The 256796-nt window shown below is 38.5% G+C and overlaps 7 protein-coding genes and 2 long non-coding RNA genes across 14 annotated transcripts; 3 read left to right on the top strand and 6 right to left on the bottom strand.

Annotated features, from left to right (window-relative positions):
* Nucleotides 1–28872: 28872 nt before the first annotated feature.
* Nucleotides 28873–31863, bottom strand: fjx1 (four-jointed box kinase 1). The gene has a single exon (XM_004069733.5). It carries the CDS (start codon nt 31455–31457, stop codon nt 30189–30191), a length of 1269 nt encoding a protein of 422 aa, XP_004069781.1. The 5' UTR covers nt 31458–31863; the 3' UTR covers nt 28873–30188.
* Nucleotides 31864–51499: 19636 nt separating this feature from the next.
* On the top strand, nt 51500–77318 carry pamr1b (peptidase domain containing associated with muscle regeneration 1b). The gene is made up of 14 exons (XM_023955936.2): nt 51500–51798; nt 60694–60861; nt 61723–61848; nt 62270–62384; nt 67759–67976; nt 68505–68612; nt 70791–70961; nt 71122–71313; nt 72637–73473; nt 73565–73741; nt 74081–74147; nt 74267–74496; nt 75931–76289; nt 76366–77318. Exons 1-14 carry the CDS (start codon nt 51639–51641, stop codon nt 76933–76935), a joined length of 3498 nt encoding a protein of 1165 aa, XP_023811704.1. The 5' UTR covers nt 51500–51638; the 3' UTR covers nt 76936–77318.
* Nucleotides 77319–86325: 9007 nt separating this feature from the next.
* Nucleotides 86326–115909, top strand: slc1a2b (solute carrier family 1 member 2b). Of its 4 annotated transcripts, none has more exons than XM_011476305.4 (11): nt 86326–86653; nt 105423–105562; nt 106806–106958; nt 107135–107385; nt 107563–107710; nt 108071–108197; nt 108381–108614; nt 108703–108897; nt 109476–109610; nt 109753–109941; nt 112330–115909. In XM_011476305.4, the coding sequence occupies exons 2-11, from the start codon at nt 105433–105435 to the stop codon at nt 112331–112333; spliced, it is 1566 nt and encodes a 521-aa protein (XP_011474607.1). In that variant the 5' UTR covers nt 86326–86653; nt 105423–105432; the 3' UTR covers nt 112334–115909. The 4 variants fall into 4 exon arrangements, with proteins under 4 accessions (XP_011474607.1, XP_078805032.1, XP_011474606.1 ...); XM_078948906.1 differs by having other exon boundaries at nt 109753–110017; XM_011476304.4 differs by lacking the exon at nt 86326–86653 and adding an exon at nt 103451–103780.
* Nucleotides 115910–117214: 1305 nt separating this feature from the next.
* On the bottom strand, nt 117215–132363 carry cd44b (CD44 molecule (IN blood group) b). The gene is made up of 8 exons (XM_004070101.5): nt 131989–132363; nt 121545–121710; nt 121195–121337; nt 121004–121078; nt 119713–120099; nt 119182–119247; nt 119011–119089; nt 117215–118890 (listed from the first exon to the last, which is right to left on the bottom strand). The coding sequence occupies exons 1-8, from the start codon at nt 132053–132055 to the stop codon at nt 118665–118667; spliced, it is 1209 nt and encodes a 402-aa protein (XP_004070149.1). The 5' UTR covers nt 132056–132363; the 3' UTR covers nt 117215–118664.
* Nucleotides 132364–137852: 5489 nt separating this feature from the next.
* Nucleotides 137853–163801, bottom strand: pdhx (pyruvate dehydrogenase complex component X). Its single transcript, XM_004069731.5, has 11 exons — nt 163617–163801; nt 160143–160226; nt 159523–159623; nt 155409–155605; nt 148977–149075; nt 145341–145518; nt 144193–144340; nt 142587–142645; nt 141448–141606; nt 139452–139516; nt 137853–138731 (listed from the first exon to the last, which is right to left on the bottom strand). The coding sequence occupies exons 1-11, from the start codon at nt 163750–163752 to the stop codon at nt 138476–138478; spliced, it is 1482 nt and encodes a 493-aa protein (XP_004069779.1). The 5' UTR covers nt 163753–163801; the 3' UTR covers nt 137853–138475.
* On the bottom strand, nt 151949–154422 carry LOC144992472 (uncharacterized). Its single transcript, XR_013656448.1, has 5 exons — nt 154254–154422; nt 153680–153737; nt 153476–153537; nt 152569–152664; nt 151949–152075 (listed from the first exon to the last, which is right to left on the bottom strand). It is a non-coding gene; the product is annotated as an uncharacterized LOC144992472 (long non-coding RNA).
* Nucleotides 163802–164327: 526 nt separating the features above from the next.
* On the bottom strand, nt 164328–166487 carry LOC101170089 (ciliary microtubule associated protein 1A). Of its 2 annotated transcripts, none has more exons than XM_011476609.4 (7): nt 166356–166487; nt 165433–165546; nt 165150–165332; nt 164966–165067; nt 164785–164885; nt 164557–164697; nt 164328–164459 (listed from the first exon to the last, which is right to left on the bottom strand). In XM_011476609.4, the coding sequence occupies exons 1-7, from the start codon at nt 166444–166446 to the stop codon at nt 164364–164366; spliced, it is 828 nt and encodes a 275-aa protein (XP_011474911.3). In that variant the 5' UTR covers nt 166447–166487; the 3' UTR covers nt 164328–164363. The 2 variants fall into 2 exon arrangements, with proteins under 2 accessions (XP_011474911.3, XP_020559801.2); XM_020704142.3 differs by having other exon boundaries at nt 165433–165572; nt 166356–166483.
* Nucleotides 166488–172597: 6110 nt separating this feature from the next.
* Nucleotides 172598–180384, bottom strand: ehf (ets homologous factor). Of its 2 annotated transcripts, none has more exons than XM_004069728.5 (9): nt 180172–180384; nt 177158–177272; nt 176482–176739; nt 175406–175450; nt 175290–175331; nt 175142–175204; nt 175004–175048; nt 174713–174908; nt 172598–173240 (listed from the first exon to the last, which is right to left on the bottom strand). In XM_004069728.5, exons 2-9 carry the CDS (start codon nt 177231–177233, stop codon nt 173141–173143), a joined length of 825 nt encoding a protein of 274 aa, XP_004069776.1. In that variant the 5' UTR covers nt 177234–177272; nt 180172–180384; the 3' UTR covers nt 172598–173140. The 2 variants fall into 2 exon arrangements, with proteins under 2 accessions (XP_004069776.1, XP_011474605.1); XM_011476303.4 differs by having other exon boundaries at nt 175290–175328.
* Nucleotides 180385–207243: 26859 nt separating this feature from the next.
* Nucleotides 207244–209152, top strand: LOC144992571 (uncharacterized). The gene is made up of 4 exons (XR_013656633.1): nt 207244–207265; nt 208166–208240; nt 208550–208603; nt 208681–209152. It is a non-coding gene; the product is annotated as an uncharacterized LOC144992571 (long non-coding RNA).
* The last annotated feature ends 47644 nt before the right edge of the window (nt 209153–256796 follow it).

Below are 256796 nucleotides of genomic sequence, written 5' to 3'. Positions count from 1 at the left end.
TATCTGCAAGCTCTATTTTGGTGTTTCTGCTACGTTTATTGCTTACTGTGGTTGAATGATTTTGGAATGATAGCATTGGTTGTTGCTGCTGATGATCTATTTGATTTCTTGATGTTGTGTTTTGTACTTCACTTCAATTTTTTTTTTTTTTCTGGAGACATTTATTTCGGTTATGTTAAACACACCAACTTAAAACATTCAACATAAACATTGACACTGAACAATGTCAACATAAACATTGAACAAAATTAACTGACTGAGAAAAAAAGAAGAGGTAAACACAAACACTTCTCAAAAGTAATTCTATCTATCTATCTATCTATCTATCTATCTATCTATCTATCTATCTATCTATCTATCTATCTATCTATCTATCTATCTATCTATCTATCTATCTATCTATCTATCTATCTATCTATCTATCTATCTATCTATCTATCTATCTATCTATCTATCTATCTATAAAAAGAATTTAAAATGCAAAATGGAAAATATAAATATGTTAAAAACTGTCACATTCCAACAAAAAAAAGAAAAGAAAAAAATAAGACAGGGGACTGATTTTTTTTAAACACCATTGTTCTCCAGAATTCAAAAAGCTGCTGATCAGTACACAAGACCAATCCAGTTTAGACTTAAGGTGTGGACTATCTAGAAATGATAAATGTTTCTTTTTTTCTATTACTTCCAAAACATTTTCAGTGCATGGATTTATTGTTTAGCTTCAGTTTTGCTCTCAATATACCACAGACAGGGAATATATACAAGAAATTGCACTAGAAATAAATAAAGAAAAAGGAATGCATAATTTGTATTTCAGCCTCATGGTTTTTATTCTGAAAAATTACATCTGACAGCAACTGTTATATGAGATTAGGGCAGTGTCTCCTGATCTTGATCCTCAGCTCACCTTCCTTGCAGGGTTTATTGTCCTCGCTTCAACACACCTGATTAAAGCACTAGGTTTAGTATTTTTCATGAAACAAAGTATAATGACAGGTTTCATTTGTTTTGGTGCTCTGATATTTAATGACTCGTGCGGGGAAAAAAACTATAAATGGACCTGTAGATCACCATAAGTAGCTCGCCCTTTTTTCTGTTGCAGTTCATCAATATTGCAAAGAAAATGGTTTCACATAACAAACACTGGATTCCTTCTAGTCACAGATTTAAATCTATGTTGTTTCTTTTATGTCCTCTTTTTACAACAGTCTCTGTCAGCTTTAGCAGCCCAACTGCTAGCTTTTTAAATCAGGTTGATGGTCAGGAAACATTAAACCCCTAGACCTCTTGTTCATAAAGAAGACAGTATGGCTCAGTAAGGATGTAAAAGTCCTGTCACTGAGCTGAAATTCTAGTGAAATAGCAGCTAAAATGTTTTTTCCGTCTTCTGTTTTACTGAATTAGAACGGTAGAGTAGCGTCAAGAGTGATGTTTGTGATTATAACAGCCCAGTTACTTCATGTCTCTGATTAATGCAGTAAAGGAAATCACAGGAACACATTTGGCATTGTTGTCTATGGTTTCTGTTGGAGCCTGATTAAAAAAAAATGTCCTGGGATTCATTTGGAGAATATTTAGAGACACTCAGCACTAAAAATAGCCCTCATGTGTGAAACCATGCAGGCTTTGAAAAAAATAAATGTTGTCAGATCAACACACCGGTTTGTCTGCGAGTCAGATCTAATCACTGGTGTAATGTAATGACATTCACTCAAATGCACTTAGCCTAAAATGCAAAAGTGGAACAGAAATTGGTTGCTCAGCTGGTTAGTGTGTGAAAGTTCAATAAAACCGTTTCTTTTCAGATTTTGTTTTTGGTATTATGTGGAACACCTGAATATATTTTACAGTACCTATTTCGTTTTGCTTTCCCACAGTGTGCATTTCAATCAAGCAGATCTGCTTTGATTTCCATTAAAAACATTGGGCACGATTAAAAAGACAGTCAGTTAAATGTGAGAAAAGGTGCACAATCATTCTAGAATATAACAAATGTTGAAAAAAAGGGTCAATTTTGCTCTGAATTTTAATACCAGTGTCAGCAGTAAGTGTTCAAATAATCTTTTCTTTCATTCTGGTGTCTATCTTCCTCATGAAGCAGCACTGATAACAGAATTAGAGGTCAGGGGTGAGCTACAGAGAAGTGTAAGGAAACTTTACTGTGAAGAGTTGATCTGGGTTTCACACAAACTGAGTTTCCAAGCTACCATTTCACCAAACAAAACGGTATAGAAATTGGGAACCATATTCGCATTCTCCAGATTTGAATAATGTTGTCTTCACCAAGTTTTTTTTTCCCCCAAGGCTTTAAGGAGGATTTCTGTTACTGAAACATAACTACACTGAAACAAAAAATATGATTAAATGAAAACAACAAAGTGGGCCAAGATAATTCTGTCTGATAATTTAACCATTCAGGTGACAACTGAAACCGAGACAGTGTTTTCTTAGGGCATTTAATCCTGACAGATATATGACTGTGACTGGAGCTTGATGCCAACTCGTAATTGAGAGCACAAATGTTTTTGCTTCTCAGATCACAGGGGTTTGTCCTCCCATGAGGATCTGTCCTCCAGCACTGCATCCTCTGCTCTCCATTGCCTGAGACATTTACTGAGCACACTGTCAGTTGGGACCTTGAGCTTGATGTATTCATGGATCTTGGAGGTTTCATCCTGGATAGTGGCTTCTACGCTCACTAGTCCTCGGCCTCCTTCCTTGCGGCTAGCATACAGTCTCAGGGTGCTGGATTTGGGATGGAACCCTCCATGTATAGTGAGGAACTTTTGTGTCTCAACGTCAATGGTCTGTATCTCTTCCTTTGGCCATCTTATTATTCCTGCAGGGTATCTGATAACTGGCAGTGGGTAGCTGTTTATTGCCCGGGTCTTGTTCTTGCCATTGAGCTAGCTTCTCAGGACTTGCTTTACTCGTTGGAGGTATTTAGCTGTTTCAGTTTTCCTTGTTGCCTGTTTCAAGTTGCCATTTGCCTGTGGAATTTCAAGGTACTTGTAACTCTCCTCAATGTTTGCTATTGTTCCTTCTGGGAGTGAGACCCCTGCTGTATGGGCTACCTTTCCTCTCCTCGTCACCATCTGACTATATTTCTCAAGCACGAATGACATTCCAATGTCAGTACTGTAGATCCTAGTGGTGTGGATCAGGGAATGAATGTCACGTTGTAGAGGAGGTGACTGATGTTGGCCCCATTTTTGAGTCGGTATCCATAGTCAGTCTTGTTGATTATTTGGCTGGGGGGGTTCAGACCTATGCAGAACAGAGCATCACCTTGGTATATCCCACATTTGATGGACACTTGTGCAAGTGGGTACCCATTGGCTTCAAGGGCGGTTTTCCACAGCTTCATCAAGTTTCCCAAGATGGCTCTTAGAGTCCTGTTGATGTTGTACAGCTCCAAGCATTCAGTGATCCATGTGTGTGGCATTGAGTCATAGGCTTTCTTGTAATCAATCCAGACTGTGCACAGGTTGGTGTGTCGTGACCTGCAGTTTCCAGCGACTTTTCTGTCAACCAGGAGTTGGTGTTTGGCTCCTCTGGAGTCTCTACCAATGCCCTTCTGTGTGTTACTCATGAATTGATCCATGTGCCTATTTATCTTGGTTGCAATGATGCCTGACATGAGCTTCCATGTTGTGGAGAGACAGCTTATTGGGCGGTAGTTGGATGGGACTGCGCCCTTTGAGGGATCCTTCTGGATCAGGATTGTTTGCCCTTCTGTTAGCCATGCGGTGCGAGTCCCATCTCTTAGCGGCTGGTTCATTTGTGCTGCCAGGTGCTCAAGGAGTGCGATGAGTTTCTTTAGCCAGTAGGGATGTATCATGTCAGGTCCGGTGTTGTCCAGTTCTTCATACCTGAGACTCTTTCTTGGTTGTCTACCACAGTGATGGTTACTGGATTCTGTTCAGGGAGGTTGCTATGTTCTTTTCTAAGAGAAACCAGCCACTGGGCATTGCTGTTATGTGCTGTCTCTTTCTCCCATATACTTTTCCAGTACTGTTCAGTTTCCAGCCTTGGTGGGTCTGCTCAGCTGTTTTGACCCTGCCAACATATATATATATATATATATACACACACACACACACACACACACACACACACACACATATTTACAAATGAAGTTATTTATACAGCTGGAGACAATTAAAAGACTCATTGACTAGTAGATTTTTACAATAATAATAATAATATTTAGTAAAAATGTCAAAAAATACTAGAAGGGCTACTGGTTAGATTTTTTCTCTTCAGTAGTTATACATAATGTTAAACGTGTTTGGAAGCTACATTTTTTTTACCCAAACTATGTTTTGCTGCTGAGAAAAAGGCGCTTTGAGGACACTGGCATGACTTCGAACATCAAGCTCTTAGAAATAGCAGCCAAAAGTAAAAGAGGAGATCTGGCAGCTGAGCAGACAGGAATCAGTCACTAATCAGCACAGCTTTCAAAGGTGTGGTTCTGGCATGAGGTCAGTTTGAAGATGAAATAATCTGCACGCAGCAGGGCTGAACTGTGGAAACACTGTCTCTGCAGTGAATTGGGAAATAATATCCGCATAATGGTACAATCAAACTAGAATCCAGAAATTATGTCAGAAATATTTTTATTGCTGCATTTTGGTAACGTTTGTGTAAATCATTTTGAGTGCAGTGCAGGTAAGAACATTTCCAGCCGTTTTCCAGAAACTTTAAGGATTTGGTTGATGGGCTGTGAGGTTTGACTCATCTGATTGTTAGGCCTCCACCAGTTGTCTTCAGTTTCATCAAGGAAAACTTGCACATGATACACAACCGTGAAAAAAAAAAACAAGGATCTAGAAAAAGCTCTGCACGTAGCAGTCATTCAAAAGGAAACCTGTTTAATGGGGTAAAGCAGATGCTAGCTAAATAGCAATGTAATTTTTTGTAAAAACTCATCCATGCATTTGTTACGTCGAGGCTGGATTACTGTAACTCCTTGTTAGCAGCGTGTCCTAAGAGTTCCTTAAGAAGTCTCCAGCTTGTTCAGAACGCAGCAGCTAGATTGTTAGCTGGAACTAGCAGAAGAGATCACATCACTCCTGTGTTAGTTTCGCTCCATTGGCTCCCAGTTGATTCCAGAATCAAGTTCAAGATCCTCCTGTTAACCTATAAGGCCTTACATGGAATGGCCCCGTCCTATATTAAGGACCTCATAGTCCCTTACCATCCAATGAGAACACTTCGCTCGCAAAATGCAGGACTGCTTGTGGTTCCTAGAATTAGTAAAAGTACGGTTGGAGGTAGAGCGTTTAGTCACCAAGCCCCTGTCTTATGGAATAAACTCCCAGCTCATGTAAGAGAGGCCGATTCAGTTTCTACATTCAAAGTTAGACTGAAAACATTCCTCTTTGGACAGGCTTATTGTCAGACTAGTTAGTATTCAGAGATTATTTAACTTAATGTTAATTTGTTTAAATTAAACTTAATAATAACTATTTCATTTAAAAGGCTGCTAGAAGTTGAAGCTGGGGTAACTATGGTGCTCTGGGGTTCTGTCCTCTTTTCTCATCTACTTATACCCTTCCTCTCTTCTCCATTCTTGATCATTATTCATCATTTAGTTCTCCATGCCTCTGTTTGGTGCAGTGCGATTCATGTATTGTCCCTCTTTTCCTCTCCCCTCCTGGGGAGTGGGAGTGCTTCCAGACTCCAGTTGGCTCATCCGTGCTCCAGTTCCTGACCGTTTACCTCGCCTTTGCTCCCGCTCCTACACCTGGCTGTGGATCCTGCCTCTGGCTCATCTCTGGCTCGTCTCTGCTCTGTACCTGACCGAGTACCTCGTCTCTGCTCCTGCTCCTACACCTGGCTGTGGTTCCTGTCTCCGGCTCGACTCGCGCCTTTGACTGTCCCCACAACCACGGCTGGATGAAGCTCGTCTGCTGGACTTTTATATATGTAGTTGTAGATTTAGATAAGTTAATTCTTCTCTAAGATTTCTGGTAAATCGCCTGTCCGTCCTGGGGGAGGATCCTCCTTCATGTGGGCACCCCTGAGGTTTCTTCGTTTTTTCCGGAATCCGGTTTTTTTGGGAGTTTTTCCTTACCGCGAAGGGGGGTCTAAGGGCAGGGATGCCAGTATAGCTTAGTCAGTTTGTTAGTTCATTTTAGTATTTTTCTATTGAACTCTTTGTATTCATGATCCTTTTGATTTCATGTTTTAGCCCATCGAAACGACTGTTGTTGTGATTTTGGGCTATACAAATAAAATTGAATTGAATTGAATTGAACAAACGGAAGAAGATGAATGAAATGAAAGATGAATAAGCAATAATGTTTAATGTTACAGGATGTTTTAATTTATAATCAAGTTAAGACATTTGATCCTTTGGAATATATAACTGATGTGAGAAAATAACTAAAAACTGACATAATGTAGACCATTATGCATGCAATGGATGGTGTTACGACAGACCAACAGTCCAAATTATTCCCAAATTTTATTTTAGATTAATTGACCCAGAAAAACAAGGAATGATTCACTTGAAAAAAAATCAGTGTAACATTTATTTCTTTGGGGTATCTTGCAATGGGTTTGGATAGTGAGGTGAATCACATCGGGAATTTTTGAGCTGAAAAATTAAAAGTTGTAATTTAATTTTGAATCTGTAGACCCCAATGAACAGTATCAGAAAAAAAACACTTTTGTGTTTGTCTTTGTTTTTTTTAGACCCAAAAAAGATTTCAGAAGACAAAAATAAATTCTTCAAGCTTGCAAACAATTTTTGTTTACAGCTGTTGCACTGTTCAAACAATTTTTTAAAGCCACAAAACTTTGTCAGACAAAGGGAAAATGTCCAAACCCCCCAAAAGAGTTGCATTTGCAATATTTTTTTTGATGAACGCATTTTGAGTGCAGATGCAAAATTTAATCGTACACAGAAAGATCATATAAAACTGCAAAATACTTTTGAAAGGAATTCAAGTCCATACCTAAGAACCTTTCAACAAAATTTCATTAATTTTAATATTGAAGGTATGAAGGAGCGCTGGGCCACTGGGTCTGGACGTGCCACCATGATTTTCACCAGCCAAAACTTTTGGAACTATAGAACAGATATACATGCAGCAGATTGATCTGTTACGTGGTTAGATGTTCTGAGTTTTCCAACAGTTTCAAAAAGCAATGATGTCAACTTCTGTCCTTCTGCAGCTCCTGCATACCTGCAATTGAAGTCTCTGTTTTCTGTCTTTCTGAGACATTTGATGAATAACATTTATTAAAGAGGAAAATGAAAGTTACCCCAATGTACAAACTGTTTCCACTAAAAGGAGTGACCGTGCAAAAGGCAAACGTAGCAGGTCGGTGTTAAGTGTAAGTAGGCATTTTTCTCAGATGGGCTATGAAGGTCGAAGGTTTTCACAGTCCTGTTACAGACATTTCCCCCCCCTCTGATAGGTAATTAAGCTTCCGAATATAGCTGCAAGAAAGTAAATGGAGAGCATTAACATTCTGCCATCTCCAACTTGACCTTTTAGTATAAGTTATTGTTGCACAGTGTCACATAATGTCACCTAAATCACATCTAAGGTAGTTCTTTTTTTTCCTGCTCCTTTTTTCTCTTACTCTGGTTGTCCCTGTTACAAAACGAGAAAATGCTTTAAATAAAGTTTTAAAGAACTGACTGCTCAATTTAATTACATCGTGAACAAGTGATGGTTTATTTGATGGTCAAATTTCCCTGTAATTGATAAATGTGCTTTTTCTCTTTATCTTGATCTTTTGAAGATGTGTATCTCAAGAAGGTTTTTCCTCAAAATACAGATTTTGTTGCAGAAACAATATTTTTTAGGAGCTGATGCACATCGCAAGAGTCAAAAATGTGTTTTGCAAAGTTTGACATTTTTCTGGTATGGATGATAAATGTTATTTTCATTAAGCCTAATTATGTTTTTTATTATGGACACTGTAATTCTTAAATATCTCACAGTCATTTGTAGTGATGCTTTTCTGTTGCTTCTAAATGCTTTAATCTGTCTTATTCATTCAACTGCCACCAGGAGTCAGCAGCACCTGTGGTGATTCTTCAACCAAGCATGACACATGTAACTCAATTACTCATTGCCCCCCCCCGGTTACTTAGAGCTGTCAGAACCAAATTCAAGTCACAAGTACTCACCCAGAGAGGAAGTAAGGACTCTGCACCGAGGCTCACTCTCTTTCCTGACCGATGCTTTCCTCCAAATACAATTCTCAGATACTGTCATCATTTTTGGGCCACATTTTCCCTTCAGCAACATTTCAAAAGGTTGCATCAGATTTCTTGACAGTTAGATAGGAAAACAACCCGCTATGGGGATCAGATGGGTATTGTTTGTGTTCACAGCTCACAAGCTCCTAAAACAAAACCTTAATCTAGTTTGTCATCAAACTATTAATGAGCTTCATTTATGTCAGGTTCCACTCTTCAATTTGTTCTTAAAGGACCTATATCATGTAAAATCAACATTTTTGAGCTTTTAAGTCTATTATAATGTTAATTCCTTACGACGCATCTCTGAGTAGTCCTCTAAAACCCTGCTCTCTGAAGACCAGCTCTTCCCAATCCAAATAAACGACTGGGCCCTCACATTCATACGTTTGAACGTGAAAGCCCCGCCCCCAGGCTAACAAACACACACACACACTTTCTCTGCAGAGCTAGCAGTGATTGGCTAATACGCTATCATTTTTATATGCACAATATGTACATCCATCTTTGCAAAAATTTGGATATTATTTGTTTTGTGGGTAAAATGCAGACACGCTGCCGAGGCCGGCTCTAGGGTGACGTCATGAAATGGGCGGCACCCACAAGGAGCGAAAGGCGGGGCCTCAGATATCGAGGTGTCTTCCTTCTGGGTAGGAAAATGAGCTGCGAACATTTTTTTTAATAGAAACCAGCTCTTTAAGGTGCAAAAGGTAACATCATATATATGGAAATAGTTTACTCTGAAAGGCTTAAGAATGGCACGATATAGCCTCTTTAAAATATTTAAAATTCAAGTTTAATCTAACAAATTTGCAAGTTCAAGATCAACAAGTTACAGGATGCTTTTGGACAGGAGAGCAATGCAGTGAATCATCTAAATGACTTGTGTGCTGCCATTTTTCTATTTCACATCTATTTATAGCTATTATCAGAGCTTCAATAATACAAAAATGAGTATTTTGATCATTTATGCAAGTCCAAAAAAGGCCATTAATTTACGAACAGACTGAATTTCACATTTCCTCTTTCTTCTGCCTTTTGTACTCATGCTTCTCATTTGCATGTGTGCAGTGAATCTCATTTAAAACCATATATACAAAGCGGATGAACCAGCATTGCCCTTTCATTACCTTGGCATATTCTCCCACCTACCCCTGTTTGATCCAAACACTGCTCTTATCAGCCTTTTACACACATTCAGGGACTGCCATAACTGTCTTAGTAGCCTAATCTCACAAGATAATGTGCAATAGGTTTGCTTGGGCACACATGAAATAGTCGTGCTGTGCAAAGAAGACCACAAAGTGTTGATATGAAAAGGTTTTACAGTTTTTTGTAAAAGGTCATAAATTTGTAGAGTGAGTTAAACTAATATGAATGATTTATATTTAGGTCTGACCATGTATTTCGCATTTTAAATCTTCTTTTTAAAGATATTTAACGAGGTGAAGCTCCTGCCTTCTTCTCGTCTGTAAAATTGTAAAGCGTAAACCGCATATTGTATCACCACTGCTTATCTCTGCTTTGTACATGCTTTGTACATACTCTGGAGACGTTACAGTTGCATAATTCTTATTTTTTGCGAATTTGTAACCTTATGTTACCATTTTGAAGAGAAGATAGGAAAGATTTACAAAAGCTTAAAATCCTGATGCGCTGCTTTTGAGCACAGGACAAAGAACATTAAGCAATAAATGTTGACATAGTTTAACTTTTAAATGTAAATGCAGATTTGAAATTCTTTTGAAGTGCAGTGAATGTAACCACTGAAGCTATCTTTGCAATGTGGACCAGCAATTGCACATCTCAAAGCAAGACTTTTTTTTTCTATTGGTTTGCTTTTGCTCAGAGGGCAAAAATGATATATGAAAAATAATTATGTAAACATTCACAGCAACTGACAACTTTTGATCTTGACTAAGCATGGCTGAAATTAACCCTGGTCTTCATAAAGCATTTGTAAAAATGTGTCTTGCATATATAGTTTGTTCATTAACAGGTTTTGTATGGAAGACAGGTGCAGCCAATACGAGTTCATTTATATTAATGCAGACACACTCTTTGTGTCAAAAACAACTTTGTGTGGCTTAACTATAATATTTTTGCTCATATTAAAAAAAATACTGTTATGGCTGAACTGTAAATGTATCCATTTATAATAACATTTTGCATAATTTTGTGTGTGCTGCATTGCCTCTAATTAGACAGTACAACTGGAAATGCTTTGTCTTAAAAGATTAGATCCCCCAAAGGTGAGGAGGGAAACATTCTCTGCAACCTAACTGAGTTATGCTGGGAGTTATGATCACTGATGGACCAAAGAAGACAGTTTGGTAATGGATTAAAGAAGAGCTGCTTACTGTCAGAACAGGCATTCCTAAAAAAAAAATAAAAAAAATACAGCTGTTAAAGGTAAGTACAAAAAGATAAAAACTGTGCAACCACCTGCAAAATAGTAAGTGTTGATTGTACTGACAAGTTATTGAGGGCAAAAGAGTATTGCTAGTGTCCATGGACATGTACACTGGAAAAAATAAATAAATAAACACTAGAAGTTTGGCTTTTTTGCTCATTTCTGACATTAATAGGCCTTTCTTCATCAATTCTACCAATCAGTGACCCAGTCACTGCATTAAACCCGTAAAACCCAAAAACATAAAAGAACTGACAGAAAATTATTTTTTCTTATTGTTATTTAGAATTAAGATATTTTTTTAAACCCTTTGATGAATTCCATAAAGAAATACTATGTTATCTTTTTTTTACAAGATCTAGAGTTTTTGCTTGCAACAATCTTAGTTTAAGATGCAAAAATAACTTCAGGGAAAAATCACCTTAATACGACGGAGTTTTAGGGCCACCCAAAAAAAAAAAAAAAAACTAAAATTACGAGATTTTATCTCGTAAATTTACGATAAAAAAAGTCGTAGATTAAGGAGAAAACACGAAAGTTGTCCGTTTATGATCGGAGCCTAGCTTGAAGATGAAATGTGTGGCTTTTGTGAAGCTTTATTTCCGGATTATAGGTTTTCAAACAAAGAGATTTTGAACATTTTGATGACTCTAAATTATTTATCGTGTAGCAGTGTTACCGGGGTTCAGTGTCGGTAAAGCGGAGTTTCATATGTAAAATAAGGAGCTCAGAGACACGTTTGGATGCAAAGGATCGCTGCAGCCTTTATTCTCCTAATTGAAGTTCATTTGTCTCATTACGTCATGAACCTGTCATCCCAACACCAATGCGGAAGTAAACAGTGTTACATACGCCCACTCGTTCATTCATCTTCTTTACCGTTTTATTCCCTTTCGGGTTCACGGGGTTGCCGGAGCCTATCCCGGCCACTTGGGCGAAGGCAAGGGATGCCCTGGACTGGTTGCCAGTCTGTCGCAGGGTAGAATGTCCTCAATCACACATCCATTCACTCTCACACTCACGTCTATGGTCAATTTAGAGTTGCCAATCAACCTATGAAGCATGTTTTTGGACGGTGGGAGGAAGCGGGAGATCCCGGAGAGAACCCACGCATACACGGGGAGAACATGCAAACTCCACACAGAAAGGTTCCCCATTGATGTTGTGTTCTTCATGTCCCCCAGCCAGGACTTGAACCGGGGGCCTTCTTGCTGTGAGGCAAGAGCGCTAACCACTGCGCCACCGTGCACTGACATACATCCACTCCTGCAGATGAAATGTCCCGTTTCAGCATAAAACAATAAAGAGGAATAAAAAATTGTCTGTTATATTAGCATTAGAACGTTGAAAATGCCAAAAAAAAAAGTGCTCCTCCTTTTGTGTGACGGAAGCATCACGCAGACGTAGTGATCTTGTCTTTGGTGGAGGAAGAAAGGATTCAAGCGGACAGCTGCCTGCAGGGACACCCGATGGCTTCATCAGGCTGCAGAAATCCTGCAAACCAACCATCAATAAATAAAACTTTAAAGAATCGCAAATCAAACAAATGAGCTTCCAGACATTTGGAACGTTATCAATAAACATTCAGCTTACCTGTTCAACAAAGTTTAGTCGGTCTGCTCTGCTGCTGCACGGCGTTCACCTGCTGCTCTGCATGCTCACTTTCACTGTAATCTCGTAAATTTAAGAGTTTTTTTCTCATAAATTTACGAGTTTTTATCTCCTAAATTTATGTGTTTTTATCTCCTAAATTTACGGGATAAAATCTCGTAATTTTACTTCTTTTTTTTTTTCGGTGGCCCTAAAACTCCGTCGTACCTTAATCACTAACTGAGTCAAATTTGATCTATGCATTTTTAAGATAGTGTAACTGTATTATAAAGATTTAATTATCTACATATTTTGTATTATTTTATTACAGTAAGAAATCATTTAAAACAATATGATTTTGTCACCGTTAACTTTTGAAAATCGTTTCCCACCAAAAGGGTTTTTGAGATTGGACAGGGACCATTTTTGAAATGCGCAGGAAAAGCTTTTTTACTGCCCCTAGTGGAATTATGATGTACTATAGGGCAGAAAACCTTAACCAAATTAAATAAAATGGGTTTCTGACAAAAGTTTGGTCATGCTTATGAGACAGGAGTCTCAGAAATGTGTGCATCAAATATGATACAAATGATTATATAGGGTTATGGTCATTTGGATAAACACTGAGTTTGATTTATCTCTCACTTAATCAAATATAATTGATCATTTATTGGGTTTAAATGCTTAATTTTTTGCTGCATCAGTGCCAAACAAGTATGCACTTGCCTCTGAGTCAGTCTGCCAAGGAGAGAACACACCACTTGTATTTTTAGAGCCTTGTCAACTAAAACATTAACTCTGTGGTTGGAAAAAAAAAATCCACTGAGAAGGAATTAATATTTCATGCCGAACTATCCGCCAAACAATATGCAGATATTTGGTCAAACGCTTTGGACACTGCTGTGTTCTTGTCCACAGCTGGATTGCTCTCTACCTTGACGTCATAGGACACAAAGCAGATTGCTGTCATTGTGGAGTACAACAATGACCTTCAGTGTTTCCTTCTGTAGTCCCTCTCTGCAGGCCCCTAAACGTGGGCGCCAGGTCACAATACTCCTCTGTGCCCTCAGGCGTATGGCACCCTGGCAACAACATGGCCCTGGAAGAAAGACCCATGCCAAACGCCTTCAAACATTCCAAATCCCTGGATGGCGTCCTCTTGGGCTCCTGCTCGATTGCTCAAGACTCCAGTTTTGAAAATGCTGAAAGCAACTCAGCTCTGTGTTGAGTTTAAACTGTCTTGAATTCATAAACACAACAAAAAGACTCACTAATTCCTGCCAAACCACTTGTAATGGTGACATAAATATTTCCACTAACTCCTTGCTTGGAGAAATTCTGGAAAACGTGTTTGCGGACAAAACCTGACTCGCATGCGAAGCCCTGCATGGCACAGACCCCTTCATTATCCTGTCATGTTGACACTGGCTTTCTCAGTCTTTTAGTTTGTGTCTTCAAGCGTTGATTGCAGAGTACAGTAACAATGCACCTGCCAGTCAAAACATAAACTTGGAAGATGGAGGGAATGAGAACACATTGGAGCAGACTTCTAAAGTAACTGCAAAAACACTTTTCTTTTAGGTAAATGTGCCAGAGGTGGAGCATTCTGTGTGCCGATATAATGTACCTGACAGAACAGAGAAAGGGAAGACGATTGAGAAAATATGTTAGATAGGAGGAGAGCAGTCCTGTGCAATATGAAAGAGAAAAAAAAAGTGAGCAAATGGACAGAGATTGGATTTTGTCTTAACAGGCGAGAACGCTGCCTGCAAGCAATTAAATGGAAGAATAGATAACCTGCTGCTGGTGTTCTTTTACTGATGGCTGGACAGTCCCTTGCTTCCCTTTGGCAGGTTGTCCCTTTTGACACCCCATTTTTTTTTTGTTACTGCAAACCTCTCACTGCTGCTATCCAGTATCACCTCCTAAATCAATTACTTGAGTGCCGGAGGCTTGACATGTGCCGAGTCAGCAAACAAACGTGGAAGACTGCTTGTCACAGACAAGTTCAGGGAAAGGATGTGTCACGAAAGAAGAACAAAAAAAAACGTAATAGATGAATTATTTTTAAAAATGGAAATCTAAAGAGAGGTAAGCTGCTTATTACTTTGGCAGACAGTGCAAACGTGTATGTGCATGTGTGTTTCTCTCCCCCCCTGTCCATGGGGAATACACATCTAGTCACAGCAAAAGTAGATTATGAGATTAAGTGGTGTGCTTCTGGGAAATAAATAAAGTCTGATAGACAAATGACTGTAGCAAAAACAATGGCACAATAAAGCAATCATTTTGAAAGGACTCTTTGTATGGAGAGATGGGAGAAACAGGAATCAAATAATAAGCAGTTGAGTATAAACTCCAAGGAAATTGCACAGGTTATGATCTTTGGTAAACAGCTTTAGTTGGAGGCAAGGAAATTAATTTTAAAAAGGGAAGGGTTGATAATCAGCTCTGGGTGGGGGGTAATCTGCACGCAATCACACTGACAGATGCAGATGTAGTTTATCTGCAGTTCGTTCTCACAAATTTGCCCAGAATTAAAGCGGGAATACTGTATAATACTATAAGATTAAGTTGGTTTTATATCTAATTTCTATTGCATTGCTTTACAAGAATCTTGAAAACAAGGTAAATATGAAATCATAGCTTTGATGTGAAAACACTGCAGGGCCGATACACTTATCTTCCTTCCTATGTTACTGTTTCCCCCTGGTTTTGTCTGTGTGTTTGGAAATAGGATCTTACAGTCTAAATTGAACATGGGACTGCTTTGCAGCACTCAACACATGGCAGCAGATGTGTGAAATAGGGGGGGGGGGGGGGGGGGATTTTACACGGAGTAAGAGCAGGGGAGGGTCGGAATGAAGGGGAACCGCAAAACGGTAATAAGGGAAAACTGTGGAAGAAAAGAGGGAAATGACACAAGTGATATGCCGGAGAGGATGAGTTCAGGCAGTAAGAGGTATAGAAAAAGAAAGACGAGAGACAGAGCGATAAGGGGAAAGAAATGGAGAGTTTAAAAGCTCTCAAACACTTTGCACTCCCAGCACAGCAGATGCTGCATTCTGTCTGGCACAGCGATCTGTGGGCCTGCTCTATTTATACCCTCACTATGTCTCTTCAGGACCAGCACACAACACACATCAAGCATCAGACTTCTGCAGCTCCCCTGCCTGACTGAAATGAAAGAGAGACTCTGCAAGGGGTAGAAAAAGAAAACAATGTGGAAGCAAATAAAGTGCTTAGTGAAAAGGCAATAAGCAAGGCAGAGGAAGTGAGAAACCCTTTGAATCATGTCACATTCATCAGTTTTGAGAAATTACAGAAATAAAACTCTTGGAAGAAGTGTTAAAAAGTAAAAGTCAATTTACTCTTCAACAGGAAGTAAAATGTAAAAATGGGAAAATTGTGCAAAAAAAAAAATCATCATTTTGCCTGGTTGTCATCATGGGTGGTTACCCCCATGTGGGAGGCGGGACACAGGATAACAGCACAGCTTCAATTTAAAACGCAGCACGCTGTGGAAGAAAAGGAGGGTGTCTTTACTCATGCCATATTTGTAATCTCATCTAGGAAGCTATGTTGCATTGTTAAGAAGGAGCAGGCCTGCATGTTAAATGGCCGTTGTTTGTAATCAATCAGCCCAAATGTTACCGAAGCAGAGCAGGGTTCATTACACATCCGCTCAGAAGAGTGACTGCGCGCTGAACATCCATCAACTCCACACACCACGAGCCCGTGCGATGCAGCGCCAGCTGCTTGGGACGTGCACACGCGCGGATGCAAACGCACACACATGACCTATTAAGTTATGTGCAAAGTCACATGAGCAAAGTCTAACATGACAAAACGAGGTGGCAATTAACTGCCAAACTGGTTCATGTAACTGCAAAAGAAGGCATTCTTTGAAAGGTCACCTTTGATATTAAAAAAAAATAAAAATAATCAAAGACTATGGTATGCTTGTCTCATTATGAAAAGTTATATAACTTTTGTAAAGGTGCAACCCCAAACTGCTAGTACCCTAAGGGTGTAAATAAATAAATAGATTGTAATATCTGAGATAATTGTATATTTAGTAGCGCATGAACCAAAAACTGAGCATTCCAGCTGTCTGAGGTACAGAGCAGAGCTTTAAATACCTGTGTGCCACATATACACATATGAACAACAAATACTTTTTCCTCTTTGAAGTTGGCCTTATCTCCTCCTTTTTTTTCAAGCTCTGCACCCCCGCCTTCACCGTCCATCAGCATCTCATAAATCTGGGATTTCTTCTGCTCCTGCGCCTCTGAAGTTAAGGAATGGTCGTGCAGGAGTTGACACCAAATGAATTATTGGAACACCTGGAAGGGTTGAAGGGGACAGACAGACATGCTTATACCTATGAAGGGCAGCATGTTGACAGCCAACAAGGCTGATGGATTAGTTCTATTGCAAACTATCACAGACGTGGGTAATATACCCTAGAACCATGGAAGAACCATGGAATTTTAGCTAGCTTGATGCCCACTGACCCATGCTGTGTTGCGTGTAATGTGGCGTTTTCTGTCTGTGATAACATTTTGGAAGAGATAAAATGGGGAAAAAAAGCAAGAGTGAAAGGGAGGAATGGTTTTAAAAAGAAGTCAAAGGGTCATAAAAACAAAACATGGCCGAGGTCGTGAGACCTGGCTGGCTTTGTGCAACACGTTTGCATACCTCATGACTGCACACCCAACGACCCGTCCTCTGTCTGTGTCAGTGAGCAGGTTTTTGAATCTGTGCACCATCTGTGTTGTCTTAAGCTCTCTTCCAGTCTCCTGCTGTTTGTTGCGCATGCATAGAATGTGACTGTAAAGCTGCAAAAACTGACATGCATCTGCTTGTGGAAGAGAATGCTTTTGGCGGAAGACCATCTGCCAAGCTTTTGCTGATTATGCTCGGCTTTTTATCGCCTTCAGATATTCATCATAAAAACACGCAACACAATATATTGATTTAAAAGCCACACATCAATCAGGAACTGACAGAAAACCACAAATGTCTTGTTTTACAGTGCAAAGCTAATTAAAAAAAATAGAGAAAACTGCTGAATTTTGTTTGACAAATGTAATGCAATCCCGGAATTCAATAGCAACCCTTTCCAATCCAACCAGTTGCAAAACAAAATACTGATTTACTGATTGATGAATTGAATTTAAGGGCCAAAAAAGTTGTCTATTTATTTCGGACAACAAACAAGGAGTTTTTCCTTACCATGAAGGAGGGTCTAAGGGCATATGCCCAGTTTAGTTTAGTCTGTTTAGTTAGTTCAGTTTAGTATTTTCCCATTGTATTCTATGTATTCATATTCCTTTTGATTATATGTGTACTTTACAATTACCGTCCATTGAGACGATTGTTGTGATTTTGGGCTACACAACTAAAATTGAATTGACTAGCTGTTTTCTAAGGCACACAATTGTGTCAGGTCACAATGTGAGAACCCACATGTTTCTGTGGATTGGGAGGGGTTATAGCTCAGAGTACAGGGTTTTAGAGGAACACTCAGAGATATGTAAACAGATCAAAATCCTGCTTTGGGGTTGTTTATTGTGATAAATTAAAATTATAATACACTTAAAAGCTCAAAAAAGTTGTTTTTGCATGGTATAAGCCCTTTCAAATGAAAATGCAAGATAACAGGACAATGCAACTCACCATAACCTTCTGCAGGAGGGAGAGCTATGAGCATAAAAGTCCAAAGAGAGGTTAATAAATCACTTTTCTGCAGCCTCTGTCTTGCTAGAGAAGCAAAATTCAGTCTTAGAATAAGTTATTCTGTCACTTTACTTTTCAATTTCCTGATGACAGGTCACCACTTTCCCCATTATAACCGCCTCACACAGCAGTGGATCTTAATGATATATAAAACCCTCAGCTGATCAACAAATCCCTCTATTTCTCTTAGAAAAGATCAATGGCGCAGAATTAATGAGGTGGTTCAAAAATCGAAAGATGAAGGAAAAATGAACATAGTCAAAATGAGAGACAATAAATATCTCCTCGTGTGGTAGACAGTGCAATAGCAAGGACTATAGAAGGTGATTCAGTCTCTCCTCCAGTAGCATTGATTGTATTGAAGATGTCTTTGTAAGGAGCTCTGATGATTAGACCCCACAAGCAATCAATCAGAGTCTAAAATAACAGCAATCGCCAAATCCAGGGAATGCCAAGAAATTTATTGAGAAAAGATAGGAAATTAATTAAACAGGGGAATACATGTCACTGGAAAAATGACTTCAAACACTTCTAAAATCCTTTTACTGTATCAGGATCAGTCATTCTGCTTCGTACAAACATCCATTTTTTTATTTCTTGTAAATTCATTTGTTTTTTTTTAAGTGCTGACCTTTAATAAGTTGATATTGACACTGCCACATTCAGTTCTCCTGCAAAAGGTTTCAAGTTATGCAAAGTATGATGATCAAATATAAAGGTGTGCTACTTGGCTGGCCTCACAAAGTGGAAGGAAGTGAAGCACTACAGCCTGCATTGTTCCCTCCTTGGTTTGGGTAATTTGAGGGTGTGATGAAGTGCTAGACACAAAGCATCAGCCTGCAATCGTGTCAGAGCATAATTGCAGTTGCTGCTGGCGTGGGAGGCCTGGACCTCTCAGCCTTATTATTTGAGATGAGTCGGGTTACAGGTGTGACAACGAAGCAGTGCCGTCGTGACAAGTTGTATTTTTGAAGTGTGTGTGTCATGTAGTGCGCTGCAGTTCAGTTGTAACAGATACTTCCCTGCGTGTCCTTTGAAGGACCTTCTTCCTAAAACTTGAAATATTTTTATTGGACAGGGTAAAATGTGTTGTATATTTTGTTCGTTAATGCATTTTCAGTTGTCATCACTAATTCTGTGGACCTGTGTTGGATCAAAGATGATTACCCACATCAAAGGAGACCACGGAATTGCTTTCCAAGCTGCCTAGACATTAATTTCTCATAAAAGTTTCACAATGTGGAGAATAAATATGACTTTCTGCTTGCTTTGGGGATTTTGCTATAGTTAGAGGCTGCTGTGGGGATTGCGCCCTAAAGTGATCACTGAGAAGAACAAACCAGTTTTGGCGGGGCTGACACTTTAGTTGTGTTAAAAGTAATTGTGATCGACTTGATTTAACTTTTTTTATAACAGATTTAGAATTATAACAGCTGTACTTTTACTTATTTTGAGATCACATAGAATACATTAAAGTCGCACTCCGATCATCATTTGATCTAAATGTTTCCAACAGTCTTTTAACCCTTGTGCTATCTTAGATGACCCCACCCTCACATTGACGTGTTCTCCCTACCATGACAAAGGTGGATTAAGGTGGAAAGATTTAAGGTAATCCATGGACACCAGTGAAGATCACAAATCATTGAAGAAAAAAGGTTCAGTGCACTGTCTAGTGGGGTCTAGATGACCCAACTCCCAATGTTAAAGTGCCTAGGATAGCACAAGGGTTAGATATGATTGTGCTGTTTTTAGGCAAAGTCAAAAAACTTGTGTCTTTTCCTAGGACATCCTATCCAGCCATACAGTTTTGAGCCAGATGCCAGCTTGGTTGAGGAAAACAAAGACGTACATCGATTTATTAATCCACAAGTGGATACATCGAAATTAAGTGAGGCAGGGTGCTTGTGGCCTGCTAACTGTGGCCCCTACCTCACTGCTTCAAGCTTCTTTTCATCTGCCCCTGATTCACAACAATTTGAATAAAAAATATTCAGAAACACAATTTTAAGCTAAATTTTCTTTATATATGTCATCCATCATAAGAAAAGTGGTACAAAAATGTGTTAAAAACACACAAAAAAACTATTTTTACAACCATTAGTCAACCATTGTGTACTTTCCCTCTGCGCTAACAGTTTGCACAGGATATTGATTAAATTAAAAAGATAATAAGCACAAATTTATTTTGTAGAAAGCTTAGTTTAGTAAGTTAAATTTAGTTATTTAGGATTGATATTATTATTATTATTATTATTATTGATTGGCTGGGTGGCTCGGTTGGTAAGGTGACAAGCTACCATGCAGGAATCCAGGGTTCGATTCCCGGAGGGGAATAAGCAATGGTACTGGGGGGCAATTACCATATCAATGGCGAGCAGTTAACATCACCCAGTGGGGGTCCTTAGGCAAGGCCCTTAACACTACTGCCTCCCGAGCGCAGTTCAGCTGCAGCTCACCGCTCCCCCAGGGGATGGGTCAAATGCGGAGAAGAATTTCCCCATTGAGGGATGAATACAGTATAAATTTATTTATTTTTTTTTATTTGAACATGAGGTCTCATCTGACTGCAAGTGTGAGAGTTTGAGAGTAGAACCAAGGATGCCTTTTTGTTCAACCTCATATATTTCTATATAGTCTTTGCAGATACTTTTACTTCAGCTTCACTTTTGTGTTTGATGTTGTACAGTGGCTGAAGATAACAGGACTACCCAAATGTTCGTTTTCCTGTCACTCCTCCCCCACAGGATTTAGCTTCCTGTCTCAACAGACCACAAATGGTGGGAGTGGGTTTTGCAAATTCCTTGACTATCAACACCAACAGTGGAGCCTCCAGGGTTGTGTATTTAGTCGCTTCCTGCACTCACTCCACTGAATGACTGTTTTGGCTAATCGAGCTTTTGAGAGTTGGGCTAGTCAACTCTTTGAGTTAAATTCACAAATGCGACAAACATGAATTCTCCCTCATTCACAAACTTACCTTATTTTGCTCTTAATCCTAAATGAATACATCATCCTATGCCCCTTTCACCACTTAAAGTTTTGTTTACCATTACAAAGAATCGCATAAATATTTAACAAACCAATGTTGGTCCCCAACCCTCAAGATGCGAACCAGTACCCGGTCCATGGGAGAAAAAATAAACACGACCCACAATTTTTTCGCTTTCTTTATAATCTCATTTGGAAGGAAGTTTTATTTTGGAAAGCTACTGGATTCTCCCCATCATGTCTGATACATTCTTGGAGTCAAGTCGCTCAGTCCGTCAAGTGTTGAAAATCCAAAATACAAATGTATTTAGGAAGTTTCTTTACACAGAAAAAGCCAGAGAGGCAACACTAGAAGAGCCTTTGACTTCAAAATAAAAGAAAGCTGCATTTAACAGACAAAACCAGGAGTCTTTGCTCAAAATATGAATACCGTATTTTCCGGATTATAAGTCACCAGCCCAAAAATGCATTATAAAGTAGAAAAAAACACAGATAAATCGCACTGGACTATAAGTCGCATTTTAACTTTCACAACCTTATATGACACAATCATAGCAGACTGTTTATCTAATAATTTCACAGTAATTTTTTCTCATACTTATTTATTTATTCCTTTCATGAAGCATCATTGGCCAACTAATACTCTGTTTTCATCCTGTATTTGTAGAAACAGTTGTCATTTTTATTGCATTTCTGAATCTATGAAATCATTGGAAAATAGAATATTATATTCTTAGCCTTCAAGATCTTACTGTAAAAAAAAGATATGCAGTTTCTCAAATGGTGTATTTGGTATTATCATTATATAGCCTCTAGAAAATGTCTGTTTTGTTTTTAATTTTATGTATTTGCATATTATTGGGGCAAGGGAAAATCTATATCACATTTTAATGATTCCTATATAAAATCTAGAGTACAAATAAAGTTAAAACCAGCTGCACATATTTTACAGAAAAGTTAAAGTTAAAAAGCTAAGGGAAACTGCAAGCTAAAAAATAATCAGAAACCCACTTCAGCATTGTAGAGACCAGTCTGTGAAAATATTGTCTGACGTCAAACTTGTCAGGAAAAAGGTTGAGGACCCCTGTCCTAAGCCAAAATACAAGAAGTTATTGGAATGCTGACCAAAAGTCTCACTATGACCTCAACCACGAAGCTTTAACTCATGGAGCTCTCACAGCAGGTGCTCAACAGACACATGATGACTTTTCAACTTTTCTCCTGTTGTAGACAAAGGTAAGGTTAAAAAAAAAAACACCATCCTACAACCATCAAACTTCAACATTAACCCGTTCGTTCCTTTTGTGCTATTTTTTTGTTAGATCATATACTGTACAGATAATGTGTACAAATTTAGTCCACACCTTCCATTCTAAATTGTGACTCAAACTCAAAATCCCCACATGTTGGAGTTCCTCAAATGACCACTGGGAGATGGTTTGATTTTCCATTGAATCCCTAGTAGAAAAACCCTGACGTTACATCAAAAACAAACGTATGTACAGGCTGGCCATAAAAACTTTTCAATGTTCTTTGCTTCAGTTTAAATTTATAACAACTGGGATGTGGGGATGTTTTAGGTCAGCAATTTTGATTTTATTAAAGCTCAAATTTGAACACATAAGAGTGTTTTTGGCAGGTGGGTAGTAACCTTGTCAAAACTGCTACTTTTCTTTTTTCGTGGACAATGGTTCTTTCTCTTTAGTTTGCTGAGGTGGACGGCAAAAGGTCAACGTATTCTACTTCATGCTTTATTTTCGGTTTTCAGAATCCTATAGGTAGGCGTCCAAGATTATGTGTGCAGGTTATACATGCTTCTGGGTGTATACCATGTGTACTAATCCATTACCCATGACAACAAATACTCCCTGTAACATTAAACCACGTTGGTGTAAATAAACAATGTGTAATAATGTTGTCTATACAATGTAATAGAAGAATACAAGGGAAGGTTTCAGATGTGACACTAGTGCATTCATTTGGCATCAGCAATCACACAATATACAGTATGACGCACATATAAAATGACTGCACAAGCGCAGCCAGGAGCTGTACAGGATTTTTTTAATTGAAGTGTCTGTAAGGGCACTGACGGTAGCAAGTCAGCTCCACACAGAGACTTTTATCTCCCCTGTCACATGTTCTATTTCATCAGCACATGAGACAGTGATCTACTCGTTCATAAGAAGCTAAAAGGTTTAGAGCCTGTTCTTCTGTCTCTGTTAAAGCCAGAAGGGAAGAATGAGAACAAGAGCAAAAATGACAAAGGTCAAACCTGTACTTAAGGCATTAAAAACAAAAGCAGGTTGAAACTGCCTTAAAACAATGGGTCAAAAACACAGAAGAAAAGCTTGAAAGCGTGTCGTCCGTTAAATAAAGAGATGTTAAAATGAATCAACTTGATTTGATTCATTGCCTGTAGTTGTTTTCTCCTTTGGCTTCTGTTAGAGCTCTCCTGTCTTTACGGTGACATGTCCATTCTTGTGCCGTTGTTGGGTGAACTGCAGAGTCAGCTGCAACCCAACCCCTCCCTGCTTCCCATAAGTTTTTTTTCTCTGATCTAAAGATCCAGCACCTGGATAACTGCCTGCCAATTATACACAAATTCATCACTGCAAGCCTCAGCGCCCAGCTTGTGTTAAAGCCATCCACCAATCCGCCGAAGTGATTGACTGTTGTGACATTTTCTCGCAGTTAGCTTTAATCATTTTAGTGTAACGGTGTACCATTGTGGGATGAGAACAGCCAGAGTATTGGTGCTGTACAACAAGCTCCCATGGTGGCGCAAAGTGCAATTTACATAGAAATGACAGAATTACCGAGCACTGGCAAAGCCATTGTTTGCAATAACTCAAAATGAGTATTATGAGTAACCCTGCGCAAATCTCCTGCAGGGTTCAGCCTCCAGCCAGCACAAACATCCAAACAGCAAGTGGCCAGCTCGCAGGAAGGAATGTGCTGTTTCAGCAGGTTGTAGGCATTTTGTCATCAAGTATCACCCGTCCTTGTGCCCTTCTGAGTATCGATTCCCACCACACTTCGGGCAAAGGGAGGATAAAAACCTTGACACATTCAAAGCCCACTAGAAACAAGCAAGTAGATTACTGACAGGGTTTTTTTTAGATTTGAAAAAAGCAGAAGATTTTACAGCATTTCCCACTCAGACTACAAAAATAAACTGTCTCATATGAAAGCTGAGCTTGCTAATTGATTTTGTCATCAGATCCATCTGCCCTCCTCACGCTTGTTTAGGTATTCAACGATAAGTCCTGCAACCTTATTTGGACTAATCAGTGATTCACCTGCTTATGAGGCTTACTGGCTACCCTGTGGCCACGGCTCATTCATGACATTGGCAGAGAAATACCTTCATTGTGACGAAACAATCCCAGCAGGGTGCAGATGGCAAGAAGAAGAGGCATTCAGCAGCAAACTGATAGATTATTTCACCATGAAGCTAATAATAATAAAAAAAAGTAATTTCCATAAGTACACTGATTCACATTTACATAGAGATGAATCCAAATGCTAAACAGCATGTACTTGTAATAGATCCCCAGACTGAGGCAATCTGTCAGAAGACTACCACAAGCTGTAAAGCATGTCAATCATGTCATGTGCAACATTTCAGTGAACTGAAGGAGAAAAACACGCAAGACGGTTTGATTTCTAGTTGTAAAATTTCCAAGATTAAATGCAAGAAATACATTAAGAATGTATGTGACAGCAATAAAGTCATATTCTGATAAAATCGTTCCTCTAAATGTGAGGACAGTGCAGATGGCCTTCATTTCACACTTAAATCAAACACAGCAGCATCCATAAAATTTATCGTCACTTACACTAAAATATGCCACTTCACTGCCTTTTTTTTCTTTAATTCAAATTTCGACGATGAAATTGAACCAGGCAACGGGTTTCCACAGGCTGTGATCTGACATTTTTCTCAGTGACGCTGGGATGTGAACCAGTGGCAAATTAAACTGAAATCTAATGTTGAAATTAATCAGCATCTGTTTTGCATGTTTGCTAAGAAAAGCATTACGCAAATCGTGTTACACTAAAATACAAAAAAAAAAACACCATAAATTGAGGTTAAACAGCACATGTTTCAAACACAGTTTAGAGGATTATATGCAGATCACTTCTGTTTGCATATGTTCAATGGCATCGTTTAATACCTAATAAATCATTGGCTGATTATAGCAAACAAAACAATTATTTTTGTTAGCCTTTCAGGAATAGTTTCAGTCTAATAGCTAACGACAAAGTAATTAACGGATTTCAGATAAGTGTTCTGTGATGAAGCACACATAAAGCAGTCTGATCTTCATAGATACAGGTTCTATGGCTGAATACAGACATTTGGGAAAATCAGTTATTTAGGGAAGGTTTTATCAAAAAATCCCCCACCCCCGCACCCACATCTTAAACTCATTAACTTCTAATTTTTCCAGACAAAGCATACACAAAGGTTCTGACCTACTACTGTGTCTGTTTGGACAAAGCCAGGCTTTGTGCAACCTCTGCATGCGTCCTGTAGCCTGAACGCCTAACCTTTACGCTGTCAAAGCCTCTCCAGTCATTAACTCAACGCCCCAGTTTACCCACCATGGTTTGTGTCCATTCAGCTGTGACTAAGTGACTTTCCCCGAGTTTCATAATGAAATCCTTCAGTCATGCGCAGGAAGTTTCTTGAACTGTGGAGCCATGAAAGAATGCCAGTAATGTCTGTCCATTTCCACTTGCCAGGGACAGAGACACTATTAGCCACTTTGTTATGTTTGACAAAAGCACTCCATACAAGTGAAATGACTCTGTTAATTAGGGATGCTGCACAAAAATCTCCAATTTTTGGGGCTTTCTTTTTGTTTCTTCTGTTGTTTTTTTCCAGCAGGAGTTAGATGATTTGCTTAAAAAGCCAATCTGCAGCAGCCTGGCAGCTCAGATAAGAACGAGGGAGGAAAATAACCTGCTCCATGTAAACACACAAGAAGTCTTTCAATTAGCACCTAAAAAATGCAAGACTGAACATACTGCAAACTCAGAGAAGTGTCTAAAACTGGAATAAAATCAGTTTTCTAAAATTAGAAGACTTTTGAGGGGATTCAGACATCTAGATACAGCATGGACTTGGACAAAGTTCTGCAGAATAAAACACAAGGTTAAAGAAAAAACATATATATATATATAAAGATTCACTTGATGAAAATTGTGTTTTTGGTGTTTTAAACACGTTTTTGTAGCATTTTTCTGATAATGGAGAACATATATTAAGAAAAGTAAGTTTAAAATTGCAATTCGGAGTATTATAAAGAATCAGGAGCAGATGCAAAATTGCAGTTCAAAAAGAGTATACATAGTAGGCCGAAACATATTGGGCAGGCCACAAGGTCCCTGCTCCGCTCCATTCCGATGCATCCACTTGCAGACAAATAGATCCATGTATGTCTTTGCTTTTCTCGTGTGAGCTGGAATCTGGATCAAAACTGTACAGCTGGATAGCTCAAATGCTCACCATTTTTGTTGCACCAATAATGACAGTTTGAGGGTTTGAGGGGCTGTAAGCTAGCCGGAGAGCGTGTAAACAGATGGGTGACGGGAAGTTGGGGTGCGTTTATGCTGCGCCAACAAGCATAAACGCAGTCAGAGGCAAATTTCTAATAAAATACTGACACTCTGCAGAAACTAAGTCCTAGAACACAACTCATTTTTATTTTTTTATTTTCGGTAAAAATGACATACGGTAATCATAATTAAAAAACCACTGGGAGCTCTTTCACAATAGATTTAAAAGATTATTGGAGTGACTTCAAGTCTACAAATACTTTTAATCTTTAAACATTGCATAAGATCCTGCAGGGTGTTTTAAAAGTGAGCTGTAAATTCAAGAATGTAAACTTGATAAGCTCAGTTTAATCACACGCTTGAGTTGATTAAAAAGTATCATTTTCACTAATTCCTTTTCTAAAATATATCACCGCTGGTATTTTTTAAATGTGCATTATAAAGCAACAGGCTTTTCCTACAATACGCGTATAATCCAGATTTACAGATGCTTTTGCCTTCTTTTTACTCTTCGGTTTTGGTTTGTATTCACAGCTGGGATTCTTTTCATCTCCCTGCCTCAGCACTGTCTGTTTGTGCTCATGTGTCCAAGGAGATGATCCTCCCAGAGCTCCTCTGGAATGTTTGCAATGTGCACAAAGAAAAAGAAGATCAACTCAAATACCTGGGGTGTGTGTTCTGGCCTGCCCGGGCACCTCCCCAACCCCTTCCCCCAGCCCGGGACGGTCTTCTAGCAACAACTACCATCTGGAAAAGTAAGAAGAGCACTTGACATCTATAAAAGCAAAGCATAACTAATTGCTATGTACACCAACTAATAACATTGGTGCTTTCATGTCATGCAACAGGGTTGCGTGCATGAGGATGTTGCAAGAAAAGGGGGCGCTGAAGAATCCCAGGTTGGAAGAGGGAGTGAGGAACACGTGTTAATGGTTATAGAGGGATTCGACAACCCCTTTGATTTTCCCCCCATTAGTGTAATTACTGATGGCATGGCTGTCAGTAAAAAAAAGGGATTTTCATATAAAAGAAAAATCCACAGACACACACACACAAAACCTATAAAGAATGAAATTTCACTTCCTCACTTTTTAATTCATTGATGGGAGTTGACAGGGATGCTAGTAATAAAGACAGATGCATGGCAGAGCATTGGTGAGATGTGGATGACATACAGATAGGAGAAAATCACCCAAGACACAGAGGGAGGCGTGTTTTTAAGACCAGCATAGACATGCAGGCCTCATGTGCCATTGTTTTTAATCCCTGGTTCTGCAGCTTGTCGTAAATCTCTCTGCAGTGCATAAAGAGACATGCCCAGAGAGCCATGCCCAGCTGCAAGTGCAGCCTTTGCAACTCCCTTGAGACAAAAATGCTCACATTTGAGCATGCGGCCACCTCATTAACACAACCTCCTCTGCCTATATATAAAAAAGCACTAGCACATATTGACTTCTAAGATTATACTACTGCCGTGACTGAATAGGAAAAAAAACTACCCTACAGGGGCTCCAAGAGTCACAGGTGTATGAAAAAACTGCAAGTGAAACTGAAAATAAGCCACAATTGGCAACAAGATGCAGCTATGCCTCACAATGATTGGAGATGAAGCTTTTGGTCTCATGAAAAAAACAGATAAAAGGAACCATATGAGGTGTGGGACAGCAAAAGGCTGGAAAGAATTAGGCTTTAAAGAGCCGGACATATTTTCCACACAAGTGTTCATATTTTTCATAAATCAAGTGGCAAAAAAAAAGTCTTGTGGTGGAACAAAAATGGTAGGAAAAAAAGTCAATGAAATGAAAAGTGAGGATCAACCATAAAACATAACAAAGGGGACTTCAAGCAGCATTATGCATGCATTACTTTTTTCTATGACTCTCATTTGTTTTTGTTGGCTCCGTTTTAGTTCTTAGACTAAAGTGCTTTTACTTTTTGGCCCATTTGATATCACAAGAGTTCCATTCCGAAGAGCTTCAAACTTGGCACTTTGCTAATTGAAAAGGAGGAATTTGTAATACAGTTATAGAAGAGTGGAACCTTTTTCAAATCGCATCACAAAATGTCAGTTGTTTCCTTCGGTTCATCATTCTGTCTGAGATTATAAAAGGGATTAGAGGAGATTCATGTCGTAGCGTGCCTGTGGCTGACAGTAAGGCTTTTGGCGAAACACTGTGCCAGCACATGATATTCCTACAGCACAATGAAAGCACTGTACGGGCAAAAACAGAGGCGATGGAGGACTCAAACTGCTCCAAAAAATTTAAGCAAATTCTGTTTTGATGCCCACTTGATAAACCAGTAAAGCAATTGACATTAAAGAACTCACTGACAATGGAAAGCCATCTTAGATTATGATGTATTTATAAAAAACAAAGAAAGATTTTGGAATGTTACAACATACATTAAATTATTTAGCATCAAAACTGGTTGTATTATTTATATTTACCACATAAAAACACAACATTTATGACACAGTGGCGACTTTAAGGCTAAATGTGCAAGAGGGAAGGTGCCAGCTATTTTACAATGTGTGCAAATTACTGAGCAGGAGAGAATGGTGGATTTATTGGGGCAGGGGTCTGCAACCTGAGGCCCCTTCGTTGTGGCTCTCTGGTTAAAGTAAGTGTAAAGTAAAAAGCAAGTAAGTAGTAAAGCAAAAAAAAGAAAAGAAAAGAAAATGAGCCCATCACTCTGCAAGGCTCTTGTGCACAGCAGCTGTAATGCTCCAACAATCCTAAGCGGTTTGGCTTACAAGTTTTACAAAGTTGAACTAAAACACGGAGAATTTTGAGCACCGTGTTACACAGAAAATCAGTTGGAGGACAGTTAGGTTTACTAGATTATAAAATTTATTTTCTATTTTGGAACAAATTTTTTTTTTTTGGTTGAAAAATACTCACTCACTCAGCTCTGATTTAATTTTGGTTTGTTAGATTTACAAATTTCTGGCTCCATAGATGGTGAAATAAACTGTTGTTTAATCATTACTGAGATTACACTACCTACTACCTACCTATGCTGCCTTGAGATGATTCTGTGACACACTGTCTTTTATTTTGAAAAGAAGTGAACCTCTGTTAAAAGCTATAATGTATTTCTTTTGTGAAAAAAAAGGCTCATTTTTATGCCAAAAACAATAGTTCATTTATATCTACCATAATAGTATAAATACAAATCAGTGTCTTGTTTTTCTGAAGGGTCAAGTTAGACTTTGGGGCTCCTGGGTTGTTGTCAGTGAGAACTTGACCCAAGTGTTGAAGGTTGCAGACCCCTGTAGGGTAAACTTAAGGCTTATGGGGTTTCTTTAACACAATTTGAACAAACAAAACAAAAAACATATGGTTTCCTATTGTCACAAATAGGCTTTTACTCTACATTTTTACATGTATTTATATTCAGCTGAACATGAATGCAGTGAAAGAGGACAGAAGTCTATAACTTCCCCTCACAGGTTAAACAGGAGAACTTAATGGCATGAAATAAATCGTTAGTATTTATAAACAAGGCATTTCTATTCACGGGAGGTAGTTCAGCTGGATACTGAAGACGTTTTCGTGCATCACTGTTGCACAGGTGTAACATTCACATTTGACAAGCTCGTTTCTCTTAGTTGTGCAGACAATAAAATCCACCAGGCGCGCGCGTCCTGTGTGCTCACAGCTCGCTGTAGCGTTCTTTGCAATGCAAAATATGTTTGTGCAGAGTACTGATCCTCTCCTGGAGAACGACCGCGTGCTCATCTGACAGAAATCCCAGTTCCTGAGACAAAGGCTCGCTGTCTCGGTAGAGCTCCAGCAGCCTTTGCCTGGCGTCTCTGCGCGCGTGCAGCTCCGCCACGCGCCGCGCGGTCCTTTTCCTGAACACGCAAACGGAGCTCAGGACGGAGCTGTGGTATTTCTCCCACATGTTTAACACCCGAAAGCCGTGCACGAGGCCCGCCTCGTTGTCTATGAACACCAGGTCCCCGTGAGGGGTTTTCAGGAGGTTGTTGGTCTCCCGCTCCATGACGCGCGAGTCCCACTGCAGACTGAACAGATTGCTGACGAGTCTGTCGAAGTTTGCAGTCAGGTAGTCCAACAGGATCAGGTCCGTCCACTGCATCAGCTCCAGAAGCTCCGCCGTGGTCTTGTTGCTTAGCCCCTGGAGCAGAGGGTGCAGCCCGCCGCTTTCCTGCCGGAGCGGCGCAGGTGCGACCACGCCGCTCAGGTTGGAAATCCACTCGGTGAGGGAAACCACGGTCCCATCGCTCCACTGCAGGCTGTCGATCCGTGTCCTCACAGCCGCCCATTGCTCCCCGTGTCTGCTCAGCTGGGACAGAACAAGCGGCGGCAGGTTTGTGATGCCCAGCACGCTGGCAAAGTAGTACGTCAAAGTTTCACCTTGCACCTGATCCGCGTTTATCCCGTAACGCACGCATGCTTTCGTCCCGTCTGCAAACGTGGCGAGCTGATTGGATGTCCTGCCGCATCCACGCTCCAGCCGAACCACCCGGGACGTTCTACCTTTATTCCTCCAAGCTAACGCGTGTTCCTGCGTGAAGCCTACCGGGAAGAGGTCCTCGAGCCAGTCACTCCAAAAAATCCTGTTGTCCACGGGGTTGACTGATGTTGTGACCGGACCCTCCCGCCGCGCTGACCTCTTCTTGTTATCCTCTTTCACATGATAATTTCGACTTCCCGCGGAGGCGGCTTGACTGCTGAGATTCTGGGCAGGTCTTTGTGGCGCAGGAACAGCAAGCAGGGCTCGGAAAGTTTTGGTGGAGGGGTCTTCGGGGAGACCACGGTGGAACAAGCCTCCATCTGGTGCCGGAAAGCTGCGTTTCTGCCGCTCCAAACGGCTCTCCAGTGCGCTCCAGACGTAGAAAACACCCGCGAGGGCGCACATCAGGAGCACCGCAAACAAGTTGGCTGAGAGAGTCCTCATGATGGGGAAGATCACCCTTCCGAGCTGAAGAGAGCAGCGGTTATCCTCAGTCCAGAGTGGAGCCGGCGCGGTACTGAGCCGTGCGCCCCGTGCACCGCACACCCCCGACGCACCACGCACGGTGCACAGGCGGACTGTTGAATATCACAGCAAGGAGATGCTCTCCGTTCTGTGCAAATCTCATCTCCCGGTTTGCAGGAACACCACAGAAACCAGCATTTTTGGACGAGCGCGGCATCGATCATCCCTTAAGTGTCCTCCGCTGGCGCCGATGGGGCTTTCTGTCAACAGCCGCCTCTCCGCCTCTCATCCTCCATTCTGTCTCTCTGCCGGGCGCTGACTGAGTTTGATTTGTGGGGCTGTGGGCTCGACGAAAGAGACACTAGGCGGTGGAGCACGTGACTTCAGTCCCGAGGTGGTGGGCGGATCGTGGGAAGGAGGGTTCAGAGGAGCAAGTGCACCGCTCCGCGTTGTACGTGCGTGCGCGCGCCAGGATTGTGTCGCTGAGGCACTAAGATAATTAATACCCAAAGCACAGATAGCCGAGTTTAAATTAATCCTATCATTTTAAGAAAATGATTTCCCGGGTTTGCACTAAGTGCAAAAATAAGGTCTTGTGTGGATGACGCATGAATTGACTATTTATTTCGTTTGGTCAAACATGCACTTTCCCTCTTTATTGCGTTTTCTGTTTAGGAGGCTGTCTGCAGGTGTCTATATTGCCCACACACTGGATGCTTTTATCAAGACAGATAAATCTCAAACCATCTGAGATTTTATCAGGCATGAAAAAGAAACAAAAATAACCATAAAAGGCAATCTGTAGATGTCTGAGCTGCAGGACCCTGGTCATTAATTCTCAGTGACACAAATAGCTTTAGTCTGTATTAACCTGTGCAGAAAGCTGCTGGAAGAAGGAAAGGAAGCATTTTCAACCAAACAAACCCTTCAAGATAAAGCCCACTTAACTGGCGTATAACTCCAGCTTTATGGTATGTTATCAGAGGTAGAGACTGCTTACTTGACTTAATTGCTCTATATAACTGAAAGTTCACACTCTTAATTTATACTTGTAATTATCTCATCTCGGCTTCATTTTCATTCACAGATTTTGTAAATGCCAGCCTGAGATGCACACCATCAATTATACACATTCCCCTCACTCAGTTACTTCGCATTGGCATGCAACCCCCAGCCTCCGGTACACCCTCCCAGCCCTTGCAATTCCACTCATGTCTTCAAATTTTATCCTGGACGTTCGTTTCCTAATCAAATTAACCAAAGCATTTTTACAACAAGGTCTTGAACTGAAATGACGGAGTCAAGAAGACAAAAAACAGCACAAACACACATTTAGATCCAATAAACTACAGGTCCACTAATGCAAGCTAAGACCCTTAAACTGTGAGTTTCCTCTATATGGGTAAGTGGTATTTTGTAGCCAAGCGGGATTATTGTTTCATGTAAAAGAAGAGTTAGGAAGAAAACTTCACAATAACAAGGAAGCTGAAGTTTAAAAAAAGATGATTTATATTTTTATGGTGTCTTATTGGATGGTTGGACTGTTATTGTAGAATGGTTTGCCCTGTTCACGTTTGCGTTTTGCTCTGCATAGCAGATTGACAGCAGTAGGCACCGCTGAGGGAACTTAAATTCCCCGGGCTGAGAGTGAGCAGGGAGGCGTGCACAAGTGGTCTCAAAAAACGTGTTACAGTATACACAGGCTTGCTGTGTATTTTTACAATATTGGACAAAAACAAAATATCAAATTGGAAATAAATGATGGTGCTGGCAAAGAAAAACAGTCTTGTTTTCACTTCCTACCTCTTGTTTTGAAAAGTCAGTAAAAGCAAATCCCCGGAATTCTGTCTAGACATGGACATTGAAGACGGCTTAAGCACATTTCTGGAATTCTGTCGGATGTGTGTTGCTTTTTAGGAGGGTGCAGTGTACAGAGGAGATCGGTCTGCAGCGCGGTGTCGCTTTCCCCGAGCACAAGTGTGGGCATGTTCACATATCAAACCTATCCAATTCGTGACCTGCGTTATCAGCAGGTCAGCTATCCGCTGAACCCCCCCTCAGCACTATCACACCCCTTCCTTTTGCATTCCTCCCAGTGAACACCCACAAGGGCCAGTGAAATAGCTTCTCTCCACCGCTCACGGCTGTCAGTGGCAAAGCACCTCCGGCTCACCACAGAGCGTCAGTCATTTTGTCTGCTGTGACACAGTACACCCATCCCTCGCTGTCTGACAACACCACAGCTGTGATGCCATCTCGTCTTCTCCGTTTGGCTCCTGTCTGCCACAGCAGATGGACACAGAGTGGCTGCAGACATAAAGGCACGGGGATGGAGGAGGAGAAAGTTCAGCGGGCTTATGTCACCTTGTAGTCTGAGGTTAGTTTTTGCCGAGTTACACCTCAAAGGTCTCTTGACACTTTGCAGCACGCTGCTTCCTGGACTGAATAATAAATGTGCCAGGCTTCCATTAGCGTTGAAAGCTGCAATCATTTCACTGGGCCTGACAATTACTCATGCTCTGGGATTCAGGGATGGGTGGGTGGGGAGATCCAAGGGGAGCCATTTGTCCTTCCTGTTTTATGTTTGAAAATAGAATTACATAGGCAAAAGTTGGGTTTTTGAATTTCAAAACACATATGACAGGTTATACTAGTGGTGAATGACAATAGGTTGTTAAAAATGGTCAACGTTATAAAATCAGGAAACTGGAATTTCATCAGATTGTCAACATTTTTACCACGCAGTATGCCCTTCTTATGAATCTATCATTTGAGGACAACACATCTGGGTCTCCCTGTGCCGGTCCCTAGTCAGGAAAAAATACAGGGTTGGGTCAGAAAGGGCATCCAGCATAAAAAGTATCTGCCAAAACACCTGTCCGAATCAGTGAAAGCTGATTCGCTGTGGCCACCGAAATGCCAAAAGGTAAACAAAAGATTTAATTAAGAGTACATTGGGTTTTATAAGCTTCTTGAACATTCAAAGCCACATACTCACTCAGAGACATGTTTGCATTGTACATTGCATTTGCAATACTCACACATTGCACAAGGACACACCTAACCTTCAACTGCAGGGACCAGGGATTGAATCACCAACATTCTAATAAGCAAATTGCTACTCCACAATAAATAATGTTTTGCAACATTTTGTAAATCAAACCAAATGGATAGTCAGCACAGTACTTTCTTAGTGTCAATTTAGCAGGCAGATGGTACTGGTTTCACATTTTGAGAGGTCTTTTGTTTAATCACAGTGCTCCAAGGATGATGCAGTCTTTAAAAGCAACTATGCTCTTGGTTATAGTTTACAGAAATGCAGGCAGTGAGCAGAATTAAGCTGCCTGCACAAAATTAAATGGAAGTCGTTGGTACAACGGGACAGGAACTGCACTGCTGAGACCCGAGCATGGCACACAGCCACTGAACAACTGCCCTTTTTCCCCACAAGCCCAGATTTCAACCTTTTGTGGTGTCCAGACCAAGGGTTGGTGTTTGGAAGTAAATTATTGTAAGGGAAGACATTTGGACACAAAATAAACCGATAAAAAGTAAGAGAACCCGTTTGGTTGTTTTAAAATATACTGACCCCTTGTCTCCATCTGGTTTCAATGCAGCAGAAGAGGGGAGTGCAGGGGCACAGAGGGGAGTTCAAACCATAAAAATGGTAAGCCATTGAAATTCAGTGCTGCACTAGGGGGGGACTGTCCTGCAAGAGCGAATAAGAAAGGGTCAAAGGAAATGTACTGTGGAGTTGCTTGATTAAAGAATCAGTGTCCAATCTCATGGATCGCACCCCATGACCAAAGTGTGCTCTGCACTTTGTGGAGAAATTCCCCTTAAGTGAACTAAAGACCGAGCTTAAGAACATCTGACCATAATTTAAGAAGACTTTGAAAGCCTTATTTTGTCAAATGGAATGCAGCATGTAAAGTGGCTGTGGCCCAGCTCTTGTGGGGTCACACTGAGTGAAGATTAGAGATGGGGGTTAAATGTCCTCCTAATGTTTCTGTGAAAAATTAAGCAGTTTCGAGTTTAAACAGCAAACAGCCTAAAGAGCTGACTTTTGTCTCCAAATGGAATGGTTCTTCTCCACGCTGCACAGAACCACAGAAAGCTGCGGTTTGCATCCTTTTTTTCCCCAACTCTTTCCTGCCAATTGCAGATTAAAGTATCTACTAATGAAAAGCCCTTCAAGCATGTGACCCTTTCTGATATGAAATGAATTTACTTTCATGAAAAAGAGCATAACTTTCTTCTTTTCCACCAAAAAGGGGAAGTTTCTTTGTGGGTTTAATGGGCGGAACAAAGAGAAAATCCATAGTCCATATATCTATTGATTAAATTAGTAGTTAAAGTCTGACTGTGGATTGAAGTATTAATATTTATCCGCCATAAAGAGAAAACTTGTTAGTTGGCATGAGACTGCTTCACCACTGATCTAATGAATTTATTCATGCTTTTTTTCCTCATCAAAACATTTCATAATTAAACAGAAAAATGCATTTTGAAATCTAAGTATGACAAAATTATCATGTTTGACAAAAGTTACAGATCATATTTGAAATCTTTTGTTTATAGCAGTTTATCTGCTTCTTTCAACACCACTGGTTCTCAGCAGTAACAATTTCTACCACGTGTCAGCAGAAATAAATAGTTGTGTTGGGGTTTAAAGGGGGGATGGGGGGAGCTCAAAGTACCGGACACAAAGGAGACCCCCATGACATCTGGACCTTTTTTTCTCTCCCCTGGAGGCTGGAAGTGTTGACTGTGCTCTTGGTGGGGGAAGGGTTGGCAAACACCTGGAAAAAACTTGCAGGAAAAACACAGCAAAAATGTGGGAGGCTCACACTGTTCTCCCTTATTATTTTTTTTAATGAAAAACAAATATTTACTGTTGGTTTACTGCAAAACATTTTTAGCCAAAACTTGCATTAATATACAGAATTTTTCCGTCCGGCGTTCTGCCGAAGTTTGACACAATTTTAAATTTGGAGAGACGTCTGAATGTACGCAAACCTGTGACACCACAGAACAGAACATGGCTTGATCAGCAGAGCTCCATTGAGTTGCATTATCAACTTTGTCAACAGGTTTTCGCAATGCTGTAACCCCTGATTTAGACAAAATAAACTTTACAGACTTAAGACTACAACAAATATATCAATATGCAAAAAGAGCCGAGCATGTCACCTTTAGAGATCCACTCTAATCATCTTTTGTTCTTTTCAAAGCGTCCACAGTGTTTTTAATTAATTATGGTTATGCAATTTTAAGCTAAGGATAGTTTTTGCCTTTGATTTGTGGGTGCACTGTTGGCGCAGAGCAAGCACGCCCCCCTTCCTATCACCCATAACTGAGCTACCTGTTTAGACTCTCTCCTGCTAGCTCACAGCCCCTCACACGCCCAACATAACAGTACAGGTGCCACAAAAATTGCGAGCAATATCAGAGCGATCCGGCCGTACAGTTTAGAGCCAGACGCCAGCTCAGATTAACCCTTGTGCTATCCTAGGCACTTTAACATTGGGAGTTGGGTCATCTAGACCCACTAGACAGTGCACTGAACCTTTTTTCTTCAATGATTTGTGATCTTCACTGGTGTCCATGGATTACATGAAATCTTTCCAGCTTTATCCCCCTTTGTCACGGTAGGGAGAACACGTCAATGTAAGGGTGGGGTCATCTAAGATAGCACTAGGGTTAATGAAACATAGACGTACATGGTTTTTTTTCGTCTGCAGGTGGATGCATCAGAATGGAACGGAGCAGAGACTTTCTGGCCCTACAAGTGTATTTCCTACGCCACACATACCGTCTTTTTTAAACTGCATTTCTTTGTCTGCTCTTGATTCACAGTGATTTGAATGAGGAAAAATTCAGAAATACAATTTTGAGATTAATTTTCTTTCTGTGTCACAAGAACATGTTAAAAATACCAAAAACATAGTTTTCAATGGTGTGAGTCTACATGATTACACCCTAACCAAAGTATTAGCTGAGGTGTGTACAACTAAACATAGTTTAAACATTCCTAACTGATTTATTTATAGCAGAACAAAGCTGTCTTTTTCCAGTAAAGTTGAGGGTGTGGTTGAAGCTTTTTTTTTTAACCCATTTTTGATAATACCTCAGAGACTAACAGAGAACACAAGCCCTACATTCATACACTTGTGTCCCGTGGGACAGGTTTGTACCCCTGTTATCTGCTTGCACATATATTATGCCGTTTAGGCGAGAGTGATCACAGCTATTAACAACAAAGCAGGCCCAATTGAAGAATTTATCGTCCCGGGTAATGGTGGCACTTGGTCTCTGCCGATAAAGGATGTGGCAAATTGATCAAAGAGCCAGGCCTCGCCCAGCTGCGGTGATGTGAATAACAAAATGGGATCAAAGTTATTCATTTTTGCCCAGCTTCTTCACTCTCCTCTTCCACTGAGATTCTCACTGTCTTCATCTCAGATCCAACCTGCTGCATGCAAATTGATGTGTTTCATAGCAGATAGGAGAAAGGTAAAGAAGACATTCTTCCATGTAATGTTTAGTGTCAAATAGGTTTATTTTGTCTTCTTTCTTTTTCAGTTAGCCGTAGATTTAAGAAAACCCAAATCCGGCTCTTCATGTCAGCTTTAAAGGATTAATGTCTATTTGAATATCCTCATTTGTAAGCTCTGACTCCCTCCAGAGGAAAACAAGATTAAATCCTTTCTGAAACTTAACAGTTTGACATAAATGGTTTTTACTCTGCCTCACAGAAACAATCTGCTTTCCCACATAAACTTTTTCTGTAAAATTTAATGTAAAACATCAAATTCCTGATGCAAAGTTAGGTTTTGAGTATTTTATCTGTTATAAAAGTGCTCGTGAACTGCCATCTATTGCATTTTTTAACAAGAATTCACCGACAGGTGTAGTAATAACTTTACTGTAAGCTGATCTCTGACCACATCTTGTCATTTAATACCAGGATTCTTAATGTAACAATTTTGAACTATAAGCACATGAAAGGCGAGAGTCGTATTTATTTCTGCTTTTAAAAACCCACACCTCTCAGTCCTTTGGATGACAGTGTTTAGGACCTTCAACCTTGATTCATTCACTGCACAATGGCAATGAATAAGCGTATTCTAACTTAAACTATTGATATTTTTATTCAGAATTGAACCATCTTTAAATGCTGTTTATGTTATTCATAGATTTAATAATTAAACATAGCAGCTTTTCATTCAATAGATTCAAAGGATTCAAAGGGGTTTGCTGTCATATGCACAGTAAGGAAACAGGTTTGCCTCTACAATGAGATGATTACTTTGCTGTCTACTCTGAATGCCAAAAGGTTAAAGGTTAAAAAAAAAATAAACAGTGGGTAGGGTATCTGAAAAATTCACACATATCATAAAATATAACTATGGATCAGTAAATGACTAATCCTATATACAAATCAGCTTTTGTGCAAATTCAGCTGAGACATCCAGAATTGCTCAGATAAAAGCAGGCATTTGTGAGGATCCTTGTGTCAATAAAGCAATTTTTTTATTGTTGCAATATTACATTATACAGAAATAGATGTGCTTTTCCTGTTGAAGTATGTTGATTTTTTTTCACACTGATTACAATGGCATTAATTACAATGTAAAACTTTCTCATCACCTGTCATACAAAGTTTAATTTTCTTTTAACTTACTCCAAGAAATGGTGAAACTTTGGTTTCTAAACAGCAGGTCCAGAAAGGTCACATATATGACAAAGAAGAACAGGACATTTGCATGTGAAGCAAATCTAAGGATTTAATGTTTCAGATTGAACACACCATTTCATGAGATAAATAAAGAATTTAAGTCATTTTCAGGCCAGGACAGAGAAGAAAAGTCTGCTGGATGTTGCCGTAAAGCTATTTTCTATGAGAAAGGCTGCTGACAAGACCCAAACCTCCGAAACAGTGAGGAGAGCAGATGCAGCAGATTTGAGGAACAAAGTCAAAAGCCCACAGTTCTCTAAACCTTTAAAGTGACTTTAAAAAAAACAATAACTGTTTGTTGGGCATTTTATTTCTTTGATACAACATTAACATGTTTGCACTCCTTCCAGCCCCTTAAGCTATAAGGTTATACTGGTAACAGAAATAATGATCACGTGTAAAATGATAAATAATAATAGTTAATAAATAAATAAATAAATAAATAAATAGGGAGTGGTAGATGTTTTTTCTCACCCTCCCTTCCTCTCCTTTATGTGACAATTTAAGCATCTGCTGTTAGCAATTTGAAGTAATTAAGGGATTTCATTGTTTATAAAATAGTTAATTTAAGCTTTTTTAAGAGAACTTTATGTTTTCCATTTTAAAAAAAGACACCGTTACAGAGACAAGACACACCAAAAACTCAGCAGCTCGTGCAGTTTTTGCATTTCCATATTGTTCCACAAGAGGCCGCTGTTCACTTATTTCTGATGCAGAATTTTGATCACTCACATTTACATACCTACCTCACTTTGTAAAAGACATTACAAAGATAAAATCAGCACTTTTCCACTGTTGCTGTTGTAGTGTCACTGCAACAAAACCTCCCGTTAAAATAAATCCAAAAGTAATATGATCACAAATACTCCCCCCGGATCAAATGTGAGGGTGAAGCTCAACTGCCCCACCCATTGCAGCAATGCCTCTGCGGTTGTCTCTGTGGACTCCCACAGAGCCTCAACCACAAAATACATCAAATAATTCAAAATAATTGAGGATATCAAACAGCTTTTGAGCAGCAGAGCTTGAAAGAAAGCATACTCCATGTTCAAAAGAAAAAAACAACGTTTTAATTACACGCTTAGACTTGACTGAGATTCTAACAAGAGACACTTTTAGTAACTTAATCTAGCATGATATTCAAAAGTATTCAAGTATGGATATTATTGTGCTGTCACGTGCGCTTCATGTTAAAGGTCAAATGAATCGGTGCTGGAGCCATCTGCTGTGAAACGTGCTGTAAATGGCCTTGGAGATGCTATTTCTTCCTTAAAGTTGCTCAGTGCTTCCTTCCACTTGTGGTCTCTAATACTGACCTCACTCGGTTCAACCCTCACAGACCTCACACTTTCCTTCCATGCCCTGACTTTATATTTCTCCCAGAGCGTTTCCATCACAGTGGCCCAGCTTTGATGCTCCTGTGAATACAGTGAGAGGAAGGAGGGAAAAAAAATAAAAGAAACAAAAAACAACAACCTTGAAACCTCGTTTCCATGACACACCCAAACAAACTTCACGAGTGAGACAATTGTTCACTGCCTTGTGGCTATTTTTCTCTTTTTGTGGCACCACAGGAGTTACTAGGTAAAAACAGAAATGAAACAAAAGGAAATTCAGTTAAGAAGGAAGTGTAAAAGGCCATGAGGCTCCATTTTTAAATCCAGAATATTCTGTCTGTCATTTATTGCCTCCTCTCGTTTTGTTTTTTGTATCAGCAACCAAGTCTAATTGTCACAGTGAAGCTATTTAAATGTTAGAAGTTGCTCAGAAGAACATCACTTAGCTTCCTTCATGTATCCCTCTGCATGATTGAACGGATAGGATTGATGATGCTGACAGCAATTTCAAAAGCAGTGTCTGCCGGTTATGTAGCAAACGTCAATGAGTTGAAAAAGATGAGGCCGTGTGGCTGCATATTGCTTTTCTTTCCAAATAGAATTCCTTCTTAGTGAAAGAAACTTGTGCTTATTTTATAAACCAGTAAATAATTTGTTTTACAATAAGCATTAATACAATTTTTCTTGATGAAAATATAGAAATTGATCAAAACAACCTTCAAGATTTTGACATGCATTTCAAAGAGAAACAAACTTAGTACTACATATTTGATGGTTGCTCCTTTGATTATTATTAGATTTAGGACAATACAGTGCTGAATATTTAGTTTATGCAACTAAAGTATTCAGAACTGAAAATACAATAACATTGTAAGATAATGTGTTCCAGAATAAAAATGTTGGGCATTCTTCCACTCTTTTAACTTAAGTCCATTTAAGACTAAATATTTTCAACTTTTCCTTCAAGTAAAGTCTTCACACTGGTAAATATTGGGCTATTCTGCACACAAATCTAGTCTTTTAGTCATTTTGGGCATCATTCTTTGTCTTTTGGTATTTTTATTGATTCTAATTTTCATATTTTGTTTTTGCAAGCTCACAAATCAAGACACAGTTTACTAGAAAATGATACAATCATTCATCACAATTCATAGATTCATTTAAAAAAAGAAAGAGTTAATTTATATCTTGTTTCAGATGACAGAGCAGCTCAGTAAAGGCTGCAGGCACTCTCTCTTAACAATAAAATATTGTCTGCACTTGAATTCAAAAGAAATACATTTAATAAAGTTTTTTTTTTTAAATCCGAGAAGATTTATTCTTCTTTAGAGTTATTGACTATTGATCCTGAGATAAAATATTAAGGTACGGCAATCATTATTGACTGACCTGAATACTGACTTCATAAAGTCAGATTCTGAAGCTTTAAATTAAAACATTTGAATATTGTTCTCCAATTTTTTACTCCTAGTTTAAAACCTTAGGCCTATGAAGTACTTTTCAATGTTTTGCAATCCAATGCAAAGTCTCATTAATCATAATTTTCCATGTCTGGCTTTACCTGCCATCTGTATTTGAACTCTTAAACTTATTGAGTGGTTGAAATATGATGGAATAGATCTCAATTTGTATGTGGATCATGTTGTGTTTTAGTTTCTCCGGTGTTGTCATGGAAACCTGAGGTTAGCCAACAACTCATAAATGCAGTAAAACCTGGACGATGTTTTTAATGAAATAACCTGTTTTCATTTAGTATTGCCAGTTGGTTGCCAGTTATGATTGGAGAAAGAAAAACAGCTCAAAAACACCTGGAAAGTTTTAAAACTGTGACTTTATATAATGGCGAGTAAATGAGCTTCACACATTTCTTATGGACTGAATGTTGATGGATATTACATGTGTGTCAGTGTTGCTAAATCATGCAAACCTGTGCTTCTGCTTGGATATCTGCACCATTCCTTTACCATCCAGTGTGTTGTTGGCCTTGTGGGGGCTGGGATTTGGAAAACACAGTGGGATGTAAAGTCCAGGTATTTGTCATGTCCAACCAAAGCGGGTGTAGCTGCATAGTTTCCATGGGTGGAGAGAAGATGAACAGCTTTAGAGCTTTAAACACAACGTATTAGATCTGACTTATGGAAGATGGTTAGTCAAAAGACTTACAAAGGATGTTCTTTAAGGTGCCTAAAACAAATTAGCAAGGACAAAAGGTTATGTCTCATGGGAAATCCTATTAAAATACATATTTCTCCATAGGATTTCTTTAAGTTTAGCAGATGAGCTTTTGCACTAATCTAAGATTTTATTCATGAGGAACTAAACCTCATAATCTGTTGGTTTTGGTGTTTATCGGCTGATTGAATAAAAAAATGTTGCCTTATTGAAATGAGGCCTGTTTGAACTCTTTTTCCTGCCTCATATTCATATTAGCATAAAATAAAGTTGAACTGAAAAGATAAAAAAAAAAGAAAATTAACGTTGCACTACGCATCTCAAAGATTGAATAAGTTTAGATGAGCCAAGACAGGTAAAAAAAAAATCAAGTTCTCTTTGGAGTGCAGAAGATAAAGCCTCTGTCACAACTGCCCTTATGGGTGGATAAAGGCTGTCTGCTGGAAAAACTAGGCAAACATGTTTGGGGCACACGGGTGATCTGCACGCAAGTTCAAGGTTGTAGATCACTTCGTGAGCTGTACAGCAAAAAATGTTCATGCACCCTTTTTCCACGGGTGTGCTGTGGGCGATAGGTCGTAGCAAACACCTTTACACAAGCAACAGGTAAGTAAAGGTGACCCACGCCATTTTGATATTTCATTTTTTCAACCCCTTTAAACAAAGTTCCCTGCGCAAGGAGCCCGTTAGTGCTCTTCGAGTGATAAGTACCCGCTCCTCGCACACCCTTTGTGCGTTCCTTATATGCAGTCTGACTGCAAGGAATTAGGAAATTAGAGGGTACTTTGTGTCGACATCCACTTATGTAGGGAGTGTGGTTTAAAGGCACTGTACGATAGCATTAGCCGTGTACTTCATGACGAGTGCCTGAGACTTACATGATCCTTACAAAGACTTCATGATAGAATTATCACATGCACGACGATTGCATGTTCCATTTTCAAGACGTCCTTTAAGGTGGCCGCATGAGCCTCAAGAGAATTGCAAGACTGTGCTCCCCCTTTAGTTGCAGCTGCTCCTACATGCCCAGTCAACTCAAAAACCTGCAGCATCCGTAGGGGAAGAATGTGACTGAGGCTTGAACGAGAACAATATCTGGAATTACTATTATTCCAAAATTGAGGCTTTTTTTGTTGTTGTTGTTTAGTAAATAAAAATGCAGTCCGTCAAGGGCACTGTGCTTCAGACAACTGGCCGTGTGTATTGACTTGATGATGGATCAACACGCGCGCACACCAGCACCCACCCACCCACACACACACACACACACACACCCACACACGCGCACACACACGATTGTCTTTGAGGCAAGATTCCCCTTTCATTGGAACCATTTAGCTCGACGGTGACACCTTCATTTTGTCTGCTTATGTGCAAACCACCGAAACCCCAAACACAACACAAACAAATTAAAGCTGTTGTTAGGAATATGATCATTCTCCGTGTCTGCACAGTGCATTTATGTTCCAAATGACCCTTTGAAAACCATTTATAACAGATGTGTAGATTCAACGGAGGATTTTTCCCTTCTCTCATTAAGTAAAATGGCCCCTTGGTAATGTGCCCTCCTACCCCTTTCACCACTCTCTTCATGTTCTCGGTAATGAGACTTCAATGTGCACTGTAGGCAGGAGGCCCATTCACTTTTACCAGTCACTAAGCTGCTAACGGAGGAGCCTCTAAAATGCAGCTACAAGTCACTATGAGTCCAGAAAAAATGCTGCTCTCCGGGGCAAATGAGTCTTCGGTACAGTATCATGACAGATGAAGGAATCAGCTTGCTTTGTTCGCCTAGCAACACGAGCAAAATGTTAGTCTTTTATGGTCTAGAGAAGAAAAGCACACTTCGGTGACGACAACTAAACAACACACAAGCTTAGTGATTTTTGTGATAAATTAGCCATGTGGCAATTGTTACAAAACATTACTTTACTTATGGCGTGGGAGAAGTTGAGTTTGTTCTGTGGCTTTTGTCGGTTTCACATAGACTGAAGGTAAAAGTTCACATCAAATACAGTAAATCTACTTAAGGCTTGGCACAGAATGCACACATATGCTGTAATAGTGTTGATTTTTTCATGTTACTTCCTACTGTTTTATTGGCATTATGTCTTTTTTTACCAATCCAAATTTAGATTTGATCATTATTCTAAATGGCCCAGAGATGACAGCCTAATCTATGAAAGATTTAGCACGCCAGGTCCACTAATGACTGTCATAAATCACGGCTCTTCCCAGCAACATTTGATAGTTTGCATGGGTGTTGCTACTGATATGGACAGTTCTGTTTTTGGCAAATGTGTTTTAATACTTGCTGTCTGACTAGATAAGCTCTCTTTTTGGCTCATGGATGCAGAAAGCATTCATGGCACTTTGGTCAGCCTTACAGTCCAATAGCTTGGCTACCGGTACATGTTTATGCAGGTCAAAATCAAATGAAGCTGCCAAGTTAAATCTTTTCTGTTCCACGTCTCAGTAAGTTCATTGTAGGCCATGAAATATTCCCTTCTGTAGTACAGTGCTGTACTTATACAATGTGGCATGAAAGTTTTTATCAGTCACCTAGATGGCCAAATGCGATTCTGCATGTTGTTCCACTTAAGAAGAGAGGTCTGTAATGTTCATCACAGGCACACTTCAACTGTAGGAGACAGAATGCAAATAAAAAAATGACTCCATAAATTCATATGTATGATTATTAAGTCATTTATGGGGGACAAAATAATAATTTGGTCAATACTTTGTGATATAATACCTGGTTGGCAATATGATACAATATTTGCCATTGGTCTTTACCAAGTTTGCCCATACTGTAGCTGTTATTTCAGTCCATTCTTCTAAGCAGATCTTCTCAAGAGCTGTGAAGTGTTGAGGTTGTCGCTGAACAGCACAGCCTTTCATTTCCCTCCACAGATTCTCTACTCGATTGAGGTCTGGAGACTTGCTAAGTCACTCCAGAACCAGAACCTTTAAATGCTTTTTACGAAGTCACTTCTTTGGTATACAGGCAATGTGTTTCAGTGTTGGAAGATCCAGCCATGTTTTACCCTCAATGCTCTCACTGATGGAAGGAGGTTTTTGCTAAAAATCTTACTATACATGGCATCCTTCATCATTTTTTTCTTTATACAGATCAGTAGTCTTTTCCCCTTTGCCAAAAAGCAGCCAAAATCAGGATGTTTCCACCGCCCATGCTTCAGAGTGGGTATGGTGTTCTTGAAATACAACTCAGCATTCTTTCTCTTCCAAATTCCATTTTGGTCTCATCTGACCACATGACATTCTTCCAATTGCCCTCTAGATCATCCAGATGTTCATTCATTCATTCATTCATTCATTTACTAAACCCCTTTTTGTCCCTTTGGTCGCGGGGCTGCCGGAGTCTATCCCCACTCGGGGGTGAAGGCAGGGTTCACCGCAGGTTGCCAGTCTGACACAGGGCCACAATCACACTCGCATTCACACCTAGGGACAATTTAGAGTAACAAATTAACCTATGAACATTTGACATGACATATGGAGGATAGAAAAGGTTCTTTAAGTAACAGTAACAGGTCTGGGAGGGATAGAATTCTTGCTGTTTGAGCTAATTACTTATTTGCTGCGCCATTAAACAAATACATTCTTTGAAAAAAACAAAAAATGGGATTTCCTGCACTCTTTGTTTAATATTCTGTCCCTCACATTTGAAGTGCCTCTATGAAAAACAGTACAGACCTCTCATCTTTTTAAGTGGGGCAACCTGCAGAATTAGTGACTCCCAAGTTCTTTTTTGTCCCTCTGTGAACATGTACACACCATAACAAAGGTATTAACTCCCACTGGAGTCTTGGCATCATTTTGAATCCTGTTTAGCAGATGCAGTTGCTTGAAGGTAAATACGTGGGTTCCAGAGAGCACAAGAGGCCCACGTAAATGAAAGAAGATGGACTTTAATGGGGATTGAGGAACACATGATACAAGTCTTTTTGGAAAGCAGAAACATGTTTGTAACAATATTTAATCCCTGGATCTATGCAAAGGATATAGTAGTTCTATGACAAAAGTATAATTGTCATGAATCATAATTATATATTATAATTGTACATGAACTTAAGAGAGAGCTCATGTTCACCAAACTTAAAAGTGTTGAATGAAACCTATCATTTGATCTTGATTTGACTCTTTTTACTGATTTTACTCTCGGAGAAAAAAATATAGGATGCAATGCTGGTGAAAGCTATGTACACTTTCACCAGCATGCATGTACATGTGCATTCGAGAACAAGCTAAACAAACATTGCTGAACGCGCTTTTAGCATTCAGTGTTCACACTGGAGTCGCTATCTGATACTAGGGCATGTTCTCACAGTTGAGAGAGGCATGGTGTGAATTGTCAAAGCAGTACAAATCTCGCAAATTTACAATATATGAAAGACTGTATATTTACGGCCGGGTACAAACCGCAATTATTTGTATTTCCTTAATGATCGATTTTCAACCAGTTGGTACTTTCGTGTTTTAAAAAGATGCTGCCCACAGGTCACCACCAAAGCAGAGTCCCTGATCAGTCAAAATTCAACTGGTTTAATGGCCACGCATTTTGTATGCAGAGCCTGAAAACTGACTAAAAAACTTGTGTATAAACGCGTGAACGTGAGAGTTTTGAATGCGGAAGGCCAGAGCGTGCAAATGCTTGTGTTTACATTGACTTTTAATTGGAAGCGGTCGCTGAAACTTAAAAACACACACATAAATACTTGTTTCTGACCCCTGCGTTGAAAACTTCACAAGTTTTTAAATCTGGTCTCAAGATCAATGTATATAACAGGCGTTGATGGATCTCACTCTCTAAATGCTAAATCGAAAAACAGCTGAACTTTGACCAGTCAGGGGCTTGGATTTGGTAGTGACATGCGGGTCACCTTTTAAAAACATTCAATTAACAACCGTTGTAACTTAATCATGTAGGAAAAATTAATATTTGTGGTTTGTGCTCGGCCGGCACCAAGTCTTTCCTAGATCAGAATAGAGTTGTGAAAGAAACAGCCTGGAGCAAGATTCAACAGATTTTCACTCGTATAAACCCCATGGGCTGACGTTCTTGAACGTGCAACACATGCCTGGTATGAATGTAGCTTTAAAGTTTGTTTTGTCTTTACTGAATTCTGTCCATTTCCAGCCGTGTTGCTTAGCTCAATCTTTTCTCATACTTAGTCTTGTTAAATGCAACATGGCTTTTTTTTTTTCACTGCATCTACCATATAGCAGCCTGGCAGGCTAATGAGCCCTGTTTCAACAACCCCCCACCCCCTGAAAGGGCCATCTCTCAGTTTTACTGCTTTTTGTGTAACATGTTGCTCTGTGTGGGCCAAGTCTTCTGTTAAATTACATGTTTTGGAAGCAGAATGGGGTGGAATTTCCCTGGACATGTGTGGAGATCAGTTTATGGAGGATCTAAGTTCACCTTAGTTCAGCCGTTTAGTCAAAGAGAGGAAAAGCCTTTGCTTCAACCAGAAATCTGCACTTTTGGATCATACTCTGTGTTTACAAAAGAGAAAAACAAGTAGGATGACATAAGTAAAAATACAGAATAGAGGTTTTTTTTGGTTTGTAAAGAGACAATGCAGCTGAGGGCGGTCAGTATCAGCACAAAATTCAAAAGCCTTGTGGTTTCTGATGATAAACGACTGATGTTTGGAATCTGGACAAACAGTAGACAGCTGGTCTGCACAGCAAGACAGAAACTTGACAAGAAGGAGACAGCATATTCTTCTTCTAGTTATTTTGGGGTTTCATTTTTTTAACCTTCTCTTCATCTTGTTGAAGGATCTATTTGTTATTTTTACTCCGCCTTTCAAGATTGTCAAGCCTTAAATCCTTTTACTACCTTTTCTTTTGAAATTTACGGATCTGCAGTGCTGCTTTAGTGTAAGAATCTGCTCGTTTTAGGAGATTTTACTCTGAGATGTTTGATCTGTATTCACAGTTCGTTCCCGCTTGCATCTTAGGGTCTCAGTGGGCGAAGAATAACATGTGAAATAATTCTTGAGTTGAATCCAGATGAAATAAAAACACACCCAGGAGATCGTAGAGAATTTGTAAACAAACACAAACATGCTGGGTCTTAGTGGTCAGGGTCAAATGAAGAGATTCAGTAATGTGTTTCCTCGTGGGCAAACACATAAAAAAGAACTGAGGTGAAATGTGAAAAACACAATACAAATTCTAAAACAGAAAGAAAGTTGAAAGCAATACTTGTCGCATGATCCAGCAAAACTGAAGAAAGAAACTTAAAAATATAAAATGTATGAAGGTACTTAAGCTAAAGCAGTGATTAGATAAACTGATACAAAATTATGCTGGCAAAGAAAAGAAAAATGTGTTTCTTCCATTGATATTTCATCAACAGATTCCTGAAAGATTGAACTATATCCACTAGAAACACAAGCAATCCATCACAGGTAAAGGAAAAAAAAAAAGTCACGTTTGGCTCACATAGCCAATTTGCAATGACTTCCAATGAATCTGTAATGATACCCTACACACTATGACATGTTCAGAGTTTAGAGTAACATTCTAAAGGACATTTATATCCATGTGGTTCTGCCATTTGTTCATCAGTTTTCACTGCCTGTAACTGTAAAAAAATGTTTGTAATTAAATATGAAACATGAGATAACTGACTGAAAACAGTTATTTGGAATTCTGTAACAGCTAATATCTGAAATAGTCTTGCAGTGTTAATGAAAGATGACATTTTTCCTTCTAGTTTCTCTGCTGTAACTATTTATGGTGTCAGGTTCCAATGTGCTAAAAGAAAAGGCAGAATGTTGTTATTCACACCATGCAGTTGAAAGTAAGTACTTTAATTTTCACAAGGGCCTCCTTTGAACCACTTCCCAAAGTCAGATCTTATCCAGAAGGCCAAAATGATGGAAAGAAACTCTGCTTTAAGACAACAAAAAGCAGCGACACAAAAGACTACTGAAACCCCATGAGAAAGCATGAGAAAGTGTGAAAAAACATGCCAAAAAATAACATATAGTGCTTCTGCAAATGTCATACTGTAAGACTAATCAACTAAATCATTTTCAGGGAGTTATATGCAAAGTTAACATATTTCATATTAGTTGAAAAGTACAAGATTTTAACGTCTGAAATTTCTGAACTTGTATGAGAGCAGACAAACATTTTCATCATTTACTGGCACTTTAGTATCTCCACACACAGCAGGGCCAGACATGAGCCAACAGTAATCGACCATACTGTCTTACCTTTGGTGTTTCTGCTGAAAATGTATATCCATCCATCCTTCTAACCTGCTGAATCCCTTTTGGGGTCATGGCTGAAAATGTATACTCCAGTTCAAAAAGTAGAAAAGTCTACAGAGGATCCCTCGGAGTGTTTTGTGTCATCAAACTGCAGCTATCAAGTTCTTTGCTTGAAGTCCCCTGATTTCATGCAAATTTGTTCAGTGTGTCATTGACTTAAGCGACTATCCACGGGGCAGAAGTTCAAAGCTCTGTACATTAAAATAAATAAAAAAATCTCAGTAAAGGAGTTTAGTTGTTTTGAAGCCCAGCAGTTTATTTGAACTCGGTTTTCTGCTCTTCCCATCTCTACTGACCTCTGATAGGTTAACTTACCTGTCATTTATCAAGCTGGAGCCTTAGATTTGCTGGGAAAACAGCCAGCATGTTTGGCAGGATGTTTAAATTTGAAGGGATCAGGAAACAGGAAGTTCGTTTTATACCAAAATAAGTGATCAAAGTGACAATATTTGAATGGAATCAATACCTTTTTGTGAGAAAAATATAGCTGGAATGTGATGATTTATTTCCATCGTCATACAAAAAAAAACTGTTTAAGCTTAAACTTGGTAAAAAATTTGTCTGAAAATGACAGTTTGCCAGAATTTAAAAGACTAAAACATTCAAAAAATAGATGGGTTCGTTTTTTTTACAGTTTCTTTTGCCCAGATGCTATCCAAAGTTACTTTAAAAACTTATAGGTTTGTGTAATCCCATGAATAAGGTAAATCACTAAAATACAGACCTTTTTTGTTTTTTGGGATACTTAGGAGGACAGGACAGGACACTTCCTCTTCTAGAAAATTCTGTTGTGTTTGGACGTGTTTTAGCTCCCTTTTACCCTCTATAATTCATAAACCCTTATAGTTGTGATGATTTGCTTCGTTAAAGACCCACTCCCATCATCTTTTGAGCCATCCCAGTGGTCTTTTAAGGACGATTGTGTTCATTTTAGCCAAAATCAAAAACCCTGTGTCGTTTTCTTGGATAAAGTTTCTGAGCAACACCCCCCCTTCCCATTACCCATAAGTGAGCTATCGTTTTACACTTTCTCACGCTAGCTTACAGCCCCTCACAACCCCAACCTAACATCGCTGGTGCAACAACTATGGCGAGCAATATTGGAGCAATCCAGCCATACAGAGGGGGGCAACCAAAAACATTCATCATTCTGAGAAAACCTACAGATGTTTCTGCACTTGTGTTAACTTGAATAACTCTGACATCACTGTTTTGTAGATGTGAGCTCATGGGCAGCGAAGCCTACAGCATACCTGATTGGGACTGAGAGCGTTGTGGCTATTGCAACCCCCCCCCCCCCCTCTCTGTGCATGTGTGTTGTGCACTAAACACTGGCGCTTGCTTTTCATTCGCAAGCAGTGACGTTGCTGTTCGAGTGGAGTTTTTTGGGAGACCTCTGCGTGTGGAGCATTTTTTTTTTTTTTTATCAAGGCTGGGCTGTAACCTGAAGCCAAAGAGCAGAGAAAAAGGGGAGAAGCTGAGGGAGAAGACAGTGAGAGAGAAAGAGAAATGAAGAGAGGGGGAGGGAAGAAACGAAGAGCAGAGAGAAGGTGATGTCAGCTGAGTTCAGAAAGTAAATAGAGGTCTAGACTGCAGCATGCTGCCTGCAGGACGGGGACTGCATCTGGGGCAAACCCACGGCAGCAGCCGCACCAATCCATGGACCAACGCTTTTATCTCCGGGGAAGAGGGCTGGCTCCTCTCCATCTCCCTCTTTTTTTTCATCTTCTTGCCCTTAGTAACGGCCTGGCCTTACGGTAAGAGCTGCATCGACTTCACTCGTCCTGCACTTGCTTGTTTCCCTCTTCCAGTCTCTGTGGTTGACAGGATTGTTGGCTCTTTGTTCTTGAGAAGCGAGCATCAGCACTCTCAGCACTCCCTCCCCAGTTCTATCCTGTTAGAGCAAAGCAGCAACACTTGGAAAACAACACTCAAAGAGAGATTCAAACATTGAAGTCTGTTACTAAAAAAAAAAAATGTTGTTTCTATTCTATTTTTGTTTCTCTTTTCACTTCTTCTGTGATGAAACAGAAGTTTTTGTCATGATAAAGAAGCGTGTGTGTTTTGGAAATTTGCTACAGTTATTCTTTACTTTACAGACATTGTTTTTTTCCCCTCAACAACAAAAACAACAACAACAAAAAAAGAGAACACTCAGAATAAACAACTGTTGAATGCTTCCACACATTCCTGGGGGCGAATTCAGGCTATTGGGGCTGTCAAATCTTGGCACTCGCTCCTTTTCTCTTTAAATGCTGAAGTATGCTGTGAGATTGATTCTGTCTGTTTACAGCGGTCACTTGAGCTGTTGGAAGACATGAATCACACTTGCCTCAGTCACGCTGGCTTTATTGTTTTTTGTACATCAAATATTCCTGAGACTTGTAGTTTCAGCCTATGTTCTCCGTCTGATTCCTGCTTTAGATGCTACCTGTGTGAAAACACAACATCTCGGATTTGTAAGTCTGGTGGATGTGGTAACGGACTGAGCAGTGCATAGATGTTTTTGGGGATTTACTGGTATTTTTCTTTGGCAAATGTGCTCTCAGCTGAGTCACTCCCTGCAAGCCTTGTTATGTAATCAACTGAATTAGTGTCCACATGCAGTTTTGTAGATGTTTTTTTGACACAAATATTTAAGTTTTTTTTATTTCTGTTTTGTGAATCTGCCTTCAGATCTGTTGCATGGTCCTGCCTACTCAGTGATCCCTGTTGTTCTGACATTTTGCCCTCATAGAGGGTTTAGAAAAATCTCAAGGACAAATTTTATTGTATGAATTAGTCTGGAGCAAAGAGTCTGAAAAATGATGTTTGAATGAAAAGAAAATGCACTGGCAGAAATGTTTGGGTTCACTATCAAGAGCGTGATTGCTGTATTTAGGAAAAAGTACATCATAGTCCGGACTGTACCCTTACTGAAGACATCCCACTCCTTACAGTAGATAATAAATTCACCAAGTATTTGCTTTGGTTTGTGGTTTCCAGCAAATAGTTTGAAGTACTGTACTGGATGGGGACTGGCTTCAGCGTTTAGGGATCTTGATTTGTTCAGACATGCGATGACGACATGGCTCTCCTGAAGGGGGGGGTTCCATTTTCCACGATAGCTAAATTACTTCTGACCTCAGAATACCAAACAGCTGTTGTGGGCAGGGAGTGAGAGACCTCTCATACAGTAAATGCCCAACACTCCCAGCTGTTTAAAAAAATAAAAAGTTTCCACGATCTATCCATGTAACCTAAGCTTTATTTAACCAGAAGGAAACTATTTATTTGGGAGTGTATAAATACTGTCACTTTTTGGGCTCAGATTGTTTCCTAATTATGGCAGATATGACCTTGTTGCAGAAAATGTTTGAGACCCACTCCTATGACAATTGTGTTTTTGGTGTTTTTAACATGTTCTTGTGGCATTTTTCTGATGATGGAGGACATAATTCAAGAAAATTTTGCTTGAAATTGCATTTCTGAGCATTTATTTGTTTAAATTGCATTTCTGCAGCAACTACTTCCTAAAACACCACACAGGGTTTTTGATATTGACAAAAAATGGCATAATCATAATCAAAAACCACTGGGATCGCTTTTACAATAGATCCAAAGATGATTAGAGTGGGTCTTTAATGCTTAAAGTAAAAAAGGAGCAGGACTTTGATTGATTCAAGGACTTGCTTCACATTTTTTAACAACTCCTAATATAAATGCAATGCTCTAACACGTGAAGCTGCACAAACCAAATGCAAAGAAAAGTCTAAATGTTTTTTATCCACCCGTTCATGTCTGTTTTGAATGTTTTATGCGACCTTGTGTGGTGCAATGTAGCGTGGGGTTTTCTTTTTCCCTGACGTAAATAGAAAATGCCACTAGGGTTAAAGATAGTAATGCAGTGAAACCCACAGGACTTCACAAAAGACAGCTGAGGTGCTGCTGATGTGGGTTATCTTTGTTGACACCAAGGTTTTCACAAACAGACCCCTATGATGCTTGTCCCAGGTCAGGCATACAGTCTCTGGAAATAAATCCTACAGCTAAAAAAACAGAAATATGAAATACAAAGATCAACAGCACAGAGCGTCGCCATGTTGAAAACAGTTGCTCCCTCAAATATTCCTGCTTGAATTCTGAGCATGCCTGTGAAGTAATTAAATATATCTCAGATGGACATGTCTTAAGTGGTCAGCTGCTTTCTATGTTGCAGCTGAAAAGCCCTGTGGGGAGGATCTCTTTCTTTGTAAAGGTTTGTCTTGGATCCTGAGCTGCAGGTGATAAGAAAGGAAACACAAAGACGGCTCTTATTAGCTTTTAGTGACCCACCCGATCACTGCTACACTGTCCTGAATAGGTAATGCTGTTGAGCCAAATGTAATGGCTCTGATTTGTGCTCTCAAGTTAATGCCATTGTTTTCCTCATACAGCTCAAACTTACAACAGGTAGGTTGTCATTTTATAAAACTCTGAATGACCTTTGATTAACTCCTATTTTAGAAATTTGAAACAAAATGACTTGGGTTGAGATTTTGTTTTTTAAAGTTGGCAAGATTCCAAAAAACTACTAACGTGACCTCCCAGGTCAAGTGTGACACCTGCAACACATCTTCAACGCATTACTTCCTCTAACCTTCATATGTTCTTTGAGCCTCAAGACAAGCCCAGAGGAATCACATCAGTGTGTGACCCTGCTGCAGGGACGCAGCAGGGTCAAAGATGTCACTTGATCTTTCTGCTGGAGCAGAGGTCTTCTGATTCACATTAGAGGTGTGCAGTACTGAAAGAGTTCCCTCAAAACCTTAATAACATTGTTGGCAGTGCTTCACCAGATGAAATACATCTTTAGTCATCACCGTTTTATAGGCCCAACCCCTTGATATACATGCTGACTTTTAAAAGCAGAGCATCTGGAATGTGCATCGCAGATATCACTTACAGAGGAGGAGACATATCTGCACTCTCATAAAAAAAGGAGAAAGTTCCACCGTGGAGCCAATTCTTAGTGCCATCATCAAATCTGACAAACACAGAATATTATTTCTTTTAAGCTACGGACACACCGGGCATCTGACAGACACACGTTCACTTGAGTAAAGTCCATGGTGTTCTCACTTGACTTCTTCTTTGTCTACTGTTTACTTGCGCATGTTTGCCACCAACTGTTGAGGCTCTGTGTGAAATGTCAAAGCGGTGAAAATTTCGTGAATCTTGCTCCAGACTTTTTTTTCGCAATTCTATTCCGACATATGAAAGAATTGGTATCATATAATTCCGGCAGGGCACAAACTGCAATTCAAATTTCTCCTCCACAATCAATTTAGCACTTCTGTGAATTGAAAGGATCGCCACAATTGACTGTATATAAAAATTGAAATGATATCACTTGATGTCACCCATAGAAAATGGCTTGCTTCCGGTTCCAACCAGCTAAAGTCAATTCAGTTGCCATTTTTCCCCGATTTATGTATGTCGCCATGTTGGAACCAGATGTCCTCAGTAAGCCATGATTCGTGGTCCGTCTCGGTCTGAGTCTACATTTCTATGGCAACCACTCTCTCCAATCAGGAGAGTGCCTGTTAGAAAGCTACATCCCCCCTCCACTGAAAGCGGGCTCTGGAGAATCTTTTAAACGCTTTGAACGTTCAACAAAAGGCGTCTGATTTTTCATTTTATAACTTGAATAACTTGCGCTACAGCAAAAATACGAAAATAATAGTATTAGCAAGAATGTGTTAAAGGGCCTATATATCATGAAAAATCTTTTGAGCTTTTGTGTGTATTATGATATTCATTCCTCACTATAAACAACCTCAAAGTCGTTTTGATCCTTTCACGCATTTCTGAGTAATTGTTCAGTTTTTCAGAGGACAGTTTTCATTTACTGTCCATTGTCGGCACCCATATATCACAAATAAATTTGAGTTCAAAATTGGTCAAAATTTGACCTGTTCTAACTTTCAGAGTGCTCATTGGCTGCCCGTTTGGTACGTAAAGCCCAAAAACGGTGTGGGTACCATAACCGTTCGTCCTGGAACTTCCATTCGGGGTCCTCGGACTAATGCTCACGTCACACTATGTGATTGGCTGTATGTTTGTCTGATGACATGTCAGATAGTGATTGGTCTGGACAAATTACGATACTACCATTGAAGAAAATATTATGAAGTCTGTTGTAAACCAACACAGCTCCGACATAAAGCAAGATTGCCTTCTTAACAAGTCTTTATTATTGTTATGATTATTATTAAATGCAAGTTCGCTTATAGGTTTTTTAATCTGTGCGCCCAGTGCTTTTTTATTGGCAGAACGGTCCCAGAAGAACAACATTTAGCCGTGCTAACAACATTTTCAGCAACGGCTGAACTTAAACTGGAATAACAAGTGGATTGTGGTAATATGTCTTTATAAAAATTACAAAGAATATTGTCAGACACAATTTATGGGTGAAAATAACTTTAGGTTACAAAAAGGAACGTGAAACGAAAATTTGTTGAGCCCGAGCAGATGTCGACGCTACGTAGTTTGTCCAAGTGGGGTTACCGTAGTGTGACGTTACCTTCAGTCGAAAGGACCCCAAACGGAGGTTCCAGGCCGAATGGTTGTGGTACCTACAACGGCCTAAAAAAATATCTGCAGCTCCATTTGAATGCAAGTTTTGAAGTTTCACTCGTGTTAACATAGACTTTTTATTGAAAGTGTTTGCTTGAACGCATGTTGTTGAGGGCAGTGTGAACATAGGTTCTGAGTAACTGCAGATACCATGACTCATGTGTAATGAATAAACATCTTAAGCACAATGGAGAAGCAAAGTGGTCTGATAGTTATGGCAGCTCCGGCAACTGTCTGCATCTGTACTTGATGATTAAAGACCTTGAGCCAGAGGCAGCACAGCATGACTGCATGTCTTTGTCAAATTGTAGCCCTCAACAGATTTTATGTTATTTGTTTCAGAGTCTGTGTTTATGTAAAATACTTAGTTACAGCTCTGCTTTGATGAAAAAAATACTGAGACCATCTTTCACAGACGTGAAGCAGGGAGATAGAAATACTTCATTTCAGAATAACAGTTTTGCACAAGTGTTTCTGTTTCTCTACCTGTTCACACCTTCTGAAACAGCTGTGGGTTGTCACAGTTCAGTGTGCAGGTGTTAACTGACACATGTTTCTACAAGCTTGTAATCTTAGCGATAAGAAGATGTGTGCCAACACATGTGCCAAATATCATCTTTTTGATAATTGAATGTCCTCATTTTTACCGAAGAGACACAATAGCCTCTTCCCTTGGTTGTTCATTGGGGAAGAAATGGGTCCTAGATGACATTTTCGGGCACAGTTTTCAGTTCAGAGACACAAAAAGGATAAATTAGTATGAAAGTATGAAAATATTTCTGCACTTTTGGGAGGAAGCTGGGACACCCACACAGAGAGAACATTAAAGCTCCATAAACAAAACAAAAAGCCCATGCGAGGAGAGTCAGAGAAGGCAGCGCTTATCTTGCTGTGAGACAACAACGCTGATCACCTCGCCGCTCAGCTCCGGGGGATAGCCGTTCAGAAAAATAAAAATGCATTCCAGCATGCAGACAACTCCGGAGGGAGAAACATAACAGCTTTATCAACAGATTTGGAGGTCAGCAACTAATTCAGTCTTCAAACATTGGGGACACTGATGCCTGTGTTTGTTTAGTTTCTTACATGAGGATAGGATGGGGAAAAAAAAAAGAAAAATTCAGATTCTGCCACGATGCACCAAAATCTTTGTTTATTAAAGTGACATATCCCCCTAACACTGTTTTTATATTGCATTCTTGAAGGTCACTGATTGTAGTTGTAAAAACACCATCCGAAAATATTTACCTAGTAACAGTTGACAACCCAGAAGCTTAATTAAATATTTTTTTTTAAAGTTTGACTTCATTAAGATCAAGTGTTTTCATCAACATCTTTATATAAACCAGAGTGACAACAAACTGCAGATTAAGATCAACTGTGGGGTGTTTATTTGCTTTATTGTTTAAATACTTCCTCATCATAATCCAGATTAAAAGAGAAACTGCTATTTTATGTGTTTTTATCAATCTAATGCTAAGATCAGGGGAGCTGATGTTTTATTTAAAAAGTTGTTTGAAGAGGCACTCCAATGAAAATTGTATTTCTGGTGTTGTTAACATGTTGTTGTAGCTTTTTCTGATGATGGAGACATATATCAAGATAATTAAGCTTAAAATTGCGTTTCGGAGTATTTCTTTGTTCAAATTGTTGTGAATTTACTTTCTCCACGCTGATAGTCCTTCCTATGGAGACCATGTCCTGACATTAAAAACTTAAATGATATCTCGTTCCCACAGATTAATATCTCGTTCCCACAACTCAGAGGCAAATTTTTGAACAAACTCATGCCGCTCAGCAGAAACTATGTCCTGGAAAGCAGGCATTTAAAAAAAATGTTGTCTTAAAACAGCACAACCATAAATAAAAGACTACTTGGAACGCTTTTAAAGTAGATTAAAAGATGATCAGAGTGGGTCTTCTCCAGGCAGCAACCATTTTTATGAGATCCCACGTCACAGTTTGACTTGCCAAGAGTTTTGGGGCACTTTTTGAATAAAGTGTTCATTTAAGCAAATGTAACACCTTGTGGGACACTAGATATAAAGATATAAAGGGCAGATCTAAGATTAAAGTGCCCCATTAGTCAGTCTGCACTTAGGAAAAAGTTGCAAATGTCAGAAGAAGAAAAAAGGCTAAGCTACTAAATAACTAACATGAATTTAGCAAAAACTCTTTTCTGTTTTATAAAAAGAGGCTCAAGACAATTCAAAGTGACAAACAAACAACATAATGAGTCTGTTTCATAATCACTCTATGCAAATATTCTTCTATAGCTACAAGACAACAATAACCATGAATATTTGTGGTTCTCAACAAAAATAGAAAAGAAAATGAATAAAGAATTAAAACAGTGTGGTTGTGTGTTTATTCTGTGCAGAACGAGAACATAAAATAACAATGCAAGATTCGTTAGAACATCTGCTTTGTTTTGGTGTAAATGAAATATGAGGTTTGACTTTGTTTTATTTTTTCCACATGCAATTTTAACTGGTGGTGTGTGAATATTGTGCAACAGAACCATGTGAAAGGGAATTACAAAGCTCTAAATGGCACACAGCTTTGACGAACAGACTTAAAGATATTACTTCTGAGATCTCCATTATGACATTCATTACTAACCCAATAACACAAACCTCTTTGTGGTTGATTCATGATTGAATATGCATCCTGCTGAAATACTGATGTGTAGATAAGGCTTTAGCTAAACTGAAATCTATTACATATTATATCATCTCTCAGGACGAGCAGCAGTGAAGGTGTACAACATTCCAGGATTCAAATGCATCTCTCATGCTGATCATCAAGATTTAGGATTTAGCTCTTGCAGTTGTTCTTTTTGCTTACGCAATAAGGCCTTGGCTTCACAAAGTACCCATCAGAACCAAAAAGACCTGGTGCTGTGCAAAGGTTGTTTTACAGATATGGGAGTTAAAAGGTTTAAAGGATACAAAAAATAGAGTGATGCATCATATGTGGGAGGATGAGCAAAATATTGCACTGACAGCTTGCCAAGTTCCAAGTGTGGCCTCTGTTAGTTCTTCATCCACATCTGCCACTTGAGAATTTAAGTCCGTCTGTTTTGGTGTTTAAGTTCCACTGTTGCATAATACGGAGCCGTGTGCTCAGAGGTCTCTGATTCACTGTTTCCCAGTGAAAAATAACTTTTATTGAGTAGGAACTTTGCAAAACAAGAGCAGAGGCAGCGCTTGGGTTCAATTCTATTTCATTAATGGCTCATATGGGTTTCCGGTACCAGCTTAGCTTAGACATTTGACTGTTTTCTGTCAACATAATACACTCGGTTTGTCAAATATAGTCATTTCAGACAGTGAAAATACCAGCTTGATCTTAATTCTTAAATGCACTGGAAACTGTTCTAAAATAAAGATTTAAAACCTTGTTTTTAGACATTCAAGAGGTTTTTTGAGGTTTTAAGTTTTTCACAGTCAAGAAATTTTCCAGATCATTTTGCTCCAAACTCTTGAAAGATCTGTCAACACAAATTGCTTGATTTGAATTTTTAGTTTAGGGATGTCATATTAAAGTTCAATAAATGCATTCATCGTCATTATAGGTGCTAGTTTTAGATTTGATAATGATTTATTGAGATGGGCCAACTTTTAAGATCCTATTCACATTTTGTTCACATTTAATTCAAAAATAAATCATTTAAACTTATTAAACTTGTTTTTTTGCCATTGTATTCAAAATGAACAAGAATTAGGTACATCAAAAACTCAAAAAACAAACCATTTGCTTAGAACCAGAAAAAAAAGATTGATTATTGAGCTGTATAACATTATATTTTAAGTATTTTAGCTTATTTTCCCCTTTTTTACTGTATGTGAATCTCGTTGTTCTAGATTTTATCCTATAAAAAATATCTTGTAAAGTAAAAAAAAGACTTACTACTTTTACTACTTTCTAGTGATTTCTTTTCTTAAGATTAGTGTTGTTTTCCAAATTTCTTCGCATTTTCTCCCCTTTTTTTGTATTTAAGTCCCCATTTTAATCATTTACTTTAAAGTAGCTTACCCCGTTGTGTTCTTTAGACTATAGGTATCACTGTCCTGGTCCAGAGTGGAGCGTGATGTGTAGAGGCTGCTGTGAATACAATGTCATCCGCTGTAAGTGCCCTCTTCAGGGAACACAGGTGGGCTACGCTGTCCCCTGCTGCCGCAACGCCATCAACGAGTGTGACCCATGCATCATCCACCCAGGTAATTCCCCATCCTTCTATTACAACCCTTCTGTAAAGACCCCATAAATCTGATTGTTAGAAGCGATTTCTCCTTGAATCTCGGCCATGTTGGGTTTGTAAGATCAAGTGTTTTTATGAGCTGCACAGCTGTTCTTCTTGTGTTGTGTTAAACTGTGTGACATCTAAAGTGAAAACAACTTGCAGTGTTGGATCAGCCTGTTTTCAGGCCAACTTCACATCAGCTTCCTCTCTTCAGCTTCTGGCAGAAACCTCTTGAATTCACACAGCGAGAAAGCAGAGCTTTGATTTGTGAATGACTTATGGACAAAGCTGCGTAGTTTTCTTCAGAAGATTAAAATACTTTATGCAACTTGAGTTTTTTTTTTTTTTTTTGCTTTCTTCACAACATAAAAATGTTCTTGTTCTCTCTTTTATGGGTAAAAGCAGCTGTTCAAAATTAAATGAATGCTTTTGCATGACTTTTTAGTCTTAAAAAGGAGAAGAAGAAGAGGGCCTTCAGCAAATGGGTACAGTGGTAAATTTCAATCTTAGCAGTCTTTTCTGTTGGTAAAAATCTAAAATGAAATGGCACAGGACACATGGCTGGACAGGACAGTCTCTCAAGCGAAAATCCACATTAAAAGGAAGGTTTTTCAAAACTTTATATTTCTATTCGAAGAAACAGCTGAACGTTCTGCTGTGGTGAAAGATGAGCTTAATGTGTTTAGCAGCTCAAATCCAAAGGACAGCTCTTTAAAAAAGCTGCAGCAGCTCCTCAGATAGAATGCTCCCTGATTTTTGGTGAGACAGTGAGTCTCACAAAAGGTTTCATGTAGTGAGGAGTAAAACTGTACATTTTTTCCGTCTGTGTGCCTGTCAGGTTGCAGCATCTTTGAGAACTGCCGGCGGTGTAACAACGGAACGTGGGGTCCCCGTGACGACTTCTTCATCAATGGCCAATACTGTGCTGAGTGTCGCCCCGGCTGGTCTGGTGGAGACTGCATGAGTGAGTCTTTTTAGCCCCCCACAGCTGACATGTTTTTCTTTCACTGCACAGCCTTTTCCTTTCCGCTGATTTGTCTTCATCTGGGACAACTGTGCCATCTTGGAAGTCAGCCATGGGCCCCAGAGGGTTTTCCATAAGGAGTTGAATGACATGTCTGAGTCTACCATTGAAAGTCTCATAAAATAGCTTATTATATATCCTGGGGTAGCTTAGTCCAGCTCTTGTATGCAAATTCCGGCATAGGAAGCAAACATAGTCTTTATATTTTATTAAAAACAGAAGAGGCCTGTGGAGGCATCTCTCCCATGTTCCCCACGAAGACTTTGGTTTACACAAGCATAAAGCAGCAAACAGTCAGGATGTTTATAACTAAAGTTAAAAACTAAGCACAGCTTCAAAGCAGACTTTCTCTGTCTTGCAGAATGTGGGGGGGTGATCCGAAAAAGGCAGGGCCACTTGGTACTGGAGAGCTACCCCAACAATGCCAGGTGTGAATGGACCATACAGGTGGACAGGCCATTCACTGTTGAGCTCAGGTAGGTTGATGAGTCGTCTTTAGCTTTGAGTCCAACCACAATGACATAATCAGTATCTTCACATCATTTACAGACTATTGATGGGCGATACCACACTTAAAGGTTTAATGATACTGATTACTTTTTAAAATAAAAATATTCTACATAAATTAGCTAGTGTCACAACAGACAGCTGGATCCAAATGCAGCAGGTTTATTAGCTCAGCTAAAGTCCACAAAGCTAAATCAGGGTCAGGTAGGGATGGCCGTTTGACACGGACGCTCTGGCTCTTGTTTCACCTTCATGAAGCAGAAGGGTTCGGCACAATGTTTCGGGGCGTGTGTCAACTAGCGTAGATCCCGTGGTTGATGACGTATGACGCGCCAAATGCTTCGTTTGGTCGAACCACGGTTCAGATGTCACTTGTGTTTTGAACAGTTGGGCGCACTATTCTCCAGAAATACCACATGAATCCCGAACGTTTCCCGAGCAGTTTTATTGTTCCCCCAAGATTGGAATCAGCATCAGTTCATTGCACTTTAACATGACTCCTGGTAAATAACGTACTGTGGCTCAGGATCGTTTCAACTCGATTTCTCCAAATAAAACAATACACTATGAACATTGTGTATAAATAAAATACTTTAATCAATCTATACTGGCACAGCAAATTAGTATCAGTAGAGATGGCTCAGTGGAACAGTCAGTGGGTATTGCATCCAGAGGTCCTGAGTTCATGACCAGTGTTTTACTTTTTTTTTTTCCTTTGCGTTTATTTTCTTTATGCGATGTGTATTTCGCTGTGTCATGCACCTCTCACAGCAAACGTCACATGTGTTGTTGATTTACGTTTTTTTTTTTATAATCATCATTAACAACATTGTTTTGTTTTACGTTTTTTCATCATCATTTCCACATTGAAGTGTTACAAGGAGCTTTGTTGAAACATATGTCGATATACCTCCAGTCCGCCATCAGATGCCACTGTTTGGTGTGGTTTCAAAGCCCTGACCGGGTGGTTCATTTTTCCGGCACAATCACATGAACCCCAAGGGAAGCTTCGTGGGGCTTTAATTTCCATTCTTAGGGTCAGGAATCCAGTGCAAGGCAGGGATAAGATTTGGTGGAGAGACAGGACAGTCAGATTCCAGGCAAAAGTCAGGGCAGGCAGCAGGCAAACAGAGTCAGATACAGAGTCAGGAAACATAAGACCAGGTCTGACACTTGGTAAGGAAGGCAGAGTGGCACAAGCAATAATTCACGGTGTGTGGCTCAGTGCAGTGCTTAAGTAGACTGTGATTGATTGAGTGAATGAGAGTCAGGTGTGTGGCATCCAGGAAGTGCACACTGGGGTTGCTGGGAGATGAAGTGCAGTAAGAACTCTGGAGATGGTTCCCGCTGGTAACCAGAGGGGAATACAGAGCTCTAACTTCTGACAGCGAGATAGATAACTGGTAATTTCTTATTAGTGAGTTGATTTTCTCAAGCTTTTTATTTATTATCCTAAAAACAAATACCATCAAAAACTTAAGTGTGCAAGGTTAAAAATACAAAACAGTTCTTTATAAAATCACCTACTCATGCCGTACTGTGTGGTTGCTAAGGGTAACACACACAACTTGTGGCTCCTCTGGTCACGAGACTGATGGAGCAATTCATTGTGTAGTGGCTTTGGGAGTGTTTTGCCATAAAACTTACCTAATGACCAAGAATATCTTAAATTAAAAATGACACACACACTTTTATTTTTTCATTAATTTATTAGTAATGGATACTTTAATGTAGTAGTCAATACCAAAATTAGTGAAGTACGGGTGTTTGGATTTAAGACGTCCTCCAATTATCTTTTGACCTATTTTAACGCATAAGAACCAATAGTGACATCCTTGTAAAAGAAAAAGATCAGAAAAGTGTTGTCATATGTAGCACACACCATGTGTCCACTCGGTCTGGGGTGTATTCTATATTATTGATTTTTAAGGGTCTGGGTTCTTGTAGGTCTAAAGCATTCCCAGTGGTCTTTAAATTATGATTGTGCTGTTTTTCACCTAAATCCCCCAAATTTTGTGTCGTTTTCCAGGATATTGTTTCTGTGGAGCAGCAGGAGTTCATTAGAAATTTGCCTCTGAGTTGTGGGCAGGACTGTTGGTCCCCCCCCCCCCCCCTTCACACTAAACTGAGAGCTCTCTGTTTACACAATAGCTTACAGCTAAATATAACCTAAATATAACCGTGCAAAAAATATGGCGCCCAATATTGGAGCTATCCAGGTGTAATGTGTTGAGCCAGATGCCAATTCAGACGAGGAAAACAAAGACGTACATGGATCTATTTGTCTGCAAGTGGATGGATCAGAATGTAGTGCGGGAGGGAAATTTTGTATTTTCTGCTTAATAAATACAATCCTTTTCAAGCTGAATTCTTTTGTCTGCTCCTAATTTACAGCAATTTATATAAAAGAATAATCAGAAATGCAATTTTAAGCTTAGTTTTCTTCATATAAACGTCATATGTCATGGGAAAAATGCCACAAGATCAAAAACACCATTTTCGTCAAAGTGGGTTTTTAAGACAGTTTTTATTACTGATCTGCATTAGCAATGTAATAGCCGATCTTCCTTTATCAAATTTCAACTGCAAGATGTACTTTGTGGCAATTTTACAACACATTTTGGAAACTAGGACAGCCCCCCACCCTCTTCTTTTTTTTTATGGCAAAGTCATTACTTTCCTGTGCTGACATAACTTTCTATTTTTGTCTTTTTCCTCCATTACCTCTAAAATGATTTTACAAGCTAGCATTTGTGCAGAACAAAAGCTCCACACAGGCTGAACATTTATTTCCCTGCTTATGATTCTAGTTTGTTGCATGCTGAGGGGTTTTTAATGATTTAAAGCATTTCTTTCCTAGTGTGCAGAATGCAGAGTTTGTTATTACAGTTTACTGCAGATTAGTCAAATTTAGATTCCATTACAAACACATGTTTTAACATAAGTCCAGTGGACCCAAAAATGGGATATTATTGCCATCCCATTAGCGGAATTACAGGACTTTCCCTCATCCCTCAGGTTTTTTGTGCTGGCTTGCACTGTTCTCGTATCACAGACATGTATGGAGGAAGTGGCCATGACTCCTGCAAGTTAACGATAGACATACTGAAGGACTCATTAGCCTAAGACAGCTTGGCTCTAGATTGTGAGATGAATGATAGAAGTGAAACATTTCTGGATGTAGGCCAGTGTCTTGTAAAACTTTCATCGAGTCGTTTTGTCCGCCCTTGTTTGGACAGCAGGATTACATCATTGAAATTTTACATCACTGAAGTTATCTCGTTGTCCCACTGTGAAACATAGGAATCGATGAAAAAGCTTCTAACCCTTGTGCTATCCTAGGCACTTTAACATTGGGAGTTGGGTCATCTAGACCCACTAGACAGTGCTCTGAACATTTTTTCTTCAATGACTTGTGATCTTCACTGGTGTCCATGGATTACATGAAATCTTTCCACCTTTATCCACCTTTGTCATGGTAGGAAGAACATGTCAATGCAAGGGTGGGGTCATCTTAGATAGCACAAAGGTTAATCTAGTTCATGTTCCTGATTACAGTCACTTCAATTTACATTGTACCAGACTCTGAAGGCAAACAGTGCCAAAACACGCACACCCATGATGACATCAGTCATAAATCATCTTAAGAAAATGTTCCAATAAATGGTTTTTGTTTGCCATGGAAAAACACTTTGTATTCATTTGTGTTCATTTGAAAAACAAACGTATTGATGACAAATATAACTATTTATCTAAAATAACACTTGAGCGACTTGATTTATAATCTTGACAGTAACAATTATCCATTACATGCATGTGTATTTATTTTATTCCATAAAAACAAGTTTGTTTATTTATTTATTTATTTTTGCTTGTTCTGTCCAACAACTGAGCAAGCAGATGAGTGCTGAAGGCCTTTTGTGTTGGACAGGTTTCAATATTACAAAAAGAGGTTATGAATCTTCAGATAGCCAGGGTGTAAATTTGTATGAACCCCTTACTGTTTTTTTAAATTCTTTTTTATTTATTTGTTGCATTTTGTGTTTTAAGTGTATATACATATTCTTTCTATTAAAGGGGAGGGAGAGGGGGAAAGTGTGTGTGTGTGTGTGGGGGTGTGTGGGTGGGAGGGGTAGAAGAAAAAGAAATAAAGAGGGAGGGGGAGAAAGTGAGGGCATTCAAGTGCTGAGTTGCTGTGATGTGAATCATTTCTGCTAGATCTGCAGAAAGGCAAATATTACATCCTAACGTGAAATTCTGACACTAAGATAAACGGAAGACGTCTGTCCATCCATACACTGTGGGTTAGGAGGAGGGATAAAGCAGACAGGGAACAGTGTGACAGTGTGCACGTGCACGTGGGGGTGGAGATGCATGCACGTTGCCAGAGTGAACCATGTGATCATAACGGGAACCAGATCCTCCCCAGCCAGACCAGGAGAGAGGGGGAGACCCCCGGACCAGGAGCGTACCCAGCGACGGGACCCACGCAGCCCGAGTGATGAAAGTTTTTATGTGTATATTGAGTAATCTGATGGCTTATGTTTAAAAAAAACAGATTTGTGAGATTTATTCATGAAGCTGAGGAGGTCACAAATGATCTCTTGAACTTTGTAACACTGGGAGTTGTTCTTAAGGGAGGGCAGAGATTGGATTTACTTTTTTCCTTTCCATCCTCTGCTTACTATTGACATTGGATTCAGAGGAAGAAAAAAATCAAAGATAATTCCATTGCAGTTTTTGGTTTTCCACTTTTTACCCTAATTTAATGTCTTTCTTCTGAAGGGTTATTTAGAAGTGGTCTTAGCCCTATGATGATTAGCCCTAATCAGAGCGGCAAAATTAGATCCTGAGAACTAAAAAAAGTTTTAATCGTGGTAGAGTCTAAGTTTAAACCTTTCTCGCTTGATCCCTCTATGTGCCACGGTGGAATATTGCCGTTCGACCACAAGCTGTTGAACTATGTGGCAACCCTTAGTGGTGACAGTGTAATGCATTGTAGTGTAATGTGAAGTAATTATGTAAAAGAATGTAAAGTAATGACAATCTTAGATGTTGCACATACCCATAATATCAACTCTGAAAAGTTAAAATTTATATTTTTTGTGCAAAAATATTGAAGATTTAGATGGGGGTTGATGCGTTTTTTTTCCTTTTAGTGTAAAAAAACAGCGAACAATGTAAAACATGTCAGTATAGACTGCTCCTCTTAAAATTTACAACTAAAACTTCAGCTCAAAAAAGTTATGTAAAGTAAATAACAATGAGTTTCATTAGAAATATTGCTTAAAAAAAATCAAAATTCAATTTGCCAAATTTCAAGTTGCATGTCTGTACTTTCAGGTTTATGATGCTGAGTCTGGAGTTTCACCCATCTTGTCGTTATGACTACGTGGAGGTTCGAGATGGAGACAGCATTAACTCTCGGATTATCGGGAGATTCTGCGGGAACAACAAACCCGCCGCAGTTCACAGCACAGGCAACAGTTTGCACGTTCTCTTTGTATCCGACGGCTACAAGAACTTTGATGGATTCTTTGCTACTTTCCAGGAGAGCTCAGGTTTGTATCATCTGGATCTACAGCATGCCCAAAGTCATAAAACTTTACTTTTATCGTTGATCAAAAAATGTACATATACCCCAGAAACATAAAATGTGGTGTTTGTGCAAAAAGTAAAAGGTCATTGGTGAACTCACGTCAAGAAAGACATTTCCATGGCACTTAGGGTCCAGTCCCTAATAAAAAGCAGTTAATAGTGCATGAGTGACACCTTCATGTTACAGTTAAAGCTTTCATCAGGCGCCTGAGCCCCCTATTAGCCCTTTGAGAAACCAAAATGTGCTCACACTCCAGAAATGTCCTCATTCTCAGAGTCACACACCATAAAGTTACCAGAAGCCAGGCCAGGACTTGTAAAATTAAACAAGAGCATTTTTGTGCAGAAATGCCCAGCCACAGTCAGAAAGGAAAGAAGTGAAACGCCTTTGGGTTTTTGCATGGATCTGTCAGGATTAGTGATTCCTTTGTGAATCAGGTGCTGGGGAGGTCAGACTTTCTGCTGGTATCTCATCTGTCATATGTTTACAGCTTGCAGCTCCTCCCCTTGTCTGCATGATGGGACTTGCATCTTAGACTCGTCCTACACTTACCACTGCGCCTGTCTGGCTGGCTACACGGGCAAGAGGTGTGAAAGCGGTAAGTGTGCAGAGAAACTTAAACCTCTTTGATAACCCATGTGAAAAGCTGAGACTTTGTTTTATAGTCAGAAGCAGGTGCACGCTGAAAATTTCAATGAGACATCAGTTTGATATTGAGATGAAAAATGCTCTTATATTTGTCATCAATGTTAGTCAGTTTTGTTACAATGAGAACATACCAAAAAATCAGGATTTAAAAGGGGTGCATTCAGCACTTAGAATCACGTGTTCATGTAGTATTTTTCTCACAAAGGAGCACATATATAAGGGGAATTAAGCATGAAATTGCATTTCTTAGTTTTTTCTTATTTAAATTGACAAAAAAACCTCAATGAAAAAATGCAGCTTCAAAACAAAACTTTTTTGCGACCTAGAGAATCCACTGCTTACTACTCTGCTCCATTCTGAGGCGTTCACTTGCTGTCGAATAGATCCATGTACGTCTTTGTTTTCCTCATTCGAGCTGGTATCTGGATCAAAACTGTATGGCTGGATAGCTCCAATATTGCTAGCTATTTTTGATGCACAGTAATGTTATGTTGGGGGTGTGAAGGCAGGAGAGAGTGTAGGCAGATAGCTTTCAACAATGGAGAAGGGAAGGGAGTACGGAGTTGCTCTACACCAATGGTCCTGCCCACAACTAAAACTTCCAACCAAGTTGTTCTGCCGCTCTGCAGAAACTACGTTTTAGGAAATGGTACGTTTTTTTTTTTTTTTTTTTTTTTAATTTTGGCTAAAAACTGCACAATTAAAAGCCAGTGGGACTGAATAGATCCAAAGATGATTGGAGTAGGACTTTAAATATTCAGAAAATTAGTCTTGTTTTCAAAGCTTATAACAAGCTAATAATCCAATGCCACATTAAAACGTGGGGTGCCCCTCATTTGGGGTGTGGTTAGGTTGCATGCAATATGCATGTCTAGATCCTGACTTGTGTTTTTGTTCATTGCACACCTCCCTGAAGACCCTCCAAAAACAGTGTGTGTGCTTTTTTTTGCGGGGCTAAATTCAAGCCCATAAACCACATGGTGAAACAGTTGTGCTTCCATAACAGCAGCCAGCTTTTCCACCAGAAGCAACACCCATAAAAAACGCTGTCTAGTTTATTTCCACATGATGTGCGTTCATCTGTATTCCTATCAGGATATGCCAACTTTTAATTTTGATGCAAAAGACTGGAAATAATAGTAATGGCTAAAATTAAGAAGAGGAAATGCTGTCTGGAATTTCTTCCCCAGACACAGATGGAGTATTTTAAGGCTGCATCTCACATTAGCCACATTTAGGACAACCTGCTACAAAAAAACTAAAAGATCGACAGTGTTTCCCACATCTTTTGACACAGTATTTGTCAAAGTCGGATCCGTTTTTCAGGCGCAGTGTCCAGCCTAGTTTCCACAGCGTTAACAGAAGCATGCAAACTCATATTCTGCGGTTTTGTGAAGAGTTTGCATTCCACCTTAATAGCTGAAGATTCCTTTTATTATGCTTGTGGATACAGTCTGACCTGAAAAATCCATCACTGAGCAAAATAGCACCATCGTCCACAGCCCCTCGTGCAGCTTCATCTTTGTTTTTACATATTTATAGGAGGTTGCCTGTGGGTTACCCTGACTTTTTGACCAGCAGCATTCCTAATCCCCCAAGGGCCTGCATACTGAAAAAGCTGTGGGTTTAAAATGGCCAGATTATTCTGAGGAGTTTTTTGGTTTGCTGCAATAAAATCAGATAATATCCATTTTATAGATCTGATCCCTTTCAGACTCAGACCGCTTGTCTTTAAGAAAACTGTTGATCTTTTACTCATTTTGTTAAAACAAATGTAAATGTCTCCATGTGAAAAGTTTGATTATCACACATTGTATTTTTCCCACTTTTATCAGTCTGCGCTCTTCTAGTTCATAAAAGCTTTTACGGCATCAGGTTTTTTTTCCCTTTTTTACAGGCCATGTGTTTTTAGTGTTGCTGTAAACTGCTCCCACTTTACTGTGAAATGATTTGCTAATGAGCCTGGGATGGAGAAGGTGATATTTTAATCACTCATATGTTTGGTTAGATGTGATTTAGTGCCCCGTTTGGCTGCTGGATATTACTTTTTGCAGTCACTGTGAGCATGCTGGATTCCAAATAGAAGAGCGCCTGTCTGAGGGGAAGTCATGCCTGTGTTTATGTTCAGTGATAGGTTGCCGTAGGCCTCCGGTGCCCACACATGGATCCACAGAGGGTCTGTTTCGCCACTCGGGTGCACGTGTCACTTTCCGTTGTGACCCCGGCTTTGAGTTGCGAGGGTTTCGCTCTGCCATCTGCCTGAGCGATGGCACCTGGAGTGCGCTTGCTCCACAGTGTGGTAAGATGGAAATGTGAATCTGTTCTTTTATGCCCCTAAAAAAACAGCTTGGGATCTGGGAAAGTCATAAATGTCTGACTTGCTGTGTGTTTCATTTCCATTCATACTGAGACATGGTACAGATCATGGAAAAAGGCTGCTTTTCTTCTCCTGCCTTCAGTGCCTGTGGAAAAAGTCTGCACTCTACCACCCAAGCCAGAGCATGGCGACCACTTTTTGGTGTACGGACCAAATGATGTGCTCATCGCTCTGCAGTACCTGTGCTTCCAACCATTTGAACTCAGCGGAGCCTCCCAGAGGACCTGCCTTCCTAACAACACCTGGAGTGGGACTGCCCCTGTTTGCACTCAAGGTCAGACATTATACCGTACGAAAACTCAACACCTGAGTGGTTTCTGTTATACTACGTTTACATGGGCATGCAACACGTTCATTTGCATGTGGTGTTCACACTGAACGAGCAGGGAGGGGCTTCTTCTTCTCTCTTCTTCTTGTTTACTAGTGCATGTTCACCACCTGCAGCTGGAAGAGGCCTGCTGAGAAATCTTGTGAATTTCACCTCAGATCTTTTCTTTCACAGCTCTATTTTGATATGAAAGACTTGGTGTCATACAATTCCTTCTGGGCACAGACTGCATTGCAGAATCAACTTTTTTTTTTTTTTTTACTTTTTAGAGTATTGTAATGTTAAATCCTCCCAAAAAACAACCCCAAAGTGGGATTTTGTTCCATTCACTCATCTCTGGGCGTTCCTCTAAAACCCTTCTCTCTGAGCACCAGCCCCTCCCAATCAACAAAACTGAGAGGATTCTCACATTGTGACATAACAAAATGAAGAACAGCCACTTCCAGGAAGAGTCTGCACTGCCAGCACCGCCCCAGGCTAACACAAACACACACTTTCTCCACAGAACTAGCGGTCTTTGGCAAAATCACTTTCTTTTTATATGCACAATGTGCACGTCCATCTTTGCAAAAGTTTGGATGTTGTGTGATTTCATGGCGAAATGCAGACACGCTGCCGAGGTTGACGTCATGAAATGTGCGGCACCCACAAGCCGGTGCCTCAGAGATCAGACTGTTTTACTTTCAGGTGGAAAGGCATTAAGCGGTTTGAGCTGCATAATGCCCGAGAAACGCTTTTTATAAATAAAAGGTTTGATTAGATTTGATCTGGGAAATTAACTGCAAAAAATAATCATATTTTATTTAAAAAATCATTCTTTGGTGTGCCAAAGTTAATATATTATCATACATATGGACATAGTTTATAATATACATAGGCCCTTTCATTTCTCCTCCATGCTCAATTTATAAACATTTGGTACTTCCTTGAATTAAAAGGGGACGCCATCCATACGTTATTACCAAATCCAAGTCCCTGACTGGTCAGAGTTTGACCTGGTTTAACACACAACATACTTATAAAGGCCACGCGTTTTGTATGTAGAGCCAGAAACTGCTCGTATAAACTTTCATTGCTGCATGTGAATGCAAGATTTTAGATGAGACTTTTCATTGGAAGTGGTCACTTGAACGCGTGTTGTTGTTTAAACGCAGCTTGATTTGTTATTTTCTTTCATCTGTGAAGGTAACAGCTCCAAATCATGAAAAACATTGAGACAGCTCTGGTTTTGTTTAAGCAAAAACTAAAAGAACTGTTCTTTTTTTGCAGTGAATAACACACTTACTGAATCAGAAAAAGAAAAAACTGAAGAAAAAGAAATATATATTTATAGTGACAAAGATCTCAGGGAAGAAGTAGAAACAAATCAGCCAAACTCAACCCAGGAAGAGGAAAATGTTGGAGAGAAAGACACCGGGCCAGATCACACTACAACTATTGATAATGAAGAAAATAACACTGCGGTGGTTCCGAAGAAAAATGATACGGAAGATGGATTTGAAGGGGAATTTGATGGAAGAAATACTGAAACTGGGAAACCAAACGAGGGTGGAAAAAGCAAATTTGATAAGGATCCAGAGAACGACCTAAACACGGTTGATGAGAAAGTACCAGCGGCACCGGTGCCGCCCAAACCAAAAGAAGACAGCTCTGACTTAAACACGCAGCAAGAGAAGGACATCACAAAGATAGTGGTGATAAAAGACAAAGGACAAGCAGAAAAGGAGAGAAAAGATGAACAAGTGAATGGAAAAAGAGACCCAGCAAAATTTGGCCCCAACGACACAAAACTGAGGACAGTTTTATCTGAGGGGGAGAACACTGTGGAGAGCTTTGAACTGGAAATGATGAAGAACAGCACACAGGAGTCAAGGAACAAGGAGAAGGAAAATAACACCATTGGATCACCCATACCGGGGAGGAAGCTCATCCCCTCTCGGGTCAATGTCACACAGTTTACACTGTACAGAGCCGGTGAGGACAGTCATGGTGTGGTTGTTGTTCAAAATGGTTTATCAGAAAAAGAATCCACAGAGACGGCAAAGGAGTTGGAGAAGGACGAAAAGGAAAAAGAGACAGAAAGAGATGTTAACCAAAGCTTCACAGGTGAGAAGGGGAATCAAGAAAACAAACAGAAATGTTTGCATGTTTCCCTCTGAGAAGTCCCTCTAACTTTTTGTCTGCTTTGCTCCTGCAGAAAGCAGCTGCCCTCCTCTGCCTCGCTTGTCCAATGGTTACCACCAGGTGGTGCCAGAGTTGGAGCCCAAAACAGTAGAGTTCAGGTGTAACCACTCGTATGCTCTCAGTGGTTCCGTGAGAAGAAGCTGCCAGAAAAATGGTACCTGGAGTGGCCAACAACCAATGTGTGTTAGAGGTACTTTGACCCCCCCCCCCCCCCCCCCCATTATAAACTTTTATTTTTTTGCTTTTCATTTTTACAAAATTATTTTAATGTTTACCTTAAAATAGTCATTTAATTATTTCAATTTTTCTTCACATTTTGTTAATTTGTTCAAAGAAAACATAAGAACCCAAAATAATGTTTTAACTGTGTAGATTTTTTGATGAAATATTCAATAAACTGGATATTTGGAATTTTATTTGAGTGCATGATGGGTGAATTACCAGAACCTATGGGTTATAGGGATTATATTATGAATCAGAGCAGACGATTTTATTGTGTATTTCTGTTGTGTCATCCTGTTTTTTGCAGCTTGTCGAGAGCCCAAAGTATCAGAACTGGTCAGACAAAGAGTTTTGGCACCTCAGGTACCATCCAGGTGAGTTTACAACACCCAGGACCATTAGAATAAAGCACTTCAGTTGTGTTTTCTTTTTTGTTTACCTTAAACCTTCACAACAATTTTAGAACTTTTTTATTTATTCTTTTGCTCCTCAGGAAAACCCCTGTGCACAAGCTTCTCACAGCTTCACTGGGGCAGCGGCTGCAGTCTGAGGGCCCCACTAAAGCTCCTGAGGTGCTTCCACAATTGCCCCAGGGCTTCCACAATCTTTACACACACATTGAGTATGAATGTGTGTCTCAGTACTACCAGCACTCTGGAAGCTCACGCCGCACCTGCTTGAAGACAGGAAAATGGAGTGGGCGCCATGTCTCCTGTTCACCAGGTGAGGGCAGCAGAGGACAGAAAAACAACACCTGAAAGCTTTCCTTCATTAAAACAAAGAAGTGCATCACATCATTATGTGGTCACTCAACAAATATAATGAATGTAATACTAACAAATATAAACACAAATCAGGGCTCCTGAATTATTTCAAGCCTCACTTTTACAATGTACTATGGGAAAAAGGAGAAATGAACACTTTTATTTATTTGTCTAAATACGAATGAAGAGAAACTCTTCATGGATTTGCTCTAAAAACACTTTTTTATCTCAAGAATAATGAATAAAGAAAAAATGTGCTTCAAGTTCCGAATTTCATTTTTGATTAGCTAGGCTTATATCTCAGTGGGATAAAAACAATACAATTAAAGATCATACAATCCAGATGGAAAATTATTGGTGAATGCCCCCCCTTTTTTTAAATCAAGCATCGTTGTACATTAACATTAAATCCTAAAGCTTTGCTTGTTCCTTTAAACATGATTTTATGAAACAAATGAAAAAGCAGCTAAGACCTCTAAACATTTGGGATTCTGTGTTTTACCCGCAAAGACCCACTTCAATGAAAACTGTATTTTTAGTGTTTTTAACATGTTCCTGTGGCATTTTTCTGATGATGGAGGACGGATAATAAGACAATTATGCTCAATGTTGTGTTTCTGAGTATTTATGTATTCAAATCATTGAGAATCAGTTGCAGACAAAAGAAAGGCTATTTGTAAAAGTGACTTTGAACCTTCAACAGCTAGTCACAAGCTCCCTGCTCCACTCCATTTTGATGCATCAACTTGTATATGAATAGATCCGTGCATGCCTTTGTTTTTGTCGTCCGAGCTGGTATCTGGCTCAAAAGTGTAACGCTGAATAGTTTTGATATTGCTCGCCATTCTTGTTGCACCTATATTGTTGGTTTGGGGTTGTAAGAGGCAGTAAGCTAGTAGGAAAGTGTGTAAACAAAGGGATGATGGGAAATGAGGGGAGGCATACTTTGTGCCAACAATCCTGACTACAAGGGCAAATTACTAATGAACACCTGCCACTCTGCAGAAACTATGCCCTAGTTTTTTGGGGATTAAAACAACATAACCATAAATAACAGACTACCGGGAACAAACATTTTTAAAATAGATCAAAGGATGATTGAAGTGGGACTTTAAACCTTTTCATAAGTCAGGCTGCTGGTACAAGTTTCCTTTATATCTCTCAAGAAAATATTGTAGCTGAAGTAGATTTATGTGGATTTATGCAGAAACTGTGAGTTTTGTTGGTTCGATTCCCATGTTTGATTCTTGTTGCTCCATCTATTGTCTTCTACATCATGTTGTTATTAAAGTACACTGACAGACAGTCCTTCAGTGTTGACTGTCTCATTCTTTCTGCTCTCTTTGCCTGGATTTTGGACTCACCTCTCTTTCTGTCACCTCCTCTGTGGCAGTGTGTGGGAAGCATGCAGCCTTTGACCCAGAGAGGCCTGAGGAGGCTCACTGGCCCTGGCTGGCAGCCATCTACCGTTGCCCCACTAAAAACACAGAGACTAAGGTGACCAAGACAGACGGCAAGACCGAGTCTCCAAAGAAGGGCGGTTGTGGAGGAAGTGACAACCTTAATCAGGCATCTGACTGGCAGCTGGTCTGCAGTGCAGCTCTGGTCAACCAGAGGAGCTTGGTGGTTGCAGCTCACTGTGTGACAGAGCTGGGAAAAGTGTATCCTGTGGATGCTGCCACAGTCAGCGTGGTGGTGGGAAAGCACTATCGGGATGACCACAGGAAGCAAAAAGGTCTCCAGTGGCTCAGGGTAACAACTTTTAGTTCACTCTTCTTCATTTTCTTTAGGAGAACTTAAAGACGTAACTTTGTTTCACTTTTTTCAGGTGGCTTCCATTGCTGTGCACCCAAACTACGATCCCAATATTCTTGACTCTGACATCGCTGTAATCAAGTTAATTGACAAAGCAAGGATTGGAGAAAAAGTCCTGCCGCTCTGCCTGTCAGGGAGCGAGGAGGAGGAGATGAACTCTGGTCAAGGGCTGGTAACAGGGTGGTCTCCAATGTCCGACTCCAGTTTAGGCCCTGAAGAGAAGGCAAGGGTCGGGCTGGTTCATCTTGCTGATATAGTCCCATGTGAGCAGCAGTACGCTCGTAACGGAGTGCCAGTCAGCGTTACAGACAACATGCTCTGTGCGAGTCAAAGGCCCGACTACAACCCTTCGAACATATGTCCTTCCGACACGGGCGGGATCCTAGTCCTCCCAGAAATCTCAGAGACTCAGACCAGCAGTAGCCAAAAGTCATCTCAGGTGGGTAGGGACAGCAAAAGGTTGTGGAGACTGCTGGGGCTGGTGAGCTTTGGCTATGACCAGGGAGAATGTGATCCTGACCTCTACACAGTTTACACACGTGTGGCCAACTTCAAAGACTGGATTGAAAGCAATATGAAATAAATATCCAACACCTCTTTTCCTTCATGCCTACATCAGCGACAACAGTTTCCCTCAAGGCATAAGGGAGCTTTTATCCGAATGCAGAAGCAACACTGGGCAGTAGAGTACTTTGTACTGGCTGGCTCATTCAGATGAGCTGAGCGATCACCTTTTCAGTTCAGAGTTCAAAGTTCAGGTTCAAATGATCTGAAAGACTTGAAAATGACCAGAGCAGCATTCAGCTGATGATTCCAGCTGATGGTGGTTTGGATTGTACTCATCTTCATGTAAATGTGTTCTAGTGTTATGATTTATTATTTCAAATCTCATGGAAAAAGAGTGTACATAGTATATTGTAAACATGAAATGATGACCTTTATAAAAAGAAATTATTGGTCCGGTAATTGTTTTATAATGGATTTTTTTTTTTACAAGCATATGTGCACAAATACACTCTGAAAATGATTTTATTCCCTTTAACTTTATTATTAAGTGAGTAACACACACTAAAAACTCCATAGTTTAAAATAAACCAAGTTAGGTCATTTTTAACCCAAATCTGAATGGGAGTTATGTAACTCAGGAAAAAACATAAATTTAGTTACTATGCTGAAACAACTACTTGCAAAAAAAATAGTTTGCTTCAAAAAATAACCCACAAATATATCTCAACATGAAAAACCCAAGAATTGGATTGAAGAAATAACCAAGTGTGTTAAAAGTACACACATATGTCCTAAATAAAAATAAAAAATACATAGAAACATTTGGTGAGCAACAAAACAGAACAGCGTGAGAATGTAGTCATTTTTTCACTCTATTTTACCACCTGTTTTTTTCTTTTTTCTTTTTTCTGCCTGTTTTCCTTACATTCTATCAACAAATTTGTTTTCTCACTGCCCACATTTAATCAAAGCTGAACAACAGCTCACCAGAGTTTCCCAGAGGATGATCCCATCCACTTTGCTCCTGCTGACTGTCTGTTCACAGGCCCTCATAAGCTCACAGGGCATCATCAATGGAAAACAGACAACACTCAGACATGAGCCGTATACGTGTAGTATCCCAAGAAGAGTGAGAAAGGGCCTCCGTGAGAACAGAAGAGAGGCCAGGTACTTAACACCAGTGTCACACCAACTGTTTTCTAGTTTGGGATTTGGGAATCATTAAGAAGAGGAAATCTTATAAAAGTCTTCACTGGAAAGGCTTTACATCCTTTCTAAAAAGAAGTACTTTGCTGTGGTATGACAGGAAGATCACAACATTCTTCTGCATTGATATCCTACACATTTATCTATAGATTCATTCATTCATTCATTCATCGTCTTCCGTTTTGTCCCTTTCGGGGTCACGGGCTGCCGGAGCCACTTTTAGGCGAAGGCATGGGACATCCTGGATAGGTCGCCAGTCTGTCGCAGGACCACATATTACACACCCATTCACTCTCACACTCACACCTAGGGACAATTTAGAGTTGCCAATTGACCTGAACATGTTTTTGGACCCCGGAGAGAACCCATGCATCCACGGGGAGAAGGTCCCCCATTGATGTTCTGGTTCAAGTCCCCCAGCCAGGACTTGGCTGTGAGGCAAGAGCGCTAATCACTGTGCCACAGTGTACCCTTATCTATAGATGTTCAATAAAACTATAACAAAGTTTTACTGTTATAACAAATTTAATTCAGTTTCATTCATATATCCCAAAATTACAACATACTGGTAATTATATAATAAATATGAAATCATAAAGAACATGAAGTCATAGAATTCATCAATGGCTAAAAAAAAAGGCTAATCACTAATGGCTAAAAACACAGAACAGACTAAACCAAATTAAACAGACTAAATTAAACTGGGCATCCCGGTCCTTAGAACCTCTCAAGCAAAAACTCTTAAATAAAAACAGATTCTGGGAAAAAGAAGAAGAAACCTCAGTCCACATATTTTGCTGCCATGTCATTTCATAAAGAAGAGACATCCGCCTACTTACCTTTCCATAGACACTTGTTCAACATTGACATGCTGCGGCCTGCGTTATTTGGTAGGATATCCATGCAAGATTGGCAATTGCTCTGAATTTCTTGTGAGTAATATTTCTTTAGAGTGATGGACTCCAGAGATAAACCTTTGCTTTTAATTCCTCCATGACTAATGTGGAGCAACTATTGGCTCATTTGGACTTGTAGGAATTATCTTAACCGCCTTTCTCTAACAAAGTGCCCACATAAGCAGTTACTTGTTTTATGAGGGTGTGTTATTCCGTTTGATTAGAAGCTCTTGGGTGTTATTTGTCTTCTCAATTTCCATAAAAAAATAACATTTCCTGTTTTTCTGCCATGGCTTATAAGATTGTGTACAACAGAAGTTTTTACCACAAGGCAATTGTAAAATTTATTAGTAAAGGGAATGCATAGGAGATAAAAGTGATTTGGCAAAAATTGGTAGTCAAGAAAATATTTAAGCTGGAAATATTCTAATTTTTTGTGATACCCAGGGCTCAGGTTACCAGGGTGCAAAGAAAAAAAGGTGAAACTAATAGGGGATGGTGTTGAGCCTAATTCCAGTACTTCATTTCACTTTGTTTACAGAATTTCTTTGTAATTCTGGTGTCTCCCCATGGATGGTGCACTATAAGTACACTGACCTTTGTTTAGGCGCAGAAAATTATTCTGCGTTCATGTAGTGTTGGGAAATTTGCTGTTTTCTGACCTTCATGTGAGTTTTTTCTGAGTAGGACAGCATTTTCAATTACCGGTATTCCAACCCCACATGAATGCAGCATTTCTCCAAGTTGCATTTTTCCCTGAAGGAGAACAAAAGTGAATCTTTTGAAATAAAACTCCAGAATTGTGTGTTGTATGTTAATTTTCAATCCAAATGAAAGCATGTGTTCCTCCAGAGTCCACACTATTTCCTTCTCTTATGAGGTGGAATACCAAAATACTCCACACATTTGCTCCTGGTCCAGTCATGTCAAATTTTGGAACTCTTTGTGGCCCACAAGTCAACCACCTCTGTCATGAGGGATAACTTCGAAAAATGTTTTCTTATCTCTTATGTCTCAATAGTTGCCTGTTTGTTGATGTCATGTGACATTTTCCGTTCATGGCATTCCCTGTTGATTTTCAGAAATTCCCTAAAAGAAAAATGTGACACATTTTTATGTACTTTAATCCATTATCTATAATACCAAAGATACAAAACGTCTTCCTCAAATGATCTGTGGTTTCTTTGCATGTTTTGACCCTCAGAAATGTGTCTTCCATTGCACGAACCTGTCCTTGTTTCCTTTCTCTGGTAGCCCACTTACCTCACTCGGTCATTCATCATATTTACCCCAGCCGTTTCTTTTCAGCTTAAAGGTATAGTGCACTTCAACAGACTAAATGTGTTCAAAGAAGAGAAATATTTATCTTTTATCTGCCATGCAGTATATAGTCCTTCAAAATGACATAATGCTATTCATATTCGGTTTTAAGGCGCTGCAGAGTGCATGGTTCAGCACAAAAAGCAATTTCACTGCACTAATGTAAATATCCAGCTGTGTTTTCCTCCATATGTGGCCCTGTCGCTGGATTGCTCAGTCTGGAACAGCAATATGTTGTATCAGAGCTGTGATTGTTTCCCTCTCACAGAAGCTGCTGAGAGCCTGCTTAGAATGTCAGAGTGAACTAAAAGGGATGAGAGGGGGGCTCAGAGACGAGCGGCACAGAAAAGGCCAAATAGAGAAGAAGTGAATGAAAGAAGTGGAAGGAAACGTTTCTCAAGAGATTGTTCGGCTGTTTTGTTCAAAGCCCAATGCATGCTCTGGCTTAGGTCGTGCTTATAGGAATGTACCGTTCCCAGACAAGAGCTCCCAGCTTGCTAGGAAAAATACTTGTTTGAATTAATCACCCAAGCAATCTCTTCATTTGACAGGGTGTTATTAACTCTTTCCAGGTTTATTGGGCTTTTAAAAGGCAGATTGGATCTCTGATTGCTGCACAATGATGCAAAGAAACTGAAATTAGGGCTAGAACTTACAATTGCTCTTTCTTTAAAGATTCACTCCAATGGAAAATGTTTTTATTGTGTTTTTTACGTTTTTGTGGTATTTTTCTAAAGATGGAGAACATACCGTACATAAAGAAAATGAAGCTCAAAATTGCATTTCTGAGTATTTATTTCTAGTGGGAAAGAGAGAGTACAGAAAGGGATGATGGGAAATGGGGAAGGCTGACTCCTCACCCACAACTCAGAGGCAAATTTCTGATAAACTACTGCTGCTCTGTAGAAACTAAGTCCTAGAAAACAACGTTTTTTATTTTTATTTTCACAAAGAAGATAAAAACAACAAAAACGGCATTATCATAATTAACAACCACTAGGAAATAAATCTAAAGATGATTAGAGTGGGTCTTTAAAATTTCATAGCTTTAAACTATTTTTAATGATTTTGAAATGTAATTCTTTAAACAATCTTTCTTCAATGACCAGCCAGTTTCTGTCATTACTGTTGGCTAAGATTCTTTAACAAATAGAGCCTCTTCATCACTAATGTCAACTGCATTAAGCTCATCCCTTTATACATTTTCAAAATTTGTAACACTAAATTATGCTGGTAAAAGCGGTTTTGGCTGAAAACTCCATGATGATTAATGTGAGCCTTTAGAGGACAGATGAAGGGAAAAGACTATAAATCATTGTTTTATTACTTCCAGTTACAGATGTTACATAACATTAGCAATTAAACTTACACTAATATTTTGCCTATGACTTTTTAAAATCTAGAATCAAATTACATTTGTTATCAGAGTAACTTGAGGCTACACAAAAGAGGTGAAGCTTAAAGACAGTCATGCTCAGTCAGGTTAAAAAGAGGATAAAAAGAGTTGCAGCTGCCCGCATTTGTCGTGTCTGATGTTCAGCCACAGCACTGCTGTGATTGTGGATGTGTGAATAATTTGGTAAAAAATACGGACCAAACGAGTGCTCAGAGTTGTCACCATGCATATCAGTAAAGCAAAATAGAAAACGCCCTTCTATCTGTAATTCTAATGTTCAAGTTGGAACCCATATCTCCTGAAGCATTTTGAAAGGAAAGATAGAGTTAAAGGACCTAGTTCTTTACCTTCTCACTTCCTCAAGCAACACGTCAAGGCATTGCATAATAAGCGCAAACGCAACTTCAAACTTGTAAAATAAGGAAATGAAGAAATATAAAAAGAGAAAGTATCCGACTCTTAAGTTTAAAATCTGCATTGTCCAAGCCCTTAAGCCATTGGCTCTCCTTTTCATTGAACACATTTCTTTCTTATAGGTGAAGTCAACACAAATACAGGGGGTATTTCATACACAGTCAACCAGGAATCCTTAATGCTTCCTTTAAATGGGATTTACAATCCCTTTACCATAGCATAAAGCTTTGGACACAACTCATAGCTCTGCACTTTCCATAAACGAGAACTTTCAGGGTCATAAATACCGTTTTGTGATCCTTTTTCATCAATCAAGTAAAGATTGGTTTCACGTAACACCAAGTGCTGTTCAGTACGTGTTCAGTATGTGTTATATATTGAAGAATAAATCCAGTATTATGCCCTTTTTGTGTCTAGGGGAACTGGAGGAGCAGTTATCCTTTTCAGATCCCGGACAAGCCCCCAAGTAAGTGTTACAGCTGTGGCTGTATTTAGTTTAATTTTTCTTTTTATTTTGTGTTTTGTGTACTTTAATTCTGTGTCAGAGTTGGACCACTGGTTTTTGTGGATCTTTGTATGTCTGTCTGATCATTTACAGGTGTGGTGCTGAAAAGGTGTGGCTTCTCACTGAACCAGAGCTGACAGAAGCAGCCTTTAAAAGCACCGTGTGGACCTCCAGTCCACGAGAAGGGAGCTTTGCTGCAACTTGTCTCCTGTGCAGCCTGGTGCTCTTCTCCCATATGTCAGCTTTGTTGAGCAGAATTGTGTTGTACTTTTTTTAAGAAATAACAGAGGATGGTCAATATTGTCCTCTTGCAACAAAACAGCTTCTTCTCCAGAATCGCTAGCATCCACCTTAAAATTTAAAAGGGCATTCAAAGTCAGGGGCTGCCAGAACTGGGGCACTTCTTGGTGCTTTCACAGTTTCCCATTTTATATTGGGAGGAATGTTGATTGTAGTCTGCTAAATCAAAGTGATAAGCACAAATACAGTCTTTCCATTAGAAGTCAATGCAATATGTTGTGTTCTTTGGCAAACTATTTTAAAATATGAACATTTTAATAATGCATAAGCCTAAACCAAACCCACCAATAGCTTATATTTGTGAGTTTGACTATAAACTAGAATTAAATCAGAAACTAAGTGGATCTGACATTTAGTTGCCCTGTCAAGTCTTACAGCTGGGACAACCCTGGTTTATATGTGTTTAGAATTGTACAGTAAAATTAAACCTATTTATCCCATGCAACAGAAAAGATAACAGATTCATATTCCAGTTTAAAAAAAGGACAGGTAAAGGACATCTATAAATCAAAATGAAAAGGTTCCAGAAGAAACACAGAGTACACGGCTATCACTGGAAAGGACAGGTGGGCTTTCACTGATGTTTTTGATACTGAAAATACACACTGAGTGCAAATGTGAGCACGAAAATTTTTAATGGTTGATTAAAAAAATGTAATTATGTTGGCAAATAATATTTTCTATTTTAAATTCAAACTATATGATATCATCGCCTATTTCCATATCAGCTTCATTGTATGCAATTCTGCAAGTCACTTGCTGTGAGACAAGAGCTCCAACCACTGCACCACCATGCAGCCCTTTGTATGTATTATATTTTACCCCAAAACAATTCCAGTGTTTTTTGTACAGTACAGTAAGCTTTTTTGTCTTTTGCTGTACAAATTCTCATATCTCTATCTAGCCAAAAAAGGATAACCCTTTATTTGCCTGCCCACCAAATGTAAGAGGAAATTTTGAAGACAAAATCAAAAACATGGTGTGCAATACTCAACCGAGGCAATAAGCAATGGAAAACAATACTTCAGTTATTTCCTTGGTGGGGTTGTTAAAAGGGTTCAAATTAAGTATAGCTTTTGCTTTTCCCTTTTGTAAATCAAAACCATTTAGATCTGCTTTGACACTTTGAGAAGCAAGGTTTAGAAACAGGTACTGCAAATCAAATTGAAATGAAAAAACTAATAAAATTAAACTATTTTGTTTTCACACACTGACAACACATTTAAGTGTCCTGTTTCCCTAACTTCAGATTTTTTCTTTTGATTTCTTACTGATTGCTAATTTGAATAAAGACTTTAGCAATTAACAGAAATTAGCAGAAACTCTTGTAATTTATTTCTGAATCTATAAAAAATAATCTACATGAGTGAGTTCTACATTTTACAGCTGCTCCTTCTATGTGTACGTGGTTGTGTTTTTCTCCCATGAGTAAACACACATACCAAGCTGATTGGTTTTTGTAAGAGTTCATGGCACCTTGTATCATTGATCTATGTGATAACGACTTAAACCCGTCTGGAGTGTTTACCTCTTACCTGGAGACAGCTGGGAAATTGTCCAGCATCCTTCTTCGCTGAGCTACACCAGGATAGAAAAGCAATTCAAAGTTGATGGATGAGAAAATTCTCCAGTGAGGAGAGCTTTAAAAGGTATTTGATAATGAGGACAGACATGCCTCCACGCAATGACAAACCCTTTAAAGATGTATCTCTGTTTCCTGGGTCTTCTTTTAGGCTTTGACAAAATATATGAGCTTTAATGTTGCTTCTGATCTGCTCCATCTGTCAGCACATAGTGCCTTGGTCAAATACACCAATAGAGGATTGGCCTCTATGGTGTTGCAGGTTTTTGGGTTGTCCAGGCCCCCGAAGGGTCATTGAGAGGAGTAGCCCTGTCGTAAGGGGATGTCAGGTGTGTCTTGCAGTTCCCCTTGAAGCTCGTGCGGCCACCTTAAGGGACATTATGAGAATGGAACGTAAATGTGGAATTGTAAAGTATTTAAAAGGCTTTTTTAAGTTGCTCACACTTATGACGTATAGGTGATGCTGTCATTTGGTGCCCTTGTGCCCTACTCTAGTTTTTAGTATAGGGCCTTAGTGGATATAGGCTGTGGGTGAAAAATTAGGCAAATTTGTATGGGGCATGCTGATGGTCAACAGGAATGATCAGTCGTAGACAACTCGGTGAGAACGTAGAGCGAAAATGTTCATGCACATTTATGCGGGCATGTTGCTGGCAACAGGTCATAGTGAACACTTAAACAACACGTAAGGGTAAGTATGGGTGAAGTAGGAGATGCAGACATGCTGTACGGAATTTTCCTCTTTTCAACCCCCTAGAAGTCTGCGCACTGCAAAAGTAGCCCGTTAGTGCTGTTCAAGTGCTAAGTGCACGCTCCTTGGACAAAGCCAAATATTTAAATTTACAAACAATCAGAGCAAAGCTTGTGTGGGAATCCTACAGGCATTTAGGTATCACCTGCACACCCCGTGCGTGAAGTAAGGAGCCAGTTCAGTAATGATTAGAGTTAGGGCACCATGCGACGGCATCACCCGTACGTCATAAGTGTGCTCAACTGACCTGACATCCTATCCTTACAAACACTTCACGATACACTTGCCACACGCACAACAGTTGTCCGTTCCATTTTGATGATGTCCTAAACCACGCTCTAATTGTCTAATTTCCTCATTTTGAGCAGTCAGGCTAAACGCAAAGAGCACTTACTTATCATGTGAACAACACTAACAGGTTCCTTCCACAGGATTTTGGGGGGGTTAGAAAAATGTAAAATCTGAGCGACACGCCCCACCTCTCCCTTACTTATGGGTTGTCCAAGTGTTTGCTATGACCTGTTGATCGCAGCATGTCTGCAGAGAAAAATGTGCGTAGATATTTTGGGTTTACAAGTTCGCCAAACGGTCTACGACCTTAATATTTTTTGCAGGCCAGCTGTGTACAGGTTTGCTCCTTTTTTTTCAGAAATTCTGTATCTCTGTTGTGACTAAGGCTTGATGCAGTTGGATCTGAAATCTCAAGATACTGCTTAAATTCAGGAAAAGGCGCCATATTTTTGTAAATCATTGCTTGAACTTGTTCTGAAATGATAAACCTAATAGCTTTGCACTTTTTGGTCATTCTCAGAATAGTATAGGATTGCATAACTTCAGTGATATTTTTTAGTCGTATAAACATGGGACTAATGAGTTGTTGATTTGGAGGTCATTACACCTTAATGTTTTTTCAGAAAAGAGTTTAGGTGTGATTCCCACCTTGCATGTGAACCACTACTGTCTGGGATCTTTCCCCAATTATGTCATTTGTGATTTTCAATGGAAGATCTTTACAAACGATTGCCATGAACTTTGACCACAAACCCTGTGAGCATGTGTGAGAAAGCAAGGGGAAAAAAGGGAGGGGAAAAGTGTCGGTATAGGCTGCATCTTCAACCAACGGGAGCTGGCATTCCCATGCAGAGGAGACAAAGAGGGGGGTCAACGGGAGGAAGAGGAGGAGAGAGTAAAACACGAGGAGTGAGGTGAGGCAGAGCTCATTCAGTTGGATTTCTGAGCTGCGGAGCTCCTCGGATTTTACTGGCAGAAATTTGCCCGTCTGTGCGGCGTGAAGCGCTCCTGTCCCTCGGCGGCGCGCGCTCTGCAGCTCACTGTGGCTCAGCCTCATCCTCTGTGACGCGGAGATAGAGCCTGCAAGGGGGGGGGACACCACCAAAAACTTTTTCTACCGCGTGCTTTCTAAGGTAAGATGCTGTCTTGGGTGCGTTTTTAGATGCTTTTATTAATAGTGATTACTGGTAGCTCTGTGTAATTACTCCAAAACCATTAGGCAAAGTGGATATCTTCAGTATGAAAAAATGCATCTTTTTATTTATTCATCATAAAGTGGAAGGAAAACATAACATTTTAATGAATTCTTCCTGGAATTGACCACGCCGTTTCATTCCTGTGCGACTGGTTGACAAGTAGAAACCTGCAAAGGCAAGTCCTGCAAGGCATAGTATTGCCTCACTGTCACTGCAGTCAAAAGGAATCTGAATCTCTTCATTTAGTCTCTGAAAATCCAAACAAATGACAAAAAGCCCTAATCAAATGTATTTTTTGTTGTTTGATCAGTTGAAGATTTCAAGAGTCTGTAGAGATCACAGCCTCCCAAATGGCAGGAACTAGTCACTGGTGTTATTAAAGCTGTATTAAACCATGATGCCCTCTAAGGAGTTCTCCACAATCACCTCTCTCAGATTGTTTTTTTTTTAAATATATGTAATAGAGTTAGACTGTATTTTATAATTGCAAAGTGCATTTCTGCATTTTTTGGTCAAAAAACTGACTTCAAAAACATTGTGCTCAATAATTCTTATTAAAGTCTCCACAAGTTATAGCATATCTTTAGACTGGGCATGCTGATGCAAAAAAGTAAAAGCAAAAAGGTAGATTTTATTTTACCCCACTGATTTAGTAAAATTTGCAGGTCCATAATGAATGTCTAAAATGTGTTTTCTCTGCGCAACCAGTGGAATTCCCTCATTTTGTTGCTGCAGAAGATATTTCATACAACCTTCAGTGTTTCGAACAGGGACAATAACCCAGCTTTATTTTCCTCTACATTTGTAATTCCACCCACCTTTTAAGCCAATCGGTGCAGCCCCTTCTCTCTTCCATATTAAGGCGCTGGAGGCACGCACAAACACACATACGGCCACAGAAACACACTTTTCCTATAGCACCATCAATGTCACCATGGAAACCAAGTCTCTTGGCATCCTCAGTGGATAGCCTTCTGCATCACTCTTAGCTTGTCTTGACAGAGTGTTCCAGGAGCGTTTCTGAATGTCTTTCCGAACCTGTTTAAGAGGAGGTGCTTGTATTAGCCTGATTTCATTGGGCATCTTCCACTGGTGGTCCAGTGGGAGAACCTGACTGCACATATGTCATGTGTCACTGGTCTGAGGAATCCTTGGCCTGCAGAAGGCAAATCCATACAGAAAGTGTCCATGCAGCTAATTCTGTTTTGTCATTTATCCCAGAGGCTTCACTGTACTGTGACATCTTTGAGTTAACATGAGTGAACACAACAGACAGCCAAAGCGAGCTCTGGCATGCTGAAAGGCCAAATGAGTCATTTAACATGAACATGCATGCTCTGAATCCATGTTTTTTTTAACATGGAACCAAACAGAATTATGCTTATGAGCTTCAGTTCTACTAAACGCTGTGAGCAACCAATAAGGATTAGGATTACTCGTGTGTATGTGAATCCGAATTAGTACATTGTGTACCATTTCACGTTTTTCCAAAATGTTCACAACAGATTCAAATTTTCTACATGTTCATTAACTAACTGTTTATTTTATGAACTATCACAGATTATTTCAATATTCAATATTGTCTAATAAAAAAAAAAAAATCAAGTTGACATCAGATGATTAAAGATCTCAATTAGGTAACATAAAATAGTTTGCTTTCAGCATATGGTGTTCACAGGTTTACAGGTTTGTTGTTACAAGAGGTTAAAAGTTAATTAATTGGTGGCGGGAAAATGAACAGTTTCATGCTCACACACACACTCATACTCACAAAAAAAAATACTTTCGATTTAACACAGGAAAACTGACCAGACAAGGAATTTACTGGTATTGACAATAGGATTATTGGCAAAAAATGCACTTGTGCCAATTCGCTTATAATAAACTCAACTAAAAGTGTAGAGCAGAATGTTTCAGTGATTTAATTGAAGGCTGATTATGTTCACTCCTTTTTTTATTTACTGCTCTGGGTTGCTTTTTAACATGCTTATTAAAAAAAAAAATGAAAACAAACCTGTGAAGACATTTACATTTTCTCACTCAATTTGAGACTTGACACTGTGAGAGGCATGAGCTAAAGAAGCAATGAAGATAAAAGAGTGCGAAAGTGAAACAGGTGTGTGTGTGAAGACAGAAAGCAGAGCTCTTTATTTAGTTGAATGTAAGTCAAATGCCAGGCGATTGAGTCCAGTTTGTCCTCCATGAAGCATCGTGATTTGAATTTAAGGGCCTGCCCATGCATGAGGAAAAGGCTGCACACGTAGCCAAAGATGAGCATATGCTACCTGTCTGTGGCTGCCTGAGTTGAACCTCCGCTCTCACTGAAAGGTTGCAAAGGATGCAAGGATGGAGGAATGTGAGAGTAAAAGATGGAGGAGGCAGCATGGATGAGACAGGTATATGGAGAAATTAAGGAAATGAGAGGAGAAGGAGACTTTAAGGAAAAAAGAAAGTGAGGATGCAGGTGAGTGTAACAGGGGATAACTACAGGGCTGTCCATGTGTGTGGTTGTGTTCATTCATGGAGCTTCTCTGTGGTCTTACTGGCAGTCTGGTGCTCCAGGGTTTGAGTAATCCTCCTGGGAACACACTGAAGCTGCCAAAGTACCATCCAGCCCCTCTTTTCACTCCTCACCACCCTCATGCTTGTTTATCTTTATAAACTCGTACTTTAATGCACTCACTTAAAAATCCCTCTTTTTACCCCTTTTAAATTCATTCTTTCCTAATTGACGCAATATCACCCAGTTTCATTTTTTCTTGCCTCCTGCAGTCATTCGTCCAAGCTTTGTTGTCTCCTCATCACTGTATTCTGGTTGTGAATCTTCTCATTCCAGGGACGAAGGGATTCATGCTCTTGGAGGCCTGCCTTTAGAATCAGTGTTTCGTTTGTGAGGGGGCTGAACAGAGTGAATCCTTTCCCATGGACAGACCAAACAAAGAGCCTGGCTCCCTTCACTTCTGTATGACTGCACAGGAACAGAATAGTAGGCATTCAGACGCTAGACTGCTGCTGGGCGGCAAAAATGATAGAAGTCTGAGCTTGATGAGCTTCCTCTCCTCAAGTATGAGGCAACAGCTGTAGCATGTGATGGGGATAAACCACAAAAGTTCCATTTTATTATAAAAACTGTACTCAAAGACACAGGTTTTTTTATTGATTCATTTGGACTTTTAAAAGTGAAAAAAATAGACAGATGCAGGTCTGGAGTCATGAAAAACGGATTTAGCCTCATGGAATCTCTGTAAAAAGCAGGTACATATGGCCATGAGCATATGCATGCACTTACTTTTTTGTGATATTACATATGAATTAAAGTTTTTAGTGATTTTAAATTATTTTGGCCAACTCAACATGAAATAGGAAACCCATGTGGGACAGTTGGGAAAGTGTAGCTCACCTTTGCAACAAGCTAAAAGGGAACATCCTGGAACTCCACTCACTATAGGTTGCCAAAAGCTTTTAAAGCTTGATCTGTAATGCTATGTTTACACCGGGCTTGGAAATGCGCGCTCGAGCAATCGCCTCCGATAAAAAGGCTATGTAAACACGCCCATATGCGTGTTTCTGTCATCCACATTCAAAACTCTCGTGTTCGCATGTTGATGTGCAATTTCATAGTCTATGTAAATGAACACGAGTTGAAAGTTAACCCTTGTGCTATCCTATGACCCCACCCTTACATTGACGTGTTCTCCCTACCATGACAAAGGTGAATAAAGGTGGAAAGATTTCATGTAATCAATGGACACCAGTGAAGATCACAAATCATTGAAGAAAAAAGGTTCAGCGCACTGTCTAGTGGGTCTAGATGACCCAACTCCCAATGTTAAAGTGCCTAGGATAGCACAAGGGTTAAAGCAGTTGAACTTTGACCAATCAGGGACTCTGCTTTGGTAGTGATGTATGGGTAGCGTCCTTGTCAATACACGGAAGTCTCAACTTTTTGACAATCGACCATGAAGGAAAGATTCATAATTGTGGTTTGCGCCCGGATGGAATTATGACACCAAGTCTTTCATAAATCAGAACAGAGGTGTGAAATAAAAAGCCTAGAACAAGATTTTCAAATTTTGCACAAAGCCTGTTCCAACTGTGAGTTTCATGCGTATTGGATAACAACTGTGTGAATATCACATGCTAAAAGGACGTTCCAAAACGCGCATTCCAAAACCCGCTTTAAGCGCGTTTTTGAACACACCACACATCCCCTTATTGTAGTAGAACTTTTCAGTCTCATTCAATAGATAAAGTTACGTTATTCATGGGGAGGAGTTGTTAGGGCTGCTGATGGGGGTCACTTGGTCTTTACTGCTACACAGCGACAAGCCTCATCCCACTTCCAGTCACTGTCCTCCCTGAAATCCCCAAACCACCCACATGCTTCTGGCACCTGCTACTTTGCAATTGAGGTCAGAAGAGGGAGTCACGAAAAAGCTCTCGGAGTGATTGGTAAATCGAATGGGGGGCAGTGATGGGGGTGAAGAGGGTTCATTTTTGTTTTCACCCCTGGTACCAAAGACCATGCCACTGTGAATAATCAGCCCTTTGTGCGACAACAAAAGAATCATAATCAAAGCGCATCACGAGGTCTGCTGGAAACAAACACAAGACTTCATCCGAACAACTGTCTGAAGATTCCGTTTAAAGGAAACTTTCAAACGAAACTGTTTTTTTAAAAGTTATGTCCGATTTTGATGCTTTTTTTTAGAAAATAATGCCTAAAATTTTGTGCAGACAGTAAAACGCTTTACAGCACAGGTGTCAAACTCCAGTTCTCAAGGGCTGTATGTAGTCTTGCTTCCTTGTCAGCCCTCCCAATCTTGCAGCTTTTTAGTGACAAAGCACAACTGATCCAGGTAAGAAAGCTCAGTTGTGGTTAGAGTGTCCACCCTGTAACTGGAAGGTCGTGGGTTCAAACCCAGGCCGAGTCATTCCAAAGACTTTAAAAATGGGACCCAATGCCTCCCTGCTTGACACTCAGCATTAAAGGGTTGGATTAAGCCACCAAATGGTTCCCGAGTGCGGCTTTGTCTACAGCTCACCGCTCCCCCAGGGGATTGGTCAAATGTAGAGAACAAATTTCACAAACTTAGATGTGGGACTTTAACTTTAACTTTAAAATCAAGCAGGCCAATTACTCAAGAGGTTCTATACCCTTAAGGCCCGTACACAACGGGACGAATATTCGCCAGGCGTTATTTGCCAGCGTTTTTCGCCACGTTTTTTGTGTTCACACCCAGGCGATTTTCGCTGACGATGAACCGAGCGAACATGCAATTTCATTCCCTGACATTAGATGGCGCTTAATGTAAAACAGAAATACTCCTGTACATAAGGTGGCGCTGCGCAACTTTACGCTTCTTACAGTCGCTTTTCACTCAGAAGAAGAGAGCAAATAGTTACGCGCTTGTCAGAATCATACAAAGAAAGCATGAATATTTCAAGCACCAGTAGCTCCAACTGGTGCTTGGTTCGCGGATATTTTAGAATGTCCGTCATTATTTCTTCGCGGCTGTGTAGATGCAACTCGGCATCTATCTTCTTCGCTGGTATGTGTGCTCAGCAAGGCAGTTTTGTGTTTGAGCGCCCCCAAGTTGTGTTTTACTGTAACTTCAGAGGCTCCAGACACGTGTGCAAAAGCGCCGTTCTCATTGGTCGAAAAGATTTCGACGCGACGCGTAAAACCAAAAAGACGAACCCGAGGCGTTTTTTAAAAAGTGACGCTTCGACGCGTGGCGTTTTTTCGCGTCGGTGTGCACACTCAAATTCGTGCCCTTTGTTTAGTCACGAGGCGTTAAACGTCTGCGAAAATCGCGGGCGAAATTCGTCCCGGTGTGAACAGGCCTTTACTCACAGTCTTACAAATGGCTTTACTGACTTGCAAAGAGGGTTGAACATTTTCATGTAATTTTCCCAGAGTTGCTTTGCCTTGAGAAATACTTTCGGTTTTATGCTGACTCATAGGTGGCAAAATGAGTAAAAAACATGATAAACTGTCACAAGAATGTCAACCATTTGGCCAATCAAGCTAGAAATTGATTGATAAACTATGAAGAGGAAATCACATAAAGATGATATCATAATTAAATAGAACTGCCATGGCTGCCAACTTTACACACCCCCTTTCATTGTCACCCACTTTCCTCTTTCTTTGTCCCCTTTTACTCTTCCACAAATCCTCAATTAAGTGCGTAATGGGGCTTGGAGGCAGGTTTGTGTGTGCCTTTGTTCAGAGTTGGGGAATCGGCTGGCATTAATGCACCTCTTGAGTATGTAAATAGCCTGAACTGTGGGAGCGCGGAGCAGAGTTGTCAATTGGATGCTTAATCACACAGAGCTCCATCACTTTCAGACATTTTAGGAAGCCAGAGCAGGACATGCATGAGAACTCCAGCGCCAGATACAATGCCCACACTTAGGAGAGTAACCTCAGTACCCATGTTCACCTCCCACTTCTTCCAGAACCCCCCTTCTACATCTCTCTCTCGATTCCCTCAGGACCATCGACCCGTTTTTGCCTCTTAGAACCGGCAATGGTTATTTCCCCCTTCTGATTCCACACCAATCCTTCCTCTGCACAAGTGCAGCTCCCCACGGCTGGGTCTATCTCATCCCGATGATCTCTGCTTGATAGACCCTGCAGTGCTGATTTGTTTACCTCACCCACTTGTCCAGCGGAACTCACAACAGTCCTGTTCATTGGCCATTTGTCAGTGGCCTTTTCAGAAGTAAAAGAGGAGAAAGAGTGCAGGGTTGGGGGCGTGGGTTTGCAAAAAAAAAAAAAACAACAACAACACACACACACACACACACAAAAGAAGAAACAATTAAGTTTCCCCTCCTCCCTATGAACCCAATGCTAGCAATTTCCCAGCTCTAGATTTTGTGAACCAACTTGGAGGCCTTTAAAGTGGCCCATTATTCCAGTAAGGGTGGCGTGTTCCAAGAGCGGCTCGCCTCAATGGCAAAAGAACACAGAGAAGGGTTTGTTAAAGGGATTTTGGCTCAACACAAGATGCACTGTTTAATTAGGAGGAAAGTATCTATCTATCTATCTATCTATCTATCTATCTATCTATCTATCTATCTATCTATCTATCTATCTATCTATCTATCTATCTATCTATCTATCTATCTATCTATCTATCTATCTATCTATCTATCTATCTATCTATCTATCTATCTATGTCTCTCTCTCTCTCTCCATCCATCCATCCATTGCTTATTTTATTAAATATGTAATTATTTATGTATATTTAAGAATTCTCTTAAGGATGTCAGTTAAAACGTTTTTTGAGAGTCTTTATTTTGATAGTCTTGCTTTGTTGGGATTTTTTTTAATAATCTGAACATTTAGAGATGTTTGCACTCATGGGATTTGGTTGTCATAGGGATCAATCAAAACCTACTCATCTTTCTTTCTGGGAGATTTTAATAATAGTTCTTTGCATAGTTGGATTGTCGTTCTTGGGTGTGCTCATTGTCTTTTCACTCTTTCTGGGATGAGTTGTTGCATTCTCAGTACTTTAGAAATATTAAAAAAGATAAAACGGAGAGTATGAAGCCCTTTTGGGAATTACAGAAATAAGACACACATGTACAGGATTAATTTCAGAATTTACATTTGGTGAATTATCTGCCTATTTTAGGCATCAATTACTTTTCTGTTGAACAGTTTGTCATCTGACTAGTTTCTACAAGGTTCCAATCCATTCCAAAAACTGTCTGGCATCTGCATCTGTCACTATCAAAGATAAGAAATTATAAAGTTATGCACACAGAAAACACACACATACAGACAATTTAAAATTTTTACTGACAGTCAGACCTTTTATACTTTGCTGTTTAAATCATACAGATGTAACTGTTTGCCTCTGTCAAAAGGTTAAACCAAAAATGTCTCCAATGCCGTTATGTACAAGTCAACCGGAATGGCTGTGATCAGTCAGTAAAGGTGAAGACAATTTTTGCAAGTCATGACATTTGGCATCATTTTCATTTCCATTTATTCAAAAACAGTTTACAGTTTTTCTCAGTTGCTTTAGTACAATTCTCAGATCAGAATTGAAGTTTGCAAATATGTGTGTGCATTTCTCAAAACAATTTGTACAAACAGCAAAACACTATGGATGTCTTGCAAAAGCCTGTAACTTGCTCAAAATCTTTAGTTCATCTCTCAAAACTAAGTCTTTATGTCATTGAACATGTCAGTGCCATCAGAATGTCAAGTCCTTGTGTCATTGTCTATGAACAAGACAGTCAAATTACTTAGTCATGTTGTCAATATAACTGTGTACTTTAGAGGGAGGTTCTGATGTAAACTATGGCTAAAGTTTTGATGACAATTATTGTAAAATGTAAGTTACACCTTTTTTGTTTGATTGCAAGAGACTGGACAAGATTCACATTTACACTTTTATTGTTCATATTGTAATTTGTTGACAGACCACGTCATACAAACATAGAAATACCCACTGCAAACAATAACACAAAGGGAAAAAAAAAGATAGGACAATATTCTGTACAACAGTTAAGGCAGTGCAGTAGGAATTGGTGTGGTCTTCCTACACCTCTTGTTGTTCCTGTATGTTAGGCCACAAATTTTCATCCACATCACAGCGAATATCCTCTCTGGTAATGCAGCAAAATATGTTTGTCACATTATGACAACTTGGTCAACCACCGACTATTGCACAGTGAACTATATAATACATTTTGATCAACATGACATAAACAATTGATAATGTAGCAAAGAGCAGAGAATTTTACATAATCATTTGCATGGATGTACCAAAGCAATTGCAACTTGTTCAAAGAAGTGAGAAACGGCTTATATGATGTGCACAAGTGACATCATGATGTGAAGATTGAACAAATAGATTTGGGAATTTCATTCTGATCTGAGAATTACGACGGTACGACGGAGTTTTAGGGCCACGGTGAGGAAAAAAAATTCTGGCCAACGTGACGAGATTAAAGTCGTCATGTCGACTTTAATCTCGTCATGACGAGAAAAAACTCGACACAAAGTCTCGAGAAAAAACTCGTCTTGTCGAGATAAAAGTCGAAATAAAGTTTTGAGATTAAAGTAGCAATGTTGCGCGCGAGAGAAAAAAACTCGTAAATTTACGAGATTATTGTGGAAGTGAGCATCATGCAGAGCAGCAGGTGAACACCGTGCAGCAGCAGAGCAGACCGACTAAACGTAGTTGAACAGGTGAGCTGAATGTTTATTGATAATGTTCCAAATGTCTGGAGGCTCATTTGATTGATTTACGATTCATTAAAGTTTTATTTATTGATGGTTGGTTTGCAGGATCACTGCAGCCCGATGGAGCCATCGGTTGTCCCTGCAGCTGTTTGCTTGAATCCTTTCTTCCTCCACCAAAGACAAGATCTCTACGTTTGTGTGATGCTTCCGTCTGAGGAGCAGCACTTTTTGCCTATTTCAACGTTGTAATGCTAATATAACAGACTATTTTCATTCATCTTTGTTTTTTAATGATCAGACGAGACGCTTCATCTGCAGCAGTGGGCGTATGTAACACTGTTTACTTCCGCATTGGTGATCGGATGACAGGTTCATGACGTAATGTGACAGATGAACTTCAGGTTATGTGAATGAAAAGGAGAATAAAAGCTGCAGCGATCTTCTACACCCAAACGTTTCTCTGAGCTCCTTATTTTACATATGAAACTCTGCTTTACTGACACCGAACCCCGGAAAGGCGGCTCCACTGACAATAATCTGATTTTGAGTCGCCAAAAGGTTCAGAATCTCTGTTTTAAACCTATAATCCGGAAATAAAGCTTCACAAAAGGCTCCACATATTTCATCTTCAAGCTAGGCTCCCATAAACACACAACTTCGGTGTTTTCTCCTTGTTAATCTATGAATTTTTTCCCGTACATTTACAAGTTTTTATCTCCTAATAAAATTACTTATTTTTGCCGGCCATAAAACTCTGTTGTAAACTCTTAATAAGCCACTAGCTCACTAACATTAGCCATAACACTGAATACTCCTGAAAGACTCAGCTTCACTGCTCTCGCGCAACATTGCGACTCTAATCTCGAAACTTTATTTCGACCTTTATCTCGACACGACAAGTTTTTTCTCGAAACTTTGTGTCGACTTTTTTCTCGCCGTTTTTTTTTGTGCCGAGTTTTTTCTCGTCATGACGAGATTAAAGTCGACATGACGACTTTAATCTTGTCACGTTGGCCAGAATTTTTTTTCCTCACCGTGGCCCTAAAACTCCGTCGTAGAGAATAGTACTAAAGCGACTGAGAAAAAACTGTAATATTGAGGTTAGATTAACAGGCAGGAAAAAAAGAATTCAGAATTTTGTTCCAGCTGTTTTTGTCCCGTCTGGAGTATTTTTGTGACGTCATTTTCTCTTTAGAGTTTAGTCTTTGATCAGGTCACTTTTGTTTTAATGCTTGAGCATGCTTCATTCTGCAGTGGTGTGTTGAATGAACGTTTATGTGTTGCAGCATGTTTCTGACGGCTGTAAGCATCCTGAGATGTGTCTTAGAGCAGTGTTTTTCAACCTTTTTTGAGCCACGGCACACTTTAACCTTGACAAAAATCCCGCGGCACACCAGCATCCAAAAATTAAAAAAAAAAAGGACCCAATGCATCATGGGAGATGTAGTGCAAACAGCCGCCGAACGCAGACAGACTCGCTTCTCTGAGCTTTATTGTTTTGTTCATTTGTTCCACGGTCTGATACCGCATCCCGCGGAAAGCTACACTGCTATAGACGAGCTTTAGCTGGAATTTTTGTTGGAACTGAGCGACTTCATGAGCAGAATCAGAACAAGGAAGTGAATACTTTAACCACTTCTGATTGGTCAGACTGATGACGTGGGATTAAGCTTCCAAGAATAATTGGTGGAGACAGTTAAAGGGGCGTGACTTTTCCGAAAACATCTGAAGCTACGGCTAAATCGCGGTACCGTCATTCTTATCAAAATGTCTTTAATAGAATCAAATAAACACAAAGTAAAAAGGATTTTACGATCTTTTATATTCCTAACTAATCAGTGTTTCATCAGGGCCTGTTTGGAATAACAAAGAGCTGATATCCTGGAGATGATAGATGTTTTTAGATCAGTGAATGAGGGCCACCTCCCACGGCACACTACTGTGCCGCGCACACCGGATGAAAAACACTGTGCTAGTGAGTTAATTGTTAGCCTTATATTGCTGTGTGGAAAAAAAACAGAAATCATAGAAAACAAAGATCTCTTAATTCCAATAAGCTTTATTAGATTCAAAGACCCACTCCGAGGTCTTTTTAACACATCCTTATGGTATTTTTCTCATGATGAAAATCACACACACACACATATATATATATATATATATATATATATATATATGTGTGTTTGTGTGTGTGTGTGTGGGTGTGTGTGTTTGTGTGTAGAAAAAATTAAGCTTAAAATGACATTTATGAGTATTTTTAATTCAAATTGTTGTGAATCAAGAGCAGATGAAAGAAAATGCCATTGGAAAAAGCTTGTAGGTGTGATGTTGAATCTACAATGCCAGGCCACAAGCTCCCTGTTCCGCTCCATTCTGCTGCATCCACTTTAACAAAAATAGATCCATGTACGTCTTTGTTTTCCTCATCTGAGCTGGCATCTGACTCACAACTGGATAGCTTCAATATTGGTTGCCATATTTGTTGCACCGATAATGCTAGGTTGAGGGTGTGAGGGGCTGTAAACTAGCAAGAGATAGTATAAACAAATGGATGATGGGAAGTATGGGTAGGCTTACTCTGCACCAACAGTCCTGCCCACAACTCAAAGGCAAATTTTTAATTAACTACAGCTGCTCTGCAGAAACAATGTCCAAGCAAACGCTAGGACATTGACCTTGAACCCTCCTTCGCGGTAAGAAAAAATTATTTTAAAAAATGGATTATGGGGAAAAAAGAAGAAACCTCAGGGCTGCCCACATAAAGGAGGATCCTCTCCCAGCACTCTTAGAGAAGAATTAGCTTATCTAACCCTACAACTACATGTTTGGATAGTCCAGCAGATGGGCTTCATCCAGATGAGTATGGGGACGGCTGGGGGCATGAGACGAGCCAGAGGAAAGTCCACAAACAAGGATAGGAGCAGGAGCAGTTTGCAATCAATTTTGGAAACCCATCATTGAGAATATTTAAATTCAGTTTTTGGGTTAAGAAAAATGGTACAAGAAAAATTATTTGAAGAACTGTAATGATATTTTTTAGGCCTGCACAATATACCGCAAATTTATCGTTATCGCAATATCCAGCTCTGCAATATGCATATCGCAAAAGACAGTGAAAATCGCAATAAATCGTAAACCTTAAATGTGTTAATACAACCTTAAGGCAGCTTGAAGCATTTAACGAATCAAATAAATCCCTTTATGCATTTGACCAATCGGATGGACGCCATCACCTTGTTGACCAATCGGATGGAGGCCTGTTATGTTAGATGTTTGTCTCCTATGTCGACAAGGGTCATTTGGAGTATAATTTTTAAACTGTTGCAATGAAATGGGAATGATGTTTTTGTTTATTTTGTTAATTGTTTGTATACCGCAAATTATACCGTTATCGCAATATTAATCTTAAATATCGCATATCGCGAGTTTTCCTCATATCGTGCACCCCTAATATTTTTTAAACCTGTAATTTGTAGTCACAATTACAGTAATGTAAATCATATTGTTAAATTGATTATACTTTTGATTAAAATACTTTTAACCCAAGTTTACTTGCTCCATTTTGGTTATAATCGAACCTTCTTCAAAGTAAAGCACTGCTAATCTGACATTTTTGCAACCCTTCTTTGATGCAAGTCTTGTACTTGCATGTCTCTTGGATGATGAATGAGGCTGTGTACATATGAGCAAGAATGCCTTGTCCATCAACACTGCAGGGATGTGTGAGGTCCGTGGGTAGACGTTATGTGTCGTACATTATGTTGCTTCCACAGACTATAGGGTTGAATTAGACAGAGAATTCACATTGCATCAGTCTTACAGACTTTTGCAAAAATGTCTGAGGAGACCGGAATTGCATTAGGCCAAAAACATTTCCCAAAAGTGGAATTGGAAATAAAATGTATTGGGTTTGTGTTTTGCAGTGTTGTGCATTCAAATGTGAAGCTGGCAGTATAAACAATCAGACAGACACGTGTAAATTTAGGTGTGTATCAAGTGAGTCTAGTGATGTATGAAACAGGGTTTGTGCAGCAATCCCATTTTGCCGAACCAGCTGCTCAACAAAGATGTCTACTATAAATTTATATCTGGAATACCTGATAACGTTGCAGCCCATGTGAGTTTTGCACCTAGTTCCTCACCATTTATTCAGTCCTTTATACTTCAATATCTCAACACTTTGCTTTTTCTCGACTCTTCCTTCACATTTCTCCCTATCTTTGCATTTCCTTCTCATGCGTCTGATCCTCTCCTGTCATCTCCCTCATAGGGTAAGATAGTGGTAGTCAGAGTAGGGAGTAGGGTGGTCCTGCCGCACAAGCCAATTTAATGAGTTCCTTAGAGGATCGGACCATGCGTATCAAACACAACAAGTTCTATTGAACAGATGCACATTTTCAAATGCTTGATTTATGTGCAGCCTCTATGGTAGAAGAGAGGAGATGTTAATGTGTCTGTGGTGTGTGACATTATCTATGCAGGAGTTTAAAATGGAGTAAGAAATATCTCACATACAGAATCTCATCTCTTTGCTGGGAAGTAGGGCTGGGGATATTGGACTAGCTTGCACATACACGTAAAAATTTCTCTGGCATCAAATAAGACTCCATCAACAGTTGCATCTTTAAAGGCTGATATGCGAAAAATCCTCGATCTGAATTAGTCTCGGATTAAATTAGATGCCATCAGACTGAAGACTCAGATTGTATCTGAGCTTATTGGAAACACCTTATTTGGTCTTTTGACAAGACCCCAGTATAACAGGTTGTTAGGGCATAATTACAGTGGCACTAGTCGCATCTGAGCAACCCATGCAGACCACCACGCAAGCCTCAGGATTCACAGAGACTCTAATGATCTCCTCATTATGGACACAATTAGTTGCGTGAAACAAAAGAAAAGCTTAGAGGATGCTGGTGGAGAGACATGCATGGCTCATTTAATCACTGCTAGGATGGAGGTGCACCCTATCTGTAAAAAGATGACAAATAAATGAAAATGTGTTAAAATGAAGGAAACTAAAGGTATTGCAATGCTGTTATTGGTTAGACCTGTTTGCTGAACCAGTTTTTGTGATGTTGCTTATGGGTATCACCTATGAATCAGAATTTTTCTTTGAATAATTTATTTGATTTACGTTAATTTGAAGGAACAACACATGTTGCTCTCTTTTTAAATATCAAATGTATTAGGGGCAACACTTAAGTATTAACATATAAATCTAAACATTCTCTTGATTTTGACTCAATTTCAAGAATAATAATAATAAAAGCTGTACCCTTTATGAAAACAAGGAAGTATTAACATGAACTGACACAACGTCTGGTTGTTAATGTCACTAAGAATGTGTCATTGCTCCCCATTCATTGGTTAGTGGTTTAGTTCAGTCTAAAACAAAGGGTGTCAGTATGAAACTGACTCGGATAAAGGTCAGTAAGATATCTGCTTCATTCAGTGAGTGGTTTCTCTGGCATGGGGCCAGTCTTTGATCAGATTTTACTCTTACTCCAGGGTCCTCTTGGAAGGGGTTTATCTTTCACTTCCTATGCAGGGCACAATCTGAAGTGTTTTCTGAGAGCTTTCTTTTTTTTTTTGTTGTTGGGGGGGGGGGGGGTGGGGGGGTGTTCAGGCTCCGGAGCTGCAAATATGTGTGAGCCTGATTTCTTCCCACTGTAAGACAGGAGATCGTGAGGCCCAAAGGGGCCAGATTTATCCGGGACCTGGCCATGGTCCAGTTGTCTTATTTCACAGTTTATTGTGATGCTCCAATCAACAGGATGGTCATTTTGGCCCCCCTGTACCTCAGTGGGAAACTTGTGCTCTCATTTGCATGGCCCTCTGGGATATTGCATGAGAAGCAAATGCCTGAGGTACAAACTGTCTCTATTTTAAACTTTACATGACTTTAAGAAAATGGTAAATCAGTAACGAGGCAACTATAAGACTTTATTGAAGCTTTTATGAATTGTGCAAACATTTTTGGAACCCCCCCTTTTTTAATTTAAATGATTTTGTCCTTTCTATTGACCACTGTTTCCAGCCATGTTGCATCCTCAAATGTTTGCATGACTGGTATGTGTATGGCTGTGAGCTTCATCTCCTTTTTCTGTAAACCACAATGTTGCCAGGGCAACCAAACGGGGTCCTTGCTGCATGGCAGTGGTTCTCAATGGCAGCACTCAGGGAACCTCCTCACTCTGGGAAGGCTCCATAAAATTGGGATAATCGCTGTCGATTACGGAAAACAATGGGCTGCCGCTTCTGAAAGATTCATTCATCCTTGCAAAAAAAAAAAGAGGCAGTGAAGGGTGGAGGGGGGCAAGAAAGGGGTGCCTCGGTCCCTCCGCCGCTCTCCCACGGTGGGCACAGGCATAACATCAGTGGCCTGAAAGATCTGGCATTCTGGACATGCTCACTGCCCCTCACTATAGCCTTGCTCTCCCTCTCATCTGAGCCCCCCCCCACTCCCGCATCTTTTCTTGCTGCTGCCAGTTTGGATGCAGCGCTTGGCTGAGCGAGTTGGGGCCACTGCCACTGTTTGCGTGTAAAACAAAGACCCTCAAAACCAAGAGGGAGGAAGCAGAGAGCTTCACATGGTACCAGCCAAAAGCTGTGATGGCTCCCTCAGCCTTCCCCTCACAGGCCCCTCTTTTGGCTGAGAGGTGCTGGTGTGACCCCAGTACCCCTTTCTCCCCTTGTGTTCCTCTCACTCCCTCCTGTAACCCCTTCTTCTCAGCTCCAATCCTTTGCCCTCATCTCTAAAACGCTCTCTTAGAGGGCCCATTAGAATGAGCACGACTCATCCAGGGATTTAGGATGAGTGATTTCTCATGAGACAATCTTTGCAGACAGGGACGGCATTCCTTTTGCTTTTGTTTTGGGACTGGTCATTTGCCTGAGGAGGAAGTAGCCTTCCAGCACATTTCCCTAATTAAAATAATGTGATGATGCTCAATATGTTGTAAAGTCCCATGCTGCTGGGAGACTAGTGTCACCATCCTCACATCAATTACATGTCATTTGGGAGTTCAACCCAGCTCAGGAGTTTTATCAAATAGTGGGATTACATAAGACTGCTCGCTGCATGTACGGTTGATGTTTTATATGTCAATCTATACTTCATATCATCTCCTTTTAAGCAGGGAGGGCAGCAAACTTCAGCCTCTTATGTTTTGTCCATTAACTGACCTGAAAGTCAGAACACACAAGATTAGTTTTTAAACCTTCTGCTTATCATTCCTTTATAGTTTATTCCCTTTTCAGCAAAGTCATTCCTTACAAAGAGCTCTTGTCAACTATGTGCCATTAGCGGGCATCATCATGCTCATCTCCAGCAGCCTGGCCTCTTTCATGCCATCCATAGAAGCTGCAGAGGTCTGGAAGTGAGCTATCCGGGTGGATTAGAGAGTTCAGGGTCCCAGAGGGATTTGGCAGTTAAACTCATATGTTAACCCCTCCCCTCCACTTCTCTTTTTAGTTATTTATTTACTCATATGTTTATTGGATGGATGTGTGTATTTGTGTGCTGTTGGAGTCAGGAGGTGGGGGCTGAGGGGGGGTTAGCGGACATCAGGATGGGGCAGTTCAGGTTGCTCTGGCTGGGACTGCCGTCTGGATGCCATTGATTCGCTCCTCTCTGGATGCTTTGGCCGAACTGCTGGGTTTCTAACCGACAGCACATCTCAGATGTTGTCAGGAGACAGGACCTTATCTGCTCACGCCTCGCAATATTTTTGGATGGAGCACCTGTAATAGTTCCAGTGGTTTCCTATGCTGATTCACTCTTAAATACCAAAGTCTGGAGATTTATTCCTGGGCAGTGTAGCTCTACCTCAACGTACAGATATGAAGTAAGTGCTTTACAGTTTACATTTTTTCCTATTTTAATATTTTAATTTTAAGCTCCAAAAATGTAATATTGTTTATGTTTTCTGTTTTTTTTTTTTTTTTGTAAACTAAATTATTTCAATGTGATCAATTTGAGACATTTCTGTTTCTAATAAGCCCTTAACTGTGATTAAATAAAATAAAAAAAGTAATTTTAATTTAAACAAATCGAAAAATGTATTAATTTTTAAAACATATTAATACACATTACCCCCATATTTTACATTTAATAATTATTAAGAACTTTTCTATCAGTGTTTTAGTTTTTTTGGTGCATTTTTTGTATTTTTTAGCAGTAAACCTAGACTTTTCAATAAAATGCCCTCAACTTCTTAGTTCTTTAAATAGAATTAGCAGACAAATTACCTAAAAATCTGTCTTTCTTGTAGTGAAGAACCCCTGAAGAATGCAGCTTTGGTGGTTCTTAACAGAATTCATGTATGCAGACCATTCATCACATCTGTCTCTGATATAGTGGTAGGGTTGCTAATGAGATGATCATGACAGAGTATTCCCACTTCCTCTTTTAGAGCTAAAAATATTGTAAAAGAGAGCAAAAAGGGACATGAACTAACAGGTCTCATCCGTCTTAGTGTCAGTGATGAGATTACATTGGTGATGTCCGTTTTTCTGGATTTTATTTTTGGACGTTTCACAGGTTTTCTTAGCTTTTTTGTGTGAAACATGAAAAAAGGACATAATTATTATGTTTTTTATTTCACACCTCAAATAGAATTGAATAAGAGGTTTGACCAGCCCATCTGTTTGCCTGGAGGCTTAGTAGGTTTTCTTCTTATAGCTGAGCTTATGAGCTTGACAGGGAATAAAGGAAATCTGTGTACATTTTGAGATGTAAAACCAGAGAGACTTAAAAATGACGTTTTTAAGTTACTTTTTTTTAATCTTCACATCAACTCACCATATTTCGGTTTTATATTGGACTAACCAGGCGCAAAAGGATGATCTCTATTAGCTAAAGAACATAAAGCTATATAGTCTCATTATCTCTATTTTTTTCCTTTTCATTTACTGATTTACACACCTGCCTAACAGGCAAAAAGAGAAGCAGCTGGCTTTCCTCTCATGGGTAAACTCAAGTCACACCTCAATGGGCTTTAAGGAACCTTGCTTGAAACTTTATATTTCTGCTTCCGACACTTAAGGAGGTTCCTCTTGGTTGAGTGTAAGTTTTGAGTGGTTCTGTGGTTCCTTGTATCATCCTGTCCACTGAGATCTTTTCTGCAACAAATATTTTGCAGAAATGTTCTCTTTTAGGAAAAACTTTGACAACAATGAGCTTTTACTTAACATGGGTAGGAGGCTGCGAGAAGGCTGCAATTTTTTGAGCAGCAGCTTGTAGTCATCTCCCATCTGGTGGATGATTTAGTCACCATTGACTGTTTTTGACTGACAGTTTAAATATTTCGCTTTTTTCCCCCTGCAGTTTTATTTTTTAATCTTTTCAAAGAGATTGCATGCTAATTAGTGTGCCCCTCTTTTTTTTAAATCTTGCTTTAGATTATGACAGAATGCACTCATGAAAAAGCCTGTATGGTTAAGTGTCTGTCTCTAATCGCTCTTCTGTTTGCCCTCTCTCTGCCACAGTGCCAACAGTATGCCTAAACAAGTGGAGGTGAGAATGCATGAGAGTCACCTGGAGCCCATTGAGGCTAGGCCGCAGTCGAAATGTGCCAAAATCTGCTCCAAAATGTTCAAGAACCTCCTTCTCACACTCACCGTCCTTGGTAAGTTATGCATTGTTTTCGTCTCTCGAAGTCAAAAAAGAAAGAAACTGAGGCAGGGCCTTGCTGATGATGACACTAACAACTTCTCTCTGCCGTCACTTAACTGAAGCTTCATCTGCAGCTTGTAGGCAGAATCAGGGTGGGTGCCATCTGTGCTCAGTGTACCAGACAGATAACTGGGTGTTCTGACCTTCGCCAGCTCTGTGCCACCTGTTGATATCAAAAGCTCCGCTCTGCACTCTGGACAACCAATCAGCCTGTGTTGATTCACGGAGAAAGCAGTGATCTCAGAAAGGGCGCCGTTCTCCACAGGGGTAGATTTAATGATGAAAAGGAAAGGTTACGAATACGCTTGTGCGATTTCTAGTTAGAAAGCTTTGTTTATCCAGAAAATCTTATTTTTGCACACATTTGTGTCTGGCAGCTCAGACTTCTCTCCCATCACTGACGTCCACATGCACTTGGCATGAACGTCAACTGATTTTATAAATAGATGGGTTAGAGTGTGCAAAATCTATAGCAACTTGACAGCAGTTTCATATTGAAAGTAAGCCAGAATAAACATTGATCATCTGTCATTTGGCAGAAAAGAGCCAGAGAGAAAACTCCAAACCCTGTAGTTGGAGGAGTCCTCAGGATGTTTCTCTTCTTAATATTAGATGGAAGCACAGAGCACAACTGGGACTTTTGAAAACTGCTACTAGTCCAGTGGGTGCTACAAACAGAATGGCTGTTTTTTCGGAGATTTGTCTGGACACAGAGGTCAGCCATTGCTGTTGGCTTAACAATTTGCAATGTACGATAGATTAAGATATCAATAGGGGCTGAAATAGTCAAAACAAGACACAACTTGAGCTGAAATTACTCATTCCTTGTCTTTTTTCCCTCATTTACTAGGCATGAATGAGTTTAAAACTACTTTTTTACTTTAAGGACAAATATTTTAGATGCTGTTAACATCAGGGGTTTTCACCGCCCTGCATACAAAGAAATTCTGCAGAACCTTTTCTATCAAATATTTGGGTTTTGTCTCCACAACCAGAGTAAAATAAAACAGCATAATACAGATCCAAGCAACACATTGTGAGTTATTATGGTCTTTTAAAGAAGCATATGGACAACTGTTTTTTCAGAAGCATGAAAACACAGACAATGAATCATTCAAATCAATTATTTTTCAGAGCTTCCGTCATTTTTTCAACCTGTGCATCTTTTAATGAAAAGGTTTTTATGTTCTCTACAGGTGTGATCCTAGGAGCTGTATCGGGGATGTTGCTTCGTGTTGCTTCCCCTATCCACCCAGACATCGTCATGGTGATCGCGTTTCCTGGAGACATTCTGATGAGGATGTTGAAGATGTTGATCCTTCCACTCATCATTTCCAGTTTAATCACAGGTACGCCAATGTTTGGAGGAGTTTACACTGGCACACTTGAGGAACACATTTTTTTTGCCTCCAAATCAGCACTCATTAATTTTTTTATAAAAATCATACTTTATTTTTATTACATTAATAAAAATGGACTCTGTATGATCTATTTACACAAGACTGAATTGACAACTTTGGTGCAGGTCTGGCTGGTCTTGATGCCAAATCCAGTGGTCGCCTGGGAACCAGAGCCATGGTCTACTACATGACCACCACTGTTATCGCTGCAGTCCTGGGAGTCATCCTTGTGTTACTCATCCATCCCGGCAACCCCAAATTGAAGGAAAATCTGGGAGAAGGAGAGAAAAATGAAGATGTGTCCAGCTTAGATGCCTTCTTCGATCTAATCAGGAATCTGTTCCCTGAAAACCTGGTGCAAGCTTGTTTCCAACAGGTAATAAAATGTTGTGGATACCTACACTATCCATGAGTGAGGGGTTAGTGTCACTTCAAGACAGGGCTTTGCCTTTTTATAGTAATTATAATCAGTTATTTCCTTGGATTTTACGATGGAATTGTCAATTGGATAAAGAGGCCTAAAACAAGCTGATATTTTTTTCTTTCTCTTTAGATCCAAACAGTCACCAAGAAGGTGGAGGTAATTGAGGAAGAAGTCAACACCACCACTAGCATGGGAGGCCTTTTGGTTAACATTACCCACGAGCCTCAGTACATTGTCAAAAAGTCTCTCCAATTCAAGAGTGGCATGAATGTTTTGGGTATGCACTGCTGTATTAGTTGGAATTAAAGCCTCTTTTCACTCACTGCTTTGAGTAAAATGCTAACTTGAACGAGTCAACTGTTGACACTCACGAAGCTAGCATTTTGATGCATTTGCTATGAATTTGACCATGTTTAGCATGAGCAGATTGATCTGGCAAAACTACAGCTGAAGGAAATGTCCCAGCATTATAGCTCTTGACATTTCCTTTGAAGTTCCAAAGACCACTGAAGTCATTTGGTTTCACTTCTTAAAATGCATCCTAAGTAACAGTAATACATTTCCCTGAAGAAATGTAACGCATTTTTTTGCAACGCTGCAAGTCAGAGTTTGACACCTTCATGATTTTCTGTCTCAGGTCTGATTGGCTTCTTTATTGCTTTTGGCATCTGCATGGGTAAAATGGGAGAAAGGGCCAGACTCATGATTGAATTCTTCAATATCCTCAATGAGATTGTGATGAAACTTGTCATCATGATCATGTGGTTAGTATCACTCATGCCTCTCATCCATTCAGTTTAAAATCTTCTTGGATCAATCAGAAATAACTTACTATATAGTTATTTCTCAATTATAACCGGATAAAAATAAACATTTCTCTTTATTTTTATGGAACATTTTAATTTTCACTTCTGAATAATAAACTTTTCTTTTTTTTAACCCATCAGGTACTCTCCCTTTGGTATTGCATGTCTGATCTGTGGCAAAATCATCTCCATTAAGGACCTGGAGGTGGTAGCAAGGCAGCTTGGGATGTATATGATAACTGTCATTATTGGCCTCATCATCCATGGGGTGATCTTCCTTCCCAGCATTTACTTCGCCATCACTAGGAAAAACCCCTTCACCTTCTTCTTAGGCATCTTTCAGGCCTGGATCACTGCTTTGGGCACAGCCTCAAGGTCAGTTTCTTCAATGGATGGGTGACTGAAAAAATGTGCCTCCTCATTGCTACAAATAATGACTTTGTCTCTGTTTGTTTTTATCCAGTGCTGGTACACTTCCTGTTACCTTCCGGTGCCTGGAAGAGAATTTGGGGATTGACAAAAGGGTCACCCGTTTTGTGCTCCCTGTGGGAGCCACGATCAACATGGACGGAACTGCTCTGTATGAGGCTGTGGCAGCCATCTTCATTGCCCAAATGAATGGTGTCCACCTCGACCCTGGTCAAATTGTCACCGTCAGGTCAGAAGAAAAAAACTTTTTTGATATGAAAACATCCCAGAAAGGTCTCATTTTTCACTGGATGCACAGTAAAGGAATCTAAATCCAACAGTTCTATGCAGTCTTGGTTTAAGAGAGGTCTTAGGAAATGATAAATTCAACATCACTGTGAAGACATCCAACAGTGAGCTGAGAAGCTTGTGTGCCTCAATTTACTAAGATGCAAATTAACCAGCGTGAGAGAGCAACAACTGCGCTGTGTCTCACGCCAAGCAGGAAGACAAACAGCAGCCACATTTTTTTCCGTTCACAGTGTTTGCCAAATGGTTTTCTCTCAGTCGAGTGAATAGAGGATGGATGACCCTTCTTCTGACATTATTATGGCACATCAATCTATAAAATGTCATATAAAAACAAGCTATCTTTCATATTTAGGTGCCCACTCTGGGGTTCTTTAGATCCTCCCTGACATAGACCAGAGTACAGATTTTGATCTGTAGATGTGGGATGCATTGATTTTTATCGCCAAGAGATGTGGTTAATGGAGTTTTAGAGTTAGGGTCTCCACGTTTAAAATAACTTTTATTTTTGTCTTCCAGTTTGACAGCTACCTTGGCCAGTGTTGGGGCAGCCAGTATTCCCAGTGCTGGTTTGGTAACTATGCTGTTGATCTTGACCGCTGTTGGTTTACCAACCCAAGATATCAGCCTTCTGGTTGCTGTTGACTGGCTGCTGTATGTATAATTTAAGCAACTTTTTTTTTTTGTTTGTACACACTGATTTCTTCTTTTTACCACTACATAATTATTTATTTTCAGTGAATTTTCAGAAAGAAAAGTTGCAAAGTGAGCAGAAGAATATTTCTTTTGTTTGCAGGGATCGATTTAGAACCTCAGTGAACGTGGTGGGCGATTCCTACGGTGCGGGCATTGTGTACCATCTGTCCAAGGCGGAGCTGGATGAGCTGGATGCACACATGGCTAAATCTGACGACATTGAAATGATGACAAAGACCCCATCTTACTATGACGACATGAAGAATCACCATGAAAACAATTCCAACCAGTGCGTCATAACCGCAGCCGCCTCTTCTACCGTTCCTACTGCTGCTAACAATTCTGTCTTAGTAGATGAATGCAAGGTACAATTAATGCTTCCAGATGTAGAGACTTCTATATAACCCCTTACTGCTGCATGCTCACCCTGTACATTTGCTTTCTTTCTGCATGCTTTTCCACCTCATTTTTGTGTGCAAAGGTGTTAACTAATCATTATTTCACTAGTGAAGTAGGAGAACCACGGCTGCATGTGTTCATACGGCAGATCCTTTTGTGCATAAAAGTGTCTTATAATATAAACCAGGGAACACTTTACCTCAATAAATCTAAGGATACATTTTCTTCACCATTTGCTTCAAATTTTGATTTTTGGGTCACAGTTTTGTTTTGGTTGAATATATGATATGATAATATATCACAAATTGTATGTGCTAATAAGCAAATTACAATGATAAAAAAATACTTTTCAGTTGGAATATACTAAGCATGGTGTAAATAATAAAAATAAGAAATAATAAATTCTTCTTAAATTTAGCTTAATACATGTCCCACACGATTCGGTTCAGTGGTGTGTAACACATGGTTTGGTTTTGGTTCTGAGTTGTGGCATCCCTAATGTAAATTAAGGCTGAATTAGCTCTCTGTGCCATTAGGCTTGTTACTTATTATTTCTAAACAGTGTTGGATAATCGTGATGACATTGTCAAATTATTTTAAGCAGTCCCCCCACATCTATCTCAGGTCTAATTTAAAATGCTCACAACTTAAATGTCAAGGATGAATAAATCAGTCTAAAGATGAGTTATTTTTGCTCCAGGAATTCGTATAGGCACATGCAAGTGTCATATCTAGTTAGTGGTCCATATGGTCCTTACGCACACCTCTTCCTTCACACTGTTGGTGAGTCACTTCATTCTGACACAATTGTATCTTTGTGAAGCTTTGCATTTCATTTAAGGGCTGCAGTGCAGTTCCCATAATGTTAAACAAAGTTAATGTTGAATTTCATGACTGGATGCCTTTTACACTCTATTATGTCCTCTGACACATACGCACACTCAGTTAGAAAAGGTCTTTTAATGAACCTATTGATTTATTAAAGGGTAAGGGGGTGTTGCTTAGCAACACTCTTAACCTGTCACAAGGCCAATCTGTCCACAGCAAAAAGTTACATCCATCTTGCTGCCTCAGTTTCTTAAATACATAGAAAAATGGCACAAAAGGTCTGCTCTTTCCAGGATTTTCCTTGGTCTTTTTCCCATCTTGTCTGTTTTATTTTTCCCTGTAGAAACATAACATTTCTAACCCCATTTGGAAGTTGCAAACTTCCATAGAATGCTTGCAAAGAATTTAATCAAACATATCATTTATTTACTATTTATTTATGATTACTTACTTTTTTTTGGGTTGTTTTTCATCTTCTATATCTGTGAATTTCCCTGTTGGGGGTTACCATATGCATGATCATCAGGGATAGATGTATATTTCATGTTGCAAAAGATTAGTCAAATCGTATCTTAACCCTTGTGCTATCCTATGGGGTCCAGATGACCCCACCCTTACATTGATGTGTTCTCCCCACCATGACAAAGGTGGATAAAGGTGGAAAGATTTCATGTAATCCATGGACACCAGTGAAGATCACAAATCATCGAAGAAAAAAGGTTCAGCGCACTGTCTAGTGGGGTCTAGATGACCCCACTCCCAATGTTAAAGTGTCTAGGATTGCACAAGGGTTAAACAAACAACTGAAAACACAAATGTATTCATGTAGTTACAGTGCAGATAAAGCACTGCTTCTAAAAAGTAAAAGAAAAAATGTTAAAGTTAAAGAAAAAACATGCAAAATTGGCGAACTAAATAGTTTATCTGTTGAACTGATTTTCCATGCAATCAGTCAACTGAAAACACATTGACACTAACAACTTGAAACAAGCTTTTGACCAGAAATTGCTGGGATTGAAAACAGTAAATCGGTTCCTTTTTCAGATATCTTCACTAGTAGGAGTTTTACAGTCTGATTAATGCAAGGATGATTTTGAAATAGTACAATTTGCTTTGAAATCAGATTTAAAAGAAGAAAAATTAAAGACTGCTGATGATAGTTTAGTGAAGAAGCTTTTATATTGGTAAAAAAAGAAAAAAGCAGATTTTCAATTGTTCATGAAACTTAGGTTTATTTAAAATAAGTAAAATGAGCATAACTTAGAAAGCATAAATTACTATTGTGCAAAATTAAACTATAATTACTTTTTTTTTCCTAACCTTGATAGGAAACTAACAAAATTTTCTGGAAAATGTTTCTTGAACTTTATATGATATTGAGACTTATAAATGAGTTTTTTGTAAAGTGTCTTTGATCCAGTGTTTAGATGTTGGTGCTAATTACTTGCAGGTAACCTCAGCCACAAACGGCTCTGCTGCGGAGTGCACGCTTGTTGAGGAGGAACCATGGAAACATGAATAATGGCAGCGCAGAGATCTTCTGCTCCTGGGCTCAGCAAGTTTTCCTATGTGGTGATGAAAAAAAAAAAGAGCAAACGAAAAAGTCACAGAAACAGATGTACTAATTTTTTTAATGTAGTTTACTTTGCTTTTTTTTATTAGTCCCTTTAAAGGTTTTTTGTAACTGTCTATCTGACTGATGTGTAATACTAATTCACTTAACTGTGAAGTGATAACAGAGGTATATCTCACCTGTTAGGACGCAATTTAGCATACACTTGCACAGCATACTTCAAGTCTTGGAGAGGGAAGGAAGACAGAAAAAAAAGGGTAGTTGTTCTCAGCTTTGTGTCCCTGTTGTGTATTTACATGAAGGAAGACAGACTGATGCACGCAAAGATGCACTGAGACCATCGTCTAAAATTCATATAGGTGAGCTATTGCTAAGAATAGCAACATTCAGTACAACCAGTGTCATCTGTACTCAGCTAATGAGTACAATCACTCCTTTCTTTTTTTTCTATTTTCATAATCCAGTCTCATCTTCAGTTAGAGCATTTAAGGGGGGGTCTGATAAACTGGTCAAAGGGAAATAGCCCACAAATGATGAGCCCTAAGCTCCAAGCTCTTAAAATGTGGGATTTTAAAGCACATTTTTATAAAATTGTGATCAAGTTTCATTCCTTTTTTTTTTCTAATAGAAAAATTTTGATTTTTTTTTTTTTTAATTTTATTCGACAAAAGAGGTAAATAGTTTTAAAATAAAAGTATTTATAATTGACGAATATTTTAGCTTCCACGGCGGCTGACATTTAAATGCAAATAAAGTTGCAGCCCTTATATTTTTTATCTTTACTTAGCACTTTCCCCTGTTTGTCCCCCAAAGTTACTGATACCAATGAAATTTAAAATATATGTGATTCAAAATCAAATTTATGAAAAGAGTTTCAAAATAAAAGCATAGAATATATATAACAAATATTATGAGATGAAGCCAAAATGGCACTGAGGTGAATTTTCTGTCATAATCATCAAGACATTTATTTTGTCATTTCATAGAAAAACAGATGGCCCATCAAGCAATCCTTAAAAAGCAGCAAAAAGGACAGAGGGTACTCAGGCGTCTTTGTTTACTATATTACAGGGAAAAATAATACATTCCAAATTGTTTACTTGCTCAGCAGGGCGCTTCAGCTCGGGGAATCAGCCTCTTAGCAGCACAAATTTTGAATATGCGATAAATTATGGCAATGTTTACTACTGAAGGATCTCCAGCACATGAAATAAGCACAACAATATGAAACTACATTCCAGCAACTGAATGATCCAGTTAAGGTATGCATGAATGAAAGCGCAGAAACAGAACACTGACAGAGCACAAGATGAAGGAAGAGGAGAACATATGGAAGAAAGGCAAAAACATAAAAAATTATTGAAGGCCAGTAAATCGACCTTTTTGTTGTTAGAAAGATAGACTACATTTACTCACCAGAGCTCAAGACTGTTTATACAAACCTTGCATGCTGCAGCTGTTTGGCTATATTATAGGAGGACATTTAAGAAGGTTGTGCCAACTTCCAGGTCATAAGAAAATCTGCCAGTGATTGAGACGAAAGCTTTGTAAAGATGTCAAACACACACTAAAGTCAAGACTACTGGCTGTTAAACTTTCTCTTATATATTTTTTTTAGCGTGAGGCCTCTGTGCGTGTGTGTAATATCTTTATGACTCTATGGTTCTGTTCTCCCTTGTTTCTTTTCATTTGTGCTGATTTGACAACCTTGCCTTGAAAGCATTCACGTTAAACAAATGATATTTGCTGTAACAATAGTAAAATTTAACACAGCACTCTGCTTTAGCCCCTTTACACACACACACACTTAGAACCCATCTGCCCAGCTAACAGAAATATGCTCAACGCGCTGTAGGATCGTTGCGGGCTCGTAGATAAGACACCACACAAACACTCACATTGTTTTCCTCAGATGTACACATATTAAAGCAAATAAGGTCACTCGCAGTCCTTGTTTTATCTCGTGAAGCTGCAGAGCACGATTTCTTGTAGCCTCGTCTCTTGACGTTGTGATCTTCAGGAAAAATGAAACTATTTCTCCATGGAGAGACCTTGCAGACCACAGTGTCACTGATGGGGGTGTTAGGAACACTTTTGCATTCAAACTCACTGTTTTAGAAGCATGAACTAAATAAAACAAGAGTTATTTTATCTTAAAAGCATGATATTTGAAGTGCCTCATTGCACTTTGTGTACATATTGTAGGTAACAGAGTTTTCTTTCCCTTTGTTTGCTTTATTTTGTTTCATTTGGGGGGGATTGAAATGTTATGTAGGTATATAGTTTTATTGCTGTGACCATTTTAATGTAATTCTCTAGGGGAAAATATATATATACACCCTAAAAAGAACATTAGATTAGAAAACATGTATAGAGTAAATTGTGTAATAAACTGTTTTATTTTTCTTTTTATTTTCTAATTGCTGTTTTGTAGTTGCTTAACTTACCTGTCACACACAATATATAAATATCTTTTTTTGTATCTAATGTATGTTCTTTGAATGTTGCTCCATAAAGATATAATCTGTGTGAATTCATTTTCATTGTACATACATGGATATATAATTGTTCTGCTCAGTGGCAAATCAGAATTTCCTAAAACTACAATTATCCTAAAACTAATGCTGTTTGCAATATGGGAGAAATAGGATGGATGGGAATGAAACAAAGACATGAGTTAAGGGGAAGTTTCTGAGTTTAAAAAAGGAGGCAGATCTTGGTTTGTATCTGTTATTAGAAAGGTTCTGGAATAGAAAGACAGAAGAAAATGTTGCATTTTTCCCTGCAAGAAATTTCAAAGGTTTAAGCTGTTTTTTCAGTGACAGAACAATTATCCGTGGTTTTCCAGCATAGAACAACAATCCTCAGGTGATCCACATAAACCATTTTTCAAAGGGACTTTTGAAAAAGTCTTTTTTTTTTTCAAAGACTGGCTTTAGTCTCAAAACATCTGTTTGAAAATGCATTCAAAGCTGCACAACATGTAGACCCGTCAGAGTCCGCGTCAGCCTTTAACATTCCTCAGATTCACCACCTCCGCTGCACCCCTTAATGGCCAAGACGTTTACAGAAATATGACTTGGTAAACTGCCTTTACTCCAGATGCCTTTTACACACTAACTATATGCATGCTCAATGTGTGTTTGACTAAATGTCACTGATGGTGTGGGAATTCACTGCAGAACAAAGCGCTAGCATGTTTTCAAGCTCGTCCTTCCTCTGCTGATACAGCAGACGCCAGTCTCTCACTTTCCCAGACTTACGCAAATCTGCTAAATTTTCCATGCACAGGCAGAGAGTTCATGTGGGGAAAAGTTACATTTAAAATAGAAAAAGAAAAGAAAAAAAGTCCCTTCCCTCAGTCTATGTTTTACATGAAAATCTGTTGCTACATATCAATGTTGTACCTTTGGTGTACATATACAAATATGACTAATAAATGTTGATTCATAACTAATTTTTTCTTGATCTTTGGTGAATTTCTTCATGTAATTGAAAAATTATTTGATCTTTTAATGTTCTATAGTAAGTTTAAAGTTTATTCCCTATTTTTAATCAAGGTAAAATTATTGCGAAATTGAACTTTTTTTTTCTTTTGCCTCTTTACCACGATCTACAGCTCAGACTAAATCTACAGACGTTCTTGAACTTTCTTTATAGTTGATCAAATTCAGGAAAACATCATATCTTAGCATTTCTACACATATTAGACATTTATATTCAATTTATATGTAAATAAACATTATTAACCAAGACTTGCAGATGTAAATATGTGCTCATAATTAAGAATTTTATTTTGAGGTGGGAAGATGTTGGACAACCAGGTGCTCATCTTTTCTTGTTTTTTTTACAAACTCAGACAACATAAAAATTAGTCAGGAAGACACGTTTTCTTAAACTAAGATTATTTAACAATTAACGAAATTTCTTGAGAGGATTATTTCTCTTGCGAGACAGAAAAAAGACAATTATTCTTGAAAAAAGGCTCTTCTCACTTTTTTAAGATTCCGTTTTTGTAGTGTAATAGATTACACTGCACCATAAAAGAGTTAATTAAACATGCAGGAAAACCCTTTTCAACACCAAGAAGGGAAAATTCAGATCATGAAATAAATAAATAAAAATTCTATATAAATGAGTCCAGCCAGCTGAATACTGTAAAATTACACATTTTGGTAGCTCTAGGTATTTTTTTACATGGGTATATATTTTTCATTTCACATTTATCTTTGCCTTATTCTTTCATATTGTGTATCAGATTTTTGAAAAAAAAGTGGAATTTTATGTGCATAGCTTATTTTACAGATAGTCTCTAGGCCTAAATTTGGTTTATTTTTAGTTTTACCTTCTCACATAAGAATAAAAGCTAGTATGCATAAAAACAAGAATGAACTCATCCTTTAACTAAAACTAAAACTATTACCCCTGTGTACTTTGTGAATACGGTACAGAACGGAGTGTACGCCAGATTAATGCCAGTTTAAAAAAAGCTTTTGTCTTGTTTTGTCAGCTTGATGACATTGCACGCATGTTAATTGCAGAACGATGCCGTCCGCATCTTTCGAAATGGCCCTCTTTGGCTTATTCATTGTTTCCTGTGTTTGCATGTTCTTGCATCCCAACCGGGCGCCATAGAAACCTCGCTTCCTCCTAATGGGAAGGCAGTGTAACTGCTCGCTTTGCCTGTCATCCCATTCATTTACTCCCATTCTCCTCACACTTACACAGTAATCACAGAGGGCACACGGCGCTGCAGCACGGCTTTGTCTGTACACATTTATTTTTGTCATGAGTTTACAAATTCTTTTCAGCAACCTCTCTTTGTTAATGAATGCATAATCAAACCTGACTACACTACTACAATCTGTGTTTTTCTGCAAGGCAAAAAGCTAGTTTATATTTTTTAAGAAAAGAAAAAAAATTAAAACGTACAAGAAATACATAGGATATGTGATGACAGAATGGCGGAACGCATGACACAGTGTACAATTTATCAAAGCCGGAGAGTTAATGCAGTTTTTTTTTTCTTAAAAACGTGTTTAAACACGAAGAGCAAGTTGTACACAAAATTACACAAACTGAATTCATTCCCTTCGCTGACACTCGCACGCAGTCATACAGACACTGCTGTCACATGTTCTTTCTCACATAGAAGCCTTTTGACAATACAAACAGTCTTCTGGAACCCAGAAGTAACTGTTCTTCACTTACATGTCAAACACTTTACTCTCACCAAGGAATGATTCATGTGCAAAAGATGTTTCTTCATCTCTATGTATCCTTTTTTTTTCACTTTTCTCTCTCTCTACAGATCAGATGAAGATCCTTACCATATTTTTATTTTCAGGATGTTATCTGTTGAATATTCACAACCCACTAAAATATGAACGTATTTGTTGTATAGTTTTTAAAAGAAGAATTGTGAAAACTATACAGCAGGTTTATTAATGCAGCACACTTTACACTTTAACCTTTTCAAAATAAATGCAGAAAACAAATCAATCTTCCTTTGTTTAAAAAAAAAAGGTGTCCTTCCTATAACAAAAATGACAAAAAACTACATTTTAACCGTTATATACAGAGAACAAGAGTTAAAATTACATTACATGTGATAGTGATGTTTGTAGGTTTTCTTTTGAAAAATTAAAAAACTGAGTCTGAAGGCAAACTCTGGAATTTACACAGATTAAACCAAAAATATATAAAACAAAACAGCACATTAATTAGCATGATTGTTGAGAATTTGGAGTCAAATATATATATTTTTAAAAAAATCTAACTGATTAGTTCCCAGATGGTGTGGAAAAATAATAAAAAAAATCCACTAAATTCATGAAATAATAAAAACTTTCAAAGGTGTAACAAACGTGTTGTTTGTAAATTAACCTTCATCTTACCATATAGCTGTCTACCTAATGCAAATAATAATACATTTATTAAACAGATATGATTTTTTTTTTCAAACTCAGAAAGTAGATTTTTATTTTTTTTAAAGTGTTGCCCTTGCTGATTTGATCAGATCCAGTAAAGAAGCAACATCTTTAATTCCAGATGTTCAGCCTGCATTAGGCAAACACTGAAAGTACAACAGACTCACTCTTACTCATCGTGCATTCAGGGCTGGGAACCAAAAGCAATTTAAAACCTCAAGTTTAGAGCTTCAGTCCTGATTTGTCTGCCACCGTGCCTGCACCTTCCACCACCTCCAACCCTCACGCCTGCTTGTCTTTATCTGGCGACTCCTCTAGCTTGATGACAGTGAACTCCTCAGTGTTACCGTTCTCCTGAAGCGTCTCTTTGTTCATGAGTGTCACCATTTCCTGGTCTCTGTCCTGGTTGAGAGAGCTGGAAGCCACCGAGGCTGCTGCTGTTGCTGCCCCGTTGCCCTCACTGCCATCTTTGGATGTGATCATGAGGGTTTTTTGCCTGCTGCAGAAGCTGTAATGACACACTCAATGTATACATTATTGCTGCTTCCTATTAATGCAAAGCTGTTAATTTCAGAAATAAAAAGTTCACAGTGCTTGCCAAAACCTTTTAAAAGGTAGATCTTCTCACCTTTTTCGTTTTACGAAGGCCAAACACACAAGAAGAATGGCTGAGACTCCCACAATCACTCCAACAACCACCAGCCAGTCTAAACAGACAAGTTGAAGGACAGATTTTTGTTTAATGTGATTGCACTTCGCTTAAGAATGATTTATGCAAAAAAAACATTACAATTCTCACCTGAATTTCCTCTCTTCTTTTCGTCAGCGCCATCGGGCAGCAGAGAACGTCCCTTACCCACAGTTTCTTGATGTAAAGCCACAAGTAAACAACGAGAAATGTTATTAAAAAGGCCTTAAGTCAAGTAAAAAGTTTTTAACTAAACTAAGTTAATATTTTACTGCTTTATCTTCAAATGTTCAAGCTTATTTATTTAATTTTAAATGAGGCTCTGAGTGTGTTTTATTTGACACTAGGGGGCAACATGAAACACCTAAGACATTTCACCTTTTTTTAAAGATAAAATATGTATTTTAAATATTTTAAAAAGAACAACTCAATGTTATGCAGTTTTTTCCCTTTTCGATTGATTATGTCATAAAATCACAAGTTGTGTGATTTATTACAGTCCAAAAAATGTTTATTTTCCAATGCGTGTTCCTGAGTTTGCTTTTGGATAACTCAAAGATAAAAGCTGTTTCTATGTTATTGAATAACTATCAGAAAGTCATGTTTTTCTAAGGTAAAATGTCATACTATAAATGCAATAACCTTTATCCTGTGTTTTCACTCCATTCAGTTCTGAATCACTGTTCTCCTGTGTGTCTTCCGGCCTTCCAACAGGGGTCACTGTAGAAGTTTCCTCCTTCTGAGTGACAGGTGGTGACATCCCAGATCCAGCAGTGTGGTCCAGTTCCCCAGGAGTGTAGGTGTCAGTCACACTGTTGGTGTCATTTTCTCCCCGAAGGCTGTCTTCATGTGAAAAATCAAAGGAACCTTCTGGCTCTTGTGTAGTGATGTCGGCCTTCTCGTCCATGGCCTCCTTTTGAAAGGCTTCTGTGGACGTTTTATTTTCAGAGTCATCCTCTGTTGGTGATTTTGGAGGGATCGGTAGGTCTTGTGCCTCATTTGGATCCCCTGGCTGTGGTGTAGACTCATCTGTATTAAGAAAAAGGGGGAAAACTGGTTTTGAAAGGTATATGGACAAAATTGTGGCAATGTTCAATAAATAGAAGCCTAATCCCATCTCCAGCAGAGTCTTAGGGTAAATTCAGGATGGAAAGGCCCTTTGGTCGGGACTGAGTCCGCTTAATTTGGTCCAGTTTGAGTCCTTAACCTTGTGCTTGGTCTGTATTCAGACTGCATTTCAACCAAATATTTTTGTTTCACACCAAATCTTATAAACCACAGCCACCCCATTCAATGTTCAATAATTATTTATCATAAAAGGCCTCAACTGCATGTTATTTAAACTTATAATAGGTTCTTAAAGTAACAAGGAACAGAAGCATTTCTGCTGAGGTCATTGTGACTTAAAAAGAGGCCCATGATTTTGACTTAAACACAATATTTTCGGTTTTAAAAGCCCTTTTCAGTGATAATAGCCATAAAGGAGAACTATGATCAGCAGAAATATGAATTCACTGATAGATGGGAGCACAGTTGTTATAAGAAAGCAGCCTTTATAAGAGTATTATGACAAAACACAAAAATGACTCATTTCCTGATTGCAGCATTCTGTATTTTAAAAAAAAGTAGAATTTTTTTGCAGCTAGAGGAAATTTAAGCTGCGTAGGCAATCTGCAGTACACATTCCACCTCAGGTTATGTCGTTTAGGCTTAAAGAATGTCGTTATTGAAGACACAGAGGGAAAATTTTAACAGCTGACCACATTGTTTTTTTATAATACAATGGGGTCCATCAGCATCATTTTCTACTAAATTCCTATTACAATTTGTGTTGAAACAGGCACCAATAGTTTTGAGTCATCATCTTTCTTTAGGTTCTGGAGCTACTTTGTTTTAATAAAATTACAGTAATGGGAAAGTGAACCTTACATACCTGGAGCATCCGAGTGGAATTCTTTCCTTAATTGAAATTTTCGTGTGCAGTTGATTTCAGGCTCATCTGACCCAACTAGAACCAGAAAATCCAGAAAAAAGAAGGCAGAAGCAGTGTCAACAAAGAAAATGTGTGTTAGAACTTCATGCACGAGTCAAATACAAGAGTTCATTCAATGATATGGAAAGCACCTTTTTCATCATAGCAGTAAACGTCGTACGTCTCTTCAGGAGACACTTTGGAATTAATGATGAAGCCTGTCATGTTTTTTGCACAGTTTTCGTGGGACATGTGTCGGAGGATGGCAATGCTCTGATTGTCAATCCAACCGTACCTGATGGGGAAATATATTATGTTAACAGTTTTAATCCCGTCAAGCATTAATTTGCCATTTATACAGGAGCGGGAAAAACATCTAAAACATGTTATAATTTGGTTAGTTTGACTTCTACACAGCTAACAAATATCCACATGCAGTGTAGAGATCATGACAAAAACACAATATGCACAAGTAATATAGGAAAAAAGATTGAAATGTCACCTGCAGGTTTGCATGGTTAAATTATAAGCCACCTCAAGTTGCTGTCTGCTTGCCAAGGAGCTCTCCAACTGTTCACACATCTTCTGAGCATCTTTGAAGCTTAGAGAGTGGCGAGATTTTCCTTCAGCCAGAAAAACGCCTGCATAGCTGCAAGAGCGAGAAGTCACTGCAACAACAAAGAAAACAAAAAATAAATAAATATGAAGTCAAACTTTGCAGTGATGAATAAATCTTTAGTTCATCAGACATAATAAACATACACAATTTTTCAATCTCGTACCCTGACAAAAATACAACCTGGAAATCGAAAGCACTGCTGATGTGTTTAGTGAGACTCTATTTCAAGAGGTACTCCTGATCATAAACCTGGATTAAGTTGGCCTTTTGCTAGCAAGCACCAAAAAAAGTCCACAAATGGCTTTAAACGTCACCATAAATCATAGTTTTTACTTTTCTGTATCTTTCTGTAATCTATCTGTGTTTTTGATTTTTCCTGTGGGCTTGGTTGTCATTCTCTGTTGGGACAAATGCAGAGGTCTGCCTTTACATTGATGTCCTTAGCTCAGATTATTATATGAAAATTGCTAACGATTTAAATGAATAATTGGGTTTGTAGTTTTGGTTCATTTGTTTTAGAAAATGAAGTAATTTTAGAAAATCAATTTTATCTGACTTATTAGATTAAGCTTGTTTCACACATAATTTGCTTTTAAAGTATATAACTGCAAATTTGAATTTGTACACCGGTGTTTTCAAGTTTACATTTGATAGTTACAGGAGGAAAAAGAAAATGCCACGTTTGACTTGACTTTCTATCATTTGTAACTCGAGTATTTTGCTGCAGCAGGAGGATCTTATTTGACAAAATTCCCCCTTTTTTCTTGAAAGGAACTTGTACATGCAGCTCCCAAAAATAAGGGAAATTAAAATTGTTATATAAAGAAAAATAATACTGTTATAACTCAATTATCGTAATATCTAATAGCCACATGTTAGAAAAAAGTTGCTTATTGGCTGTAAAAACTGAAATAAAGGGAATTTTATGGGTGTTTTGGAGCTCTTGATGGTTTTGGTCAGTAAGAAACTTGACCAAATGGTTAAAGGTTGCCTAACTTAAACCAATGACAACCTATAAAGTACCTTTTACCAAGTGAAATGATGAATCCATCGCAAAAACGCGAGTTTGCTTCAACAATTATATTAGCTGTTCGTCTCAGTCTCAAAATTCAAGCAAAGGATGCCTGTAAAGTCTTGCTGCTACTTAAAAAATGTGCTCAGGGTTAATGGTTATCCAAACCATTGAAAGTTGACCTGCAGATAGTGGGCAAAAGCTGTTTTTGTCAGCAATAAAACTACAAGAAACCAAACTTTTCTCATGAAGAACCTTAAATATCATGTTTAATTTACCATTTTTAGTGTGTAATGGAGAATTTTAAACAATAATTGAATTTTAAAATAATTAGTGATGCACTCAAAGATGCACTAAAAAATTTAGTCTTGAGAGAAAGTGTCATATTCCAACTCTTGCTAAATATCATTTTGGCCCCAAAAGATCTTAAAATGAACTCATGTTTGTGCAAAAATATGTTTTTTAAAAACATAATTTACCCTTTTTATAGTTAGGTAGAGCTTTGTTGCAACATTCTAAAGAGCTGCATCTCGAAGTGAAAGATTGTTTCTGAGAAAGCCACCAAAGTTTCTCAGGAAATATTATGCGGTGGATATCGCACAGAGATGTGAAAGATTCTGCAGGCAAATGCTGTGCCTGTTAATCAAATAGAAAAAAAGAAAAAAGAAACAACTATGCAATGCCAAATCCTGACACTGCTGTGACAAATGCAAAGGTTGTGAAAGGTCTCTGTAAAAAAAAAAAAAAAAGCATATATAAGTAAAGACAGGAAAAGCAAACACCTGTTTCCTTCCTTTGAAAACCCCGAACTGAAAACAGGGTGCCAATAGTTCTGACAAAGGTGCCACTAAGTAAGAATAGTTAAATCATTTCACAAGTCATATCAACTTTCATTTAACAAGAACTAAACTAAAAATGAAACAAACAAATCCAAGTTTATGCAATTTTTAATACAACTATTTATTTATTTTTTCCTCAAGTTATTAGCCACAATGACCTTTTTGACACAATATCCTGACCTACACACTAACAGATACACAACAACAAAAAACTCTTAAAAATGAAGATCTAGTTACAAAGTTGACTTTAATTTTTTTATTACTTTAGATTAGCTGTGTTAAAGGTTTTTATAATACTGCCTATCACAGTTACAATTTAGCAGAAGCAGGAAGTTCACCTTCTTCCTAACAGCGGTTCTTAAAGACCCACTCTAATAAAATCGTTTTTTTGACATGTTTTTTTTTTAGCATTTTTCTTATGACAGAGGAAATATATATAGAAAATAAAGATAAAAATGTGTTTCTAATTATTTCTTCATTCAAATCGTGTTGAATCAGGAAAAGACAAAAAAACTGGCGTGGGAAAAAGCTTTAAGTTGTTACGTAAAAGTCATATTTTACATCAATTTTTATGTTAAGGTTCCAGAGGTTCGCATATGAAGTCTGGCCATTTTTTCAATTGCTCCCAAACCACATGGACCAATGATATGAAATGTGTGCCAAATTGTGTCACTGGCACTCCAACATCAGACATACCATTTTATTTTCCCATCATACATGATACAAATTCTATATAAAGTTTTATATTAAAATGTCAAATGTCTGCATATGAATTCTGGCCACATTTTTCAATAGCTTCCGTACTATGTGACCCAACGAGTCCAAATGCATCCCATTGGTCAAGAGTTATCCTTGACTGAAAAAAAAAAACAATGTAGTAACAAACGTGGAGCTCCCAGCGGCCATGTCAGGTGTTATCCGGGGGCCAGAGTTGGTGACATCGAGGCGAACCTTAGGATCTAAGCCCAGAGTAAGTCCAGGTTCCATCGAGTCGTGATTCACGCAGGCGGTAATGATGCCCGACGGAGACAATCAAAGGTGGTTAAGTTAAACGTAGCTTCAATGTGTAAACTGGCTTAGTCAATGTCAGACACCGTAATTTTTCTCTGGTTCCCTGCCAAACATATTCAGTGATGAAATATACAGCCGCTTTTCATCACTTAACCGCTGGTTAGCCAGATGGTGCCCAGAAAATGGCGTTGTTTTTGTGGATAATTGGAGCGCATTTTGGGGAAAGCCTGGTCTCATGCGGAGAGATGGCGTCCATCCTACTCTGGTCGGTGCCACTCTTCTTTCTAGAAATATTTCTGCTAGCCTTAGTCGATCAACCTGACAACCCAGAGACGAGACCCGGGCGCAGAGCAGCAGTGTAAAACGCTCCTCTGAGCCTCCCTTAGGGTTAGTGCTGGTGCAAAACCCATGCAGGGAAAGTCAAGCAGGTCCTAGCTTTAGCTTATGTGCTGAAAGACAAGTAAAAGGAGCGCGTCACAGAAACCTTGAAGTGACAGACAGCAGTACTCACAAGCAGAATTAGGATGTCATTAAATGTGGTTTATTAAACATTCGATCCATTTCCTCCAAGTCCCTCTTAGTCAATTAAGAGGAACTTAGTTAATCAATGATAACAAACTTAATCTACTAGCCTTAACAGAAACATGGCTCCAACAGGATGACTATGTTAGACTGAATGAAGCAACCCCCCAAGTTATAATAACTATCAGAAATCCAGGATTTCAGGGAAAGGAGGTGGTTTGGCAGTAATATCACAGTCTAGCTTACTCCTCAGCCCTAAAAATTACTCATGTTTATAACTCTTTTGAAAGCATCATATTCACCCAAACCCAAACAGGAAGACTCGAAAACCTGTTTTATTCGTAACTATTTATCACCCCCCGGCCCGTATTCAGAATTTTTAACTGAGTTTTCCGATGTCCTATCAACTACTATTTTAGATTCTGATCAAATTATAATATTAGGGGATTTAAATATTCATGTTGATGACCCCAGTGACTGTTTAGGAAATGCCTTTGCAGCTTTATTAGATCATGTTGGTTTCACCCAAAATGTAAATGAACCCACTCACTGTCACAAGCACACCCTGGACCTTGTATACCCATGGTACATAGATTGGCCAGCTGAGTGTCCTTCCTCATAACCCCATCATTTCTGATCACTTTCTGATTACCTTCCAGTTTACATTAGAACATGCTACTGCCCCAGTGAATAAGAAACAACTTAAAAGAACCTATCTGACCGTTCTGTGTCTGAGTTTAAACTCAGAGTTCAACCAATACTTAGTAACATTCTGAGGATTCTGAGTCCAGCTCCCATAGCATCAGTCCTAGAATAAATGACCTGTTTGTTAATGATGCCTTACAAGCCCTCAGGAGTACACTTGATGTTGTCGCCCCCCTGAAACCTAAACTTGATCGACAACACTGAGTAGCACAGTGGTTTAACGCTGAAACCAATCTCTTAAACAAGTAACCCGTAAGTAGGAAAGAGAATGGCGCCGCTCCGGTTCAGAGCAGTCTCTGAATACCTGGAAACATAGCCTATTAAATTATAAACAAGTTCTGCGTAGAGCTAGAATCCAGTACTATTCAACCTTTATATCAGAGAATGGAAATAATCCAAGATTTCTTTTTAGCACTATTGCTAGATTAACTCGCAGTCAGAGCTCAGTAGAACCATATATTCCTGTTTCTCTCAGCTCTGATGATTTTCTTACATTTTTCTATAGTAAAATCTCAAATATTAGACACAAGTTGAATCAAGTTATTCCTACTATCAGCCCAGAGCAGGCTGAAGTGGTAGAAGTGAAGGCATCCATAGAAACCTCTGTAATATTAGAGTAACAGAGTAGCAGTGAAGCAGTCTAATTTTAGACTGCTTCACTGCTTCATAACTGCTTCATAACATCAGTTATTTAGTCCTCAAAATCCTCAACTTGTTTGTTAGACCCAATTCCCATTAGACTTTTTAACCCTTGCGCTATCCTAGGCACTTTAACATTGGGAGTTGGGTCATTTAGACCCACTAGACAGTGCTCTGAACCGTTTTCTTTCAATGATTTGTGATCTTTACTGGTGTCCATGGATTACATGAAATCTTTCCACCTTTATCCACCTTTGCCATGGTAGGAATAACATATCAAAGTAAGGGTGGGGTCATCTAAGATAGCACAAGGGTTAAAGAAACCTTCCCCCTAATTAATGATTCCATACTAACGATAATGCATACCTCTCTGGAAACAGGTTATGTGCCACAGTCTTTTAAATATGCAGTTGTTAAACCTCTTCTGAAAAAGCCCAGTTTAGATCCTAACAACCTGGCCAACTATAGACCAATATCAAGCCTCCCCTTTATTTAAAAAATCCAGAATCAAGTTCAAGATCCTCCTGTTAACCTACAAGGCCTTACATGGTATGGCCTCATCCTATATCAAAGACCTCATAGTGACTTACCATCCAAATAGAACACTTTGCTCCCAAAATGCAGGACTGTTTGTGGTTCCAAGAATTAAAGTACAATTGGAGGTAGAGCCTTTAGTCATCAAGCCCCTGTTTTATGGAACAAGCTCCCAGCTCATGTAAGAGAGGCTGACACAGTTTCTACATTTAAAGTTAGACTCAAAATATTTCTTCTTGGACAGGCTTATTGTCAGACTAGCTAGTATTCAGAGATTATTTAACTTAATGTCAATGTGTTTAAATTAAACTTAATAACAATTACAATTAGTTGTTAGTAGGCTGCTTGTAATTTTGAAGCTGGGGTAGCCATGGTGCACTGGGGTTCTGTCCTCTTTTCTCATCTACTTCTACCCTCCTTCTCTTCTCTATTCTTGATTATTACTCATCATTTAGTTCTCAATGCCTCTGTTTGGTGCAGTGTGATTCATGTGCTGTCCCTCTTTCCCACTCCCCAGGAGGGGAGTGGCTGTGGATCCTGTCTCCAGCTCGACTTGTGCCCCCGGCCGTCCCCCCAACTCCATCTGGATGAAGCTCGTCTGCTGGACTTTAAATATGTAGTTGTAGGGTTAGATGAGCTAATTCTTCTCTATGAGTTCTGGTACATCGCCTGTCTGTCCTGGGGGAGGATCCCTCCTTCATGTGGGCACCCCTGAGGTTTCTTCGTTTTTACTGGAATCCGTTTTTTTAGGAGTTTTTCCTTACCGCGAAGGGGGGGTCTAAGGGCAGGGATGCCCAGTTTAGTTTAGTCTGTTTAATTAGTTCCATTTAGTAGTTCCCTTTTGAGTTGGGCTATACAAATAAAATTGAATTGAATTGATTTCAATATCTGAAGGACTCTATTATGTGCTTCCTTCCTCCAGCTATTTGCCAAAGATTGCTCCTCTTATGTTTGACCTTTTTTGTAGCGCCCCAGCTTTGTCAGTATTGTGACAACCCACTTGGATCATCACCTAAGGATGAAGAAAATGAGCTAAGCTATCTGCAAGCTGTCCGTCGTACATGACTGCAATTCAAAGTGTCTTATGCCGTTTTTAGCCGAAATCAAAAAATCTGTATTATGTGTCTGATGTTGAGATGACAGTGCTACCATTCGGCTTCTGTTTTGACTCGTTAGGTCACATGTCAGCTATTGAAAATATTTTGCCAGAAATCATATGCCAACCTCAGAAATTGTAATATAAGGATTCATATAAAATACTCAGCATATATGATAGCAAAATAAATTGGTGTGTGAGGTGTTGGTATGTCGGCGCCATAATTTGGCACATACTTGGGATCATAATGTCAACATGGTTTGGAAGCGTTTGAAAAAAATATCATAATATTATCTTAAAACAATTTTTCTTATGAAAACGTTGCAAAATAAATAAGATTGTTTAAACACAACATGAGGAAATGTTTCATTGTAATTTATTCCTTTTTGCAAAGCATTTAGTCTCGTGTTTGATCTAAAATCTTTGCCATATCATGAACTTGTTTTGTTGATGGTCCCTTAGAGACACCACCAGGGATCCGCGCTGGCTGTCTGCCTCATGCATGACAGTGGAGGGAGTTGAGTTTGAGTGGAGGGATCAAAGGGAGTACAGCTCAAAATGAGTGGACGAAAACAAAAGCTGACATGAATCAGAGGAGTTCGAATCAGTATTCACAGAGAATGACCATGAGTATCTTTATAAACTCTGGAAGCCTGTGATGCCAGTGCCCAGGCTCCTCCAAAAGCTCCACTGTCACCTGGAGCTGAAACCAAGGAGACCCCAAAGCCTGGCTGCAAAGACGGGGAGAAGGGCAGCTCTTAAGGAGAAGTTTGCCAAAACCTCCTGCTGCATTAGAAGTAGCTGACAAGCCAGGGTCTTTTCATGCAATTCCCACTTTGTCTCATTACCTTTTATTTTTATTTTTTTGGCCTGTTTTCCTACACTTTCAGTGCTGCTCAGACAGACTGCCACATCAAGACTGTATACACTTTAAATGCTGATCTAGCCATGGCAAGAAAAGGTGTTATTTTTATCCTTTTATCTACTCTTTTGAGTCGTTCCCAGACACGCTTAATTGAAAATGTTTTCGTTTAAGTCCTCAGAAAATACCACAAAGTTAGAAACGCCATGCTTGAACACAGTACACTCTGTGTTCCGTCATATCCATTACATCTCGTTGGCCACAGTTAACTAGCTAGTTCTGTGAACCTTGCTGTTTGAACCTCCCACTTTCCTTTAGTGACCTGCATTAATCAGATCTTCACCAGGTTGATGGAAAGGAAGGAACAATGTGGTTTACTGAGCTTCTCTTTGGCAACCACCAACTAAATCTTCTTAAACTACTAAATATTTTCAGTTTATTCAAATAATTCATTTGTGATAAAATAGATAAATCAAAATATAACATCAATCAACTTTATTTTTGCGGGCATTTTTTGCAGACTGAATCTCAGTGGTTTTCGGGAAGCTTGGGAAGCTGTCTAAAGGCATAAATTATTGTATGCCACTGAACAGATTTTAGAAATAAATATCTTTTTAGTGCAGGAAGTATCTTTCTGATTGTCATGTTTTTGCTGGGCAGTCATATTTGAGTAGGTTTTAATGCACATCAGTTTAGGAAAACAACACAAAAATTTAAATCTGATATCAATGCTTTAGTTAACAAAAAATAATAGATTATAGGTCTCCATGTGGCACATAAAGTTAAGTTTGGAAATGAGACAAATTGGAAATTAAAAACTAATCAAATGTACAGATTGTTATTTTACATGCAATGCAGTGGAGTTCATTGAGTGCAGATATATGGTTTTCTTAAAAAAAAAATACATTGGGAGGAGCCCATAGACAAGGCAGGGCTCAGTTTGTTACTCCTGAAAGTGATGAAGCTGTTGAATAAACCCATGAACTTTGGACTAAAATGATCTGTGAAGCTGAAACAGACTCTGGAGTAATACTACATCAGGCTCAAATGGGTTTTATTTATTGAAAGGTATTTTAGAAACATTTTTGTGATAATGTTCCAGAAATAGAAATCATTTAATCAACACTGTCTATTGGTGTATGTTCGTGTGCTCAACAAATAGCTGTGAAACACATTTATTTGATAAAAAGGAAGGTGTGTAGGCATGCATTTGTTGACAGATAATGGTAATAGTGTCAGGAACCCATGGATAAAGCAGGAGACCAGTTAGATAGGTGAAACCTAATATTCTAATAAATAAAAATAAACATGACAAAACCATGGGAGCAACATAAGAGTGAAAAAGCAGATGATCTGAGAGCCAGTCCCTTATATAAACTTACTGAGGACAATGAACTGAAATCAAGACAGCTGTGGATGATTGGCAACTCAAACCTGGTGTGACCGACAGAGGAAAAACAGAACATGACCAAAACAAAGAACAAAAGTAAAACACTTAATCACCACGATTAGATTCTTTATGAAGCTGCTATTGCTCCATTTTTTCTTAATCCCAACATTTTATTCATAAGGCAAGTGGTCCTCATGAATAAGAAGAGCATCGTTATCTGCCGTAAAGAATTTGTTTAGCTGCTGTATGTTGGCGCTACAGTTGGAGGGTTTAAGCATGTGTTCAGCAGTACTTGGTGCCCTTGCAGGCACAAGCTCCTCTTTGTCAAGATCATGTCCTTGGGCCCTCAAACAATCCTTCACCATGAAACACGACCCCAAACTGAGGCCGAAACCAAACAAGCCAAGAAGACTACGTTTGGAGAAGTAGAAAAAAGGGAAAGAGGTTACTGTGGTAACATTTCTGTAAGTCTCTTATCTCCTTAGATAAAAAGTGACCGTAAGCTTTGTAACACTAAGAGGAACAGATAAGAGCAACGTTTTATAGGTCTTTTAAAGCTTTTTGGTGTTTTAGGGTCTTTATGATCTGTAGTTGAGTTTTATTTACTTTGGTGAATTCAATGAGGAAAAGTAAAAAAGGTTTTTATAACATACATGAATAAACCTCTTCTTTGTTCTAGTGGTCCAACAATGTGACTTTTATAAATGAAAATATTATAAAGTCTATAGTCAACAACTGAATAAACATTTGCAAGCGTAAAAAACTTTCTGTTGGCGCTATTAATAGGTTAATTCGTCTTTTTTTCTTTAAGGCTATTTTTTTTGTACAGTGTTCTGTGAGTATCTAATTGGTTCAGTTGGTGGTCTGGCCAGCCCCCAGGTGATGCTTTTCATGTTAACTTGAATTAAATATACTGTAAACACATATGTATGATGCACACACACAACAATCATTTTAGTTCACAGTAAGACTTACCAGTGACAAATATAGTTTGAGTCACCAAAAGGAATATAACAGTTCTCCTCCTCTCTTTTCTCCTTCATGGAGTGCACCTAAGCTGTATTGATAGCCTTTTCCTATTTTTCCCTGTTTAATCCCAGTCTGATTTATAGCTACATGCTGACTGTTCTTTGGTACGTTGCCAGAGGGGAGTCTTTATGAACAAGCAGACCACTAGATCCTCAGGGACCGAAGCAGACAAGCCCTTGATCTGCCTGATTCTAAAATAATTTTACCTCTAGAGAGGTATCGCTGCAAGCAACAAATCCAATCAAAACCTTGGAGCATCCTTTGTTTCAAAGCATGACATAAAAAAGAAATAAATAAAGGAAGAAAATCCCTCTGAACTTAGGTAACCTTTGTCAAATCTGCAGACATTATCGAAATTATTGATCGAAAAAGTTAAAAGTGTGAATGAGACAGAAGAATAAGCAAGAACGCCTGTGCTCTTTGTGTCTGTGAGGCATCTCAGACTGCCAGACATAAGCCTGTCTGTGCTGGTGTAGCACATGCTCCCTTGCTGGCATTCACTCATCCTTTCCACAACCACAGTCTGCCCGTTTTTTACCGGTTCTGTTATGTGAACTGTACTATTAAAGACGGCAAAACATTCCAGCTCTGAGATTTAAATGAAAAAAATCACATTTTCCACAGAGTAATAAATAATACACACAAAATTGAACACAAAGAGACACGGATGAAGGCAAAGTAATCTCACCTTCAAGTTCAGCAAAACTACAGGAGGCCAGTAATCCAAAGGTGACCCCGAATAGAAAAGTCCACATCTTGAACAAAGCTCCTGGAGACGGCAGGGAGAGCAGCTGCGGCGAAAGGTGTGAAACAGTTCTGCTCTGCACTGGTCTTCCTTTCCCAATAAGCAGAGTGGCAGCTGATGTGTGTGTGTGTGTGTGTGTGTGTGAATAAAGGAGCAAGACAAAACAGAAAAAAAATAGATGCAACAGAAATAAAGAAAAAAACGTTAAGTTTGTGTGAAAGTTGCTGATTGAGATTCAACTCTCCCGGATCTAACTTTTCTATTCTCTTTGCTGCAGAAAAACACAAGCTGGTAGCGTGTACAGATGAGGAAGAGTGCTTCCTGTGAGCACACACCCTTCTGCCTCTCCCACACTTGCCCCACCTCCTTGCCCGCCCCAAATCAAGCACTGCTTAGTTATTTCCCCTCCTGCACACTTTTCTTCTCTTTTTCATCTGCCTACAGATCATCTCTTCTCGTCTTCTTCCTGCCTAATCTTATTTGCACTCTGCCTCATGCCCACCCCACTTCCTTTTTTTCGCTGATGACAGTTATGGCAGCCCATCTGACCTTTTAGTACTTTGTTTTTTTTTACTTTTTCTCTTTTATTTTCTCGATTTTAAACTTTATAACCTATCAGAAGAAGTCATGCAAAGACCCAAACATTCTATTCATGTCTTCCATAACAATACTCATGGATATGATCATATTGATTAATCAGGTCCAATTATTTTATAGTGCTAAAACAAAAAGAAATGTATTACTTTTGCCTTTCTAACTCAGCCATGTTATCTCAACAGTGAGAGTTTCATTTTCCATCACGATAAGCCTGTTTCTACTCTCACTTTATCAGTTGATGGATTGAAGCCTGCTCAGGTTTCTGCAACCCCCCCCCCCCCAAGCAACAACATATCATGTGCTGTTTGCATGTGATTGTTCAAGACCATTCTGAAAGAAACAACTGTGATTAAAAAAGTATGACTAGAAAGCTTGTAATTCTGTGACTTCCCTGCAAACAGCCATAAGGACAGTTACTTGGTAGTCATGGGAACACCACTCTAATAAAGAGTGACCTGGATCAAGCAGATCCAAACAAACTTTTTTTTAAGTTCAGCTGTTAGAGTTAACCCCTTGATGCCTATTAATGTAAATAGGCATTAAACTGCTTCAGGTTCATTATTACCTTAATTTAGGATTTACGTGAAAGCAAAAGCCTAAGTGTTTTTTTTTAATAGCTGGAAATAATTCAGGTGTCAAGAGGTTAAAATAGTTTTACTGAAAAGGAAAAAAGCAAATGTAAAATCAATATTTTACAGGTTTTATCCTGATCAGATAGCTGTGATATAATTGGATATCTTAGTATGCAGAAAATATATTTATAAAATAATGATTCAAATTTGGAAAAATCTGATCTACAAGTAGATGCTATTCAAAAGTGACAGAAAACAGGATCTACTTTTTAAAAAAAATAAACTCAGTGGCCTTGTGGTAAAGTGTCCACCCTGAGACTGGAAGGTCATGAGTTCAAATCCTAGCCAGGTCATGCCAAAGACATGCATTCTGTGGAGAAATTTCATTTTTACACCAAAAATGGACCAAATGCCTCCCTGCTTGACACTCAGCACTAAGGTGTTGGATTGTGGGGTTAAACCACAGCCTGGCTGTGTCTGCAGCTCACCACACTCCCAGAGGGTCAAATGCAGAGATTAAATTTCACACACCTAGTTGTGTGACGACTAATGGGACTTAAACTGGTTTCTGTGTTGGTGAAAGAGCTGCTAAACCTTTAAACAACTCTTGCAGCATTAATTCTGGTGTGATTACTTTTGTTTTATGAGCCATCTTTATCTTCAGACACTGTTGTTTTTACTAGAATGACAGATGTTGTGTTCAGTTGGTAAAGCGAAAACAAAAAAATAGAAAAAGAAAAACACCCACCAGAATAGAAACTGCTTTAACCATCTGAACTTTCATGAACACCTTCGGGAGACCACAGGAGCTGAGGTTCTACTCTGTTTGTTCTTTGAATACAAGGATTTCAAAACCGTCGCCTAAGTCAAAAGGAAAGATTAAAGAGGTCACATTTACACTCTTTCTCCTGCCTTCCAAAAAAAAAGTAACTTCCTGTTTCAACCATTTCCTTAGAGACACCATAGAAACGGCTTAAACAAACAGCAATGTTAATGGCAATTTTCCGTTGATGCAATACTGTTGTATCATAATGAATGTCTAAAAAGACAACAGGAAAAAATACTGAGCATTACAAGTGTTGGAAAGCTCCAATTTCTGCCTCTGCTGTCTCTGAAAAACAAACTCGCTGTGGAGTCAGGGGCCGTGTAAATGATTAACATTGTGATAGATAAGTCCACACCTGGTCATAAACATCACATACAGGGTTAAAAACGGACCAACTCTTTCAATACAGGCAGGCCCTTCCACTAAAGTCAAACAAACATTATCTACATCATGTTTGAACCTATCATGTTTATAGGCTTGTCTGACTAAAAATGTCAATTATTTTACTCAGCACACTTTTGATTTACGTCAAAAAAGTTCAGAAAAAAACAATGAAGTTTGAACTTTCTCTACAGAATGCAAAGTAAATTGGAGTAGCAGTGAGTTAGACATTAAGATGCTGAGTCAGCCGTGAAAAAGGAAGATTCCATGACAGTTTCTCAGTAAGAGCAGACATGTGCCGTCATCAGAAACGCTTGTGGTAATGGCTAACTAACGGAACTTTCCCAGCATTCCTCATGTCTCTGAATGCGGGCGTCCTTGGAACATGGGCAGAGGAGATTTCAAGATGTGCCTTTTTTTGTGTGTGTAGCACAGCCTGAAAAGTCATTATACCATTCGTTATTGTCCATTTACAAAATGTGTTAAAGATCCACTTCCATGAAAATGGTGTTTTTAGGATTCTTGAACAGTTTTCTGATGATTGAGGACATATATTAAGAAAATAAAACTCAAAATTGCAATTCTGAATATTTCTTTATTCAAATGAATCTGGAACAGAAAAAAAAATATTGTTGACAAAAGCTTTATAGTTATAATGTAAAATCTAAAATCAGCAGGTGATAAGCTCCCTGCCCCGCTCCATTCTAAATTGTCCACCTGTAGACGATTACTTTTCCTTGTTTGAACTGGAATCTGGCTCAAAGCTGTACAGCTGGATAGCTCCAACATTGTTCGCCATATTTGTTGTACCGGTAATTTTAGGTTGGGGGCACCAACAGTCCCGCCCAGAACTCAGAGGCGATTTCGAATGAAATCCTGCCACTCAGGATAAACTATGTCCTAGAAAACAACACAAGTTTTTATTTCATTTTTCACTTTGGCTAAAATTCACACAATGATAACTAAAAGACCACTGGGAACACTTTTGAAATGGATGAAAAGATGATTGGAGTGTGTCGTCAATGGAAAGGGAGAGACCAGACATGTGTACAGAGGTAAATTAAGTTAAACATTCTTTCCTACTCACTAAAATTCTGATTTTCTGTGTAATTTATTAGGTTTAAACATTATTAAAGCTACCCCCCCAAAAAAACATAAAAAAATAAATAATTTAACCCTTGTGCTATCTTAGATGACCCCACCCTCACATCGACGTGTTCTCCCTACCGTGACAAAGGTGGATAAAGGTGGAAAGATTTCATGTAATCCATTAACACCAGTGAAGATCACAAATCATTGAAGAAAAAAGGTTCAGCGCACTGTCTAGTGGGTCTAGATGACCCAACTCCCAATGTTAAAATGCCTAGGATAGCACAAGGGTTACACAACTTTTACAAACATCTCAGAGGACGTGAAAGCGGTTGTTTAGGTCTTCACCTTGTTTTGTACTTTTCAAGCTCAGCCTCACCCTGCTGTGTCTCAGCCTTCGTGAGATTTTCTGGCATCATGAGAGCATGACTGGACTTCTTCAAAAGGCCCGGCTTAGCAACAGCAACAAAGCAAAGGCCCCTTTTCTGTTTGGGTGCTGGGACATCAGAGAGAGCCAGATGGATGGAGTAGTTTAAGCATACTGTATATGTAAATGGAATGCCCTGTGTCATCTGTACTGTTGGTCTGCGCAGTGAAAAGCCTCTGCATGTGGCTGCTTTTTTTTTTCTGGGGTGTGCCTTCCTTAAGAAAACCGGTGGTTAAAGACCGGTGAAGAAAGCAAATGAATCAAGATGATTTCATCAATGTTTCTGAAGGAAGAGGAAAATGAGGAAGTTTATGGGGTACATTTTTACAGCAACATAGCAGAAAGAGCATTCTGTTTGCTGGCTGTCTGAAGGGAAAAGTGCTGATAAAGAGGGAAACAGGGGAGACCAGAGGAAATCCTGACCACAATGGTTGAACAAACTTGGGAATGAGATAATGTGAATGACAGCATGAGTCTCATCAACTCTGGTAATCATTTACAAAGGCTTCTAACACCATCTGTAGTTTTTGTCCCCTGATGTAAGAAATGAAAGACTTTTTGGAAGTAAATTAAAAAAAAATCTTTTATATAGTTAGACTTTTGCTTTTTAAAATTAGAATGGAAAATATGTGTTTGCAAGCTTTACTCCATTCTTTATTTTACAGCACGAGTGTTTTACCCCCCTCAACCTGACAGACTGTTCAAAGGAGATAGTGTATGGATGACGGTAAAATGAAAAATCAAGACTTCATATCTAGATTGTAAAAAATAAAATAAAAAACCTGCTTGGATTATGTCGGTTTATGGACAATGAAATACATCTCGATACATCTTATCAATGCTAGTCACCATGACCAACATCTTTATTGAACTGTGAGTCTATTAGCGCAGCAGAGTCGGCTGATCATCTTATTTGGTCTCCATAGCAACAGTCTCTCTCAGCAGCATGCTGTGTTTATGAGCTCATACCGTTCCAGCACCTCTCTCCAAAAGTGATTTAGTGACACTTTATTGTAGAAATTTAGCTCACTCACTAAACATTTCAGGAATATAAAATCCATTTTCTGCCTTTTCATTCAACTTGGTGACAAGTCTCGCATGGATTTTACCATCTTTCACTTGCATCTGATTTGATCTTAAATTTTTAAGCAGTGCCAAGAAAAAGTAAGCTCGGTAACCAACAGTAAAAGGAGAATAAAAAGAGATGAGCATTAACTTGGCTAAAGGATGTTATATTTTCTTAGGTATCTGGCAGAAATGTTTGCTTTTCCAGTTTTAAAAAAGATGCTTGCTTTTAGTTTGAGTATCCTTTTACCCTGGCAACTTCTGCTTTGGATAACAGAAGAGTGAACATACTGTAAAAAAACAGCTGGTTACTGCCAACTGCCTCATATAGCCATTGCTGTTTCTGTCTGCTCCAGAAGGAACTGAAACTTAAACCGATTCCACAGCAACCACGGAACAAGAAATCCTCACTCCAAACCCACTGAAAGAAGTCAGAGGAACGAGGGGAAACCTATATATTTTTAAAACTAAAGACTCAGTAAATGTATTTATTCAAAAACAGGAAGTGGAGTGTCAAAATAAAACAATTCCCTCGACATCAATATTTCATGATAAATAAAAAGAAAAATATGCAGAACTACACTACTATATACAAGAAGTACTTGGAAGATTTTTCTTTAGCATATCTAGGACACGCTTTGGCTGATTGATAATGTTGCACATGGAAACTAATGTGCATCTGCTTAGAGCAAAGATAAACATCTGTCAGAGTCGGACCTGTCCACTCAATCTGGAAAGCAATTACCCTAATTGGTTTTAGTTAAAGATTATGTAATATGTTAGAGTCAAATTAAAAATGGAGAAGGCCATGGCTGATTTCTTTAGAAGACATACTCCACAAACACAAAGATCAGATGGTTGAACAGGACTTTTATTGCTTGGACAGAGTTTAAGACAACAAAACCAAACCTGATGTATACATGTGGACCAGAAGGAGATGTTTCTTTATGTGTGATTCTGAATAAATTTATAAATTTGTTCACATACTAAGTTTACTTTTATAATGAGCAACAATAAATGCTGCTTTACATGGATTTTACCTGCAGTGTCACTTATGTTAAATAATAAATATCTCACAAATTTACATGAGGAGACTTCACCAATTTCACGTTTACGTTTAGTGAAACAACTTTCATGAAGTCTGACCTGGAAATTGAAGAATTACTTCTTTATATACACAACACCCGTGTGATGGATCACATTTGCCGTCTTATCTTTCATGGTAGAATGTGGAACCACTGCACAAGCCCTTTAAATTTAGGGAGAAATCCATTTCCACTCCAAAAACTTGCGGACAATAAGCAGAGAGGCCACAAACTTAAGTTCACAGTATGTACACAACCTTATTTAAAGCCTTAAAGAAAGGACAGACACAAACTGTTTCAGCTCCTTGCTTGTCAAAAGACATAGCTTGAGACCTTTTCAAATTTTCTCTTATCTTTCCCCTCATCTTTGTTTTTTTTTGTTTTTTTTTTAAGCGAGGGCCATACGCTGTGGTTGTTCTAGATTGGCACGAAATTGATCAAGAAACCGAGACGCTAACTCGTCATCCACAAGTCGTCCGTCGCTGGACATGGTTACTGTCATGAGCTGCCGCGTGTGCACGGTCTGATCCTCTTCCTTCAGCTGCAGCTCAGCCCGGGAGGTCCCGACAGCCAGGATGCAAGCCTGAGGAGGGTTGATGACGGCACTGAAGCCGCTGATTCCAAACATGCCCAGGTTAGATATGCTGTCAGACAGGAGAGGAAACGATCAATCTGTTCAATCCACAGTCAACAGTCAACTGTGAGCTTGTGTTATTATGATTGCAGCCAATGGCATTATTACTGATACTAAATGAACTAAAGTGACACTAAAATAGTACTATTTTAAACAATAAATACTGAACAGGTAAAAGTGAAGATGTCCAATGTCTATGATTTCTACCGTGTATTGTAGTCATAACAGGGGCTAGGTTTTTTTAAAGTCTATCAGTGAAAAAGGGTAAATATGAAAAGCAGGAATGAGACTCTAAACATACATCTTCAGAGTGACAAAGAAAAAAAGACTGCATCTGGTTAAAAATGTATCGCATCCGCCTGACACAGAAACCTCATTTGTGTGTAAATGGAACCATTCCATCTAATGGGTAAGAAAGGAATTTTCCCAATTTACACTTCTCTATTTTTGGCCCAACAACTGATGGCTCTTGTCCCCCAAAACCACATTTAATTCTGGCTCCAATGAAATGTAGAATGAGCGTGGCACTCTGGCTGTTAAACTCTAATCAAGTCTTACAAGCTGATATTTATGCTGCTATTTATATTAATGTTGTCATTTATTAAAGATTTATCACGGGATTATGAGACGATCAATACAGTCTCTAGAAATACACACATCAGTGTGTATTTCTGTCAATGCATTGACAAACTACTACTAACAGATTTTTGCCTCGGCTGACTTGTCTTACCTGAACGAGCCTCCTTGGTATTCCTCAGGAAGAAGTTTGCCATCTCGAGCTTTTTGAGCCAGTGCCTGTGAAAATATTAATATTAAATAATAATAACTAATGCTACTTTTAGTACATTTTTATGATAGTTTGAAGTGGGTGACTGATATCTGAAAAGATCAAAAAATGGAGCTAAAATACAGGTTATATTAAATAACCGTGTTTGAATTAGATTCAATTCAATCCAATTTTATTTGTATCGCCCAAATTCACAACAACAGTTGTCTCGATGGGAAAATAGTTCAATTTTCCACAACAAATGTTGGTTTTAATGACAACCACTGGGCGTGTGCATCAGTAAAATTAGAAAGGGGAATTGACGGCACCCAAAGGGGAAGACGAGGCCTCTGAAAGTAATGCGCTTTCCTTCAGGTACAGAGGACTCGCGTTTTACAACAGCACAGCTCAGACTGGAACATCTGCCTGTTAAACTGTAAAAGATTGATCATGGTTTGATCTACACTTTTTATACCAAAAAAAAACAACAAAAAACAAAACTAAAGACAAGCTTTTACCAAGAAGTAATTTGAAAACTGAAAAATAACAGAGCCACTGAAAATCAAACTCAGCTATTGATAAAATAAAAAGAAATTGTATAACATGAAAATAATCGTTTGAAAGCCAATTTTCCCTAAATAAACAGTTGAATCAAACTTTTGCACAATAGCGAAACGGTCTAATGCAACTGTTGCAAGGAGTCACCGCATGAACACAAAGTTCAGGCTGAGTCACAGGATGTGCCCTCAATGCGGCCCACAATAAAAAAATTGGTTAACCTGCTCTTCTTCCTCACACCAGAAATCTATACATTTCTGACACTAAAAAGGGATTCAAGGATAATAAGCAACAGTGTTTTTGACATAAAAATATAGATGCATATCCTATGGGATAGCTTTTGGTTAACCTAAAAGGCATTTTAAAGACCCACTCAGATGAAAATGATGTTTTTGGTGTTTTTAACATGTTCTTGTAGCATTTTTCCGATGATGAAGGACATGTATGAAGAAAACTTAGCTTTAAATTGTATTTCTGAGTATTCAAATCCTAATGAATCAAGAGCAGACAATAAAAATGCAGTTCGGAAAAGAGTGCATCTGTGACATAGAAACTTCACTGAGAAAGCCACAAGCTCCCTGCTCTGCTCCATTCTGACACATTCACTTGCAAACGACTACATTTATGTAATTTCTAATGAACTACTGCCCCTCTGCAGAAATTATGTCCCAGAAAAAGATGTTGTTTTTTTATTTTTAGCTAAAAATGGCATAATTATCATTAAAAGACCACTGGGAACGCTTTTACAATTGATCAAACTACGATCAGAGTGGGACTTTAATGGGCATATACCGTCATATTCTTAAGCCCTTTTATATTAAACTTTATGATATGTAGTATAAGTATACTTTTGTGTGTTGAGGAGCAAAATCAATCCCACTTTCTCTCCATAAATTCAGACTCAACCTGTTTGTAATTTCTCTTTGCAAAAGCCACGTTTTCCTTCCCTACATTTTTTTTTAGCAAATGCTACACAGTGCTGCGCAACACTCTGATGTTTGATGACAGGTCACTGAAGGGGTAAAGCCTATTTTTATCCTGACTTTTAGACTATCATCATTTTCCTATTTGGAAATGACGAGACACTGTTGACCTGTGTGGGACGGTAAGTGTGCATCAGCACATGACAATTGTACGCAGCTGTTAAACGAGAGCGACACAAAACGATGGCCGCTGTTGCATTGTCCTCCATCTGAGGTCCGGGACAGGTTAAGCCTGCGACCAAACAACCTGGTAATGAAAGTCTAGGACTAAAGTAGCTGCACACCGGCGAGCAACATAAAATAAATAAAAGTCAAAAGCGAAGTTCTCCCTTTTCCTGGTTTTGGTTTGCACTCAGATCTGTTTGTAAGAATAAAACGGCCACTGAACGGCCTCCCACCCCCATCTGTTCCATCTGTACCTTAGCTTGAGCTGAGATCTCCTGCACCCCTTTGTTAGCTGCATCCCTGATAATAGGAGTGATGAGGCCTCGGTCCGTCGCCACAGCAATCGAGATGTGGACTGAATCGAGCGCATGGGGTCCATCACCAGACCAAGTCACATTCACCTCTGGCATTTGCTGAAACGAAAAATGAAAGGACAAAAAAAGAATGGCATAAACACAAATCCTGACTAGTACTGCATAATCTGTGACAGTTTCATGATCGTGGATAAACTGTGGTGCGGTAAAAAACCATTGCTTTGCCACGTCTATAACCTTTTGCATCACATAAAACCTATTAGATTGGGTAGAGGATGTGAAATCCATACATTATACATAGTGTATGATGAAGCAGATGTTTTGATGAGGCCACTTCTTTAATTAAGTAGAATAGATATGAAAATAGGAAACTACAACACTGAAGAAGTCTATGGGAAGAATTAATTCAAACCTCTCCAGTTTACTACATGTTGTAAAAGTACGGGAAGATGTGCCACAGGATGGGAGTATTTTGTGGGAAAGTGTGCCGACCTACGGAAAGCCTTGTTGTTCTCCTGTATTTCATATTAGATGTGATACACGTTTTCACATTTTTCTTAATGTGGAAAATTAATAAGAAAAATTTATGTAACTATTTGTTCCCTAAAAACTACAAATTAATAGAGACCGGCTTTTAATGTTGACTGGAAAATATAACCTTTAGGTATAATAAAAAAAAAACTGGCAAAGTGTATATAATATGTAGTGTATATAAAAGTGTATATAAAAAAATAAATAAAATAAAAAAACATACAAAACAAGCATTAAAATTCATGTGTGGCCAACATGAATTTCGATCAATTATTGTGCTTTGTCCCTCGTAAATACATGCAAATAATATCAGCCTTTAATAAAACTACAAAGGTTTTAACTAAACGATAAAAACTGTAAACATCCCAATCAACATTCAAATTTGATCAACTGAAGATTAGATTTATGACAAATTCCTCTGTTGAATCCCTAAAACAAAAATAAAAGTTAGCAGCTCAATCCTAAAAAAGCAAACTAACGTGAGATTGTCCATCTGTTTACTGAAAGATCAAACTTCTAAAGAATAATAGATTTGAAATATTACTTACTTTTAGAGTAACAGCGGCTGCTTTGATAATAAAATCATTGACAGACACTTTGATTTGCTCTGGAAGAAAAAAACAAAGGAGAAGGTGATCAATGAAACTTCCTGAGGGTCCCATGAAAAGAAAATTCTGGGTTTTGTGCATATTTGAAATCATGATAGCCAAACATTTTCCACAAGGTTTAAAAAAGACGACATAAAAACATATGTTATAATGATAATTCTGTAATTGATCTTTTTTTAGGTCTGCCCCCTTCCTGGGTCTCCGTGATAGAAACGGGCCTTGCAGGTTTGGACTGGACCTTCCTGCCAACTTGTGCTTTCACCAGACAGTTATGAATGCTGCTGGAAGAATGCGTAATGAGCTAGCAGCATGAAACGGCACTGCTCCCGAACAATGAAAGGCCGCAAAAACAACCAGCAAGCGAATCCCCAAGTACACAGAGGCCTGCTAATAGGTCTGGAATGGTCGTCCCGTTTCCCGTCACAGAGCCAGCTCCCAGAGAGATTTACCTTTCCTCAGCACAGGGAGAAAACCTATGAACAGCGCTTATTTTAAAATAACTGCTTCTGTTAAATGTAAACATGTGCTGGCTTTTCCTAGTTCTTATTTTCTTATCTCTTTTAAGGAAATGCATTAAAAAAAAGGTGGTGTCCATATAACATCAATAAAGTTCCCCTTTCAGCTTACTTTGGAAATCGGCTCTCCCTTTCAACACTTCCACCCTAATGTCTATTTCCCAACAAGTTCCCTTTTAAAAAAACAACTACTGTCATGAGGAAGTGAGGCTAAACAAGTAAAATGTGGGAAAAATTGATTCAAATCTTCAGTTTTGGGTGTCAAATTATTGAAAAAAAAGTATTATCAGTAACTTCATTGATCATATTATTATAACACTCGTATTACATTATTTTTTAAAGCCTTAAATAACAGTTTTTTTAAATGAATTTAACAGCATCTCATATTTTAATTTTACAATTTAGACAATTTTCTTGATAACTGGTTCAATTTCACAGGTATTAACTTATGTACAGCTTATCTAAAGCCCAACCACAACAATTTAATTGGGTAACATGTAATTACTTAGCCTCTGTGACGATCTTAACATTCAAACTGATGTTTTCAAGGCTTGTAAAACTTAATGACGACTTAGAATGAAGTTTGTTTTCTAAAAACAAACAAACTGCGGGAGTACAACACACTTCATTTAGTGTGAACATGAGGATTCTCCCACTTTTAGGAAAATGGCCAGGTGATTTTAGCTTTTCCCTCCTGAACTTTGTAAAGCCACCAGTATGCTCCATATAGCAAATCCCTAACTGCTTCAGATAGGAGATCTTAGTTAAAACAGTAAGTAGCAGCCAGGTTCTGTAAATAAACTACAGTAGACAAAATTAAACAACTGCATTTAGACTAGTTTCTGCCAGTAAGTGTATTTAGCTATGTTAGCATAGTGGGGTTTTTGTTGCCTTGCTTGATGCTTCAATGACCTTTTCTGTTTTAGGTTCAAATTTCTGAGCTTCAACAGCTATGTGAAAACCTAATTTGACAAAAATCAATAGTCTTGATTTTATGTAGGAGTTGGCTTCATGTGTCAGTTGGTTTTCACCTTTGGCCAGATCTTTACGGAGCTTAATGACGGCAGCCATGTCACAGTCTATGGAGGCGTATGCATGTGGGATGGTGGTCTTTGATTGGGTCAGTCTTTGAGCGATCACACGCCGCACGTTTGTGGCTGGGACTTCTGTGAAGGTTCCCTGTTGACCATGAGAGGAGAAAAGAACTTTTACATTTGTTTTTTTCCATTCATGATTGAATGAATGAACTAAAGTAAAAATTAACCCTTGAACCAAGTCAGTAAAAACTAAAAAAAAAGAAAAAACTAACAAAAAGTTCATGTTTTTTAAGAAATACAGTGGGGAAAAAAGTATGTAGTCAGCCACCGTTTGTGCAGGTTATCCCACTTAAAAAGATGAGAAAGGCTTGTGATTTTCATCAACTATGAGGGACCAAATGAGGAAAAAAATCCCATTGTCTGATTTTTAAAGAATTTATTTGTAAATTATGGTGGAAAATTAGTATTTGGTCAATAACAAAAGTTCAACTTAATACTTTGCTGCCATTGCAAACAAAGACTATATAACAGTCAAACATTTTCTGTAAGTCTTCACATGGTTTTCTCAAACTGTTGCTGGTATTTTGGCCCATTCCTCCATGCAGATCTCCCCTAGAGCCTAGAGCAGTGATGTTTTGGGGGTGTCGCTGGGCAACACAGATATTAAACTCCCTCCAAAGATTTTCTATGGGATTGAGATCTGGAGACTGGCTAGACCACTCCAGGACCTTGAAATGCTTCTTAAGAAACCACTCCTCGTTGTGTTTGGGATTGTTGTCATGCTTGAAGACCCAGCCATGTTTCATCTTCAGTGCCCTTGCTGATGGAAGGAGGCTTTCCCTCAAAATCTGACGATACATGGCTTCATTCTTTGCTTTACACAGATCAGTCATCTTGATCCCTTTGATTAAAAACAGCCCCAAAGCATGATGTTTCCACCCCCGTGCTTTTACAAAAAGTTATATTTTGGTCTCATCTGACCAAAATTACAGGCCTCTCTCATTTTTTTAAGTGAGAGAACTTGCACAACTGGTGGTTGACTATGGTAAATACTTTTTTGCCCCACTGTATGACCATTTTAAGGAAAAAGGCAGAACACATAAATGTATATATTTTGGTATAATAAAGTTCAAATAACTCACTGGTGCTCCGGGCTTCCCTGGTACAGACAGAGGGGGGATGTTCGGTCTGCTGCCTGGAGGTGGTGGGGGACCTGTGGGGGTGTGGGTGGGTCTCTGAACAGGAGTTGGGACAGTTGCCGTGGCAACAACTGGTGTTGCTTTGGGTGGAGGGGACGCCTTTAAAAGATTCAATGCATCTCTGGAAAAAAACACAAAAAACAGCAAAAGGAATTTTCAGGGTTTATGCCGTCACTTGTAGAATAATTATTATCTGGGGCAACAATATATAGAAAACGTAAACCTTTGCAAAGGCAATACATTTTAAGCCAATATTGCAAATTGTATTTTCTAGTTTTATGTCTTCACTCTATTTTCCATTTTTTCTTTACACTTCAACAGGCAAAAGTTACTTCAGGTCATCTGCAGAAGGTTGGATGCCTTGATCATTTAATACTCAATCAGCTGCAACAGAATCATCTGCACAGAAGGGCAGGCTTGTTCAATTTCTTTTCCTCATGCTAGGCATGTCCAAAGTCCGGCCCGCGGGCCAAATGCAGCCTGCAAGCTTCTGTCACAAAATCAGTCAAATGGGCCCCGGCACCTTCTAAGAACTGTGTGTAGGATATCTTGATAATGATTGGCTAAATTGTTAATTAAATGAGTGGTTGTAAACCCGTGCCAACAAGCGGCGGCTACCTGACCTTCAGGTCCTTAAGGGTTCAAACGGGAAGAACTCTTGTTACTTTAATCAAACCAACAGTGATTTGAACTTCTGAATAAGGAAACTATTGTTATTTTGCTGTTCACATGATCTAAATTTAGAAATTTAGAAAAAAAAAATGTAACATTTTAAATGAACCTAGATTTGATGTTGACAAAAGGTTTTTTATCCAGAAAGACTATTTTTATAGCTTTATTTCTGGTGTTCAAATATGAAATTCACAGTAATTTATGTAATCTACTAAAAATCTACTTTGAAGTATACCATTCCAATACAATTTTCATTGAATAGTTAATTTGCATTTAATGTTATTATTCAAAGAAGGCTGGCTGAATGCTTGGCCCCCTCACACATTTTTACCTTCTTAAATCTCGCCCTCTTTGTCTAAATTTTGGTCACGCCTGCCTTTAGCCTCCTTTCATCTGGCGTACTGAGCACTAGTGATAATTCACTGCTGAAAATGTGCAATAAAATACAATAGACTGGGTTCTTTCAGGATCTTATTAGATGCTCTAAATTAAGAATTCCCAGTTGAAAGAGTACAAGACATAAAACTTCAAATAATAAATGATACGCCAGCAGTCAACTGGCACAGAAAAGCAGTAGATTAATTTGTTTGTGAGCTGAAAAGAATAGGACAAACAGTTCTGTTGGTAAAAGATGACGGAACTAGATAGGACCAATATAAAGCACTAAACTGGACCTGGATCAAATTTCATATACATTTTGGTTTTAAGAGCAAAACAAATTTAAAGGCGGAGCTCATAGGTGCCTGAAGCTCTGTGCTTATGGTTCACTGGACTTTCCTCCATCTATCCACGCACAGGACCACTGGTTGTTACTGAACATGCCATGCAGCTACAAACAATCAAGCCTCCTCCCTCTACGAGGTTCTCTTTAACGTCCTGTGGACTCTGGATTTTTAATTTCCTTTTAGCGTCCCAGCTCCGCCTTTTCTCTGATCTTGGATATTACCTTACTAAACTGAGAGGACTAGACTAAATGTTTGATTACAGAACAACTGAGGTTCCGTTTAATAACCCAGATGTAAACTTTTGAACTGTACCACATATTGCAGGAATAATATTTATTACAAAGATATATTTCTCATCTTCTGTAAATACTAAACACTGTCATATGAATTATTAATGAACATACAAAGTTTGTATCTTAAGAGAAAAAAGAGTTTTGGCTGCAGCAAATGCAAGAAAATCTGTCAAATGTTTCAAAAATAATCTTCTTTTGGGGTTGCTAGCTAGTGGTTGAACACTGATGAGCTGCACACCCGACTGCCAAGTCAAAGGAGCTCATGAAAGGGAAAGAGAAGGTGACTGGAATATTAAAAAGGGGCAGAGGCAGCTCTTAAATGTCCAAATGCTGACAAAAGACCCCAGACACAGAAACACAGCTTACCTCCTGCAGCCATGTGTGAGATCAGAGGGACGACAATGTGCTAAAGAAACTTCAAATTAAAAAAAAAAAAAATTTAAAAAAAATGTATGGTGCACAACATAAATGAATGTAATAATCTAATATTCAAGTGTGGATCAATGTAGACAAGACAAGGTTAGAAAGGTTAAAGAATTAACATAAAAAACCACAAAGACAGCCCCATATCAAAGACAGTAAGAAAAGATGCAGGCCAGATTCTTAATAATAAAAATATTGGCATCACAGGACTTCACTTCTGGCAGCAGTTTGCTTGTAAAAGCCGTATCTGCACTGTTTAAAATAACATTTTCCCAAACAGACAATTGTACTTAGAGTTAAAAACATTTTTGATTATAGTAACTGCAATACTTAAAATGTATGATTTGTAACCATTTTGCATAGAAAATTATTTAAACATAAATTTATATCTTGCTACTGAGTTGTTATTAAAAGTAACAATATTATTACAGCTAGAGATATAGGCTTATGAATCATATTAATACCCAACAGAAACATAACATGTTTCACTTGATTATAAACCTAAACAAATGACTTCAGCCAAAAACAATGAAACCTTAAAACTGCACTAACCTTTCCATTTTATGATGTAATCATAAAATCAAAAGTTTTATGAGCTGATTTAACTTTTTTAACCCTTTGCCAATAAGAAAAAGGCGCATACAAACCACAGGACAATTGATTAGCTAGTTCAAAATGTTAAATATATTAAAGTTATAACTTAAATATTAACATCAAATTTTTTTAATGATCTTTTTTATTATTGTTTATTGTATTATTTTGACATTCTTTTATTTAAAATATGATAACAGTTCTTATTAAGAAAGCCTGTGTATGACACAAAGAAATACCTTCTGTATACAGTGTTTGAATAAGCAACTTCTGCACATCTTTAAGACACACACGAGAGCATGTTTTTGTGTGTGGTCACCTGAGCCGGGGTTGCTATAGTGACAGAGGTTCATTAATGACTTTTCCCAACACGTCGTTAAGCGGGTAACAAGAACATTCAATCAGATCCCCGGTGACAGCAGCAGGTATCCCAGCTGTTTGTTTGTGAGCCACTCCAAAAAACAGAGGTAGCAATGTTCAAGAAAAGAAAAATCACTCAAGGAAAAAAACATTATTTTTCTTATGCGTGTCAATAGTTTGATTTTCAACTGCGAGGGCAACAAGGGATCAATCAATTGTATAAAACATACAGACAATATTCAATTACAGTAAACCACAAGTATATATATATACACACACACATTTACTCCAACCTTCTAGTCAGAAACTGTATGTCATGTATATTTCATATGCTCCTATAAATCTACAAACAAAAGGTGGATAATAGAGTCAAGAACCGAGGGAGCAGTTCATCTTTGTTGTATCTAACAAAACACAGCAGCTAGTACGATTCAGATGATACCATTTAGTTTCACTGTCGCCTTAACATTTAATCCAATTTTTGTTTTTTTGTGTGATCCAGTTTAAAGACTCACTCTTTTGTAATGAGTCCTCTTGGTCCAGAGGGTGTGGCCAGTTTTGGGTTAATACCATGGGTGTTGAGAATGTGTCGTGCTGCTGGACTTAAACGTAACCTGAAACAGAAACACAAGGGTTTTTTTTTTTGCTTTACCCATAGATGCAAACACCACGTTTTTTTGCCCAATGGCTGGATATTTGAGTACAGAAGAATCTCTGCGGATGTCTGGATAAGTTGTATGAACTCTCACCTCAGAGGTTAAGAAAAGAAGCCAGACTTATGAGGGGCCGTATAAGACATTATTTATTCTGAACCATTCACATTCATACATTCTTGCTCTCACAGTCATATATACTCTCTTTCGCATACATATATTCTCTTACGCATCCATATATTCTCTCTCTCACATTCATACATTCTTGCTCTCACAGTCATATATACTCTCTTTCGCATACATATATTCTCTTACGCATCCATATATTCTCTCTCTCACATTCATACATTCTTGCTCTCACAGTCATATATACTCTCTTTCGCATACATATATTCTCACTTGCACATCCATATATTCTCTCTCTCGCATGCATATATATTCTCTTACGCATTCATATATTCTCACTTGCACATCCATATATTCTCTCTCTCGCATGCATATATATTACTTTACACATACATACATTCTCACTCTCATTGTCACTCTTAAAAAAGAATGTATGTATGTGAAAGACAAGTATATATGAACGTGTGAGGAAGAGTTTATATGTGTGTGTGAGAGAGGAGTATGCATGAAACGGAAGTTACTTTGCATGAAAAGGAAGGCACTTTGAATGAAAAGGAAGGCACTTTGAATGAAAAGGAAGGCACTTTGAATGAAACGGAAGGCAGATGATTTCTCGTGCTCTGATTGGACGAGAGGCCGCCAACTCCCATTTTGAACAGACGCTAACACGAACCAATAAGAAGGCCATCGGAACCTTAAGAAATATTTTATCTTCACCTCAAGTGGTCACAAATCTGTCTGCATCTCTAGAGACACAAAGGAATGTCTCAAATACCAATAATGGTAATAGAAGTGCCACCGAAACAGAAAATCCGTATCCACCTTATTCCTAGCCCCCATGAGCCTTTGCGTGAATTATGGGCGACACTTCCTGTAGACGCTGGAACACGCATTTACATTAAAACAAATTCCTCTTGTTTTCGATCCATAACTACATATAAATGTGGGAAAACCAGCTGTCATTTCTTAAAAAAGGCAACGGTGAGGTGGAGATGAAATATTTGTTAAGGTTCCGATGGCTGCAGGACCCCCGTGGCTACTTCTTGCCGGTTCGTTTTTAAAAAAAAATAAACTTTATTAACAATATCTTGCACATACAAAATACCAAACACAAAACTCCACTGTGTGCAAAATACAATCTTCACGTTCGCCATGAGAATGAACAAAAAAACATAATGATAACCATGTAAAACAGGTTATGCAAAAAGAAAACAAAAATAATGAGGCAAAGGAATCTGTTAAAGTTTCAGGAGAGACCATGTTTCAACTGTTCTGACAGCTTTTTTGTTAGTGGAAGATTTAATACTGTTCACATACAAAACCATTTCTTTCTGAAAAACATAAAACACGGTTTTTTTGTTGGCATATTTACACTTGTGTATAAAGTATTTAGCCATAATTATAAGTAAATTAACTACATGTATTTTTTCTGCATTAAGTCTTTCTTGTGTAAAATATCCAAAAATAATATGCTCGTAAAATAATCTATAATCTTCACATAGATGAGTTCTTATAAAATGTATCACATCTTTCCAAAATAGTTGAGTGAAAGAGCAAAACCAAAAAAGATGAGGCACAGTTTCCGGTGAGGAATGACAGAATGAACAGTTTATGTCCAGATCTTTTTTAAACTTAGTAAAGAAATGTTTCACTGGATAAAATTTGTGAAGAATTTTGAAAGAAATTTCTCTGATTTTATTGGTGATGAAATACTTTTGTGGCAGGGTCCAAACCTTTTCCCACTGAATTCTACATCCAAAGCTGTTCCAGTATGAGATAACATACGGTTTTGTGGCAATCTCATTTTGAAACAGAGAACGGATACTTTGATTATTCCTGCTAGCTAAAAAAACATACCTTTCCACAACACAAGTCTGTTAATTTGGGATTTCTTGCTTGTTCATGTTAGCGTCTGCACTGTAATCCCTAGCGAGTTGACTGAACTTAAAAATTATTTTGTAACAGATTACGCAACAGTTAAGTTATATTATTAAAACTTTTAAGTTAACATTTATTAAAATTCATATTGTCAGTTGTCTTACATTTGTATTATTTCATATAAAAAATATTAAGATTCCTCAACTTATAAAAGAGAGATTATTTACTTAAAGTTTTTAATATTTTCCAACTAAAAAACGCTTTAACTAACTATATTTTTATATTACTCAACTCATAAAATATGTAAAATTCACTCAAATGCTTTATAAATTCTTTAACTCATTAAATGTGTAGCATTGAAAATATTTAAAATTCTTCAGCTTAAAATGTATTCTAAACAGAGATATTGATACTGCCCCACTACATTTTAAAGGCTAGCATTGATAAAAACCAACAAACGTGAAGGCCACACAATAGTGATTGCTTAATACACTTTTTTTAATTGCTCTTTAAAAAAAAGCACAAATATCAAGAGGATGAAGAAACAATAAGTGCAATAAAACTGCATTATAAGAGTGCCACACAACATATTGACAAAAAGAGTTGGTTTTGTATTTTACGGCAGAAAAAGCAAATGATCACAACAAAACACATTAGTTACATAACACTTAAACCAACAAATAGTCCATTCTGGAAGACTCACTCAACGAAACATTCTTCAGCGTCAATAAATGTCCTTTCAGTGGTTTGCTGTCCTCAAGGCTCAAGACAGCATTCTGAATAAATATGAAGGCAAGTTCAAGTTTTTTGGGGTGCTGTAGGTCCAGAGCATAGATGTCCCCGAAGAGTTAGAAGAGATTAGTCAGCCAGATCTGTGGGACCACTGACGGCAGCATCCGGAGCGTCACCACGACAACTGAGAAGATACCCACAGCAGTGTCTGTGAGGTCTGGTATTCTGGAAAATACAAAACAAAAAACACAGATGAGTTCAGACCCTCAAAGATATTCATCACACTAATGTCCAAAACTGACATTCCTGCCATCTGTCAATAGGAATCTTTTCATGCTAACATTCTGTTAGCTTTTAATCAACTGGCTATGATGTTTTAAGGACCAACTCCAATTAAAATTGTGTTTTTAAAAAGTTCTTTAGCATTTTTCTGAAGGAGGACATTTATAAAATAATTTAAGACTAAAGCTTCATTTTTCTTTATTCAAATAATGATGGATCAGGAGCAGAAAAGGTAAACGAAAAGGTTCCCGCTCCTTCCAATCAGGAGTCCTTGATGTTCGCCTTTCATCTTCCATCTCATTTTTAAAACCATTTAAAAATATCACTCAGTTTACAAACTACAAACAATTGCCCTATTTATTATGTCACTCAATAAAATCTCAATCAATATTAAAGGATTAGTGAAAACCATTGACAGGGAGTCGTGTGCACTTACTGTACAGGTCTTGAAGAAGTTGGAGGCATCTTCATGCAGATAAACAGGAAGTGCAAGGAGGACAAGTGCCCGTCTCATGTTCACGTCACGCTGGTCCTAAAAGAATAAAAAGAAATATCCATTACCTTTGAAGCAAATGCAGAGCAAACACTTCCAATATTTACTTAAGGAACTTTAAGAAATAATAAAATGATACCTTTTCTAGATGTCTATTTCTAGTAAGAGGACAATACAGTGTTTATGTCATGATCCACTTCAGGTCAAAGACCCAAAGTCATTTGAAGGCAAGTTACACCGTGGCTTCTTACAGCTGTTTACAAATTATTTGTTATCCGTTTTTGAATTATGCACATTAGAAATTCACCTGGGGGTCATAAATCCTAACCAAGCTGGCCAGTTCCTGTCTGTTTTGGTGGACTTAGTCTCAGAAAAGGGCAGCTTTAAGTTACACAAACATGTAAAAACTGCACAATTTCCTCTGACTGCATCTACTCTACATAAATCCATTTCAGATCTTGACAGATGAGTTTTCATGGTTTCAAATGATGGAATGGTGCTAATGCAACATCATTTTATTATTGTAATATACTGTCATAAAGACATGACAATATTCCAAAGTGTCTCCACATACATGGCAGTGGAAACACTTTGGAATATTGGCTATGTAGTACTGCAGTATTATATGTAGTACTGCATAGTGCCAAAGTAACAGAACACAACTTGCACCTCCATTCCATTGTGCCACCTTCAGCCTGCAATCTAAATATGTTTAGTTAAATTGTAAATAATTTCAGCTCTATTTAGACCTTTGGCTAGTTAAAATGTGCATAAATGTTTCCATGCTGCCGTATAAATCTAATAATGGTAATAGTTCAGGATGAATGTATTAAATAAGTATAAAACTCACCCACTGACAGGTCTTTTCTGGTGAAATGGTGACTTTCTGGTGAACTTTCTGAAGTTCAGTATCTGAAAAAGTCCAAAAGAGATTTTTCAATGTTAAAAAATGTTTCAATTATATTCTGATCAAAAAACATTTATTGCACTACACAACCTATTGCATTTTTTGTTTTTTTAAAATAGCTCTAGACAAATAACTGAGACAAGTTACCTCGCTGGCCTTGGCGTCTACCTGGAGGTGAAACACTGAACACTCTGTAGTTCGGTACCTGAACACAACACGAGCACGTTGATTAATTTATTTTTACAAAAACCTTTTTTATAACGGAGATCAGTGATTTATAAAAGCTTAAAGCTGCATTCAAAACCCAATGCTTCCATGTAGCAACCAGGCTTAAAACTGTTGGCGGTAGCTCCTCCCACACAACCGTTAGAGGCTTTGAGTGACATTTTTGGACAAATGTCCAGCAGCAAACTTTAGCCACAAACAGAGGCCTCCAACGCGAATTTCACACGCGGATCATGTTTAGTGTGATTGCAGCATAACAGATCATTTCTACCTCTGAAAAAAAAAAAACCTCATCACTGTCGTAACTTACGGGCAGAAATGCATTTTGGGTTTGGCTCGCCATACGTCTGCTATGACAAACTAATCATGTATACATTTCCACATTAATCTCTAAAACAATCATAACACACATATGTTTAAACAACAGTAAACCACATTTACGGTAGTATAAGAGCATTTTTAAAGCATTCATTCATAAACCATGAACGATACTTACCAAATTAAATCAGGGCTGAAGACAAGACGGCACCATCAGCGATGAGGCGGATGAAAAAAAAACCCGAGGTTGGGGCGTCTTGAAGCGGGACGAAATCGCAACGCTTTGCAGAATAATAAAATGCTCGACTTTCAATTTCAAACGTCGCATACTCGCATTCGGCAAATCCAACATGGCCACCTGAGCTAACGTAGAGAAAACGAAAGACCCTCCCACCAGTACGTGATGACGTCATAACGCTACTTCACGGATCTTAAAATTTTTGAGTGCCAGATACAAATAAGCTTTAAAATATTTAGCACTGTTAAGTTAAATTTGAAAAAATCTTGATAGAGCTTAATACTTTATAGTTGAATCAACTACAAAATGACATTTAAGTTGTGTAACCTTAATAGTTATGAGTCAGTACAAGTGATAGGGTTTAGAGTGTGTTCAAAATGGGAGGTGGCGGCCTCTCGTCCAATCAGAGCACGAGAAATCATCTGCCTTCCGTTTCATTCAAAGTGCCTTCCTTTTCATTCAAAGTGCCTTCCTTTTCATGCAAAGTAACTTCCGTTTCATGCATACTCCTCTCTCACACACACATATAAACTCTTCCTCACACGTTCATATATACTTGTCTTTCACATACATACATTCTTTTTTAAGAGTGACAATGAGAGTGAGAATGTATGTATGTGTAAAGTAATATATATGCATGCGAGAGAGAGAATATATGGATGTGCAAGTGAGAATATATGTATGCGAAAGAGAGTATATATGACTGTGAGAGCAAGAATGTATGAATGTGAGAGAGAGAATATATGGATGCGTAAGAGAATATATGTATGCGAAAGAGAGTATATATGACTGTGAGAGCAAGAATGTATGAATGTGAGAGAGAGAATATATGGATGCGTAAGAGAATATATGTATGCGAAAGAGAGTATATATGACTGTGAGAGCAAGAATGTATGAATGTGAGAGAGAGAATATATGGATGCGTAAGAGAATATATGTATGCGAAAGAGAGTATATATGACTGTGAGAGCAAGAATGTATGAATGTGAATGGTTCAGAATAAATAATGTCTTATACGGCCCCTCATACAGACTTGCGTGCACACATTTGAAAAGTTTGTTGTGCTTGAAAACAATTCAGAAACTAAACACTCACGGCCCTGACGTCGCAGGTTTGGGTAAAAGAGGAGGAGATGCGGGGGTCACAGAGGAGCCAGTGGGTTCATGGGGAATCGTGGGAGCTGCAGATGGAGAATCTGGTGAGGGGACCTCAACCTGCTTCCAGTCTTGTCCTTCCTCCACCAGAAGGGCAATGAGAGTGCCAAGGGGCACATTGCGACTGCCCTCTTCCATCTACAAAAACACAAACATTAAACATGACAAACAAAAGAAACATTTTCACCAATCGTTAAATAGCAGCCACTTCAAAATGGGACACCGCCTTCTCAGCGAATTCTGCTCAAATTCCCATGAATATACTTTCAATTATTTCACTATGTGTTTTCCAAAATTGCTACAATCTAAACTAGGTTTATCTTTATAGACCAGTTTTAGCTCCTGTGCCAGGCTTTTGCGTCTCTCTTTGACCTGCATGTGCTGATCCTGGCATATCGGTCACAATGACTAAAAGGGCAGCTCCGACACAAAAGCTGGGCAGTTGTACTTCATCACTTTTGATAAGCCGTTCCATTCAGAAAACTGCTTCAAGGGGGGAAAGGTGGGAGGACAGGACATAACTTGCTGTGCTGTTGCATCACACCACTCAAGCAAAGGGCAAGGAAGTCTGCATTTGAAGGGAAATGATACAAAAATTAACTTAAGTTAATGTTTCTTTTTCAAATATGGTTGTGAATCTATATTGGAAAAAATACTAACTTTTGCTACTCCCATCTGGGTTTACTACTATGAAATACACAACGGCCCCCACATGTAGTTTTGGCTTAAGTTCTACAGCAAACGTTCTTCCTGACTCAACCTTAAGCATTTAGCCACACTTGGGACAGGCAGATGGAAATACTGGAAAACGCTTGATGTGGTTTCAGGAATTCATCCAAAGTTCCCCGTCCAAAAGAGGTGAACATGACAGCAGTTCTTGAGAAGTTTTAGCTTTGTTTATGGTCTCCCAATAGATTCCTCAAAAAAGTCTTTGAGGAATCCCGCTAAAGCTTTGAACAACAACATTTGTCTGCACAGTAAAAGAAAAGAAAGTCACTAGGAGGAAAAGTAAGTGAGAGTGTCCATAAATGGCAGCAGTATAATTGTTACTTTAGTCATTTTAATAAATCCCCCTTTTTTTGTGCTTAAAAATGTTAAGTTACCATACTTTTTACAAAAAAGCAGGAACGTTTTTTCCTAAATGAATAAAATAAACGTTTACCATAATCAGTGGAGTGCTATAAAGTATACAGGATCAAAGTACACAAAGTTATAAACCGTGCTCAAGTATAAAACAAAGATCCTAAATGAAATTCCAAAAACGGTTGGAACTTCCCACTTCATTAGGTCGACACACAGCACTGTTATAACACATGGGTGGATTCTCACAGTGAAATTGCACGGACTGTAAACAGTTTGCATCATGGGTATCTGCATAGACTGATGGCCACAGCACAGCTGAGCTCAACACTGCCATCGAATGTTTCGAGCTGTGGATATGGAAGCGACTGCAGGAATTCATTTTTATGCCAAACCACTACTTGTGTATGCCTAAAGGAGAGGATACCTGAACATGTCAAGTTATACCCCCCCCCCCCCCCCCCCCCGTGCTTATATGCATTTATATCAGATTATTACAGCAAATAACCTCCAAATGATCCATTATTTCGCTATAAGAATTGTTAGAATGTCAACTATTAGGATTCTGGTTTGTTTTGATTACTGACAGTTCCTGATTTAAAGAATTGGGTCATAAAAGATAGAAATACACAATGCAGACTTTGCATTAAGGGAATATTTTCAAGATGAAAAAAGTCCAAAAAGCCAAAGAGTATTTGACTTTCAAAGAAGAAGCTTCTAGTCCAAAAACCTTCAAGTTTGTAATCCTAACTCAACATTTTTTACTAGATTTGAGGAGAATGAAAAAAAACGAGAAAGACAAAAATGTCTGTCTGCCTTTTCTGATGCTCAAACATTTCAGTAATTCAGTCTTTGACAGAATGGTTGTTGTTGAACTAGTTTCATTAGAAACATTGAGAGTGGATTTCTTTAAGAATTAAAGAGAAACAGGACAGACTGCATTTTTTGGTAAGACATGATTTAGTTATGATCAATAGTACATGACGTCTTTAACAGAAACAGGAGTGGGGCTTCTTTCTTTGGAAGCAGAGTGCCTGCCCTTCCATTGTACCCTGTGACTCACGAACTCTCTAAAAATAAAAAGTCTTCAGATAACTCCGGCTCACCAAGCCAACTTGTTCTTTGCGGTACCTGGTGTATTAAACTAGCCATTTCCTCTTTGTGCTAGAAAGCATTTCCCTTTGGAAACTTTAGGATTCAGCTACTGAGAAAAAATGCAGAAACGTGTTCCAATTATTTGTCAATTGTATTTTCTACTAAAAGGATGAAGGACTTTCAAGGGAGGCATTGATAAAGTGTAAATAATAATTAATAACATTAGAAGTAGATTTCAGACTCGATCCACGTGGTTACACTTGAAAGGAAGCAGACAGAGGTGAGAATATTTATAGTACAAACACTTAGGTTGTGTCTGAATTCCTTCTCTACTCACTACATAGCGTGTTTACTATATTTCTCTGAATATCCTATTCCAAAATTCAGTGCCCTAGAGATATTCCAGAAATCTCTGCAAAAAAACAGAGCGTATTGATGCTCACTAGATTGGCGAATATATAGCTTATATCAGAATACAGTGGATTCATGAATAGTCTTTGTTAAATGTTCGTATTTATTACATTTTTACTTTGGGAAACAGGTGAAGTCATCTTTGGCGTTAAGAAAACAAATAAAAAGAAAGAAAGAAAAAGTAGGGAGCATGGTGTCTGAAATGCTTTTAAAATCTGGCACTATATGGTTTTCTTTAGTAGTTTAGGGAGGAAATTCAGGCATAGCCTTAGAATACAGGCAGGTGTGAGGACTATAATCTTAGCACACGTTTTGTTACCTTTTTATATTCTTAACAACGACTCTTAGGTCTATGTGTTAATCTGAGCAGGAACCATCTCCTGTTACTCCGACAGTCAGAGAAAAGTGTTGAAGGACCTAAGTAGTGTTTGACCCACAGTAAAAAAAAAAACACCTTAAAGCACGATGCATGTCTTCTGCAACCGGCCGAGGTGATTGGTCACTGGAGGATTGTATGGTTCCCTTTGAATTCAGAACCCACTGAACACCTTCAAATCTACAATAGCAACTCATGCTACCTCGCACATAAACATAAACAATATTCCCCCACATTTCCTGTTTCCTTGACCACAAACAAATTCGGTGTCACGGAAAGAGAGCGCACCACAGAGAACCGGGGGGGGGGGCTTATCTAATACAAACCATCTTTGTTTGCCAGCTAAAGCCCCTACCCCCAATTCTTGGGCGGTTGCCATGGAAACTACCTCATCCCCACAGTGGCCAAGAGAACAGAGTTAGAGAATGCAAGAGTGGAGGGTAGTGAAGTGAGAGAAATGAAAGATGCAGGACCGCAGTTTCCAACTGACAGCTGAATGAACAGTATTCTCTTATTAAAGTAATTAAGCTTGTTTGGGGTGTACACACTTAAATAAATATAATAAACAAATGCACCATTGACTAACTCAAATACTGATCTGCACAGCCATAATCGTAGGATGTCCAAAATAAAATGACAGGAACAAACAGGAAAGATATGCATCTAGCAGCAGTAAGCAAACATATTTTGTTAAATGTCTGTATTAAAGGTGCAGTTATAGAATCCTGATAAAGATTTAAGGCAACAAAAGCTCTGCAAGTATCAGTCAATTATCTAATTTTTGGGGGCAATTGGAACTGGGGTTTAGAAATAAAGGTATAACTGTAACCAGACGCATTTCAAAGTTTGCTATCTGTGCATTAAACTTTAGCAGTAGGCAATTAAACCTTAAAAAAAAGTTTAACAGGGGGGCAATCTGAGGGGTGAGCAGAACTAACGCCTGAAACATCAACAGATTTCAGATCATAATCACGTCTGCAAACCTGATCCTAAGTTGCACAAGGCCAAGTATTTTTCATAAATCATATGTCTGAAGCATAAGACTTTTCATCAGTTACGTCCTTTAAAGAGAAGTAGTGGAAGTGAAACTCACCAGTATCTTTGCCAGGATCCCATCGTCGCTGGATTCCATGGTAACCACAGCCTTATCAGTCTCGATCTCACAGAGAGCATCACCTGCTTCCACGGTCTCACCTGTCAACGCAAAGATGAATTTCAGACCATTTTCCAATTAGCTGCAGGTAGAAAATTTGGTAAAAACGCAGAAATAAGCAACAATTTTCACTTTCTTTAAGTCACAGTATATTTGTTGTTGTCCCAAACAGTTCAAATTTCTTTCACAGGTCTGGGGTAGGAGGAAAGCCTATCTTCTTCCTTTTTCTCATATATATCCAGACCCTCTATACCTTGCCCCCTAGTCACAAAGGCACATAGCAACACAGCCGAACAGCCAATCAGGTTATAGCTTTTTGTTGAAGGAAAGAGCAGCAGAGGCACCTGGCTAACATGTGCTGCTCAGCAGTGATCAACACTGTGATCTATGAGCCAATTAGTCACCAAGACCCCTCAGGCTATTTTTCTTCACACACTTCAATCGATAATATAAATGCCCATCATTTCTCACAAGCAGAAGACCTTACTTTGAGCATTAAATTTGCTCTAATTGCAAGAAAAGATTCAAATTTAGAAACAAAAAGAAATGTAATATTTTACCTTCTTTTTTAAGCCATTTAACAATGTTCCCTTCCTCCATGGTGGGGGAGAGAGCTGGCATTTGCACTTTGAGTGGAGTGACACCTAGTGGGGAAAAAAAGGCAAAACATCTTTTTAGAGTTTGTAGAAATCAGTCAGAAAAAGAATATCTTAATTTCAGAATATATTAAGTACTGAGCTTTGATATTGGCTGCAAAGAAAGCCCACAATGATAATTCTAAAAGAATCCTTAGAACAAAACATAACAATAGAAGCGTGTAGGACCTAATGTAACTTCCTAGCCAATCAGAAAATGAAAATAAATTATTTCAGCAAAACTTTTCTCAAAAACAGGAAATATATATTGGGACATAACATGAATATATCAAAAACATGTTGCAAAAATAAAATTCGTAATGAATTAGTAAAAATATGTGGCTTCTCTTCATACATTACAGAAGAACTATTCCAACAATTCAATAAAACGGAACATTTTTTTCTTGACTAGCTCTGCAAGATGAGCTGCCTTTGCTTCGAGAACTGCTTTTAATAAACCCAAACTTCTATAGAAAACTGTGTTTATGTGCTCCACACTGTAATGCTGCCATCTGCTGAATATTTAGAACAAAGGTTGTATAACTCAAGTTAAGAATTCTTCAAGAATGTATTTTTTTATTGCTAAGAAAAGCTATTTCTATGTACTGACAGTAGAATTAATGTTAAGATTTTCCGATCTCTTTTGCTAAAAGTATATCTGCTAAAAACCTGCCAGGCATTTAGCTTGTAATACACAAAGTCTTTTTAAAAGATGACATGGGGAATTTATAATGTGCTTTTAATAATTTGGTATTACTTTTTCTTCTTTTCATTATTAACTTACTATGTTTCTCCTATTCTTCTATTATGTAAAAATAAAAAGAGTCACAACCAAATCCACAAAGCTTTAAATTCCATTTATGAAGCGCTTAAAATGCTTGTGGTATACCTTCCTTCCCATCTACTGTGAATAAGCAAACGTGCCCTGTTGTAACATTTTTTGACTTTAAAACAGTTTCTAGTTCATGCAGTGGTTACCCTTTTCTGTCAAACATGTTCTGATCAGAAAACACATATTAAAAGAGCTGATGACAAAATAAGTTTAGCTTTCAGGCAAAGAGAAAAACTAGAGCAACTTAGTCATTTATTGTATACTTTCAATAAAGTTAAAAACTAATTTATTATCAGTCGGCAACTTCAAAATATACTGATTCTGTGGAGAGCCCTGCTTAAACAGTGCTCATGTTCTCATATGGTTTTTGAATACATAAACAGTTTATCGTTACATACATGTTAGTTTTTAAGTGATGTCTTTCTTTATATATTTGCAGCTCAAACTTTGGACTTTTGGATTTTTTTTTAAGCCAATTACTCAATGACAGATTCTCCTGGATTTCCTTTAACTCTTCTGGTTTGACGGAAACGCCATTGTTAGTCAACTGAAGGTTACATCAGAGATATTCCGTCTCAATATGATGTCATTGTTTATGTTGGAAATAATACCTGCTCATCCCCGGCTCCAAGCTCTATGAGCAATCCTTTCATTAGTCAGATAAAGTTGGGATCCGTTGCCATGGTCCACCCACATACCAAAGCATGGCAGCATATTAACTATTACAGAATTGCTGGATAAACTACCCGAATAAGAAATGGATTCTGATTTTATGCAGCATACCCCCTCTAGGGCTGCACGATATGAGGAAAACTTGCGATATGCGATATTAGTGATCAATATTGCGATATAATTTGCGGTATATAAACAAATAGCAAAACAACCAAAAACATCATTTCCATTTCACTGCAACAGTTTAAAAATGATACTCCAAATGACCCTCGTCGCCGCAGGAGGCAAACATCAAACATAAAAGGGCTCATCTGATTGATCAACAATGTAAACGGGTCCTTCCGATTGGTTAAATGCATAAAGGGATTTAATTCATCTGTTCAATATTTCAAGCTGCCATGAGATTGTTTTAGCACATTTAAGGTAACCATTTATTGAGATTTCCGCCGTCTTTTGAGGTATGCATATTGCACAGCCTGATGTCGCGATAACGGTACATTTGCGGTATATTGTGCAGGCCTACCCCCCTCCCGTCTTTTGCCTTCTAAAGTCACACGAGAACAGAAGGAAGAGAAACACAAAGTCAAATGAATACATGCTGTTCCTGTAACAGTCTAATGGAAACATCGGGGTAAAGTTATCTAGTTTGATGAAGCTAACCAGTTGTTGGACTGGTTCTACTGTTGTATTCTAGACAACTGCAGTCACTGCCTCATTGTTTTTGTCCAAATAACTTCCAGAAAATCAAACTTTTTTTTTTTACCTTGAATTAAGGAAAAATCTAAATAAATTAAAAGCATTTGCTGTTGATATAGACGATCTTTGATATGTACGTGACTTTTGCTAAGGGAATATACATTTACACTCTTTTTCCATTATTCTGTTCACCACTTATTGCAGAAGCAATTCTGTCAACGATTAAGACTTTATGTTTTCTGGGGTTGGTCAAATTTAGCAATCCATGCGGAAAAAACAGGGACAAATGTTTAATCTCTGTTCTAGGTTGTGTTTTCCATTTCAACACCTGTTATTATAGACAGAATTTAAAAACAAAACTGAAGATGTCATGAAATGTGCTGCTGACCTCTTGTCCAAATCATTCTTGTAAAGGAGATCTTGATCTCAGCAGGTTCTTATCTGGCTAAATAAAATGTAACAGAGACACTTCATGCTTTTTAAGGAAGGCTCAAAATCTACTTTTTGAACTTGGCTTTTAACTATAACTTGAACATTTAAATAATAATAATGAATATTTTGTGTTTTAGCAGTTTGTTCTCATTTCTTATTCATGCTCAGTGCTTTTATTAGGTCATATGTGATTATACTAGTGTAGGTCAATTTTAAATGTATTTATGTATGTATTTGGAATATTTTGTATGTATTCATTCTTTTTACATTTACTTTTAACTCCAGTGTTTTGTTTTTCTCAGGGGGGTCCTTCACTCCATCGAATGTCTCTTCTCTGTAAACAGGGTCATTGCAGATCTGCTCTTTATGCTTTTTTCATTTTATAATATTTCACTATGGTGGGTGTGTAGGAGGTAGGGAGGGTGAGGGCATTCTTTTTTTCTATTATTATATTACATAGTTATTATTATTATTATTTTATTCTGTTTAGCACTTTTGTGTTGGGCTGTGAAAAAATACTTTATAAATAAAGTCTGTATTTGACCCTGCCTTTACAACAGTTTCTAATTCTTCACTTAAAGAAAACACAAAATATGTTTATAGTAAGTTTTCAACAGAGACTTCTGCATCCTTGTTCGTTTTGCAGTATATTCAAATAAATTACAAACTAGAAGAAATTACTAGTAAGTATCCCCCCCAAAGCAGCTACTGTTAGCTTATATGATCCGACACCGAATCTATTCCCGTGTCTTTCGGTTAACACTCACCAAGCGCCCATGGTGAATGAAAAAACTGTCGAACTCGGTCCTGGAAATAATGTGTGGGACATATTGATTTTTTAAATTGGTTGAATCTGAGCCCAAGCAGAGCTCCCTGACGACCCAGGCGCAAGGAGACCGCCATGTTGCTGTCCTCCCTCGTCCAGTCCGTAAATTCTGGCTTTGAGAATGCCTGATGATAAATTATCGTGAAAAAATGTGCACACATTTTGCGTTAAATCTTTTTTGTTGAAAAACTATTAAGATATAAATAGAAATTAAACATCTACTGGTGTGGTTATAAAAATTGAATATCAAGTGATTGGTTAAATAACTCATAATGAGCAGGCAACAAAGATTGTTCTTTAAAGGACCTTTCATTTTGGTTTTTCTTCGGGTGTCTTGGCAGCCGTCAAATCAGATTGCGAGAGCAATATTGCCCCCTATAGGATTGGAATGTGAATCAGTACTTGAACAGACAGAAATGCATCATTTTATTGAAGGTCTCTAAAAATCGTTCATATTATTACAAAACTGTATTTACTGTATCTTGTATGAAAAAGTAAAGCTATGGAAATGAAAGAAAACTGTCTATATCAAAGAGTTTAAACCTCTTTTTTGCTAAAGAGTCAAATTAACACTATGTTTTTTTATTAGATCAAATAAATTGTAACTAATTGCCAAATAATTACATGCTACATGAACAAAAGTACGCCCACATTTAGCCTTTTAAACTTTATTTCTAGCCGCTGTGCTTCATTCTTCGTCAGTTTTCCGGAACACAGGTAAGACGTATTCTGAATGATGCACTCCAAAGGTGAAGCATGGGGCGTTCCTTTTTGTAAGGGATTCCTGGTAAAAGAAAAGTAAGTGAATACACTTCAGATATTTAAAAGCACAATGCTCATATTTGGAACTATTCTGACTAAAATGGTTTCTTTTGTTTTACCCCTTTAGGATGGTACTGTGCTGGACCAGGTGTATTTGTTTTATCCAGGGGCATAAAGTTGCGACCTTGAAAACTGTAGTGGGGGGCTTTCTTCAAATAAGTGTCAGAATTCACAGCTTTGTATGCAGCTGGACCTGGATTCTGTTAAGCAGTTGCATGAGAAATATCAGAAAATCAGGATTTTGTTTGCATTCTCAAAGTAAATCCTTAGTGTATCAATCACCACACCTGATTCGGGTACCCGTATAAGTCTCCACTTTTAGTGCGTCCCTTCAGGGTGTAACTTGGTGCCTTGGGATTTTTCTCAAACAAATTGTAGGCTGCGGGCCCTGAATTATGACAAAGAGCAAGGAAATGTTTGTATTTCTAAAAGTAAAAGTTTCAAATGGTTAGTGGAAGGAAGGCCTGCCTGGGGTAACATCCTTCTTCTTTTCTGGATGTCTCCCAGCCAAAGAAAAGTCACGAACTCTCGGGAAGGTCACGTGTTCTGAGCGTTCTGGGCAGTATGTGCCTAAAACAGCAGCAGGAGTTGTAGAGTCACCTTTTTAGGTTATTTATTAAATATCTGATCTGTTTTATTGTGCAGAGTGTACCTGGTCCTGGGACTTGGAAGGATTTTGGTGGTGGTAACATTTTTCCAAACGTTATCCCCTGTGTATTTTTGCCAGTTGAGATGAAAGACAATTCTGGTCCTGGAGAGCGGGGGCGCTCTTTAACACGGGTACCTATCGTGAAAGCTGGTGCAGTTCTTTTTGTAGATTCCTGCAGAACACAACCTTTTCAGGCAAAAATAAAAAAAAAAATGAATGAAAACAAAAAAAAGTGACACGTTGGAAAAGCTATTTTCACTTTTAGTGCAAGAGAAGTTAGTCATACCTGTGATTGATGGCAATTCATATTTCGGCCCCGGGCTCCTAAACTGTGCAGAAATAGGCCCTCTGGGTTTGTGGGGCCTCCAGGGTCCAACCCAAGGTTCTGATGTTGCCATTGCTTCAAGAGAAAGAGCTAAGTAAAAACTGTACAAAAACAAAAAAAAAAATCTTTTGTGACATTAATCTCTTATCACAGCATTTTTGGCTCATACAGCTGTTTCATTCAAGTTTTAAGTCTTCAACTAAAGATATAATGTTTAAAAGCACTACGAAACTGACATTATTTTAGTAACTTTGTTTGTTATGAAACAGAATCCAGGAGCTAAAAGTATATATATTTTAAAAATAACTTTTTATTATGTGTACTTGTTAAAGAATAAAAGGTTTCATATAATGAAGGCCCTTCCCCACCTGTAGCTTGTCAGAACATTTGTCATGTAAATTATATTTGTCCTTATTAAGCCACGTTTTTGATCATCTTTTGGATTTTTTTTCAAAGCATTCCCAGTGGTTTGATTGACATGATTATGGTGTTTTATAGCCAAAACTGAAAATAAAAACAACTGCTATTTTTAGGACTATAGTTTCTGCAGAGCAGCAGAAGTTCATTAGAAATTTGTGGGCATGACCGATGGTGCAGAGCATCCCCTCTCTGTTGCTGAAGGTTCAGAGCAGGGAGCTTGAGGCCCGCCCAGCGTGTTATCTTGTCACAAATAAGCTCTTTTTTGAAACGGCATTTTTGCAACTGCTCCTGATTGAAAACAAAATCTCAGACATGGAATTTTGAGCTTAAATTCCTTGATATATGTCCTCCACCATCAGAAAAATGTTGCAGACACGTTACAAACACCAAAAATAATATTATTTTTATCAGAGTGAATCTTTAATTCAGTTACTGGGTACAAATAAACAGAAATGTTGTCCTACCTTTTAAATGCTGACCAAAGGAACCTAATGTTGAGTTGTTTGTTTTTCTATGAACTTCATGTTTATTTTTCCCCAAGTATTTGAAACACATATTCCCATGGCAGCGTTGTCACGGTGACATGGAATTTGTCGTTGTGACTGTTAGATGTTCTGATGCTTTTATTCTAACCATACGTCGTATTTTATTACTGCTAGTTTTCTGAGTGGTTCTCTCTGCATCACACCTTTGCCTGAAATGAATTTGGTGACTAATTATTTTATTTTTTGAACTGATTATAGCATTTTGTCCTGGATGATGCGGAGATGCTTGGTCTAGTTTTATCCCAAGTAAACACCTAAAAATGCCTTTTAGGTCCCATTCCCACTTCACTTTATGGATTCTTTGAGTCAGAGCTTTTAAAAATAGGAAACTGCTTTATTCAGATGGGTGTCTCACCGTCTGTAGTGGTGATTCCCCCCCCCGAAGGAGAGTCATTTAGATCCAAATACTCTAGATAACTACAGAACTGTATCCAACTTACCGTATTTAAGTAAAATTATAGAAAAAAGTCTCTCTACTCAACTGCATGAGTTTTTAAATGACCAAAAATGTTAGAAAATATCAATCTGGTTTAAGGGCAAACCACACTTGTGTGTTAATGTGCTTGTGTGTGTTAATGGAGGGAGGGGGTTGGGAAAAGGGTGGACTGGGTTTCTCTCCTTATATCGATTTATTTATTTATTGTCTGATTCTATTTTTTAGTTTATAAACGCTTTGAGTTGCGCAAGTATGAGAAGCACTTTTTTATAAAAAAAAACTTTTTTTGATGGATTCATTTTATTGCATGCTGGGAAAAACTAAGAGTAAAACCCTTTCAGAATGGGCTTATTTTTTTGAAAAAAACAAAGAAAGCCAAATCTAAATGCAAACTAAAAACTGTCATCTTTTCCTATCTTTCTTATCTAGACCTTCAAGTCCCATCCCTCAGGTGTAATAACCAGTGGAACCACAATGTTGGCGACCTGTTACGAGTGTTTCCAGTCACTGGGGATTTATTTTTCTCGAAGCATTCTTCCTCATAGAGCAGGTTATCCAAACAGCATTCTAACAGGATGTCAAAACTATTCAACCAGCCTTTTATTGAGAGATTTCTAAGACAGCACAAGCGTTATCTTTCAAAGAATTACCCCAGGTACTAATTAGACTAAAGGTGTTATTTTTCAAACTTCCTTGTTTTATTCCGTTTTTTTTTGTGGAATTTTACTATACAATTTTTTGTGTAGTGAAAAGCAATGGTGTGTTTTATCTTCTTAATTTGTAAACTGCCTTACTATATGCAGCTCTCTATCTAAACATTGGGGTTTGTTAAAAGCATCGTACTTGTTACAGATAATTAGGAGGGCATAAAAGGACAGCAAATAATCCTTATTCCTTAGCATGAAACATTACATTTGAATTATTCTTTTGTACATTAAGTCCCATCTATAATGCAGTCAGCCAATAAATAACAAAGATAATTAACAAATAAGTGAGAATGACAATAATATTGTTGCACATTGTATAAGATTGATGATATTTATGTAATTTAATTTAGATTGACCAGACATTATATTTTTTCTTTGTATTTTTTAATAAAAAACAGTGTAATTTTACTTTCTTTTGTGGCTTTTAAAGACAATTATTTACATAAAATAATTACATGTTCTTTTATTTGTCTCAAACTTTTTTGCTTTTTCTGGAATTTCCATTTCAGTATGAAAAGTCAAAACAGATTTTAAATTATGCTTGGCTCCAGACAATAGTCCAGACCATAAAAGAAAGAAAAATAATCAAAATGAAGAGGTTTTAGTTTCAGACAAGTAATTCCCTGCAGCATACAATTTCCCGTCTTTCATAAACGTGGTTTTCTGACAACATTTACTGTTACTTTAATTTCATTTTATCCATCAATTTCCTTTTAAAATCAAATGTAACGATAAAATATTGTGTTTCACAAACTGTGGCAGTTTTCCAATAATTATATTTTCTGCGTCATGTTTTAAAATAAAAATCTCTTTCTTTGTTTTAATCATTTATCCATCATTACAATAAAAAATAAGCACCAAGTATCTAAACACACTCACACAAACGCACACACACAGACCCACACACCTACACACACACACACCTACACACACACACACACACACACACAATATTTAACGTTCTGTTTTTGAGCCTTTCATTAAAATTCATTGCAAGTGGTAACATTAATTCAAAATAAAATAAACCTTGCAATTATTACAAATCAGTTTGACTATTGAAGCTTATTTTATGAACAAGGAAATCGACCATCTATCCAACAAATCCCCTCGTCCAATCTCCAATATCTTTTGGTCACTTATTCAAATAAATAAACAAATCAAGGCAGCAAAAGAGTGAGGTCATGCTCAAAAGTGCAGTAGATACGAACAAAAACGAATGGAAAGTAAAAATGTAAGCAGGAAGTTACCTTAGATCAGGGGTGTCAAACTTATTTTCACAGAGGGCCACATTAGCATAGTGGCTATCCTCAAAGGGCCAGTTATAACTTATAAATGTAGCTAAATGTAATGGAAAAATAAATGTAACAACTCCTTAATGCTAAATAACTCATTATTTTTTTACTATAACTTTTAAAAGTGACAATTACAGTTGCATGGAAAACATGTTTACTTGTTACTCTAGCATAAATCCTTTTAAATTTGATTCTGTCAGGTTAGGTTATATGGACAGTGTTTAAGTCCTAATGCCCAATCTGATATTTCAAGTCCAATTCCCCCTAAATATGAATAAATACACACCAAATTTTATTTTTGATTTTAAGAAATTAAAAACTTTTATGCTCTCGCGGGCCACCTAAAATGACATGGCGGGCCACATTTTGCCCGCAGGCCTTGAGTTTGACACATGTGCCTTAGATAGTGTAAGTGCTTGCATTTTGTCATAATTCATGGAATGCTTGCAAACTGCATCTTCTGGGGTTTTCCTCATGCTTCTTTGTGTCACAAGTATAGTGCAGTCATGCATTGTTCCACTGAGTTTTGAATGTTTTCGGATGTTTTAAATGTTGTTGTTGTTGTTGTTGCAGGCGACTCTGTTTCCACTTTCAAAAAAGTAAAACTGTATCAATGACGGAGCTCTAATCTGTTCAAATCAGAAATCTGGTCGGATGCCTCACAGGTCCATTTGAGTGTGAAGGGAGGATGATGAAAACGATAAGATGTGACAGAATATCTATGAAGAGAACACAATGGCTGCACTGAGCAGTCGCATAGATATAAAATCCCATCTGGCTGTCTTCATGATCAGGCTATGTTTTATCACTCATTCACCTGACATGTATCTGATTGAATAAATGTCCCCTCTTTTAAAAAATATCGTAGACTTTGTGTTGCTCATATAAATGTGAAAATACATATCTTTTTAACAATTTTCATTTCAGGCTAAACAAAAGGCAGTTTTTGAGGCAGGCCATTAGCATTTCTTCAGCTGTTTCTGCTAGAATGAGCAGCATAAGATAAATGTGTCTTCACACAAGCAGGTGAGTGCTTCATTTCCTTCTGTGATCCATTACAACTTGTTTGGGTGCATATTTGCCCTCAGAGCCAACTCTGATGTGCCTCCAGCAAGTCCCAGTCATTTCATGTTTTACTGGTTTAACGAAGCTTTTTTTGTGTGTCTTCTTTTTTCCAAGTGTCACATGCCTATTTTAATCACAATGAAATACTATTGCAAAGAAAAAAAACAACAACAACAACACACATCTTGATTTTAATCAGGATTTTTACATAATCACACTGCGACTATGCAAAAAGAGGTTTGGCATTTGCTGCCCTGCGGCCTGTTAGGAAAATGAGGCTTCTCTTCGTATTAGGTAGATAAGTCTGCATCATTTGCTTATAACTGCTCATTTGTTAGTCACCTCAAAAACCCCTACATTACAGCAGATAAAATTAACCACAGCTTTTATTTTTCTTCTGTTTTTTTCTGTCCCTGATGATCCTCGGTATCGTTTGACTTTGCAGTGATGATTAACGTTTAATGACAGATGGATCAAATATGTAGAGGAGTTGAGGTCCAACTGTAGCTATGACGCTCCCTGACTTGTTTTATTTATGACTTGACATCAGAGGTTATTGGCAAACTAGACCTATTGCTCAACATTAATTTTGCTCAGTCTGTGTAAATCAGTTGGAAATCACACAGAAAATACCCACAATCGTCTGACAGAAGGCAGGAGGTTTTGTTTTTTGATTTCTTTATCTGAAATTATGGAGCACACTAAAAACTGAACTGTATACCTTATTTTCCGCGCCAAAAAGTGCATTAAAAGCCTAATCTTTTTTTTACAAAAAGCAAAGGTGGGCCCTATAAACCAGAGCACTTTCTGTATGAATTAATTCTGGTTACTGATGTGAAATCGACTTTGAGAGCAACATGTCGCTCTGTCGAAACGTTGGTCTGCTATTGCAAACTTGCAAACAAGTTTGGTTGTAAATATAGCAACACGTCTAATGTGTAGCATGTTACAAACAAGTACCAGAATTACTGTATATGCAGTTAATAAAGTCGGACTGACTGAAGGACTTATTTCTGACTCTTTGTTTCCGCTTAACCCTTGTGCTATCCTAGGCACTTTAACGTTGGGAGTTGGGTCATTTAGACCCACTAGACAGTGCACTGAACCTTTTTTCTTCAATGATTTGTGAACCTCACTGGTGTCCATGGATTACATGAAATCTTTCCACCTTTATCCACCTTTGTCATGGTACAGATAACACGTGTAAGTGTGGGGTCATCTAAGATAGCATAGGGTTAATGCGCCTTCAAGTGTGGTACATCGTATATATGATGTTATTTTGAAACTACAATGTGCTTTACAATCCGGTGCAACCTACAGCATTAAAAATAAAGTAAGGTTTTTGGTTTTCACTTAACGATGTTTATCCTCCTGCATGAGCTACATGAAGCAGACACTGAGTCAAAATCCGTGTTTTTCGGAAGAAAGCCTCAAGCACTTCAACACCAAATCAGATGGCGGGAATCACGATGATGTTTTTTATTCTCTAGATTAGGATACTGATACCTGTATAAGTGTGATCTACACTCTTGAGTGTAACTGTTAAAAATAATTGCACTAGGAGATTCCATGCAGCCTGGTTTTTTCATACTGCTAAAATGCGATCTCTTACAAGCCCCAAGCTGTTTTCTTTATCTATCAGCACTGTAACATTGTCCTTTTGTTTTTGTAAATCCTGCATCGTGTTGTGCTGTCTTTGCCGTGCTTTTTAAGGTCGTTTTATCGTTTCCCAAAAATGCAAATGAAGTCGGCAGACCACACTGCACCCGCTTTGTCACGTCTGTTTGGTGTAGCATCAAAAACAAAGCATGTCTGCTCTATATAACGACAAAAACTCTAAACAATATGAATGTGATGCATGTGCACTTGAATCTGAATCGCTCATTTGCTTCATGTTCTGCGACAACACGATAATCAGTAACTATGATTTCAATCCAGTCCTCAGCAGCTGCTGCTTCGATTGTCTGTGCTGAAGCAATTTTCTTTAATTCAGTGACTCCTTATGGTGTATTTCTCTAATCAAACATGTTTTCCAGCAAAGAAATTCTCTTTTTATTGCTCAGAAAATGCATCAGGGCTTGTCTTATATAGAGGTTTAATGCTAATTAACAAAATGACAGTTTTCTTCGGCCTGCACTATGATTATATGTGACAATGGCTTTGGAAAAAGATAATGTCAGAATCCATTGTCCATGAATGCCACAATATGTAAAGAAGAGTCGCATGGTCAGATAAATCAAAGCAAAGATTAGCTGTAAATTTGTTTGAGAACACAGAATAAAGAAAGGAGGCTTTTATCAACCCAGTTTTATCTGGTTGGCCATCGTGGCTCAATCATTTTGTTGGCTGCCCACAGGAACCAGCTCTGCTGCTAAGGCACACACCCACAAGCAATTAACTGCCTGGCATTTCACTGTCAGGATAAAACAGAAACAACCTGCCCTATCTGAAAGCCCGTGGCTCTTCAAAGTCAAACTCAGAACAGCTTTTGGTACAAACAAGATTTAAAGCTGGGGTTTGAAGCTGCAACTCACTGACAGTCAACATTGTTCAAGTTAAAAGGAATTGCTGCAACTTTCATGGCAGCCTGAAAACACAAGTCCTGACGGAAATCTCTTTCACATACATTGATATGTTCAACCGTTAAAAACAAGCTTCATGTAATAAAAACAACCAAAAGCTTTATTTGTTACAAATGTAAAAAAAAAAAAGAAAAAAGAAAAGTACAAATTTTTTTTACAGCTTAAAATGCAAAGTCTGAAATCAGAAAACAACAAATTTTAGTCTAGCCTAAAATATAAATCATTTTTCCTTAGAAAAATGTATTTGTGATCCACATCTATCCCAAAAAGACACTTCACAGTATCAGTGCCAAAAACACATACATGGGTTTGCCACATGTGCTTTGACTTCAACATGTGCTCCTTTGGGACCAAAGAGTGTCTGCTTCTTTCATAAAACAGTCAGGCAGGTTTGCCATCCTTTTTCTTCAGGTATATTCTATGTAAACAGGCAACTCATATTTAACTGGTAATAAGATTACAAATAAACAATGTCAGAAGAGAGTCAACACAAGCCGGAGAAAGAAAAAGCAATGAAACTTTTGTAAACAGTTTGAACACATCTAGATATAAAAAATGCTGAATAACAATAAAATATCCTGTTTATGCATGTGGGCATAGAAAATATAAATTAATGAAATTGTCACTTCTCCGTCTCCCTCCATCCTCTTGCATTTCTTCCGAACTTGTAAACCAGCCTGCGCCCATCTACCCGTTCTAGGATTTCCCTTTTGTAATAGTATCTGCAATAGAAAAAATAAAACCCAAATTAAAGACGTTTTTGCAAATCAAAGCACAAACGAAAGACAGTTGCAAGAACTCGACAATTTCTTTCTAGATAATTTCAGGAGCATTTCTCATGCCAACTATCTTGGTTGAGGTTCAGAGTTATAAACTTTTTTTTTTTAATATACATTCAGTAAATGTAACTGCTTCTTGGATTCTTTTTTTCTAGTTTCTGTGAGGCACCCCAGGCGATCCAAGTCAGTAATTCCACCGAGGTTGTGACTCAGGTTTACTTTGCCAAACTGAGACACCAAACCGGAATGAATTTTATTTTCTCTTCTGTTACAAAAGGTCATTCCTGCTTCTTTCTTGGGCAACATGAACTGTAATGGATTTTTGCTTGTATGGGCTGGAAAACTTGTCCACAGGTGGCTGAATAAAAATCCTTTTTGAGGTAGAGCTTTGAACACAACAGAACTACGCAATGTGTATCAGGGTGAAATGCTTTTTTTGCTGTACAAATTAATTGTTAAATTCAACAACATTTTTAAAATGTCTCAGTTTAAACGGCCTATATCATGCAAAAAAAAAAAATCAACTTTGAGCCTTTAAGTGTATTATAATGTTTATTCCTTACCAAGAACAACCCCAAAGCGGTATTTTGATCTATAATGCATTTCTAAGTATTTTCCTCTAAAAACCTTCTCTCTGAGAACCAGCCCCTCCCAACACACGAAAACGAGTGAGTTCTCATATTTTGACGAAACAAAGTGAGGAACAGCCCCTTCCAGGAAGAGTCTGCACTGCCAGCACCGCCCCCAGGCTAACACACACACCAACTTTTTCCTCGGAGCAAGCGGGGATCAGCTAAAACACTTTCTTTTATTTGCACAACTTTAGGCAGACGTCATGAAATGGGCGGCACCCACACAGAGCGAAAGGTGGTGCCTTAGAGATTGAATCGTATAGAAAAAGAAAAAGGTTCTTTAGTGTGCCAAAGGTAATATATTGTCATATATATGGAAATGGTTTACTCTGAGAGGCTGTTTAATAGCATAATATAGGCCCCTTTATCAAAGAAAAGCTGTTTGGGGAGTTAAAAGCAGGCCTAAGACCTTACAATCATCTCCAAAGGTGCATATTTATCATAAAAAAAACAGTTTACTGATGACAAAAATTTGTTAAAAAAAGAGACAAAATGCAAAAGTTGGAATTATTTTATGTTTTAACAAACTAAGTGGTCAAAGTGATTTCGGTTTGCTAACCAGGAAACTTATTTAAGGAAACTTGGTCCAAATGTATGAGTGCATGTAAAATATTGTTTCCATCATATTTTATTTAGTTCTTTTTTTTTTTTTTTCCAATTTACATTTTTCTGTGTCCTGGAAATGCTGACATGTTTGATGTGAGTTCACTATAAAACTCATTTTCCTGCGTATGAGCACATCCGCCTGAGGTTTTTGTTGTCTGCGCTATTGACGTAGCTTACCTCATAGCACGACTGAGCTTCTCGTAGGTCATGCTGCTGTTATTTTTCTTTTTCCCCCACAGCTGTGCCACTGCTTCTGACTTGAGGAAGCGAAAAACCCCCTCTGTCCGATCCTCCCACTTAATCAGCCCTGGGTTTCGCTCTGGATTCAGCAGAATGTCTCTGATGAATTCCCATAAATGGGTCCCTCTTGGGTCTTTGGGGAAAAAAAAACCAATTAAACAGGTAGTTGCATCAGAATCAATAAAAGTGATTATTGGCATTTTGCATCGACTTGTTTCCATCACTTACTGTGTTTTTTGACCTGATGACCTCGACTAAAGGAACGTTTGATGTCTGGGAGAAAAACAAAATAAAAAAGTCAACTCTTACTTATCATGTATGATGTTTAACATATGTTTTATTGTGATAATAAAAGGAAATGGATACCAGGACTAGAAGAGACGGGAGTGGCATCAGGCGCAAGTGTGTTAACAGAGGGTTCATAGATCTCTGAAATGATAAGAGATAAAAATAGTCTAAACATTAAGGGCAAAATATGAAGAAAAAAAACATGCAGTTTAAATATTTATAATACCTCCAGCTGGATAACTGACATCGGGAAATGGCGAAAAATCTGCTATAAAGGACATGAATGTAAGTTTTTTTTAAAGAACACATTCAGCTGCTTTAAATAGAAAAATTGTTTCTCACCTGCTGGTTTCAGTTCTAGCTGCCCAATATCCACATGGCACTGGCCTGTGTGAGAGAAGGGGAGGGGGGGGTAGGTGAGGTATGATGTGATGTGAAAGTTGATTTCTTGCACATAGTTTTATATTTAGAGAGTATAATTGCAAAGTGTCTCTTTACCCTGAGGACAACTAGTGGAGCTGGTTGGGTCGATATACCAGACAAATCAGGCCTTTTTTGGTACAAACACCAAATCTGTCATGGTTGTAGGCCTACCTTAGGATCTCCTTTTTCAGAAAAGCACATTTACTACAGGAAAAATCCAAAATGGCAGCCATTTTTAAATATAACAGCCATTTACTCTATTGTTTCCCAAATATTTGATTTCTATTTGCCCTAGACTCGACATCTTGGGCAGATAATGCACAAAATGCATATTAAAAAATATTAAAATCTTGAATTTCCTTGTGAAAAACATGCTGTTATGAAACAGTGGCCCGTCAGCGACAACCATGCCAAATTTGGTACTTATACCGAAAAATGCAGGATTATTTTAACAACTGGTTCCACTAAAACAAGAATTTGTAAACATTTTGGTAAAATGAAAGGATCTGGTTCTGGTTTTAGAAGGAATCAATCATCAGAGGTTTTATGGCTGTAATGCCCAGTGACCAAATCCAGTTTGGTAGGGGTTTCCAATGTTCCACAACAGTTTTCATCCACTGAGCTGCTGTCATTCAGGCAGGAGATGCAACCGTTTGATTGTAATCTTGATTAGTTCCAAAAATACGGTGTTTATTTATTGGTTTTATTTTTTCTGAAAACCACAGATGAAACTTGTATTTCCCAGCTCTACCTTTGTTTTTTCCTGGGGAATTCTTCCCAATAAAAAAAACAACAAACCAATTAAATATTTTTCCTTAAAGTTCCCTTTTACTTATACAGCCTCATGCAGCCTTGTTCCCAGCCCCCTGTCCAGCTCTGAACTCAGTAACAACTAATGGAAACTTTTCCACATGCAATCATCTAGCTTTTCTTCCAGAGGGACTAATCATCCCTCTTTAAGGCCCCACATGGCGCAGTTGGCCTCACAGACGTACCGCTCCACTTGAGCTCGGTGATGCTGTGGAAGAGGATTGGTCCCACGCTGCCTGCTGCACGTAGGAAATCTTGGTAGCTCAGGCTGCAGAGCTGATGGCCATCCATGTCAAAATTTTGTAAGGGAATGCTGGAGGCATCGATCTGGTGTATGTCCATGACCTGCTGCAGCCACTCCCACACCTGAAACTTGCTCCAGAACTGAGGCTGAGACTCATGTTGCCACGTGCGACTTGGATATCCAGACATGACCAACGGCCCTGAAGAGACACATCAGTAGTTGTTTTTTAAAAAGAAAGTAAAAGGTTTGTTTAGAGGATTGACGTATTTAGGCTTTGGAGTAAAGATTAAACTGATGGGAAAAAAAAAAAATTCCACAAAGGAATGTGTCAATGATTAATCTAGGAGAAATTTTAGTGAAAGAGCTTTTGTTTCACTGCCAGAATTCATGGTTCAGAGCTTTGAACACAAATGAGCAACAGATCATTGCTAAGCAATTATCACTATCTATTCCAGTTTTGAGTCAGATAGCTAAAGGGAGATTAATCAAAATCCTTTAGCAGAACATCATACCGTGTTTTCTTCAACCGTTTGAGCTTCACAGAATGTTTTTTTTTGCTAAGAACAGCACAAATAAACCTAGAAAGTGGAGGATTTGGGTTTTTGTGTCCAGCTCACCATCAGGATAAGAATGAGTTGGGCTCCAGACTGTGGTCAGCTGGCTGTCCAGGGTGGAAGAGGAAGTGATACTCATGCTGCAGCTCCTGCGCTCTGATGTAACATGGCCCAGACACTGAGGAAGCAGATCAGCGAGGTCAGAATTAATGTGTTAAAATGAAATACGTTTTATGCATTTAGATAGATAAACTATCTAAAACACACAAAACAGAAAAAAAAACTAAAACCTTCTCTGAAAAAATGTTAATTGTCTGTTTTGTGGTATTACACAAAATTACACACATTGCACCATAAGGACATTTTAAAAACTGTTGTTGCACTACAATGACAAAAGTTTAAGCATTGGAAAGCCATTTACTTGGGACTTCATTGCAGAAACACATGATAAGAAATAGTTTTTTGACAAAAACAAGTTCGTCATCACTAGAGCACACAATATAATAGTAATACATCTTTTTATGCACTAGACCACGTGTCTGACTGCCTTGTTGGCTGGCCTAGTTTATTTAAGATAATCTAATAAAAATATGGCGTCATCTCCTATTTTCCCCATTGACAAAATAAACAGCGCCTTAGATATTGCTTTAGATAGAATTTATTCTAGCAGAGGAACCCATTTTTGGCAGAAACCTGATGGAGAAGAGTGATACCCTAAAGACAGAGGATGTTCAGAGGAGTTCACTTTTTGTTAAAAATCCATACAAACCTTTAAAAAAAGACCCCGAAATAAAAAGAATTAACTTTAACGGTGAACTTTCCCAAGAAAATGGTCAGCTCTGAAGTGACAGATAAAACGTTCTTAAAAAATTGAATGGTGTGAATTCTATTTGTTTTTCTTGTTGCAGGAACGATGCAAAAAGTTACCGTTTAGACAAACAGGTCTGTTAAGTTTGATGCTTTAGATGTCTCATTTGCTTATGAACATAGAGAAAACACACGAGTTTAATCAGTTTCTTTTCCAAATGCATGATGGACTGCTTCACTTTGGAAAATATACGCGAAAAAATAATAAAGATTAAAAAATGTTGTTTACATCTATTTTTATGTTTTATTAATGATCTTGTATTCATGTGAAAAGTAAATTAGAAAACATATTTCTACACATAATGACAGATTATTTGCATCCTATGTAAATCAGGTTTTTTTGACTTTTAGCTGCTTTGACGTTTTGCAAGTGGATGTCCAAAGTACCAGACTTTGATGGTTTATGGGTAAAAAATAAGTTTTAAGGGTTTTGTTTTTAAACACAGTTCAATTTCAATTTTTTTTAAAACTTTTTTTTGTGTGAAAATGTTGTGAGAAACAATTGCTTTACAGTCAACATTAATAGGGTGTGAAATATCCTGAAGGAGTGTGAACATTTTTCAAGGGCTTCTAAGAGAAAGGGAAAGGTGTGCAAACCTTTGACTTTTATGCTCATAAGATAGTGAAGCTTAACGTAATCAGTGACTTATTTTAAAACATAATAAAACTACTTCACTGCGCAGTATTCCAGATTGCTCCCAGAAACTTTTTGTGCACACTTTGCTCGGAACTTGTTAAAATGTTATATGCCAAAAAGTGTTAACATAGTTAACATAAGTTGCTAAATATTGCAGATTGTTATGCTAATAAGCCTTTCCAAAAGCTTTAACTTAGACACATGGAAGGTGATTTAAAAAGATTAAAAAAAATAATACAAATGAAAAGCAAAAATAAATCAAGGTAGCAATTAGATATTATTTATTTAAATCTTGGGGAATTAGTCACACATAGAACCAAAGTATAATTAACCAGTAATTTAGTTCTAAGTATAAATTGAAAACGTAAGTCATGAAAAATAGGAAGTAAATTTATTCTTAAAAGAGATGTTAAACAAATGTTTTAGTAATAAATAATCGCCTGCAAAATTTTTACAGTTCACATCTTAGTTATTATTTAATCCAGAACTTCCATAAAGACAGAGTACAGCAAATCCAATTCATTTAATCAGAAATTTACAATGACCATTTCTCAGCAGCTATTAATTATTAATACACACTTCAGCCTTCTTAACTTAGTAACAATATATATATTTTTTTTAAATTGGTACAATAAAACACATTCAGTGGCTTATCTTTAAGTAATAGTTAACTAGCAGTTCGCTTCTCATCTGAGTCCATATAACCAAGCAACATGCCCTACATAGTTTATTATTAAATGTTTCTATCTGTGACTTCACTTTATTGGTAAGTTGTGAAAATTACATTCTCAAGCTCTTAAATTATCAGGTCAACCTTTTGAAGCCCTTTTACGACAACGGAGCTTCTTACTTCTTTGGCAAACCAGTTTTGCAGCAACTTGCTTACAGAAGAAATTGGTGCCAGATGCAATCATGTTGACAGTTTGCAAAGTGAACTAAAGAACATCACGTTTTCTAAAGCAGGTGGGGAAGCAGGGTTAGTTTTTTTTTTATTCATTTAAGTATGTATTTGAACAAAACCAAATTCCTTTAAAGCAAAAGTCTGGAGTTAAATAGTTAAATACACACTTTTGGTCTTCACGTAAAGAGATAGAAGATCTTGTTTGTCAGATGGCATCTTGCCAAAATCTTCTGGTTTCATTTTCAGTGCAGGCACAGCCTTATCCTCGGTTTCAACGTAAACTTTAAGGTTTTGCTTTTGTCGTTTTACTTATTTTCTCCAAGCAGAAAACTCTATTAATTGAACTAACCTGTATAATGATGCATTTTTTTATTTATTTATCTGCCATCTTCCATTAAGATGTTTGAAATTTAAAGGTAAAGGTAAATCATTTCCTACATTTTCATGCAGAACTGTGAGAGAAATCTTCCAGAGTTAATCCAAAACAAAATGTTGGTAAAAATGTAGTACACCTGAAGCTTAAAGTTTTAGTTTTTGTGTGCTACCAACAGTTCAGTTTTACGATTATTTGTAGAAATGATAAGTGCTATTAAGTAAATCAAGAATAAATTTAGGAGTTGTCTAGGTCTTCCGTCACTCTGCTGCTTCTTCTGTGCCAGGATGCCAACTTACCACACCAGAAGTTTGGGATCCCCCCGGACCTGACTGAAGTCTGTTGTAGATCCTTTAGGGATAAAGCTGAACAGATCAATAGAGTTTTTGGAGTTTCCAACCGCGCAGTGCAGCAGTGCTAGTAGTGAAGTGAAACAAGACGAGTCTTCTTGCTCTCCAGTCCGTTGAATCAACATATGAACGCAGACACTACAGGTGCTGCCCCACCACAATGGGGTTTTTATCCTGATAACTTCCTTATCCAGCTCCCATTGCCTTACTGTACATTCATACCAGTGGTATTTGCATAATACACACCCACGCACAGGTGCTACACACAAATACACGTACACTCATGAAGATGGTTTTTTTTTTTTTCCTCGCTGGTTAGTTCACCGAAAGCTTTTAAAGAAGATATGCTCTGGCAAACAAACACCTAGAAAGACAAACAACAAGGTTGCTTGAAGTGAATTTTATAGGTTTCTTTTTAAAACATTTTGAGTCGGAATTTCCATGAAATATGTTACACAAGGCCGTTTTTGACTAAAATGCTGACAGTTTATGCAGACAGGTTTGTAGTTTGTGCTTTTTTTTGCTCTTCTACAAATGCAGGAACTGCACTGGACATTTAAGCAATATTTCTAATGAAAAAAAAAATACATTTCATTTGACATATTTTTAGGCAGTTAAGTTTTACTTGTGAATGGTGAGTGGTCTTATTTTTAGAAACAGACTTGCTTGATTTAGGGAAACTGGACATAATTTTTGAGAGACATAAATTCCGAAATGTCCAATTCTAGACTTATTTTTAGATAATTATGGGCTAGGAATAAGGTTAATTGAGCTGTTACAGTGCTTAAAAAAGGACATTTTTTGGGGGAAAAGTGTGTAAATATACTGAATTTAGTGATATAAAACGACTTTTGAGCAAAACACCTTATTTTAAGAGATTTAGCAAAACTGTACAGTTTTATTCGATATAATTTTTAAGTATTATTTAAATGTGTAGGTCTTATTCTGAGGTGATTAGCCTGTTGTAGTGCTTAAAAAGGATTTTTTTACTTTACAGATAGAAAACAATTTTTTTAGCGATACACACTTATATTAAGAGATAATATTTTGAATTACCAGAGTACTGTACCTAAATATGGGTATTTATAGAACATTTTAGAGAAAATGTTGTCTTTAAAGTGCAACACACAACTTATTTCAATAAATCTTACCAAAACAAATTTTACTAGTTCCATTGGTTGATTATTTTCCACTTATAACAAGGGGAAATGTCTTGTATTCCATATTTCTTAGCTTGTTTGGGGAGGAAAATTTATGTGCATGGGATGGAAAACATGTTTTTGTGCCTGAAAGAACGACATCTTCATTAGACGACATGTGCACAATTCCAGTGTGTGACCTTAATGTTTGTGACCTCCCTCAGTGTTGAATCTGTGAATGAGGTCACAATCATCGGGCGGAATGAGCTTTAGTGTTATTTAAGACCATAAAGTGCCGCAGCATGCAGCAATCTAACTTTGACCTGACTAGAAAATAGCTTGTGTTGATATGCAGTGATCCACAGGTGTCTAAGTAAAAAGCTTGGCCTCCAACAAAGGCTGCTTAGCATCCCTCGATGATACGCTCTGGAAACAGCAGGTCAGATTGAATGCTTTCTTTGTCAGCGTCCACATCATCCAAAGCACAGATTTGTTCCTATGAAATACTGTTGAGCAAAAGTTTGGCATTTCCATGTTTTCTGTTTATAGGAAAAGATCAAATGCTATAAATAATATGCTGTTGAGCTAAAGAATTGTCCAAATATGACACCGATTTTCTAAATCTCTTTTCTCAATCTTGTTTGAATTTTAATCCAGTTTACAATTTTTTTTGGATGAAACTTCATCTGTTCCAAAACAAACTTATCCCAAAAAAAGAAAAAAAAAAAAATCAACATTGCTAAGTTCATGCACTCATTCACTTATCATGTGTTACCTTGCATTGACAATAATCAGAGATAGTTAGGCATTCTATTTTTTGACTTACACCAATTAAGACTTTTAGGTAAATTGTAACATCTTAGATCGGAGCTTTGTGATGCGACAACGCCTTTTGGGACCAGAGGCGCCAACAGCACAGTGTTGATAACTTGAGTAGAGCTGAGCTGTTTGATGGCATGACGAAGGGAGAAGCCTGTGCATGAGGCATAGCAGGTTTATTCTCAGAGCCTCTTCGGCTGAGTTGGGAAACATGATTTGACACTGTAAAAATGAAGGCAGTTTATTCATCAGCTAGCAAAATAATCATCTACCTTCATTCATGAGGCTTGTTAATTCATTATTCAAGGAAAATTAAAATAAACAATAATTGGACTACTTTATTATCAGAGTAGGCTTACATTGAAGGGTTCCCAGTGTTTTCTTTTTTATAATTATGCCATTTTTGGGCAATAATTTAAAAGTAATGTCCTTTTCTAGGACATCGATTCTGCAGAGCGCCAGAAGTTCATCAGAAATTCGCCTCTGAGTTGAGGGCGGGGATTTTTGGTGTGGAGTAAGTCGCCTTTATTTCCTGTCATCAATCTGTCTACAATTTTTCCTACTAGCTTACAATCCCTAACAACACCCAACCTAACACTCCTGGTGCAACAAAAATGGCAAGCAATACTGGAGCTTTCCAGCCGTTTTGAGCCTGATGTCAGCTCAGACGAGGAAAACAAAGACGTACATGAATCTAGTCATCTATAAGTGGAAACATTGGAATGGAGCGGAGCACAAAGTTCGTTGCTTGCCATTGCAGGCTCCACATCACATCTACAAGCTTTTTCCAACTGCATTTTGTGTCTCCTCCTAAATACCGATTTGAATAAAGAAATACTTATAAAAGCAACTTTAAGCTTAATCTTCTATATCAAGGTCCCACATCATGAGAAAAAGCCAGAAGAGCATGTTAAAAACACCAAATACACAGATTTCATTAGAATGGGCTTTTAAAAGCCTCCCCTTAGTCCACTGGCTTTAACATACTGTGCTTCTCCATTCAGACTAGAAGCTCTCACTCACAGTGAGTGTGTGTGCCTTGGACTCTTTCCCACAGCTCAGAGGTAATGAGGGAAGTCAGTGTTAGTATGATTATCTCTTAGAGTTCACCTCATCTCTCCATCCACACCAGATTGCCACAGACCTAATAGTAAAATTCAGTACCACTGTCCTTCCTGCATGGCTTCCAGATAAATTGCCCTCAGTCCTCTCGACAGCCCATCTACTGCTTATTTGTTGCCATTTTGTGATTTTTATTTTTTTTGCACAAGCCTTCCATTCCCATACTAAAAGGTAAGATACATCCATCAGGTTATAAGGGACCTTGGGCACAGACCCTATATGAATGTATGACCAAATCTTATCATGAGAAGATTAATACGGCCATCAGCTGCAAATGGAAGTCACACGCTTCTCATTACGCTCAGCGCTTTTGGGCCCAGCTCTTGTGTTTAGTGTTCTTTCTCGACCCTGACTTTTTATTTGCTGTGTCACGAAGAGAACCCCGGTATTTGGCATTTCATTTCATGGCTCTTCATTCTGCGTTTTCAGAGTGGATGTGGGTCGACATATGTAAAAGTCCACTGCGAAAAAAAAATAAAAAAAAGGAAGATACAGAGTGGAAGAGATCAAAGTCTGTCATTGCAGCTGCACTCTATGGGAGTCAGCCAACCAACACCGTAAGAGGCAAGGAAGGCACCCTCCCAGACACACGAAATGTCACCAAAATGCCTGCTTTAGAGACAGGACCATCTATTTCTGGACATTTTTTTGTCAACGTCCAATAACAGTGCACTACTCATCCATTCATAAAGAAGCTTGGGACTTTACAGCCGTCCTGTGAAAAATGTATCTTTTATTGGAGAACATGGTCAGACGTTCCTCTTTGGCTGGAGAGGCAGTCGATGTTGTCACTCAAAAGATGTAGGCAAGACAAGGGAAGGCTACGGTTGAATGCTCTAACGAACAGGCGCTTAATAGCTGGAGTATGTCATTACAGTCCAACTTGCCTCCCATCCTTCATCAAGAGTTTATCATGCCTGCTAATGTCATCTTCAACACTTCACTTTTTGATTGGCCTGTTATCCGTGGGATCAGAAGGAAAAATCACTTTATTAGTGTCAATTATGGATACAAATGACAATTTCTCTGCCTAAATTATGATTTTACATTTCCTCCTGCCATAGAACAATAACTGTGTAATTACAACAATCAGAACCACAACAGGAAGAAAAAAAACCCCTAAGAGTCCTATTTTCTGCTTTTTTTCCACTCATCCTTTGTACTAATCAGCCTGCAACACAGATGTTGTACATGCTTGTTAAAAAAAAGTCTCACCTAATCATTGTCTACGAGTCTGGCTGAAATTGATATGTACCTCTTTGCTTCCCCTATAGGTGACACTGTTGTCCCATGCACTGCTGGAAAGACATGAGATGAAAGTTATGAGTGAGCAGCACAAATGTGATATGAGAAAGTGTAGGCGATGAAACATTCCTCCTGACAGTTATTGACTATGCTGCCCATGGATGGTGTTACTCATATAGGTTACAGTTAAAGTACCTATACATTATTAGCTTTTATAAGGAGGTGTGAACATGAGTGGAAAGGAGGACTAGAAATGAGAATGAAGGACAGCAAACACTTCAATAGGCGTGTGGCCAATCTGATGTGATCCAGCTATAGTGTGATGTGGCTTTTTCACACCCAGCGGCAAACCACGTGGTTTAATTGTTACCTTTTTTATGCCTGTTTTTTTAACTATCACTGGGACTACACACCACGTCAATGCCTTGTGCGTTCGACTTGATACTAAGAACCAGAGAACGCAGCAGCTCCTGTATAAGGAGCAGACAGCACATCATCACACGGAGGATTTGAAGAATGACTCAAGTACAGCGGTGTAAGTTCATTTTCAGGCTGAAATCTGCAGTATTCAGGTTCGACTTGAACAGGAGTGTGCATTGTGCCACACTGGCAGCCTCAGTCATTCCCCTCTGCCTTATCTACCTTTTTGAACCTGTTTTGGCTTCACATTTTTCACTTTTCCCTCATCCCCACAAGTTTCATCAGTTTAACTTCAAAAGTGACATTTAAAACAACAAAAGAAACAGCTTTACAGTAAGATCTTACAGCCTGCAACAATCTGTGTTCTAGTTTAGAAGACAGAGAGACACGGTCTGAAACAGACATAACCAGTGTGATTTGCATCTAAATGTGCTTTTTATCTTTCTTACTATTTGCTGTTAATGTAATCTTCATAGAATTGCAGTGAGGGAGAAAATTCATTTACATTTATTGTAAATTAATTTGTTTCAGTTTGATACATTACCTTATTTAAATTTAAGTTTCATTTTCCCTGTGGTTTTTATCCTCTGAAGTAATCAGAAATATTATTCCAAGAAGGGTTTTTATTACTAAATACACCCAAACCTATTAACCATAAGTCATGTAAACATAGACATTTGCAGCATGATTCTAAATACCTCCAAAAAATGTGTACTATAGAATGTGTTGTTTTTATAAAAGCAATGTTAAAAGTTACATGCAAAAATAAAGGAGCGGTCTGTGCCATAAGACAGGGAAGGCGTTGTTGCCATGGAAACATACTATGTGCGTCCCCACCATGACTAAAATAAAATACACCCCCTTCATTGTTAAATTAGAGAAAAGCTCGCTCAAAGTTTTTAAAAATAAAAGAATACGACACGTCAGACATTCCTTTTTCTTCAGTGTTTCCCACTAAACAGGAAATCCATCAAAGGGCCGATGTGACTCTAAAATAAAAGACCTTTTTTTTTTTACATACTTCAGTTCCACTTTATTCCAGTTCAGACTTACTACTGTAAAGTTTCAGATTTAAATCTTTCTCTCATCAGGAGCCTCCCTATGGCCCTCTCTTATTCAAGGCATATCTGTGATAAAACTTAAATTTTTGGGGGTCATTTTTGTTTTAATGGACATGGCATGATCCTGAATTATTGTTTAGTCATGCCAATCTATTCTAGTCTGTTTTGGCATGTTGTTACTTTCTATTTAACCCATGTTAAATAGTGACCCACTACCATGTTCAGTTGGGAAAAAAAATCCTTAACCAATCCTTTTTTCAACTTGAAAATGTGTAACCTTTCCTAGAGAGATTCCATCATTAAAAAACCACAAAGCGATACTTTATTTTTGTTTATGTTTCCTAGTGGGCTGTACACCAGCAGTGTACAAAATTTGTCTAAGGTGTCATTTTTGACCCATAATTTATAAAAGTATTTAAAAGCCAGAAAAAAAGTTCAAAAGGCCACACATGAATGTCTTCTAAGTGATACACAAACGTGCGCATACTCATGTGTGTACACAGGAAAGCTGCCAATGAGATGCTGTACAAGACATAACACACAAGCACAAACAAAAAAGAATATAGTCCTATAAAAACACTTTACACTCCTAAATACAATCAAATTATTCGACAACTACTATCAAAATCATGTACAAATACAATCACACTCTTACACGCATAACTCAAAAAAAGAAATTGTTGACAAAATAATTCCAGAATAACTTCTTTGTCGTCTTTGAATATAATTTATTCAGAAGCAATGACTTCACATTTATGTAATATCAACGAAAACAACAATCAATTCTAAGTCTCACCAAAAGAGCTGGAAGATGAGGTAGGAAATTGTGCATGCAAATTACGCAATTTATTGTTCGCACACAGACAACTTCTACTGTGGAAAAAAGTTTAAAAAACGAAACAAAACATTGTAGTTTCTTTTCATTTTTTTGCCACCAACAGAAGATAATCCTTAGCTGCACAGCAAATATTTAGCTCATTTTCTTCCTTATATTAAACTACAGTAAGTGATTCTGAGTGAATGAACTCAGCATTGCACTGTACAATTGTATGGTAAACAGCAGGTTTTTGTCTAAGAAAGGGGTAATAATGCAGCAACATGAATTCAAATTACATTTTCAAGAAACTCCATGGTCCATACCAGATCTCAGCTTTGTTGAAGAGTTGCAGTGGACCTCAAGAGAACTCCATCCATTCATCTATTCATCTATCAATTTTCTTAGTACAGATAACGACTTCTTGAAGATACTAAAACTCAATCCTTGAATTGTTCTGTTCTCTAACATTGCTTCTACATTTTAGTACACATTAAAACTTTACACGTAACTTACAAAAAGTACTTTTTCTGTTTCTTTCCCTTTTGTGTCTATTTTTTATTATTATTGCTTTTAATCTATATGTGTCTTATTTGTGGTAGAGCAGTTTGGATACGAACATGAAGTCACAGTAAATTAAGTAGCAAACAGCCACAAGCTAAGCTCAGAGCAGATGGAGTTAGGCGGTTAATGTTGACACTTTGGATGAGACTCGCTGGATAAATTTACACATGCACTTTTTTATTTCAATAAAGGTGTGACAACCTGCTGTCACAGAGCTAGCCTTCACTACCTTTGCAGTGCAGCTCATTGACATTAAGGCACTGTGTTAACTACTACATTACCATGCAACCAACACTGTCCATCCATGTAGAATCACAATTAAACTTTAAAGGGTATCTAGTGTTTTGTAAATGTATTTGCGCACATTTAGCGCTTTGAGCATCTGGAAACATGCAGAAGAATTCAATACATTATTATTATTATTATTTACAGATGGAGCAAAAAAGAACTACAGAAATTGGCAATGCTAATAGCACAAAAACATTCTTCTTATTTAAGAAATAGAATCGACTCCCACCCCTTCTTTACTAAAGGTTGTTGGATCTATTGTTATATTGTCAACAGTAAGTCAACCCTGTTCCCTCAGGACATGTTTGACTCTGGCAGGGGTACTTTTTGTCATCAGATTAGCTTCAAATTTGTATTGACAGAATTTTAAACGTAGAGCCATGAGCCTTGGGTTATGATGGAGGCCTGCTGTGTCACTGCTGGATTTTATTTTGCTTTTTGCAGATGATGTTGCTGTCTTCATCAAACCAGAATCTTCAAACTGCACTGGAGAAGTCTGCAGTCGAGTTTGAGGCTGGTGGAATGAGAATCAGCACCTCCAAGTATTTCTCCAGGTAGGATATCTACTGCCACAAGCAAAGGAGTTTAAGTATCTTGGAATCTTGTTCGCAAGGGAAGGAAATATGTATGTAGCATGGGGAAGAAAGGGGAAAAGGTGCAGTACTGCAATTGCTGCATTAATTCTACTGTAGTGCAGAAGGAACTGAGCCAAAACGCAAAACTCTCAATTTAATGGTCAACTTCTGATTCTACTCTCACCTTTGGTAATGAGCCTTGGGTTATGATTAAAAAGAGCTAAATACTGGATAGAGGTGGCTTACAAGAATTTTCTCAGCAGGGTGGCAGGGCACTCCGAGATAGATCGAGGAGCTTCGTCACCCGAGAAGAGCACAGAGTGGAGATCTGAATGGCTTTAACTTAACCATTGGGCTTAACCAGCAGCTTTCATAAGAATTAATTATAGCTGAATAATTCAAAAAAATGTTGGGCTTCTTAAAATGACAGGATTTAGGACAACAAGAAAATACTTGAACAACACTTTAAAAGTTGGCAAAGCTGATGAGTTCAAATCATTCCCCCCAACAAAATGTCCTCCAGGAATGCAGTTGCATGGGGAGACATTTCACAAAAACACATTCAACAGGAGCACGGTCCCCAGGATTCTCAGTGGTCGTCAAATACCTTCTCTGTTCCTCAGCTTGGTCAGAAACGTGTAACGTGTTCATTAAGCAGCAGGGATCCCATTACTGCACTCAACCGCCACCCTGTCACAATGTTCTAAAATAATTAGTAACACATACAGCCTCAGAAAGGCTAATTGTTTCTCTCCACCCCTCAGTCACTCATTACTTTCTATACAGTTTCCAGCATCAACCGTCTTTTTTCTCATTTATTGGCTCTGCAGGTGGCACAAGTGTGCCACTTTTAGACTGTCAAAGTTGCTCTGAGAAGCTTTCAAAGTACAGTTTTAATGTCCCTTCTGTGAAACCATTAACAGTGTGACAAAGACAGAAGGCGACATAGAGGGCTCGAATGTTCAGGAAGAAGATGGAATGAAGTGGGTTTTGGGTAAAGGTGGAACCGTGCTGTATTCTTTTCTTGAAATTTGTATCAAAGTATTCATCACTTCCTTAAATAACTTTCTCATAAGTTGCATCTAAATGTTTCCATCATCAGGTTCATACTGAAAGTAATTGGTCATAAAATATTCCTTAAAAATGGGTCAAAATCTTATGAAATGATACATTATATATGCATTTTTTACTGCAATATCAGACTTATATGCAGTTCATAGAACGACAAGGTAGCAAGACACAAATAAAAATGTCTCAACGGCTCTCCACATCCTAATTGTCTAAACTCACTTTAGTGTACTGGCTGCATGATAAAAATCAAAATAAATGTTTGCCTTTTTCTTTTTTATACGCAAAGCTTTGAATGACCAGGGATTTGTTTGTCTTTTAGCTTTATATTTTCCCAACAGACAGCCTCATTGTCATTTGTAAGTACACTCATTGTTTAGATTTTTACTTTGTAAAAATGAGATACAGAGCCTCGAGCTATTAGACCTTCCTCTTGTGGAGCCAAATCATTGCTTTGGTTTGGGGAGACAGACTCCCTATCTGACTTTAAGACTAGACTAGAAAATTTCCTTCTTGATGGAGGTTATTGTTAAGGTTTGCCTTGGTGACACTTAGCCATGCCTCGAGCAATGCTGTTATAGACCCAGACTGCTGGGAGTGTCTACTGATGCACTGGCCACTTTTCCTCACAGCTCTGTTTACTCTAAACATGCAATTGTTGTTGGTCTCTTTGTCATGGCAGGTATGGTAGTGGCTAAATTCTTTCCTGACTATTCTTTTGGTTATGGAAGCCATAAATGCATGTCATTTAGGCCCTGATAGGTAAACCTGTGGGTGAAAAAAATGGGAAAACTTGTATAGGTGGCCTGCATTAAAGAAAAAAATCAACATCCTGCTTGGTGAGCTGGTAAAGGAGAAATTGGTTGCACGCTTTTCTCTATGGGCAACAAGTTGTAGCGAACACTTAAAGAACATGCAAGGGTAAAGTTAGGGTGAAGTCATTTATTCATATGACTAAGGCTTTGTGTGGGTGGCATTGATTTAATGGGATGCTACACTGCACTGAGATTCAATGTTACAAAAACCTTCTCAATGTCTTTAAAAACATCTTAATTTGACTTAGAGTTCAGTGAGTTCTGCTTCCACACATCTGTCTGGAAGCAGACCACTTTTTCCCTGCACGGTCTCTGCTACATTTTGGAATTCATCGTTTCATTAGAGGGGTAATCTGACTATACACATTCTAACCACAAACACATTTCAAGAGGAAAATACAATTGCATATGTTGTTTAATGCGAGTGGAAGCTTCAATACGGTTAATTTCAATAATTAATTTGAGCGGAAACGCTTGCTTGAAATCCCTAGACCATTCTAAACCGGACTGGACCAGACTGGACCAGACCACTCAGTGGAAACTAGGCTTCAGCTTCCACCTTCCTTTACCAGAATGTAAAACCTTAGAGTAGCACATTTTGCAGTTCTTTTAAAATTCACTGGGGGCTAGTTTTTGAGGGAATAAATGTCCCATCATGGTTCACTAAATACCTTTTGATTCCCTTAGTTGTTTATGTTCGTTTTTCTATTAATAAAATCTGTGTGTGTGTGTGTGTGTGTGTGTGTGTTTGCGGGAGCAAATCAGTTGATTTATTAGAGAGGTTAGTTTACCAACAAGAAAACGCATGCAATTGTGACTACATTTGTGTAAATGCAACTCATAACTTAAAAAAACAAACAAAAAAAACAGAAATTACTTGAAGTAGATTCCACTGAAAGAGACCTTGATCACCTTAAAATAATTTTAAGAGTAAAAGAAAAGGTGCATTATGTGCGATGCTGGAATCCCACACTGCTCCACCTGTTGTCATTTTAACTTTTTCTTTTGTCCTCTCTAAAGAATTCAGAAAACATTTTGAAGGTTTGGGGTAGAAATTATTTCCTGAGATTGTCAGAGGACAGACTCAGCATTAACAGCCTCGCACTGAAGGTGCTGTTCTGCAGGCAGTAGAGTGAATGGAGATGGTGACTCTTGTTGTCAGTGATGGATTTGTCTTATGGTTGTTTTTTTAACTTTAACAGTCAGAGAAAGGAGAAAAAAATATCAATATACTGTACTTCACAGTAAATTGTAATTGTAGAATGCAGTTGCAGCAGGGGAAAAATGATGCCGCACAAGCCCTAAAGAAGACAAATATTTGTTACATACAGCGTGTTGCATTTTCATGCATTTTGCTGTGCAGACCTCAAGAGGTATACAACGTCGCCAAGACACAACCAGCCTCCTTAATCATTTCATTTAGCTTCTGTGATTGACTGACTTTGATGCTGTTGCCCCATAACTAGACTAGATTGCAGATCTTCTATTTTTTCAGTAACATCCAGAATACCACCATTTTTGTTAACAAGTACTGCAGTCTTACCTCTTTTCTGCCCCCCACCTTTATGCTTGCTCATACAGTCAAGTCAGAGAGACTCTAGAATCCCGTTCAGGGTGTTGTCGTACCTCTGTCAGCACTCCAAAATCTTTCATCCTATTTGAAAGAGCCAGTAATGACTAAATTATTCTCCTTTGTATAATGAAAGAAAAGACAAAAATAAGAATATTTGCTGAATCTTCTATTCTAAAACCCCTCCAGACTCTGCCTGCAGGAAAAAATAGTAGAAAATATGCTGGTCCACACTTCAAGATTAAACATTCTTACAAAGTAAAATATAGTCAATACAGTGTAAAAAACAGCTTAAATACAATTAATTCAGTATAATTACTTTCTCAAGAGGACAGCATGAAAGAAGAGATTAATAACGTGGAGAACCTGGGAGGGCGGTGACATATTCTTCACCTTCTTTCCCCTCTTGCTCATTTCCTTTCAGTCCTTCTTCTTCTGGAACAGCTGAAAAGTCTGAGATACATTATTGGAGCTAATCAGAGTGGAATGAGGAAAGCGCTGAGGTGAGACAGCAGAAATTACCTCCCTCCTCAACCTGCCTCTGTGCCCTCTTTCACTGATTCTCTGTCTACATGTTCTGATCGAAGTAGAGGAGGCTGACGGGGAAGATTTTGCAGCTGGCTTTTAGGGCTGTGAGTATTAAAAACACATTTGAAATAAACACGTTAAAATAAAGTTGAATTGTGATGTCTTTTCAATACCAATACTTTGTTGAATTTCTTTCTTTTTTTTTTTGATTAATGCCAATTATTAAGTGTCTCATTTTATAGGACATTACCCTCTGATTGCACTCATATTGAAATAAATTTGTCTTTTCTAATTTGTGTGTGAATGTAGAAGACATCTCAAATCAAGAGTGTGTGCCACAGAGTGTGTCAGCAGCCTTTAAATTGCCTTTTCTATTACATGTCCTTTTTTGTTTATACATTCCATTTTTGCTAAATAGAATTCTGGCACTGTATTTTCTGCACCACTGGGTGTACCGAAGTGGACCGTTTGTGAATGGTCTACTTCCGAACTTTTTTTATATATAAGGTCCACTGAACTACATGGTGCATCAAGCAAGACAAAAAAAGTCAAGTTACGCTCCCACCACCCTCTGTGTTGAAGTGTCCACTTCCAGTGAAAAGCTTATTTAAACATAAGTTTAAGCGCTATTTGGGCTTCTACGTTCAAAACTCTAGCATCTCTAAAATGTGCAGCCATTGAATGTGCGTTGATAGATTGAACTTTGACCTATCTGGAGCCAGATTAGGTTTTGACGTATGGATGGCGTCCTTTTCAAATCATTTTAAAAATTGATCATGAAGGAGAAAGTAATAATCGCGGTTTGTGCCCGTGGGATTTGCATGAAACCAATTATAAACTATCTGCATAAAGCTTTGAAAGATGAAAGCCTGAAGCAGGATTCCTGAGATTTGCAACATTTCACAGCGTCTTCCAACTGTAGTTGGTGGACACATGCTGGTAAAGCGCCTCCCTGCATGTTCAGTGTGAACACCATGAGCGAAATGCGTGTTCAGGAGCGCGTAAAGCGCGTAAAACATCCATAGCTGAAAATGTGTACGTAGCTTCAGAGAAGAGTCTGTGAGTCAGTCTGATATTTTGTTAACTGTGTTCACAGTATTTCTAGAACTTGCTTGTGACATGCTACTATGACAAAGAGGCAGAGGCGTTTGCATCCAGGTGCAACTGCGTTTTATGTATTGTAAGTTTTGTAACACTCAGACTGTCAGCAAAAACAAGACTTTGCACCAAGTGAGGCCCAGTGCCTGATTAAATACACTGTTGGTGATTACTGAATGCAGAACAGCTGGTGGAAGCACAAGGAATAGTGAGCGGTGGCTGATGGGAGATGTAGTGAAAAGGAGAACCAAGTCAATACTTTGCAGACGGCTCCCTCTGGTGGTCATAAAGGCAGACAGATGTTTGAGTCCCGACAGCTACATGTTGGTGTATTAACATTACCTTGTTTGAACCATGCAAAATCTATAGTCTAAAAGCACTAAAACATACTGAGCCCAGGAACTGACATGGGTAAAATAATAAACATTCAGTTCCCACAAAATAATATTCCATTCCCTCGAAATAATATTTCCTTCCCTCGAACAGTGGCGGTTTTTGATATGGGCAATGTGGGTGGTCGCCCAGGGCGGCACTCCATAGGGGGCAGCATTTGCCATGCCCGATGCGTTACACATAATGTGCTACTACATTCAAAGAGGAAACTTGGAGCTTTTAATTTGAAATTGCTTCAGCTGCCGACACTTTACGCTTTTATCTTAACACAACAGACTCTTAAGAATGTCTGCATCCTATTTCCTCTTCACGCTTATGGTGCAAAAAAAAAAAAAAAAAGATGAAATAACTCAGAGTGAAACAACGTAAAACAGGCACATGAAAAGGAATTAGGCAGAACAAACACCCGTGCTCAACCCAATTTCGACAAAAGCAGGCAATGGGGATTATTTCCCACAATTCCTTGCTCCGACACAGCAGACCCGACACGCACGTGACCACCGCCCTCTGCTGCAAGACGCTTGCGGCCACACCTCTTTGCGGTAGTCTTTGGAACATAAGTCAAAAAACTCGAGATGGGGGCGCAACTCGCCGGTGGCTGGCTGAATCACACTAACAGGTGATTGGGAGTCTTTTTCTATCTGACAATCAACTCTGGGCCGCAGCTGCGCCTCCCGTCATAGAGACGGAGCCGCGTGTGTCAGAGGGAAGGGGAGGGGTGGTGGGCGCAGACCATTTTTTATGGATTGAGTTTTTTTGGAGGATTTCTACTGTTGGTGTTGCACAAATTTAGGGAAATGCCAAATATTTTTGGAGTAATCCCACTGATGAGTTCTATTATTTAGTCTTTAATGTTTTATAAGACCTAAACATATTAATCACAATAAGTTTTTTTTTATCTAATCCCTCTGATATGTTTCACAAAGACACACACAGGACGTCACACATTAAGAAATTATTGCTAAAAAGGAAGCAGGAGTTCGGCTCTAAAAAAAAAAATGCTCTAAAAAATGATAAAAGAGCAAAAAAAAAAACCCGAATTATTTGATTTGTAATTTCTTCTTAATATTTCCAGGCTTTCTTTGTTTTGTTCTGCAGCATGTTCATATTTGTATAATTTTGACAGAATATATTTCTATGGAGAGCAAAATATTAAAAGTTATTTAAGGTTTAACCTGAGTTATTCTGGATTAATGTTCCTGTTTTATTCATATTTATGTTCAAAAAGTTCAGTTTAAAAGGCTTAAAAGTTTATCTTTAGTGTGTTCAGTAAATGTTTATCTTCTTCGGCCCAAAACCTTAAGCGTGTTTTTAACTTAGGCCCCTGTGTGACTGAGTTTGACACCACTGTAATAAGAGTCTAGAAAATTCATGCATTCATGTTTTTTGTGTAAAATGGCTAAATAGAAGATAGGGAACACAACAGGATGTTGTCAAATTTTGTATGTGTGCGGGGGGGGGGGTTACTCGCCCAGGGAGTAAGTTAGTGTAGAACCGCCACTGCCCTCGAGGTTCCCTCAAAATAATATTAGGTTCCCTCAAAATAATTCATTTGTGTGAACGAATTAATTATTTACTTGATTAGTCATTCATAAACACGGATGTTAGCAATACTTGGATTTACAGCAGATACTTTCACATTTCTATCCGTGTGTGTGTGTCTCATTACATTGCATGGAAGACACTGAGGATGTTTAGAGATCAGATTTATTTATTTTAAAAAGCTCTACAAAAGCATTGGTAATCATGTCTCCATGTCTGCGTTCATTCACAGCCCGGTCTCTGTTCTTCCGCAAAAGTCGCTCTCCACCACTTCTTCAGTGTCTCTGTGACACAAATCCGTTCAAGAGGGGAAAAATAAAAACAAGAATGCTCTATTTGTTATTTACTCTATGAAAATTAGAAAAATATAAAAAATTTAGGATGCCCAAGCTTGCTGCTTCCCCATACCGCAGCGATTCTCCGGACATAGGTCGCTTGAGCTATGAGCTATGTGCTAGGAGCTCCGGCCCACCGAGGAGCTTGTCATGCCGGCATTCGGGCAGTTGGCTGGCCGGAAGATGGACAAGCAGCTGCTGTATGAAATATTGTGGTTTAGGGTTGAATAGGAATAATAATATTCAGGACTTGTCTTTTATTAACATACTCGTTAGCAGTCACCTAACATCCAAAGCTACATGCTCCGTGTCCCATCATGCATCACAAATATCCCATAATGCATCTCGACCAATCAACGTATTTCAGTAACTGTGGTGCATTCAAAGACAACAATGTGTATCAGAATATTATTTCGTTCCCACACATTGATTATTCCGTGGGAACGAAATATTATTTTGTGGGAACGCTTTATTTATTTAATTTACCAATGTCAGATCCCGAGCTCCGTAAAAACAAACGTTGCCATCACTACATTAACTCCCAACCTTTTTACGAACACAAACAAACACAGTTTGACACTGCTACACATTAGCATAGTCGCAATAACACCCAACCTTATTTTGACATTTTGACAGAGTGCCGTGTGCCTGTTAAAATTTCTTCAACCTCACTAGGAACAACCAGAATCAAGGATTATAATGCACAGTGTTGTTGTTTTTATTGAAAAAAGAAAGCTTTCAATGTGCCTTATAGTGCTGAAATAAATATGGTACTTTAGAAAGAGACATGCACAGTCAAGCTTTAAAGCTAATAGCTACAAAGCTTTCTTAGAGTCCTGACAGGTGGTTAAAAATATAAAAAAATTAAAAACATAAAGTTAACTTAAAAGGGCATTCTAAGATCACACATAGGTACACATTTCTTGGTCCAAGAAAAATAAACAGACCTAGAGCTTTTATTTGCCACTTTTCTCCTTCATTGGCAGATCAGGTCATGACTTTGGAAGATTATCTAATGGAGTATCCAGACACTCCTCCACCTACCACCCTAACACAAACAAACAAGCTTTGCCTTGTTGTACTTGCATCAGTATGCTATCACCTCTTCAGCGTCTGTCACCACAAAGGATGATCACCAAGTTTTACCGAGCAGTGACAGGCCCTATGCCTGTTCTCATTGTCCCTTCTGGCAGGCCATTTCTCCCCCTGTCCTTTTGCATTATCTCTTTATACAGAGAGTTCTTTGCCTGCGGATGGACAAGGGGGCTTAAAAGGTTCATTAGCATTTATTTTTGTTCATTTTATGGTGTCCTATGGAGTGTCACACTGCCTCTGCAGCTGGACTGACCCCATGGTTAATCACTTTAACAGCCCATAAACACAGACGAAGCCTGCAGATGACAACCCAGCACAAACCACATCTGCAGCTCACCAGTGTCTTCAAATAGGTGTCTGAGGTGTCATTGTCTCTGAGGGTTGCCTTATGGGTAGATGCATAATAAAGCCAAGACTATAAAATTAAATCTAAATGGCACAGCCCTGCCTGTGGCTTCCACAGCAACTTTTGGGAAGCAGACTGTGAACTGTGGGAGCTGCAGTGGAGGCTGATAGTTCAAGCAGATTACAAAACACCAAATTATGAACCCATTTAGGGTAGAGGTGTGAAAGGTTATGCTCTGTTGACATAAAATGTTAAACAGCGCAAACTTAATTTGAGCCTTTTAACCTTTGTGCCACAAAGTACAAAACCTGTAGCAGACCAAAAGAAGCATCTGAGTCAAGACACTCGTGTTAAAGAGTGCAGTAAATCTACTCTAATGTCTTTTGAATTGTGAAATATTTACATTATTTGTATTTGCAGAGTCATTTCAGGTATCTTGTCATTGTCTCTGGACTACTGACATATTGCATAATCAGATCCCCCTTAAAATCTAACTGCAAACAATAAAAGATCACAGCTCTGCAGAAAAAGAAGAATAATCTAAAAGAAAAAACAGGTCTTCAATGCTGCATTTCCAGTCATTTCAATTGTACCTAGATATCTGAACTATACCACACGTCCTCCTAGGGTGAAAGCGTTGTTTTTGATTCCTGTGGCAAGTCCTGGTCAGTCTTCACCTTCAACTCAGGACTTACAAAAAATGGGTTTTGAAATTCTTTGTCTTGGTTACTTAGTGACCTGACCAGGGTGCACTCTGCCTTACTTAGATATAACTGGTAAAGGCTTAGATGACACACTTCACAAACTCATTAAAGAACTGTGGCTTTCTCCTGAGGCAGACCAACGTTGAATAAGTGGTGTCCCAAAAATATGCCTCCTCCAAAGTCGAGAACTGTGACATGGCATCATGGAGCCCTCCAGATTCACTCCAACTTAATCTCTTAAACTACCATTTCACATGACTGGCAACGAGTGACAGATAGGACAGGGGTGTTGAATAGATCTCCTCATGTCCTAATGTGATAGAGAGAAAAATGGAAAACTTTCAAAGTTCTGCAGCAGACTTGCAAGTTACAGGTGTAACAGAGAAGCAGTGGGGTCTGGGAGATTATGAGGTTTTTTGGGACTGAGGAGAGAAAGAGGTGGAGAAGTCTGACATCACTCCTGAATTGAATCTATTGACTAACATGTGCAGCCCCATACCTTCTCTTTGAAGCCTGTGATCTTTTGTATTTTCGGCCACAGATGAAGTGAGCCCTGCCATAACTTGCTCTCCAGACTTCCCCTTTGAACCCATTTGCTATTTTTGATTTCTTTGTCGGCTGTTCTCCACAATTCTCAGTGATTTTCTGTCTCCACTTTTTTGTGTTTAGTTGCTATGTGAGGTCACTTGTGATCTAGGCTCAGAAATAGTGGCATTGATATGATTGCCACAGAATGGCTGCATGCCTCACGTGATTTTCCAACAAAACCCACTCTGATGTTCTTTTGACTGAAGGTTGCTACTGCAGCAAGCCTGTTTGTGTGAATGTTGAGAAAGTCATACAAAATAGAACTAATCTAAATTTCTGCCAGCAGTGTTTCTCAACTTAGATAAAAAGTGACAGTTTACCAGGACAAATTGTTTTGTTTCAATAAAATCTACTAAGAATTAACAAGTAAACTTTTACTATTCCCTCTGCAAGAACAGTTAACATTGGAATGTTAAGCCTTTTTTAAAATCTGTTTTAGAATCCTTAATTGGCTCAATCATTTATTTCCTAACAAGTAACATAACGGTGTGTGTAAAGCTATGTCTGCACCACCCTCGGCAACATGCTTTCAAGTGACCACTTCCAATGAAAAGTCTATGTAAACGTGTGTATATGTGTGTATATGTGCATATTTCAGGCTTCCATGTTCAAAACGTTTGTGTTCACGTGTAACTATGCACATTTCTAAGAGTGTTTTGTACAAAACGCATGAGCATGGAACGTGTGTTGAAAGTTACACCAGTTCAAACTTTGATCAAAGACAAGGATTTGGTAGTGACGCATGGATGGCGTCCCTTTTCATTCATGGCAGTGCCAACCATTGGGAAATAGATCAATCAGGCGAACATTAATAATTGTTGTTTGTGCCCGGATGTATTTGATTCCAGGTCTTTCATAAATCGGAAAAGAACTTAGGAAGAAAAACACCTCGAGCAAGATTTGTGAGATTTGTACTACTTTGACATTTCGCACCAAGTCTTTTCTAACTGAAGTTGGTGGACAAAAAGCCCCTCCCTTCTTCTCCAACGTGAACACTATGGGCTAAATGTGTGAAAGAACGTGCGTCACATGTCCGATGTGAACGTAGCTTGACGGTGGTGGAGGGGTGATTAATAGTAGAGAAAAACAGTAGTTTTCTAGTAGTAAGAAATTAAGTCAATCACCAATAATATCTTAATGACAAATTCCCATTTTTTATATCCATAACACTATTTTGTCAGTGACTTTTCTCAGGTTTGCATAATTCTTATAAATATTTCTTAATAATCTTTTGTGAGTGTATTTTTCAACTTTAACATTCTCTTTATTTGACTAAATATATATATATCAGTGCTGAAGAAACAGGGATTTAAAGTGCAGGCAAAACGGGTTGGGCAGGGAAATGTTGAATCTCTGTGAAACGTCTGCCAAAACCAACACATCTTCAGCAGCTTTTTATGCATACTTTTTACTCCCTGCTGTTTTTGTTGCGATATTTGTACTCTTATCAAGTGGGTGGGTGTGTAGCAAAAAAAGGATTGGGGATGTTAATAATACACATGACATGTGTCATAGAGTTCAATATTTGTGTCTCAACCTTTTACTCTTAATGACATGCATCACCTTACGATGAGACTGAGTAAAATTAGCAAAAGACCAGATATTTGTTGAGAACATTTGCTTTCAGTTGTTGTATTCAGTTTCTGCATTTGTAGGGGGTGGGGGGCTTTTCCATCATAACGTGAAATGACCACTTTCTTGTGTAGAGTCCCTGTGAGAGTCATTATTCCTGATTCAGTCAACAATAACGGATGAAGGGGATGTGAGATGACAGCCTCTGTGCTTTTTGATGTCTCCGGGGCGGGGGCACTCGTAGCCCCCCTTTTAAAATGAATCCGCAGAGCAACAAAAGTAATCAAACCTCTTCAACATCAGACTAAAGGATTATGCTTTCTTTTCCACAATGCCACATATTTACTCATTGAAGTGCTCCTCGAAGAAAAGCCCACCAGTTGTGCAGAAGGTAACATCCAGGTCACTGGGGTTCAGGAGAAAGCTTTGTTTGTTTTTTTACACACCACATGTTCTCTGACATTTTAAGGTTGATGTTTCTATTGTTAAGAGGCTGAGGCTGCTTTTAAAGTGAAGGGCTGCATTATGGAACAGGGTTTGGTTTTGTGGAGTGCATTAATCAGTGAGCACAATTCTGGTAATAGTGAATAATGTTATTCCTAAAATAGAAAAAGAAACTAAGCCCAAATATTTTGTTTCTCTGTTGCAAACCATAAGGAACACTAATTTGGTGGGCAACAATTGTCAGGACTTGCAGGTGAGGACACAGCGCAGGACGCAGGAGATCGTAGAAGAAAAATAGTTTTAATGCTCGAAGCTGAACAACCACAAACAAAGCAAGCAAAACGGTCCCGTGATGAGGACAGGGGGGACACAGGTTAAATACTTTCAGCGTGATTTGCCACAGGTGTAAATAATGACATAACGTAAAGACCGCGAGAACGGCACGAAAACCAGAAATACCTTTGTACCTACATAACTACCATGTTATTGGATAGATTCTTTTTTAAATGTACAAAATGCATGAAGTACATTTCAGTGCTTTCTATTTTTTTCTTTTCTCTAAAGAAATAGTTTTATATTCCTAAAGATGAATAAAAACAACTAGTAAAAAAAGAAGATTTTATCGCATTTTATGCATGCGAATATCACAGTTTCTATTTTATAGAAATGTTAAACTTATGTGCGGTTTCTTGTTTAATCTCTCTAGTTTCTCAAAAACTGCATTGTAAAATTAATTGCACTGAAACTGTGCAAAGTTTTCCGCAGAATACAAATAACGCTTTAGGACAAGAATAAGCCATCTTGAACTTGTGTAACCATTGTGGTATTTGACGCATAAGTGTGCATGTGATATAAAATATACTTGGAGAATCACAACTACACGTCTGTGTGCAGATGAGAATGTGGAAATCTGTCTGTCGCACTTTGCTTGCAAAGCTGAAAATACGTTTTTGACTCTTGGTAAATAGTGCATACATATTTAGCATTTTATTACCTTCTTAACAAGCCTGTTGAACACTGAAACCAATCTATAAACACCAGGAGCAATGTGAGATTCAGTGTCTTGCCCAAAGGCACTTCGATACATGGGCTGGTAAGCCGGGAATCGAACCTGCAACCTTCTGATCAGCCCCACAGTCTTATATAAATGTATTTTGCATGTCTTAAAACTGGGTTCAAATTAAAAATATTTCTTTAAAGTCCGTTTTAAAAAAATTTTTTTCCCAAAATTCAGTATTAATAAAAATGTTTACCCATAAAATTTCATTTATTCGTCTTACAACCCAAGCATTTATTTACGGAAGAAAACTTACAACTATACATGCTGTGCTTTTTATTAGAAATACATGCTTTGGTTTGGTTGGATCAAAATACCAATGTTAAATTATAAATGTGATATCATTGTATTGCCTTTTACAGTTGGCTGGTTTGCTCTGCTGTAGGCAACATGTTTTCCTCCCCTAGCCTGGGCATGACAAACAGAGTGCTGACTCTGTGATTTCTCAAAGTGGTTTTGCATTTACCGTCAGTCTCTTTAATCAGGTAATCTGCCACTTTGTCTAGTTATGCACCATTTAGCGGCAATGTACAATAAGCCTTTTTCTTTGTCTGTCACTGTCCTGAATGCATACATTTTGTTTGTTCATCATTATGCTCTCACTTTAGATGCACCTCCTTTAAATGTTGGGAGTAATGGGGGCTTTGTTCCCAAGAAAAATAAGTGTGCCCGAAGAAGACCTTGCCTTCTTTCACAAATGTTCCATATAAAAAAAAAAAAAGGAACAGTAATAGAAAAGAAAGGGGTGCATGGAGATACATGTGCAGGTGGCAAAACCCAAGCAAAGGGAGTATGAAGACTTTTTTGACGGGTTGGACACAAAGGAGGGAGAGGTGCATCATTATTGGCTGGCAAGGCAAAGAGATAGACATGGATTGATGCAGCAAGTTGGAGTGATCAAGTACAAAGATAGACATGTGTTCACAGGTTCAAAAGTGTGACAGAAAGATGGAAGGATTACTTTAAAGAGCTGATGAATGAAGAAAATGTTAGAGAGCACAGAGTGAAAGAGGTGGCTTTTGTATAGCAGAAAGTATCAGTGAGGATGAAGTGAGAAAGACATTAAATAGTAGGAGGGAAAAAAAAGTGTAGGGCTTAGAATTGAGCACTCCCAAAAAACGTCTTTTTTGACAGGGGTATCAAGCATTGTTAAAACATACATATCAAGAGCAACCAATCAGCTAAAGTTTAAACCAATGATACTTAAAGATAGCGGGCAGATTGTTAGTTATGAGTAGACTTTAAGAACTAGGCACCTGCCATGGTTCCTTCATCTACATTTGTTTAAAGTCCCACTTTGATCATCTTTTGATCTATTCCGAGAGTGTTTCCAGTGCAACATTAAACAAAAAAGATATATTTGTTTTTATTGGACATAGTTTCTGAAAGGTTTAATAATAAATAAAATAAGTAAAAAAAATTAAGAATCATTAGACCATTTGTGTGTTGCAGCCATTTTGGCGGTTCTTGAACCTTTGCCAATGACTGAGTCTAGATTAAAAACAATAAAATGAAAAAAATAAGACTTGTCATTGTGTTGAAGAAACTGGAACTACAACCCTTGCTTGTTAGTAAAGTCTTAGTGAAGGCTGTTTTTGGTGTCATGTTCTCCCTTTACTTTTAAAATGGTATGAAAATCTATCCCTTTTACCTCCCTTCCAGCTTAACATATTTAATGTTTTAAATTGATTTTAGTGATGAATGCTCATGACTTTTCCTCCAAAGCTCAGATGGGACACTGTTTGCACAGTGAGATGAAAATCTGTAATTATATCTTCACTTTGCCTTGTTATAATTGATTAAAAGAAAAACGTTATTTTTCTTGGGCTGCATTCATTTCTGAAATTAACATTAATAAACCCAACCTAAACATTTGAAAAGAAAAATGAGCAGTATTTGCAGCTTTTAATCTCAAGACCTTTTTTCTGTCGTTTTGGTGAAAGTCATTAAGCAGAGTACATGTTGTTGATCATTGTTTGAGCTAGGCACAGCAGACTCCACAACAGCACTCATTCTCTATCTGATTTCCATGGTGATGGCCCTATCAGAAGCACAAATTGGAGAGCTTTGCCCTGCAGAAATCAATGAGATATGTGTGCTCAGTCACATCTCTGAAGATAAGGGAGGCTTGATATAAAGGAGAACTGAGAAGAGGACAGAACAGGTGTGCTATTAAAAGACACCCAGGAGGAACTTCTTCAGCCCATGGATAAGTCTCATGGTCTTATATTAGCACAGATGCAAGTGCACAGTGTCTATAAACAAATTATACAGCTAAAGTGGTCAATAGGGAACTGTAGGAACATCTATGGTGGGCCATTTAACAGCTGGGTTAATGTTCTTGTCAGAAGAAAGGAATAAAAAAAAAAAAAAAACTATGATAATCAACATCTTGTTGCATCCACTCAAGGTGTATGGAAGCTTTTACTAATACCATGCATCATTGTGGATGAATTAGTCAGCTTCAACCTTCTGATATTGTCAGAGGTGACTAAAAGCATGCACTTCTACTTTACACGTTTATTAAAATTATTTAGAATTTTAGTAAAAGTTAAAGTGTAGAAAATTTTCTGTCCCCCACATTTGTGTGCGTATAAATGCACATTCTCAAAAAAAATTTGTTTTGTATCCTTCAGTCAGAAAATGACCTTTACATATTTGCATCCTGCTACTGTCCTCCACTCAAAAAGCGGAATTTAATTAACATTTAAAAACATTGTTTTAGAATTTAAAACTGAACATGAAAAAATTAACCAGATTTAGAAATATTTTTTTTTGCTTCTGACAAGTATTTTAGAAGTGATTAGTATTGAAAGTGATTCAGTCTAAGCGGATGGAAGATGCCCCTTCATAAAAATATGCATCAGATGCTTTGCTCTTGACCTTGACAGGGACACTACTGACTCACGTGATTTTATGCAATAACAAAAGCAAAGAGCTCTGTAAAAGCTCAATCCATCAAGCTGTATACCATGAGCGCCTTGTAAACGGCTCCAAGGATACATTTATTTGAAGCATTAAATACAGCTTGGCTTTCTTTTGCTCCTTATTTACCAGTACATTGATTTGACCTCAATTACATTAAGTAAACTGCTGATACAAACAACAGACTTTTAACAGACTTTTAACAACTGTGATTAAAACTTTGCAGAAGAAGCTAGTCAAAAAATCCCTGCACATTTTTTAGTTGACTTAAAAAGCTCTCTGTTCTAATTTGTTATGGCACGCTTGTTTTCTCATGGACGAAGCAATGATTATCACTGGTGATATGAGCAATTAATTTGTTTTTAATAAACATGAGGATGGAAAAGATTCTTTCTTGTCCGCTGCATCAGTAAATAAATCATCTGTTAGGACCAATTTCAATGTATTCAGCAGATAAGCAGTAATGATGAGACAGCAATGAAAGATTTTGTCATCGTGTAAATTTTCCCCATGAGCATTGTTCTTTCACCTGTAACAGAATACCGTAAAGGTTTTCTCAAGTTTTTTTTTTTTTTGCAATGGTATTAAACACTATGCGATCAACTGCATTTTATTCCTGAAAATAGGATTCCACTGTGTGTCTGTTTGGTCTGAAAAAAAACTAAAAGCTCTTTGTTCTTGTGACATGAATGTATTTCAATGGTTAATAAAGCAGAACATGCATACATATGGTCAAAATAATTTATCTAGGTTTAAAGTGACTTGAGAAACATTTTGTTCAGAAACTTCACTTAAAATGAAAAATATTTCCTCTTTTTAACTTGTACTGACAGAAACCAGTGAGTAAGAACCAAAACTCAGGGGGCCAAGCTTGTGGCAGAAAGATGCAACAAGTGATGTGACGGTCTGTCGAGTAGTGGAGGAGTTTCCGTGAAGCGCGCATCGAGGCTTACTTCAGAGGAGGAGCTGAAAAAGTGATGACGTCCGAGGCTTCACTGCCTGGCTGTACTACATGACTGATTCATGAAGTGGTTCAGACTGTGCCGCAAGGCTTGATTGAAGCATCAATCAGTCTCCATTCAATGAGACTGACATGAGATTTAGAGGAAATTGTTGTTTTTAAAAAAATAAACCAACGTGTCTCATAATCAATAATGCATGCCCATACAGTATCTCAGTATTACAAAGGCGGAATCATTATCCACAGTAATAAAAGGCTCTATGAGATTGATATTTTGGTACAGTTTTTCCTCAATATATAGAGTACAAAGGTTGAATTTACACAAATTTACATGCAAGCGCAGCATGTCTGTCTGCAGTGTTGACAGATTTGGCAAAAACAATTTGAGTAAATACCCTCCCAATTTGTGCGGAAAAGCAGCGCAATCTAGCGACATTGTCTGTCTGTGTAAACAGCGCATCTCCTTCTCTCTCGCTGCTCCTAACACCTAGCCCCTCCTCTCCCTGCTTTATCGAAGAGCTGAGTTGTTAAAGAGCCACATATTTGCACCAAAAGCAGGATTTTTGTTGTGTTGTTTATATTTTATATTTCTTACAGTGTTGTTTACTTTTTTCACTAGTGACTAGGCATATACTTGTATAGCACTTTTCTGCCTGCTTCGAAGGCCCAATGCGCTTCACAGCCACTGTCCCCATTCACACTGCGGCTCCGCTACAGAATACTGGTGCCAACCTTCGACCAGAGGCAAGGTTGTCTGCTCAAGGACACTTCGCCATTTCAAAGTTTTGACTGCATGTGTGTTAGGATGTATCAATAACAGGCAACCAGCAGATGCCACTATTTGTAGCTGAAATGTTTTGAGAAAAAGTATTGATCTCAGCCCAGTTGTGTGGAAGTTGGTAAGTGCTTTATGAGGTGTCGATTTGGCCATCATTACCCAACACTACATGCAACTTCAATAAATAAAAATAAACATGTGCAAACAATAAAACACAAGAGGCAAAAAAAACAATAAAAAACAAACAAACAACACCTTATATGGTCATCTTTACAAGAGCTAAGTACCGAGTGATCAGTGTCCGTGCTCTTGCCAACAAGTGATTTATAGCTTTGATTTTCAGTGGAGAAGTACTGATTAGGACTTTGAAGCTTCGACTAACTAGCTTCAGCTGGTCTGGGCTCCATGTGAGTTCATGTAACAATGCTTTCATCAATGTGCTTATAACAAAATATAAAAGGTAACCTAGTAAAAAAGCCTTCATGTAAACCAGTGTAAAAGTTTAAAAAAAGTCTTCATTTAGTATTAGTACCTTTAGTGTCGCTTCATTTCAAATAACCTTTAGGGAAATGATGGACTGACATCATCATCCAGTCAGCATTGTCCCATAGTACCTACCTTTTCAGGTTTCTTATTGTGTTTGTTTTTTTATGCTTTTTTTACTGAAGCAGGAAAAAGGTAGGTACTAACATGTAGATTCACTGAAAAAACGGGAAAAGTGGGGTTGTTCAATTTACAAATACTAAACATGTTTGTTTAATATGAACAAATTATGTTTACCTTCGAAACATAATATAATCTTGAAAATCACACATAATGTCTTGCTGTGTTACTTTTATATATTTAAATAATGTTGACAAAACATGAAATAGTTATGCTTGATCCTTTGCCCCTTAATTTTGGAAAAGTAAACCCCATCGGTGAAGAAGCATTCCAGGAGGAGAAACTTTGCAGTCAGCCATTTTAGAGAAGCTGCAAGCACCTGCTGGCTGGAGGAGCTTAAAAAAGGTAAATTAATTTAATCTAACAAATTGATTGAAGGAAATGAACGGCGTTCATTTATCATTACTGTTATTTTTCACGGGGAAGAGCTTTGTAATCCACTTTTGTCGTAGTTATCAAAGTTAAGGCTCTGCGCGCCACTTTTGTCGCTGGTGCCACAGCCCTCGGACGGCAGGTAGGGGGAGATGAGCGCGGTAAATTCTTTCACGTCAGATTCAGCGGTAAACACGGTGATTTCAAACGATGTGCGGGGAAGAGTGGCAAGTAGTTATGCCGTAGGAATTCGCTTTTGACAAAGGGGCAGTGGGCGCTCGCGGGCACGGCGGTTTATTTTTTTTCCCACAGGCGAAAAACTTTGCCATGGGGATTCATCGTCACTAAGTGGATTTCCTTTTGCTAAATTCTGCGTTGAGACCGAAATTGAAGGAAAATGTGAGAAGCTATCATTACTATTGTCATTATTTCGTTTTTCCATACCGTTCCACCATGAGCTAGTTTAAGGACGGCATTATTTGACCAGCAAACAGCACCGCACTTCGGTCTCAGTCAGCTGTCAATCATTCTCCGTGCGCGTCTCGTGCACAGAATGCGTTCGGTTTGTCCAGTTTACATAGATCTTTGGTTTCAATCAAAGCTTTGTTTTCATTCTATGATGCTGAACATATTTTTCTATGGAGACTTTAGCTTTGAGAGTTTAAAATGGAGTGAAAATATTTATGTCCTTTTGGAACAAGTAGTAAAAAGTTTACAGCCTTAGTTATATTAATGTCTGTAATACTACTTCACAGATTCCCCCTATTTGATAAATTAATATGGGAATCCTTTATGGGTGGGGGGATTAGCTACTCCCGATCTGCTAGTTTAGTTTTGCAGTTTCCATCTCAAAATTAGCGGGTTCTCATTAAGCGTGGTTTGAATCCTGTGGTGGGAGGGGGGTGTCAAATGTTCTTTCTGGTCTAATTTCTTAAGAATATTTTTGCAGCTATTGATTTCAAACCAATGCATATTTAGTTAATAAAATTATACAACAAAGCTGTGGAAGTGTCACTATATTTATTTCCTGATTAATTTACAGAGCTCATCACACAACACTTCCAACTGCTCCTCCCTGATCATGCTGGGGTCCATGCTCCAGTCTTCACTGAGTCAGGTGGGTCACCATGCATTTACTATATATTACTGGAATTATTGTCTCCTGGATTGTCATCGAATCGTGAGGTAATCAAGATTGCCAGCCCTACTCTTTACACACACCTTTTATGCAGAAAGATACATACATAATAAATAATGAAATTGATGGTTGATCAGTTATCCCACTACCTCTGTTAACATGACACTAAGGATATAATGATTTTGTTAACCCAGTAACTATAACATTTATTGATGAGCCAAGGGTAAGAATTGTATTTTTCTGAAGTTTGCATGTGAATTTAAAATTTGTTGACTCTTTGTATTTCAGACTGCTGACCTTCTCGCCAACATAAGCAGGTGCAGGGGTTTATTCAAAGTACAGGTGAGTTGTGTAATCTAGACGTTTTAACTAAACTTCAAATGTAAACTGTGCACACAAATATTTTCTGTGTTCTTTAGAATGAAGACCATGCAGCAATCCAGGAGGCAATCGAGGACACCACGGTGGGAACTTCCCTCCTAATGGAAAGTGGTGAGGAAGAGGACATTCTCATGGTCCACATCTCCCAGGCTGTGGTGGTCGACCCACCAAGTGTCAGAGTGGCAGTTGCCAAGGCTTTTTTGGCCTTATTTACAGCACAAATCTGATTACCATCCTCATCTCAGAAACACATTTGAAGTAATCCAAAGAAAAACTGTAATAGAGTTGTAGGGCAAAGTTGTGCCTAAGGTTTCAGGCTTAAAGAGCCGACTCTTTTAATAAAAATGACCTTTAAAAAGTTTTTCCTAAGAAAGGATTCCAGCTGTTTGCTTTGGCTCTGTTATCTTCTGTTTAATAAAAATAGCAAGCCCAATTTATATTGATTTGTACTTTATGCTACACTGTAAACATATTTTTCAAGTTTAGATAATAAAAAAGTTAAATCTGAAATTTGTGTTCAGTGTCAGATGTTCATTGGACTGTAATAATGCATTTGCTTTAAATAATAATCTGCAATTGCAATTTTATTTTTCAATATAAATTTTATTAAAATAATTTATAAATTAAAATGAACTATGTAGGTAATTTAAAACAAATAATAGTTTTGCTAAATTTTTATTGTCTTTTAAATTTTTGAAAAATTATGGTAAATGACATAATAAAATCTTGTTTTTTTCTGTAAAATTATTAGGTGCAGAAACAAAGAAGCATTCATTATGGTAGAACATGATTTTATTATGTGCAATAATTATATTGGTTCAACATGATTTTTTTGCGCGCAACCGATGTCCATGATTTTTTTATGTCAATCCAACAGATCTTTTTTTTCAGTGTTGTCACAAACAAGTTCTGAAGGTTACTGTGAATTAGGTTAATCTGACTGACAGATTTATCTCTGACTCCTTTGTCTGGCTTAATGTGCCTTTTAGTTTGGAGCACCTTATATATGACATAATTATGAAAGTGAACCATACACTGCTGGTTTCCGGAAAATATGGCAGTTGGGACGCAGAAGATTTTGAAATGTTCTAATGTTGCAGTGGTCTGTAAACTGTAATTCACTGCAACAAACAGTTTTTTTAAGAGCACGGTGATCAGAGCTTGCTTCGTTTTTAAACTTTACGAAAGCCATTTCTTTTAACAGTTTTTGCTCTGTGAAGTTAACTTTGTTTTTGGTTAAAAATAAATACAAAGCCAGTGACAAGTTCACAGTTTGCGCAAAGGAAAACTTTGGATTCCCATGAAATCAAAACATTAAATCTCTTTTAGGGACACTACTCTTTTTGTGATCTTGTATTTCCTGATGTGCAAAGAAAACATCACTTTTCTTGCTGTCTTTAGTGTCTCCTGTGTACATTCTGTCTCTTTTGGTCTCCTATGTGCACACCTAAAGCCTTTGTCTTCACCTGTTGTTCTTGCACCTGCACCCTGAGGATGCCACTCAGAACACATCTTGAGTCAGGTATCTTATCCTCCACTTCCAAATCACTGGTGCAACACCTCAGAATGCCAATAACAAGCCATTAGTGGTCTCCACTCAACATGTGCACTTTTAGAGAGCTAGCACACAGCTCCACAGGGGGTTACCCACTCCTTGTATGTGTGTTTGTGTGTTTTTCTATAATCGTAATGCATTGGAGGAAAAAGTCTCAATGCATGTAAACAATAAATAAATAAACAATGCTATGAGATGGCCACACTTTGTTACTCCTCCAAAAATCCTACTTTTACCCCAACTTTCACAAATCTATCAATGAAACGACTGAGGACTAGAGAGTCTGGAGAGTTTGTTTAACTGTTTTAAAGAATAAGTCAGAGCAGACTTACATATTTCTGTCTCCGCGCTTGTTGTACCTGGCAATTCTTTCTAGGTCACCCTAGATTTATAATTGGGCCCAAGGTGGGACGCTGACTTCAGAGGCAATTGGTCACATCTCTGCCATTAACACCTTCAGCATACACACACTACTTCATACTTTCTCACATCAAGACACCTTCTCTTTTTGGGTAAAAGAGTACATCTGAAGTGAAGTAGCTCATGGCCTTGACTAAAGGCTTAGGCTTACACTGGTCTGTTTACAGTGTGTCTTCATTGCATTGTGTTGTCACAAATAATAGAACATACAAACAATTAATCAGAATGTTTAGATCGCCTCTGTCGTGTCTGGGTTCCACATCCGTCCCTCCACACTGCAATGGAGGCTTTACCCAGGTTTTCTATTTCCAATCGGTTGACATGTCAAAGTCGCTTCAAAAAGCCAGGGAACAAGAAAAAAGTATGGGTTTTAAAATAAACACATTGTACGTAACCCTTGTGCTATCCTAGGCACTATAACATTGGGAGTTGGGTCATCTAGACCCACTGGACAGTGCGCTGAACCTTTTTTCTTCAATGATTTGTGATCTTCACTGGTGTATGTGAATACATGAAATCTTTTCACCTTTATCCATCTTTGTTATGGTAGGGATAACACGTCAATGTAAGGGTGGGGTCATCTAAGATAGCACAAGGGTTAAAAAACATTAATGCTTCAGAATCCATTCTCCCTATCAATAGTTTACTGTCTAAAGTACAAAAACATAACATTTACGACATAAAACATGCATTTTTACAAGGACTCAGTGAGGAAGGAGAGGGGATAGGGCCTGACTCCTCAAGTTTTGGATGAGCAAAGAGAAGGGCACAAACTGTGCGACAGGGGGTGACAAGACAAACTGGGGGGGGGGGGCGGAGAAGCAACAGAGTCAATGTAAACAAACACAACATAGAGACACCGCAGACAGACAAGTGTAAATTTGGGGCAACCCTCAGAGCTTCAGTGTTTATATTCTTTCGATTACCTTAATTCTTCAATCCTTTATGCAAATAACGTAATTCTAGTGGATTCTGAAGCAGAGAAAAGTAGCCTTGCACTGATATATAACACTGTACAGCAGTGAAGTACTTACACAATTTACATGTGTCAGCTGATTTTGAGGTGGAGAAAAGCGATGTGTTGCATTGTGGCGCAAGGCCGAAATGAAAAGCAGCTTTTGTCTGTGTCAGAATCAGCTTATTCAGGTTGATCGTGTAAACGGTTGAAGAGTTTTTGTATGTCAGAGTGTGTGTTATTTAGTTGTTGTCGGCGACATCTCCGTTACTAAAGGGTTAAATAATCACAACAAAACAACTCGTGCAGTTTAGTTATCAACACACATTGTGCTTAGTGTTTGCTATTAATTAAACAGTCCAGCCATCACTGCATTCCTGTTCAGTGCAATACAATATCCCCAATGGTGTACGGAAAAAAAAGAAAAAGAAAAATTAAACTTAATAAAATAGGAGAAGAGAATCAAAGCTTGGTTGAAAGCATTCACCCGGGGGTGAAGACCACTTTATACAACACAGTGTGTATGTGTGTGCTTCCTGTGTGTTACTCCTCTTTATGTTTGTGTGCCTGGGACTGAATTATTAATACTTGACAAATGACTGCCATTTTGAACAGGACCCTCCACTCGACATCGATTAGATATAAACAATGCACATGTGTGAGCAAATGTGTTTCCACCGCTGCCACTGAGACTGCAAGCCATTTTTAGCTAGGGAGAGGCAGGCAGAAATTGTGGCTGACGGCAGGGGTGAAATTTATAACGCCAGAAAAATCACTTGGTATTCAGGCAGGGAATAGGCAAGACGGTTTTCTCATAATTGTTCCATCATCTTCTTCTCAGAGTTTTTGGTTTGTTTGTTTGCTTTTTTGTGACTCCTCTTCTACTGGTTTCAATCCATTTATTTATGAGAGTTGAAAGTAAGTATTATAGAGTACACACGTTTTCAAATTTGTGTTTGTTAGAATGGCAAAGGAAGTGACAACAGTGAAGAATATCGCAATATGCCTCAATTGACAGCACCTTGGTGTGTGTGCGTCAGTATTTGCCCCTGTGTTCCTCTGTCCAAATTCACCTGGGAGGGAGAAAGCTGAGAATGAGATCAAAGGCAAACAACTTTATTGGCGGTCTCCATAATTCAGCAGCTCTACTAGGGGTCATAGTCTTCCCTTTGAGGTTGAGCAGCAGAGATGAATGTTTAATGCTCTCCTGCTAGAGAATAATGGATGGCACGGGCCAGTTACTACCAACTCTGCTGCAGACGTAGGAGGTCGGGGAGAAATGCACAGAGAGATTGGGAAGAGTGGACGGTGGACGAGGAATGGCTCAAGTGAAGAAAGGGATGTGCAGAAAAGTCTGTGCTTCAAGGGGTGTGTTTATCACCTTATCAGTATGCTTAGTTGTACCCACATAGACGAAGCTTCTCTTGATAACAGCCTTTATAGCTGCAAACCTCTGAGGTGCCCTTAGGGTAGGGGAATGATTGAGTAGCACCACCCTTCCCACTGTGACCCACAGAGCCACTCCTGGTAATCTCGTCCCACTCCACCTGCTCTCCCTGCACCTGGACTGAAATGTTGAGCATGCTATCTGAGTCCACAGCAAGGAAGTGGGAAATCTATGACTTCCAAAGAAAGGCAGAACACAGCTGAAGCGCAGCAGGCAAGGCACGAACATGGATTTTGTGGCTTCACAAAGAAGATAATTCAAGATAAAGCCAGTACTCAACAGGTTTGATAGTGTCCAACCAAAGGATGAATTAGTAGTACTTTTTCTCCACATGCAGTCACAGTCTCTATGCATTAAGGGAATGTCTGGGAATGCATTTAAACATAAATGTATGCATGTTAAAGACCTGAAAGAAAAAATACATTAAGACCTGCTCAATCAGACATGGTTAAATTATGTTACCTATAGGTTTACTTCCATATATGCTCCACTGTAACCATGTGGGCTATCTAGAATTTTATGCTTCAACCTTGATAGCCAAGAAAAGATTTACTCCTTCTGATGTTTACAGTGCTGTCAAAGTGGTGTCACGCACTGAACTAACATGCTAACCCACTGCATAACTGAGCCTGAGGGGACTGAGCAGAAACCATCACAGTAGAATTGCCAGATTTTGTATTTTCCTTTCACTGAACTAGTTTGTAGATATTTTGCAATAAATCATATCCACACAGAACAGCATATTTACCAAAAGCAATGTATTAAAAGATGTATATTATATTATTAGAGTGAGAGTCACACAGTGCTGGGAAACTGGGTCACCCGCAGTTGGAATGTGGAGCCGGCTCGTCTGAGCCGAAATGAGGTATAAAATACAAACAAATGAGCTTGCAATGCAATAAACCAAGCATCACACATTTCCTCAACCCTTTCCCTCTTCTGCACAGACACATACATGTACAAACAAAAAGCCCACAAGCACACACTTCACATTTCAACTTTCACAAGATTACATCTCAGCATCTTATTCAATCAAAATCACTCATTTCCACCCTAATCTCGATCGCTAACCCAGAGCGGAGTTAAGACTGAGGAGAGTGGAAGAAGGGTGTGGAGGGATAGGAATAGCCCTCCTTTCTTTGAGGGGTCATTGAAAAAGAAAATGAAAAAGAGTAAAAGGAAAAAGCATTTATCTACAAAATGCTGAGAGGGGGAGAAAGACAGACTCTCAGTCTTTGCTGTAACTCAAAATGCATTCTTCAGTCAGGTGTGAAAGCAGGAAGCTGGACTGCAGCAGTCGAAGAGTGGAGGAGAGTTCATTATGGAATGACATTGACTCAGGCTGATTTGCTGAGACGAATCAGATTGCAAAATGAGACATATGCATTTTTTCTCCTCAATTCCCATTCCCCGGCATGCAATGAAATATTAACTCACTCAGTACGGCAGCTTCTTAAATTGCAGGCACAGCTCGCACAAAGGCTTTGCAAATGTGCCATTACCTTGTTTTAATCTCCACCATTTTCACTGCTGCCAGCCTGCTCTCGCCTACTTAAAGGACAGACTGTTGATCTGAGGGATCAAAATAGGGAACAGGGAGACAATCTTATTTGAGGGTCTTTAAATCCACTCTTACCTCAATTTAAAGAGATCGAATAAGCTGATGGAGCTTGTGCTTTTCTGGACAATGCAGCAAAATCTGAAAGATATACTGTCAATGAGTACACACTGACACAAAAATGTGCCAGATTAGTCTACAAATCGTTGGCATATAATATTAAGATATAGAGAACTGTAAACTGTGTCACCACTGAGACCAACAGACAAATAATAAAGCAGTCTTTTTTCCCCTATTATCGTTACCCACATCAAAACCCATCTGTATATTGGAAAGCAGGAGAACAAAGACTGAAATGTTTATAAGGTCACTGTAAAAATAGATACAGGCCAAATTTGAATTCCTTCCCTACACTTACAGCTTGTCCCTATCCCTACATTTATCCCACAGAGCGGAGAGATATGGAAAAAAAATGTGTCTTCAAATTCAGACGTTACTTCTTCTTTCTCTTTGGGCTTTTCCCATCAGGGGTCGCCACAGCGAAACAACCTCTCTTTCGAGGATGAGTCGCATGGATAACTTGGCAATGTTTTACGCCGGATGCCCTTCCTGACGAAACCCTCTCAATTCATCCAGGCTTGGGACCGGCACAGAAGCAGAGAAGGGAATAGTGAGCAGCCCGGATTTGAACCCTGGTTTCACGGACGGAAGGCGCCACAAACCAGCACGAGCTAAACTGGCTCCTAAATACAGACGTTACTACCACTCAAAAATCCTAATACTTACCTTTTAGTGTAAACTTCTGTAAAGAAATGTGTTTCTTTTACCTACCGTTGAAGGGATAGGTAGTCCTAAATCATGACGGCTCCTTAAAAAACACTTTTGGACACCTCTATAGCTTCAAATGCCACTACGATTGGAGCGATAGGGAGGAGCCAGAGGGGTAGTAAAGTAGTTAAGCTTTGAACACTGTCACGCCCCCCGACAGGCAAACCTGTCCCAGTCTAGGGGAAATCACAAAGGGGCCAAAACATTTGAACGATGGACACCAAAGTTTAGGAACACAGTTTATTGAGTGGGAGAAATAACCTGTGTCCTGTAAAACAAAAAGTCCCAACAAAAGACAAAACAGAGGGATTGGAGTCTTGGCCAAACATAAAATAATTCAGGGAGACAACTGACCCAGCCATGTTGACCATCGGAGCCAGCAGCTCTCTGCTAAGGCTGCCTTACAAAGTCTAACTATTGAAAAGAAATAAACAAGCCCGCAAATAAGGACTACCAAGGTCCAACCCCGAACTAAAATAACAAAACCCAGCAGTATAAGACTGCTCAGGACCAAGAGGGGGGAGAAAGAGAAAACAAATCAACCAGCACAGCTCCAACTCAAAACAACTGCTCCTCAGCCTCCTGCTCTCTTTCATTCTCTGCATGCCTCCCCTGACTTAAATACCTGGCAGGTGCTGATCAAGACCATTGGCTTCACCTGCCAGGTGAACAGTTTGTTGGGATGCTGCAGCAGCAGCAGCACATAACACCTCCATCCTTAGCTTGTGAACATGGGGTAATCTCTGCAGGGAAACAATGCACGTGCATTAACCCAGGGTTACCAAGTCAAGTGTAATTACGCCAACTCATACCCGGTCTTTTGGAACCGACATACCCAGAGTACGCGAGTTCAGGCGGATTTTCAGCCAGAGTTCAGGCTTAAAGTCAGGCTAGTTTAAACATGCTTCCTGGAATACCCCCCTGTAAACCAGACAAAACAGTGTTGATGGTATAACCGTGTACTGCAGGAAGGTATCAGGTGTCACGAATGCTGAAATTTCTTGTGCACGATGAGTTAATGGCACTTGCCAGTAGCCTTTTAATAGGTCAAGTTTTGTGACATAACAACACCGAAGATGTCACTAGCAACATCTAAATAGCACACGCTCTTTGACATACCATAACTCCTCCACCGTTTACACGATCAACGTTAATCACAGAGAAAAGCAGCTCTTCATGTCAACTTTGCACTGATATGCAACACGTTATTACAGTAAAGTGTTGCATAACGGTGCAAAGCCACTTTTCTCCAGAATAAGCTGATGTACATGGGTTGCTGAAGCACTCCGTTATTTTAAACTGTTGCACAATAAGGCTTTTTTTTCCCCTTTGGGGCCATAAGGGAAGAATCCATTCACACAAAGTTGTTACTGTGACCCTGCCCACCTGTATAAATACTGTCATTTCTGTGTCAGCTGTCATGATGATGATTTAAACGATGTTTAAATAATCTGCATCATAGGAAAAACAAAAAAATTAAGTTTATCACGGTGAAATTACAACATTGTAATTATTGCTGTGTTTTGAAACTTGACATTCAACAAAACTTCAGATATATTGATAATGTTTTTTTATTCCTTTGTATTAGAATTTGCATTATAGCTAGTGGTGACACAGTTGTTAGGGAGAACATTTCTAATTGGCACTTCATGTCATAGATGTTGCTGACCCCTGGTCTATAGTATACCTACCATATTTATATCTACACTCAAGTATACTTAATAAACTGAACTTTAAGTATTTTACTTTTCTATTACCAAGATGGCGGCGGCGCGTGCACACGCAGCGGCACAGCGCTCTCTGTTTTTGTTTGTTTTTTTCATGTTTTTGTTGGTGCTACAGACACTGGAAGCGTTTACTCAGTACAGCAAGACGGAACTACTTCAAATTAGTTGGAATTGTCAATTTAATACTCCCCCAAAGTCGGACTTTATACCACCCGAGATCCAACGGACTGCCACGGCCTTCACCATACCCCCCCTGTGGCCAAGGAGACGGAGAAGATACCGTAAACAAAAGCGGGGGAGGAGAAGCGGAGCACGCGCCAGGCTACATGCTAACCCGCATCGACCAGCTCTCCCCAGTCTCTTCCTCGCTAACGTAAGATCACTCGCCAACAAACTGGATGAGTTTCGGCTACGGATCGTCTCGCGGCGGATGGACAGCTGTGTGGCCATCATAACAGAAACCTGGCTGGACAATAACACACCTAACGCCGCGGTGGAGCTAGCGGACCGTTCTTTGTTCCGCGCGGATCGGACAGCAGACTCCGGTAAGGGCAGAGGCGGCGGACTGGCGCTTTACATTCACAACTCCTGGTGTGCAGCCACACACATCATCGGAACGCACTGCACACCCGATCTGGAATACCTGGCGGTGAAATGCAGGCCATTTCGAACGGCGAGGGAGTTCTGCTCTATCCTGATCATAGCTGTTTACATCCCACCTCAAGCTAACGCTAAGCTAGCGCTAGAGGAGCTCTACTGTCTGATCAGCAGGCAGATGAACTCCAACTCAGAAGCAGCTGTGATCGTGGCAGGAGACTTCAATCATGTGGAACTCAAAGCAGTGCTCCCCAAATTTCAGAAGTTTATTCACTTTCCCACCAGAGACAACAACACACTGGATCAAGTCTACTGCAACATCCCAGGTGCATACAAGGCTGCAGCAGCTCCTCACCTGGGCATGTCAGATCACATCTCTGTGGAGCTAACCCCCACATACAGACCTCTCATCTGCAGGACCAAACCAACCATCAAAACAGTTCAGGTATGGACCGAAGAGGCTTCTTCTGCACTACAGGACTGTTTTGAACTCACTGACTGGGAGGTGTTTAAAGATGGCTCAGACCTGGAGGCCTACACAACATCCGTCCTGAGCTATGTGCAGTTCTGCACCGATGCTGTTCTGCCCACAAAGTCCATCAAAGTCTATCCAAACCAGAAACCATGGTTTGATGGAACAGTGCGGTCTCTGCTCAAAGCTCGGGATGCAGCCTACAGGTCAGGTGACAGGCTGGCCTACAGCAGAGCCCGGACAGAGCTGAGGAGGGGCATCAACCAGGCCAAACGCAGACACAGACAACGGGTGGAACAGCACTTTGCTAATAACAACCCGCGGGAGATGTGGAGAGGCATCAGAACCATCACAGACCACAGGAGCAGCATGCAGCAGACCACTCATGACCCCACCCTGCCTGACACTCTAAACACCTTCTTTGCACGCTTCGAGACGCCCGGCAGCAGCAGAGACCCTGGTCCTCTATTACAGCTGGAGGAACAGTCCCAGCCTCTCGTCCTGCAGCTACATCAGGTGAGCTCCACTCTGAGGAGGATCGACACCAGCAAAGCCGCAGGACCAGATAAGGTGTCAGGTCGGGTTCTGAAGCTGTGCGCACATCAGCTGGCTGGAGTTCTCCTGGACATCTTCAATTGGTCCCTGCAGCTCACCTCAGTTCCTGTGTGCCTCAAGTCCTCCATCATCGTGCCGGTGCCAAAAAAATCATCCGTCTCGTGCCTCAATGATTACCGGCCGGTCGCTCTGACACCGGTGATCATGAAGTGCTTTGAGAGGATCATCCTGAACCACATCAAGGACATCATCCCTGCTACTCTGGACAGTCATCAGTTCGCTTACAGGGAGAACCGATCGACAGAGGACGCAGTCTCACTAGCCCTGCATGCTACCCTGTCCCACCTGGAGCATCCTGACACCTATGTCAGGATGTTATTTGTGGACTTCAGTTCAGCCTTCAACACGGTGATCCCGGACAAGCTGACACTGAAGCTCCACAACCTGGGTCTGCCTGCCTCCCTGTGCCTCTGGATCAAAGACTTTCTCACCAACAGGCCCCAAGTGGTGAGAATCGGGGACTCAACATCGTCCACTCTGATCCTGAGCACAGGAACACCACAGGGGTGTGTCCTCAGCCCCGCCCTCTTCACTCTGTTCACCCACGACTGCTCCGCTATTCATTCCACAAATCTGGTTTTAAAGTTCGCCGACGACACCACCGTAGTGGGTCTCATATCCAACAATGATGAGACTCACTACAGAGAGGAAGTTCAGCACCTGACAGGATGGTGTGCTGACAACAACCTCATCCTGAACACCTCCAAGACCAAAGAGATCATTGTGGATTTTAGAAGGACTAGAAAGGTGGCACACACCCCCCTCCTCATTAACGGGGAGGAAGTGGAGCGGGTGGACCACATCAAGTTCCTGGGAATCCACATTACATCTGACCTCACCTGGTCACTGCACACATCCCACCTGGTGAAGAAGGCTCAGCAGAGACTCTTCTTTCTCAGGAAGCTTAAAAGGACTGGACTTTCATCACAACTTCTGGGGAACTTCTACAGGGCAACCATAGAGAGCATCCTCTGTCTGAGTGCTACGGTGTGGTACGGGAGCTGCACCGCTCAAGACAGGAAGGACTTGGCCCGGGTGGTGAAAACCGCACAGGAGATTGTGGGAGGACCTCTCCCACAACTCGACTCAGTGTATGACAGCCGGGTCCGACGGAAGGCTGGTCGTATTGCTGCAGACCCCACCCACCCAGGACATAACCTGTTTGTACCTCTTCCCTCTGGGAAGAGATACAGGAGCATCAGAACTCACACAAACAGACTGAGGAACAGCTTCTTCCCAAGAGCAGTGAGGTCCATCCACCCCCCCCCCCCCCCACATCACACAACTGGGTCAACGAAACCGCCCCCTCCCCCCAGACTTAACATAACCCACTAACCCCTGTCAGCACACAGCTGACAATGCTCTGACTCTATTTTAAACTGTGTGCAATATTCATGCTGTATGTGCAATATCCATTCTAATGTGGAATACCCACTCGTGCAATATTCACCCCACTCTACTGTACAGTATTTAAGTATTTATGCCTTATATAGCTCCTTATTCTTATTTTATTTTATTCTACCTTTTTTATATCGAGAGTTGCTGGAAAAAATTTCATTGTGCTCTGCAGAATGATAATAAAAGATTCTGATTCTGATTTTCTAAGGGTCACCAATGGTAATTGATTTAAAAAGTGCTACCAAACAGACTTCTATACCCTTACCATGAGAATGTGTTTAGCAACTATAAAGTCTGTTTTTCAGATTCATTTAATACAGATATTAACAAAGCAAACATTTGTTAATAAAGCGTCTTGTTAGCTTCCACTGATGCGCACACCTTTAGCAGCACTCCTAATGTTACTCTCAGGGATTTTGCTAGGAGCTAATTAGCCATGTTGATGGATTGAACAGACCATGTGCTATGCTCTTTGCGCAGGGTGGCAAGCTGTGTGTCTCCAGAGTCAGTGTTAAGGCTCTACTTCCCTTTTGGAGAGTGCTAGCCATTAGCAGGCCTCTCACCCAGCCAACACTAGGGATTATGGGAATAAATGAATGATACTTTGTGACCTTGGCATCATGCAGGCACTCCAGCATCAGCACATTGCAACAAAGCTGTGTTTTTTTGTTGTTGTTTTTTTCAGTTTTGTTTGTTGCATCTCTGTGTGCTGTGATTCTACCACAAGTGTGTGTTTTTTTTTTTTTCGCAGTGTGAATGGATGTGTTTTCTCTGAACTGTGAAGAAAGGAAGAAAGAAAATAAAAATCGAGCATAGAATTCACACATAAACACTCTCCTCAAGGGCAACCCTGTGCTGGCCACCTATTTTCTGAGACCCTTTTGCCCCTTTTGGCAACAAGTCAAAAAAGAGAACAACTGCGATCTGAAAAGCTGTGGAAAGCTTACCTCAGTGCACGCTAACACAGTAGCTGTCTCACCAAGACAAGATGAAATTCTCAGTGAAACAATGGGGAATTGCATCCTAGTGAACTCTGTACGAAGCTGTATTCTATCATTTCTATCAACCTATCAATTAAGATCAAAACAAACCCATGGAGCCTGACAGCCTGGCAGGAGTTTCATAGAAAACATTCAAAGCCTGCTGTAGTGTTACCTGGAGAAAACAAGCTGAGAGAGGGTTGTGTTATGTAAAGAAAAAAGACAAGAAGGTAGAAATGCAAATTCTTTCCTGACATATCTTACTTGCTGGAGGATGTTCTAGCCTGTCAGACTCTGATTACTGTTGAGCCTAATCTATTCTATTAACCCCTGTGGCTTGTTGATGATGACTTTTTTTGTAACAAAATCCTTTAAATTAGCATTGAAAACCATTTGGCTGTTTTTAATTTTACTGCTCTTACCTTTAACTTGTCCTTCCACTGCTTTTCACTGTTTGTGTGTATCCTCCAGTCATATTTTTGCACACTCAAACATGCAGGTGCTTATCAGATGCAAATATACTGGTGTCTGATTCCGTTTGTGGGTGCATCGATAACCAGTAGAGGGAAACAGAGCACTACCATTACCCACCACTGCATCTGCCGTCATGGTACCCCCCCCCCCCCCCCCCCATCTGCTGTTTTCATGCATGCAACAAGCATCCCCTTTAATATCATCCACATGTTTTGGGGAGCTTGTTAAAAAGCAAAATCTGTTTCAAACTCAGTTTTCGTGTCTTTGCAGCTGCAAAAATCACCAACCTTATAATGATTCAAATCTGTTGTCAGGTTTGTCAGGCAACAAATGAGAAAAGGGACCAAAGTCACTGATGGTTTGTTATGCTGATCAACAGTTTAATTTACAAACTATGTTGAAGGGATGCTCTTGGTCATACAGTGTAACCTGGAGAAAGCATTGATGAGGTTCATGTAATTATTTACAAGTCTGCGAGTTAATTCTGCAATGCATTTAAAATGATTGAGATCATGAGATGGAGAGACCCATTTATTATAGTTACTGGCACACTACTACAAAAGATTATTATATCATTCTTTCATCTTTTCACTTCAGATTTCCTTTTTCCTTTGTCACGTGCACCAATTTGCCCTTGTGGTTTAGGCCACAAAATGAGAAGAGGAAAAACAAAATAGGAAGGCATTGGTTAAAGCTGTCTTTCACTGATGTTTTTTTTTTTTAATTGCTCAGATCATCAGAATAAATTATTCATACAATCAACTTGCTTATCAACTTTCATGAAACATAATCTGAAGAACGACATTTTTACTTTGCTCATCCTGATAGTGTGCTTTAATTCACTTCCAGCAGAGACGAGCGTGACAATAATAATAATAATTAGGCTGGCATTCTGAAGTAGAGGGAAAATTAAAGTTTGCCAGCTAAAGTTAATATTTTTGTTAGCTGGTTAAGTGGGTCTTACTAAAGTTACATGATCGGTAAAAAAAAAGTTTACCCAAAAAAGAAAAAAAAAACCTTGTAGGGATGTATTTAACAATACTATCCTTTTTCATCAAAGAACACAGTCAAAAGTACAGACAAGAAACATATTCTTCTTCTTTGACGCCCCTGTCTGAAAGGTTCTTTTAATTGTTCCACACCCATTTTCCAAACCTGGGAACTGATTTCAGAACTGTGACCACATGCAGAGGAGCAAAGCTCTAACAGGTATGCGATGTACCCAGCAGTGTGTTTGCCAAAGTCAAGGAGGGTGGAAGCTAAAAACTGGGATAACTATGATTCTTTCCCACCATGTTGAGAGTAAAAAAAAAAGGGTTAAAAGTAGTGAAGGAGCTAGAACATTTTGTCCAAATCCGATTTGCTTCCCTACCCTTACAGCTTCTCCCTACCAGTACATTTATCCCTCCAAGCAGATAAAATGGTGTCTTCAAATTCGGACGTTACTTCAGCTTGATGACCTCATCAAAATCAGTTTTATAATTTCAAGCAACACCAAAACCTCAGAACACACCCATGTGAAGAAATGCCTTTCTCCTCAGCGCCACAAGCACAAAGCTACAAGTGGAGAGATAGCCAAGTCCAAACTTTGGAAGAGTGTCAAATGAGGACAGCAGAGTAGAAGGCAACTACAAATGAGAAGATCAAAAATGCATGTTTCAAACAGTTTTATTACAGAAGCAAATAATTTGAGGTGCTCAAAATTTCATTAGAAAGTATTGCTTTTGTTATATTTATGTTTAAGGAAGCCTGTATTGAGGATTTCTTAATCTTAATGGAAGAGTTTTTAGACAGTAACGACAATAACCACGGGACAAGTAGGACGAGGCAAAGCTTTTTGTTGGGGAAGAGGAGAGCTGCCCCCTTCCACCCGGTAGCTCCACCCCTGATGGAAAGCATTAAGGACAACCATTTTTCAAACTTTGGAAGTGTAGATAAAAAAAGGAATTTCCTGTTATTTTATTTTTTATTTATAAATATATAATTTTAGTAAATAAACACAATTAGCTAATTTGTGTGGTGAAATCAACCACCTTTGTTGTGAACCAAGCATCAAACATCAATAGAGCATCCTTCAAAGTACAAAGGCATTTTGAAACAAATGCTAACCATAGAGTTTTTCCCCTCATTTTATTGTTGCTTTCTACATGTTCACCACTTTCTTTACTTGATGCTTATTCTCTGTGTTGCAGGAGCACAAGGAGCACAATGGCTAACGCCACACAGGCCTGAATTTTAAAGAAAGCTACATTTTTTGGACCTACAGCCACACAAAGAAAAGTGAAGAATTTTATCAGGTGGCTTAATATGTTACGACAGGTGCCCATGTCCATCATATCACCTCGTCAATATTCATGCTGTTGTTTTGACAAACATGTTATGGTCAGACCTCTATCTCAGGCCCTAGGTTTTTCATTTTTATTTGTTTTTCTGCACTTGATGCCAGCAGGAGCAATACTCATTTAATCTCAATGATGTGGGAACATTTTAAAGTCACACTATTTTGCATTTTGCACTTGTTTGATGTTTTTCTTTCCAGTCAAATACTGTTTTTTTTTTTTCACTGTCTGATTTCCTTATTCCTTATTTTTTTTCAGCAGGCAAGGATTTTTAAGTAGGCTTAAAAGTGGCTCTGTGTGGGACAGATAGCACAAGGAATTAACAGTCATTTCACGCTAGCACCTCAGTGGCCGAGCAGGGCACTTGGAGAGGGAAGCGGCTTGGGTGAAGCCACGGCTCTGATGACCCCCGAGACACTTTGTAATTGTACTACTCTGAAGAGCAGGTAGGTGTGCAAATTACCAAATGTGCCATGTAAGACTATTTCAGCAAGCTCAATCACTGTCAAGCATTTTTCAAGTTTTGAGCAATTTCATATTCACTTCTTTTTAGTGTCTTATGTAGAGTCAGATTTTTCTGTCTGTTAATACAGAAATGTTTTTTTGTCATTTTTTTTAGTAGGAGTCTCTCAGTCTTTATTTGTTTGCTCCGTTGGACAGACAAATATTAAAAAAGTAGCACTGCAGAACACAACCCGCATAAATTACTAATTTAAATAATCTAAAGTATTCAAAAACATCATATTAACAACCCTTCAATGTTAGTTATATGCGCTGATAATAATTATCTTTGGTTCAAATATGTTGATGCAAATCTTATTTGGGCATGAATGTTAGCCATTTACACAGATAGAAAAAGTGGTTTCATGCCTCTAATGTATGAACCAAAAAAGCAATAATTGCATTAATTACTGACTCATATTGCATGTTTCTGAGCTGTTGAACTTATTGTTACCTCATTAACAGGTTGAGGTTGTCAGGCAACTCCATGTATAAGCATGGGTGCAATTAATTTTTTCTTTAATCTATTGACAATGTCACCAGATTTTCTTGAGTCCTGTAATCTGTTTTTATTCAGTTTTAAGATTGAGACTTCACTACAATAGATCTTTTAAGAATCCCTATTAAACCAAATTCACCGAAAATATGACTCATTAAAATTCTATTTACTATAATTGAATGTGTACTATTGTCACTTTTTACCCATAGGTTAATAACTTGCCTTATGCCTTAGTCACCATAAAGGTCAGCTCCTATACATGTGCTGTATGTTCTTGCATGTTCTTGAGAGGAAGATCCACATCTTAAAAGGGGAGCACCAGTGTGTCTTGCAGTTCCCTTGTGGCTTGTGTGACCACCTTAAAGGATGTCGTGAAAAGGGAACATTGGATTGTCGTGCATGTGGTAAGCATATTGTGAGGTATTTGTAAGGATAATGTAAGTTACATGCACTTATGACGTTTGGGTAATGTTGTCGCAAGCTGCTCTAACACTGCACTCTTGTCTTTAGTAAGGTGGCCATACTGCCTCCTTAATACTGCATGCAGGTAATGCGTGAATGGCAATAGGGCGTCCACACAAACTACACTGTAGTTCTTAATTTTCTTATCTATTAACAGTCAGGCGGCAAGCATGAAGCATGTAAGGAGCATGCACTTTTACTCGAACAGCCCTAAGAGGGCCCTTGCGCAAGTGCGCATGTTTCAGTGGGGTTGAAAAAATGAAAACTGTACAAAATGCCTGTGTCTCACCTAATTTACCCTTTATGTATGATATAATTGTTCACTACTAGAACATATAGATAGAAAAATATGTATGAACATTTTCACTCTACAGCCTCACTGAGTTGTCTATGATCTTAAGGTTTTGTGCAGGTAGGTTGTGCCCCGTACAGATTTTCCCTTTTATTGCCCGCAGACAGCCTGTATCCACCCATCAGGGCAGTTGTAACTAAGGCATTGTTCAGACAAGTCATCTCAATCTGTCGGTGCATAGCCAAAGGAACAGGTTGATCTGACCTGCATGATAAATGTCATTACACTAATTGAAAAACTTGTCCGTAAACATGTCCTTTTATACTAGATACAATGTTCTGAACAGCAACCTTTAATGTCTAGTTTCTGTGTATTTCTCTATATTCCACTTTGCTGCTTTCATGTACAACTCTTCACTGGTTGAAAACTGTTTCCAGTTGATGTATTACCTTTATATAAGAAAGTGTCAAAGCTACAGGAATGTGAAGGATTGTAGGTGACCCGGGAGGGCCTAAGGGTGAGAAAAAGAAAGCAAAAAACAAAAACACCACCAGCAGATGCTATCCAGGCCTCTGCTATCTGAGCTGTGGCCGTCGCGGGTGGTGTGGCGTTGGGGGGCAAAGCAACAACAAGGAAACCTTTAGTGCTTTTTTTTAGACAGTGTCACTACAAGTCATTGCACAGCATACACCAGGTTGGCCTGTTACTGTGATTGCTATCTGGTTTCTCTAAGCGCTTTCTGGTGCCTCCAGTGGGAACTTCAAGGTTACTTGTCCTACAAGCTTTCAGGTTGGAGAAGAATTGCTGACAGTTGAAAGGTTGAAGGAGACAAGCCCTGTGAAGGACCAGAAGCTGAGGAACATTAGCATTGTTCTTGTTCAATACAAGTGTCTCTCTAAATCCAAAAAATTTTAGTAAGATTTTACTGCATGTAAAAAAAGATAGGCAGGTGTTTTTTGTTCTTACGTTTGTGTTTCTCTTACTAATTTTATGTCATGTTTTTTGTACAGATTTTCTTTTGTTTTTGGTGCGATTTTTAATTATTTTTTTATTTTATATATATCTACAAAAGCAAAGAACTCCAAACAGGCTGGGCGCTAACCTTATCTGCTCATGAAAACTATCGGAAAACCTAAAAAATGTAGAAAGGGCTCTTGCTGCCCCGTGACCCCGAAAGGGAAAAAACAGATTTGAAGATGAATGAATAATTTGCATTTGTTGGCTTGATTGAGTTTTGATGCTTCATATGATAGGAGTACTCTGAGTCTATTGCTGTGACAACACTGACACCAAACCCTTGAAGCCAATAATTAAATAAACAGAGCAAAGGCGGGCTTTCAATTTTTTTGTACCTTTAAAAACTGAATTCATTAGTTAAGAATTCAGTGTTTTAGCTGTTATGTTGTCACTTCACCACGGGGCAAAACTCTGTACCAGCATAATTATTACAATGATATTTTTGTCAATTTGTAAAAAATAACTTTCATTTAGAAATAACCACAGAAGACTTACATTAGTTTAAGTGTGCAGGTGTTTGATAATAAATGCATGCCTTGGAAATAAATCACATTTGCAATTCAAAAGACTGTCTCCTTATTAGAAGCAGCTTTGCTCTGACATTTTTACTGATACAAATTATTCATTCATCTTCAAATCTGTTTTTTCCCTTTCGGGGTCACGGGGCTGCCAGAGCCCCTTGCGGGCGAAGACAGGGGGCACCTTGGACAGGTTGCCAGTCTGTTGCAGGGCCACAATCACACACTCTATATATATATATATATATATATATATATATATATATATATATATATATATATATATATATACAATTTACTAACATTTACTATTAGTAAATGCTTGTTTATAAGTTACATGTTTATTTGAACATTGTTGTTTATATACTGATGATTAAAAACTACACAGTAAGATTACACAAAGATACTTTTGTATTAACAGATGAGGCGTTTTATTACAAAGACAGAAAGCAGCGACTATCGTATGTCACGCTCTTTTGTAAACCATGCATGGGGAGCATGGCATTTCAAAGGCGCTGATGGCTGCGTGCAAAGCGCGTGGCACGGAAAAAAAACGCTTCCTTAATGAAGCGTATTCCTCGTATTTATTGGGCGAGAACTGCAGAGGCGATAGCAGGAGGAGACACGCGGGGTGGCTTCAATAGACACTCCGGTTCTCCGGAGTGGTCTTCTGTCAATCATGTCCCATACTTCTCAGTGAGGATTTTGATTGGTTGGTGGATTTTTCAGAAGTACATTTTTTTTTGGGTTATTTATCTTTGCTGACCTGCATTCTACCCTCTTGTTCTTGAAGATCGACCGGTCAATCGCAATCGACATGACGAGCACCCCTGCTTTAGAGTAATCAATTAACCCATGAAGCATGGTTTTGGACGGTGGGAGGAAGCAGGAGTTCCAGGAGAAAACCCACTTATTCTCGGGGAGAACATGCAAACACCACACAGAAGGGTCCCCCATTGATTTTCTGGTTCAGGTCCCCCAGCCAGGACTTGAACCAGGGGCCTTCTTGCTATGAGACAAGAGCATTTACCAAAGCACCACTGTGCAGCCCTGATACAAATTATTATAATTATGATGCAATTATGATAACATTTATAATAAATCAAATGATGTTTTTTAAATATCACCCTAGTGGAAACATTATTGAATGAGATGGACTTTAACTGTTTTAACACAGGCAAAATCTAAATGATGGCAGCACAGACTGCTGTTGAACATGGGGGGGAAAAAGTCGAAATCATCATCTTTCCATGTGGGATTTTTATTTATGCGATTTATCTTTGTTCAATGTTTAGAATTTAATTACAGCTAGATCTAGATGCCCTATTATGATAGTTAGTTCATTGATGGAGTTTCTTTTGTATTGTTAAGCACAAATGTTATCTTTTGCATATTACAGATAGTAAAGGAATGCACAAATCCTTTCAATAGAAAAAAATCTCCAAAAGCAAAGCAACTATAAAAGGCAACAAAAAGAACTTTCCATTAGACTGCGATTTTCATATTAAACCATATCACTTTGTTGGCAGCATAAATGCCTAATAATTGAAAAATGAAACCCTCCATGTGTGAAACATGTCCAAAATCCAATGCGTGTCCTTCAATCAACACTCCATTTAGATAATTGTAGTTACCACCAGTATGTATGGTGACAAATGTACCTCAGCTGTAAAATTGGATGTTGGTCTGCAACCACGCTGACTGTGGACACTCAGTTTTTCAGCCACCGGGCTTGACCAGAAGCAACACCGTTTCCCACACTCATCTCACAGTAGAGAGCTCTTCTGCCTATTTCACTCAAGTGCTCATGGTTCACAGCGCAGTGATAAGACAGCCTGTTCACGTGTGGCACCAAAATCTATGAGTCATGGTCTAGAATATTTTTCATTCTGCACTTGTCACTGCTGTGGGTGGGCAGTTGTCACACTTGATTGGTTCCCTGAGCAGACAGCGGTACTTCTATGTTGTCAAAAAGAAAATGGAAAAAAAAATGTTTTGCACAGATTCCCAGAGTTTTTGTAAGAAAGTGGCTGCAGTAGAGGCTTGTGCCTGATCTGCTCTGTCTGACTCATCAAAAGTGCTCACTGTGGACTTGTAAGCCAATTTAGACAGACTATTGGGCGATGGAACTAAAGATGAGGAGTGAGACCTTTTCAGCTGACTCATCTGCAAAATCCTGGCCGTGGCCAACATCTAACTTTTGAGAAAGCCATTCATCAAATGCTGTTTTCTGCTGCCATTGCTTGCATTGGGAATACCCTAAAAGTCGAGACTAAAGAAAGAAAAAGCAAAGTACAAAAGGCTTTTAAGCCTCCATCCTTCATCCGGAGGGAGCTGGAGCGACTGAGCTCTTATCTAAATGTTGACATTTGAATCTGGGAGCAATTTCTTAAGGAATTATGGTTTTAAGCCATCCTTAATGGTCCAACTCACAGATCGAAGGGAGCAGTCATCCAGTAGCAGTAAACATGTCTCCTAGAAAAAACAGAGAAACTGAGAGCCATGATTAATAATATATCCAGAAGGGAAGATGATATGACGGCAGGAAATTAAACACACTAATACTGGAAAGGGAGCACAGGATGATCAAGACTTAATTAAAGACTTTGAGTAGAAGAGGGCATGATTTAAAGCCAGACATATAGTACTTTCTTGCTGACATTAACAATGAGCTAAGGGTTATCGGGGCACAGCAACTGGGTGTGTTTCCTGAGACCTTGTGCTCTTTCCTGACTCTCGTAATGAGTTGCTATTTTTGCTATGGGATAATTACCAGCCTTCACATGTTAACATGATGTAAGTGTCTAGAGAAGAGTCAGCTTTCCAATAACACATGTGAAAGCAATAAGCCTCCATTCACCTCTGTCCAGCCTCTCCAGGTAAAACAAGAATCACCATAAAAAGGAGTCAATTCTGAACAAAGGACAATCAGATTCTTTGCAAAGCATAAACATTTGCTGCCTTATTGCAGGATTTATTTCCCTCTACTGTATTTTTGCCATTTGATAGAGATGCTTTCTACGGAAGACGGATGCTGTGGCAAACTGGACAATAGCTCAGAGAAAACTACAGGAGTGATACATCACTTGCGAGAAATGAAGAAAAAGGAAAATAAAAACTCTCCCTCAGCTCTAAACAGCTGCATCATACATCTCTCTGGGGGTACCTTCAAATGCTGGTTCAAGCTGCTATTCATCTTTGGTGACATGTTTATTTTTATTTACACTTTATATTCAGTTATTCAAACATAATTTTATTTCACAACCACACAAGATTTCCTCATGTTCAGAAACACAATATTGTAGTATTTCTGTTGTTTGACCTCACAACAGCACTGATGCTGGAGACTAGTTTTGAAGTTTTGTGCATATTTTAACAGTTCATCAGAAAATGCTATTTTTTTGGATCGATTTTGGAGCAATGCCTCTGTATTAGGATAAATGTGATTTCTTTTAGAGTTATGTGTGTAAAGTTGCAGCTTTAAATCTGCTGTGTTAGAGCAGTGCAGCTAAGATACCATTGCTTTTAATAGAAAAATCAGTTCACCAAAGAGTGAGTCAAGATTCCTAGCTTACCAACATTCTTTGTTCAGGGGAGAATTTAGAGAAACCTTTAAGTGACATAACTCAAGAAATTTACAAGTTAAATATTGGTTTAATAGGAATAAGCTATCTTTGAATCTAAAAAGGACTAAATTTATGTTATTTAGGAGACAGAGTAAGGAACTGCCAGTGCAAATTATTATCAATGATACAGCTATTGAGAAAGTGCAAAAACATGTGTTTTTGGGTGTAATTATTGATGATAAACTTTGTTGGTAACCTCACATACAGTATTTACATTCAAAAATGGCTAAATGTGTTGGAGTGATGAAAAGATGTAGCTCGATGCTTAATCAACACGCCTTATTTATTTTGTATCACGTCTTCATAATGGCATATTTGAATTACTGTATTGAAGTTTGGGGAAATTGTTACAAAACAAAATGCATCCTTTAATTATACTCCAAAAGTTACAGGATTTGGTTGATTTTAAAACTGCTCAAATCATGTATAAAGTATCGATAAATTCTCTGCAATCTAATATTCAAGCTTTGTTTCAAAGCAGAGATGCGGTAAATAAATACAACCTGAGAGGAACCAAATAAATTGTATCAACCTAAAGTAAGGACAACCCTAAAATCCATTTGCATCTCAGTGAAGGATGTCACACTATGGAACGATCTGCCGGATGATGTGAAAACTTGTAAAAGTCTTGTCCAGTTTAAATGTTTCTTTAAAAGATACCTAATGAATAAGTACCATGAAGCAATGTAACAATGATCAACAGGCTTAGGAATACAGTGGGGCAATGGTATACCTGTTTTACATGCATGTTTCACATCTATAAGTTAGTGGGTTTATTTATTTATTTATTTTCTCTATTGAATCTCCATAAGCTATGGGAGAGGGAAAGGAAAATGAAGAAAAAGAAAAAAGATACATAAAGGAAGAAGAAAGAGAAAGGGGGGGAAAAGGGAAAAAATAAAAAAAGAAGGAAGGAAGGTGGGGATGATGAAGGAGGAGGGAGAAGGAAAAGACAAAAGAACATGTGTTTATATATGCTTACTTGTGTTGTTGGTATGTTTTGGTTTGTTCTTGTTTCTTTTTCAGCTGAGGTTTTCTGTTTCTTTCTTCCCTTTTTATCTTCTCTTTTACGTGGGTGTGGTCGGAGTGTTTGGGCATGTTTGTCTGTCTTTGTCTTGTGTTTGTAGTGTGTTAAAGTTATAATGTTAAATGTTAATTTTGTTGTTGTCGGTTATGAGTGGTGTTGAGTGGATTGGATTCCTATAACCATAAGCTTCTTCCAATCCCCTTTCAAATCAAATTTTCAAAGTCTTGTATTTACTTATTTTAGTTTATGTAATTTTTGTTTTGATTTGAAATAAACAAATTGAATTGAATTGAAATTATCTTGATGCTCAGTCAGGATGATTACATCATCCCTTATAAATGTTTGTGTAAACTATAATTCCAGAAATAATGCCACATTAGGTTTGAACTAAGCAGCTAATAACCTTCAACAAACAGGGGAACTGTTGTGTTTGTCCATTTAAACTTTCTTCAAGAGACCCACATTTCTTTTATCCAGAGTCCACACAACCTTTCTGCTTCTCTTTCTTCTGCACCTTTCCTTCCCTTTTCCAAAGATAGTGGGATGTAAGGTTGATAAATGGAGCTAATTGTTTTATGGCACGGCTGGCCTGATGCTGGCAGTGCAATCAGGCTGAATGAGGGGGCCTTGGGGAGACCATTACGGTACCCTTCCAATTGTTATAAAAAGGACAGGAAGACAATGCTACACCAATGCTCTCTAAAGGGACTGGGTCAATGATGAAGAACTAACTATATAAACTCAAAGCCATGTTTGTGCTGCCTCAGAGATCAAGATGGAAAACAAATTATACAGTTAATTGTTTTCATATTGTGTTTTTTGGACATAGTGACTTTTTGAAAACTTTGGGGACATATTTGTTTGTGAAAAATGAAAAATTAAAACAATGAAAAGCTCAAAAAAGGCCAACTGATTGGTTTTTTAAAAAGGAGCATATCCTTAATTTCTTTATCAAGCTCCTATAAGATGTGATCAATAGAATGTTGTGTTGCAATTAATGTTGTATAGATTGATAATGCCTGCAGCAACTTGACTGTATCTTCCGTTTCCAATTTCTGCAAATATTTACATAAAAGTTAAGCTCCGATACAAATGAGAATATGAGTCCTGATACATGATGATAGTTTTTCATTATTTAAAGTACATTTTTTGTCATGATCCGAAAACGAGACCGATCCAGATGCTGTAACCCGGAAGGAGGAGACAGGTAAGTGGTTAGGTGAGTAATAAAGATTTACTTCTGATCCGAAGAGGTTTTGGGAGTTGGCGTGGCTGGAGGATGTGACGAAGCTACGACCGAGGCGAGGCCGGAGGTCCAGATGGGGTAGAGGTTCGTGGTGTGACTGGAGTTCTTGACTAGCGGCATGGCTGCAGATCTTGGAGGAGTGATTTCCTCTGAGGATTCAGGAGGGTAGCTGCTGCTCGAGGTAACATCTGACTCAGGTGACTCTTGTGGTATGAAGTTCCTGAGGCAACAACAAAACAAGATTAGCGAGGGAACAAGGCAAGGGGCCAGACATGAGTCTTTAGGATGACTAGGCACCATCAGGGTTAACGAACTGTCAAAGAATGCTGGAGCTGGGTCTCCTTAAGAGCAGAGTCTTGATGAGGTGAGTAGTCACAGCTGGTAGAGTCAGGAGCAGAGCAGGGAGGGGGGGATAAATGACAGAGGCACCATGACATTTTTACTGTTACTGAAGAGTAATGAAAGCTTTTAAAAAAAAAACAACTAACTTTTTTGAGAGTACCAAAGTTATTACCTTCTGTAAATGTCTATGAAGACTCTCATTCATCCAGGTTGGTTCCATTGTAAAAGGTTTAGGGAAGTCATCTGGACTTGGTTTTTAAAGTTAGAAGACGTTTCGCCTCTTATCCAAGAGGCTTTGTCAATTCTGAATTAGCTGGTCTAGGAGCTGGTATATATGAACGCATATATATACCAGCTCCTAGACCAGCTAATTAGGAATTGACAAAGCCTCCTGGATAAGAGGCGAAACGTCTTCTAACTTTAAAAACCTAGTCCAGATGTCATCCCCTAAACCTATTACAATACTTTCTGTAAAGATGAAAATCAGAGCCATTTTGTCAAAAAGGTGGGGAAGGTTTCTCAAAATAACTTTTTTATTCTTTGACCTTTTATTTTTTTTCCCAAAGTTTTTTTTTTTTTTTACAATCAAATTTAAAGCCAATCTTGGGGGAAAAAAAGTGCTGCAAGCCTTTGCAGTTATAGTAGAAGCAAAATCAATAGAACTGACTTGGACCTGAGCTCAAAAAGATTACTAAAACTATGGGTCAATATGACATTTATGTCACAGCCCATTGATGTTAAAAAATATAATCTAGTAAATTTAGGAGTCTCTAATTTTGTTTTTGTCCAGATAACTAACAAAAGTGTAAATCTGCCAAGTTTGATGTCAAGACTGCAACAACTTACAGAACTTCAACTACACCAGCTGTGCTTATTAGCAGTCAGTGGACAAAGCTGACCAAATGAACTGATGTGGAATTCTGTCACATTTTCTGCTCGGTTTGAAGGTGACACCAACTACCCACAAAGTACAATGAGTCATCAGTTCTTTTTTGATGTGCTTGATTGTAACTGGATTTCAAAGAGCTATAATATCCACAATATGTTCTACAGTATTACAAACTGTTATATTATGCGCCATATATTATTTTTGTACTCAAATATAAATTCAAACTTTGAAAGTATCCTGTCTTTTTTGACAAAAGAACAATGTTAGGCTGAGCAGTGGTGCAGTGGTTTGCACTCTCAAGACCTTGGCTCAAAACCTGGCTGGGTCCCTTCTATGTGGAGTCTACATATTCTCACTGTACATGCATGGATTTTCTCCGGTCACTCCAGCTCCCCCCACACTTCAAAAACATGATATATAGGTTAAATGGTGAATTTGAACGCTCTCTTAGGGACTAATATGAGTCCGGGTGGTTCTCTGTCTTTGTGTGGCTCTGTGAGTACACTGTCCAGGATGTTCACTCCCTTTGCCAAACAACGGTGGGTTAGGTTCCAGCAACCCTACAGAAATAAATAGTAAAAAATTTGAAGGCTAAAGAGAATACAAATAGACATCATGTGAGAAACCCCTTTTTTATTTTATTATTTATTCCTAGTGACCCTGGGTCAAGCTTTGAGATGAACTTCTTGCCATCTTTGATAATTAAAATGCAAACAAATATATTACTTCTAGGTTCTGATCTTGACCTAATTATTCGTATCAATCCAGCAAAAGAAGTTGAGGCCATTTGGAGGATGATTGTCTCCAAGGAGACAGGTGCAATCACCCAGAAGAATTTCCAGTCAATACACATCTTTCCTCTCTTCAGAGGAACTGCGCAGACTCAGTCTCCAATGTCAATAAGCTTCTCATTCATGACCCTTCTTACAGGTCAGTTATCTTCATCCGGTGTCATTCTATTGTTAAATTAAATTTAGTAGATGGTTTGATTAATTTGACAAGGCTCTGTTGTATTAACATTATCATTTTGAGCATTTGTATTGATAATTTTTACAATATTTGCAATTAAACACTTGCTAGCACTACTTTCTCAGTAGAGACTTCAGATATTCAGTTACTTTGTGTAATAACTCAAACTTTTCTGCTCTACTTTGTAAAAGACCCACAAACACGTAAGTCCCCTGTTGTGATGATGAAGATTTTGTCTACCTTCTTCCTGTAAAATGAAAAAAAAAGAAAAAAAAATCCTCAGACTGAAGATTTATAAGACCGGTATCAGCACTACTCATGCTCTCCTGGAGATGAAGAGCTCCATGGACAGCTAAGGGAATCAATGTTTGGTCGTTTTCTTTTCTTTTTTTTTTTTTTGGTGCTAGCCTGCTGGCCTTGCCTGCTTTTGAAATATAGATCTCAACTCTGGAACGCTGGTGGGATTTTTTTTATTATAGTGTTCAAAACTTATTCATTTCTTAATTCATTTTACCAAAATATTACATGTGTATCGGAGGTAGAATCCCTAAAGTTGTAGAAGCTAGAATTAGAGCCACAACAACTCTTAGTCCAGATATCCTGCCAATTTCAGAAGCTCAAGAATACAATTTACATTTTAGCCTAAAGAGAGAACCACTCAAAGTTGGCGTGGAGGAAGAAGACAGGCATGCACATACTAAAGGAAAATAATAGAAATGCTACACTGTTAAGGTGGAATGATGAAGACAGTTTTTATCTCATCTCTTGCAGAATGTCTTCAGGCAGCCTATGCAGTGTCCACTCCTGGAAATCATATCCTACAGCTGTGCACAGATGTAGCAAAAGTCACTGCAAATTGGCTGTGAATCTGGGGGTGGGGTTTGGGTGTGTTAAAGGAACTTGAAGTCAAACAGACACCCTACAAGCACCAAAATAAACACAAACACTAATTCACTAAAAGGTCTCTCAACACCACCATAGTGTTGCCAGTCCATTTATACTATTTTAAATGCTTTAGCTGCCCCTTTTTCTTAATCAATGTTAAGTAAGGTGTCAATGAGTTTCACCTAAAAAAGAAAATACCCAGACTTGTACAAAGTGAATACATCCCACATTTCAAGATCTTGAAAGAGCCTGGCTTCACCAGACCTTTTGTTCAGTCTTACTTGAAAATCACAGTCAGTGCTCAGTTAACCTCTGTCCATTTGTCTGCCACGGGGGGGACACCGGAGCTGACCCCTCTTGATGAGAGACAAGCGGCAAGAATTGGGGAATCCCTCAGCGGAGTGGTGACTGAGGCGCAGGGGGACGCCGACGCGCCAGATGCACCGGGTGACACACCCCCAAAAGCCCGCAGAGGTCCAACAGGACGGCTCGAGGAAGTCGGAACCGGCTCATAAGCCAGTTGTCCTCGTTTGCCAGCACGTCTTCTTGCTGTCTAAAGATGCGTTCACTCCCAATTCTTCCATTTGCCACATCTTCTAAGAGCGCAAGATCAGCCATTGTGCGTCATTACGCATTGTGATGGGGCATTTTATTTCCATCCATTTAATTGCATCTGACAAGCTACAGATGTCGGTAATAATCGACGTGGAAATGGGAAATTGTTCAGTGCAAATGTAATTTCTTGTTGCTTTCTGAATGGTTGAGACATACGCCATACATTGTTTTATCAAAAATAAAACAAACTAAAGGCATATGCATGAATACCATAATTCCATAGCTTATGAAGAAATGTTTTAATATGAAAACAACTTTCCCCAGTGGACAATTAATGCATTTCTCTCTATCTATCCATCTGTCTGTCTGATTGCACCTATATCTGCTCCGCCAGACGGACACATTGACGGGAATATCAGTTTTTTACATTATTTCGTTCTGTTAACTATATTATTTATGAGGATGAATTGCACAAAATGCCAATATTGCAGAACATTTTTCACTTTTCTTTTTGCAAATAAGTGTTCATTTGAATTTCTGTTGTAATTTTCATTTGATTTTTTTTATTTGTTTCACTGCTGATCGATCAAACGGGTGTTCATGTAGGCTGTTAATTGTAAGACTTGCTTTGTGAAGTCTTCATGTTATATATGAAAGGCAGTATTGTCATTTTCACTTTCACGTGTTTCTTCCATCTGCAGACGGTGTCCCGTTTCTCATTTCATCCGTTTTTGTGCGTACGCCTGGGTCAGAGCTTGCGTGAAGGGCCGCACATTTTCCCGTCAAGTTTGCTTTTTATAAATCTCAACTATTGCGTAGAGAGTGGCGTACGCCTTCTTTTTTGCATACGCAACGTTTATAAATGAGGCCCCAGGTCTTTAGGTTTTCATGACATGTTTATGGCTAAAGTCAGGACTTGGTTTTAGCTGCTTTATGAAGAAGTGTAGCACCATATAATTTGACTGAAAAACAAAACTTGTGGTGTGTTGGCTAAATGGGAAGAATGCAGTATAGATTGTCTAGATTTTTTTGGTAGTTTTCTTATTGGAAGGAACCTGAACTTTGCAGCAAATTACTGAAGGCTTTTGCAATACGTTACATCTCCTCCGGAGCAAAAACTACTAACTCTAGTAAACTTTATTTATTATTCTTAGTGTTTCTGGAAGTTTAATAAAAAAATAGGCACCAACTGGGTATAAACTCAAGGGTTGAGTTAAAATCCGCACCGCACACATTGCATTGAAACCCGTTTCATATGCGACATTAGGGTAAAAAAACAAGTAAACAGTCTTGCAGGAAGTGCATGTTGAACTGTGATAGAACTAATGAAATTATCAAATCTAGTTTGGCGTTAAGAAATTGATTACAACAGCATTTTTGCTGTGAGACAAGTCATTAACAGCTGTCACACCATAGCAGCATGTGTGAATATCCACAGAAAATGTGTGCATTATATTAGTTTGTAGGGGTAATTATCAGTGTTCCTCTCCCTGTAGACTTTGAAGGAGGCCAAGCTGACAGATAGATTGCTGTGCTCTGCATATCTGGGGTTGGAGGCATTGATCTCTGGAATTAATGCTGGCCCCAGCGGAGTTGATGGCTGTCAAAGAGTCGTTCTGTAATTACACATTTACGTGGGGCTACTTTCTCAGAAGGTGCTGACACACAACCTTCATTGTTGCATACCTGATTTCTTTTTAATTACAATGTCACTTTTCAAACATGAAAAGTGTAATTCTTAATGTATGAAATATATAGAACTTTGGGTAAGTTCATGAACAATTGTGTATCTTTCTTTGTGCAATATCAATACTTTTTTGTGGTTTTTACTAAAAATAAGAAAAAAAAAGTTATACTTTTATGTATTAAAAGATTTAAACTACATTTCTTCCAAGCTATAAAAAAAGGGAAATTGAGATTTATTGTGCTGTAATACTACAAAGGCACCAAAATACTTCACAGGTATTTCCACAAACACGAGAGATATTTTTCATCTTTTCAATTTTTTACAATTAATGTCAAATACATCTATAAACAAACTCATGTGATAGTTACCACATCTGGGTATAAGTCAGTAAGTAGTACATACTGTAGTTGTATTTAAAGTGGAATGAAAGTTCTGCAAAGTATGAATGCAGCAAGCTTGGATAATTGATGAAAGTGTTTGCTTCTATTAATTGTCAGAAGGGCAGCTTACACTGATTCCTGTGAAGGACAATGAAGCACTGGCTAAAGATAAGCTGTCTCAGTAATTACTATTGACATTGCTTTATAGGTAATCCATGAAAGAGTTCTCGTGTGGTATCAATCTTCCTTTTTCTCAACAATAGCACAACACAGAAAAAAATATAAAGCAAGTTAAAAACATATCTTGACAAAGAAGGTGTGATTTAAAAAAATAAAAATAAGTTTACCGTCCCACAAAGTGGCTTATACTGAGTAAGTGACTGTACTGTAATGAACAATGATTTCATGCAGTGATGGGTCAGCAAACTGTTTTTTTTTCCTGCTGTGGGCTGGTTCTTCAGCTGCAGTTTGGTGTCTCACAGTTTGCCACAACAGGGGGTTGCTGCTGAGACTGTGGCAAAGTTGATGCACCAGTTCACTCCATTTTTACTAAAACCTGTGGTTGTTTTTTGTCACTTTCCTTTGTTGTTTCTTCTAAGGGCTATCCTTGTTCTATTGCACCTATTTAAAACTGTCTCATCGTGTATCAGTGTTGTGGTTAAGGGTTGGGGTTAACCCTAACCCATTAATGTCAGCACTATTTTTAGGTCACGACAATTGTTAGAGTTTGTCTGATGGCCTGATGGAAAAATCCATGCTGATAGGCAGGTGCAGGCTTCAAATGCACAAACTAGCTTACGCATTCCTTTTCATTCTAACACAAAGTGCTCCACAGGTGCACCGGGACGGCTGTGCCTTGTCGTGAAAAACACTATTGACACCCCACTGGTGCAAAGAGAAGGGATTCTTTTACTCTAATTTACTCAACACTGCTGGGCTAACAAAAAAAACACCAAGGGTTGTGTCTCCATTCTGGCTTATCTATTTCTATTCATCACACTGCACGTGGTTTTTATGTTGACAGAAGGGTATGCTTTAAAGTCCCATACAGAAATGCTGGTCATTCTTTTAAATCATGTGTTACAACAGCTTTAAGACCCACTTCAATAAAAACTGTGTTTTTAACAGATTCTTGTGACAATTTTCTCATGTTGAAGAGTATATATAAGGAAAATTAAGCTTACAATTAAATTTCTGACTATTCCTTTATTTAAATCATTGGGAATCAGATGAGAAATGCTATTAGAAATAGTCTGCAACAGTGCTTTAGGTGCTACAGCTGACAGGATGCAAACTCCCTGCTCCGCTCCTTCCCGATATTTCCACTTGTAGACAAACCAATTAATGCACGAGCGGCAGCGGCAGAGATGCTTGAGCTGGTCGGCCAACCATCGAAGGATCGGCGGTTCGATCCCCGCTCCCTGCAGCCAACCTTGGCCAAGACACTTCACCCTACATGCATGCGATGGTCAGAGGGACCGTAGGCGCGTACATGCCTCTGTCAATATGCCCCAGGGCAGCTGTGGCTACATCAGTAGTTTACCATCAACAAGTACGAATGAATAATGGACACAATGCAAGCGTTTTGAGCGTCTGGATAAGTGTAGATAAATCCAGTCCATTTTGTGTTCCTTGTCTGATCTGACATGTGGCTCAGAACTGTCCAGCTGGAGAGCTGTGATATTGCTTGCCAGTTTTGTTGCACCACAAATGTTAGTTTCGGGTTCTGAGGGGCTGTAAGCTAGCAGGAGAGAGTGTAAACAAGGGGATCAAGGGAAATGAGGGCAGGTTTACTCCATGCCAACAGTCCCACCCATAGCTCAGAGGCAACTTCCTACTGAACTACAGAAACTATGTCTTAGAAAACAACAAAGGTTTTTGATTTAGTTTTAAAATGGCATCATAATTAAAATTCTACTTGGGATGCTTTTACAATAGATATAGATCAAAAGATGATTAGAGTGGGACTTTTAGTAAGGAGAGATGCCAAACAAAACAAAAAAAACAAACAAATGTGGGTCCAATATTAACAGAATATATAGTTATTGCACACCAGGATCAACCTTGTAATGCACACGTGACTTTGCAAACCATGTGGTATCATAATGAGCCATTTAAACATCCAGATCAAAGGTATGAGTAAAAAAGCACCCTGATTCATTTCCTCAGGGCCATAGATTTAGATTTTGTTGTACAAACTCCTCATACCGGTAACTATTTTCTGTATCTGGATTCTGTCTTTTTTTTTTTCTTCGACAGGGCCACTAGATCATGGTGCTGGCATGATTCAAAATCTGTGTGTGGCAGCTAACAATCCAGCTAATTTCCTAATTTACAGATCCAGACAAGAGAGGATCTGTTTATAGACCTCACTGTCAAGAGACCGTTTTTGTATTCTTAGTATAGTGCAGCTCCAGTTGTCAAAAAAGAACAAACAAGGGAGTCCAGTCAGGATATACCTATCAAAAATATTAAACTCTAGGAGTTTTGTTTGCAGGAAAAATGTCAATTGCACTCTGTATAATGTACCAAAACATGTCACAAAAATCTGCCTGGTCTTTTTTTTTTGTTTTTTTTTAATAATGGTGCCTCATTTCTTCTTATCAATTTGTTTAAGGGTTTATGCTATTGCTACATTCATATAATTCTTGTCATTGTTAAAATATGCTCTAAAGTTGACTTTTTTGCTTATTCCTGACTATTTGTGTTGTCTTTACTGCCAATTTAGGACAGTTCATGTTTTTATTCCATGCTGTCAAACTAAAGGTTTACTAGAAAGGGCAACTTTAAAATAGCATATCTCAAATGATGAAACCACATTAGAACAGAGGTGCTTTTCTTATAAACAGTAAATCAAATGTGTTTGTTTGCCTCTGTGTAATGCAGTTGTAGTGATGCATAGAATCCATCTGGAGCATTAGGTCATTATGTTGTTAGGTTTTTGCATGGATGAGCAGATCAACCTCGCAGCTGGGCTGTGGGTAGACTACAGTATACCAACTGGTGAAAAACTAGATTTCCAATGAAGGGAAGTGACTCACATCAGATTCAGCTAAAGGGCCTTTTCATGTCAAGCTTGATTTAGCTTCATCTGTCATCCTGGAGAAATGGGCAATGCCACTTATTCAGCCAAATATGCGTGTATCAGAGCAGGTAAAAAACAATATCAGAGGCTTGCTAAAAGACCTCATAGGAGCAAGTGCTTTCCATAACTGGAATGGACAATAATGAAGGCATTGCAGTTCCACGGTGAGGTAACGTAAAGTGGTCTGGTCCTAAAAATTTATTTTTCTTTTATTGTGTTTTGTTTATGTTTGCCTTTGGACTTGCACCATTAACTTATTGTTGCTAGTATTATGTGCAATACTTCTGCCATGTGTGAGGCATATGCTTCCATCAAACTCTCATTAACCTTGTGTCTGATTATGTCCTGCATGGCGAGATTACTCTCTGAGATTCCCCTCACAACAGAGTGGCCATTTCCAGCTCAATGATGATTAACAGTCCAAACAAACAGTCGTCCTCCGGGGTCTGCTCAGACAATCGAGAGCGTGAAGCGTGGTCTTCAGGTACTTAGAAAAACATAACATTTTTGCTTTTTTTCCCCCCACAACAGCTTGAAAAGGTAGTATTTATCTGCTACTCTGTTAACGTTCAAAAAGTAAAATCTATATAGTTTTAAAGAATAGAGAGTATGCTTTAAATTCTTTCATTTAACACAAATAAGTCATATTTCTTTAAAGGAAAATCGATTTTGCAAAACTTATTTGTTTTGTTTTTTTAATAATAATTTGCAATTTCCCCCGCATTAAATGGTCTCTAAAGTTTGACGATGAGGATTCATTTGTTTAAGCATATTGAACACACTTGTTGGGCCCCCTGGGCTCTACGGGTTGGGCTGGGGCTTGCACTCTCTACCCCCTGCGCCCCCCTGCTCTCTGGCGTTGGCCGGCCCTGCCAGGGGTGGCGGATGTGGTTGACCGGCAGGCGGTCTTTCTCTATCTGCTGTACTGTGCGGGTGTTGGGGGGGTCCCGGCTGTTGCTGCTGCTACGGTGGGGGCCTTGTTGGGGAGCGGCTGGGTTCTCTCCCTCTTTTTAAATTCTGTAAAAGGCGTGTGTGAATGTTAGTGGTAGTATGTCCATGTATAATTGTTTGTGTGTGAACACTCTTGGAGCCAACAGGTGTGTTTGTAACGTTTGAGTGTGTGGACAGGCCCCGCCCATTTTAGATTTTTCATGCATCTTAACCTGTCAGTTGGGATTATAAAGCTCCAGCAACTTGTTGCTTTCTGACACTTCATGATTTTACCCTCACTACTATAATCACCCTTCTACCCCCCTCCCCCCTATATCGGTGATCCCTCTCTCTTCTGTCCTCCTTTTCTTTTCCGTCCGGTCCAACGAAAAATATTTACAAATATAATTAACATGAATAAAGTTTAGCTGAAATTACAAAAGGGGTTTATTTAAATACACATCTGATGTATCATAAGATTCATAACCCCTGTTGTAAAAGTAAAATATGTCCAACACAAAAGGCTTTCAGATCTGTTTGCTTAGCTGTTGGACAGGACAAGTTAAAAAAAAAAAAAAAAAAAAAAAAGAACCTACTCAAAAATCTGCAGATAAATATTTCCTATTAAAATAAAATCAACAACTTTTTTTTAACTAGCTTTATTATTTAAAAATAAACAAGCATATATTTTAAAAACAATCCTTTTCTTATGATAGGACCAGTCTATTTGCAATTTTTGACTTGCATTTTGTAAAATAAAACACAAACCTGTTTTGGACAGAGATAAATTAAAATCACATTTACTTTTCATTGTTGGTTACTTATCATTTCTCAATTTGTTTTAACTGCAGCTATTTACGAAACACATGGATGTAAATTGATTTTAGAATTTTTTACTTTTACTTCATTTAAATTAATTTGAAATTAGCCCTGTTTGGAATTAAATAACATCATTGCAGATACCGTTCTTCTATAAACATGAAGTTATTGAAAAGAAGCCTAAAGATTATATGGAGATTTAATACACAAGTGACTTGAGAATAAATTAGATTTTTTCTCTAAACTAACTGACAGACTGCTAGAAAACATCTACGTAAAACTAGATTAATTTCTGGTAAGTTTGGCTTCTTTAAACTGGGAGCTGGGTTGGAACAAAGGTAGCTTGTAACCAAACCGACATTTTGAGCCGTGCCGATGTTTGTGCCAGCGGAATTCACATCTTACCCACAGTTCATAAAATGCACGGCTTGTTTCACAGCCAATGACATTTTCCTCCATTGTGATTTTCTCTTCCTGTGATTCACAGATGGCCAGTGAATAGGACCATTAACAGTGGAGAGTGAAGATGAATTTTAAATTCGATGTGATGGAAGTCCGTTTATTTCCTTCAAAGGGCAAGGTATGTAAGGTCAGCAATTACACAGCCAGAAGCGGGTCTTCCCCTCTCTGCCCAAGATGGCAAATACCCGATCTGCATATGCAAATTCTAAAAAAAAGGTAGTTGCGCCACACCATTCAAAATTGAAATGATTCCAGTGAGAGCTTGAAAACTGGTGGGATTTATGTTTGCATTTATTATATATCTAATAAACTTTTCTGATGTGCCAGCAAATTATTAATATTTGTTTAAATTTCATTCAGGCTTTGAGTCAACACACATCCATCAATATTTAATATTTTCAGTGGATATTTAAATTGGTTGAGAGAGAGTAATTGGTTGGCAGCACAATGACCTACATTCTGTCCGTGACTGAAAAAAGATAAGCAAAGAATCTCACCCTCTATTTCTGTCTGGGTTGCGTTGAAGAAAGTGTGTTCTTATCTTCACTGAACTCCACCTGGCCACAACTGTTTGCCAGTTTTGTCATCTTATGTATTTGAAAGAAAAAAGAAAATCCTATAGAAAGTCGACTTTTTTTCTTTAGTATTTTACTATTTAAAACTTAGAGTCCATGTGCACTTGATGATTCAGTTATTCCACTTCCTGCTGAAAATTCTTTTGAAAAATGCTTTCTCTCAAATGTATAAAACCTTTTAATTTTCATATGAATCATAAATAATTTAGCAATTTGTTTTTTAGTAGAATTGATGTAGGTCGGTGAAGAGTTAAGTTAAAAAGTACAACCCAAGTATGCCAATTTCTTCTTTAAATGCATGTAGAATGCATGTAAAAAGAAAATACATTGTGAAAAAATTTCATGAGAAACTAGAAAGTCAACAATGAAATGACATATAAAGCTTTTAAAAACAATGTGAAAAAAACTTTAGGAAAGAACAAAATAGATTATAAAAAATATGAAAGAGCAGTAAGGGAATAAGAAAGCAACATAGAATTTTCTAAATAAGGCAATTCATCCAAACTCACAAAAAACAAAGCCACCAGAATATTTGGTAGATAACAAACTTGTATTAAATAACAGCAAATAAGTTGTAAATCAATTTAATACATTTTTTGTAGGCCTGCACAATATACCGCAAATTTATCGTTATCACAAGATCAAGCTGTGCAATATGCATATCGCAAAACACAGCAAAAATTGCAATAAATGGTTACCTTAAATGTGCTAAAACAATATTATGGCAGCTTAAATTATTTAACGAATCAAATAAATCCCTTTATGCATTTGACCAATCGGATAGACTCTTTAGCGTTGTTGACCAATCAGATGGAGCCCTTTTATGTTAGATGTTCCATCCTATGTCAACGAGGGTCATTTGGAGTATAATTGTTAAACTGTTGCAATAAAATGGGAATGATGTTTTTGGTTGTTTCGCCATTTGTTTATATACCGCAAATGATATCGTTATCGCAATATTGATCCCTCATATCACATATCGTAAGTTATCTTCATATCGTGCAGCCCTAATTTTTTGTCAATATTGGGGTAAAATCAATGAATAGTCCCAGTAACCATGAGAAGCATAAAATGGCCAAAATCCTGCAATCTATGTTTCCTGAAGATGTTAATGAGAGTGAAAACTATGCCAAAGTAAAAAAGGGAAAATAAAACACAAACAGTTAGCAATGGACTTGATATAAGACAAGACAGACAAGACAAGATAAACTTTATTTATCCCACAATAGGGACATTTTCTTGTCCCCGGCAGCAAAAAAAAGACAAAGAAAAATAAAAGTGGCAATCAGAGAGGATAAAGTGATAGAGTGCCATTCACAGAGTGTAAAGTAATAAGTTATAAAGTAAATTTAAACAAAAAGTACAAAAATACACAGCAAAAAAAACAAACAACCGTTACACAACGTAAAAACAACGACTGCAACAGTTTGTAATAAATACATGAGAAAAAGAAAGAAAGAAAACACCCGTGGGTATGTGGAGTGTCACTGTAACACGGTGTTGTACAGTCTGATGGCTGTGGGGAGGAATGACCTGCGGTAGCGCTCCTTCTTGGACTGTGGGTGACACAACAACACATATGAAAATTGTCACCAAAAATCCTTAACAATTGATTTGATTTTAAACCAAAATGTTTTATTTATTTTTTTAACAGACTAATTAGCAAAAAAACACATATACAGCGCTGGGCTCTAATTGAGTTAAGTGAAAAGATCATAGAGTTACAAAAATTTGACACACAATTTGACACAATCAAAATCTGCCTTTATCTATATGTGGGATTAGGGGCCCATCTTTCCAGTGGCTTAAAAGTTATTTAACTTATTGACTAAATGACAACGGAATGTGTAAGTAAATGGAAAAAATTGAAACCATTAAAAGGTAACTACCGAAGTTCCACAGGGGTCTGTCCTTGGTCATTTACTTTACATTTTGTTCATAAATGATACCTGCAAAGTTTCTAAAATTGTTCAGTTTCTGTTGTTTGCAAATAAAACAAGAATTTTCTATTACAGAATAAATTTACCAAAACTAATGGTAATGTTACAAGAAGAAATAGTTATGATGAAAATGTGGTTTTCTGAAAATCAGTTATATCTGAATTGGAATTATTTTATTATTATTTTTAGCAATCGCCATACTGAGGTCAATTTAACATGAAAAATCGATTAAGTTAACATTTGCAAAGTGAGAGAAAAAACATTTCTTGGGGTTATCTTGGGTCAAAAGTAAAAATGGAATTCTCACATTAATTATTAAAAATAAAAGATTAGTAAAAATATTGTAATTCCTTATAGAGTAAATGATTTATTTAACAGTCAATCCTTACGCATGTTATATTGTCCTTTTATTTTACCATATTTTATTAACTGCCTTGAGGTTTGGGGAAAAGCATATTCTGTCCAAATAAAGCCTTTGTTTAACTTACAAAAAGAAAAAATCACTAGAAAAGGCAGCAGAGAACACATTTATCGCAACTGCTAAGATTTTCAGATTTAGTTGATTTAAAAAGTCATTATTTATGTTAAAAGCCAAACTGATAACTCTCAAAAACATAATTCAATCATTTTTTTTCTATTGTTTTAAAAGGTGATATCAACATGAGGACATATGATTTCATTGTCCTATTTGCACGCACAACTTTGAGACATACACATCAGTTTATGGAGTCAATCTATGGAAGTCCCTGGACACTACATTGAAAGTAACTGTAGGCATAGTTCCATTCAAAAAATGTTTAAAGATAGGATATTAGATAAATACAAGCAGAAAAATTAACCAGGAAATACACAAGTGTCAGCTGGAGACCTAGATGGTTTAGGAGGAGGAGGAGGGGATTGAAACCCTTTTACCCAAAAGCTTTCCATTTGGTAAGACCTTTGTCATGACCCACTTATGTCTCCTGCTTTTAATTTTTAAATGTTTACTTTGAACGTAAACCCATTCTCTCTTTAACCTTCCGATCAGTAACAGAAAAAAAGCACATTTTGTATTAATTATTATGTTTCTTTATAAAAAAACGTATACATTGAAAAGTTTTTTCACTTGAAAAATAAACCCTCTAAGCTTAAGTTTTATGACAGTTTATTGTAAAATTGTCTCATATTTATTATAAAATAATGAACAGGAATTTCCACTAATATCTGTGTTATTGACTATTTTAAAAATAGAATCAGTTTCCATTAATCTAAAATAATTACCTAAAAATGAATTTTTCGTAGGACTAAAGACAGAGTTTAAACAACTAGAGACAAAAATCTGTATGTGTGAAACAAAGAGACAAAAAGAAAAAGAAGAAGTGGAAAGCAAACGAGATGAGGATTACAAACTTTAAAGAAAAATTGCCACTATCTGCCCAGGTACACTATATTAGACAACGTGGAGAAATGGGCTTGCTGACCCGTGTCCTCCACCTTTCAAATCCCATCTCCTTCAATGAAATCAGGTGTCAAAGTTTGCAGAGGATGAAGTGAAAACAAGCCGAACTCAATAACGTCCGGAGCTGTCACAGCTATAGTGAATGGCCAATAAAATAACCTAATAAAGAAGAGGGAGTTGTTTTCAACCTGATGTTGCCTTTGTGGACAGCACAACAGAAATGTTTTACAGTGGCAGCCGTGTGCGACTTTTGGAATGAAAAGTTAGATCTGCCATATGTGGGTTTTACAGTCAGAAGATCAGCATGGAGTCAAAACATTATTAAAAAGAAGGGGGCGTTAAGATGTTTTTTAATGCAGCTGCAAATTTATGACCTCGTAATAATGGAAAGTACTGCCCAATAAATATTACTAAATGCATTTTCAGAGCATTCAATCATCAAGATATGGGGCCCTATTTTGATGATCTATGTGGTATGGTCTAGATGTCTTGGCATTTGCCTTTGGGAGTGGCTATGGTCACTTACTATTTTGACAGCAAGGAAAAAAAGTCGATGCATCTGTTGCAAGTATAAAAATGGTGTCCTTCACTATCTCGTTAGAATAGGAAGGACTTTTGGAGAGTACCGCATCTCTCCAATCAGCGTGAAAGCTCATCTTTTTTATAAGGTAATCATGATGCAAGCTATGATTTCGACAGTCCCATGACCGGTCAAGTCTGAGGATTTTAAATTCAGACATCTCTGTCATACAGCAACTCACACAATTAGATTTATTTGTGGTGGCAAATGCAATTAAGCATCCTGTCATTTTATTTCAAACAGGTCCCCATAATTTTGATGATGCATTGGTACTTTTGGCAGCACACATGTCACATTGTACTTATGAGACAGTATTTCCAACATAACTAAAAATGAAACGTTTAAACAAATCTATTAAGCACATAGCACTCAAACACAATACCTGACCTGACAAATAACTTAGAGCTTGGAAAGTTAGAAATATTTTTGAAAATCAAAGTGTTCTTAAGGTTTTCTAGGTGTTTTGGAAAGAGGGTCAATCCAACACAAACCTGACATGATGAAAGGACTCATATAGTGCAATGGTCAAACAATAGTCTTTTCATCTGCAGATGATCATGTTTCTAACTCCCAAAGACTTTTTTCTCTGATTGAACCAACTAATGTAAATCTTACAAAAAGCATTTTTGTACTGTGGCATGTAAATGTAATAACTTAACATTAAATGGGTAATATTGCAGGATAAGGGAAATGTATTTGATGCTACCTTCTATGTGCCATACTGAGTCTAATCTAGAGCTGTATGAGTCTTTGTAGTTTATTTTACCTTCTTTGTTACTCGTAATTTCGAGTAATCTTTAAAGTGTTAGCATCTCGGCAATAGAACTAAAAACTGAGACCTTTTGTATGTGTCAGCATCAAATTACTGTATGTTTATACAACATATGTAAAGTACACTTAAAAGCACTCAAAGGCACAACATGAATTCAAATATTAGAACTACAGGCAAATCTCATTTCCATTTGTTAGAGGTGCAAACCTGCTACAACGATGGGTTACAGAAAAATGGAATAAAAAATGTACATGTTTTACAGAAGCATTTTTATAACACCATCTTCATTGACATACAAAGCCTGTTCATCCTCCTTTTTTAAACAGCAGCAGTGTTGTACGACCTATCTAGGATATCATTCAAATTTCAGTCAGATTCAGAAGCTCTAAAGCCTTCACACCATTGATGTACATAGACTTCCAACGAGATCTTCTCCTCTTGAATTCTTTTATCAGCTGCCTGTAGATGTTTTGAGCAGATGACTTAATCCTCTCTTGCAAAATCCTGCTGTGACTGAAGGAATTATAGACTCAGGTGTGTGCAGGTGGGTAACTATAACTTTTTATTTCCTACCTGTAAAATTAAACTCAGGACACATACTAGTGATGAAAGGGATATTTTTTCAAACAGTAGCACAGTCATGAACAGTTTTACTACTATGTTTAGTAAAAAAAGCTTCTTCATTAAACTTTGATGTATTTAAACGTATTCTATCCTAAACTTCCACATTTAAGCTGTCTTAGAAATTGCTTGGAAGCAAATGTTTATTTGTACACATAATGCAATATTCAGGTATTTAGTGTGGCAACAGTAAGCAGTTAGACATGTTGTAAGTTCATTTCCAGCTGCCCTCATCGTATGATACTGTAAGCAGATGCTTGTTCACACATTGCACCTGATTGGTGCCATTAATTATGAACTAAGATCAATCAATGACTGAGATGTTTTCTTCTTTTTTTAACCACAAGTTTAATTTCGCGAGTACGACAGGTTTAGATAGTAAGCAGGAGACAAAGCATGACACCACCAGGCCATAACGAGTTGTGTCTTCCCCATTAATCAATGCCTTCCACACAATTTGCTGTCTGTGAATTGGGACTGACCTATCTCGAGGGTCACTTGCCAATTTTCGGCTGCAATCAGCCAGCATTGAGCTGAGCACTGTGCTTATACCCAGTGTTCCTTTTGAGTGATTTCGTCTTTAAGACCGCAGTTGCTGCATCCCTCTCTGCGCAGCTGATATCACTTTACAAAAGACACTCCTATACAACAGCATTGGGAATTCTAATAGGTTATTTGCTAATGGTAGCAAGACTGGATGGTCATGTGTGCCTTTTACGGTTCTTTTTATTTCTGTGTAGTGCCTTCCCTTTTTCACAAGGTGTGAAATCTGCAATATGCTGTTCATATAACCCCAAAAACCAATTTTCTAGGAAGGACTTGATGCAAGCCAGCAGCGCAGAATGCTGCAGAGTGACTGCAATAGTGTTAAGATCACCTCCTCCCAACTGTAAGAATCCCAAATAGGCAATTTCATAATTTCAACTAAACACAATGTCCTGTTTTTGTACAGTATGATGACAAATGTATTATATGACGTTAATAAAAGTTGCTCCACATGGTAATATTGTCAAAAAAAAGAAGAAAAACATTCAAAAATTTATATAAACACGAATATTATCATGAAAAAGGCAAAAAGAGACTAAAATATCATAAATATAAATAAAAGTGGGATTGCATGAATAATTATGTTCCCCTAGATTATTATAGAATATGTGGCAATGGTTACTGAAGATCCTGAATTGTTGTTGAAATTGTACCACATGGAAAAGTTGTCACAAAAAGACCAGCTTGTATGCTAGTATACTAGTATGTTTAAAAGACTGAACTGAAGATTTTCTCCTGTTTTCTAAGCAAATGTTTATAATTGAAATTGGTTCAATATTTGAATTTTTATTCTGGTGAAAATTAACATTAACAGATGTGTGTCATCGGCATAGAAACTGTAGGAACAACTGTGTGAGCAAGAGATTTGTCCAAAGACAAAGACTTGTTGGATGCTCAAAAGGACTGGCCTCTCCCCTCAAACTTCTATAAAGCCACAACATAAAGTATATTCTGTTTGAGTGCAAGAGAGTGTGTGACAGTTGCACCATACAAGACAGGAGGGATTTGGCTCGAGTAACAAGGGAGGAGGTTGTGAGAAGTTCTTTCCCACATGTGGGGTAAGTGTACCACAGCCAGGTTCAAAAGATAGCCTGTTGACTCCCTCCATCCAAGACATAAATTGTACCTCTTCCTTCCAGAAAGAGGGACAAAACCATCAAAACCCGCAAACGCAGCTTCTTTCCCAGAGCTGTGAAATCAATTATCCCATCTCTTCACATAGCTTACTTATAGAATGAACAGGGAACCCCTGCAAAGAGTCGTTCACACTACACAAAGTGTGTCTCTATGTGTGCGTCTGCACATGCATATCAATACCTCAACATTCCTGTTGCTCACTTAATCGCGCTGGTTTGCAATGCTCCTTCCTATCCTAAACTGTTTTTTTATTTTTACTTCTTTTTTATGCCCTTTTAGATTCTATCTTACTGTGTGCAATAAGCTAAGAACACTTGAAAAAAAATGATTTTGCTTGCATAATGACTATAATACATATTCTTGATCTTTTTTATCTTGAAGAACAGCACCCTCCGATAAACCAGTTGAGAGGCAGAGGAAGCACGACTGCCCTTGTGGCCATGATGCTTAAAAAATCCCTGTCCTGTTGTTGGGCTTGACTTTTTTTTTTTTTTTTTTCTTTTTAACTTGTCCTGTCCAACAGCTGGGCAGACAGATGAGAGCTGAGGGCCTCTTGTGTTGGACATATTTTACTTTAACAAGAGGGGTTATTAATCTTCAGACAAACCAAAGGTATGTCTGAATAAACCCCTTTTGTAATTGAGGCCAAACTTTATTAATTTCAATCATGTCTGAAAATCTTTGGTGTTGGACCGGACGGAAAAGGAAAGAGGGGAAGAAGAGAGAGGGACGTTAGAGAGAGGGGGGGTAGGGGGTGATAATAGGAGGGGAAGGGGGGTAAGACCATGAAGCAGCATAAAGCAACAAGTTTACTGGTTGTTAATCATTATGGTAAGGTTCAAATGTAGAAAAAAAAAAAAATAAATAAATAAAAAAAAAAAAAGGGGCGGAGCCTGTCCACACACACACTCAAATGTTATAAACACACCTGCTAGCTGCAAAAATGTCCACCTGTCGACATGTACACAAAACAGATAGTGTTCACACGCATACTTATGCCTTTAAAACCAACTAGTGTGAAATATTTCGGTCATTCAATCATGCAAACTGTTAGTGCAAAGGTGAGCTAACACCTGTGCTCAGGTGAGTGTTGACTTTTAAAAATACTGCCACTGTGAATTTTTTTTAGACTAGGTTAAATATTTGTAATAAACCCAATGTTTTTACAAGCACATTTTTACTCTATTAAATATTTTTAAAGGGCCTATATCATGCAAAATCAGCCTTTGATCTTTTAAGTGTGCTGATGTGAATTCCTAACAGAAAACAAACCCAAACTGGACAGCATCATGAAGAACAGTGGTCATCCCCCACATGGACTCTTCACTGACCAAAGGAGCGCATTCAGCGACCGCCTTCGCTCTCTGCCATGCTCCACAGAAAGACTCAGGAAGTCCTTTGCACCGAGTGCAATTAGACTGTTCAATACCAGTGTCAATACTATCTATCCATCTATCCATCTATCCATCCATCCATCCATCCATCCATCCATCCATCGATACCAATATCGATAGTATCTCCAAGCAGAGAACTGGGGGGTATTCCAGGAAGCATGTTTAAACTAGCCTGACTTTAAGCCTGAACTCTGGCTGAAATCCGCCTGAACTTGCTTACTCTGGGTATGTCGGTTCCAAAAGACCGGGTATGAGTTGGCGTAATTGCGCTCGACTTGGTAACCCTGGGTTAATGCTTGTGCACGGAAGGTACATAAAGACATTCTCAATAGATCGCCGATTTCCGGAGTCACCATGGAAACGCGTGGAGAACCAAAGAGAGCGCAATACTTTAGTGAGACGGAGTCTGAGATTTTAATGACGGCTTATGAAGATTATACGTCCATCAAAAAGTAACACGGCTGCATCATCAGAAGAAAGAGTTTCTGCTTGTAGTAGAAGAACAGACAAAGTAAACGCACAAGTTTCTGATCTTATTTCCAGTTTCCTTGTGACGCATATATATATATATATATATATATATATATATATATATATATATATATATATATATATATATATATATATATATATATATAACTTTGATTATCCAATTTTGCCACCTTAAATTAAATACTTCTATTGGTAACAAGTAATTGAGTTAAATTTAATCAACCTAATTTCTTAGGTCTATAAAACTCAATAATTGTTTCTACAACTCAAATTTATGTATTTATCCAACTAAATGTCATATTACTCCAATTCAATTAATATTTTTTCCATCTTAATTAATTACATTTCTTGATCTCTCATATGTCTAAGTATGAGCCGGCAGATATACTCATTTTTATAACAATAAAAAGGACGGGGGGAAAAATGCACGTTGCGCTCAAATCATGAAAGAATTGTCCATCTTTGTCATCATCCTAATGATTGGTAGGGGTGCTATATAAACTCATCATCCTCTCCTTCACTCTTACTCATGGTGCAGAGACGTAAGCACAGTAGGACAAGATAACTCAGCAAAACATGGCAAAACACAGTAAAACAGCTAAACAACTAAAAAAATTTGGGCAAAAAGCCACACTTAAACCCAAATCCGTCCAGACAGGCAAAGGAAATGGTATTCTACAATCCCTTGCGGTGCCAATCTAACAGCAGCACCAAAGTTACACCTACTTAATTGAATTAATTTGAATGAAAGTAAAATAACTGTCTGATAAATACGTGTTATTTTTAAACTGACTTAACAAACAAATAATTTATCTTAACTGAAGCAAATAACTAAGTCAGATCAAAGTGAAAAAGTTGAATTTTCCAACATCCATATGTGGTCTTATCACCCCCTCATGGTGGAAAAAGTATTGTCTGAGCTTCTTCATCCACTAAATCTTCTTCAAATGGACACGCCATGCTGCTTCACCTCTCTGTAAACAAACTAACCTTCAACTAAACCTGCTCCCGACCAGGTTATGTTCAGAGCATGAGTATCTATGGCAACTTGACCTACCCTGAAACATACCTCAATTTCTGGAACCGAAAACTGAGGTTATCAACTTCCTTAGCCTCAAACTTACCGTGGGAGCTAGCATAACCTGCTTCCTGGAATACCCCCCTGCTGTAATTGCCAGCAAAATGAATATAAAAAAGCCAAACTTTTATTATTGACAAATGTCTTTTTTCCATAATAATTTACAAAAAAATTATAAAAATAAAAAAAAATAAAGAATCAGACAATGTAATTTTCTGGATGCTGTGACACATGGGTAAATTCTTAATAAAGACAATGTTTGCCACTCATTTTGGGAAGCTGGCTCACATTCTGATTCCACTGACAGACTTTTTGTTTTGTTTTGTAGTTTGTAGTTTGCACAGATGCACAGTTTAAAAGAGTGCAGTCTAGTTTGTAAAGAAAACAATGTTTACAAACCATCTTCGGGCTGAGCATATTCTTCACAGAGAGATAAGAAATCCCATTATCCATGCAACACTGGACATATGAACAGCATTTACAACCAACAGGTCACTCTTCTGCAACAATACACATTTTTTTCCAGTGTCAAAACACCTCTCTCAGTCTTGTTGCTAGCTCTCAACACAAATCGATGGACAAATCAATGAGGTTCATTAAGCTGAAATCCCACAAGATTAAACGTAGTTGCTAGGTCACCGAAAAGAAAAAAAAAATACAGACTCAAACCATTCTATCACTATAACTGAGTGATCTTCACAAATGGATTTTGCTTTGCTTTAAAAGACAATGGCGGGCCCAACAGACTTAATTCTGTTGTATTCCACTGATAGAAATTGTTTGTTTGATGCATTGTGTTGTCTGGACACACTGGCTAAGTATTCCAACACTTTTAAGGAATACATTTGTAATTAGATGTTGATGTAAAGCATATAGAGGCTAAAACAACCACTCAGTATACATAAGGGATGTTTGGATTTAGTTGTGATGGCGAAAGGGCCAATATGCTATTTGTTAATTTCATCAGTATCTCTGACAAAAAATTAAACTGGAACCGTTTTAATTCATTTGTGTGACCCGTTGTGCGTGAACAGAAGTAAAGCAGAATGAAGCTCTTTCATGTGGTGTTCCTATAGTTTTATTTTGTAAATCAAGGGATTTGTCCCTTTTTAAACCCAGTTTCTCCTTATTACAGACAAAAATACTTTACATCAACTTGATCCTATTAAACAAAATTGACTTGACAAATCCAACATCTTTTTCAGTGCTCCTGTCTGCTTCTTAACCGTAGGAAACTGCTCTCTTCTGAGAGAAGTCTCAATGTGGTAATAATGTAAAATAAAAACACAAAGGGTTTGCTTTTAAACAGATATACCAATACCAAAAATGGAAACAACAAAAGATTAGTTTTGACATTTGACTTGTATAGATATGGACATTTCTCACAAACACAAACTAACTTACAATGTTGTGTTGTTGCATTATTAAAGTGCAATTGTTATTATAACTAGTTCATATGATAAATATGTGTAAACAAAAGTCATAAAAATATACATTATAAAACCTTTGAAAAGTAATGCAATCTCTGTTTCCTCTCAAAAAGGAGAGCAGCTTCTGCATGAATGCCTCATCATCTGGTGCAAGCTATTTGATGCACACTTCCTGAAAAATGCTGGGTTAGTTAAATAAAACAACATTTTTTAAGGTGCATGAGCTCAAAAAAAATGAGATTTCTAAAATGCTGACTTTTGACAGTTGAAGGCTCAAAGGTGTTAAGTAGACATTCTGTAAAAAAATGAAGGATTTCTTTCCATGACCTTTAGTCTGTGTAATTCACTTAAAGGTAAGAACTTTGCAAAACCAGCCAATTTGTTGCTGGCAGCAGGTGAGGGTGAGATGGCTGATTGCCACCTTCACCATAAAAACTCCTCAAGACTTCTTCATAAGTACACAATTTGGGGTTAAATTAAAACTACAAACAGATGTTTCCACTATCTTTTTTGGCTGAATTAAGACAAAGTGGATCAAATTGATACATTAAACTCAACTTCTAGCTTAGAGCTCTCAATCAATTGGAATTTTTAT

This window comes from Oryzias latipes, chromosome 6 (genome assembly GCF_053564925.1).
Source record: "Oryzias latipes strain Hd-rR chromosome 6, Olatipes_Hd-rR_3.1".
NCBI classification, from domain to species: Eukaryota; Metazoa; Chordata; class Actinopteri; order Beloniformes; family Adrianichthyidae; genus Oryzias; species Oryzias latipes.
Note: the sequence above shows the minus strand (reverse complement) of the source record. Positions and strands in the feature narration are given on the sequence as shown.

What these genes read in the sequence shown, in the direction of transcription:
- fjx1 (XM_004069733.5), bottom strand. Translation starts at nt 31,457, where the DNA reads ATGAGGACTCTCTCAGCCAACTTGTTTGCGGTGCTCCTGATGTGCGCC.
- pamr1b (XM_023955936.2), top strand. Translation starts at nt 51,639, where the DNA reads ATGCTGCCTGCAGGACGGGGACTGCATCTGGGGCAAACCCACGGCAGC. An exon ending in CCATTCACTGTTGAGCTCAG is followed by an intron (nt 62,385 to 67,758) that starts GTAGGTTGATGA and finishes CTGTACTTTCAG; the next exon opens with GTTTATGATGCTGAGTCTGG. An exon ending in GGGCAAGAGGTGTGAAAGCG is followed by an intron (nt 68,613 to 70,790) that starts GTAAGTGTGCAG and finishes GTTTATGTTCAG; the next exon opens with TGATAGGTTGCCGTAGGCCT.
- slc1a2b (XM_004069732.5), top strand. An exon ending in GAGTGGCATGAATGTTTTGG is followed by an intron (nt 107,711 to 108,070) that starts GTATGCACTGCT and finishes TTTCTGTCTCAG; the next exon opens with GTCTGATTGGCTTCTTTATT. An exon ending in GGTCAAATTGTCACCGTCAG is followed by an intron (nt 108,898 to 109,475) that starts GTCAGAAGAAAA and finishes TTTGTCTTCCAG; the next exon opens with TTTGACAGCTACCTTGGCCA.
- cd44b (XM_004070101.5), bottom strand. Translation starts at nt 132,055, where the DNA reads ATGTGGACTTTTCTATTCGGGGTCACCTTTGGATTACTGGCCTCCTGT. An exon ending in ATTCCACTCGGATGCTCCAG is followed by an intron (nt 120,100 to 121,003) that starts GTATGTAAGGTT and finishes TTCTTAATACAG; the next exon opens with ATGAGTCTACACCACAGCCA. An exon ending in GCCTTCGTAAAACGAAAAAG is followed by an intron (nt 118,891 to 119,010) that starts GTGAGAAGATCT and finishes GTGTCATTACAG; the next exon opens with CTTCTGCAGCAGGCAAAAAA.
- pdhx (XM_004069731.5), bottom strand. Translation starts at nt 163,752, where the DNA reads ATGGCGGTCTCCTTGCGCCTGGGTCGTCAGGGAGCTCTGCTTGGGCTC. An exon ending in GGATCCTGGCAAAGATACTG is followed by an intron (nt 155,606 to 159,522) that starts GTGAGTTTCACT and finishes GTGTTTTTGTAG; the next exon opens with ATGGAAGAGGGCAGTCGCAA. An exon ending in CCGTAAAGATCTGGCCAAAG is followed by an intron (nt 142,646 to 144,192) that starts GTGAAAACCAAC and finishes TTTTTCTTCCAG; the next exon opens with AGCAAATCAAAGTGTCTGTC.
- LOC101170089 (XM_011476609.4), bottom strand. Translation starts at nt 166,446, where the DNA reads ATGTGTTTCAAATACTTGGGGAAAAATAAACATGAAGTTCATAGAAAA. An exon ending in CTTTGGTCAGCATTTAAAAG is followed by an intron (nt 165,547 to 166,355) that starts GTAGGACAACAT and finishes TTTCTCTTGAAG; the next exon opens with CAATGGCAACATCAGAACCT. An exon ending in TGAATTGCCATCAATCACAG is followed by an intron (nt 165,333 to 165,432) that starts GTATGACTAACT and finishes TTGCCTGAAAAG; the next exon opens with GTTGTGTTCTGCAGGAATCT.
- ehf (XM_004069728.5), bottom strand. Translation starts at nt 177,233, where the DNA reads ATGAGTATCACTTCCTCTTCCACCCTGGACAGCCAGCTGACCACAGTC. An exon ending in AACTCATTCTTATCCTGATG is followed by an intron (nt 176,740 to 177,157) that starts GTGAGCTGGACA and finishes GTGTCTCTTCAG; the next exon opens with GGCCGTTGGTCATGTCTGGA. An exon ending in GCTAGAACTGAAACCAGCAG is followed by an intron (nt 175,332 to 175,405) that starts GTGAGAAACAAT and finishes TGTCCTTTATAG; the next exon opens with CAGATTTTTCGCCATTTCCC.